Here is a 288358-nt window from a genome sequence, read left to right as displayed (position 1 = left end):
ATTAAAACTTAAAAAACGATACATGTTTTGTATCACTGAAATCATATTGACTCAGAGTAAAGACAAAATGTTTTTTTTGCTGCAATGTGAATGGTGTAAATTTAAAATCTATCTGCTCTTTTTGTTCATTTCTACCTCATCCCTTAAGTAGTAAAAGTTTAATAAAAGTTAATCAATACATTAGCTATTCCAAAATGACATTGAAAAAAAAACTCACTATGCAAAAAAGGCCCCCTATAGCAATATCATTGTAAAATAATAAAATTATGACTTTCTGAATGTGAAAATGCACAAATGGAAAAATATCTCACAAGTTAGGTTCCGTAATGAAGGCTGTATATCCTCTAGTAATGAAATGGTTAAAGCTGTAATGCAACCAAATGTACAATACCAGAATTTAGAGTTCCTAGGAAGATATAATGAATTCAGATCACACAATCTAAAGATAAAGATATATTAACTGCAATTAATCATTTAGAACCAGATCATAAATAACTTTCATGAATTAAAATCTCACATAAATACATTGATTGCATACATTAATCTATCATGACTTGATATATAAATAGACATATCCCAGCTCAGAGATGATTAATATCCCTAAACAGACTCACACATAACCTAAGATAACAGGCAATGAGGGTTACATCAACTAAGTACAGGAAATATATATATTAGTACTGTGTTAGCCAGTAGATTGAAAAATAATCAAAATTGAGAGTCCTCAGTGGTTGATACTTTTTAATGGCTCACTGAAAAGATTGTAACTAGATGAATGGCTCTTTTGAAATTTGAATTGGCCGACTTCGCCGATTTTTCCCAAAAATTCTATTTGTGCCGAACAAACGTAGGCGAATCTCAGTACTGGAAAGCTTGTAATTGCTCGGAAAATACACGTGGGGGAAAGGAGAGAGAAAGAGAGAGAGAAAGAGAGAGAAAGAGAGAGAACCCCGTGGACTATAAGAGCTTACACTTTATAAGAAAGAGAGAGGACCCTGATGACCATAAGAGCTTATATTCTACAAAAGAGAGAGGGGGGGGACCCCATTGAAAATAAGAGCTTACACTCTTCAGGAGAGAGGACCCCGCTGACCATAAGAGCTTACGTTCCACAGGAGAGAGTGGACCCAACTGACCATAAGGCTGTGTGCCCACTATGCGTTTTTTAAGCGTTTCCACAGTGGCAATTCCTCTGCAGAAACGCTTAAAAAATGCTTGGTAGAAGGTATGCAATGGTCCCCAATGATAATCCGCATGTGCTGTGTACATACTGCGGAAATTTCGGCTGCGGATTATCATTGCGGAAAAATCCGCCGCACTACCATTAATTTTGCGTAAACGCGGCGTTTTCGCCGCCATTGATTTGCATTGGAACACATGGAATCCGGAACACTGCATCTGTCCATGCGGAATCCGAGCGTTTCAATGTGCGGATGGTACCCAGGTCTAGAGGAGAGGAGACTCTCCTACGGACCCGGGTACCATAGAACCTGTAAAAAAAGAATAAAATTAAAAATAAATATTATACTTACCTTCTGATGACCCCCGATGTCCTTGTCTCTGCTTGCCGGCAACTCACGGTAGACTAAAGGACCTGCGCTGACATCATTTAGTCATGTGACGAGACACGCGATGCTGACGTCGGCAGATCCTTAAATCTACAGCGAGCTGCCGGCAAGCAGAGACAAGGACACCAGGGGCTATCAGAAGGTAAGTATATATTTATTTATTTATTTTTCACCATTCTTTACTATCACATTATATAAATCCATGCCGGTTGCATGGATTTATATAGTGTGACCAAGTTGTCAAGCACTTTTCCATGTGATGCTAAAATCGCTTGGAAAGCGTTTGACAACCCGCATGCGGAAATGCAAGTGAAGAACGCTTCACTTCCGCTTGTCCCGGGCTGGAAAAACGCATGTACAATACGCATGTACAATCCGCATGTACAATCCGCATGCGTTTTTTTCTGCCAGGGAGATGCAGAAACGCTCAGGAAAAATCCGGAGCATTTCTGCATCGTGGGCACATAGCCTAAATCCCTCTACTGTAGAGTATAAGCTCTTATGGTCAGCTGGGTCTTTTTTCTCTCTCTCTTTCTCTCTCTCCTGTGGAGTGCAAGCTCTTTTGGTCAGCAGGATCCTCTCTCTCTGCAGATGTCATGCAGTCCAATGCAAGTCAATGGCGGCGAGAACGCCGTGATTCCTCAACATAATTGTTAGTGCTGCGGATTTTTCCACAACACATGCGGATTATCATTGGGGAACATGGCAGACCTTCTACCAAGCGTTTTTTAAGCGTTTCTGCAGCGGAAAAATGCATATTGGGCACATAGCCTTAGCCAGTGATTCTGGAGATGGAAAATGACTCTGCCGTACAATCTGTGCTCTCCTGGGAACTGCTGATCTGTGGTGGCCCAAGTACTGACCACTACTATACAAGATAGGATAATCTCCTTTCTATCATAACTGCAGGACATTATGGGGAGGCCCGTGCTGTAGCGCAAAATGACGTCAGCCAGCTCTCTAATGTTTCATCATTGTGGGAAATGGTGCCATGTAAGTTTTTGGTTTTTTTGAGAACCGTAAATCAAATCTCAAAATGTTTGAATTTGCGTGAAGCCATGAATTTCAGGAAATTCAACACAAACTCGATCCTCAATGTATCGATCCACTTATCTCTAATGGTAACAAACAGAAAGCTTTCAGGACAACTCAGGTCTCTTTATCAGGCATAGTGTGACACAAAATCTGAGAAGTCACATATTTATACTCGACAGGACATAGAACAGTGCAGTAACAGCTAGAGATGAGCGGTGTTTGACTCGAACTGTTCGCCAATTCGAGCTTGTTTTGGGAGGTGTTCGAGCTGTTCAACGAACACGAACGATTTTAAAAAAATCCGGCTGTTCGAGGTAATGTTCGATAACTGTTTGTGCACCAAAATTGTAACTCGATTTTTTCACAGTAATGCTGATAATCAATGTTAATACACAGTTTGAGTGTACAGCGGGGCGGGGGGGAGGGGCATGGGATGGATCTCTGCAGAAATAATGAAGATCTCCATTTTTTTTTTTTTCCCGCATTTACAGTGGGGAGGTGCAGTCTGTCAGCCTATCAGCAGCGCACACACGCAGCGAAGTGCTTTTTTTCACACAAGCAAGGGCATGTGTCATTGGCTGTGTATGTCACATGTCCTTGCCCTATAAGACCCAGCCATTTTCCACGTCGCCACCATTTTCTCACTGCTGCAGCTGAGTGTTAGACGGCACCGCTGCTGCTGTGGGCGCTATACTTTCTAACTGTGTGAATTGCAAGCGAATTTGCTGTTAAATAGACAGATAGGTTGGGAGTAGGGACTAGTTGTAATTGCAGTCCTTTTGAGGGCTAGGTTACATCATTTCCTATCACTTTTTGCCAGGCAGGTCTGTTTTAGTGCTGTGCAAGTGTTTTTCACAGCATTTGGCTAAATCTAGCTAAGCAAATCCTTTTAGGCCTCTTGCAGTGTGTGTTAGTCAGTGGAGTAGCCTATCTGTGTTGCAAGCTACACCACCTGTGTATGTAATACAATTTTTTTACTGCACCTAGCCAAGTAAAACCTTTTGGGCATAGTAGCAGTGTGTGTTACTCATTGTATTAGGCCATCTATACCAAGTTCCACCAGCTTTGAAATTAATAATAATTTTTAGCTGCATCTAGTCCGGGAAAATAATTTTGGGCCTGTAGCAGTGTGTGGTACTCATTCTATTAGGCCATCTATACTAAGCTTCACCAGCTTTGAAATTAATAATAATTTTTAGCTGCATGTAGCCCGGAAAATAATTTTGGGCATAGTAGCAGTGTGTGGTACTCATTGTATTAGACCATCTATACCAAGTTCCACCAGCTTTGAAATTAATAATAATTTTTAGCTGCATCTAGCCCGGAAAATAATTTTGGGCATAGTAGCAGTGTGTGGTACTCATTGTATTAGGCCATCTATACCAAGCTCCACCAGCTTTGAAATTAATAATAATTTTTAGCTGCATCTAGCCCAGAAAATAATTTTGGGCATAGTAGCAGTGCGTGGCACTCATTGCATTAGGCCATCTATACCAAGCTCCACCAGCTTTGAAATTAATAATAATTTTTAGCTGCATCTAGCCTGGAAAATAATTTTGGGCATAGTAGCAGTGTGTGGTACTCATTGTATTAGGCCATCTATACCAAGCTCCACCAGCTTTGAAATTAATAATAATTTTTAGCTGCATCTAGCTCGGAAAATAATTTTGGGCCTGTAGCAGTGTGTGGTACTCATTTTATTAGGCCATCTAAACCAAGCTCCACCAGCTTTGAAATTAATAATAATTTTTAGCTGCATCTAGCCCGGAAAATAATTTTGGGCCTGTAGCAGTGTGTGGTACTCATTCTATTAGGCCATCTATACTAAGCTCCACCAGCTTTGAAATTAATAATAATTTTTTAGCTGCATCTAGCCGGGAAAATAATTTTGGGCATAGTAGCAGTGTGTGGTACTCATTGTATTAGGCCATCTATACCAAGCTCCACCAGCTTTGAAATTAATAATAATTTTTAGCTGCATCTAGCCCGGAAAATAATTTTGGGCATAGTAGCAGTGTGTGGTACTCATTGTATTAGGCCATCTATACCAAGATCCACCAGCTTTGAAATTAATAATAATTTTTAGCTGCATCTAGCCCGGAAAATAATTTTGGGCATAGTAGCAGTGTGTGGTACTCATTGTATTAGGCCATCTATACCAAGCTCCACCAGCTTTGAAATTAATAATTATTTTTAGCTGCATCTAGCCCGGAAAATAATTTTGGGCCTGTAGCAGTGTGTGGTACTCATTGTATTAGGCCATCTATACCAAGCTCCACCACCTGTGTATGTAATAAAATTGTTTTACTGCTTCTAACCCAGCCAATCCTTTTGGGCTAGTACCACAGTTTGGCCACTCAGCTCTGCTCGATTTCCATCCATCGTTTTTTGTGCAAACAACTACAGAGTTGTCAATTAGTTAACTACCAAAATGAGTGGCAAAAGGCCTGCTGCTGGTGGAAAGGGGAATAGGCGTGTTGGGAAGAGAAAAAAAGGTTACATCCGTGGGGTAGGTGTTAAAGCAACAGTAACATCTGCAGAAGAAAGACCATCTTCCAGCCAAACTACGATGTCTACTTCTTTTCGTGGACAATGTGATCCGATCCCTTTCTTATGGACACGCCCATCACTACAAATTCCAGATGATGCACAAAAAGAGCAGGTGCTTCAACGGATATCAAGTGCTCCTTTAAGTGGGCTCTCCTCCACCTCAACTTCAACATCACAAATACTCCAGTCCTCAGAGGTGTCACCCCAATCGCACTTGCTTCCTCACAGCTCCCAAGTCTCCAGCTGCCCGTCTGAGTATGGGGTAGCACAGATGGTTGGGTCTGCAGAGTTGTTTACTCATACTATAGCCTGGGAATCAGAGGTCTGCTCCAGAGCTTCTGTGAATCCAGACGAGGAAATGATCTGCACTGATGCCCAGAATCTTTATGAGTTGGATCCAGGACCAGATGAAGAAGGTTCTGAGCATAATGTAGACCCTCGTTCCCAAACTGTAACTCCTGTTGGTGGAGACAATGATGAAGACGATGATGAGACTCAAACACCTGATTGGAGCGACAACTTGAGGTTTCGGGCAGGGCAGGAAGAGGTTGACTCTGAGGACGACGGGTGTGAGAACACACAGGGTGATGATGACGAGGTTGGAGATCCCACTTACTGTCAACCCACAGTCAGCCAAGAGATGAGGTCAGCAGAGGAGGTGGAGGAGGATGCTAGTGACGACGAGGTTAGGTTGCGCCTTCCTGGACAGAGACGTAGTACTGGAAGCACGTCAACAACTGCATCCTCAAACACAACTGTGCCTCTGACCACAAGTCGTGGTGGCTCTTCAGGTCGCATGGGCTCTAAGCCTTGCATAGCCTGGGCATTTTTTTCAGATCGATAAGGATGACCCAACTCGTGTTATCTGTAACATTTGTCACCAAAAGCTAAGTAGAGGCCAAAAAATCCATAGTTTGAGTACTTCATGCATGAACCGTCACATGGATATGAAGCATAAGTTGCAGTGGGAAGCTCACTGTGCTACAATGCGGCCTAGCGGGCCGGGCCAACCACTGTCTGCCCCATCTTGTGCATCCGCAGCCTCTTCATCCTCTGTGACTGGGGGGACAGCAGTCACACATGTTTTTGGACGCAGACCTGCCACCTCTTTACCCGCAACAGCCAGTGCGATTGGCAGGTCATCATTTCATTTGGAAGTGGAAACACCAGCTGGTGTTGAGCACTCTGCGACATCGAGAGCACCACCTTTGGATCAAGGCAACCTAACTTTTCCGCCTGCATCTTCCTCACAGACCGGAAGTTTGACGGGGACACCCTACTCAACCCCGTCTAAGCACAACAGCCAGCCCTCGGTAGGCATGGACAGGGGCGTTACATGTCGCTGACTAGGCACTGGGTAACTATGGTGACAGCAGGACAAGGGGCTGCTGTCCAAGTCTTGCCGTCCCCACGAGTTGTGCGTCAATCCTCTTTATCTCGAAGTTCCTCCACTGCTTCTGCCTCCTCAACCTCCTCTCGGTCCTCCACCTGCAACCAAATCCTGTCTGGTAATGCCATCTGCTTTCTAACTGCGCAGAAGGAATCCTGCACACCTCCTTACTATGCTGGCAGCAGGGCTCAACGTCATCAGGCGGTTTTTACTTTGAAATGTCTGGGAAATGTGAGTCACACAGCTGAGGAGTTGTGGTCAGCTCTGGACCTGCAACCAGGGAAGGCCGTGTGTGACAATGCTGCAAACCTGGGTGTGGCCCTTCGCCGGGGCAATGTCACACACGTGCCTTGTATGGCTCACGTGTTGAACCTGGTTGTCCAGCAATTTTTAGCCCACTATCCTGGACTAGATGGCCTTCTGCAGAGGGCATGGTCGCTGTGTGCTCACGTCCGCCGTTCGCATCTCGCAGCTCAGCGACTTACATCTCTACAGAAGTCATTGGGCCTGCCACTACACCGGCTGAAATGCGATGTGCCGACACGGTGGAATTCAACTCTGCACATGTTGCAGCGACTGTGGCAGCACCGACAAGCCCTGGTGCAATACGTTGTGACGTATAGCCTGGGCCAACGAGATCCAGAGGTGGAGCAAATCACGCTGGAGGAGTGGTCTCAGATCAGGGACCTATGCTCCCTTCTGCACAGTTTTGAAATGGCGACGAAGATGTTTAGTGCTGACGATGCCATTATCTGCATGACTATTCCGGTGATTTACATGCTGGAGCACACGTTAAACAGAATTCGGAGTCAGGTGGTGGGACAAGAGGAGGTGGAAGAAGTAGAGGAGGAGGAGTTGCATGCGGAAGGGCTAACATCTGCAAGGTCCAGACGGTCGGCAGCACCAAGGCGGCAGGCATGGGAGGGTGGGGGAGAGGGATTAACCAGGGCGCATGGTAGCAGCCAAACTGTTGAGGAGGGTGCAGGAGCCGAGGAAGAAGTGGAGGACGAACTGGCAATGGGCATGGAAGACTCATCAGATGAGGGAGATCTTGATCACATTTCTATTGTGTGAGGTTGGGGGGAGAGGGCAGAGGAAGGAAGCATGATTCTTACCTCGCCACCAACACAACAGGGACTTGGTGCTCCTGGATGCGCAAGACACATGAGTGCCTTCTTGCTGCACTACCTGCAACATGACCCTCAGATTGTCAGAATTCGAAATACTCCTGACTACTGGGTTGCCACACTCTTAGATCCCCGGTACAAAAGTAAATTTGCAGAAATAATTCCTGCCATAGAAAGGGATTCACGCATGCAGGAGTATCAGGAGAGACTGTTGCAGAATCTTACATCTGCTTTTCCACAAAACACCAGTGGTGCACGTAGTGAATCTCACAGTTCTAACTTGCCAACCATGGGACTGTCGAGTCTTCAGCACTCAAACCGTAACAGAAACACAGTATCTGCTGGTAACAGCAATTTTGTGCAATCATTTCACCACTTTTTTAGCCCATCCTTTGCAAGGCCACAGGAGACAAGAAGTCTGACACATAGTCAATGCCTAGAGACGATGGTACAGGAGTATTTCCAAGTGAACATCGGAGCCATGACTGTGTCACTGGACCCTTGCTCATTTTGGGCTTCCAATCTGGAAAAATGGCCTGAGCTCGCCACTCACGCCTTGGAGATCTTGTCGTGCCCCGCAGCCAGCGTTCTCTCTGAACGTGTGTTCAGCGCTGCTGGTGGTGTGCTGACAGATAAGTGCACGCGGCTGTCCACTGAGAATGTAGACAGACTCACGTTCATAAAGATGAACAAATCATGGATCCGCAAGGACTTTTCTACCCCTGTGTCATCCTGGGGAGAGTAAAAGCTTGAGGATTTGGTAAAATCACCTCACCAACCGTTTTAAGCAACTCTGGGGCAATTGATGCCACTTAAGTGGTGTCTGTGCCACAAATTTTTGGAAAAAATGGAGACTCTTTTTGGAGTCCCCTTGCTGTGTTTTACGTGATGTTGGCATCATCAATTACAGGTGCGTTGGGTCTCCCCCCCCTTTTAACCGTAAGAAACTACATACACTATGGCTTGGGGTAACACCGATGGCTGAGTCTGAAGAGCAGTTTACTCAGAGGTCTCCTCCAAAGCTTCAGTGTCTGTTAGTCAGCGTAGTAGCCCAGCTGTGAAGCAAGCTGCACTGCCTGTGTATCTAATAATAATTTTTAACTGCATCTAGCCTAGGCAGACTGTGGGGATCCCCAACCAAACCCAGACGCTTAGCCCCCCTACCTCCCCCCTTTCATTGACAATACAATCATGTAACTCTTACAACTGGATGGGTGAGGATCGTTCACAGCTTTATTAACTGTTTATACTCATGACATTAGAAAGGCATTTTATTTCTAAAATAATTCAGCTTGTTGCTGCATGCCCTGTGTCTCCACACCGGCAAGCTGGCCAACAAGTGTAACTCTCCAACATGTCCTTTCTATTTCCAGGCCATGGAGGATCCTGCGTACTCGTATGCAGGACTCTGACCCCCATCCATCACTCTTAACGCTTGTTCCACTCCGTCCTGGAGTCCTGACAGGAATATGTCCAGTCCAATATCCATTAAGTGAACACCGTCGGGCCGTATGAGGCCTGCTTGATCTCCTTCCAGTTGTCGGTGTGGTATCACTACACCGCCTCTGTCTCTTATAAATTTTGCCATCCAAATATTTATTAGCCACCTTGTTCGTTCAATGGCCGTGATGTCTCGGGCACCTTGCCATACCGCTCTCAGCACAATCTCTGACCATACTATAGTTATTTTTGTGAAAATTTCTCTGAAGCGCTCAGTGCCTAGTTTCATTATTGCCATTAGTTATGCGCTCTTGTGATAACCTATGTCGTTTCCCCCAGCCTGTATAACTAAGATGACCGGACCTGTTGACTCTCTCTCTACCTTGATTACCTCCATTAGTACCTGTGGCCATTGCAGGCCTCTAATACCTCTCCAGTTGAAATATGTGTTATGAAACTCAAATTTCCTCCCGCCTGGGCGGACTTTCGCCCTTTTTCTGCCCAATATATATACGAGTGGCCTATTACCCACACTGTTGGCTTAGCGTCACCTGTAAAAGAAACAAACCACGTTAGGATAACAAGTCCAGTCTTATGTATCTCGCCAAACACGTGGATCGCCATCTCCCTATCCACTGAACTTCCGTTTCTGACAGTCCTGCTCTTGCTGCTTCCGTGGCCGCGCCTATGCGGAATGAGTGTGTCCCATAATCTTTGGGGTGGTTCCCTGCCGATGTTATGCATTTATTAAATATAGTTTGGAACTGGTATCTTGATTATGGCGTTCCATCAATGTGTGATAGGAAGAAATTACTTTGTGATCTGATGGTTATATATGTTTTTACTATTGTTACCCGACTCAGCGTACCGTTTGTGGGTTGTAGAAGTACCCAAGTGCCCCTGCCCGCTGGAACAGTTTTCGATTTTTGTATGCATAGCGCCCCGAAGAAGGCGATCGCAAATGCAGTAGACAGTAGTGTTGCTTCGAATTGTGAGTGTCATGTTAATGGTGTTAGGGATATGATGTGAGAAATCAGTTTTAGTGACACGGGACGGGACGTCTACACTCCTGACTTGGCTGACCCCTTTTCCACACTTTTATGGATTGTCTGATGATGAATCTCTTTGTCACATCTCCCCAATTCAGTAGTTGGAAGTGAAATGCTACTCCGGTCACCCACCGCTGCGCTGACGCCCCTGATATGCCCCTCATCATTAGCTGGTGGAGAAATTCTATGGTGACTTGTAATCTGGCTTGTTCACATTGGTCAACCCGTCTGCCTGCTACTAGTCATGTCCACTCTTCCCATGCCTTACCGTATGCTTGCCACATCGACGGGGCAACTGACGCTCTGATTAATGGCATCAACTATTCGCCACTAGATACCATAGGGAGGCTGGGCAACTGTTACCCGATGGGTGGGCGTTGGGGAGGAGCTCTGTGAAAATCTGCCAATTGAATTGTGATAAAGCGTTAGCAGCAGCGTTAGACCCCTCAGCATCGTGGCTAGCGTGGACCCATACATTGTGTTTTAGGCACAGGAATGCTAGCCGGCGAAGTAGGCCTAGCACTGGGAGAGACGATTATGCCATATTATTAATGAAGTGAGCTAGGCTGGTGTTTTTTGTTATGAAGCGTATATTTTTGTTAGCCAAGCGCGCGCCCCATATTTCTATTGCTACCACTATTGGAAACAGTTCCAGGACTGTCTGTTTTTTTGTCAGCACTTGTTCTGCCCAATACGGAGGCCATAAGCTTGTGCACCATTGGTTATTTAGCATCGCTGCATATCCGCCTGATTCTGCCGCCCCGGTGAATAATCTTAGTTCTATGTTGGACTGTTCTGCTGACATAAATAACATCTGACCGTTGAAAGATTATAAGAAGGTTTTCCACACCTCTAAGTTCGCCCGTAGCTGCATGCTGATTCTGATTGTATGACTCGGTTTAGATGACCCTTTTGTTGCGGGCGATAAATGAAGAGAAAAAACCCTCCCGACTGTCATCACCCGGCTCCAAACACGAGGAGACCTAGTAATATTTGCATCTGCTGTAGTGTTACTTTCAATACTGCGCAAAAAACCTAGATCAGGTGTAATGTTTTGGTATTTTTTCCCATGGGAGGTGGAACAACCTTGCTGTGGTGCCTAAGAACGATATCTTTGTTGTGGGGCCTATGTTTTTGGTTGGGCATAATGGGACTCCAAACCGACGGGAGATGTTTGTGAATTCGTTGAGTAAGGGGCAGCGAAAGTGGATGACCAATCGCCGCGGCCCGCGGAGGGGCCACCACAGACAGTGAATCCTTCCTTATTTAGTATAGAGTCTATCAATACTTTGGGCGTAGGAGCCCAGCTGCAAAGCAAACTGCACCGCCTGTGTATCTAATAAGAATTTTTTACTGCATCTAACCCAGCCAATCATTTGATAGTATTGCTAGTAGCTGAGTCGCATGGGCTCTAAACCTTGCATAGCCTGGGCATTTTTTGTCTAAGGATGACCCAACTCATGTTATCTGTAACATTTGTCACCAAAAGCTAAGTAGAGGCCAAAAAAACAATAGTTTGAGTACTTTATGCTAGAACCGTCACATGGATATGAAGCATAAGTTGCAGTGCGAAGCTCACTGTGCTACAATGCGGCCTAGCGGGCCGGTCCAACCACCATCTGCCCCACCTGTTTCATCCTGGGGAGACTAAAAGCTTTAGGATTTTGTAAAATCACCTCACCAACCATTTTAAGCAACTCTGGGACAATTGATGCCACTTAAGTGGTGTCTGTGCCACAATTTTTGGAAAAAATGGAGACTCTTTTTGGAGTCCCCTTGCTGTGTTTTACATGACGTTGGCATCATCAATTCCAGGTGGGTCGGGTCTCTACCCCCCCCTTTTAGCCGTAAGAAAGTGCATACACTATGGCTTGGGGTAACACAGATGGTTGAGTCTGAAGAGCTGTTTACTCATACTATAGCCTGGGAATCAGAGGTCTGCTGCAAAGCTTCAGTGTCTGCTAGTCAGCGGAGTAGCCACCGCCTGTAGATCTAATTGCAAATTTTTAACTGCATCTAGCCCAGGCAATACTTTGGGCCTAGTAGCAGTGTCTGCTAGTCAGCGGATTATCCCAGCTGTTAAACAAGCTACACCACCTGTAGTTTGGACACTTAATTTTTTCAAAGGAAATGCTTCGGGCCCCCGGGACACTCAGTGAAGAGCATCGGGGGAGGCACCCCAAGGCACAGGGGCTGGGACTGGCGGTAGGACGCCTTGCGGTGGACCGCCAAGCTCGATCCTTATAAAAGCTTTTAAACTGTAGCAGCTTTAGTGGACGCTACTGGAGCTGGAATTACCGCGGCTACTGGCATCAGACTTGCTCTCCAATAGATCCTTGTAAAAGGATTTAAAGTGTACTCATTCAAATTAGAGAGACAATTTAAATTACAGAGCTTAGACCTGCCTCCACCGCGGGGGGGCTCAACCCACCAGCGGACAGGCACCAGTATTGGGAGAGGGGGGCTGGCCGTCAGGGTCCACCGCAGCTCTGGCACAAACCCGGCGACACGGAGGTCGCACGGGCAGGAACGGACTGGCCGTGTCAGCTTCTCACTTTTTTGGTTTTAGAAGGGCATGACATGCCTATATCTGTGTCTCCCCTTCATTTTACTCCTCCACCTCTTTCTTTTCGCACATCAATATTTTTTCTTGTCACTGTTCCATGTGTTAGTTGTGTCTTCTGAGCAGTTTGTCAGGTTTTGGACACCTTTGAAGGTGTTTTCTATGTGTTTCTACGTGTTTTTGTTTGCCTGTCATTGGTTTTAACGGTGTTCGACGGTATTCGACGAACAGTTCGACGAACAGTTCGGCGAACATACCGGTGTTCGATGAACCGAACCCGAACACTACGGGGGTGGCTCAACACTAGTAACAACACAAGTGAGGTGTAGCAGAACTACGAGAAAGAGAGAAACATTTGGGGAAGTAAAAATTGGTGCAGCACATAGATAAGGAGTGTGACAGTTTTATAGTCCATTGATAGAGGTCTGGTCCATGGTTGTGAATGCCTCACAAGGTCTGATGGGCAATATTATTTATCATTATAGCGCCACTTATTCCATGGCGCTTTACATGTGAAATAATTCTTAATTGATGTAAAATAACACACGTCCATATGACACATTCATTCTTGCTATGAGGTACAAATGTTAATAAAAGGTACTCAATGCTTAGATATGTTTTAAAATGCCATTGAAAGAAAACAACTCATTATGCAAAAAACAAGTCCCCTATAGCAATATGTATAGAAAAAGGATGTCATAAGTTTGTACTCCCAGGCCTTTCTGTTTCTCTGGAATTTGAAGTTTCCTTTCAATACTAATATTTTCATGTTCATGATGCTGTGATCAGGGCTACAAAAATGTTTGCCCACAAGTAGATCTATCCTTTTTTTTATTGTGTGGCGATGAGAATTCATCCATCTTCTAAGCTTTTGTCCTGATTCCCCAACATATAAACCTCAGTTGGACACTTGCTGCATATAATTAAATAGACCACAATAATACTAGAGGTTAGGACCATCCCGAATTTGGGTACACCTTGACACAGGTGGGATGACCTTTACACTTTTTTTAATCAAAAACGGTGTTTACGTTATACCCTATTTATTTATATGCACTATTGCTTTTACTTATGTACTTACAGCAGGGAATATTATTATTATTTATTATTATAGCTCCATTGATTCCATGGCGCTTTACATGTGAAAGGGATATACATAGCATAAACAAGTACAATAAATTTGAAAAATACAAGTCGGCGACTGGTACAGGAGGAGCGAGGACCCTGCCCACGAGGGCTCACAATCTACAGGGGATGGGGGAGGATACAGTAGGTGAGGGTAGAGCTGGTCGTGCAGCGAATGGTGGAGCGAGGGTTACTGCAGGTTGTAGGCTTGTCAGAAGAGGTGGGTCTTCAGGTTCCTTTTGAAGCTTTCCACGGTAGGTGAGAGTCTGATGTGTTGGGGTAGAGAGTTCAAGAGTAGGGGGGATGCACGGGAGAAATCTTGTATACGATTGTGGGAAGAGGAGATAAGAGGGGAGTAGAGAAGGAAGATCGGAGGTTGCTTGTAGGTAAGTACCAGGAGACTAGGTCACAGATGTATGGGGGAGACAGGTTGTAGATGGCCTTGTATGCCATGGTTAGGGTTTTGAACTGGAGTCTCTGGGCAATGGGGAGCCAGTGAAGGGATTGACAGAGAGGAGAGGCGGGTGGACAGGTGGATTAGTCGGGCAGCAGAGTTTAGGATAGATTGGAGGAGTGCGAGAGTTGTAGAAGGGAGGCCACAGAGCAAGAGGTTGCAGTAGTCGAGGCGGGAGATGATGAGGGTATGCACTAGTGTTTTTGCAGATTCGTGGTTGAGGAATGTGCGGATCCGGGAGATATTTTTGAGTTGGAGTCGGCAGGAAGTGGAAAGGGCTTGGATATCTGGTTTAACCCCTTTACCCCCGAGGGTGGTTTGCACGTTAATGACAGGGCCAATTTTTACAAATCTGACCACTGTCACTTTATGAGGTAATACCTCTGGAACGCTTTAATGGATTTCGCTGAGTCTGAGAATGTTTTTTCGTGACATATTGTACTTCAAGATAGTGGTAAAATTTCTTTGATATCACTTGAGTTTATTTGTGAAAAAATTGGAAATTTGGCAAAAATTTTGAAAATTTCACAATTTTCAAAATTTGAATTTTTATGCCCTTAAATCAGAGAGATATATCACAAAAATAGTTAATAAATAACATTTCCCACATGTGTACTTTACAGGACAATTTTGGAATCAAATTTTTTTTTTTTAGTTAGCTATAAGGGTTAAAAGTTGACCAGCGATTTCTCATTTTTACAACAAAATTTGCAAAACCATTTTTTTAGGGACCACATCACATTTGAAGTGACTTTGAGGGGTCTCTGTGACAGAAAATATCCAAAAGTGACACCATTAAAAAACTTCACGCCTCAAGGTGCTCAAAACCACATTCAAGAAGTTTATTAACCCTTCACGTGCTTCACAGGAATTTTTGGAATGAGGAAGAAAAAAATGAACATTTAAATTTTTTCACAAATATGTTACTTTAGACCCAATGTTTTTTTATTTGTGCAGGGGTAACAGGAAAAAATGGACCCCAAACTTTGTTGTGCAATTTCCCCTGAGCATGTAGATACCCCATACGTGGGGAAAAAACACTGCTTGGGCGCACGGCAGGGCTCAGAAGGGAAGGAGCGCCATTTGACTTTTTGAATGTAAAATTTGCTTGAATAATTAGCGCACGCCATGCTGTGTTTAGAGAGCCCCTGATGTGCCTAAATAGTGGAAACCCCACATAACTGATTCCATTTTGGAAACTAGACCCCTCAGGGAACTTATCTAGATGTGTGTTGAGCACCCTGAACCCCCAGGTGCTTCACAGAAATTTATAACATGGAGCCATGAAAATAAAATTTTCACATTTTTCCCACAAAAATGTTTTTCAGCCCCCCAGTTTTGCATTTTCTTAAGGGTAACAGGAAAAATTGCACCATGCAACTTGTTGTGCAATCTCTCCTGAGTAAGCTGATACCCCATATGTGGGGGAAAACCACTGCTTGGGCGCACGGCAGGGTTCGGATGGAAAGGAGCGCCATTTGACTTTTTTGAATGTAAAATTAGAATTTTGAAAAATTGACATTTTGAATGTAAAACCCGATGCAAACTCAAGTAGCGAGCATTTGCGCTCAACACTGGTCGCCATATCATCATCATTTTCTTTTTTCATTACTTCTGAAAAAATCCCAACCCTAACCCCAACCCTAATACAACTCCAAACTTAGCCCAACCCCAAACCTAGCCCAACCCCAAACCTAGCCCAACCCTAACCCTAGCCCCACTCTAACCCTAACCCCAACCCTAACCCTAGCCCAACCCTATCCCTAGCCCAACCCTTACCCTCGCCCAACCCTAACCCTAGCCCAACCCTAACCCTAACCCCAACCCTAACTCTAGCTCAACCCTAACCCCAACCCTAGCCTAACCCTAACCCCAACCCTAATACAACCCCAACCCTAACCCTAGCCCAGCCCTAACCCTAGCCCAACCCTAACTCTAGCCCAACCCTAACCGTAGCACAACTCTAACCCTAGCACAACCATAACCCCAACCCTAATACAACCCTAAACCTAGCACAACCTTAACCATAGAGTTTATTTTTTTACACCGCTCCTTGTGTGGTATAAGGGATTGGATGACTTTATTCTTCGGGTCGATACGATTACAGCGATACCAGATTCATATCGGGTTTTTATGATTGACAGCTGTCACACACTAAAAGACGCTTTTTTTTGCAAAGACTAATTTTTGCATTGCCATATTTTGAGAGCTATAATTTTTCCATATTTTGGCCGACAGAGTCAAGTTATGGCTTGTTTTTTGCGGGACAAGTTGACGTTTTTATTGGCACCATTTTCGGGCATGTGAAATTTTTTGATCGCTTTCTATTCTGATTTTTGGGAGGCAGAGTAAACAAAAACCAGCAATTCCGGCATTATTTTATGGGGGTTTTTTTATACCACTCCGCGTGTGGTAAAATTGATAAGGCAGCTTTATTCTTCGGGTCAGTACGTTTGCAGTGGTACCGCATTTATATAGTTCTTTTATGTTTGGGCGCTTTTACACAATAAAAACAATTTTCTAGAAAAAAATATTTTTTGTATCACTTTATTCTGAGAGCTATAACTTTTTTATTTTCGGATAATGGAGCAGCATGGCGGCTTGCTTTTTGCAGGACAAGATGACGTTTTCAGCGGTACCATTTTATTTACATTCGTCTTTTTGATCGCGTGTTATTCCATTTTTTGTTTGGCGGTATGATGATAAAACATTGTTTTTTGCTTCATTTTTTCTTTGTTTTTGTTTTACCGTGTTCACTAAAGGGGTTAACTAGTGGGATAATTTTATAGGTCAGGTCGTTCTGGACACGGCGATACCAAATATGTGCACTTTTATTGGTTTATTTTTTTTTTCATAATAAATAAATATTATGGGTTTCATATATTTTTATTTTTGGGGGATTATTTTTTCATTTTTTTATATATATTTCTACAATTTATTTTTTTTTCACTTTACTGCACTTTTTTTTTCTTTTACGCATTGTCCCACTATGGGACTTTCACTTTTTGCAGCCTGATCGGCTGTATAACATATAGAGCAGCAGCTCAGCACTGCGCATGACCAAAGTAACGTCCTGCCTCCTGGTGACCCGGATGTTGTCATGACGACATTGGGTCATCATGACAACATCCGGAACCCACCGCAGACATCACTGGACGCTGGCAGGAGAGGTGAATATAGCGATCACCTCTCCCCTTTCCCTCGCAATGATGCGATCGACTTCTATTGCAGCATTGCGTGGGTTAATGTGCAGGGAGCGGTGCGGGACTGCTCCCTGCACATAGCACTGGGTATCAGCTGTGACAATCAGCTGACACCCGGCGGCGATCATCCCACATCGCTTGTGTGCGGGCGCGATCGCCGCACGCGTAATAGCACATAGCTGGTCCATAAGTCCCAGGGCGCAGCTATGTACTATTACTGACCTCGTCGGAAAGGGGTTAAAGGAGAGGTTAGAGTCCAGGGTTACCCGACGCAGCGGGCTTGCGGGACTGGGGAGAGTAGGCAGCAATTTACTTTAATGGATAGGTCAGATGAGAGGGTTGAGTGAGATGGTGGAAAGATGATGAATTCCGTTTTGTCCATGTTAAGTTTTCGAAATCTGTCAGAGAAGAAGGATGAAATAGCAGACAGACATTGTGGGATTTTGGTTAGTAGGGAGGAAATTTCGGGTCCAGAGAGGTAGATCTGTGTGTCATCAGCATAGAGGTGATACTGAAAGCCATGGGACTCTATGAGCTGTCCCAGGCCGAAGGTCTAGATTGAGAAGAGCAGGGGTCCTAGGACTGAACCTTGGGGGACACTGACAGATAGGGGGCGAGATGAGGAGGTGGTGTGTGAGTGGGAGACACTGAATGTCCTGTCTGTTAAGTATGAGGAGATCCAAGATAGGGCCAAGTCTTTGATGCCAAGAGAAGAGAGAGTCTGTAGTAAGAGGGAATGTTCCACTGTGTCAAAAGCAGATGACAGGTCCAGAAGGAGGAGGACAGAGTAGTGCCACTTGGATTTGTCAGTTAGTAGGTCATTGGTGGCTTTAGTCAGGGCAGTTTCAGTGGAGTGATGTGGTCGGAAGCCAGATTGGAGGTGGTCAAAGAGGGAGCAGGAGGAGAGGTGGGAGGAGATTTCAGAATGGATGTGTTGTTCCAGTAGGTTTGAGGTGTAAGGGAGAAGTGATATGGGGCGATAGCTAGACAAAGAGGATGGGTCAAGGGATGGCTTTTTGATGATGGGTGTGATCGAGGCATGTTTGAATCCTTCAGTAGGTCAGTATAGATACAGGGCAACATGTGAACAGGTATATAAGCGTACAATTAATTCCTAATAGGCTACATAAAGTGCTAGTGCATAGTTAAGATAGTAAAGCAAAAAATAGCTATATCAGAATTAACAATAGTCAAGAGGTAAGTAAACCTTCAATCCTATTAATTATGGGTAAGCACATGTAAATGTAGCCCAATCACAGGTAAATACACAAAGTGTTAGTAGCAGAATGTTAGTAAGTAGACCTAAAGGGGGCATTCATTAGTAACCATTGTTACGCACACGCCCGGACTGACTGGCGTGATCCCACTGGACTATGAGCCGAGGAGTGCCTGGAGGGGCGTGACTAAGTATCAACTCGGTCCGACCAAGGTCGCATGGTGGCTCAGTCGACTCCGTGAACCAGGGAGGAACCGAGCAGAGAGACCAGGTGCTACTCCAGGTCAGACCCCGGTCACAGATGTTGACCCACACTGGGGAATGCAGAAACAGGCAGGTTAGGCTGGCATACAGACAGGTGGGTACTGGCAGACACGGATGGTATGCAGACAGGTGGGTACTGGCAGTCACGGCTGGTATGCAGACAAGTGGGTACTGGCAGGCATGGCTGGTATGCAGACAGGTGGGTACTGGCAGGTAGGAACGCAGGCAGGATAGGGACCAGTACAGACTGGGATACAGGAACAGAGCAGCAGGTGCTGTAGACAAGCAGAGCAGAGCAAAGCCCGCAGGTGCGATAGACAAGCAGAGCAGAGCAAAACCCGCAAGTGCGGTAGACAAGCAGAGCAGAGAAAAACCCGCAGGTGCGGTAGACAAGCAGAGCAGAGCAAAACCCGCAGGTGCGGTGGACAAGCAGAGCAGAGCAAAACCCGCAGGTGGGGTAAACAAGCAGAGCAGAGCAAAACCCCGCAGATGCGGTAGACAAGCAGAGCAGAGCAAAACCCGCAGGTGCGATAGACAAGCAGAGCAGAGCAAAATCCGCAGGTGCAGTAGACAAGCAGAGCAGAGCAAAACCCGCAGGTGCGGTAGACAAGCAGAGCAGAGCAAAACCCGCAGGTGCGGTAGACAAGCAGAGCAGAGCAAACCGCAGGTGCGGTAGACAAGCAGAGCAAAGCAAAACCCACCAGTGCGGTAGACAAGCAGAGCAGAGCAAAACCCGCAGGTGCGGTAGACAAGCAGAGCAGAGCAAAACCCGCAGGTGCGGTAGACAAGCAGAGCAGAGCAAACCGCTGGTGCGGTAGACAAGCAGAGCAAAGCAAAACCCACCAGTGCGGTAGACAAGCAGAGCAGAGCAAAACCCGCAGGTGCAGTAGATAAGCAGAGAAGAGCAAAACCCGCAGATGCGGTAGACAAGCAGAGCAGAGCAAAACCCGCAGGTGCGGTAGACAAGCAGAGCAGAGCAAAACCCGCAGGTGAAGTAGACAAGCAGAGCAGAGCAAAATCCGCAGGTGCGGTAGACAAGCAGAGCAGAGCAAAACCCGCAGGTGCGGTAGACAAGCAGAGCAGAGCAAAACCCGCAGGTGGGGTAAACAAGCAGAGCAGAGCAAAACCCGCAGATGCGGTAGACAAGCAGAGCAGAGCAAAACCCGCAGGTGCGATAGACAAGCAGAGCAGAGCAAAATCCGCAGGTGCAGTAGACAAGCAGAGCAGAGCAAAACCCGCAGGTGCGGTAGACAAGCAGAGCAGAGCAAAACCCGCAGGTGCGGTAGACAAGCAGAGCAGAGCAAACCGCAGGTGCGGTAGACAAGCAGAGCAAAGCAAAACCCACCAGTGCGGTAGACAAGCAGAGCAGAGCAAAACCCGCAGGTGCGGTAGACAAGCAGAGCAGAGCAAAACCCGCAGGTGCGGTAGACAAGCAGAGCAGAGCAAACCGCTGGTGCGGTAGACAAGCAGAGCAAAGCAAAACCCACCAGTGCGGTAGACAAGCAGAGCAGAGCAAAACCCGCAGGTGCAGTAGATAAGCAGAGAAGAGTAAAACCCGCAGATGCGGTAGACAAGCAGAGCAGAGCAAAACCCGCAGGTGCGGTAGACAAGCAGAGCAGAGCAAAACCCGCAGGTGAAGTAGACAAGCAGAGCAGAGCAAAATCCGCAGGTGCGGTAGACAAGCAGAGCAAAGCAAAACCCACCAGTGCGGTAGACAAGCAGAGCAGAGCAAAACCCGCAGGTGCAGTAGATAAGCAGAGAAGAGCAAAACCCGCAGATGCGGTAGACAAGCAGAGCAGAGCAAAACCCGCAGGTGCGGTAGACAAGCAGAGCAGAGCAAAACCCGCAGGTGAAGTAGACAAGCAGAGCAGAGCAAAATCCGCAGGTGCGGTAGACAAGCAGAGCAGAGCAAAACCCGCAGGTGCGGTAGACAAGCAGAGCAGAGCAAAACCCGCAGGTGCGGTAGACAAGCAGAGCAGAGCAAACCGCAGGTGCGGTAGATAAGCAGAGAAGAGCAAAACCCGCAGATGCGGTAGACAAGCAGAGCAGAGCAAAACCCGCAGGTGCGGTAGACAAGCAGAGCAGAGCAAAACCCGCAGGTGAAGTAGACAAGCAGAGCAGAGCAAAACCTGCAGGTGCGGTAAACAAGCAGAGCAGAGCAAATACACACAAGGTACTTACAATGAAGTTGCGAGTGGACACTAAACTCACAAACAGAAGTACCGAGACAGCGAGTTGGAGTTAGGTGCAGGTTCAGACACTGCAGGAAAAAGGAAGATATGGACATACAGACAAACAAGTAACGGGCTAGGACACTGTTCAGACAGGAACTGAACCAGGAACAAGATACAGAAACGAGCCTGGGAACTCAGCCCCCAGGGTGGCGGAAACAGACTAGAAGTCACAGATACAGGTAACGGGCCTGGGTATACAGCCCCCAGGGTGGCGGAACAGACAAGATACGGGACAGGACGTGGCAACTCAGTTGCACAGAACACACTGAAAGAAAGTGTTGCTCAGGCACCTCCTACTGGGTGGAGGGGGTTTAAGTATCCAGTGACTCACAGCAATAGGCTGGGGACGCATTAGGACTGTGCACACAGTAACTATAAGAAACAGGCAGTAACCGCGCCGCCGCCCTAAGCAATCAGACAAGAGACATGCACACAGCAGGTACTGGAGCAAAGTGTGCAGCCTGGCCTGATAGGTAAGATGGCGGTTTTGCATGGTGGGAGGTGGTAAGCCATGCCAGCACGCCGCCAGGGATGTTACAACCATGAAGAAGGAACACGATATGGATATAATAGAACACAACAACATCATATAGGGCAAAGTCCCAAACCCAAACAAGCAATATAGGATAGTGTAATGGCCGGTATACAACCCGGTGAGGACGTGAATGGATGGCCCCAATGCCGTTTCACATTTGGCTTCTTTGGGGGGCAAACGCCCCTCCGAGGAAGGACATGATGGGTCTCGGCTCCGCAATACACTCCGGCTGAATATGCGTCCGAGGACACACATCCAGTTGACATTTGCACTGGCATTGGCGGGCCCCCCACCTGCACGGCTGTGGTGGCAACCTCCGCTACTGCGGTCGTTACGCTCCTGCGCATAGACTACAGTGGAGAGAGCCACAAACAAGGGAGACCTCCTGTCTAATTCACATATTACCTTCTGGAGTGCCAAAGGTTAAGAGTCTCCTTTCTCCGGATGCATGAGGCATCCAGAAATGTCTACACAAGGCACCATAAGCACTTGCCAGTCAATCCTCATCAACTGCTTGCCGTTGCTTTTCTGTGTGTGGCTGCCCATATATAGCTATCCGGTCAGATAAGCATTTTTTCTGTCCATAGGGTTGGGGGCTACATAGAATGGCATCACAATCCGCATGTGGTTCCCGGGTTGCAGGTCGTGCATCCCTCCTCTACAGTCTATAAGGAACATGCAATATATAAACTATCTGGGTACATTCACAGATTTACAGAAAGCTCCTTCTATGTGCCATGCACTTATTAACCTTTAGTGCTTACTTTTGAAGAATAACAGCTTCTTTGTCACTAGCAGTGAGTGTTAGCTATATAATATGCACTCATCAAAAAGGATCATTTGCTATAGATTTTAAAAAAAACATTAAAAGTCACAAAATAAATACAAAAACATAAATGAACAAGCTTAGGCTTGCTTCCAATATAACTATGGATAATTGTAGAAGATCAGAGAACTAATAAAGATAAACTTACAATTGGGCCACCTCAACAGGTCTTTGGGCTCACTCCAACCACTGTATTAATCGGACGAGGGCTATCCAATTTTTTATTGGATAGCACTTGGGCCGGTCGTATGTAATGGGGCAGTGCTGATCAACATTTTTTTTTCTCATACTGATTAGGCATGAAAAAAATGGCTGCATATTGTGATTTGACTCGCAATTGGGACGAGACTCACCCGGATGAGTGCGTGGAAATCATCGAACTGCACTCAGATGACATATTGTTCTCCGTCTTCTCACCTGTGCTACGATTTTCTCATCCGAGAAAATCGGATCACACTAAGTTGACCCTCTGATCAGAGTTTGATCACAGTGTCATTTGCATAATTAGAACGATTCTCTCGGATGAGAGAATCTACGGTAGTATGACCATAGCCTTTCTGAAATAATTCTACCTGACTGTCTGCTTCAATCCAATACGTTAATTAAATAATACAAAATACACAGCTTAGTGAGCATGGAGAGCAGATGGCTCAGAGAAATAGGAGCTTATACAGATAGATGAGCAAATCGAGAAACTTACTTCTTTGGGGAAGGCTCGTTCCATGTCTATATCACATTCCTGGGCATTGATCCAATAACCAGACAGTCACCAGCACAAATTGCATCAGCGATAAATATCCCGAGAATTCCACATACTTCATTACAATGTATAATGCCACCCACAATAAGTGACCTCAATGCGTTTTTTTGCGGGGGGAAACCTACGGTATTCCAAAGCAGTAAGTAACTCTGCTTGCTGTTGTACCGTGCACACTGATGACTGTATTTTACATTTTGTATAGATTAAAAGTCAACCTGAATTTCTGTGATTTAGCAAACTTCTTTAACCTGTGGCAGCTTGCTTTTTTTTTCAGCAATGGTTGCAATATTACGTACATTATATTCTTAAAAATGAAGTTGATTTTTTTTCCTATTAAATAGATTGCCTCATGAGGACAATTTTTATCCAGATACCCTATTAGGGGATAGGGACGTAATTAGGGGGGTCTTATATTCATAATGTGTTCATGCATTGCATGGTTGGATTTTCACTTGAATGGCTGGCATGCTATTTTCCATACAGCAGCAGTTAAAGAAACAGGGTCTGGGGTGATTAACCCATCAATGGGTTGATTTTTTATGCACCCCTTTTATTCCTTTAATGACTGACTACCATCATTTGACATCATTGCATTAAAGGGGTATTCCCATCTCCAAGGTCCTATCCCAATATGTAGTAGGTATAATAATAATGGCAAATACCTCCAATTAGAAATGTAGTGTAGTTTTTCTGATTCGCTATGTCTCTTTCCTCATGTGCAGGCATTGCAGGACCTTGGGTATCCATGGTTATGACCACTGATATAGTGACAGCTAGTTGCTAGTGGTCGTAACCAGGGATACCTAAGGTCCTGCAATGCCTGCACATGAGGAAAGAGATATAGTGAATCAGAAGACCTATACTGCATTCCTAATTGGAGGCATTTACTAATATTATTATTATTACATCTACTACATATTGGGATAGGATCTTGGAGATGGGAATATTCCTTTAAATCTCCTGCAATCCAGCGGCAGACAGCAGGGAACCCTGAGGAAAACAGAAGCAGATTTTGGGTAGACATCTGGCACCTCTTTTCTAAACTACACAGCTCTCAATGGGCACTATGTAGTGAATAGAAGCACCAACAATGCAGATTATTCTATTGGACATAAAATTCATACGATAAAAATAAATAAATAATAATAATAGAAATAAAAAAAACACCCTGCTAAAAAGTGTGAAAAACAAGACCATTTAGCATAACATTTTATTTTACAAAAGTATACATAAAAACCAACGTATTAGATATCTACCTTAACCTTGAGAACTAAGTAAGCATGTTATTTATTCTGAAGTGTGAATAGTATAAAAAAAAGCATTGTTACTTTCTATAGCCATGTCATAAAAAGACTATATAAATTACCAAGTACCTTTTATGTACCTTCAAACCACACGAGAAAAATCAAACAATTTTCACGACAGGAAAAAAAATAAAAGCAAAAAAGCTGCTGAAATTCAGAAAGGAAAAATTAAAAAAATAGATGACCTAAGAAAGGACAGGTCACTTCTTTTCATTACTTAACGGTTTGAGAACCCTGAATCGGTTAAAAGAGGTGACGTGAGATGGAACATGTGCACAGCAGTATCGTTTTTTCATTGCTGTGCATTAAGGCTATGTGCCCACGATGCAGAAATGCTCCGGATTTTTCCTGAGCGTTTCGACATCTCCCTGGCAGAAAAAAAGCATGCGGATTGTACATGCGGATTGTACATGCATTTTTCCTGCCAGGGACAAGCGGATGTGAAGCGTTCTTAACTTGTATTTCCGCATGCGGGTTGTCAAGCGCTTTCCAAGTGATTTTAGCATCACTTGGAAAGTGCTTGACAACTTGGTTACACTATATAAATCCATGCAAACGGCATGAATTTATATAGTGTGACCGTAAAAGAATGGTAAAAAATAAAAAATAAATATTATACTTACCTTCTGATGGCACCCGGTGTCCTTATCCGATCCGTCCAGTATCCCCGGTGTCTCGCGGTGGTCTAAAAGGAGCTTCCATGACGTCATTTAGTCATGTGACGGGTCACGTGACTGCCGACGTCAGCGGTCGCGTGACCCGTCACATGACTAAATGGTGTCATGGCAGGTCCTTTTAGACCATCGCGAGCTTTGGGGAAGCCAGGACGCATCGCTATGGAGACCGGGGGCCATCAGAAGGTAAGTATAATGTATATTTTTTATTTTATTCTTTTTTTTACAGGTACTATGGTACTCGGGTCCAGAGGAGAGTCTCCTCTTCTCCAAACCCGGGTACCATCCTCACATTGAACCGCATGATATCCGCATGTGTACATGTAGTCATGCGGATATTATGCGATTCAATGCAAGTTAATGGCGGTGAAAACGCTGTGATTCCGCAAAATAATTGGTTGTGCTGCGGATTTTTCCGCAATGATAATCTGCATTGGAAATTTCTGCAGCATGTGCACAGCACATGCAGATTATCATTGGGGATCATGGGGCACGTATTACCAAGCGTTTTTTGAGCGTTTTCGCTGCGGAAATTCCGCTGCCAAAACGCTTGAAAAATGCATAGTGGGCACGCAGCCTTAAGTTCATTTTATGAGGCTCTTTTGTGGCACTTTTTCAGGAACATTTCCACCTGAAAATGATGTTGTGTGCACATACATTAAGCCTGGCAAATAGAGAGTTAAAGATCATTTTTCTTTCCTTTCAGTAGAACTGGAAAAAATGGAGAATTTTAGTGATTGCTTCAACAGAATAAATAGACTATGGTTTCATTACTTTAGTAAAGTTGAATGTAAATCGATGCTTAGTGAAATATACATGTGGAAAATGACTACTGGAACTGAATAAACTGCTTGGATGGAGCTTAGGGCAATAAGTGACAATCTGTAGATAAAAGCTAATTTTACTATGCATTCAGCTCAAATAGACTGGAGTGAAATGGCCTCTGTGATCCAAACCAATCAACTATCCTAAGCTTTATCTGCAGAAAATCATTTCCAGATGGATAACCAGTTACTAACATGCACTATGGTACTGTGGATTGTGAGCAATGGAGAATGTCATAAAAGCCTCTTTCCATACACTCTACTTATTATCCTGAAGAGACATGAATAATTACAGGAATCAGGTCCACTTTATTTATTGCATAGTTAGGAAGCACACAGACATGTGATATTTCTGAGGACATCTTAATTCCATCAGTGTTGTATTTTGTTAGAAGGCTTTCCCTATCTAATATCCAATAATTAATATAAGGCAAGCGGTGTTCCTTTACAGGTGAATCCTTACCTTTTTAACAGAATGTTGTCTTTAGCTCTAAAATTCCACAGTGATTATTTAAAAAAAAATATTTTTAAAGTGGTGGCCCGAAATCCAAATTAATTTTCATCCTTAATCCCTATCTATTTAACGTTATAATCTAAACTATTTTCTAATATACTTGAATTAAAAATTCCCTATCCTTCCCTAACTACACTATCTAACCACTTTTCTTTCTTTATTTTTTCCTACTTCCTTTTTGATGACGCTTCGTTTGAGAATCCCAGTGCATGCTGGGATTCTTAAACGAAACAACATCAGGGAGCATAGGCTGCATTCTCTGCCACAGCCTCTGTCCTCTACCTGAAACGAAGTGTCATCAGTGACACTCTTTTCGGGGGCTGCATCAGTCCCTGCTCTGTCCCTGCATGATGTGCACAATGACAGTGCGCTCTATTGCCGGCCCCAGAGCACACTGTCAGTGCGCATTGTCAGATGAATACCCATCATGCAGAGACCAGAGCCGTGCCCAAAAGTGATGTCACTTGTGGGGGAAGCGCTGGTCTCTGCATACCAAGTAATATTACATTTTCTGTTGCCGGCTCGTTACTACTGATATGAGCACGCTATCATTGTGCACATCACACAGTGCACATGGCTCAGGGACTAGCCCAGCCCAGCGTCATTGATGACGCTTCATTTCAAGGAGAGGGCAGAGTATGCACTGGGATTCCCAAAAGAAGCAAAGTCAAAAAGGAAGTAGAAAACAAAAGAAATAAAAGCAGTTAGATAGTGTAGTTATGGAAAGATGAGGAATTTTTAATTTATGTATATTAGAAAATAGTTTTGATTATGGCAAGAAATAGATAGGGATTTAAGATGAAAATTAATTTTGTATTTTGGACCACCCATTTAAAGCACCAGAAGCTCATTTTTTTTCTATAGAGTTCTAAATATTCTCTAACATGCGGGCCTCCTTCTGTTGCCACTAGAGGAAGCTTAGCACTAACTGCCCTTTGTTATTAACACTGTAATGCAGCAGCTTGCAGCATTACTGTAATGGTCCAGGGTGTGTTTTGGCTGACCATGTACCTCCCCCTCAGGTGACTGATCACAAGACTGTGACATCAGCACAGGTCCTGTGTGCACTGGAAGATGTATAAACCCTGGTAGTTTTGAGACAGGGGTGAAAGGCGTGAGTGTGACATACCTGGTGGCGGGCTTGCATAGTGCACCATCTCTCACTATGCAAGATCGCAAACTTGATCTTCAGTCCAGTCTACTAGCCTGGCTTCTATTCATGCTGTCTGTTTGTCTCTGTTCTGACTGCTTAGGGCGGCGGCCCGGTGACTTCCTGATTCTTCTAGCTGCTGTGGGAACACCCCTAATGCGTCCTCAGCCTATTGCTGTCTGTCACTGGATATTTAAACCAGCTTCACTTGGAAGCTGATGCCTGAGCAACGCTTTCATTCAGTGTACTCTTTGACTCTGAATGTGCCAGGTCCTGTTCTGTTCTTGTCTGTTTCGGCCACTCTGGGGACTGTATTCCCAGACTGGCTCCTGTATCTCTTTCAGTAGCAGTTCCTGTCTGAACTGTATCCTAGCCTGTTCGTCCCGCCTTCTAGGGGCCGCATACCTAGATCTGTTGTCTGTGTTTTCTTGCCTGTCTGTCTGCCTTCCTGGAGGCTGTATTTCCAGGCCAGTCTGAAAACGATCCTAGCCTGTTCGTTCTGCCTTTTCTGGGGGCCGCATACCCAGACTCGCTCCTGTATCTAGCTGCAGCGTCAGTTTCTGTCTGAACACTCAGTTCCTGTCTGAACACTCTCCTAACCTGTTACCTGTCTTTCTCTTTGTCCGTACCTTCCCTTTTTCCGCAGAGTCTGAACCTGCACCTAACTCCTACTCGTTGTCGCTGTACTTCCATTTGTGAGTTTAGAGTCCACTCGCTACTTCATTGCAAGTATCCTGTGTGTACCTGGTTCTGCCTTTCCCTTCCAGTCTGTTCCGTGTGAACAGAGCCCAGTCTCGCTCTGCTCTGCCTTGCTCACCACTCCGGCGGTTCTTGCCTGCTCTGCCTTGCTCTCTGCTCCGGCGGTTTCTGCCCGCTCTGCCTTTGCTCACCGCTCCAGGAGGTCTCGCTCTGCTCTGCCTTTGCTCACCACTCCAGGCGGTCTCGCTCTGCTATGCTTTTGCTCATTGCTCCAGGCGGTCTCGCTCTGCTCTGCCTTTGCTCACCGCTCCAGGCGGTCTCGCTCTGCTCTTCCTTTGCTCACTGCTCCAGGCGGTCTCGCTCTGCTCTGCCTTTGCTCACTGCTCCAGGCAGTCTCGCTCTGCTCTGCCTTTGCCCATCGCTCCAAGCGGTCTCACTCTGTCCTGCCTTTGCTCACCACTCCAGGCGGTCTCGCCCTGCTCTGCTCTTGCTCACCGCTTCGGCGGTCTCGCCTGCTCTGCTCTTGCTCACCGCTCCGGCGGCCTCGCCCTGCTCTGCTCTTGTTCACCGCTCTGGCGGTCTCGCTCTGCTATGCTTGTCTACCGCATCTGCGATTCTGTTCCTGAGTCCCAGTCTGTACTGGACCTTATCCAGTCTGTGCTCCAACCTGCTAGTGCCTCCCTGTCGGCACTCCAGCCGTGCTTGCCAGTACTCCCTGCCTGCCTACCAGTCTTGCTTACCAGTGCCCGCCTGTCTGCATACCTGCCGTGCCTGCCTATACCCACCAGTCGGTGTGCCAGCCTGACCTGCCTGTTCCTGTATTCTCCGGTGTGGGTCAACAGCCGTGTCCGGGGTCTGACCTGGAGTGGCACATGGTCCCTCTGCTCGGTTCCTCCCTGGTGCACTGGCATCGTTAGCCGTCGTGCGACCTTGGTCGGATCGGGTAGATACTTAGTTACTCCCCTCCAGGCACTCTCCGGTTCATGGTCCAGTGGGATCACTAAACACGCACACGCCAGTCAGTCCAGGCGTGTGCATAACAGTGAGGCCTGTTCCCTGTGTGGGACACCATTAGAGTGTGAGGCCTAGTGAGGCCTGGTGAAGCCTGAAAGGCAGAGGCTGGATCCTTATGTGTAAGTGACGCGCCCCCTGGGCCATGTTTGTGTAGCGTTGCGCACGCGGGGAATACCCGGAGCCGGATCAGATAGGGGTAGTAGTCCTCGTGGCGGTGACCCGGTCCGTGCCCAGGGTGTCAAACTAAGTGGCGTTATTGATATGATGGTATTAGTGTCCGACTACGCCACCCGTTGAATGCGGCTATGAAGCCGCCGCTGCAGGGCAGTCCGCTGAGGCCGGTGGTACGGATGTGCAGCGTGGATGGTATAACCCCCAACGGGAGGGGTATGGCCTCAGGGCAGCTATGTTAGAGATGACAATGGGAGTGATGGTGCGGGTGTCCCAGTACTGATGGTGCAGGTGCGACGACGAAACACGGAGGCTTGAAGTGCAGTTTCAAAAGCTTTACTCACAGTTCTTTACCAGGTCGCCCGTGCACAGTAGGACCACCCGAGTCGTGCTGCGTCCACCAGGTCAGGGACTCGGCCAACTCCCAGGCAGTTCCAGAGCGTGGTCCTGAGCTCCCCTCTCTTCCTTCCTACTGGCCGTCCCCACCAGGGATCCACCTTTGTCCAGCTCCCTCGGGCCTTCTGGTGGTGAAACCTTTCCCGGCTTCCCTGACCCTATACGTGGTATGCCTTCCTGGTGGATATGGCGAGGGGTCGCGCCAAAACTTGTCCACGACCTCCGGTTCCTGGCTAAGGATAATTGGCCTCCACCAGTTTGGGATCCGGTACCCTGCTCTGCCAACCCTTCACCCGTTTCCGTTCTCTCGTGGGATCTCAGGGTTCCCTCTATGCTTTCGTCTCTGGGCCTTTCCTTGCGTCTCTCTTCTTCCTCCTTTTTCCTTCTCTCTCTCTCTCTCTGCTTCAGGCCTGGCTCTGGAGCTAGGCCCAGACGGAGCCACAGCTCCCTGTCAGCCCTCTCTGGCTGAGCTCCTCTCTGCACAGAGCAGACCAAAAAGACCCTGTCCTAAGATGGTGCCCACCTTATATACTCCCTCTGAAACCCGAGCCCAGGTGACAAGCAACCAATGGGCTCCTACCTATGCCCAGAGTCCCTCCCCTATCTGCTCCTACACCACTAGGATGTTCCTCCCCCCTCCCCACTCCAGCCAGGGACAGAAGCTGTCGTACCTGCACATCTATCTGGTGGGAGTACCGTTGATCTGTCTCCCGGAAATGGGGTGAGTGTGGTGCATGCAGCTATCTGAGCCCAGTTCCACACTCCATCCTTACCCGGGAGTGGAATACCACACCTCTGGTTCGAGGTGCAATACCCCTGTAGCAGCCGAGTCCTCGGGGTGCTACATTCCCCCCTGGTAAACCACAGCACGTCCTCGGGCTGTAAAAGAGCAAAGGCAAATTAAAACATACAAAAATTTTTAAAGTGCACTCACATATAAGATATTAACTTATGAACTCATCCCTTTATGGGAGGTACTTTTCTCTTTTAACTTTACAGGTATAAAACATTACAAGTAACTTTTTACATTATCATTTTAGCAGTATAAACTTTCAATATATAACCTTTTCATATAAAACACATTCTTTATCTTCTGGCCACGGTGCAACTTGTGACCAGGTAAAGTGCAACAGTCACCAATTCCGTAGTAGAAAAAAAACAGTTCCTTATAAAACCAGTAGGGGGCGCTTTAAGAAGCGCAACTATTTACAGGGTGTTGACCGCTCTCAGTCCTCGGCCAGTGGGAATAGGGGAATGGCTGCTCACAGTCCTCAGCCTGGTAATGGATAGGGGCACACAGGAAACAGTTCTTTAACTGTTCCACACTAGTCCCAACGGGGACCACACTTCACTCAGCAACAGTTTCAGCAACAGTTCTCATACCCTGACGGGTAACTATATACAGTACTTTGTTTATGCTACTTCCTTCAGTAGCGGTATCCTCTCCTTGTCTCCTCCTGAGGGTAGTCTTCAGACCCGTCCGGGTCCTCTTGGCTTTCCTCATATTGTATCTCCTCCTCAGTCAGCCGGTGTACGTGAAGGGCGTACGGTCCTTTAGCACACTGATGCCGGGTGAAGGTGACCTCATCACCCGGGTAGAGGTCACGTCCGCGATGTCCCTCCGGCAGGTGGCTCTCGACATCCCTGCGGGTGACAAAGACGTCGCCGGGGGTTCGGTGATCCCGGATAAAGCCCCAGCCATGCTCCAACTGGAACTTTATTACGGTCCCGGTGGCGCGGGGACCGTGGGCCGCACGGGGGTTTCGTCGGGCTCGGCGTTTCTGCTCCGCGCTTTGGACCTGCAGCTGTTCCTCGCGGATCCGCCTCTCTCGCCGTTCTCTCCCAAAGACCTCTAGCTGTTGACGGCAGCACTCCTCACGCCGGGCTGCGGCCGCCCGGGTCTCCTTGGTGAACCCCATGAGGTCCTCACCGGTCGGATCCCATGCAAATTGGGCGTCCTCCAATGGGAGCGGGACAATTTTGACGGGCGCCAGAGACGGGATCAGAGGCTCACACAGGGGCCGTTCCCTCCGGAGTCGGGGGTTGATGTACTCCGGTGGCCACACGAAGGGCAGCCCGTCCGGGCTAGTATGCTGTGCAAACAGATCTTCACCCAGGGGTGGCACGGTGGAGGTAGAGGGCGCTGTAGGGGCAGCGGCGCCCGGGGGTGCTCGGCCTTGTGTCCAGGCCGTAGGCATCCTGTCTGGATTCAAGTATGGCGCCTTCCGGGAGGAGGGCGCTGTTGAGACCGCGGCACCCGGGGGTACTCGGCCTTGCGACCAGGCCGGGGGCACTTCCTCTTTTGCCGCGCTCAGGGTCAAGGGGCGTGGCGCGGAAGGGGGCGTGACCACGGCTCCGGCCGCTTGAGGCCTAGTTGGGAGCAGTGGCGGTGCGGCAACGGGCGCGATGAGGGTAACTTCGGGCTCTGCGACGGGGAGCTGGGGCAGGCTTACGGCTACTGGGCTCGGGGTGATGACGTCCCCATTACCTGCTTCCATCCCTGCGGCTCCCTCCGCGGCGTCGTCTCCGGCCTTCGTCCCTCCTGCACCATCCTCAGGGGCAGACATGCTCCACGTTGCGGGTGGCGTCCTCTGCTGGCGGGTTCCAGCCTGCTGGGCCATCTCCCTCCTCCATTCGGCCAGTGCTTCTTGTTGTACTCGGGCCATCTTCCGGGCCAAGGCCTCCAGCGCAGTCTGTGCACGCTCCCGATCTCTGGGGAGCTGTGCCAGGATCTCCACCAGGCCTTCTGGGGTGGCGGCCTGCAGCAGGCCCCGGACCACGGGGTCGGTACCGCTTGTCTCTTCCTCCATCCCCGGGTGCGATCTGTCCAGACTCCTCCATGCCGCACCCATCTTCTCCGTTTTGTTCTCTATCCGCCCTCCTTGGGAGTGGCCCCGGGGCAACTTGGTGACAGTCAGTTTCAGGGGCAGACCCCCCACTTTGATGGACATTTCCATGGTGGTAGTCTCGGCTGGTGGGGGCGGTCTCCGCTTTTGGCGCCCTTCTGGGACCGCGCCCACGATGGGAGGTGGTCTCTTGCAACTCTCCGGCACGCCCACAATGGCGTCCGCTCTGCCAGGGCGGGAAACTGTCCAAGATGGCGGGAATCGTCTACTGATGGCGGGAAACTTCGTGGATGGCGGGCAAAGGCTGCAGATGGCGGGCAAACGGCGGCAAACGACTCCGGACGGCGTCCGATGGCGGGAACCCTCTGGAATTGGCGGGAGACTCCTTTTTGCGGTAAATGTGAACTTTTCTTCAGGCACGCAGTACCCGGTGGTTGCGGGCACGGAATCCTGCCAACTACGCCAAAGTTGACGCGCCCCCTGGGCCATGTTTGTGTAGCGTTGCGCACGCGGGGAATACCCGGAGCCGGATCAGATAGGGGTAGTAGTCCTCGTGGCGGTGACCCGGTCCGTGCCCAGGGTGTCAAACTAAGTGGCGTTATTGATATGATGGTATTAGTGTCCGACTACGCCACCCGTTGAATGCGGCTATGAAGCCGCCGCTGCAGGGCAGTCCGCTGAGGCCGGTGGTACGGATGTGCAGCGTGGATGGTATAACCCCCAACGGGAGGGGTATGGCCTCAGGGCAGCTATGTTAGAGATGACAATGGGAGTGATGGTGCGGGTGTCCCAGTACTGATGGTGCAGGTGCGACGACGAAACACGGAGGCTTGAAGTGCAGTTTCAAAAGCTTTACTCACAGTTCTTTACCAGGTCGCCCGTGCACAGTAGGACCACCCGAGTCGTGCTGCGTCCACCAGGTCAGGGACTCGGCCAACTCCCAGGCAGTTCCAGAGCGTGGTCCTCAGCTCCCCTCTCTTCCTTCCTACTGGCCGTCCCCACCAGGGATCCACCTTTGTCCAGCTCCCTCGGGCCTTCTGGTGGTGAAACCTTTCCCGGCTTCCCTGACCCTATACGTGGTATGCCTTCCTGGTGGATATGGCGAGGGGTCGCGCCAAAACTTGTCCACGACCTCCGGTTCCTGGCTAAGGATAATTGGCCTCCACCAGTTTGGGATCCGGTACCCTGCTCTGCCAACCCTTCACCCGTTTCCGTTCTCTCGTGGGATCTCAGGGTTCCCTCTATGCTTTCGTCTCTGGGCCTTTCCTTGCGTCTCTCTTCTTCCTCCTTTTTCCTTCTCTCTCTCTCTCTCTGCTTCAGGCCTGGCTCTGGAGCTGGGCCCAGACGGAGCCACAGCTCCCTGTCAGCCCTCTCTGGCTGAGCGCCTCTCTGCACAGAGCAGACCAAAAAGACCCTGTCCTAAGATGGTGCCCACCTTATATACTCCCTCTGAAACCCGAGCCCAGGTGACAAGCAACCAATGGGCTCCTACCTATGCCCAGAGTCCCTCCCCTATCTGCTCCTACACCACTAGGATGTTCCTCCCCCCTCCTCACTCCAGCCAGGGACAGAAGCTGTCGTACCTGCACATCTATCTGGTGGGAGTACCGTTGATCTGTCCCCCGGAAATGGGGTGAGTGTGGTGCATGCAGCTATCTGAGCCCAGTTCCACACTCCATCCTTACCCGGGAGTGGAATACCACACCTCTGGTTTGAGGTGCAATACTCCTGTAGCAGCCGAGTCCTCGGGGTGCTACATAAGCGATCCCAGTAGACTTGGAGGGCAAGAGGCTTGGAAGGCAAGAGTCCTGGAAGGCAGAGGCTGGATGTTAGGTGTGAAAACATACCAGTAGCCTTTGAAGGTACGAGGGCTGGAGACTCCCATCTGGGAAGCCGTAAAGCCACAGTGGTGGCAGAACAAATCTGACTGAAGCAGCTAAAACCCGGCAAAGGCAAAACACTGCTTGATGTGGACATTTATACTGTATTTTTGCTTTACTGAAGGCCTTATCTGGAGCCAGGTGGATTTCATGTCACTGGAGAGGCTCTTGGACATTATATGTGTAATATGTCGGCGAGCCACTGAGATGGTCCCGGTTATAAGCAGTTATGAAGTGTAATAAACTGCTCGAGTGTGAAATACTGGAAAATGTGGCTGGTGTGCTTTAATTGACCCGTTGCAGCGAGTGTCCCCCAGCCTTACAATACAGATAAGCGAATCAATTCGCAACAAATCAAATTCGTTATGAATTTCCTAAAAATTTCAAATTCTTGCGAATGCAACATTTTCTGGATTCAAATTTGCAGCTGATCACGATTTTGTTGGTATGTTTTGAGGGCCAGGGAGGGATAGAAGAAAAAAAATACATTACTTGTCCAAGACCCTCACCTGACTCTATACGCTGCCTCTACTGAATAGAAAACTGTGCAGAGGACTCGGGAGATGCAGTGGAGATGGTGTACAATGTGGGTTTTTTATATTTTAACCCCTTCCCTGACCTCCATTTATTACGCTTTGTGGCATGGAGTGGCCTCAGAGCGTAGTAATCGTCTGTTAATGGCAATCAGGGCACTTTCAATGCAAATCAAATTTTATCGTAACAGAACTGGATCTGCCGGGTGATTCGAACAAATCTACCTAAAACAAATTTTGAGAGATTCACTCATCTTGAGTTATAAATGAAATTATTATGCAGTGTGCTTCCCTGCTCCCTAAAGTGGCATTTTTTGGTTACTGCATTTCTACTATGGACAAACGAATTAATCTGACATAAATTTATCACCATTGCATAGTAAAAAAGAAATGATCCAGAAGTTTGAATTGTTGGAGCAGGGCCATGGTCTCTGGTGGAGGCAAGTGCTAGTTAGTAGTAACAATTGAACAGCTTTCATGAATTTTAGGGTGAACACCCAAGCAATGTAAATTCAGCTACCACAAATCCACAGAAAATCTACACGAATTACATGCTGATTTGTCATGGATGTCACTGCAGATTGCTATGCATTGCATTGGGTGAAATATGGGAAGAAAATTCATACCTTAAAATTGACATGTTGCAGATTTATAATCAGTTTTACATAGTGCATGTATGAGATACAGCCGTGGTGCCCAACCTTTCTGATCTTGAAAGCCACATTCATCTCTGAGAGAGGTTCGCGAGCCACATTCAACTCTGAGTGAGGGTCATGAGCCGCAACCAGCTCTCACCCCCCCTGACAGTAGGGACAACCAAAGCGCCCATTACCGGTACAATGACAACCAAAGCTTTTCCACAGAAATATCACTGAGGCAACATACAAAGATCCAAGAGTTCCCACAATACCCCCATTCAGTATTTTCAAAATCAAGCACTCCCACTGCACATCCAGTTTCAAGCACCTCCTCTGAACTTGTGATGGAGGGCACTTGGATGCCTCATAACTAGTGTTGAGCCACCCCCGTAGTGTTCGGGTTCGGTTCGGTTCGTCGAACACCGGGATGTTCGAGGAACTGTTCGTCGAACTGTTCGTCGAACACCTTAGAACACCGTCGAACACCGTTAAAACCAATGGCAGGCAAACAAAAACACATAGAAACACATAGAAAACACCTGCAAAGGTGTCCAAAAGCTGACAAACTGCTCAGAAGACACTCTGTTTAAAAAAGCCGGCCGGCAAATTCAGCAGCGGCATACACCGGTACCCGACAATTTAGACAAGAAGGAATAGAGCATCACACATAGATTAGATAGATAGAAACATGTCAGTCACACATATAAGAAGCACAGTGACAGTGTTGGTTACTGCATTTGTCATTTAGTGTAAAGGATTTATTAAAAAAAATATTAGTGTTTTCATGCACCGTCTCTTTAAAAAAGCCGGCCGGCAATTCAGCATCTGTACCCGACAATTTAGAACAGAAAGAATAGAGCTTCACACATAGATTAGATAGATAGAAACATGTCAGTCACATATATATGAAGTACAGTGACAGTGTTGCTTACTGTACTTGTCATTTAGTGTAAAGGATTTATCAAAAAAAATAATAGTGTTTTCATGCACCGTCTCTTTAAAAAAGCCGGCCGGCAATTCAGCATCTGTACCCGACAATTTATAACAGAAAGAATAGAGAATCACACATAGATTAGATAGATAGAAACATGTCAGTCACATATATATGAAGTACAGTGATAGTGTTGGTTACTGTACTTGTCATTTAGTATTAAAATAAAGGATTTATTATTAAAAAAATTGGCGTGGGGTTCCCCTTAATTTTAGGCTCTAGCGGAGGTTAAGCAGACGGCTGGGGCAGATGTTTGAAGCCTGGGAAGGGGGTAATACCCACGGAGCTTCCCAGGCTACTAATATCAGCCCCCAGCTGAATACATAGCCTTTACTAGCTATTAAAATGGGGGACCCCCCCAAAAAAATGACGTGGGGTCCCCCCTAATTTAATAGCTAGCAAAGGCTAGGCAGACAGCTGGGGGCTGATATTAATAGCCCAGGAAGGGAGCCATGAATATTGGCCCCCTCCCAGGCTAGAAACACCAGCCGTCAGCCGCCCCAGAAATGGCGCATTCATAGGATGCGCCAATTCTGGCACTTAGCCTCGCTCTTCCACGCTGCCCTGGTGCGGTGGCAGGGGGTAATAGGGTTGGGGTTGATGTCAGCTTATAATGCCAGCTGACATCAAGCCCAGGTTAGTAATGGAGAGGCGTCTATAAGACACCCCCATTACTAACCCCATAGTCAAAGTTAAAAAAAACACAAACACCCAGAATAAAGTCCTTTAATTGAAATAAAGACACAATCCTTTATTGTTCTAAATTAAACCATACTTACCGCCACGCCCATTCCAGCTGAAGCCAACGATCTCCTGCAATAAAAGAAAAATAATAAAGCAACCTCATCCTTACCTTTCCATGGTTCCCACGACAGCTTCAGCTCTGCTACATCGAGATGACAGGCTGGACCGCAGCAGAACGCCGCCATCCAGCCTGTCATCCCGCAGACACTGAGAAGCGCAGGCTTGCTTGCGCTGCTCAGCGTCTCTCTGTGACGACATCCAGATGAGCCGAGTTCATGTCCAATGAACTCGGCTCACCTCATGCACGTCACTGACAGCGTGGGAAAATTCTCACGCTGAAGCGCTGATTGCAGGAGAATTTTCCCACGCTGTCAGTGACGTGCAGGAGGTGAGCTGAGTTCATTGGACATGAACTCGGCTCATCTGGATGTCGTCACAGAGAGACGCTGAGCAGCGCAAGCAAGCCTGCGCTTCTCAGTGTCTGCGGGATGACAGGCTGGATGGCGGCGTTCTGCTGCGGTCCAGCCTGTCATCTCGATGTAGCAGAGCTGAAGCTGTCGTGGGAACCATGGAAAGGTAAGGATGAGGTTGCTTTATTATTTTTCTTTTATTGCAGGAGATCGTTGGCTTCAGCTGGAATGGGCGTGACAGTAAGTATGGTTTAATTTAGAACAATAAAGGATTGTGTCTTTATTTCAATTAAAGGACTTTATTCTGGGTGTTTGTGTTTTTTTTAACTTTGACTATGGGGTTAGTAATGGGGGTGTCTTATAGACGCCTCTCCATTACTAACCTGGGCTTGATGTCAGCTGGCATTATAAGCTGACATCAACCCCAACCCTATTACCCCACTGCCACCGCACCAGGGCAGCGTGGAAGAGCGAGGCTAAGTGCCAGAATTGGCGCATCCTATGAATGCGCCATTTCTGGGGCGGCTGACGGCTGGTGTTTCTAGCCTGGGAGGGGGCCAATATTCATGGCTCCCTTCCTGGGCTATTAATATCAGCCCCCAGCTGTCTGCCTAGCCTTTGCTAGCTATTAAATTAGGGGGGACCCCACGTCATTTTTTTTGGGGTGTCCCCCATTTTAATAGCTAGTAAAGGCTATGTATTCAGCTGGGGGCTGATATTAGTAGCCTGGGAAGCTCCGTGGGTATTACCCCCTTCCCAGGCTTCAAACATCTGCCCCAGCCGTCTGCTTAACCTCCGCTAGAGCCTAAAATTAAGGGGAACCCCACGCCAATTTTTTTAATAATAAATCCTTTATTTTAATACTAAATGACAAGTACAGTAACCAACACTATCACTGTGCTTCTTATATGTGTGACTGACATGTTTCTATCTATCTAATCTATGTGTGAAGCTCTATTCTGTCTGTTATAAATTGTCGGGTACCGCTGCTGAATTGCCGGCCGGCTTTTTTAAAGAGACAGTGCATGAAAACACTATTATTTTTTTTGATAAATCCTTTACGCTAAATGACAAGTACAGTAAGCAACACTTTCACTGTACTTCGTATATATGTGGCTGACATGTTTCTATCTATCTAATCTATGTGTGATGCTCTATTCTTTCGGTTCTAAATTGTCGGGTACAGGTGTATGCCGCTGCTGAATTGCCGGCTTTTCATGTTTCACTGTTGGCACTGTTCCCATCGATTTGGGCAACCACTGTAATGCCACAACCACCATGGCTGTGGCATTACAGTGAGTGGCAGACAATCCCTGCATGATTGGTGCTCTAAATAGCGCCAGACATGCAGGACACGCTTTTGGTGCACGAACAGTTATCGAACATAACCTCGAACAGCCGAATTTTTTGCAAATCGTTCGGGTTCGTGGAACAACTCGAACACCGCCCAAAACAGCTCGAATTTGAGATTGGCGAACAGTTCTAGTCGAACACCGCTCATCTCTACTCATAACGTTTGTTGGGGATCTATGCAGGCATCGTACTGTGAAGGGATATGTACAGTGGGGGCATTATACTCTTTAGGGTGTCACTGTTGGGTCATCTAAGATCATTTATGGTGTCATCTAGAATAATTTAGGGTTTCACTGTTGGGTGTCACTGTTGGGCTGTGTGTGTGGTATGTATTGTGGGGACATTATTCTGGGGGGGTGGTATGTACTTAAGTGTCATCATACTATGGGGGTCACTGTAGGGGCATCATATTGTGTGTTGGGCACTGAGGAGGCATCATACTGTCTGGGGGAATTGCGGGGGAACCAGACTGTATTGCGGGGGTCTAGGACTAGCACATGACTCATTCATTTCAGTGACCTTACAAAGGACCGGAGACATTCAATACGTGTGGAAGAAAAGTGATTTCAGGAGCTAAACAGGAAAGGGTTCTTTACAGTTAGAGCAGTCGGACTGTGGAATGCTGACCACAAGAGGTAGTAATGGCAGGTACTATAACAGCATATAAAAAGGTCTTAATGCTTTCTAATAACCAATGTCATTTTTTGTTTTAAATAATCCAGCAATAATGTATAACTAATCGAGAAAGGTTGAACTCGATGGACATATGTCTTTTTATAAATTCTGAAACTAAGTACATCATTTAAAAAATTAAATTAGGCATGATTAGGGCACGTTAGGGCATGATTGTGTAAAGGGGCCACTAAGGAGGCATCAAACTATGTTAAGGCCACTGCAGGGGTATCATACCGCATGGTAAGAACTGTGGAGGCATCATACTGTGCAGGGGGCATTGTGGAAGCATCATACTTTGTTGGGTTTACTGCGGGTGACGCGCCCCCTGGGCCTGTGCTGTGCAGGGGGATACCCGGAGCCGGATCGCTGGTGGGATGCTGGGGGTTGTAGTCTCTGTGTGGCGGCGACCCGGTCCGTGCCCAGGGTGGTCAAACCAGTGGCAGTCTATTGGTGTTATAATAAGTGTCCGACTACGCCACCTGTGGATTGCGGTCAGTGGGGACCGCCGCTGCACTGCAGACCGCTGAGGCTGATGTTATATGCGCAGCCAAGAATGGGATAACTCCCCACGGGAGAAGTATTGCCTCAGGGCAGCTAGAGTAGATGATGGTAGTGATGGTGTGAGCGTCCCAGTACTAATGGTGCTGGTACGGCGATGAAACACAGAGACGTGTGGTTGCAGTTTCCAATGCTTTACTCACAGTTCTTTACTGGTCCTAGTCACCTCGGTACCAGCGGTGACTGCCCAAGCCGTGCTGCGTCCACCAGGCAAGGGGCTCGACCAACTCCCAGGCAATTCCAGAGCGTGGCACAGGACTCCCTTCCTTTCCTTTCTCTGGCCGTCCCCACCAGTGACCCACCTTTGTCCAGCTTCCTCGGGCCTTCTGTTGGCGAAACCTCTCTCCGGTTTCCCTGACCCTATGTGGTATGCTTTCCTGGTGGATGTAGTGAGGGGTCGCACCAAGATGTGGTCACAACCTCCGGTTTTGGCTGAGGATTAGTCGCCTCCACCAATTTGGGTTCCGGTACCCTGCTCTGCCAACCCTTCACCCTGTGTCTCCTGGGCCTTTGGGGTTCCTTCTGTCCTCGTGTCTCTGGGCCTTTCTCTGTGTTCCTGTTCCTTGCTTCCTTTCTTACTGTCCTTTCTGTTCATTCTCCTTTCTCTCTCTCTCAGGCTCCAGCCTCCTGATAAGGCCTGCCTGCAGAGCAGAGCCCATGCAGGGGCTCTGCTTCCTGTCTTCTCCTCTCACTCTTAGCTTCTTCTCTGCACTGCACTGACTACTGTCCTAAGATGGTGCCCACCTTATATACCTCCTTCTAACACCCGAGCCCAGGTGACTAGCAACCAATGGGCTCCTGCCTATGCCCAGAGACCCACCCCTATCTGCTCCTACACCACTGGGTTTTCCTCCCCCTCCCCACTCCAGCCAGGAACAGATGCTGTCGTGCCTGCACTTCTGTCTAGTGGGAGCACCGTTGAGCTGTCCCTCGGAAATGGGGTGTGTGTGGTGCATGCAGCTTACTGAGTCCTGGTCCACACTCCATCCTTACCCGGGAGTGGAATATCACACCTCTGGACTGAGGTGCAATACTCCTGTAGCAGCCGAGCCCTCGGGGTGCTACATTCCCCCCTGGTAAATCACAGCACGTCCTCGGGCTGGAAAAGAGTAAAACAATTTAAAAACATACAAAATTTTTAGAATGCATTCGCATATAAGAAATCAACCTTTCACTCATCCCTTTATGTGAGGTACTCTTTTCTTTTTAACGTTACTGGTACTCTTTTTCTTTTCTTTACCATTCTTCTGTCACTAGCTATGGTCAAAACTACCGGAACTCTTTTAGCATATAAAACATCACATGAAACATTTTCATTATTATTCTAGCAGCATATAAAACTTTTCAATATAAAACTTTTTCAGTATAAGACATTCTTAAGTAAAACATTTTTTTTTTTTTTTTTTTTCAAGAAACACATTCTTGAGTTCTGGCCGCGGTGCAACTTGTGACCAGGTGTTCTTTCTTCTTAGGGGAATGTCTGCTCTCAGTCCCCAGCCAGATTAGGAAAAAGGGATGGCTGTTCTTAGTCCCCAGCCAGATAAGGGATATAGGGGGTAACTTCTACACAGTTCTATATCAGTCCCAACGGGGACCACACTCCACTCAGCAACAGTTTCTATACCCTTACGGGTAACTATATACAGTTCCATTTACCGTTCACTGGTAACGGTGTCCTCCTGATGCTTCCTCCTTGTACTCTTCATATCCGTCCGGACCCTCAGGGTAGTCCATGTCTGGGCGGTACCGCAGTTCTTCCTCTATTAGACGGCCGACATGGAGGGCATACAGTCCCTTTGCGCCCTTGTGTAGCAGGCCTTGCGACCGGGCCTGGAGAAGGTCGCTGTTGATGACGCCCGGGGTCAGAGGGTGCGACTTTGGGCCTGGGCGCGGGCTGGTGGCGGCAGTGACCAGGGCTGGAGGGCTCGGCAGCAGGGCTTGTTGCGGGGTCTGGAGCAGGTCGGTGTTTGCAGCGCCCGGGATCGGCGGCTCCACCAGGGGGCCCGGGAGCAGGCTGACGCTGGCAGCGTCCGGGACAGGGAGACTCCTCTTACCTGCTCCCGCGACCGCTCCTGCATCACGCGTCTTCTCCGGGCGCTGGTCGGGGCCCGCGACAGCTGGGGCACTGCCGATACTGGGCAGCTTGGTCTTCTGCCGGTCCGCCATCTTGCTCTCCGTTCCTGGTGTCCTCCTCCCCCCAGGTGGACCGTGGCCTACCTTGCGTTGATCTTCCTCCGTAGGCCGCGGCTCTGCAGTCGATCGTCGGGGTTGAGGACCTTGCGTCGCGCTCCTGTGACGTCAGCGTCGCTCCCTCTCCCTTCCAGGACCTTACGCAGCGTCGGTGAGTGGGGCGGAGCTTCAGATCTCGCGCGCTTTCGGCATCCACGCCCCTCTTCTTCCCGCGCGGTGTCCCGAAGATGGCGCCCGACGGCGGGAAAACGACTGCGGATGGCGGGAAGATGGCAGGAAATGACCCAAGATGGCGTCTGATGGCGGGAATCGGCCCCGGATGGCGGGAAACGACCCAAGATGGCGTCCGATGGCGGGAATCGGCTCCGGATGGCGGGAAACGACTCCGGACGGCGGGAAACTTCTGGAAATGGCGGGAGACTTCTTTTCAAGGTACATGCACAATCTTCTTCAGGCACGCAATACCCGCTTGTGGCGGGTTGGTAAAGATCCTGCCGACTACGCCAAAGTTGACGCGCCCCCTGGGCCTGTGCTGTGCAGGGGGATACCCGGAGCCGGATCGCTGGTGGGATGCTGGGGGTTGTAGTCTCCGTGTGGCGGTGACCCGGTCCGTGCCCAGGGTGGTCAAACCAGTGGCAGTCTATTGGTGTTATAATAAGTGTCCGACTACGCCACCCGTGGATTGCGGTCAGTGGGGACCGCCGCTGCGCTGCAGACCGCTGAGGCTGATGTTATATGCGCAGCCAAGAATGGGATAACTCCCCACGGGAGAAGTATTGCCTCAGGGCAGCTAGAGTAGATGATGGTAGTGATGGTGTGAGCGTCCCAGTACTAATGGTGCTGGTACGGCGATGAAACACAGAGACGTGTGGTTGCAGTTTCCAATGCTTTACTCACAGTTCTTTGCTGGTCCTAGTCACCTCGGTACCGGCGGTGACTGCCCAAGCCGTGCTGCGTCCACCAGGCAAGGGGCTCGACCAACTCCCAGGCAATTCCAGAGCGTGGCACAGGACTCCCTTCCTTTCCTTTCTCTGGCCATCCCCACCAGTGACCCACCTTTGTCCAGCTTCCTCGGGCCTTCTGTTGGCGAAACCTCTCTCCGGTTTCCCTGACCCTATGTGGTATGCTTTCCTGGTGGATGTAGTGAGGGGTCGCACCAAGATGTGGTCACAACCTCCGGTTTTGGCTGAGGATTAGTCGCCTCCACCAATTTGGGTTCCGGTACCCTGCTCTGCCAACCCTTCACCCTGTGTCTCCTAGGCCTTTGGGGTTCCTTCTGTCCTCGTGTCTCTGGGCCTTTCTCTGTGTTCCTGTTCCTTGCTTCCTTTCTTACTGTCCTTTCTGTTCATTCTCCTTTCTCTCTCTCTCAGGCTCCAGCCGCCTGACAAGGCCTGCCTGCAGAGCAGAGCCCATGCAGGGGCTCTGCTTCCTGTCTTCTCCTCTCACTCTTAGCTTCTTCTCTGCACTGCACTGACTACTGTCCTAAGATGGTGCCCACCTTATATACCTCCTTCTAACACCCGAGCCCAGGTGACTAGCAACCAATGGGCTCCTGCCTATGCCCAGAGACCCACCCCTATCTGCTCCTACACCACTGGGTTTTCCTCCCCCTCCCCACTCCAGCCAGGAACAGATGCTGTCGTGCCTGCACTTCTGTCTAGTGGGAGCACCGTTGAGCTGTCCCTCGGAAATGGGGTGTGTGTGGTGCATGCAGCTTACTGAGTCCTGGTCCACACTCCATCCTTACCCGGGAGTGGAATATCACACCTCTGGACTGAGGTGCAATACTCCTGTAGCAGCCGAGCCCTCGGGGTGCTACACGGGGGTATCATACTGTGTGTGCAGGCTTTTCTTGGGTCAAATTATGTAGAGGAATTTGCTGTGGTGCTATCATACTGTGTGTGGTGGTATCATACTGAAAGGAGAAGCAACATACTGTATGGGGCTGGTGAAAGGAATATCGGACTGGGTGAGAATACTAAGGCACTTCAGTAGGGACACTATTTCTGTACATGTCGTTCTCCCTGACTGTAAAAATTGGGAGGTATTTCCTTCTATGACTGCACCTATGCACCCTGACCTGGCTTACGCCACTGAATAATTTTTTATTTTTCTTGCGAGCTCACTTTGAACTATTGCTATAGAGTACCATGATTGCTATGTTAGCCCCTGGATACACAGTATGCTAAGAAAAATCACAATTATTATTCTTGCATTAAAATGGGAAAAAAAAGGATTCCGTAATCCATAGAAGCAATTAGGAATTAATGTTGATAAGTCAGTAAAAGCAAATCCCTAATTGGTTAACACAGGCTGCTCATAATTTACATCTACATACATTATTTCATAATAATTCTTGGTAGAGTCCTTTATGAACACACAGCACAGTGTAGTTATAATGGAATTTGCACTTAGCCTTGCAAAAGCAATGGATGGTTAGGATTTACATTCGGCTCTCCTAGGTGACACTATTACAAGCTTCACTGCATACACATATGCCAGCTAAGATTTGTCCAATACGAAAACAAATAAATGTCAGTCATTCTGTTGAAATTGAGTCTCTCTTAATAATCATTGACATTTCACATCCAAATATGCGTTATCTTTCTAAAGCATCTATTAGCCAGAAAATACTTGGCTTCTGCTGTTTTTTCATTAAAAATATACAAGTGAATTTTTCGGGAAAATTTTAACATTAATGGCACTGGCTTGCAATCACGGGAAAATAATAGTATCATAAAGTGAATTGCTCTCTTTCAGCCTGCTGCTCACGCTACAGTACTTTAGCATATGCGCTGCTTGTGCTGAAGGTCATTGGTGCAGCACCTGAAGGTGAGCCAAGCAAACAGCTGTTGTACTCCAAGTCCTCTGAGAGTAAGTAGTAAAAAAAAAAAAAAACCACTTGGAATAGAAAGCAGACTCGGAACTATCAATGGGCATCAAGTGTTAATTACATCCAAAATTCATGCTTTCTGGAAAACCTCAATTTGAGCAGTCTGTCAATATCATATCATAACCTAAGCTAATTTGAGTGGAACAGGCAAGCGGCACATATTATCATAAAAAAATATATAAAAAAAATGTAATCCTTAATTTATGCAGTTATCAAAAATGATCTTTATATACAAAGAACACCAAGTTCTTAAAGATAAGTTGTCAGGTTGAATGTGTTGCCCTGTCTGCTGGCAGTATATAACACAGCAGAAGGAGCTGAACAGATTGACATAGTTTTGTAGAAAATAGGCAGTAAAACTTGTATTTTATGCAATAAAATCTCAGTTATTCTGGGCTTAGGAGTCCAGTGGGCGGTCCTCATGGGCGGGCTGGCAATTTTTACCATGAGACCCATGAGTTGCGGCAGTCCATTTTTGACCTGCATAAAACAGTAGAGGTAGCAAGACTTTAAAAAACGGTGATTGCTGTTGTTTTCATATTTGAATCACATACAAGTGCAATCCTAGATACATTATCAATCTGTCAGTAAATCAAGATTATGTAGAAGGACCAAGAATTAGTATTGTTATTTATTTTGCATTAGACATAGTTGGTGCAGTGTAGTTCAGTGATAGAAGACCAAAATAACATTATATTATAACTAGTTGTCTGTCTCAGACATGAAACATCAGCAATCCAAATACAAATCAAGCGGTCAAAATAATACCATCATGACCAATAGAAGACACCCATTTTAAAACAAGGTGGGAAGAGGCTTGCAATCTCTGCTCAAGATCATTCATAGAACTACTTATAGGTCACAATAAAAAGAGCTTAGAAACCTTGGAAGTAGAGATTGAACCACAAAAGGAAAATTAAGTGAAATACTTTTACATACCGCTTTGGAACAATTTAAAAAGGATGTTGACAAACAGTTCCTTGTATGGGAGAGGGAAATACAAGAGAATAAGGGAAAGAAATTCCAGAGAGACTTACATGATTTTCAATGTAACACTGTCTATAGGTGGCAACAAGGAAAGATTAAAGAACAATCGATATATAGATCTTCGATATATTCCTTATTAGAGATGAGCGGTGTTCGACATGAACTGTTCGCCAATTTCAAATTTGAGCTGTTTTGGGCGGTGTTCGAGCCGTTCAGCGAACACGAACGATTTGAAAAAAATCCGGCTGTTCAAGGTTATGTTCGATAACTGTTCGTGCACCAAAATCATAACTGTATTTTTTCACAGTAATGCTGATAATCAATGTTAATACGCAGTTTGAGTGTACAGCGGGGCGGGGGGAGGGGCAGGGGATGGATCTCTGCAGGAATAATGAAGATCTCCATCTTTTTTTCTCTTTCCCGCATTTACAGTGGGGAGGTGCAATCTGTCAGCCTATCAGCAGCGCACACACGGAGTGAAGTGCTTTTTTTCACACAAGCAAGGACATGTGTCATTGGCAGTGTATGTCACATGTCCTTGCCCTATAAGACCCAGCCATTTTCCCCGTCGCCACCATTTTCTCACTGCTGCAGCTGAGTGTTAGACGGCACCGCTGTTGCTGTGTGCACTATACTTTCAGTGTTAATTTCAAGCCAATTTTCTCAGAAATATACAGATAACTTGGGAGTAGGGAATAGTTGTGATTGCAGTCCTTTTGAGGACTAGGTTCCAGCATTTCCTATGACTTTTAGCAGGCAGGTCTGTGCTCTTAAATAGACAGCTTGGGAGTAGGGACTAGTTGTAATTGTAGCCCTTTTGAGGACTAGGTTAAAGCATTTCCTAGGACATTTTGCCAGGCAGGTCTCTGCGAGTGCTGTGCAAGGGTTTTTCACAGCATTTAGCTAAATCTAGCTAAGCAAATCCTTTTTGGCCTCTTGCAGTGTGTGTTAGTCAATGGAGTAGCGTATCTGTGTTGCAAGCTACACCACCTGTGTATAGAATACAATTTTTTTTACTGCACCTAGCCAAGTAAAACCTTTTGGGCATAGCATCATTCTATTAGGCCATCTATACTAAGCTCCACCAGCTTGCAAATTACTAATAATTTTATCTGCATCTAGCTCGGAAAATAATTTTGGGCTTGTAGCAGTGTGTGGGACTTATCCTATTAGTCCATCTATACTAAGCTCCACCAGCTTGCAAATTACAAATAATTTTTATCTCCATCTAGCTCGGAAAATAATTTTGGGCTTGTAGCAGTGTGTGGTACTCATTCTATTAGGCCATCTATACTAAGCTCCACCAGATTGCAAATTACAAATAATTTTTAGCTGCATCTTGTCTGGAAAATAATTTGGGGCTTATAGCAGTGTGTGGGACTCATTCTATTAGTCCATCTATACTAAGCTCCACCAGCTTGCAAATTACAAATAATTTTTATCTGCATCTAGCTCGGAAAATAATTTTGGGCTTGTACCAGTGTGTGGGACTCATTCTATTAGTCCATCTATACTAAGCTTCACCAGCTTGCAAATTACAAATAATTTTTATCTGCATCTAGCTCGGAAAATAATTTTGGGCTTGTAGCAGTGTGTGGGACTTATTCTATTAGTCCATCTATGCTAAGCTCCACCAGATTGCAAATTACAAATAATTTTTATCTGCATTTAGATCGGAAAATAATTTTGGGCTTGTAGCAGTGTGTGGGACTTATTCTATTAGTCCATCTCTACTAAGCTCCACAAGCTTGCAAATTAAAAATAATTTTTAGCTGCATCTAGTTTGGAAAATAATTTTGTGCTTGTAGCAGTGTGTGGGACTCATTCTATTAGACCATCTATACTAAGCTCCAACAGCTTGCAAATTAAAAATAATTTTTATCTGCATCTAGCTAGGAAAATAATTTTGGGCTTGTAGCAGTGTGTGGGACTCATTCTATTAGTCCATCTATACTAAGCTCCACCAGCTTACGAATTACAAATAATTTTTATCTGCATCTAGCTCGGAAAATAATTTTTGCTTGTAGCAGTGTGTGGGACTCATTCTATTAGGTCATCTATACTAAGCTCCACCAGCTTGCAAATTACAAATAATTTTCAGCTGCATCTTTCTCAGAAAATAATTTTGGATTTGTAGCAGTGTGTGGTACTCATTCTATTAGGCCATCTATACTAAGCTCCACCAGCTTGCAAATTACAAATAATTTTTAGCTGCATCTTGTCTGGAAAATAATTTTGGGCATAGTAGCAGTGTGTGGTATTCATTCTATTAGACCATCTATACTAAGCTCCACCAGCTTGCAAATTACAAATAATTTTTATCTGCATCTAGATCGGAAAATAATTTTGGACTTGTAGCAGTGTGTGGGACTCATTCTATTAGTCCATCTAAACTAAGCTCCACCAGCTTCCAAATTACAAATAATTTTTATCTGCATCTAGCTCGGAAAATAATTTTGGGCTTGTAGCAGTGTGTGGAACTCACTCTATTAGTCCATCTATACTAAGCTCCACCAGCTTGCAAATTACAAATAATTTTTAGCTGCATCTAGCTCGGAAAATAATTTTGGGCATAGTAGCAGTGTGTGGTACTCATTCTATTAGGCCATCTTTACTAAGCTCCACCAGCTTGCAAATTACAAATAATTTTTAGCTGCATCTAGCTCGGAAAATAATTTTGGGCCTGTAGCAGTGTGTGGGACTCATTCTATTAGTCCATCTATACTAAGCTCTACCAGCTTGCAAATTACAAATAATTTTTATCTGCATCTAGCTTGGAAAATAATTTTGGGCTTGTAGCAGTGTGTGGGACTTATTCTATTAGTCCATCTATACTAAGCTTCACCAGCTTGCAAATTATAAATAATTTTTATCTGCATCTAGCTCGGAAAATAATTTTGGGCATAGTAGCAGTGTGTGGTACTCATTCTATTAGGGCATCTATACTAAGCTCCACCAGCTTGCAAATTACAAATAATTTTTAGCTGCATCTTGTCTGGAAAATAATTTTGGGCATAGTAGCAGTGTGTGGTACTCATTCTATTAGGCCATCTATACTAAGCTCCACCAGCTTGCAAATTACAAAAAATTTTTAGCTGCATCTTGTCTCGAAAATAATTTTGGGCATAGTAGCAGTGTGTGGTACTCATTCTATTAGGCCATCTATACTAAGCTCCACCAGCATGCAAATTAGAAATAATTTTTAGCTGCATCTAGCTCGGAAAAAAATTTTGGGCTTGTAGCACTGTGTGGGACTCATTCTATTAGTCCATCTATACTAAGCTCCACCAGCTTGCAAATTACAAATAATTTTTATCTGCATCTAGCTCGGAAAATAATTTTGTGCTTGTAGCAGTGTGTGGGACTCATTCTATTAGTCCATCTATACTAAGCTCCACCAGCTTGCAAATTCCAAATAATTTTTATCTGCATCTAGCTCGGAAAACAATTTTGGGCTTGTAGCAGTGTGTGGTACTCATTCTATTAGGCCATCTATACTAAGCTCCACCAGCTTGCAAATTACAAATAATTTTTAGTTGCATCTTGTCTGGAAAATAATTTTGGGCATAGAAGCAGTGTGTGGTACTCATTCTATTAGCCATCTATACTAAGCTCCACCAGCTTGCAAATTACAAATAATTTTTATCTACATCTAGCTCGGAAAATAATTTTGGGCTTGTAGCAGTGTGTGGGACTCATTCTATTAGTTCATCTATACTAAGCTCCACCAGCTTGCAAATTACAAATAATTTTTATCTGCATCTAGCTCAGAAAATAATTTTGGCCTTGTAGTAGTGTGTGGGACTCATTCTATTAGTTCATCTATACTAAGCTCCACCAGCTTGCAAATTACAAATAATTTTTATCTGCATCTAGCTCGGAAAATAATTTTGAGCATAGTAGCAGTGTGTGGTACTCATTCTATTAGGCCATCTATAGTAAGCTCCACCAGCTTGCAAATTACAAATAATTTTTAGCTGCATCTTGTCTGGAAAATAATTTTGGGCATAGTAGCAGTGTGTGGTACTCATTCTATTAGGCCATCTATACTAAGCTCCACCAGCTTGCAAATTACAAATAATTTTTATCTGCATCTAGCTCGGAAAACAATTTTGGGCTTGTAGCAGTGTGTGTGACTTATTCTATTAGTCCATCTATACTAAGCTCCACCAGCTTGCAAATTACAAATAATTTTTAGCTGCATCTAGCTCGGAAAATAATTGTGGGCTTGTAGCAGTGTGTGGGACTCATTCTATTAGTCCATCTATACTAAGCTCCACCAGCTTGCAAATTACAAATAATTTGTTTCTGCTTCTAGCTCGTAAAATAATTTTGGGCTTCTAGCAGTGTGTGGTACTCATTCTATTAGTCCATCTATACTAAGCTCCACCAGCTTGCAAATTACAAATAATTTTTAGTTGCATCTTGTCTGGAAAATAATTTTGGGCATAGAAGCAGTGTGTGGTACTCATTCTATTAGCCATCTATACTAAGCTCCACCAGCTTGCAAATTACAAATAATTTTTATCTACATCTAGCTCGGAAAATAATTTTGGGCTTGTAGCAGTGTGTGGGACTCATTCTATTAGTCCATCTATACTAAGCTCCACCAGCTTGCAAATTACAAATAATTTTTATCTGCATCTAGCTCAGAAAATAATTGTGGCCTTGTAGTAGTGTGTGGGACTCATTCTATTAGTTCATCTATACTAAGCTCCACCAGCTTGCAAATTACAAATAATTTTTATCTGCATCTAGCTCGGAAAATAATTTTGAGCATAGTAGCAGTGTGTGGTACTCATTCTATTAGGCCATCTATACTAAGCTCCACCAGCTTGCAAATTACAAATAATTTTTAGCTGCATCTTGTCTGGAAAATAATTTTGGGCATAGTAGCAGTGTGTGGTACTCATTCTATTAGGCCATCTATACTAAGCTCCACCAGCTTGCAAATTACAAATAATTTTTATCTGCATCTAGCTCGGAAAATAATTTTGGCTTGTAGCAGTGTGTGGGACTCATTCTATTAGTTCATCTATACTAAGCTCCACCAGCTTGCAAATTACAAATTTTTATCTGCATCTAGCTCGGAAAATAATTTTGGCTTGTAGCAGTGTGTGGGACTCATTCTATTAGTTCATCTATACTAAGCTCCACCAGCTTGCAAATTACAAATAATTTTTATCTGCATCTAGCTCGGAAAATAATTTTGGGGTTGTAGCAGTGTGTGGGACTCATTCTATTAGTCCATCTATACTAAGCTCAACCAGCTTGCAAATTACAAATAATTTTTATCTGCATGGAGCTCGGAAAATAATTTTGGCTTGTAGCAGTGTGTGGGACTCATTCTATTAGTCCATCTATACTAAGCTCCACCAGCTTGCAAATTACAAATAATTTTTTGCTGCATCTAGCTCGGAAAATAATTTTGGGTTTGTAGCAGTGTGTGGTACTCATTCTATTAGGCCATCTATACTAACCTCCACCAGCTTGAAAATTACAAATAATTTTTAGCTGCATCTTGTCTGGAATATAATTTTGGGCATATCAGCAGTGTGTGATATTCATTCTATTAGGCCATCTATACTATGCTCCACCAGCTTGCAAATTAAAAATAATTTTTAGCTGCATCTAGCTCGGAAAATAATTTTGGGCTTGTAGCAGTGTGTGGGACTCATTCTATTAGTCCATCTATACTAAGCTCCACCAGCTTGCAAATTACAAATAATTTTTATCTCCATCTAGCTCGGAAAATAATTTTGGGCTTGTAGCAGTGTGTGGGACTCATTCTATTAGTCCATCTATGCTAAGGTCCACCAGCTTGCAAATTACAAATAATTTTTATCTGCATCTAGCTCAGAAAAAAATTTTGGGCATAGTAGCAGTGTGTGGTACTCATTCTATTAGGCCATCTATACTAAGCTCCACCAGCTTGCAAATTACAAATAATTTTTAGCTGCATCTTGTCTGGAAAATAATTTTGGGCATAGTTGCAGTGTGTGGTACGCATTCTATTAGGCCATCTATACTAATCTCCACAAGCTTGCAAATTACAAATAATTTTTAGCTGCATCTTGTCTGGAAAATAATTTTGGGCATAGTAGCAGTGTGTGGTACTCATTCTATTAGGCCATCTATAATAAGCTCCACCAGCTTGCAAATTAGAAATAATTTTTAGCTGCATCTAGCTCAGAAAATAATTTTGGGCTTGTAGCAGTGTGTGGGACTCATTCTATTAGTCCATCTATACTAAGCTCCACCAGCTTGCAAATTACAAATAATTTTTATCTGCATCTAGCTCGGAAAATAATTTTGGGCTTGTAGCAGTGTGTGGGACTTATTCTATTAGTCCATCTATACTAAGCTCCACCAGCTTACAAATTACAAATAATTTTTATCTGCATCTAGCTCGGAAAATAATTTTGGCTTGTAGCAGTGTGTGGGACTCATTCTATTAGGCCATCTATACTAAGCTCCACCAGCTTGCAAATTACAAATAATTTTTAGCTGCATCTAGCTCGGAAAATAATTTTGGGTTTGTAGCAGTGTGTGGGACTTATTCTATTAGTCCATCTATGCTAAGCTTCACCAGCTTGCAAATTATAAATAATTTTTATCTGCATCTAGCTCAGAAAATAATTTTGGGCATAGTAGCAGTGTGTGGTACTCATTCTATTAGGCCATCTATACTAAGCTCCACCAGCTTGCAAATTACAAATAATTTTTAGCTGCATCTTGTCTGGAAAATAATTTTGGGCATAGTAGCAGTGTGTGGTACTCATTCTATTAGGCCATCTATACTAAGCTCCACCAGCTTGCAAATTACAAATAATTTTTATCTGCATCTTGTCTGGAAAATAATTTTGGGCATAGTCAATGTGTGTGGTACTCATTCTATTAGGCCATCTATACTAAGCTCCACCAGCTTGCAAATTAGAAATAATTTTAAGCTGCATCTAGCTCGGAAAATAATTTTGGGCTTGTAGCAGTGTGTGGGAGTCATTCTATTAGTCCATCTATACTAAGCTCCACCAGCTTGCAAATTACAAATAATTTTTATCTGCATCTAGCACGGAAAATAATTTTGGGCTTGTAGCAGTGTGTGGGACTCATTCTATTAGTCCATCTATACTAAGCTCCACCAGCTTGCAAATTACAAATAATTTTTATCTGCATCTAGCTCGGAAAATAATTTTGGGCTTGTAGCAGTGTGTGGGACTCATTCTATTAGTCAATCTATACTAAGCTCCACCAGCTTACAAATTACAAATAATTTTTATCTGCATCTAGCTCGGAAAATAATTTTGGGCTTGTAGCAGTGTGTGGGACTTATTCTATTAGTCCATCTATACTAAGCTCCACCAGCTTGCAAATTACAAATAATTTTTAGCTGCATCTAGCTCAGAAAATAATTGTGGGCTTGTAGCAGTGTGTGTGACTCATTCCATTAGTCCGTCAATACTAAGCTCCACCAGCTTGCAAATTACAAATAATTTGTATCTGCATCTAGCTCGTAAAATAATTTTGGGCTTCTAGCAGTGTGTGGTACTCATTCTATTAGGCCATCTATACTAAGCTCCACCAGCTTGCAAATTACAAATAATTTTTAGCTGCATCTTGTCTGGAAAATAATTTTGGGCATAGTAGCAGTGTGTGGTACTCATTCTATTAGGCCATCTATACTAAGCTCCACCAGCTTGCAAATTACAAATAATTTTTATCTGCATCTAGCTCGGAAAATAATTTTGGCTTGTAGCAGTGTGTGTTACTCATTGTATTAGTCCATCTATACTAAGCTCCACCAGCTTGCAAATTACAAATAATTTTTATCTGCATCTAGCTCAGAAAATAATTTTGGCCTTGTAGTAGTGTGTGGGACTCATTCTATTTGTTCATCTATACTAAGCTCCACCAGCTTGCAAATTACAAATAATTTTTATCTGCATCTAGCTCGGAAAATAATTTTGGGCATAGTAGCAGTGTGTGGTACTCATTCTATTAGGCCATCTATACTATGCTCCACCAGCTTGCAAATTACAAATAATTTTTAGCTGCATCTTGTCTGGAAAATAATTTTGGGCATAGTAGCAGTGTGTGGTACTCATTCTATTAGGCCATCTATACTAAGCTCCACCAGCTTGCGAATTACAAATAATTTTTATCTGCATCTAGCTAGGAAAATAATTTTGGCTTGTAGCAGTGTGTGGGACTCATTCTATTAGTCCATCTATACTAAGCTCCACCAGCTTGCAAATTACAAATAATTTTTATCTGCATCTAGCTCGGAAAATAATTTTGGGCTTGTAGCAGTGTGTGGGACTCATTCTATTAGTCCATCTATACTAAGCTCCACCAGCTTGCAAATTACAAATAATTTTTATCTGCATCTAGCTCGGAAAATAATTTTGGCTTGTAGCAGTGTGTGGGACTCATTCTATTAGTCCATCTATACTAAGCTCCACCAGCTTGCAAATTACAAATAATTTTTAGCTGCATCTAGCTCGGAAAATAATTTTGAGTTTGTAGAAGTGTGTGGTACTCATTCTATTAGTCCATCTATACTAAGCTCCACCAGCTTGCAAATTACAAATAATTTTTAGCTGCATCTTGCCTGGAAAATAATTTTGGGCATAGTAGCAGTGTGTGGTATTCATTCTATTAGGCCATCTATACTATGCTCCACCAGCTTGCAAATTAGAAATAATTTTTAGCTGCATCTTACTCGGAAAATAATTTTGGGCTTGTAGCAGTGTGAGGGACTCATTCTATTAGTCCATCTATTCTAAGCTCCACCAGCTTGCAAATTAAAAATAATTTTTATCTGCATCTAGCTCAGAAAATAATTTTGGGCTTGTAGCAGTGTGTGGGACTCATTCTATTAGTCCATCTATACTAAGCTCCACCAGCTTACGAATTACAAATAATTTTTATCTGCATCTAGCTCGGAAAATAATTTTTGCTTGTAGCAGTGTGTGGGACTCATTCTATTAGGTCATCTATACTAAGCTCCACCAGCTTGCAAATTACAAATAATTTTTAGCTGCATCTAGCTCGGAAAATAATTTTCGATTTGAAGCAGTGTGTGGTACTCATTCTATTAGGCCATCTATACTAAGCTCCACCAGCTTGCAAATTACAAATAATTTTTAGCTGCATCTTGTCTGGAAAATAATTTTGGGCATAGTAGCAGTGTGTGGTATTCATTCTATTAGACCATCTATACTAAGCTCCACCAGCTTACAAATTACAAATAATTTTTATCTGCATCTAGATCGGAAAATAATTTTGGACTTGTAGCAGTGTGTGGGACTCATTCTATTAGTCCATCTATACTAAGCTCCACCAGCTTGCAAATTACAAATAATTTTTATCTGCATCTAGCTCGGAAAATAATTTTGGGCTTGTAGCAGTGTGTGGAACTCACTATATTAGTCCATCTATACTAAGCTCCACCAGCTTGCAAATTAAAAATAATTTTTATCTGCATCTAGCTCGGAAAATAATTTTGGGCTTGTAGCAGTGTGTGGGACTCATTCTATTAGTCCATCTATACTAAGCTCCACCAGCTTGCAAATTACAAATAATTTTTATCTGCATCTAGCTCGGAAAATAATTGTGGGCATAGTAGCAGTGTGTGGTACTCATTCTATTAGGCCATCTATACTAAGCTCCACCAGCTTGCAAATTACAAATAATTTTTAGCTGCATCTTGTCTGGAAAATAATTTTGGGCATAGTAGCAGTGTGTGGTACTCATTCTATTAGGCCATCTATACTAAGCTCCACCAGCTTGCAAATTACAAATAATTTTTATCTGCATCTAGCTCGGAAAATAATTTTGGCTTGTAGCAGTGTGTGGGAATCATTCTATTAGTCCATCTATACTAAGCTCCACCAGCTTGCAAATTACAAATAATTTTTATCTGCATCTAGCTCGGAAAATAATTTTGGACTTGTAGCAGTGTGTGGGACTCATTCTATTAGTCCATCTATACTAAGCTCCACCAGCTTGCAAATTACAAATAATTTTTAGCTGCATCTAGCTCGGAAAATAATTTTGGGTTTGTAGCAGTGTGTGGTACTCATTCTATTAGGCCATCTATACTAAGCTCCACCAGCTTGAAAATTACAAATAATTTTTAGCTGCATTTTGTCTGGAATATAATTTTGGGCATATCAGCAGTGTGTGATATTCATTCTATTAGGCCATCTATACTATGCTCCACCAGCTTGCAAATTAGAAATAATTTTTAGCTGCATCTAGCTCGGAAAATAATTTTGGGCTTATAGCAGTGTGTGGGACTCATTCTATTAGTCCATCTATACTAAGCTCCACCAGCTTGCAAATTACAAATAATTTTTATCTCCATCTAGCTCGGAAAATAATTTTGGGCTTGTAGCAGTGTGTGGGACTCATTCTATTAGTCCATCTATGCTAAGTTCCACCAGCTTGCAAATTACAAATAATTTTTATCTGCATCTAGCTCGGAAAAGAATTTGGGGCATAGTAGCAGTGTGTGGTACTCATTCTATTAGGCCATCTATACTAAGCTCCACCAGCTTGCAAATTACAAATAATTTTTAGCTGCATCTTGTCTGGAAAATAATTTTGGGCATAGTAGCAGTGTGTGGTACTCATTCTATTAGGCCATCTATAATAAGCTCCACCAGCTTGCAAATTACAAATAATTTTTATCTGCATCTAGCTCGGAAAATAATTTTGGGCTTGTAGCAGTGTGTGGGACTCATTCTATTAGTCCATCTATACTAAGCTCCACCAGCTTGCAAATTACAAATAATTTTTATCTGCATCTAGCTCGGAAAATAATTTTGGGCTTGTAGCACTGTGTGGGTCTCATTCTATTAGTCAATCTATACTAAGCTCCACCAGCTGCAAATTACAAATAATTTTTACTGCATCTAGCTCGGAAAATAATTTTGGCTTGTAGCAGTGTGTGGGACTCATTCTATTAGGCCATCTATACTAAGCTCCACCAGCTTGCAAATTACAAATAATTTTTAGCTGCATCTAGCTCGGAAAATAATTTTGGGTTTGTAGCAGTGTGTGGTACTCATTCTATTAGGCCATCTATACTAAGCTCCACCAGCTTGCAAATTACAAATAATTTTTAGCTGCATCTTGTCTGGAAAATAATTTTGGGCATAGTAGCAGTGTGTGGTACTCATTCTATTAGGCCATCTATACTAAGCTCCACCAGCTTGCAAATTACAAATAATTTTTCTCTGCATCTAGCTCGGAAAATAATTTTGGGCTTGTAGCAGTGTGTTGGACTTATTCTATTAGTCCATCTATACTAAGCTTCACCAGCTTGCAAATTATAAATAATTTTTATCTGCATCTAGCTCGGAAAATAATTTTGGGCATAGTAGCAGTGTGTGGTACTCATTCTATTAGGCCATCTATACTAAGCTCCACCAGCTTGCAAGTTACAAATAATTTTTAGCTGCATCTTGTCTGGAAAATAATTTTGGGCATAGTAGCAGTGTGTGGTACTCATTCTATTAGGCCATCTATACTAAGCTCCACCAGCTTGCAAATTACAAATAATTTTTAGCTGCATCTTGTCTGGAAAATAATTTTGGGCATAGTAAATGTGTGTGGTACTCATTCTATTAGGCCATCTATACTAAGCTCCACCAGCTTGCAAATTAGAAATAATTTTTAGCTGCATCTAGCTCGGAAAATAATTTTGGGCTTGTAGCAGTGTGTGGGAGTCATTCTATTAGTCCATATATACTAAGCTCCACCAGCTTGCAAATTACAAATAATTTTTATCTGCATCTAGCTCGGAAAATAATTTTGGGCTTGTAGCAGTGTGTGGGACTCATTCTATTAGTCCATCTATACTAAGCTCCACCAGCTTGCAAATTACAAATAATTTTTATCTGCATCTAGCTCGGAAAATAATTTTGGGCTTGTAGCAGTGTGTGGGACTCATTCTATTAGTCAATCTATACTAAGCTCCACCAGCTTGCAAATTACAAATAATTTTTATCTGCATCTAGCTCGGAAAATAATTTTGGGCTTGTAGCAGTGTGTGGGACTTATTCTTTTAGTCCATCTATACTAAGCTCTACCAGCTTGCAAATTACAAATAATTTTTAGCTGCATCTAGCTCAGAAAATAATTGTGGGCTTGTAGCAGTGTGTGGGACTCATTCTATTAGTCCGTCAATACTAACCTCAACCAGCTTGCAAATTACAAATAATTTGTATCTGCATCTAGCTCGTAAAATAATTTTGGGCTTCTAGCAGTGTGTGGGACTCATTCTATTAGGCCATCTATACTAAGCTCCACCAGCTTGCAAATTACAAATAATTTTTAGCTGCATCTTGTCTGGAAAATAATTTTGGGCATAGTAGCAGTGTGTGTTACTCATTCTATTAGGCCATCTATACTAAGCTCCACCAGCTTGCAAATTACAAATAATTTTTATCTGCATCTAGCTCAGAAAATAATTTTGGCCTTGTAGTAGTGTGTGGGACTCATTCTATTAGTTCATCTATACTAAGCTCCACCAGCTTGCAAATTACAAATAATTTTTATCTGCATCTAGCTCGGAAAATTATTTTGGGCATAGTAGCAGTGTGTGGTACTCATTCTATTAGGCCATCTATACTAAGCTCCACCAGCTTGCAAATTACAAATAATTTTTCTCTGCATCTAGCTCGGAAAATAATTTTGGCTTGTAGCAGTGTGTGGGACTCATTCTATTAGTCCATCTATACTAAGCTCCACCAGCTTGCAAATTACAAATAATTTTTATCTGCATCTAGCTCGGAAAATAATTTTGGGCTTGTAGCAGTGTGTGGGACTCATTCTATTAGTCCATCTATACTAAGCTCCAACAGCTTGCAAATTACAAATAATTTTTATCTGCATCTAGCTCGGAAAATAATTTTGGCTTGTAGCAGTGTGTGGGACTCATTCTATTAGTCCATCTATACTAAGCTCCACCAGCTTTCAAATTACAAATAATTTTTAGCTGCATCTAGCTCGGAAAATAATTTTGAGTTTGTAGAAGTGTGTGGTACTCATTCTATTAGGCCATCTATACTAAGCTCCACCAGCTTGCAAATTACAAATAATTTTTAGCAGCATCTTGCCTGGAAAATAATTTTGGGCATAGTAGCAGTGTGTGGTATTCATTCTATTAGGCCATCTATACTATGCTCCACCAGCTTGCAAATTAGAAATAATTTTTAGCTGCATCTTGCTCGGAAAATAATTTTGGGCTTGTAGCAGTGTGTGGGACTCATTCTATTAGTCCATCTATTCTAAGCTCCACCAGCTTGCAAATTACAAATAATTTTTATCTGCATCTAGCTCAGAAAATAATTTTGGGCTTGTAGCAGTGTGTGGGACTCATTCTATTAGTCCATCTATACTAAGCTCCACCAGCTTACGAATTACAAATAATTTTTATCTGCATCTAGCTCGGAAAATAATTTTTGCTTGTAGCAGTGTGTGGGACTCATTCTATTAGGTCATCTATGCTAAGCTCCACCAGCTTGCAAATTACAAATAATTTTTAGCTGCATCTAGCTCGGAAAATAATTTTCGATTTGTAGCAGTGTGTGGTACTCATTCTATTAGGCCATCTATACTAAGCTCCACCAGCTTGCAAATTACAAATAATTTTTAGCTGCATCTTGTCTGGAAAATAATTTTGGGCATAGTAGCAGTGTGTGGTATTCATTCTATTAGACCATCTATACTAAGCTCCACCAGCTTGCAAATTACAAATAATTTTTATCTGCATCTAGCTCGGAAAATAATTTTGGGCTTGTAGCAGTGTGTGGAACTCACTCTATTAGTCCATCTATACTAAGCTCCACCAGCTTGCAAATTAAAAATAATTTTTATCTGCATCTAGCTCGGAAAATAATTTTGGGCTTGTAGCAGTGTGTGGGACTCATTCTATTAGTCCATCTATACTAAGCTCCACCAGCTTGCAAATTACAAATAATTTTTAGCTACATCTAGCTCGGAAAATAATTTTGGGCATAGTAGCAGTGTGTGGTACTCATTCTATTAGGCCATCTTTACTAAGCTCCACCAGCTTGCAAATTACAAATAATTTTTAGCTGCATCTAGCTCGGAAAATAATTTTGGGCCTGTAGCAGTGTGTGGGACTCATTCTATTAGTCCATCTATACTAAGCTCTACCAGCTTGCAAATTACAAATAATTTTTAGCTGCATCTAGCTTGGAAAATAATTTTGGGCTTGTAGCAGTGTGTGGGACTTATTCTATTATTCGTTCTATACTAAGCTTCACCAGCTTGCAAATTATAAATAATTTTTATCTGCATCTAGCTCGGAAAATAATTTTGGGCATAGTAGCAGTGTGAGGTACACATTCTATTAGGCCATCTATACTAAGCTCCACCAGCTTGCAAATTACAAATAATTTTTAGCTGCATCTTGTCTGGAAAATAATTTTGGGCATAGTAGCAGTGTGTGGTACTCATTCTATTAGGCCATCTATACTAAGCTCCACCAGCTTGCAAATTACAAATAATTTTTAGCTGTGTCTTGTCTCGAAAATAATTTTGGGCATAGTAGCAGTGTGTGGTACTCATTCTATTAGGCCATCTATACTAAGCTCCACCAGCATGCAAATTAGAAATAATTTTTAGCTGCATCTAGCTCGTAAAATAATTTTGGGCTTGTAGCAGTGTGTGGGACTCATTCTATTAGTCCATCTATACTAAGCTCCACCAGCTTGCAAATTACAAATAATTTTTCTCTGCATCTAGTTCGGAAAATAATTTTGGGCTTGTAGCAGTGTGTGGGACTCATTCTATTAGTCCATCTATACTAAGCTCCACCAGCTTGCAAATTCCAAATAATTTTTATCTGCATCTAGCTCGGAAAACAATTTTGGGCTTGTAGCAGTGTGTGTGACTTATTCTATTAGTCCATCTATACTAAGCTCCACCAGCTTGCAAATTACAAATAATTTTTATCTGCATCTAGCTCGGAAAATAATTGTGGGCTTGTAGCAGTGTGTGGGACTCATTCTATTAGTCCATCTATACTAAGCTCCACCAGCTTGCAAATTACAAATAATTTGTATCTGCTTCTAGCTCGTAAAATAATTTTGGGCTTCTAGCAGTGTGTGGTACTCATTCTATTAGGCCATCTATACTAAGCTCCACCAGCTTGCAAATTACAAATAATTTTTATCTGCATCTAGCTCGGAAAATAATTTTTTGCTTATAACAGTGTGTGGGACTCATTCTATTAGTCCATCTATACTAAGCTCCACCAGCTTGCAAATTACAAATAATTTTTAGCTGCATCTTGCCTGGAAAATAATTTTGGGCATAGTAGCAGTGTGTGGTATTCATTCTATTAGGCCATCTATACTATGCTCCACCAGCTTGCAAATTAGAAATAATTTTTAGCTGCATCTTGCTCGAAAAATAATTTTGGGCTTGTAGCAGTGTGTGGGACTCATTCTATTAGTCCATCTATTCTAAGCTCCACCAGCTTGCAAATTACAAATAATTTTTATCTGCATCTAGCTCGGAAAATAATTTTGGGCTTCTAGCAGTGTGTGGGACTCATTCTATTAGTCCATCTATACTAAGCTCCACCAGCTTGCAAATTACAAATAATTTTTATCTGCATCTAGCTCGGAAAATAATTTTGGGCATAGTAGCAGTGTGTGGTACTCATTCTATTAGGCCATCTATACTAAGCTCCACCAGCTTGCAAATTACTAATAATTTTTATCTGCATTTAGCTCGGATAATAATTTTGGCTTGTAGCAGTGTGTGGGACTCATTCTATTAGTCCATCTATACTAAGCTCCACCAGCTTGCAAATTACAAATAATTTTTATCTGCATCTAGCTCGGAAAATAATTTTGGGCATAGTAGCAGTGTGTGGTACTCATTCTATTAGGCCATCTATACTAAGCTCCACCAGCTTTCAAATTACTAATAATTTTTAGCTGTATCTTGCCTGGAAAATAATTTTGGGCATAGTAGTAGTGTGTGGTACTCATTGTATTAGGGCATCTATACCAAGCACCACCATCTTTCAAATCAATAATAATTTTTAGCTGCATCTAGCCTGGAAAATAATTTTTCTTCCCTATAGTGGTAGCAATAGAAATATGGGGCGCGCGCCTGGCTAACAAAAATATATGCTTCATAACAAAAAACACCAGCCTAGCACACTGCATTAATAGGATGACATCATTGTCTCTCCCAGTGCTAGGCCTACTACGCCGGCTAGCATTCCTGTGCCTAAAACACAATGTATGGGTCCGCGCTAGCCACGATGCTGAGGGGTCTAAAGCTGTTGCTAAAGCTTTATCACAATTCAATTGGCAGGTTTTCACAGAGCTCCTCCCCAACGCCCACCCATCGGGCAACAGTTGCCCACCCTCCCTATGGGATCTAGCGGCGAATAGTTGATGCCATTAATCAGAGCGTCAGTTGCCCCGTCGACATGGCAAGCATACGGTAAGGCATGGGAAGAGTGGACACGACTAGTAGCAGGCAGACGGGTTGACCAATGAGAACAAGCCAGATTACAAGTCACCATAGAATTTCTCCACCAGCTAATGATGAGGGGCATTTCAGGGGCGTCAGCGCAGCGGTGTCTGACCGGAGTAGCATTTCACTTCCAACTACTGAATTGAGGAGATGTGACAAAGAGATTCATCATCAGACAATCTATAAAAGGGTGGAAAAGGGGTCAGCCAAGTCAGGAGTGTAGACGTCCCGTCCCGTGTCACTAAAACTGATTTCTCACATCATATCCCTAACACCATTAACATGACACTCACAATTCGAAGCAACACTACTGTCTACTGCATTTGCGATCGCCTTCTTCGGGGCGCTATGCATAAGCGAATTAGTCCCTCAATCCAAAATTACCACCAGTGGAGGCTTATTACACCAGGACATAGTCATAGCCAATAATGCAATACGTCTACGCATACGCCAATCGAAAATGGTTCCAGCGGGCAGGGGCACTTGGGTACTTCTACAACCCACAAACGGTACACTGAGTCGGGTAACAATAGTAAAAACATATATAGCCATCAGATCACAAAGTAATTTCTTCCTATCACACATTGATGGAATGCCATTATCAAGATACCAGTTCCAAGCTATATTTAATAAATGCATAACATCGGCAGGAAACCACCCCAAAGATTATGGGACACACTCATTCCGCATAGGCGCGGCCACGGAAGCAGCAAGAGCAGGACTGTCAGAAACGGAAGTTCAGAGGATAGGGAGATGGCGATCCACGTGTTTGGCGAGATACATAAGACCGGACTTGTTATCCTAATGTGGTTTATTTCTTTTACAGGTGATGCTAAGCCAACAGTGTGGGTAATAGGCCACTCGTATATATATTGGGCAGAAAAAAGGGCGAAAGTCCACCCAGGCGGGAGGAAATTAGAGTTTTATAACACATATTTCAACTGGAGAGGTATTAGAGGCCTGCTATGGCCACAGGTACTAATGGAGGTAATCAAGGTAGGGAGAGAGGCAAGAGGTCCAGTCATCTTAGTTATACAGGCCGGGGGAAACGACCTAGGTCATCACAAGAGCGCATAACTAATGGCAATAATGAAACTAGACACTGAGCGCTTCAGAGAATTTTTCACAAAACTAACTATAGTATGGTCAGAGATTGTGCCGATAGTGGTATGGCAAGGTGCGCGAGACATCACGGCCATCGAACGGACAAGGCGGGTAATAAATATTCGGATGGCAAAATTTAGAAGAGACAGAGGCGGTGTAGTGATACAACACCGACAACTGGAAGGAGATAAAGCAGGCCTCATACGGCCCGACGGTGTTCACTTAATGGATATTGGACTGGGCATATTCCTGTCAGGACTCCAGGATGGAGTGGAACAAGCGTTAAGAGTGATGGATGGGGGTCAGAGTCCTGCATACGAGTACGCAGGATCCTCTGTGGCCTGGAAATAGAAAGGACATGTTGGAGAGTTACACTTGTTGGCCAACTTGCCGGTGTGGAGACCCAGGGCATGCTGCAACATGCTGAATTATTTTAGAAATAAAATGCCTTTCTAATGGAATGAGTATAAAGAGTTAATAAAGCTGTGACCGATCCTCACCCATCCAGTTGTAAGAGTTACATTATTGTATTGTCAAGGAAAGGGGGTCGGTAGAGGGGCTGAGCGTCTGGGTTTGGTTGGGGGTCCCCACAGTCTGCCTAGGCTAGATGCATTTAAAAATTCTTATTAGATACACAGGCGGTGCAGCTTGCTTCGCAGCTGGGCTACTATGCCCAAAGTATTGCCTAGGCTAGATGCAGTTAAAAATTCTACGCTGACTTGCAGACACTGAAGCTTTGGAGCAGACCTCTGAGTAAACAGCTCTTCAGATTCAACCATCTGTGTTACCCCAAGCCATAGTGTATCTAGTTTCTTACAGTTAAAGGCGGGGGGGGCGACCCAACCCACCTGGAATTGACGATGCCAACGTCACGTAAAACACAGCAAGGGGACTCCAAAAAGAGTCTCCATTTTTTCCAAACATTGTGGCACAGACACCACTTAAGTGGCATCAATTGCCCCAAAGTGGCTTAAAACGGTTGGTGAGGTGATTTTACCAAATCCTCAAGCTTTTAGTCTCCCCAGGATGACACAGGGGTAGAAAAGTCCTTGCGGATCCATGATTTGTTCATCTTTATGAATGTGAGTCTGTCTACATTCTCAGTGGACAGCCGCTTGCGCTTATCTGTCAGCACACCACCAGCAGCGCTGAACACGCATTCAGAGAGAACGCTGGCTGCAGGGCATGACAAGATCTCCAAGGCGTGAGTGGCGAGCTCCAGACATTTTTCCAGATTGGAATCTCAAAATGAGCAAGGGTCCAGTGACACAGTCATGGCTTCGACGTTCACTTGGAGATACTCCTGTACCATCCTCTTTAGGTGTTGACTATGTGTCAGACTTCTTGTCTCCTGTGGCCTTGCAAAGGATGGTCTAAAAAAGTGGTGAAACGATTCCACAAAATTGCTGTTACCAGCAGATACTGTATTACTGTAACGGTTTGAGTGATGAAGACTTGACAGTCCCACGGTTTGCAAGTTAGAACTGTGAGATTCACTACGTGCACCACTGGTGTTTTGTGGAAAAGCACATGTAAGATTCTGCAACAGCCTCTGCTGATACTCCTGCATGCGTGAATCCCTTTCTATGGCAGGAATTATTTCGGCTAATTTACTTTTGTACCGGGGATCTAAGAGTGTTGCAACCCAGTAGTCGGGATTACTTCGAATTCTGACAATCCAAGGGTCATGTTGCAGGTAGTGCAGCAAGAAGGCACTCATGTGTCTTGCGCATCCAGGAGGACCAAGTCCTTGTTGTGTTGGTAGCGAGGTAAGAATCATGCTTCCTTCCTCTGCCCTCTCCCCCCAACCTCACACAACAGAAATGTGATCAAGGTCTCCCTCATCTGATGAGTCTTACATGCCCATCGCCAGTTTGTCCTCCACTTCTTCCTCGGCTCCTGCACCTTCCTCAACAGTTTGGCTGCTACCATGCGCCCTGGTTAATCCCTCTCCCCCACCCTCCCATGCCTGCCGCCTTGGTGCTGCCGACCGTCTGGACCTTGGAGATGTTATCCCTTCCGCATACGACTCCTCCTCTAATTCCTCCACCTCCTCTTGTCCCACCACCTGACTCTGAATTCTGTTTAACGTGTGCTCCAGCATGTAAATCACCGGAATAGTCATGCAGATAATGGCATCGTCAGCACTAAACATCTTCGTCGCCATTTCAAAACTGTGCAGAAGGGTGTGTGGCGCCCCTGAGGGTTCAGTCGCTACAGAGGTACTGCATCTTACCCAGAGGTGTGGTATCTCACCCTCAGGTAAGGAAGGAGTATGGCTCGGGATCCTAACACCTGCATCCAACACATACCCGCAGTGGGGGTAGGGCGAGATTGCTCCTAAGGGAGAGCACAGTCCCAGGTCCCTAGCTGGCGGGAGGGTCCTATGTAGTGGGTGTGGGTGGAGAAAACAGCTTAGGGGAGCACATGACAGCGAGAGTATAAAGAGGAAGCCATCTTAGAAAGAGCAAGCCAGTCAGAGGAGGAGAAGTGACAGGAGCAGAGGCTCTGCATGAGCTCTGCTCCGGAGGCGGGCCTAGCCTGGGAGGCCCAGGACTGAAGGATAGAAGAGAGGAGTGGGAGCAGGAAGGCTCCAGGAACCGAAGGGACCCTACGGGTACGGGCCATGCAGAAGGCCACCCGTACGCCCGCTGCTACCATGAGGTAGAGGGGTCAGGCCAGATAAGGGAAACCGGTCCCTCAACTAGCGGAGAAACAGCAAGGCTCAACTAGAAACCGGAGGCTGCAGCATTTCATGTACTGCAGGCCAAAGTCCACACCAGTCTCACTAAGAAGGTAGCCACATAGTTCCCAGGGGACGGAACACACGTCGCCCGCCAAGGCCTGAGGATACTGGATAGAAGTGTCACTGGGTGTGAGGTGCAGGGAGAAGGCCAGAGAAAGGACACACAGAAGGGGGTCCTGCTAAGTACTCCGGAGCTATCTGGGGGTGGACTGAGCCCCTCACTGAGTACGCACAGCACGACGGGGGAGATTGCTCTGGTACCTGTAATCTGGACTGCAACAACTGTGAGTAAAGATCTTGGGACTGCATCACACGGACTCTGTGCTCATTACTGACTCCCTGCACTACAACCACCATCATCCACCCACACTGCCCTGAAGCTACACTCTTCATGTGGAGAGTAATGATACCATTGCTGCAAAACCACCAGCTTCAGAGGACTGTTCCGCAGCGGTGGCCCCTTTGGCCGCACTCCACAGGTGGTGTAGTCGGACATTATAAAACCCATATATACAAATTACCCTTGGATTGACCGCCCTGGGTCACAGACCGGGTCACCACCACAGTGACTACAACCCCCAGCGTCTACCGGCCCGGCTCCGGGTACCCCACGGCCCAGGGGGCGTGTCAACTTCATAGGTCCCTGATCTGAGACTACTCCTGCAGCGTGATTTGCCCCACCTCTGGATCTCGTTGGCCCAGGCTATACGTGAGAAAGTATTGCACCAGGGCTTGTGGGTGCTGCCACAGTCGCTGCAACATGTGCAGAGTTGAATTCCACGATGTCAGCCCATCGCATTTCAGCCGGTGAACTGGCAGGCCCAACGACTTCTGTAGAGATATAAGTCGTTGAGCTGCGGGATGCGAACGGCGGAAGTGAGCACACAGCGACCGTGCCCTCTGCAGAAGGCCATCTAGTCCGGGATAGTGGGCTAAAAATTGCTGGACAACCAAGTTCAACACGTGAGCAATACAAGGCACGTGTGTGACATTGCCCAGGTGAAGGACCGCACCCAGGTTTGCAGCATTGGCGCACACGGCCTTCCCTGGTTGCAGGTCCAGTGGAGACAACCATTCATTAAACTGGGTCTCCAGAGCTGACCACAACTCCTCAGCTGTGTGACTCACATTTCCCAGACATTTCAAAGTAAACACCGCCTGATGCCGTTGAGCCCTGCTGCCAGCATAGTATGGAGGTGTGCTGGATTCCTTCTGCGCAGTTAGAAAGCGGGTGGCATTACCAGACAGGCTTTGGGTGCAGGTGGAGGACCGAGAGGAGGTTGAGGAGGCAGAAGCAGTGGAGGAACTTCTAGATAAAGAGGATTGATGTCCAACTCGTGGGGACGGCAAGACTTGGACAGCAGCCCCTTGTCCTGATGTCACCATAGTTACCCAGTGCCCAGTCAGCGACATGTAACGCCCCTTTCCATGCCTACTCGTCCAAGTGTCTGTGGTGAAATGCACCCTGTCACACACAGAGTTTCTCAAAGAAGCGGTGATGTTGTGTGTGACATGCTGGTGGAGCGCAGGCACACCTTTCTTTGAGAAGTAGTGCTGACTGGGCATCTGGTACTGGGGCACTGCGACGGACATAAGGTCTCGAAAATCCTCTGTGTCCACCAGGCAGAAAGGCAGCATTTCTGTAGCCAACAGCTTGCAGATGGTGAAATTCAACCTCTTAGCTTTGTCATGGCTAGGAGGAAATGGTCTTTTACTTGTCCACATCTGAGGGACCCAGGGCTGGCTGTTGTGCTTAGACGGGGTTGAGTAGGGTGTCCCCGGCAAACTGCCGGTCTGTGAGGAAGATGCAGGCGGAAAAGTTAGGTTGCCTTGATCCAAAGGTGGTGCTCTCGATGTCGGAGAGCGCTCAACACCAGCTGGTGTTTCCACTTCCAAATGAAATGATGACCTGCCAATTACACTGGCTGTTGCGGGTAAAGAGGTGGCAGGTCTGCATCCAAAAACATGTGTGACTGCTGTCCCCCCAGTCAAAGAGGATGAAGAGGCCGCGGATGCACAAGATGGGGCAGACGGTGGTTGGTCCGGCCCGCTAGGCCGCATTGTAGCACAGTGAGCTTCCCACTGCAACTTATGCTTCATATCCATGTGACGGTTCATGCATGAAGTACTCAAACTATGGATTTTTTGGCCTCTACTTAGTTTTTGGTGACAAATATTACAGATAACACGAGTTGGGTCATCCTCATCGATCTGAATAAATGCCAAGGCTATGCAAGGCTTAGAGCCCATGCGACCTGAAGAGCCACTACGACTTGTGGTCAGAGGCAGAGTTGTGGTTGAGGATGCAGTTGTTGACATGCTTCCAGTACTCCGTCTCTGTCCAGGAAGGCGCAACCTAACCTCGTCATCAATAGCATCTGTGATGCCCAGCTGCTCTTGGTATCACAGATCCTAGAAGAGTGCATTGATGGAATCCTCCACAAGAGGCCCCCATAAACATTCACACATCTCCACCTTCCAGCTCAGACCAGCAGAGGGAGCCCCTTAGGGATATAAATAAAGAAGGTGGAGCTAGGCAGTTCAGTTCCTCTGAAGAGTTCCTGCAGTAGAGAAGCCTAAGAGAGGTCAGTCTGCAGTGGAGCTCAGTCTAATCTAGAGAACTCAGTTAATAGTTCAGCAGTGGAGCACGAGGCTCCTGCTAGCTAGATTCAGGGAGCCCAGTTAGAGCTTAAGGTGTGCCGGCGCCATAACATCGGTGAAGCGCGGCAAGCTGCCGTTAGTGTGTATAGCCTAGTGAGGGCCTGAGTAGGCCGAAGGCGAGTGGAGAGTTAGTACATAGGGGGCAGAGGAGCTTAACCAGCTCACCCCGAAGCATTTACCGGACACCGGATCCGAGCTTACCGGGATCTCTATGACCCAGTAAGGCATAACCGGAATCCCTGGAGAACTACAAGTCCCAGGATCGCTAAGGTGCTGATACGTAACAGAGCCAAAAGACGCTTAGGCCCCGCATACTGGGAGCGTGAACTCCAAGACAAGGCCCTACCACAAGGTCAGCCAGCGCAGGACAGAAACAAAGTTAGGCCTAGCTCCAGGCAGGTCCGAAACTTACTACGCAGAGGCAAGAAACAGGAGGCCCTACACCCGCTCATTGGGGAGGATCCTGATATGCACCCTTCACCCTACAGTGCTCTGGGATGTGCCTGAATTTCCACCAGTAAAAGGTACTGAAGTGGCTACCGTGTCCATTCCCGTTCTGGCTCTGACCCAGCTGGGTCTCGCCTGTCCTGCATTCCCCCTGCATACGCTGCCCTGAGGCCTAGCTCCACCTGTGGGGAGCTATACCATCGAGCTGCCTTATCACCGGCCTCAGTGGACTGCTGCAGCGCTGGTGCTTCTCACCAGATACCACAGGTGGAGTCACGAACTCTTATAAAATTAACAATTATCCACCCTTTTAAAGAGTGACCCCAGGGTACGGGCCCGGGAGCCGACCACCGCGACATCCCCAAGGCCAGGCAAAGGCCCGGGTACCGAGTCATCCCCATCCCCTGGGCTAGTCACATCATCCTCCACCTCCTCTGCTGACCTCATCGACTGGCTGACTGTGGATTGATAGTAAGTGGGATCTCCAACCTCGTCATCATCACCCTGTGTGTTCTCACACCCGTCGTCCTCAGAGCCAACCTCTTCCTGCCCTGACCGAAAAGTCAAGTTGTCGCTCCAATCAGGTATTTGAGTCTCATCATCGTCTTCATCATTGTCTCCACCAACAGGAGTTACAGTTTGGGAATGAGGGTCTACATTATGTTCAGAACCTTCTTCATGCGGTCCTGGATCCGACTCATAAAGATTCTGAGCATCAGTGCAGATCATTTCCTTGTCTGGATTAACAGAAGCTCTGGAGCAGGCTATAGTATGAGTAAAGAGCTGTGCAGACTCAACCATCTGTGTTACCCCATACTCAGACGGGCAGCTGGAGACTTGGAAGCTGTGAGGAAGCAAGTGCGATTGAGGTGACACCTCTGAGGACTGGAGTATTTGTGATGTTGAAGTTGAGGTGGAGGAGAGCCCACTTGAATGAGCACTTGATATCCGTTGAAGCACCTGCTGTTTTTGTGCCTCATCTGGAATTTGTAGCGATGGGCGTGTCCGTAAGAAAGGGATCGTATCACATTGTCCACAAAAAGTAGACATCTTAGTTTGGCTGGAAGATGGTCTTTCTTGTGCAGATGTTACTCCCCCCCCACCGCAGGGGGGGCTCGACCCACCAGTGGACAGGCACCAGTATTGGGAAAGGGGGGCCGGCCGTCAGGGTCCACCGCGGCTCTGGCACAAACCCGGCGACACGGAGGTCACACGGGCAGGAACAGACTGGCCGTGTCGGCTTCGCCACCAGCGTAGTTCCTCTGCCCGCTCGCGCCCTTAACCTCAAAGGGATGCGCAAGCAGCTTTTCTTCCCAGGGCTGTTCCCCGCCCAGCAGGAACGTGGGGGAACTCAGGTCAGCCTTCCACTGTACTCCCTTACCTCCCTCGCCCTCTTTCCTTCTTCCGTTCTCCATCTAACCCCTCGGCTCTGTGGTGTCCACTCTCCCTCCAGCTCTCTCCTTCTCACAGGTGGACTACCACGTGTATTCACACTGTGGTGAATCTTTTGGGCCCAGGCATAAGAAGTTGTCGAGGTAATGGATAATATGTTCCCCCTTAGAAACGTCCATTACAACCCATTCGAGGAAGCAACTAAACGCCTCAAATAGTGAGCAGGATCTGGAGCACCCCATGGGCAAACAGCGATCTATATAGTATGCTCCTTCCCAGAAGCAGCCCAATAGGTGGACACTATTCGGAGGCACAGGTAGTAAGTAACCGGAACGCCGCATCAATGTCTGTTTTGGCTGTTAGGGTGACCCTTCCCAACTTCTTGATCCACCTGATTGCCTTGTCAAAGGATGTACAGTATATACTACTGTACTTGGTTCCGCGTCGATGTTGTCGTTTACGGACAAATGGTGGATTTGGCCGAATGTATTGGGTTCCGTTTTTGGCACAACTCACAACGGGGATACCACTATGTCTTGTAAGGAAAGTGTTCTGAATGGAACCGCCATTCTACCTAAAGATATTTCTTTTTTTAATTTTCTTGTCACGACGTCACGGTGTTGGTAGGCTGATTTTAGATTATTACTCCAGCCTTTCTTGATTTTAGAAGGGCATTACATGCCTATATCTGTGTCTCCCCCTCCTTTTACTCCTCCACCTCTTTTCTTTTCGCATGACTATATGTACTTGTCACTTTTCCATGTGTTAGTTGTGTCTTCTGAGCAGTTTTTCAGCTTTTGGACACCTTTGAAGTGTTTTCTATGTGTTTTCTATGTGTTTCTATGTGTTTTTGTTTGCCTGCCATTGGTTTTAACGGTGTTCGACGAACAGTTCGACGAACATACGGGTGTTCAACGAACCGAACCGAACTCGAACACTACGGGGGTGGCTCAACACTATTCCTTATCCTCCAGAGAAGAAAACTCAGAACTACAGAATGACAGATGGACCTATAATCTCAGAAAGAATAAGAGAAAGAATGATAATAAATTTAGAAATAATGGAAGGAACAAAAAACCCCAGCCATCTAATTCGGAATCAGCAAAATTTCACGTTATTAACCTTTCTGATTCTGTTCTAACTAAAGCTCAAATTGATGTCCCTAGTTTAGGTCTCACTTTCTCTCCTACCTCACACTTCGATTTCTTCACAGCTGTGAAAGACTTGCATCTCTTCCTTCGAAAACTCGTTTTAAAGAAGTTACGTGAGAAACAGTCTGGTGGATACGAGTGGACGGAGAAGGAACATTAGGCCATCAGTATTTTAGAAGAGTTGGAAAACAAACCAGAGAATACAACTGATAAAGGTATGACTTTCCTTTCAAAGCCAAAGAAATTCCCTTCCCTCGATATCTACCCTAACATTGAATTGTTCGTTAGACTGGTCACTGACGAGCTTCGCAAAATCTCTGGTGGTATTCTTAATGATAATCTCACACCTGAACAAAGAGAAGCATTACAAACACTCAAGAAAATGAGAGATGTGGTAATCAAACCAGCAAACAAGGGCAGTAGTGTCGTAAAATGGCCAAACAAACTTTAAAAGAAAGAAGCATTTCATCAGCTCGGTAATGTCCATTGCTATAAAAAAATTAACTGTGAAGGAATGGCAGCAGAGAGACCTCTCAGAATCCCACCGCTGCCACCAATGTGAAGAAACGCCACCAGAGGGACCCCGCAGAATCCCGCTGTCGCCACTTCTTCCGATGGATCCACACCCCGCCACCCGGATGTCACACTACGCCAGACAGAGCACGTGATACAGATCTACCCCTTGCACCAATGTGACGTTCGGTCAAGGATGCGTAAGGTCAGATTGGCACAGTTCTACACCGTCACCTCCTGTCCACATGGGTACAGAGAGGCACCAGGGGGTGGGACAAGGTGGTCCACTCAGACGCTGACGTGGACCCACACTCTCCCACACTCCTGACAGGCTGAGAGGCTCTTTCACTACACCAGTGAAGCAGAGCCTTGTCGGCCTGAATAGAGCGGCCACCAGTTTCTATTTGATACACAGACTTATATCGGGCTAGAAATCAGCCCTGTAGCACGTCGTTGAACGAACAACAGACGTGAGGTTCGTGGATCAAGTTAAAAGACCAGCCCAAGATTAAATTATATATTTAATCGCCATAAGGGCTCACTAAACAATCTAATATATACTCAAGGTTATACATATACAGTGGTCAGAATTACAAATACAAAAGTATGGTACATTAAGCATCACAGATCTTAAAGTCAATTACCGGTAGATGGAAAGCATGGCTCGGGGGTTGGGCGACCACATGGGGAAGAATGTGTGCCCTGCTTGGTTGCTGGACTTGTCCCTCATGTCTGCATGTCACGAGCTTCCCCAGGGAAAAGACAATAGGCTTTTGCTACACAGACCTTCCAACTCTCTGGGCACTCACACTACCTGCCCCCTGTTCAGCAGTCTCCCCCTGTTCCTTCCTGGCTAAGAGACTCCCAGAACTAACGTGGCCCATACTTCCTTACTGAATGGTCCCAGGGAACTGGTTCTGGTTTCAACGGACCCGGCAGGGCCCCTTCTTTGTGTGGGTACCAAACACAGCAGTTGTAGAAGGTTCCAAAAGGCTGGGACGTGTATCTCCTCGTCCCTACCCGTTAGAGTGGGCTAGGATGCAGTCAGGCGTTCGCTATCTTCCCCTGAGCTATGAAATCCATTTTGTGAAGAGCTGTGACATATAGTTCTTCCACAGCTCAGTATAGAACTATAGTACCTTACACAGCAGAGCACATGTTGAGGACAAAGAGAGGATCCCAGCAGGGGGCTTGACCGTCAGCTCAGCTCACCCTGCAGAGGGACACTCACACTGAAGCCCCCCTCCCTTCTCTCTTACAGCTAGGATTCGGGTTACACTGTGCTTGGAGACCTGACAACCAGGGAACATGTGATTGTTCTAGAATATCCTTCACATTAACCTTTAACCCTGCATCAAATTTTCAGGGTCTTATGAGAGACATCTTAGAGAAAGCTTTCCAAGATGGAATCATTTCAAAAGAGGTCAGAGACGATCTTCTTCCAGAGGTCCCCGAGCTGTATGCCTATATCTGCTCCCCAAAATACATAAGAGCATGTCATCACCACTGGGCAGCCCTATCGTGTCTGGAAACGGGAGTTTATGTGAGGCCATCGCTAAGTATTTAGACCACTTTCTCAAACCGTCTCATTACCATCATACATGAAAGACACGGGAGAAGTCCTCAACAAGGAAAAAATAATTTATGGACAATAACGTGGTTCGTTATATGAGACATTGTGTCTTTATACACCTCTATTAGACATCAGGATGGCATTGAGGCTGTGAAAACATTTCTATCTATGACCAATCTGGACCCAGACTTTATTATATTTCTACTTTTTCCTTTTTAATGGTGTCCCCTACCTACATCTCCAGGGGACGGCTATGGGGACAGTTTTTGCCCCCTCATATGCCAACATCTTCCTGGGGCTGTGGGAGAGGAAACTCTTTTTTACTAATCTAGTGGCCACTATTGAGAAAGTCCTATTTTGGGCAAGACATATCGATGATAATCTGCTAATTTGGCAGGGTGCAGAAGACGAATTGTTGAGATTTACAAAGATTCTTAATCTCAACGATATGAACATCAAAATAACGAGCAAATACAGTCAGAGTTCTATTGACTTTTTGGATACCCTTATTTTTAAAGATGAGTATGGACTGATTAGTTCCAAGGTCTTTAGGAAGACCACAGCAGTGAACTCCTTACTACATTCCTCGACTTCGCATCCTCGCCCTCTTATCAACAGTATTCCTACTGGACATTTTTTGAGAACATGCAGGATATTTTCAAATGATTCTTTTTACACACAGGTTAAGGAGCTGTCTTCAAGATTCCGAGACGGGATACTCCAAAAGAAGTATTAGGAAAGGCATAAAGAGAGCTTCTGATACCAATAGAATAGATCTCTTCAGACAAAAGAAGAAAAAAACTCCCCTGGAACAATGGGTAAGATTTGTATCCACTTACAATGACAGATGGTGCCAACTAAGAGAAGCACTTTATTTATTGATTTTACTCACTTATATAGCACCATTAATCCAACAGAGCTTTACTGACATTATTGGCACTATCCCCATTGGGGCTCACAATCTAAATTCCCTATCAGTATGTCTTTGGAGTGTGGGAGGAACCGAAGTACCCGGAGGAGACCTACGCAAACACGAGGAGAATATACAAACTCCTTGCAGATGTTGTCCTTGGTGGGATTTGACCCCTGGACTCCAGTGCTGCAAGGCTACAGTGCTAACCACTGAGCTCCACTTTGCCAAATTACACTACTGAACATCCTTCAATAACATTTAGAAGATCATGCAATTTGAAATACCTCCTTGTCAATAGCAATTATGCAGGACCAAAGTTGGATAGAGCCTTCGGTTCCAAAGGCCCAAAATGGGGATTTTTCCCTTGCAGAGATTGCATTGCCTGTCCAACTATGCTCAGGGCATCTGACTTTACATCGAGTGATGAACAAAATACTTTTACAATTACCCAACACATGACATGCACCACCATAGGTGTTGTCTATTATGCAATGTGTCCATGCAAACTGGTATATGTAGGTATGACCTCCAGATAGCTTAAAACCCGCATGAGAGAGCATGTGCGGGATATAACAAATACATCAGATGTCACAGACATGGCAATACTCAAGCCTCTACTGAAACACTTTAAAACTGCTCATAATTGTGATGCAAATCTTCTTAAAGTTACAGGTATTGATTTGGTCTGGATAGACAGCCATTGTGGCAACTGGAAGAAAAACCTAGCACAGCTAGAAACTAGATGGATCTCTAGACTGAAAACCATTAGACCTAATGGGTTAAATGAGGCCATTAGTTCTGCCCAATTTCTGTAAATTATTGTTGTTTTTATCATCTATGTTTTTTAATATTTTTTTTGTTGTTTTTAACATGGTCACCTTTTTTTAAACTCCAGATGTGAAGACCGTTGTTGGAATCTGTAGGAATTCATTCAGCTTCCTCTGATCCGAAGTAGACCAGAAAATCTCTTTCTATTCTTTTTATATTCTAAGATCTAATGTGGGACTTTGTGTTCATTTTTTGAACATTTCTGCACATTTACTCTTTTTATATATTCTTGTATCAACCATTATGGTTTTTATTGTTTGTAAGTTGCTCTGCACTAATGTTCATTATATATCTCCTCTTATTTCTGCATATTTTGCACATTCCATGCACGTGCACTTTATTTGTTTTTTTACACCTTTAAACCTTATATTTTTATATACTTGATTATTTGTTAGTTTACTTATCACCAATCAAAGCTCATTTATGTGTTTGCACTTTCTTGATTCATATGCATTTATTGTGCACATAACATTGCACACTCATTTTTGTTGTTACAATGATCCACAACATTCACAGATAAATGTTTATTTTCATCTATATATATATTTATGAGCTTATTGTAAGATAAGAGTCCTCATATATACTTATATTATTAATTCACATAGATTCATACTGCCAATTCATATTTGTTGCACATATGCACTTTATCATATTCATTCACTTCATTGTCTTCACCATCACACACTTGAGTATACATTTACCTAAGTACTCATACAATCTCTATGTACATACTGTAACAGAGTCACTGGCGTTATCTGCGAGGACAGGTATGTGTCACTCCGGCTGCTAGCCAGTGTGAACTGAAACGTACAAACTTTCCTCCAGCATGTTAAATGTTGGAGGTTAATTCACCTAAATGGTGTGGTTTTATGTGAATAGCAAAGGCGGTGGGAAGTCATTTACCCTACCTTCCCTCATGGTGTGGCTGAGCAAGCTTAAATGCTCAGTCACTATTTTTTTTCTGTTGTTGTGTTTGGAGAGGCAAGGTCTCCTCACAGGAAAGCCATAGCTCAGGAAGGAGCTGAAGGCTGGGATACAGCGTGTGTGGGCAAACCCCACACTCCTATGGACTGTGCTATCGTTTATCTTTTGTTTTCTTGTTTTGCCAGTAAGGCCGTGTAAGTAATTAATTCATTAATTCCACATAGCAGAGTTACAGGACGTTTCAGCCCCTTGCGAGCTTTTATCAATTGATGACCGATGCAAACTCAAGTAGCCAGCACTTGCGCTTAACACTAGTCGCCATATCATCATCATTTTTTTTCTTTACTTTTGAAAAATCCCAACCCCAACACAACCCTAACACAAACCTTATCACAACCCTAACCCTAACACAACCTTAACCCTAATCCTAACCGTAACCCTAATCCTAACCCCAACACAACCCTAACCCCACACAAACCTAACCCTAACACAACCCTAACCCTAACACAACCCTTATCCTAACCAGAACACAACCCTAACCCCAACACAACCCTAATCCTAATCCTAAAACAACCCTAACCCTAATACTAACCCTAATCCTAACCCCAACACAACCCGAACCATAACACAGCCCTAATCCTAACACAACCCTGACCCTATCCCGAGGTAGCCATTCACTATAATGAGGCAGCAGAGTTATTCTGGACTCTGCCTGGCCTCTGTTTAGTGGTGTCCTTTTTTTCAGAGGTTCACAAAACTGTGGCCGACGGCACTTTTATGCATGCCTAATAAAGAGACGGACACTGTGGAATCACAGGCCAGAAGGCATCCAGAGTGCCTCCATCTGCCTCATTACAGGAAATCGCCATGTCGTAATAATCCGTACCTGGTCCATAAGTACCAGGGCACAAGAACGTATTACGTACATCGCCAGAAAGGGGTTAATAACTTAGTACTAGTGATGGGCGAACACTAAAATGCTCGGATGCTAGATGCTCGGGTAGAGCACATTGGAATACTCGGGTGCTCGACCCGAGCAACGAGACCAATGTAAGTCTATAGGAAACTCAAGCATTTTTCAGGCGGCTCCCCCCGGAGGTCTGCAGAGGGCCTAAAAATTGCCCAAATCGATGGGAACAATGCTCAAATGACATGGGAACAGCATGGGGAAGATCCCTGGAAGCATTTCTGACTCCCAAGTCACTTCTGTCAACAATGTTGTGAGAGGTATTACACCACTTTTACGGGCTCAGAATAAAATATGTTAAGGAACACCCTTTCCAGGGTAATGACTAGTATATAAAGCAAAATAAATAACCAAAAACAAAAATACTCCTCCACATCTTGGGGTATGTTCACACTTAGCGTTTTTGATGCGTTTTTGCACTTTTGCATTGCTTTCAACCATGACAAACGCATTCACCAGGAAATGTAATTTTAACATTTTACAACCTAGTCTGGCCATGTGGTGTGTGAGATATCATCAGACACATCGTTTTTCATTTATGAAGGAGGGATTCGGAAAGTCACAAAGCCTATTATTATAGGGCCATCAGGCGGCCTTTACTATTCTTTAAGGGCCAGCAGTCGGCCATCACTATTCTTAGAGAGCCATCAGCCGGCTATGTTTTATTGTTCCCATTACTAAAGAGTGGGTCTCCTATACTGTTTTTGCATATGCAGTGCGTGGCAGGACTGCCCAAAATTTGGATGCACCTCAATGCCACTTTGAAAATTTGGACGCACCCCAATACCACTTTGCAGAGACTTAGAGGAGGGCCTCCTGAAAGCAATGTTCCTATTATTAGGAAGTGGGTCTCCCATTCTGTTTGCCTATGCAGTGAATGCAAGGGTTGGCAAAAATTTGGAGGCACTCCAATGCCCCTTGGAAGAGACGTAGAGGAGGGCTTCCTGAAAACAATGTTCCCATTATTAGGAAGTGGGTCTCCCATTGTGTTTGCCTATGTAGTGAATGCAAGGGCTGTCAAAAATTGTGAGGCACTCCAATGCCCCTTGGAAGTGTATGGGCTGTAATGCAGCGACTTGCTGGCATTACGGTAATGGTCCAGGATGTGTTTTACCTGACCATGTACCTTCCCCCTCAGGTGACTGGTCACATGACTGTGACATAGCACAGGTCCTGCGCGCACAGAATGTCTGTCTGATCACATGACTGTGACATCAGCAAGGTCCTGTCTGTGTGTGTGTGCACGGGATGGATATATAAACCCTGCTTGATGGGAGACAGGTGTGTTCGGTGTGTTCTGAGAGAGGCATGAGGCCTGTTCAACATGTGTGTGGGACACCGTGATACCGTGAAGCCTGGCAGCCTGAAAGGTCGAGGCTGGATCTTGTGTAGATGCCAGTGGCCTTGGAAGGCAGCGGCTTGGTGAAGAGTCCGGAAAGGCGCAGAATGGATGTGTGTGAGTGAAACATTCCAGTAGCCTTAGACGGGACGACGGCTAGAGACCCCCACCTGGGAAAGCCTTAAAGCCACAGTGGTGGCAGATTAAATGGACTGCAGCAACTAAACCCGGCAAAGGTAATACACTTTGTTATATGGACACTTATATAGACATTGCTATAGTATTACCTTGCTGAAGGCTGTAACTTGGGCCAATTGGGCCTGTCTGCTACTTGAGAGACTCCCGGATGTTAAGTGTGTGTAAACATGCCGGTGATAAACTAAGAAGGACTCTGTGATATGCGGTTTATGATAATATAATAAACTGCTGTATTGAGAAAATACTGGAAGGACATTGCACGTGTGCTTAATTTACCCGGTGCAGCGAGTATCCCCCAGGATGATGACTAGCGCTGCCTCACATGTGGTTCGAGAATGCGGGCAACTGCAGCCCGGTTGCTAGCGGCAACGACAACCCGGTTGCTAGGGGCAACTGCAGCCCGGTTGCTAGGGGCAACGGCACAGGACGACGAGTGTGGATTAAAGCATCTGGCTGCAACTCGGTGGGGTTGCGAAGATTGTCGTCGCACTCAAACCTGGTTTGCTGTGGCTCGGCGGGGCTCACGAAGTTTAAAGCATCTGGCTGCAACTCGGCGGGGTTGCGAAGGTTGTCGTCGCACTCAAATCCGGTTTTGCTGTGGCTCGGCGGGGCCACGAAAATTTTCGGGGAGAGCGGTGTAAAGTGTCTAGTGTGTACCGTGATGGCCGTGAATGGTGCAGTATCTCCAGACGGAATGGAGAAGGAGTTAGATGACCGTGTGCAATCGCTCTTCGGCGTAATAGAGTTTCCTGAAGAAATGCAGGAGCAGATAATGATGGCTGTGAAGGGAGCAGCAGATGAGTCTGAAGCTGTTGAGCGATTGAAAAGCCTGTTGGAGTCGCAGCAGCAGGCATTGGAATCGCAGCAGCAGGCATTGGAGAAACAACAACAGGACTCGCAGCAGGCATTTGAGAAACAACAGCAGGTATGGAAGAAACGACAAGAGGTCGTGGTGCAGGAAGGGCAGGAGCTGTTGGCCCTTTACTGAAAGGCGGTAGTGGACCATTCCGTGAACCCCCCTGGGGCACCATTGTTGTCCCAGAGTGCCCGGGGAGGTGGTAAGGGCTGTTGTGAACTGAGTCCTAAGACTATTGTTGATTTTTCTTGTAAAAATTCCCCTGCTGGTGTGGTTGTTAAAAAGGGGGCGGAGTCTAAAAAAGGGGCGGATTTTCACAAGAGTGTGGAGTGTAGAAAACTGAAAATTGTTACTGGTTGTGGGTTGGTACCTCCTAAAAATGACAATGTGACCATTGATAACAGGGTAGCTCCAGTAGAAGGGGTTGACGTCAAAGTGGGAGGTGACCTGTTTGTCCACAACACCTTGGTGAGTGACACAGACCCCGTAGCTGACTGTGACACTATGAAAGTAGAGAGAGAGTTCAGTCAGGAGGGGTTAGACGAGGTGAGAGAGCCCCCCTCTCGTCGTCGACGGTGCAAGGGCCACAAAGAGGTTGCTCCTGTAGACTTGGCTGAAAGTGAAAATTAGGAAAATGTAGTACTGTGTGCCTTTGTTTCAAGGGTGGATCCTCCTTCCGAGGCAGAAGAGGAGGTGACGTTGCCAGTAGCAACCTCCGGTACGGTACCGAGTCAGAAGGATCTGACAGCCCTGAAAGAGGAGGCGGCCAGTCGTGACCAAGAGCTGGAGCCTATCAGCCAGCAGTGTCAGAGTGACGTGCAGCAACAATGTGGAAACCTGGAGATCGTGTCCTCAGACCAGCTGGGCCTGGAGTCTGAACGGCAGAAAATAAACCAGGTTGTGAGGAACTTGCAGCGAGAACTGGAGGAAAACAGCAAGGAAGTCAACAATTGGAAGGAAAAGTTCCAGAGAAATAAAGAGGAGGTTTTTCAGTTGGGGCTTGACAAAGCGGAGTTTGAAGATGAGCTGTGCGAGTTGAAAGATAGGTTCTCCCTGGTACACGTAGAGCTGATACAAGTGAAGCAAAAGCTGGATGAGGGACTACACCAGAGGGATAGAGAGCTGTCTGCCTTAAAAGAGGCGCTGCAGGTTGAAGTTTCCGGACGTGACCAAAACCTAAAACGACTGCACGAACAGTTCAACCGGGAGCTATGTGACTCCAAGAAGGAATATTGTGAACTCATGAAGGAACTGCAACAAATCAAGAGAGACTATGAGGATCTCCTCAGGGTTAAAGGAAAACTAAAGGATGATAAGGTGGATGCAGAGCACATGCGCCAAGTGGTTGAGACCACTCTGCAGGACACCCGTAATGAAAATGGTGATCTCCGCAGAAGGACCTTAGGTCTGGAAGCTCAGGTGAAGGAGCTGCAGACGTTCTGTGATAATCTCCAGAGGGCAGAGAGGTGCCTTAAGGAAAGGCTCAGCAAGATGGAGGCTGAGCAGAAACAGATGGAGGAGTCTATCGGAGAAGCCACAGACCAGGGCCAGGAGTTGGCTGCTGGTGATGGGAGGTATGAAGCAGATACCTCCTCGAGTGATGTGAGCTCGGATGATTCGGTGGATGTAGGAGCCGAGATCAAGGAGCTCAAGGAGTCGCTACAAACCCATTGGAAGCAGGAAGAGCTTCAGAGACGGGCCGCTGAGAGGCAAGTGGCAGAGCTAGAGGAAGAAGTTTCCGGGCTCAAAAGTCGCCTGACAAAGTATCACTCAGTGAACGAGGCCTTCTTGGAGAAGGAAAAGGGCGAACACGTTGCACTCACTCCCTTATACCATGAGAAGTTGGACCTGAGGAGAGCTAAGAGAGTGTTAACCACAGATAAATATGAGATGGAAGTGGTCAAGACGAAAATTCGTGAATTTGTAGCTATGAGTCAGCTCAGGGGAAGCATACAGGGTGAAGAAGCTGGAGGTCAGTTGTCCCTGAAACCTGAGCTGGTTGATCGTCTGGAAACCACTGGTGAGACCGAAACGTCTCGGTACAAGTGCCTTGTAGATGTACCGGAGGATTTGAGGGAAGAATGCACCAGTGAGTCCGTGCATGAGGAGTTTAAGAAGCCCGTGGGAGCCTGTAAGGTGTACTCAACCTCAGAAGCTAAACAGCTGGTGGTCCTGTCCATGACCGAAGTCACAGTGAGGGTGGCGATCCTAAGTGACATGCACTGGCGATGTATTCGCACGAAGCAGTTTTTCCAGTTGAAGACGGAACAAGCCGTTAGACAACTGGAGTTGATGAGGAAAGCTCACAGTATGCGTGAAGAGGTCATCCGGGTGCCTCATGTTCTGGTGAGGAAGCTCGTTGGGAGAAATGGTCGAGCCATGCAGATGATGGTCAAGAAGTCTGGTGTGGTGAAAGTAAGCAGTCCACATGATCATCAGGCCTGGATACCAGATGAAGATGGCATGTAGTCATTCTCCGCTGTAGGAACGGAAGAAAGCCTGGGATATATGCGCATGCTGTTGGAGTACCGAGTGACCTACCTGCGAGAGGTAGAACAGTTGAATCTCGCTAGACTGCGAGTGGATAGACAGCATCATCTGAGTAGCAGAAGATGGTAGCCGTCTAGAAATTATGAGACCAGACAGAGAAAGGGCCCCCTAAATAACAGAACAGCTATAGCTGGAGTTAGGGACCTTTCAAGATGTCCTGAGAGTAGTGGGCGTGGGTTTAGAGGTAGTGAGACCTCCAGTAACTCAGGTTTGAGCAGCCCATACAAACGACCCAATAGAGGAAGGGACAGTACGGAGTCAAACCGGACCTTAGATATAAAGGCATGTGAGTCACACCGCTGTATGACTGACCGCTGGGAGCGGGGGAGACCTGACAATGTTACGACTGACCGCTGGGAGCGGGGGAGGTCTGACAAAATTATGACTGACCGCTGGGAGCGGGGGAGACCTGACAAGGTTACAACTGACCGCTGGGAGCGGGGGAGCTCTGACAAGGTTACGACCTGGAAAGGTGACCTGACGAAGTCAGTGACAGTGACAAATGGTAGGTCCCTAAGGAATGGGCTAATGTCGTTGACTAATGTTCCAGGGGCTGAGTAGCACAATTGTAAAGTACATGGTCTCTATGTGAACTGGGGGTTATAATGTCATTGTGTATATTATGTGTTCAACCCCACAAGTTTGAACAGAGCTGGGGGTTATAATGATTGTGTATATTATGTGTTCAACCCCACAAGTTTGAACAGAGGGGGGGGGGATATGTAATGCAGCGACTTGCTGGCATTACGGTAATGGTCCAGGATGTGTTTTACCTGACCATGTACCTTCCCCCTCAGGTGACTGGTCACATGACTGTGACATAGCACAGGTCCTGCGCGCACAGAATGTCTGTCTGATCACATGACTGTGACATCAGCAAGGTCCTGTCTGTGTGTGTGTGTGCATGGGATGGATCTATAAACCCTGCTTGATGGGAGACAGGTGTGTTTGGTGTGTTCTGAGAAAGGCATGAGGCCTGTTCCCCATGTGTGTGGGACACCGTGATACCGTGAAGCCTGGCAGCCTGAAAGGTCGAGGCTGGATCTTGTGTAGATGCCAGTGGCCTTGGAAGGCAGCGGCTTGGTGAAGAGCCCGGAAAGGCGCAGACTGGATGTGTGTGAGTGAAACATTCCAGTATCCTTAGACGGGACGACGGCTAGAGACCCCCACCTGGGAAAACCTTAAAGCCACAGTGGTGGCGGATTAAATGGACTGCAGCAACTAAACCCGGCAAAGGTAATACACTTTGTTGTATGGACACTTATATAGACATTGCTATAGTATTACCTTGCTGAAGGCTGTAACTTGGGCCAATTGGGCCTGCCTGCTACTTGAGAGACTCCCGGATGTTAAGTGTGTGTAAACATGCCGGTGATAAACTAAGAAGGACTGTGTGATATGCGGTTTATGATAATATAATAAACTGCTGTATTGAGAAAATACCGGAAGGACATTGCACGTGTGCTTAATTTACCCGGTGCAGCGAGAATCCCCCAGGATGATGACTAGCGCTGCCCTACAGGGCTGACAAACATTTACCCCTGGGGGGTATACATGAACATATTGTACAAAAAAATTTTTTTACGGGCATCATAAACACCCTTTAAGCAAATTATGTGGGTGTTGCATCACGGACCACGGTCACCCTGGTGATATGGTGGTGGAGGATGAGGAGAAGGAGGAGGACAAGAGGAAATAGCCAAAATCAGGAGGGGTATACCCATATGTGGGTGTGAAGAGGTGCATGGGAATTCACCTCCCAAAAAAAGACACTGGATTTGAGTTTATGTTACGCTGCTATCATTCGGTGGTGTTGAGAAGTCTGGCCCAATCCAGCCCTTATTCATTTTTATAAGAGTCAGACTGTCAGCACTTTCAGTTGACAGGCAGATGCGCTTATCAGTTATAATTCCACCAGCGGCACTAAAAACCCGCTCTGATAAAACGCTGGCGGCAGGGCAGGCCAGGACCTCCAAGGCGTAGAGAGACAGTTCATTCCACGTATCCAGCTTGGATACTCAATAATTATAAGGCACAGAGGAATCACGGAGGACGTTGGTACGGTCGGCAAGGTACTCCCTCAGCATCTTCTCAAACTTTGCACTCCTTGTGAGAGTACCCCACGCCTCAGGGTCTGTGCGATGGGAGGGGCTGAGAAAATTCTCCCAGAACTTTGACAGTGTTCCCCTACCTCAGCTGGATTGAAGTTGTGTCTCTCTCGCCTGTACTCCTTGGTTGTCCAAAGAACTGTGACCTCTGCCGCCAGAGTTTTCAGATGGGAATTTTTTTAATAGTTCCGCAACAAGGGCCTTCTGGTACTGCCCCATTTTTGTAGACCTGTCCGCCTCAGGAATAAGAGATATAAAGTTCTCCTTGTAGTGTGGGTCTAGAAGTGTCACCGACCAGTAATGACTGTCACCCAAAATTTTGAGAACACGAGGGTCATGGGAAAGGCAGCATAACATAAACTCAGCCATGCGTGCCAGACTGCTAACAAGCAAGACTTCCGTGTCCTCACCAAGAGGATGACTGACCATGCTCTCCTCTTCCTCACTGTCCACTGGCTATCCACGCTGAACAGATGGTATGACAGTTGTGCAGGTAGTACCGTCTATAGCGCATGAAAATAGCTCCTGTTCTTCCTCCTCCTCCTCTTCCTCATTGTCACCCAATCCACGTTGGGATGAGATGAGGCTGGGCTGTGTGTAATCACCCTGTATGGTTCCTTGCTCCATCTCATCCTGCTTCGCCTGCAATGCATCCTCTTTGATTGTGAGCAGAGCATTTCAGAAGACAGAGAAGCGGGATGGTGACTCTAATTATGGCGCCATCGCCGCTCACCATCTTGGTGGAGTCCTCAAAATTTTGGAGGATGGTACATATGTCTGACATCCATGTCCACTCCTGAGGTCTTATGTGTGGAGTCTGAATACCGACGACCTTGTTGATGCTGGTACTCAATAACTGCCCTCTTCTGCTCACAAATCCTTCCCAACATCTGCAGTGTAGAGTTCCAATGCGTGGGGACATCACACACCAGTCTGTGAGCCAGAAGCTGCAAATGCTGCTGAAACACGGCAAGAGCGGCGGAAGCTGTAGGTGACTTTCTAAAATGGGCACACAGGCGGCGTACTTTAACAAGCAGATCTGGCAGCTCCGGGTAGGATTTGAGAAACCACTGAACCACGAGGTTAAGCACATGGGCCAGGCATGGTGCATGTGTGAGCTCGCCTTGCCTCAGAGCCACCAACAGGTTCCGGCAATTGTCACACATGACCATGCCTGGCTGTAGGTAGAGCGGTATGAGCCACAGATCTGCCTGCTCTTTCAGAGCTATCCACAACTCTTCAGCATTGTGCGGTTTGTCACCTAAGCATATTAGCTTCAGCACAGCCTGTTGTCGCTTGGCCGAGGCAGTGCTGCAGTGCTTCCAGCTTGTGACTGATGTGGTCATTTCTGAGATGTTGGATGAAGAGGAGGAGGAGGCTGAGAAGGATGAGGTGGCGTCGGGAGGACGTGTTCCGTCCCAAGGTCTGACTGGGTCCCGGCTTCCCGCTATGTTAACCCAGTGTGCCGTCCGTGAGATGTACCGTCCCTGCCCACAAGCACTTGTCCACGTGTCCTCGGTTAAGTGGGCTTTACCGGTAACTTCGTTGTTGAGGGCATGGCTAATGTTTTGGGACACGTGCTTGTGTAATGCGGGGATGGCAAACTGGGAGAAATAGTGGCAGCTGGTGACCGAGTACCGAGGGACGGCCGCCACCATCAGGTTGCGGAATGCTTCAGTCTCCACAAGCCTAAAAGGCAACATTTCGAGCGCAAGCAGTCGTGAAATGTGGGAATTTAGTAGTGTGGCCTGTGGGACGTTGGCTGCGCATTTGCACTAGCGTTCCAAGGACTGGGGTATGGACAACTGAACGCTGCACTGGGACAAGGACGTGGACGTGCTTCCTGATGCTGCTACTTGAGAGTGTGCAACGACAGGTGCAGGGCAGGAGGCATGTTTGCATGCACCATGGACAGGGGATTGGCTTGCATGCACAACATCGGAAGAAGCAGTGGTGCCACCCGCAGACACTGTTCCTGGACCCTGGGGTTCGGCCCTCAAAGTCGGGTGCTTTGCTGCCATGTGCCTGATCATGCTGGTGGTGGTCAGGCTCCTAGTTTTGCCACCCCTGCTGATGCTGGCCTGGCAGGTGATGCAAATGGCCTTTTTGGGGTTATTGCCAGAGTCTTTAAAATACAACCAGACTCAGGAAGACCTAACAGTTATACTGGCAACTTCCTTCATGTTGGTGTTACGGGGAATGGTTGCCTGCCTTTTGTCTGCAGCCACCACACTGCTTCTTCCTGCCTGTTGGGGTGCTCTGCCTCCCTCCCCCTGTGTGCAGCTGTCCTCACTCTGCATGTCCTCTTGCCATGTTGGGTCAGTTACTATATCATCCACCACCTCGTCTTCCACTTCCACACCCTGGTCCTCCTCCTGACTTTCTGGCAATTGTGTCTCATCATCATCCATCTCTTGTGACACTTTTCCACCATCGCCTTCGTTTGACCGTGGCTGCTCAAATATTTGGGCATCGCTACATGCGATCTCTTCTTGCCCCGCTTCAAGTGGACCGGGTGAGAGGCCCGAATCAATAAATGGAAAAGTGAACAGCTCTACGGAGTGTCCAAGTGTGGGATCAGTTGTCTCTGGGCACTCTGCATGGTGGGAGGAAGGAGGATCAGGGTGAGGAATATGCAGTCCAGACTCACGGATACTGAGATTTGACCGTGTGGAAGACAGGGTGGTGGCAAAGTGACTGGAAGCATTATCCGCTATCCAACCAACAACCTTTTGACACTGCTCTGGGTTCAAAAGGGTGTGCTGCGGTCCCCTAGGAATTGGGACAGGAAGATCGGGAGAGAATTGTGGGTGTTTGTTGTGGCACAATTTCAGCTTGCCCACGGCCTCGGCCTCTGCATGCACCATCACCATCACGTCCAGTTCCCCGTCCCTTGCCACGCGCCTTGCCCATTTTAAATGGATGACAATATCTTCCACGCTCACTACAAATGGCTGAATTTGGAGCAAAGTTATATGTAATCTGTGTGATGGAGAAACCATAGTGTTAAATACCTGGCCTGTAGGTAACTATTTTGAACAGCAAACCGGTGTCAAAAACTTTGCTGACACACTGAAAAAAAAATTTAATGGAGGCCAGAAATGGCAGTATTTTCTGAAAACGTATATGTGATCTGTGTGACGGAGAAAACACAGTTTTACATACCTGGCCTGTAGGTAACTGTTTTGAACAGCAAACTGGTGTAAATTGCTTCACTGACACACTGAAACAAATTTTTAATGGATGCCAGAAATGGCAGCATTTTCAGCGCAATTATATGTGATCTGTATGATGGACAAACCACAGTTTTAAATAGCTGGAGTTTTGCGCTGTAATATGGAAAGGACCTGGCTGTATTCTGTAGTGCCAACAAGCAAATGGCGCAGAACAACGGTATTCTCTGGATTGCTTTTTAAGCAAATAACGAGGATTAAGATCCAAAAAAAAATTATTCCTGGCCCCTGAGACCTGGGCCTATTTCTAGAAATATCTAACAGCAGCAGCAGACAAAACTGGAATGGAGCCTCTTGTGCTATATGCACTGCAGTCTGCTATATACACTGCCTGCCTGCCTACATACACTGCCTGCCTGATATCTCTGCAGATGGATTAGTCCTCAGAAGGACTGTTTGTTGAGATGGATATGTGTCTCTAATATAGTTTGGTACACCTACATTAACTAGAAACAAGCAAATCTCTCCCTAGCTCAGCAGCACCTCTCCCTACACTGTCTATTTCCGGAGTGACTGTGACGAGCATGGCGGCGCCAGGTCTGATATAGACCTGATGACGCTGTGCGGCCAGCCAATCACTGTAATGCCATAACCAACATGGCTACAGCATTACAGTGAGTGGCAGGCAATCCCTGCATGTTCATTGGCTCTGTAAAGAGCGCCAAACATGCAGGGAGGAGACCCGAGCTCCCGCCGAGCAACCCCGGAAATACTTGGCGAGTGCTGAGCATCTCGAGCAGTGAGATGCTCGGGCAAGCACCGAGCAGTAGCGAGCATGCTCGCTGATCACTATTTAGTACTAAAAAGTAAAAAACACACATTTAAAATAAAAAATACTCAGCGATACTTTCCTTGGTTCACCAATTTATATATATATAAAAAAAAACACGCAGGTTTGACGTAGTCCAGGGATTTCAACGTAGTCCACAAATGGAAACCTGAAAAACATAAGAAGAGAGAAAAAAATGCCACTATCCCTCGTTCGCCTATTTATTGTAAAAAAAATGGTCCGACGTAGTCCAGCGTTTCCCATGACGTTCTTAACCCTCCGTCACATACAATATCGGTTCTAACGAGTTCACATACAATGTGACTGTCAGGCGCAGGCTAGAAAAATACCTATAATATCTAATGTTTGCAATTTCAGTGCTCTAAAAGTGATCAGTGACCTTCATAGGGATGTAATAAAAGAGACTACACATAATCAGGTGCAAAAAAAAAACCATTTACTTAACATAAAACTAATAACTCTGAAATACAAACATTTCAAAACTCCCGCCAAATAAAAGAGATGTGCCTGTCAGGCCTATTGTATGTGACGGAGGGTTAAACTCTGTGGATCAAAGCCTATGGAGCCTCGTTCTGAGGCTCCATAGGCTTTGAGCAGCAGCCACTCCCAGCTCATGCGGCACTCCGAGTCTCAGCAGCTCTGAAGAGCAGTGACGTCAGTAACGTTACTGCTCATCAGAGTCACTGAGTCATGCTGCCCAGTGTGTGACCCGTCGACTCTGGGCAGCATCCTTACTGATGACACCGCTCTTCAGAGCCGCTTAGTCTCGCGGAGCGCAACGTGAGCCAGTAGTGGTTACTGCTCAAAGCCTATGGAGCCTCAGAACAAGGCTCCATAGGCTTTGATCGACGGAATTGGGGAATGTTGTGGGAAATGCTGGACTATATTGGACCTGTGTGGGAACCTTTTTTTTTTGTAAGAAATTGGTGAAAGAGGTACAGTGTCTTCTTTTTATTTCTCTCTTTTTATGTTTTTCAGGTTTACATTTGTGGACTACATCTGATTCCCTGGACTACGTCGGACCTGTCTGGATTTTTTTTTAAATAAATTGGTGAACCTGGGAAAGTGTCGGGGAGTGTTTTTTTAAATAAAGTATGTTTTCTTTTTAATACTAGGTTAGTAATGGGGTGTCTGATAGACACCTCCATTACTAACACCAGGGCTTGATGTCAGATGTGTTTTTGGACAATTTCCAGCTGACATAAAACCCAAGCCCCAGTACGCCGATTGCCAAAGCACCAGCGCATCAGGAAGAGCGAAGACAAAGTGCCAGAATTGGCGCAACTAAGGTGATGCATCACTTCTGGGGCAGCTGAGGGCTATTATTTTTAGGCTGGGAAGAGACCAATAGCCATGGAACTTCCCAGCCTTATAATATCAGCTCACAGCTGTCTGCTTTACCTTATCTGGTTTCATAAAATAGGGGACCCCACATAGTTTTTTTCACTTATTTATAAGGTTAAAACAGCCTAAAAAGCTGTACAATAAACTCAACATGAAAGGCACTAAAGAGTGCAAGTTTATAATATATAGGGTGTTGTGAAATTATATATCTGCAGGTTATCTGTCTATTCTGAGAGTTCTGGTTGTGAACTTCCTTTGCATGGCTGATGCAATTTCCTGGTTCCTCAGAGATGTGTGCATAAAAATCTGACGGCATACAGATAGTCGGTGTGACGTCCGTCTTTTTCTCGCATCCATTAACTGGCATTGGAGAGTCTTGTCTGATATACGCAGCATGCTGCAATTTTATTTTTTTTTCTCAGCCCAATTATAGCTGAGGAAAAACTCACAGATCAGCATTGACTCATTGATTAACATTGGTGCAAGTGCAATTCATTTTTTTTTCTTGCATTGCATACGATTCTTGCATTGCATACGATTTATACACTAGTGTGAGCGAACCCTGAGGCTGCGTGCACACGATGCGTTTTTCATGCGTTTATGCTGCGGAATTTCCGCAGCGGAAACGCATCAAAAACGCATGGTAATCCGCACCCCATGGTCCCCAATGGCATTCCGCAATGTCAATGCACATGCTGCGGAATTTTCCGCAGTGTTTCTGCAGCGCAAATAAATCCGCAGCATGTTCATTAATTTTGCGGAAGCGCCGCCATTGACTTGCATTGAGATGCATAATATCCGCGTCTGTACATTTGTACAAGCGGATTTTATGCGTCTCTATGTGCGGATGGTACCCAGTTCTGGAGGAGAGGAGACTCTCATCCAGACCTGGGTACCATTGTACCTGTAAAAAAAGAATAAAATAAAAAATAAAGTTTATATTCACCTGTCCGGCTGCCCCTGCAGCGCTTCTCCTTCCAGGACCTGAGATGACGTCGCGGTCATGTGACCGCAGGCTGTATCGCGAGATGCCGGCAACCCGGAAGAAGCCAGGACGAGCGCTGCAGCACACGCCGGGGCATCGGGGGTGAGTATAGCTTTATTTTTTTTATTTTTACGGTCACACTGTATAAATCCATGCCGTTATACAGTGTGACCTAGTAGTCAAGCACTTTCCAAGTGATGCTATCGCCTGGAAAGTGCTTGGCAGTCCGCATGCGGAAACACATGCGTTAACGCATGTGAATACGCATGTGAATCCGCATGTATTCTGCAGGAAAAACGCATGCACAATCCGCATGCGTTTTTTCTGCCAGGGAGATGCAGAAATGCTGCAGAAATTTTCTGCTTCATTTCTGCATCGTGGGCACATAGCCTTAGGCTATGTGCACACATCACATTTTTGTCGTGTGGATTTGTCACAAAACCTGAAGGGTTTCCTGATTCTAGCAAAGTAAATGAGAATCCTGAAGTCTCATGCACACGTTGCTTATTTGTGACTTGCAGACTTGGTGCAGATTCACATCTGCAGCATGTCAATTCTTTCAGGGTTTTTTGTAGCATTTTTTTCACTCATTGACTTCAATGAAGTCAGTCAAAAGAGCATGTCTAAAAATGATTGCAGATTTTCTGTGTATTTGCTGTTTTTTTTGTAGCATTTTTGCTTGGGATTTTAAACAGCAGTGAATGCTATAGAGATAGGTTGTTATTATCATCTATTTGGCCTCAGTGTGAATATGACAGTCAAATGCTCCCTGGGCGTCCCTGGGGCACATTCATATGGTAACTATACTCCTGCATTGTTTATAGGTGTATTAAACATATTATGATTATGTGTGTTGGTCTGCTCATTTGTTTGCACTTACTTAATTCTCCTTTTGTGAGACTCCCACACTGTCACACCTTGGAGCTTTATTTCCACACAACCTGTTTACTTTCTTTTTATATGTACATGGTAGATCTATTTACTCTATGCATCACACTTCCATCATTTAAATGTTATGTATATTCTATGTGTGTATACCTATCCATGTTATATTTACAACTAATGTAGCAGTTTGATTCAGAGGTCTTCAGGTATTTTGATGTAAATTTTAGTTACCATTGGCACAATGATTTTATATTGTGCACTGGGTCTGGTTTTCGCATACTGCACATTCCTCTATTTTCTCTTTTTAAATGGCTTACCGTATTTTTCGGACTATAAGACGCACCGGACCATAAGACGCACCCCAAATTTTGGGGTGGAAAATAGGAAAAAAAATATTTTTTATAAGATGGGGGGTCCATCTTATAGTCTGAATAGGTATCTTACCTGAAGGGCATTGGAGCGAGGGTCACAGGAGGCATGATCCTTCAGGAAGCCGGCGGAAGTGGGGCCTGGGCCTGTGATGGGGCCTGTGGTGGGGCCTGGGGCCTGTGGTGGGGCCTGGGCCTCTGGTGGGGCCTGGGGCCTGTGCTGGGGCCTGTGCTGGAGCCTGGGGCCTGTGCTGAGGCTGGAGCCTGGCTGGGGCCTGGCTGGGGCTGGAGCCTGGCTAGGGCCTGTGGTCCGGATGGGGCCAGGTCCTGGGCCTGTGAGCGGCATGCGCTGCTGTCTGGTGGCTGTGCAGCGGTGCGGCAGAGCGGTGGTGGGTGCTGCAGAGCGGCTTTCCGGTGTCCGCGGCCATCTTCATGAAGCTGTGATCCACAGAAAAATGGCCGCCCGAGCTCTCAGACGGCGCATGCGCCTGCTCGGGCGGCCATTTTCCTGTAGACCACTGTGCACCCATCGCCGCTCTGCCTCGCCACCGCAGCGCTGCACATCCACTCTGCCTCGTCGCCGCACAGCCGCTCTGCCTTGCCGCCGCACCCATCGCCGCTCAGCTGCATCGGCCCTGCTGCCGCACCCACCACCTCAAGTATGTGGTAAGGTTTGGCCCATAAGACGCACCCCCCATTTTCCTCCTAAAATTGGGGGGAAAAAAGTGCATCTTATAGTCCAAAAAATACGGTAAATATGTACCGTATTTTTCGGACTATTATACGCACTCCAAATTTTGGTTTGGAAAATAGGGAAAAGAATATATTTTTTTAAGATGGGGGTCCATCTTACAGTCTGAATAGGTACGGTATCTTACCTGGGGGGCGGTGGAGCAGGGGTCACAGGAGGCAGAGTCCTTCAGGAAGCTGGCAGAAGTGGAGGAATGCTATGGACCCTGTGTGCAAGAAGGCGGTGCTCCAGCAGCGAGGAGTTGCGGCGGGGGTGGGGCAAGATCGCAGGGCCCTTCGTTCCCTCCCTCCCTTAGGAACCCGGCGACGGCAGCATTTGAGGTGAAATGATGCGGGACCAGTGTGTGGCTGTCGGTGGTAAGACAGAGCAGCGTGCGCTGCTTTACGGTGGCCATGGCCATCTTCCTGAAGCCATGATCTACAGGAAAATGGCCACTTGATGTCCCAGTCTGCGCATGCGCCGGTTCGGGTGGCCATTTTCCTGTAGATTACGGTTTCAGGAAGATGGCCATGGCCACCGTAAAGCAGTGCACGCCGCTTTGCCACTCTGTCTCACCACCGACAGCCAGACACCGGCCCCGCAGCATCTCACCTCTACTGCTGACATGTTCCTGAGGGAGGGAACGGAGGGCCCTGCGATCCCGCTCCACTACCACCGCAACTATCCGGTAAGTTACATTCGGACCATAAGACGCACCCCCCATTTTCCTCCCAAATTTGGAGGAAAAAAGTGCATCTTATGGTCTGAAAAATACGGTATATCCCTTTGAATATGTGTACCAATAAAGGATTTTTACATTAATCCTTGGAGAAGAGCCTGTTTTTTTCTGTTGGATCTATAGAGATGGATAATACATATAGATATATGGACAGAGCAACAGACATATAGACAACCTCCACATCTGCCACTCATCTTCTTTCTCTAACCTCCTCCTTCGGCCTTTCACAGCTTACTAACTCTCCTACACTTGAAGGGAATACTCTGGACCTAGTCATCTCCCAGCTCTGCTCAGTGTACAACTTTACTAACTCCTCTCTCTCGGACCACAACCTTCTTTCCTTCTCTGTTAAGAACCTTCTCCATGCCCAGGACACCCCCACTTATCACACATAAACAATTCTATGTGTTATCAATACACAGCAGTTTAGGAACAATCTACAGTCATCTTTAGACCCAATCTCCTCCCTCTTCGGTCCAGACTCAACATTGTCACATTATAATAATACACTGCAGAATGAAAAAAAAACTCATATAACAATTTTACCAAAGGTCCCAATTCATGAAAAAACACTAAAAAGACCCTCCTACTATTTACAACAGTTTAATTTTAAATACGTTTGAAGGGGGGGGCTTATCATATTAGAGACATAATGAGAGCGAGGCAGTTAATCTAGCCCTATTAAGACCTATAACTTACCCTGCCTTGCTGCGGAGACTGGCACCCTAAAATTGTGAAATGGCGCCCCCGCTGTCATAACCCCTTTACTTAAAGGAAACCTGTCACCAGAAAATAGCTATTAACCTGCAGATATAAGGTTAATATGCAGGTTAATAGCGTTATTAACCAGCCTGGCACCTGCACTTAGACCCATGGTATCGGGTGGAAATTAACTTTATTCCCCCCAGTAGTAGAGAATTTGTATGATCCATCAAATATAATCTGACAGGTGCCACGCCCCCTATCAAAGTGTATCAAATGGTCTAACCCCACCCTCTACATACAGTAACCCCTCCCCTATCATCCTATGATTTTGATAGCGTAATTAACAATTCAATTGTCAGCCTATTACTATTTTGATAGTATAATTCTCAATGATTTTGATTGGGCATATTATGTATTTGGCCAATAATGATATTATCCATCGCATTTAACTCCCAAATATAAATTATGTGCTTTATACTGTTTGTAAAAACTGAAAGACACTTATAAGTTTAACATTTTTATTGCTCAAAAAACAATTACATTTTAGACTGTATCAGACACATCACATTTCAGTAGAATTACAGAATGAAATAGAGCATTACAATTGCTGTACTTTACTTTTATTACAGAATAATATAAAATATTACAATAGTATACAGTGGGCTGAATACATTTAGGATAAGTCTGACACATCACACAGCAAAGATAGGGCATGTTTCAGTGGGGGTCTCAGACAGCTGACCTCTTCACATTTTAGAATGAAGCAGGCAGAGCAGAATGTATCAGCAAATGCAGGGCCGGTTTCAGGGAGATTATTAGCTAGGTGTTGTGGATATCAGGCAGATGACCACTAACCCAGCCACGCCTCATTGTGTCCAGAGGCTATCAGGCGAAAAAAGTCACAGGAACCTGGTCATCTAAAAGCAGCCACACACCGCATTGTCAGCTAAAAGTAGCAATATACCAGCATTGGCATCGAAAAGCAGGCACACGGCATTTACCCAAAATATAGTTTATTAATCAGACCCCAGAAAATAATAGTAATCATGTTTGCAATCAAAGATTTCATTATTTCATTGACAACAATCAAAAAGGGTTTAACTACTATCACAAATCATGTTTGAAATCAAAGAACGCTGCCAGGGGGAATAAAGTTAATTTTCTTTCGTCAGCATGGGTCTAAGTGCTGGCGCCGGGCAGGTTCAGAAAGCTATTAACCTGCAGATTAACCCCACATCTGTAGGGTTCAATAGCGTGTTATTCTGGTGACTGGTTCCCTTTAAAAATACATACCTTGAACTGTACTGCCAACTACAGACCTATCTCTAATCTCCCCTTCATTTCTACACTAGTGGAATACTTGGTCCACTCTCGGCTAATCTAATAATTCTCAGATCACCCCCTTCTTGACCTTTTACAATGTGGCTTCCGTTCTATACACTCTACTGAAACTACCCTCACTAAAGTCTCTAAAACTAATGGCCCCTATCTTTTGGATTCTCCAGGATCTCTCTGCACATTTGACACTGTGGGTCACCAGCTCCTCCTCACTATGCTGCACTCTATTGGCCTCAAGGACACCATTCTCTTTTGGTTCTCCTCCTATTAGCCTGATCCTTCACTGTATCTTTTGCCGGCTTTTAATTCCCCATACTGTTGGAGTTCCAACATGCTCAGTCCTAGGCCCCCTCCTCTTCTCCTTATATATTGCACCTATTGGACAAACTATTAGCAGATTTGGTTTCCAGTATCATCTCTATGCTGATGACACCCAATAATACACCTCTTCTCCTGACATTACTCCTACCTTAATATGAAATACAAGGGATTGTCTGTCCGCTTTCTCTAACATCATGTCCTCCCTCTATCTGAAACTGAATCTTTCCAAAACTGAACTTCTCATGTTTCCTCCCTCTAGTAACCAATTCATACCCGATATTGAAATTGCTTTGGATGGTTCAACCAATTCTCCCAAGCAGCATGCTCGCTGTCTTGGGGTTATATTTGACACAAAAATTCCCTTTATTTCATATATCCAATCACTCACTAGCTCATGTTACCTGCAACTTAAAAACATCTCCAGAAGCCGACCTTTTCTCATCTTTGAAACTGCAAAAACTCATATGGTCGCTTATTTATTTAAATTTGGACTACTGCAACTCTCTACTTTTTGGTCTCCTTCTAACCAAACTTTCTCCTCTCCTATCCATCCTGAATGTGGCAGCCAGGGTTGTATTTCTGTCTAGTCGCTACACCGATGCATCTACCCTGTGCCAGTCATTGCACTGGTTGCCCATCTGCTACAGCAGTGTTCCCCAACTCCAGTCCTCAAGGCCCACCAACAGATCATGTTTTCAGGATTTCCTTATGTGATGAAAGCCGGCCGGTGGGTGCAGCTCTCTGGCGCCCCCTTACCTCTCAGGTCAGTCAAGGTACTGCACCTAGAGAAAGTAGTGCCAGGTAGCTGCAACCAGCGCAGGGAACACGGTAGTGTGTTATCCCTTCAACGTCACTACACAGCACAACTCGCTAGCGCCCTCTTAGCCTCAGGTCAGTCAAGGAACTGCACCTAGGATAAGCGGTCGCCAGAGAGACTGTCCTGTAACCTACTGGGTATCGGGGCCCTCTGTAGTGAGGGCGGTATATATATATCTTCCTTGGCCGCGCCAGGAATATATATATCTGAACCTCCGACCGTCACTACTAGCCTTCCCCAATCCCCAGTTGGTATGCTGCCACCAGTCCCTATTTTAGATATACGCCCAGTCCGTGAATGGGCCTATATCGGGTCAGGAACCAACCCTGGGTAGCGTTTTTGGCTTGAGCCGAGCTCACACGGACGTGCGTTCGTTATGCAGAATAAAAGGCAGGCCCACAATTACTTGAGGTAATTGATTATAATAATACACTAGATACACGATATACAACTAAATATACACAGGTATAAGGTCAGGCTAAACTATACAACAATGGAATACAACACACAGAATCACCACAGCATATCAGTTACCGGTTTCTTGATTTTCTTGTGACGCAGGGAGAGGATTCTGCGGTCGCAGGCACGGTTCTTTGTTACAGGCTGAGGCCTACCACCGCATGGTCAAACTGCTCCTCCCCTTGGTGGCCTCAGCTGGTGCTCAGATGTTCAGCACACCACTCTTGGGTCAAAAACTGACTTGTCTCTTGTCTGTCCTGCTATCTTACCTGCCCCGTCCCGCCCACTGCTGGTGAGGTCAGCTGGCTCAGTCTCCACCCTCAGGTCTAACTTCGATCAGAAGCCCAAATTCTATGGAACCCAATAACTTCTTCTGGGATGGTCTCATGATACCCCCAGGGGTTCCCATGGATTCGGGCCGCCGTAACCGACCTTTTGATATCAATTATGATACCATACGGTCCTCAGGAATGGCTCCGGGACGCCGTGATATTTTTTTTATTGGCCCATCCCACGCAACATGCGTGTACTATTCATGTTTCTATATCTTATGCCTCCATGCTTGTGACAGACAAAGAAACTAGTCCTATGGGACAAATGGTCAGGTACAGATAGACGAAGCACCCCCCCCTGCTGGCTGTGTTTCCTCTCGAAGTCTTTGAAGCTCCTAGCATTCAAGTGTTAAGTAGGCTTCTTATCTTACAGGAGCCTGGATGGGGGGAAACTATCTAGTTGACGTTTTAACAGAAGGTCCCAAGGGTGGGGGCTGCTGAAGTGTGGCCATCCCTGGATATGATTTATCATTACCAAGATGGCGGCTACAGGTTCATCACACCTCCCCCTATACGAGGGCGCGAGGGGGTAGCACATTCCTGTGTTCCCCCGTGCGTCCTTCTGCACCCTCCCCTTGCCGGGATAACCCGTCAGCGTTACCGTGGTCACGGCCTCTTCTGTGGCGAATGGAGAAGTGGTACTGCTGGAGAGCGAGGCTCCAGCGTAGCAACCTGCCATTCGACCCAGAGACCGTGTGTAACCAGCTGAGGGGGTTGTGGTCCGTCTCCACGGTGAAATGGCTCCCGTACAAGTAGGGCTGCAGACGCTGCAGGGCCCATACAATTGCCAGGCATTCTTTTTCCACCGTGGAGTAAGCCACCTCCCGGGGCAGTAGCTTCCTGCTCAGGTACAAGACAGGATGTTCCTGGCCTGTCGTGTTGACCTGACTTAGCACAGCACCGAGGCCAAAGTCACTGGCGTCGGTCTGTACCACAAACGGCCGGTCGAAGTCGGCAGCTTGCAGTACAGGGGAGCTACTTAGGGCGGCTTTGAGTGCCCCGAAAGCTGTCTCGCAGGCGACTGTCCAGTCGACTGCGACGGGCAGCTTCTTCTTGGTGAGGTCCGTCAGGGGCTTGGCCAGGGTGCTATAGTGTGGGACGAACCTCCTATAGTACCCGGCGGTCCCCAAGAAGGACATCACCTGCTTTTTGGTCCTAGGAGTGGGCCAGGATGCGATGGCATCCACTTTCCCAGGTTCTGGCTTCAGAACCCCCCCGCCTACCCGGTGACCCAGGTAGAGGACCTCACTCATGCCCAGCTGGCACTTTTCCGGCTTGATGGTCAAGCCTGCCCGGTGGATCCGACCGAGCACCTGCCGCAGGTGCTCTAGGTGATCCTCCCAAGTGGGACTGAAGACTGCAATATCGTCCAAGTACGCAGCCGCGTACCCTTCAAGTCCCTCAAGCAGCGTATTGACCATCCGCTGAAAAGTGGCAGGGGCATTCTTCATGCCGAATGGCATCACTGTGGACTCGTACAGTCCAAAAGGGGTGATAAAGGCAGAGCGTTCCCTTGCCGCGGGGGTCAGAGGAATCTGCCAGTACCCCCGGCTCAGATCCATGATGGTCAGGTACTTAGCCCCGGCCATCCGATCGAGCAGGTCATCGATGCGTGGTATGGGGAACGCATCGGTGGCCGTTACAGCGTTGAGCCCCCGGTAGTCCACGCAGAACCGTGTAGTTCGGTCCTTCTTTGGTACGAGGACTACAGGCGAGGCCCACGCGCTGCTGGATGCCTGGATCACCCCCAGCTTCAGCATCTCGTCTATCTCTTGGCGCATGTTTCCCTGCACCTCGAAAGAGACCCGATATGCTGAACGCCGGATCGGCGGGTGATCGCCAGTGTCCACGTCGTGGACAGCCATCTCAGTCCTTCCGGGCAGGCTGCTGAACAGCCCCCGGAAGGGGTGCAGGGTGGTCCCCAGCTGGGACCGTTGGTCCTCCGTGAGCTGGTGGCCAACCCCCACATCCTCGATGGACCCACCCGCCTTGGCTTGGGTGAGCAGATCCAGGAGGGTTTCTACCTCTCCTTCCTCGGGAAGGTTGCACACTGGGTGGGCAGTCGCTTCCCGCTCATGATGAGCCTTCATCATGTTCACGTGGAAGGCCTTCCTCCTTCCACGGGCGTGATCCAGGGTGACCAGATAGGTGACGGCATTGAGTTTCTGGTGCACGAAGTAGGGACCTTCCCAGGCTGCCTGAAGCTTGTTCTGTGGTACGGGGACCAGTACCCACACCTTTTGACCCACCTGGTAGGTCCTCTCACAAGCATTCTGGTCGTACCACCGCTTCTGGTCGGCCTGGGCCTGGGCCATATTGTCCTGCACCAGCTTTGCCAAGGCCATCATCCTGTCCCGGTGGCGCACGACATACTCGATGACCGACACCTCGGGGGTGGCCAAATCCCCTTCCCATGCTTCCTTCACCAGAGCCAGGGGGCCCCGTACCCGTCGCCCGTACAGGAGCTCAAAGGGGGAGAACCCCGTTGAGGCCTGCGGAACCTCCCGGTAAGCAAATAGGAGGTGTGGGAGGTAACGCTCCCAGTCTCTCCCGTGGGAGTCGACCAACATCTTAAGCATCTGCTTTAAGGTGCCATTGAACCGCTCACACAGGCCATTAGTCTGTGGGTGATACGGGCTGGCCACCAGATGTTGCACCTGCATTTGCTTACAGAGGGACTCCATCAGCCGCGACATGAACTGGGTCCCTCGGTCGGTGAGCATTTCTTGGGGGAAACCCACTCTGGAGAAGATCTCCAGTAAGGCGGTAGCCACCTTGTCGGCCCGAATGGACGACAAAGCTACCGCTTCCGGGTACCGGGTGGCATAGTCCACTACCGTGAGTATGAAGCATTTCCCGGAGTGGCTGGGAGTGGACAGAGGTCCAATAAGATCCACAGCGACCCTCGAGAAAGGCTCTTCGATGATTGGCAGAGTTACCAGTGGGGCTTTGGGGCGCGGCCCCGCCTTCCCCACCCTCTGACAGGTGTCACACGAACGGCAGTAGGCACCCACCGCGGCTCCCATCCCAGGCCAGTAGAAATGCTGAGCTATCCTGGCCTTGGTTTTAGCGATCCCTAGGTGTCCGGCCATCGGAATCTCGTGTGCGATCCGCAACAATTCCGCCCTGAACGGATAGGGTACCACTAACTGTCGGTCCCTGGGCCACGCCTCCGGTGAACCCTGCTGGACCGTTACCCGGTACAGCCGTCCCTGGTCCCAGACCACACGCTCGCAGTCTGACTCCATGGGAGGCTGTGCCGCCTGTTCCTTGAGAGCTTTCAGGCTGTCGTCTGCTTCCAACGCAGCCTGAAATTCCTGACTTGATGTGGCCAGAATCGACGAAACTGCCACATCCTCTGTCAGCCCCTCCGGGCATGTCACCTGGCCGCTGTCTGACCCGGCAGACACTTGGTCAGAAGTGGGGAAGCCGTCGGACCTCTGCAAGGCTCCTTGGGCTCCGGCGCTCCCACTCCTGGTGACAGCGGCTATGACCGCTGTGACCGTGGGTAGTGCCTGCTTCCCCTCTGTTTCTGACCAAGCCGCCCGATCAGGCAGGCTTCCTAGGCCTTTGGACATCTCGGATGTGGGGAACTCCTGCCCTGGGGTCTTACCTGGCGGCTCCTCTCTTGGGACACCCCCACCTCCCATGGCCTGTTCCTCCCCCTGCAGTGGGCCTATACTCAGCAGCCTGGATACCCCTGGGAGCCCTACACTGCCGGTAGCTGCCCCCCTCTCCATCCCTGAGCTTCCCTCTACAGAATCCTGCCCGCCCCCTCCCTCACCGGAGGACAAGAGGTCACGGCACGCCGGCTGAGCACCTCTGCGGGCATCCCCACACTCCCCACCTGCTTTCACTAACCCTGTTTGTGTTGTGTCTGTGCAGGTGTTACCCTCAGGTTTCACTCCCTCCTCCTCAGCAGGACACACACTACATACAACATGGTTGGCATTAGCAGCAGACAAATCAATACACTCTTGGGGGGCCGAACTTGGGGGTTCAGAGGGTACATACTGCGATACTAGACGCCCCAAGTCGGTCCCTAATAAAACATTTGCGGGAATATTTGGCGTTACTCCCACCTCCCGCATCCCCCTTCCGGCACCCCAGTCCAAATACACCATGGCAACGGGAAGTGCCGGCTCCACGCCTCCAACCCCGGAGACGGAAAGAGTCTTTCCTGGTACCAAGTCCTGGGGGGACACCACCTCAGGCCGTACCAGTGTTCGTTCAGCGCCCGTGTCCCGCAGTCCCATGACCGCAGAACGGCCTATGGTGACGGGTTGGATGTTGTCCAGGGACCTACCACCACCCCCTCCCACACACAAAACATTGGGCGCTCTCTGGGACTGGGATGGGGTCTTTTGGCGCTGGGGACACTCAGCCCTAAAGTGTCCTGGTTTGTTGCATAGATGACAACGTCTTACGTCTGGTCCTTGCCTGGAGAGGGCAACAGGGGGATACACCCCTTGTGTTCTAGGGGCCGGGGAAACAGGGGCATGACTGGGCTTACCCCCTCTCCAGGTGCTGCTGGCAGACTTCTTCAGCTCAGGCGCCCTGTTATTGGCATACTCGTCTGCCAGGGCGGCTGTAGCAGAAGCCCCTGTTGGTTTTCGGTCACGGAGGAACTGTCGGAGGTCCTCTGGGCAGTTCCACAAGAACTGCTCCGTGACGAACAGTTCCTGGACCTCCTGGCGGGTAGTAAGCGCTAGACCCGAGGTCCAGTGCTCTGCGGCTCTCAACAGCGCCCGCATATGATCGGTCCAGGTGTCCTTGGGGCCACGCAGCAGGCTCCGGAACTTCTGGCGGTACGACTCGGGAGTGAGGTTGTACTGCCGGATCAGGGCCCGCTTGATGCAGTCGTAGTTCTGTACCTCCCCGGCAGGTAAGTCCCCCAAGGCATCCAGGGACTTACCCCTCAAACGGGGGGTCAGGTATCTGGCCCACTGATCCCGGGCCAGATGGTGCTGAAGACAGGTCCGTTCAAATGCCACCAGAAAGGAGTCCAGGTCCCCATCCTTCTCCAGTAGAGGGAAGTCCTCAGCTCGGACTTTGGACGACTTGGTCTCCTGATGGGTTGGTTGCTCTAGCGGAAGCCCCCGCTGGGCCAGGTCCAGTTGGTGCTGGCGCTCCGCAGCTCGCTCTGCACGCTCCGCAACCTCCCGGCGCTCTGCAGCTTCACGCTCCGCAGCCTCCCGGCGCTCTGCAGCTTCACGCTCCGCAGCCCGCTCCGCAGCCCGCTCCGCAGCCCGCTCTGCACGCTCCTCCTCCGCTGCCTTCTCTGATGCTGCCAGGAGGGTTTTGTAGACGGCATCGCCATGAGACTGGAGACTTGCCATAGCCGCTTGTAAAAGGGCTTGTGATCTGGACAGGCTGGGCTGGGTAGGTGGTGGGCAGCCCACTGCGGGACCGTATACTGGGGACTGGCTCCCTGAGGTGCCCGGGCTGGACTCCTCCTCGCCATGAGTAACAATGTCCTCCCCTCCTGCCACACGGACCGTAGCATTAGCCTCCTGCAGGGTCTTGCTCCTGGTGCCGTCTGCCATCTTGGTAACCGACACCGCTGCAACCCTGAGTTTGCACACACCTTGTTATACTTTTAGCCTGACCGTCTAACGTTGGGCTGACCTTAAGACTCCAGCAGTGGAAGTTACCACTGGCAGTCTTTAGTGCCTGGGAGTAGGGGTCCCACAACACTATTATTCTGCAATCCCACCGCTCTGCCACCAATGTGATGAAAGCCGGCCGGTGGGTGCAGCTCTCTGGCGCCCCCTTACCTCTCAGGTCAGTCAAGGTACTGCACCTAGAGAAAGTAGTGCCAGGTAGCTGCAACCAGCGCAGGGAACACGGTAGTGTGTTATCCCTTCAACGTCACTACACAGCACAACTCGCTAGCGCCCTCTTAGCCTCAGGTCAGTCAAGGAACTGCACCTAGGATAAGCGGTCGCCAGAGAGACTGTCCTGTAACCTACTGGGTATCGGGGCCCTCTGTAGTGAGGGCGGTATATATATCTTCCTTGGCCGCGCCAGGAATATATATATCTGAACCTCCGACCGTCACTACTAGCCTTCCCCAATCCCCAGTTGGTATGCTGCCACCAGTCCCTATTTTAGATATACGCCCAGTCCGTGAATGGGCCTATATCGGGTCAGGAACCAACCCTGGGTAGCGTTTTTGGCTTGAGCCGAGCTCACACGGACGTGCGTTCGTTATGCAGAATAAAAGGCAGGCCCACAATTACTTGAGGTAATTGATTATAATAATACACTAGATACACGATATACAACTAAATATACACAGGTATAAGGTCAGGCTAAACTATACAACAATGGAATACAACACACAGAATCACCACAGCATATCAGTTACCGGTTTCTTGATTTTCTTGTGACGCAGGGAGAGGATTCTGCGGTCGCAGGCACGGTTCTTTGTTACAGGCTGAGGCCTACCACCGCATGGTCAAACTGCTCCTCCCCTTGGTGGCCTCAGCTGGTGCTCAGATGTTCAGCACACCACTCTTGGGTCAAAAACTGACTTGTCTCTTGTCTGTCCTGCTATCTTACCTGCCCCGTCCCGCCCACTGCTGGTGAGGTCAGCTGGCTCAGTCTCCACCCTCAGGTCTAACTTCGATCAGAAGCCCAAATTCTATGGAACCCAATAACTTCTTCTGGGATGGTCTCATGATACCCCCAGGGGTTCCCATGGATTCGGGCCGCCGTAACCGACCTTTTGATATCAATTATGATACCATACGGTCCTCAGGAATGGCTCCGGGACGCCGTGATATTTTTTTTATTGGCCCATCCCACGCAACATGCGTGTACTATTCATGTTTCTATATCTTATGCCTCCATGCTTGTGACAGACAAAGAAACTAGTCCTATGGGACAAATGGTCAGGTACAGATAGACGAAGCACCCCCCCCTGCTGGCTGTGTTTCCTCTCGAAGTCTTTGAAGCTCCTAGCATTCAAGTGTTAAGTAGGCTTCTTATCTTACAGGAGCCTGGATGGGGGGAAACTATCTAGTTGACGTTTTAACAGAAGGTCCCAAGGGTGGGGGCTGCTGAAGTGTGGCCATCCCTGGATATGATTTATCATTACCAAGATGGCGGCTACAGGTTCATCACACCTTAGTATTGCACCGCTGATGCAATTATTGTCTGTGCAGGTGATGTAATTATCACCTGTGCAATACTAAGGAAATCCTGAAAACATAAATGTTGGTGGGCCTTGAGGACTGGAGTTGGGGAACACTGTGCTACAGAATACAATACACACTTATCTCTCTTACCCACAAGGCCCTCCACAGTTCTGCACCACCCTATATTTCCTCTCTCATCTCCTGTCTATCACACTACCCGTGCTCTCTGCTCCGCAACTGATCTAAGACTAACATCCTCCATAATCTGAACCTCCCACCTCCGTCTCCACGATTTCTTTCGTGCTGAAACAGTTGTCTGGAATGAACTACCCCTGACGATCTAGCAAATACATAGCCCGAACATTTTTAAATGTGCTTTAAAAACACATCTATTTAGACAGGCCTATGACCTCAATTCACCAACCTAACTCTCCCCTGTTCCCTCTTTCTAAATTTTACCCAGAACCTGGTCCCTCTTACTCATCTGTGTCCACTTCCTCCTTGCACCCAATAGCACTTGGCAACTGTTCCTAGACAGATATTGACTGATGGCCGGATCATGCAGCTTATTTAAAATGTCCTATTTATTATAATGATGGCTGGAGCATACATGACAAGCACTTTCTACCTATTGTCTCTCCCATATTTCCTTATAGATTGTAAGCTTGTGAAAAGGACCTTCACTTCTCCTTTAACTGTTGAACTATATCTTACTTTGTGAAGTCTTATTGTTTTTACATGTCCCCGCATAATTATAAAGTGCAGTGGAATTTGTTGGAGCTATATAATATATATATATATATAGAGTACAGACCAAAAGTTTGGACACACCTTCTCATTTAAAGATTTTTCTGTATTTTCATGACTATGAAAATTGTACATTCACACTGAAGGCATCAAAACTATGAATTAACACACGTGGAATTATATACTTAACAAAAAAGTGTGAAACAACTGAAAATATGTCTTATATTCTAGGTTCTTCAAAGTAGCCACCTTTTGCTTTGATGACTGCTTTGCACACTCTTGGCATTCTCTTGATGAGCTTCAAGAGGTAGTCACCGGAAATGGTCTTCCAACAATCTTGAAGGAGTTTCCAGAGATGCTTAGCACTTGTTGGCCCTTTTGTCTTCACTCTGCGGTCCAGCTCACCCCAAACCATCTCGATTGGGTTCAGGTCTGGTTACTGTGGAGGCCAGGTCATCTGGCGTAGCACTCCATCACTCTCTTTCTTGGTCAAATAGCCCTTAAACAGCCTGGAGGTGTGTTTGGGGTCATTGTCCTGTTGAAAAATAAATGATGGTCCAACTAAACGCAAACCGGATGGAATAGCATGCCGCTGCAAGATGCTGTGGTAGCCATGCTGGTTCAGTATGCTTTCAATTTTGAATAAATCCCCAACAGTGTCACCAGCAAAGCACCCCCACATCATCACACCTCCTCCTCCTTGCTTCACGGTGGGAACCAGGCATGTAGAATCCATCCGTTCACCTTTTCTGTGTCGCACAAAGACACGGTGGTTGGAACCAAAAATCTCAAATTTGGACTCATCAGACCAAAGCACAGATTTCCACTGGTCTAATGTCCATTCCTTGTGTTCTTTAGCCCAAACAAGTCTCTTCTGCTTGTTGCCTGTCCTTAGCAGTGGTTTCCTAGCAGCTATTTTACCATGAAGGCCTGCTGCACAAAGTCTCCTCCTAACAGTTGTTGAAGAGATGTGTCTGCTGCTAGAACTCTGTGTGGCATTGACCTGGTCTCTAATCTGAGCTGCTGTTAACCTGTGATTTCTGAGGCTGGTGACTCGGATAAACTTATCCTCAGAAGCAGAGGTGACTCTTGGTCTTCCTTTCCTGGGGCGGTCCTTATGTGAGCCAGTTTCTTTGTAGCGCTTGATGGTTTTTGCAACTGCACTTGGGGACACTTTCAAAGTTTCCCCAATGTTTCGGACAGACTGACCTTCATTTCTTAAAGTAATGATAGCCGCTCGTTTTTCTTTACTTAGCTGCTTTTTTCTTGCCATAATACAAATTCTAACAGTCTATTCAGTAGGACCATCAGCTGTGTATCCACCTGACTTCTTCACAACACAGCTGATGGTCCCAACCTCATTTATAAGGCAAGAAATCCCACTTACTAAACCTGATAGGGCACACCTGTGAAGTGAAAACCATTTCCGGTGACTACCTCTTGAAGCTCATCAAGAGAATGCCAAGAGTGTGCGAAGCAGTCATCAAAGCAAAAGGTGGCTACTTTGAAGAACCTAGAATATAAGACATATTTTCAGTTGTTTCATTCTTTTTTGTGAAGTATATAATTCCACATGTGTTAATTCATAGTTTTGATGCCTTCAGTGTGAATGTACAATTTTCATAGTCATGAAAATTCATAAAAATCTTTAAATGAGGTGTGTCCAAACTTTTGGTCTGTACTGTACATGTATATATATATATATATATATATATATATAAATATTATTATTATTACTGTGGTTACACACAGAAATAGTAAAGATGCATATACAAACTGGTACAGTATCTTGCTCGCAGAAGTGATGTTACACATAGGAATAGAAGAGATGTAAGGCAAACTGGTACATTGAAATGTGGTTATCCATAGGAACACTAGGGAAGCGTAGGCAATCTAGTGTCTTGCAGCAAGTATGACAATACACAAAGGAATAGCAGAGTTTTAAGTATACAATAGCACCAGGATTGCAGAAACAAATACATTATAAGGTACCTTGATAGCAGAGACAAGTTTGCAAACATGTAACTTGACACAGCAGATCTGAAAGTACAACAGCACCAGAATAAATTGGATTGATCTTAGAAGTGGTAGCTTTTTGCTGGATTACAGTCAGGAGTATCTGAGAAGAGTTGTTTATGTGGTACATTGATAGCTGAGACGGTTCATAACAATGTAACTCAACACAGCAAAGCTGAGACTGCAATAGCGCCAGGATTATCCAAACTGAATTTGGAAATAGAAAATGATTGCTGCAAAAGTAGCTGGGCTGGGAAGATAATCAGACACCAGATTAGAGTTGAATCAAGTGAAAGGGGAGGCAAACTCCTAGAAAAGCACATGGTAGCATGTTTTACTTCCTGAACACTCAGGTGGCTCACCAACCTGAGCTGGCCTTAAAAGCCCTTGGATGAAAATGTTGGAAGTGTTTGCCGGGTTAATAAAGTAACCCTGCGTGGACTAGCACAAAGTGAGCCGGCCATAAGGGAAGGAAGCAAAGCTGGCATTGGATCCAGGACAGGTGAGTTCTACATTTAAGGTAACTGGACCCATGAAGTCTTTTTCCACTCAACACTGAGAAGACTGATATGCAGAGCCTCAAGCATTGGCTCATCAACATGGCAAGTTAAGTTTGTGGCATCATGGTAAAGTTATAAAGCGTAAGAAACTGAAATAGTGTCTTGGGAGAAAATGAAAATTGGAATATATGTGAATGTAATTTCCTGTGGCACGTCTTAAAATATACCCCTTTACTTTACTTTTTTACACTTTTATACAAACTAATCACTATCTTCTTATGAAACGAAATCTAGAATTCTTTTTGTTATCACTCTCTCTCACCTTTAAATCCAACTTGAAAACCCACCTCTTCAAGAAAGCCAACAAGTTGCAATAACTCTGCTGCCAGCCACAACACTCCCATATCAGCAGCTTTTAACATCACTTGCTGTCTTCTTACATAGTTATAGAGGTAGAAAAAAAACTTAGGTCCATCAAGTTCAGCCCTTCTCCACCAGTTATACATTCTCTATCTCTAGATTATACATAACCCACAATGCCATTTGTTATGAAAAAAGCATGCAGCCCTTTTATAAATGCTGTTATAGTGTCGGCCATCACTACCTCTTGTGGTCAGCATTCCACAGTCTGACTGCTCTGACTGTAAAGAACCCTTTCCTGTTTAGCTGCTGGATTCGCCTTTCTTCCACCCGTAATGAGTGCCCCCCTGGTCCTTAATATGGTCTTTGGAAGGAATAAGTCACATGCCAGTTCTTTGTATTGACCACACATGTATTTAATTTATACATATAAATGAGATCTCTTCTGAGACATCTTTTTTCTAAGCTAAACAAGTCTGACCTTTTCAACCTCTCATCATAGTAGAGATCTTCCATTCCTAGTAATAATCTAGTTGCCCGCCTTTGAATTGACTCTAACTTCCAAATATCCTTTTTAAAATGTGAGGCCCCAAAATGGATCCCATATTCTAGATGTGGCCTTACAAGTGATTTATAAAGGGGTAACAATACGTTGGGATTGCGGGATTTTTTTTTTTTTACACCATAAAATCTTGTTTGCTTTTGCGGCTGCTGCTTGACATTGAGTACTGCTGCTCAGCTTACTTGTAACCAAAATACCCAAGTCCTTCTCCTGTTCTGTAGTCCCGAGTATATTTTCATTTAATGTATATGTTGCAATAGGACTACGGTCTAGATGCTATCTTCTTGCTTCCCTTTACAGTGTCCAGCCCCTGCAAGCAGGGTCATAACTCCTATTGTACCAGTCTGTCACTTACATGTTGCCATGTTTAGTCATATTACTGGTACCCTGTTTTTTATTGTTATCTAATTGTTATGTACTGTGAATCCCGTTTTTGCATGTACAGCACCATTGAATTATGGATGCTCTAAAATAAACAATAATATTATTACAATAGGATTTATAAGAAAAAAAGTGAATTGGGTGCAACAACCACTAAATGAGTATGGGATTAAGATTTGATGCACCTCTGTGCTCTGCACTGCTTTTCTTGCCAGAAAACTGTGACAATTTAGACTTATCTACTCATCATTGCTTTTAAAATGTAGCTGTCATTCCCCAAAACTTTTAATATGTCACAGTGACATTGAAGCTAAGTTTTTAACGGTGGTTGTCCGAATACTGAGACACTAAAGCATGTCGAGAATTTTAAAATTAATAGTTACACTTATAAATATCTATTCCTTTTCATACTCTTAAAGCGGTTGCTTTATGATGACAACCCCTATTACAACAGAAGTTATCATTTGCTTGTCTACAGTCACTGTTCTTATTGTGAGGCCTGTGATTTGCACCCTTGGTTGGGTGACTAGAATGGTGCATCTAATAGATTCAATCACTCATGAATCTCCACATGAGGTCATTAACATCACAATTCTAGATAAACTAGCAAAAGCAAGGGAGGTACTAAAAACACTCCTAGATCAGAAATACCTCCAGGATCAGAACAGATGTTTATTTTATGATCATGAATATGATCAAGTGTGACAATTCCCTCTTCTACTTACTCCATCTACAATAATCCTTTATTTCCCGAAATCTAACACACTGATTGGGCGGGCAGGGACTGGACGACTGGTTGCAATTGAAGGAAACATGAATGCGGCCAAGTACAGAGATATCCTGGATGAAAACCTCTTCCAGAGTGCTCTGGACCTCAGACTTGGCCGAAGGTTCACCTTCCAAGAAGACAATGACCCTAAGCACACAGCTAAAATAACAAAGGAGTGGCTTCAGAACAACTCTGTGACCATTCTTGACCGGCCCAGCCAGAGCCCTGACCTAAACCAAATTGAGCATCTCTGGAGAGACCTGAAAATGGCTGTCCACCAGCATTCACCATCCAACCTGACGGAACTGGAGAGGATCTACAATGAAGAATGGCAGAGGATCCCCAAATCCAGGTGTGAAAAACTTGCTGCATCATTCCCAAGAAGACTCATGGCTGTACTAGCTCAAAAGGGGGCTTCTACTCAATACTGAGCAAAGGGTCTGAATACTTATGACCATGTGAAATTTCAGTTTTTCTTTTATCATAAATTTGCAAAAATTTCTACATTTCGTTTTTTTTTTCAGTCAATATGGGTTGCCAAGTGCACTTTAATGAGAAAAAAAAGTACTTTTTAGAATTTACCAAATGGCTGCAATGAAACAAAAAGTGAAAAATGTAAAGGGGTCTGAATACTTTCCGAACCCACTGTATACTCCTGAGTTTCCTAAACATTTTCAAACAGTCCCCAATAAGTCTACCTACTTGTTTTTTTCAAAAATTATAGACAGCAGATATCAGCTCTATAGAGCAGGACGAGGCCTCTAATCTGCCAACATTTTCTTTCATGTCGTAAGCTTAGTGGGTGGCAGGCTTCCAAGACTTTAACCTGATTCCTAAAGTCGATAAGATTGCTGGACTGGCATGTCCATAAAATGTTTCAGAGAAGGTGGTTGAGATGGAGCTTTGAGGGAGTTTGAAAACAGGATGATCCCCATTGGGCAATGTGGTCAGAGGACCAATCAATAACTGGAGCATGTAGCCTTAGCTACAATCCCAAAAACAACAATGCATTAGAAAGTGGCAATAAACAATAATTTTTATTTCTATAGTGCCAACATATTCCACAACACTTTACAATTTAGTGGGAACTTATACAAACAAGATAAGACAATACATTACATACAATACATAGTTCAACACATACCAAGAGGAGTGAGGGTACTGATTGCAAGCTTACAATCTATGAATAAATAGGGGTAACACAAAAGATAAAAATAAAAGTACTTGTCGTGTAAGGCTATGTGCCCACGTAGCAGATTTGATGCAGAGCGTTTTTGCCTCTCTCTGGCAGAAAAAAACGCATGTAGATTTACATGCGATTTTTCTGCCAGAGAGAAGCGTTTTTTCAAGCACTTTTCCAAGCGATTTTGAGCATCACTTGGAAAGTGCTTGACAAGTTGATCACACAATATAAATCCATGCAACTGGCATGGATTTATAATGTGTGAACAACTTAGATGCTTTAAATGCAGCATCTATAGTAAAAAAAAAAGAATTAAAACGTTAAAAATAAAAAAAAAACTGTATATTCACCTCTCCGGCGGCCCCCGGTCTGCTCTCCGGTCTGCTCCCGGCCGCGTCTTCTCTCTTAAGCGTCCCACAGTGTACTGTCAGGACCTGCGGTGACGTCAGTCAGCTGATGGTCACAAGACCATCACCTGACCGCCCATCAGGTGACTAAATGACGTCACCGCAGGTCCTGACAGTACACCGCGGGACGCCAAGGAGAGAGGACGCCGCCGGGAGCAGACTGGGGGCCACCGGAGAGGTGAATATACAGGTTTTGTTTATTTTTAACTTTTTTATTTCTTTTTTTCACCGCGTGGTAGCCGGGATGAAGAGGAGTTGTAGTCTCCTCTTCATCCCAGGTACCACACGCACCACGCTGCAGCGTAATCGTGGTAGAATTGGTCATGCTGCATTTTGCAAACCAATGCGAATTCGGCGCGCAAATTAGCGCATCATGTGCACAGCACATCCGAATTCACATTGCTTTTCATGGCAGACTGTTTTACAAGTGTTTTCGCGGCCGTAAATACACCGCAAAAACGCACATAGCCTAAGGTCCAGCCATCAGTGTAATAAATAGGGGCATTCAAATAACACAGCATGAACCAGTCACCAGCCAGTATCTGTACATGTACAGGTACAAAGTGCTACCGAGTACATGGACGAGAGGACAGGGGATAGTTAGATTAGTGAGGTTAGGTGATAAACCAGTATAAAGAAATGTGTTTTTAGGGCCCACTTGAAACTGTGGATACTGGGAATTAACCGGATTGTCTGGGGTAGCGCATTCCAGAAAACTGGTGCAGCACGAGAGAAGTCCTGGAAACGGGAGTTAGATGTTAGTCTTAGGTCATTAGTAGTGTTGAGCGATACCTTCCGATATCAGGAAATATCGTATCGGATTGGATCGGGCCGATACCCAAAAAGTATCGGATATCGCCGATTCCGATACCGGAAACCAATGCAAGTCAATGGGACACAAATATCGGAATGAAAATAAACCCTTTCTTTCCTTGTAGGTTAATTCTACATGAAGTAAAACAACTAAGAATAATGTAGAATGACATGAAAAGCCGGCAATTCATCAGCGGCATTCACCGGTACCCGACAATTTACAACAGAAAGAATAGAGCTTCACACATAGATTAGATAGATAGAAACATGTCAGTCACATATATATGAAGTACAGTGACAGTGTTGCTTACTGTACTTGTCATTTAGTGTAAAGGATTTATTAAAAAAAATATTAGTGTTTTCGTGCACCGTCTCTTTAAAAAAGCCGGCCGGCAATTCAGCATCTGTACCCGACAATTTATAACAGACAGAATAGAGCTTCACACATAGATTAGATAGATAGAAACATGTCAGTCACATATATAAGAAGTACAGTGACAGTGTTGCTTACAGAACTTGTCATTTAGTGTAAAGGATTTATTTAAAAAAATAATAGTGTTTTCATGCACCGTCTCTTTAAGAAAGCCGGCCGGCAATTCAGCATCTGTACCCGACAATTTAGAATAGAAGGAATAGAGAATCACACATAGATTAGATAGATAGAAACATGTCAGTCACATATATATGAAGTACAGTGACAGTGTTGCTTACTGTACTTGTCATTTAGTGTAAAGGATTTATTAAAAAAAATATTAGTGTTTTCGTGCACCGTCTCTTTAAAAAAGCCGGCCGGCAATTCAGCATCTGTACCCGACAATTTATAACAGACAGAATAGAGCTTCACACATAGATTAGATAGATAGAAACATGTCAGTCACATATATATGAAGTACAGTGACAGTGTTGCTTACAGAACTTGTCATTTAGTGTAAAGGATTTATTTAAAAAAATAATAGTGTTTTCATGCACCGTCTCTTTAAGAAAGCCGGCCGGCAATTCAGCATCTGTACCCGACAATTTAGAATAGAAGGAATAGAGAATCACACATAGATTAGATAGATAGAAACATGTCAGTCACATATATATGAAGTACAGTGACAGTGTTGATTACTGTACTTGTCATTTAGTGTTAAAATAAAGGATTTATTTAAAAAAAAATTGGCGTGGGGTTCCCCTTAATTTTAGGCTCTAGCGGAGGTTAAGCAGACAGCTGGGGCAAATGTTTGAAGCCTGGGAAGGGGGTAATACCCACGGAGCTTCCCAGGCTACTAATATCAGCCCCCAGCTGAATACCTAGCCTTTACTAGCTATTAAAATGGGGGACCCCCCCAAAAAAATGACGTGGGGTCCCCCCTAATTTAATAGCTAGCACAGGCTAGGCAGACAGCTGGGGGCTGATATTAATAGCCCAGGAAGGGTGCCATGAATATTGGCCCCCTCCCAGGCTAGAAACACCAGCCGTCAGCCGCCCCAGAAATGGCGCATCCATAGGATGCGCCAATTCTGGCACTTAGCCTCGCTCTTCCACGCTGCCCTGGTGCGGTGGCAGGGGGTAATAGGGTTGGGGTTGATGTCAGCTTATAATGCCAGCTGACATCAAGCCCAGGTTAGTAATGGAGAGGCGTCTATAAGACACCCCCATTACTAACCCCATAGTCAAAGTTAAAAGAAAACACAAACACCCAGAGTAAAGTCCTTTAATTGAAATAAAGACACAATTCTTTATTGTTCTAAATTAAACCATACTTACCATCACACCCATTCCAGCTGAAGCCAACGATCTCCTGCAATAAAAGAAAAATAATAAAGCAACCTCATCCTTACCTTTCGATGGTTCCCAGGACAGCTCCAGCTCTGCTACATCGAGATGACAGGCTGGACCGCAGCAGAAAGCTGCCATCCAGCCTGTCATCCCGCAGACACTGAGAAGCGCAGGCATGCTTGCGCTCCTCAGTGTCTCTCTGTGACGTCATCCAGATGAGCCGAGTTCATGTCCAATGAACTCAGCTCACCTCATGCACGTCACTGACAGCGTGGGAAAATTCTCCTGCACTCAGCGCTTCAGCGTGAGAATTCTCCCACGCTGTCAGTGACATACATGAGGTGAGGTCATGTCCAATGAACTCAGCTCACCTCATGCACGTCACTGACAGCGTGGGAAAATTCTCACGCTGAAGTGCTGAGTGCAGGAGAATTTTCCCACGCTGTCAGTGACGTACATGAAGTGAGCGGAGTTCATTGGACATGACCTCGGCTCATCTGGATGCCGTCACAGCCAGACACTGAGGAGTGGAAGTATGCCTGCGCTTCTCAGTGTCTGCGGGATGACAGGATGGATGGCAGCGTTCTGCTGCGGTCCAGCCTGTCATCTCGATGTAGCAGAGCTGAAGCTGTCGTGGGAGCCATGGAAAGGTAAGGATGAGGTTGCTTTATTATTTTACTTTTATTGCAGGAGATCGTTGGCTTCAGCTGGAATGGGCGTGATGGTAAGTATGGTTTAATTTAGAACAATAAAGAATTGTGTGTTTATTTCAATTAAAGGACTTTTTTCTGGGTGTTGTGTTTTTTTAAATACTTTACTAGAAATTCATGGTGGTCATGTCTAATATTGGCGTGACCCCATGAATTTTGGGCTTAGGGCCAGCTGATAATGCCAAGCTGGCCTTAACCCCTTTATTACCCAGTGAGCCACCGCACCAGGGCCCTGGATGAGTTGGGTACAGCGCCAGAAGATGGCGCTTCTATGAACGCGCCATTTTCTGGGGCGGCTGCGGACTGCAATTTGCAGCGGGGGTGGCCCAGAAAGCTTGGGTCTCCCTGCGCTGCGGATTCCAGCCCCCAGCTGCCTAGTTGTATCTGGCTGGGCACAAAAATAGGGCGAAGCCCCACGCATTTTTTTTTAAAATTATTTCATGAAATTCATGGAATAATTAAGAAAAAAAGGGCTTCCCTATATTGTTGTGTCCAACCAGGTACAAATAGGCAGCTGGTGGTTGGGGGCAGCCCATTCCTGCCTGCTGTACCTGGCTGGACACAAATATAGTGCGAAGCCCCACGTCAATTTTTTTTTAATTATTTCATGAAATAATTTTTTTAAAAAAGGGCTTCCCTATATTGTTGTGTCCGGCCAGGTACAAATAGGCAGCTGGTGGTTGGGGGCAGCCTGTTCCTGCCTGCTGTACCTGGCTGGACACAAATATAGGGCGAAGCCCCACGTCAATTTTTTTTAAAATAAGTCCTTTATTTTAACACTAAATGACATTTGAGGAGTTAATAAAGATGCAGTCCCTAAATTATTATTTATTTTTTAATTAATTTTTCCCAAAACTTTTGACGTGGGCTTCGCCATATTTTTGTATGCCAGCCAGGTACAGCATCCAGCTTCTATGAACGCGCCATTTTCCGGGGTGGCTGCGCACTGCAATTTTCAGCGGGGGGAGGGGGGGGGCAGAAAGCTTGGGCCTCCCTGCGCTGCAGATTCCATCCCCCAGCTGCCTAGTTGTACCTGGCTGGACACAAAAATAGGGAGAAGCTTCACGTATTTTTTTTTTTTAATTATTTCATGAAATTCATGAAATAATTAAGAAAAAAAGGGCTTCCCTATATTGTTGTGTCCAACCAGGTACAAATAGGCAGCTGGTGGTTGGGGGCAGCCCGTTCCTGCCTGCTGTACCTGGCTGGACACAAATATAGTGCGAAGCCCCACGTCAATTTTTTTTAAATCATTTCAGGAAATTCATGAAATAATTTAAAAAAATTGATGTGGGGCTTCGCCCTATATTTGTGTCCAGTCAGGTACAGCAGGCAGGAACGGGCTGCCCCCAACCACCAGCAGCCTATTTGTACCTAGCCGGACACAACAATATAGGGAAGCCCTTTTTTTCTGAATTATTCCATGAATTTCATGAATTTAAAAAAAAAAAAACGTGGAGCTTCGCCCTATTTTTGTGTCCAGCCAGGTACAACTAGGCAGCTGGGGGCTGGAATCTGCAGCGCAGGGAGGCCCAAGCTTTCTGGGCCCCACCCGCTGCAAATTGCAGTCCGCAGCCGCCCCGGAAAATGGCGCGTTCATAGAAGCGCCATCTTCTGGCGCTGTACCCAACTCATCCAGGGCCCTGATGCGGTGGCTCACTGGGTAATAAAGGGGTTAAGGCCAGCTTGGCATTATCAGCTGGCCCTAAGCCCGAAATTCATGGGGTCACGCCAATATTAGACATGACCACCATGAATTTCTAGTAAAGTATTTAAAAAAAACACAAACACCCAGAAAAAAGTCCTTTAATTGAAATAAACACACAATTCTTTATTGTTCTAAATTAAACCATACTTACCATCACGCCCATTCCAGCTGAAGCCAACGATCTCCTGCAATAAAAGAAAAATAATAAAGCAACCTCATCCTTACCTTTCCATGGCTCCCACGACGGCTCCAGCTCTGCTACATCGAGATGACAGGCTGGACCGCAGCAGAACGCTGCCATCCATCCTGTCATCCCGCAGACACTGAGAAGCGCAGGCATACTTCCACTCCTCAGTGTCTGGCTGTGACGGCATCCAGATGAGCCGACAATGAACTCGGCTCACCTCATGTACGTCACTGACAGCGTGGGAGAATTCTCCTGCACTCAGCGCTTCAGCGTGAGAATTTTCCCACGCTGTCAGTGACGTGCATGAGGTGAGGTCATGTCCCATGAACTCGGCGCACCTCATGCACGTCACTGACAGCGTGGGAGAATTCTCACGCTGAAGCGCTGAGTGCAGGAGAATTTTCCCACGCTGTCAGTGACGTGCATGAGGTGAGCTGAGTTCATTGGACATGACCTCGGCTCATCTGGATGACGTCACAGAAAGACACTGAGGAGCGCAAGCATGCCTGCGCTTCTCAGTGTCCGCGGGATGACAGGCTGGATGGCAGCGTTCTGCTGCGGTCCAGCCTGTCATCTCGATGTAGCAGAGCTGAAGCTGTCCTGGGAACCATGGAAAGGTAAGGATGAGGTTGCTTTATTATTTTACTTTTATTGCAGGAGATCGTTGGCTTCAGCTGGAATGGGTGTGGCGGTAAGTATGGTTTAATTTAGAACAATAAAGAATTGTGTCTTTATTTCAATTAAAGGACTTTTTTCTGGGTGTTTGTGTTTTTTTTAAATACTTTACTAGAAATTCATGGCGGTCATGTCTAATATTGGCGTGACCCCATGAATTTCGGGCTTAGGGCCAGCTGATAATGCCAAGCTGGCCTTAACCCCTTTATTACCCAGTGAGCCACCGCACCAGGGCCCTGGATGAGTTGGGTACAGCGCCAGAAGATGGCGCTTCTATGAACGCGCCATTTTCCGGGGCGGCTGCGGACTGCAATTTGCAGCGGGTGGGACCCAGAAAGCTTGGGTCTCCCTGCGCTGCAGATTCCAGCCCCCAGCTGCCTAGTTGTACCTGGCTGGACACAAAAATAGGGCGAAGCGCCACACATTTTTTTTTTTAATTATTTCATGAAATTCATGGAATAATTAAGAAAAAAAGGGCTTCCCTATATTGTTGTGTCCGGCTAGGTACAAATAGGCAGCTGGTGGTTGGGGGCAGCCCGTTCCTGCCTGCTGTACCTGGCTGGACACAATTATAGGGCGAAGCCCCACATAATTTTTTTTTAATTATTTCATGAATTTCCTGAAATAATTAAAAAAAAATTGACGTGGGGCTTCACACTATATTTGTGTCCAGCCAGGTACAGCAGGCAGGAATGGGCTGCCCCCAACCACCAGCTGCCTATTTGTACCTAGCCGGACACAACAATATAGGGAAGCCCTTTTTTTCTTAATTATTCCATGAATTTCATGAAATAATTAAAAAAAAAAAAACGTGGAGCTTCTCCTTATTTTTGTGTCCAGCCAGGTACAACTAGGCAGCTGGGGGATGGAATCTGCAGCGCAGGGAGGCCCAAGCTTTTTGCCCTCCCCCCCCCGCTGAAAATTGCAGTCCGCGGCCGCCCCGGAAAATGGCGCGTTCATAGAAGCTGGATGCTGTACCTGGCTGGCATACAAAAATATGGCGAAGCCCACGTCAAAAGTTTTGGGAAAAATTTATTAAAAAATAAATAATAATTTAGGGACTGCATCTTTATTAAGTCCTCAAATGTCATTTAGTGTTAAAATAAAGGATTTATTTAAAAAAAAAATGGCGTGGGATCCCCCATAATTTTAGTCTCTAGCGGAGGTTAAGCAGACGGCTGGGGCAGATGTTTGAAGCCTGGGAAGGGGGTAAAACCCACGGAGCTTCCCAGGCTACTAATATCAGCCCCCAGCTGAATACCTAGCCTTTACTAGCTATTAAAATGGGGGACCCCCCAAAAAAAAATGACGTGGGGTCCCCTCTATTTTAATAGCTAGCAAAGGCTAGGCAGACAGCTGGGGGCTGATATTAATAGCTCAGGAAGGGTGCCATGAATATTGGCCCCCTCCCAGGCTAGAAACACCAGCCGTCAGCCGCCCCAGAAATGGCGCATCCATAGGATGCGCCAATTCTGGCACTTAGCCTCGCTCTTCCACGCTGCCCTGGTGCGGTGGCAGGGGGTAATAGTGGTGGGGTTCATGTCAGCGCCAGCTGCCATGAAGCCCAGGTTAGTAATGATGGCCGTCTATATGACACCCCCATTACTAACCTACAAAGTGTTAAAAAGAAAAAACACACTACACCCAGAAAAAAATAATTTATTTGAAATAAAACACCATTTTATTTAATTCTTAGTTTACTAAAAAAAAAATAGTTACCTGTCCACGTTCCTGCGCTGATCTCCCATGCACAGCTGTCACATCTGGAGATGGTGACAGCTGTGCATGGCTGCTGTAAGCTCACGCTGCCGGGAACACGTCCGCTCCCGGCAGCGGGAGCCACTGACTGAGGTCACCGGAGTGCATTCAGGCAGCGCAGCTCCGGAGACCTCCTTTACGGCAGTGCTGTACCGTGGGAATTTCTCACGATACAGCAGTGCCGTAAAGGAGCTAACCGGAGCAGCGCTGCCTGAACTCCGGTGAACCCTTACGGCCCCGTCATTCTAGCGGCGGCAGCGGTTCAGAGCGGTCACATTCTATGTGGCTGCTCTGAACTGGAGATCTTCGTGGGACACTCGTGGACTGCTACGGAGGGGTAAGGATAAGGTTGTGGTTTATTATTTTATATTTTATTACAGGAGATCGATGGCTTCGGGGAATTAGGTGTCTAGGTGAGTATAGGTGTAGTTTTTTATTTTTTACTTTATTTTAGGTGGCGATCGGCGGGGACAGGTAATGTATGAACTAATTTCTTTTAGGTAACCACTGGCCACCAATGACATGTATCTAACATTTATTGGGGACACAGTAGGGCAATTTAAATAGCAGGATCAGGCTGATGGGAACTACTGCTCCCATCGAGCTGATCCTGCTGGCAGGAGTGGACGGGGACAGACATAGGCCGATGGGAGTAGTAGTGTCACATCGGCCTATGTCTGCCCGCACACATCGCACAGACACCTCGCACACACACCCCGCACACATCGCACAGACACCCCGCACACACACCCCGCACACACACCCCGCACACACACCCGCACACACACACACCCGCACACACACCCGCACACATCGCACAGACACCCCGCACACACACCCCGCACACACACCCCGCACACACACACACCCGCACACACACCCCGCACACACACACACCCGCACACACACACCCCGCACACACACCCCGCACACACACACACCCGCACACACACACCCCGCACACACACACCCCGCACACACACACCCCGCACACACACACACCCGCACACACACACCCCGCACACACACACCCCGCACACACACTAATCATGACGGGTCTGGGAGGAGTGGCTGACCTGTGCGGCCGTGGGAAAGTTGATGTGAGTTCATGCAGTCAAGCATGAACTCACATGAACCCTCTGAGGGCACCGCGGCTACTTCAAATGAACAGCTGATCGGCATCACCTGATACCTCAGCTGTTCATTTGAAATAACCGGCGGGAAAGCGCAGCACAGAACGGGAAAGCCGGCGGTGAAGTCTTTTCACTGCCGGCTTCCCCGCCCGGGTCCTTCGCTCCTTGGTGCTGTGCTCCCCGCCCGGTCCTAATTTACGATCGGGATGGGAGGTGGCGAGGGGAGCGGAGGATCGGGGTGGGAGGCTGCGGGGAAGCAGTATGGGGCTGCGTGATTGTTTAAAAGCCGGCGGCTTTTTACCGCGCGCCGGCTTTTAAACAATCAGGAGAATTCTCCCACGCTGGGATGGCATTCTGATGACAAGCTGGATCGCAGCTGAGCGCTGCCATCCAGCTTGTCATCCTTCAGAGACACTGCAGAGCGCAGGCATTATGGGAACTTCCGATTCCGGTATTCGATATTATAAAAGTATCGGAATTAAGTATCGGAATTCCGATACAGTGAATATCGGCCGATACCCGATATTTCAGTATCGGAATGCTCAACACTAGTCATTAGCAGAATGAAGGCGATGTATAGGCTGGTAGACAGAGATGAGGGAAGAGATGTAGGGTGGTGCAGAACTGTGGAGAGTTTAATGTGTAGGAGTGATAAGTTTATATTGGACTCTGTTGCGGATGGGCAACCAGTGCAAAGACAAGCAGATGGGGGCGGGATCCATGTAGCGGTTGGACAAAAATATGATACTAGCTGCTGCATTCAGGATAAATTGGAGAGGGGAGATTTTAGTTAGAGGGAGACAGATTAGAAGAGAATTGCAGTAGTCCAGGCGAGAATGAATCAGAGCTACAGTAAGAGTTTTTGCAGAGTCAAAAATAAGAAAAGGTTGAATACATGAGATTTTTTGAGGTGCAGGTGACATGAGCGAGCGAGTCACATGTAACTCCAAGACAGCAGGCATTCTTCTTGGGAAAAATGGTAGAAATGGCAATTTCAGATTTAGGTAGGTTTATAGAGAGGGAAACCACCACGGGTTCTGTTTTGGACAGACTCAGTTTCAGATATAGGGAGGACATGATGTTAGCGACAGCGGACAGACAATCACTGGTATTTTGTAGTAATGCAAGGGTGATGTCAGGACATGATGTGTATAATTGGGTGTCATCAGCATGGAGATGGTACTGGAAACTAAATCTGCTGATGGTTTGTCCAATAGGAGCTGTGTATAGAGAGAAGAGGAGGGGGGCTAGGACTGAGCCCTGAGGAATCCCGACACTGAGGGGAAGAGGAGGTGAAAAAGGGCCGGCAATTGATACATTAAAAGAGCGGTCAGAGAGAACAAGAGAGAACGATGTCCTTGAAGCCGCTAGAGAGGAGCATAATGAGGAGGAGCTGGTGACACACAGTGTCAAATGCTGCAGAGAGATCCAGGAGAATCAGCAGGGAATAGTGACCATTAGATTTAGGTGTTAATAGATCCTTAGAGACTTTAGTAAGGACAGTTTCAGTAGAGTGTAAAGAGCGGAAACCAGGTTTTAAAGAAACAAAAAGTGAGTTATCTAAGTACAGATTAACGAAGGTGCATCAAGCATTCCAGGAGTTTAGAGATAAAGGGGAGATTAGAGACAGTTCTGTTGTTGACAGCACAGTTCTTGTCGAGGGACTTTTTTTTTAGTAATGGGTTAATGATGGTGTGAAGAATATTGGAGATATAATTCCATGTCAATCATTGTATCCTATTTGGCAGAGGATTATAAAGCCCCTTCAGTGTGCAGTTGTAACAGCATGCCAAGTGGTTCCAAGCCATGTGGGTTTCCTTTAGACAGATAGGAATTCCATATCGAGTTATGGAAAAACGATACATCATAAGCATTCTTCAAATAGATTTTTGAAATCCCAAGGATATGGTGAATGTCCGCCTGGGTCTCGACCCAGTCTACCATATAGGGATAGGGAGATACATGGCACAGCCATCTGGAAACCCCTAGGGCAACTGAGTTTAGTCTCCACGCGTAGCAGAGGCCCGGCTGGATCCGATGACACCAGAACCGGCTCCCTAGAATTGACCATTCAGTAGTTATGTTAGTTTCTGGAGTTTCTAGCTGCTAGAAGCCAGGGGTGAAGATTTCGGTCCAGCCCAGAGGTCAGAAGGGGGGTGACCCAGAGGGGTTAAAAAGCTTCGGCAGCTCTTGGCCTATTGCTTTTTCTCTGAGAGGCCATAACTACACATCATGTGGGAGAAGTCACCCAACAGAGGGACCCACAAGGCTCCCATGTGGCAGCCCCTCCCCCGCAAGCCAAGCCTTTCATCTGACTGGTAACTGACTCTTAATATCTGCATAATTTTGTACCACTACTATTGTGCTTGCATCTCTGATCATAATGTATGTATAACCTTATGTATATAGTGTTTTGTCTAGTGTGCCCCTAAGGTGATTAAATATATAATTTAACCTTGGGCTGCTCTTTTATCTCGATCCACGAATCCACATGTCCGTTGTTCGGTTCAACTCACATGCTACCGGGGCTGGTTTCTGGCCCAATATAATTCCTGTTACGGAACGGGGCTTATATCTAACAGGAACTGGTTGCAGCTCTACCAGGCTGACAGGGTTCTGTTTCACTAGGGTCAGTGAGAGAGGCCTCTCAGCCTGTTAGAGGTGTGAGCGAGTGTGGTGCCACGTCAGTGACTGAGTGGGCCATCTCTTCTCACTCCCAGTACCTTCCTGAACCCGTGAGGAGAGGGGGTGTCTGTGTAGAACTGTACCAATCTGACCTTATGTGTCACCGAGGGGTTGCGGAACATCACGTTGGTGCAAAGTGCGGATCCGTATCACGTGATCCGTCTGATGCAATAGCGACGTCAGGCGGGAGTCGCGATCGGGATCCTTCACAAGTGATGGCAGAGGTGGGATTCTGCGTAATCTCTCTGGTGCCATTCATCACAGGAAGGAAGTTTGAGGGAGGTGAAAGCTACTGGAAGAGAGAGGTTAAATATTTAAGTTAGCTAGTTAGTGACAGCTGGGGAAACTGAAGAAGTTGAGAAAGAATAGGGTCACTGTTGCCGGTAATAGGGCGAGACAATCTCCATCAAAACGGGTAGAAGTAGGCAAATAAGGAGATGTTCAACAAGAAGAACATCCCAGTTAAGATTTAGACTTTGCCAGATGTTTTGAAGCGAGAGGTGTAACTGCAGGAGTTTGAGGCATTGCATGCCTGTGGGCTGAAAGGTCATGCATAGCCTTGACAACCTTAAATTGACTCAAAACAAGTTGCATAACCAGCCCATATAAGATGTCCATATCTAACAATGGCAAATGAGCTGATGCCAATCCACCTTTGGAATCCATGGTCTGAGTATTATGATATGGGCTTATCTGATGAGGTGGATTCTCTAGGCTATAAGTCAGGATAAGCAACACATACCGAATGCGATGGCACATAGGGCAGGACTTGCTAGATGCCATGTGGATCAGCAAAGATCAGGACAGTGGGATATGCATGCTGACAAGCAGTCAAACAGAGCAGGGAACACCAGAAGACAGAGGCAGGAGTGCGCATATTAGAAGAACTGTTTATGTATAGACAGTCCAGAACATGCTGCAAACAAATAGTTAATAGCAGAGTTGCAAGCTACCAGCAGACAAATGGTCAATGGTAGAGATGTAAGCAATCATCAAACCATTTTGCTGATTGCAAACAAGCAATCAACCATAGGCAGAAGTGATAAAGAGGCAAAAGGGAGCATTGTAGTGCGAACAGTACCAGTATAGCAGAGAAGAGTTTGTAATACTTAAAGTAAACTAACGGTTAGCCACAGATCAGCACAGGCTAGTAAGGATGATCATATACTGTTTCAGCAATGTTTTAATCAGAACAGCATCAGTAGAGCACAGAAAAGAGTGATAAGCTTACAGCAGAAAAATGGTTAACCAACCAGGAAAAAAATGAAGATAAGATGACAAACAAGAAGGAGTTTGCTAAGAGCTGAGAGAAATGGCTGGTGAGGCAAAGCTTATTGAATACTCAAGACAGCGCAGTCTGCGTTAGCTTGAAAATGTCTTGGGTGATGCTGTCAAAAGAGTTGAGAAACCCCGCGTGGACTACAGTAAAGGGAGGCGGCACACAGAAGGGTCTGGTGCTAGTGCCTGTACAGGTAACATATATTTTGTATCAAAGTTATTATGTGTTTGTGATTATACTTTATTAGCTCTGAATAAATACTGTCTGTCACTAGACTTTCCAGCCTGCTTCATTACAACCTTTCCATTAGGCTCCTGAACCTGCTTCTCCCCAGAGGATCATTGGAAAATCAAAGAGCAATGAACCGGGCTATGAACCCCATTCACATACATTGTCCTCTACTGCAACAAAACTGCCATGTCTGTAAGTGTCCTGTCTCAATGACTTCAGTGGTTGAGGGATTTCACCAACTCCTGCCAAGAGATCTTTGCATACTTGACAACTTTCTCTGGAAAAATAAGAGACCTCTCGATCACCCGGTGTTGTCAGGAACCTCCCAGAACTTCTTGGAAAGCAGAGTCCTGTAACGTTTCCCGTGCATGGTGCCATCATTCTTCACCATCAGACTGAGCCCAAGCTCGAGAATCCAGAAAAGAAAGCAGGATCCAGTATGGAAGAACCGATGTTATTACATGGGGCTGAGCCAGTAGATCTCCTTTTATCCCATGAGGTCATCCCATCAATAGCAATCACCACATTAGGGAGGGGCTGCCCTTGTCTCTCTGTTATCAGCCAGGGCATTAGCACCGCCAAGGTGGATGTTTTCATAGGAACAGCCATGGGCCTAACACAAGCCCCAGGAGCGGCCTAAATATTAATTCCAATATACAGTTAAATAGCACACATTTCCTAATGGGACAAACACATTTAAATAAAAGTTTATGAAAATTCATGTAATGGAAAACAGTTCTGATAAAATCTTTCATAAGGCAGAAAATAGTTTTATGTATTTGGTGATGGCGTAATTGTAAAAAATCATTGTAATAAGGGGTTAAAATATCCTTTATAAAAAAAATGTCATGTTAAAAAAATTCTTGTATTAAAAAGCTAAAAGAAAAGTGACAATAATTGTAAGTGACCTTAAGGGGTTAAGTCACATCAAGCACAAATATCCTGGTGCCGATAGAGGGAGCTCTGTCACAAAATATCTTCTCCTTCCAGTCAGCGTCAGGTCTGGTAGTAAGTGGTAGTAACGGACACTCTATCGGTTTTTTTCTATGTCGTGCCTACATTGCTCACTTACGGCACAATTTTATTTCCCACAATCCTCTCTTTGATGCTTAGGCCGACCGTTATTTCCTCCACAAGAGTTGGTTCCGATCACATGACCCGCGTGGTAGACACGCCCTTCTGCTGGTGACGCAGCAGTTGAGGGGCGTGGCGTTAAATGTTCACTAAGTTTGGCACCAAACGGATACTGTCCTCCACGTGATCTGATTACCGGAGCGGCTGAGGAGAGGCATGGAGGCGGCTGTGGCGAGTAGTGACGAGGTGAGGGGAGGACGTGCGGGGCGGCGTGTGCAGAGGCCGGAACTTGCCGTACTTTACACCGACGCCTTATTTCTGCGTGCGCAGCGGCCCTCGTCATGAGCAGGTTTTGTGAATAAAGATTTCAAGAGTCAAAGTTATCACGAGGCTGAGGTAGTAGGCTCCGGATAGACTGGTCTGACCCGCTGAGCTCCTGGGGACGCTCTGTACCGGCCGCCCATCTCTGTGGTCCCCTCTGTACCGGCCGCCCATCTCTGTGGTCCCCTCTGTACCGGCCGTCCATCTCTGTGGTCCCCTCTGTACCGACCGCCCATCTCTGTGGTCCCCTCTGTACCGACCGCCCATCTCTGTGGTCCCCTCTGTACCGACCGTCCATCTCTGTGGTCCCCTCTGTACCGACCGTCCATCTCTGTGGTCCCCTCTGTACCGGCCGCCCATCTCTGTGGTCCCCTCTGTACCGACCGCCCATCTCTGTGGTCCCCTCTGTACCGACCGCCCATCTCTGTGGTCCCCTCTGTACCGACCGCCCATCTCTGTGGTCCCCTCTGTACCGACCGCCCATCTCTGTGGTCCCCTCTGTACCGACCGTCCATCTCTGTGGTCCCCTCTGTACCGACCGTCCATCTCTGTGGTCCCCTCTGTACCGACCGTCCATCTCTGTGGTCCCCTCTGTACCGACCGTCCATCTCTGTGGTCCCCTCTGTACCGACCGCCCATCTCTGTGGTCCCCTCTGTACCGACCGCCCATCTCTGTGGTCCCCTCTGTACCGACCGCCCATCTCTGTGGTCCCCTCTGTACCGACCGCCCATCTCTGTGGTCCCCTCTGTACCGACCGCCCATCTCTGTGGTCCCCTCTGTACCGACCGCCCATCTCTGTGGTCCCCTCTGTACCGACCGCACATCTCTGTGGTCCCCTCTGTCCTTTATGGGGATTTATGATATGGAACGTCTTTGTTTCTGTCCTCCGTTATGTCCCAGGTACAGGTGGGGCACTCCATGGCGGTGCTCTGTGCATTTATGCCATTGTGGTGCAGCTACTCCATCTTGCTGGTTCTCGGTGGCGTCTGTTTGCTGATCTTACAACCTAGCACCTTACTGTGCTGTTCTCTACAGAATGGGATGGGGGCGCTGTAGCGGCAGTGCAGTAAGGGCCCTTTCACACTGCATTCTTTCCTACGTTCTGTGGCCCAGTTGGGATTCAGGCATATTCACCATTGCCTGTAAAGGTGCAGATGGAGTCAGCGTGTTGTGTTCTGTCGTGCATCCTTTTTGGTCATATACGTCTATTGAGGGCGGACATCAAGGCATAGACTGTGCATACGCCTGAACCCTGATTTGCAGGGGTTTTATACATAAGCCCCGATATGGAGCCACCGAGCGTGGGAGAAAACACTGTGTGAAAGCGCCCTTATTGTGCTTTCACATTGCTTCTCTGCACCAGTTCAGTGGCCCTATCAGAGTGTACATCCGAACCTCCCGCAAATCAGGGTCCGGGCATATGAGCTGATGGGGCCATAGACTTTAAGGGTATGTGCAGACTATCTGGAGCCAGCTGCGGAGGAGTCGACTTCAGCTCATGTATGCAAATGAGCGCCGGCCTCTTTTTTTTTTTTTTTTTTTTTTTTTTTTTTTTTTTTAAAGCTCACATGAAGACTTTCCCCATAGAGATTAGGTCTTTGGGGAAAGCCTGCACACGGACCCGCAGGAGAAATTTACATGCTGCAGTCTGGAAAGACGCGCCGCATGTCAGTTTGCACGGGTGTGCCGCAGACGCATAATGTGCATGGGATTTGTATAAATCCCATCCACTATGCTGTAACGTGTGGCTGCTGCAGATTGCATGCAGCGCACTTGCGCTGCGTCCAATCCGCAGTGAACACTGATAGTATGCACATACCCTAATAGTGACGGCTGAGTGAACGTGCGCTTTGACGTGCGTTATTTTCGGGAGTCTAAGACTACAGGAGACGGACACCCAGATGAAGTAGACTACGTCTAAGTGTCTGTCGATAGGCGTACACTCTCAAAAAAAGTGCACGGCAGACGCACATTCGCTCTGCCGTCACTACTAAAGTCTTTGGCCCCATCGGCGCATACATCCGGACCCCATTTTGCGTGGGAGGTAATCTAACATATGCCGTGACAGGTCCAGTAAGCGCAATGTGAAAGCACCCTTAGGCTACTGTCACACTGATCAGATGAACTGTAGATTTTTTTTTTTATTGTCCATATATCCAGAAACTGTTCCCAAGATGATTGACCCGTGGTGCAGAATATTGCGCTGGGGAGATACAGGTCACCGGCCAAGGATCGCTGTGTGCCGCCCCTTAGTATACGGCATAAACATTAGCACTAAATAAAATGGTCCATATCTCTGGAATTGTACAGTAGATTTAAAAAATAAAATTAAGGATATACAGTTGATGCCTCCCTGGATCGACGGGGTCTGCGGTCCTTCCCGGCATTTGTTGGAATGGGGAGGCGACGCCGCTCTGCTACCGGCGGTCCACTTCGGAGTTTGGAAGTTGGGGACTGAAGTGACATACCACGCCAGCGCTTTTGGAAGATGATGGCGCTTCCCTGGCAGAGGAGTTCACCTGAAAAGCATGCATACTGCCAGGCCAATCACTTCCGGGAGTGACGAGATGTGACGCAACGCGCCGAGGACTTGAGCACCCTGCAGATACCTGCCGCTTCTGAGTTTAGAAGGCAGAACAGATGTACAGCTGGTTGGAGGTCAGGGGTTGAGCCTATCTCTATAATAGAGCTCCATCTCTTCCCCCTTTTTTCCCCTCCTCTATCCTCGGATGTAAAAGGGAGGCAGTTACTCTTTCTAGCGGGCAGTGTATTCCCAACTACTGAAGATGCAATACGGACAATCCAGTGAAGCCTAGTGGTGATGCCGCAAGTAACCCAAAACCTCCTCCTTGCATAGTAGTTGGGATGCGGTGAGTACTTATACTGTACTTTGTATACTGATGGGTCTTTATTGATATATTCCCAAGGAAGGCTACAGCAAAGAGTAAGGGTATGTGCGCAAGATCAGTAATTGCTTGCAGAAATTTCTGCAGCGTTTCTGCAAGGCTGCATCTTTTGGCAGCAAAAACGCTGCTGAAATTCCACGCGGTTTTGATGCGTTTTTGCCTGCGGATTTTCTATGCGTTTTTTCCAAAGCATGCGGCTTCTCTTTCCGCACATGAAATTCTGTAAGGAAAATTCTTGTTCATGTGCACGGATCTTTCCAAAACTCATAGGAAATGTTGGGATAAGGTGTGCAATGCGTTTTTGGGGCCAAATCCATGTGCACATAGCCTAAAAACAGGGAATTTTCCTTGTGTAAAGGAAGGTTGCCCAACTCATACTAAGAGGCTCTCTTGCTCCTGTATTGAGAATACAGGAGCTGAAGCGTCTCCATCCTTGTTCCAGGATATTATATCATTGATCAAGGAAGAAGTTAAAACTACTGTTGAGACATGCAGCAGATCAATGCTCCTTCTTCCTCTTCATGTAAACAACACTTTTGAAACTAGTTCTGAGGAAGAATTAGAAAATTCCAGTGAATTGATAATTGATTATTCTTCAGAGTCTTCCTCCTTTGATGATGAATATGGGCTTCCATGCTTCCCGGTTGAAGATACGGGAAAGTTGCTTAAGGTCATCAGATCTACCATGGGAGTGGAATCTACTAGACAAGCTTTGTCGATCCAGGACTTTGTTTAGTGTGTTGAGCAGCGTAGACATAGAGTATTCCCAGTACATAAGAATTTACTTTCCCTCATTTGGAAAGAGTGGAAAAAAAACCTGCTTAACAAGTGGTCCCTAACGCACTGAGGAGGAAATACCCATTTGAGGAAGATTTGTGCAAGGTTTGGGGGAAAAATCCCCAAAAATTGATGTTGCAGTAGCTAAAATCTCAAAAAATGTGGATACCTAAGGTCCTGCAATGCCTCCACATGAGGAGAGAGACATAGCAAATCAGAAGAACTATACTACATTTCTAATTGGAGGAATTTGCTAATATTATTAATACACCTACTACATATTGGGATAGGATCATGGAGATGGGAATACCCCTTTTAAGGCTCATTCTACAAGAGTCATTGCTACCTCTTGGGCAGAGAGGGCTAATTCTTCCGTTGATGAGGTCTGCAAAGCCGCAGTCTGGTCATCTCCCTCTACTTTCTTTAAACTCGACAGGTTGGACCTGGGTTACTCTAATATTGTAACGGGTCTGGGAGGTGGAACCTCAGAGCAACTATACAAAGGGGCAGTCCTTGTAAGGAAGCGGGTGGCTCCCAGGGAAGGCAGGCAGGCAGGTAGTCATGGCAAGTGACAGGGACAGTCTCTGGGTAGAAGGGCAGGAAGTCACGGCAAGTGACGGGGACAGTCTCTTGACAGGCGGCAGGTGGTCACGGCAAGTGACAGCAGGGTAACAGTCTCTAGACGGGCTAGCAGGCAGGTAGCAGGTGAGCGGGCAAGAGTCTCTGGACAGGCAGGTGGTCACGGCAAGTGACGGCAGAGCCTCCAGGTAGGCTAGCAGGCAGGTAGCTGGTGAGCGCTCCCAGGTGAGCGGGCAAGAGTCTCTGGACAAGCAGGTGGTCACAGCAAGTGACGGCAGAGCCTCCAGGTAGGCTAGCAGGCAGGTAGGTGAGCGGGCAAGAGTCTCTGGACAGGCAGGTGGTCACAGCAAGTGACGGCTAAGCCTCCAGGTAGGCTAGCAGGCAGGGAGCAGGTGAGCGCTCCCAGGTGAGCGAGTAAGAGTCTCTGGACAGGCAGGCAGTTATCTGGCAGGTACTTCCTGGTCCGCAGGCGGACTGATCCATAGACAGACTGGCAGGTGCTGGTAGGCAGACTGTCGGACCACAGGATAGCGAGCAGGTAAGCAGATATCGGGCAGGAATCTGGTAACGGGACCTGAGGGCTGAAGCAGAGTTGAAAGGCTTTGTAACAACATTGCTCGGGCACATCCATTTTGGAGGAGGTGCCTTATATATGGTGAGGTCCTCCGGCCATTGGCCGGGGACTCCTTAGGACGGTGCGCGCGGCCCCTTTAAGAGAGGGGGAGCGCGCGTGCTGCCAGCAGAGCGGGAGGAAGACGCCGGGCACGGAGCGGAGGGGTGAGGGGAACGACGTCCCTGCCTAGCAGGAGGCAGGGACGCCGACGCTACAAATATGAGTCTGCTGTAGAACATCTCCCTGTGTCACGGCTTTATCTGACGTCATCAGACCGCAAGGACTATTATGGAAGCGTCAGATGTCATGCTTATCCGTGGTTGTCTTTGGGGTTGGCTATTGCTTAGTGCCAAGTAGCAGGACACCTTTTTGTGCACGGAGTTCAGTGTTCTTGTCAGCCTGCTGTGACGGTGAGTGCCTGCACTGTTATTACATCTCTCCATAGAGATTTCTTCTCCTTGCTCACAGCTGGTGCAGCTTTATAAAATGCTCCGAAATCAGAGTGAAGGACAGGTGGTCCTTGTGCCTGAGTATGCCTGTGACATGTGCAGGAGTACGTTTTTGTCTTATACTCTGCTTTCTTGCTTTAATTCACATGCTTAGATATCACAGTCTATCAAGGAGGAGAGTTGTGCAGTAGGGTGACTTGTACAGTGGTGCACATGCTGCGGAAATTTTTGCTGCGGATTATCATAGCGTAAAAAAAAAACCGCAGCACTACCAATTATTTTGCGGAAGTGATGCGTTTTCGCCGCCATTGACTTGCATTGAAACGCATGGATTACGCATCACTGCATATGTAGATGCGCATTCCACGTGTTTCAATGTGCGGATGGTACCCAGGTGTGGAGGACAGGAGACTCTCCTCCGGACCCGGGTACCATAGAACCTGTGAAAAAAAGAATAAAATAAAAAATAAATATTATACTTGCCTTCTGATGGCCCCCTGCTGCGCTCGTCCTCCTTTGCTCGCAGATCGCGGTGGACTGAAGGACCTGCGCTGACGTCATAGTCATGTGACGGCAGGCCCTTCAGTGTAGTGTACCGCGATCTGCTGGCAGCCAGGACGGAGCAAAGCAAGACTGCGGGGGCCATCAGAAGGTAAGTATAGATTCATTTTTTTATTTTTAACCATTCTTTAAGGTCACACTATATAAATCCATGCTGTTTGCATGGATTTATATAGTGTGACCAAGTTGACAAGCACTTAACAAGTGATGCTAAAATCGCTTGGAAAGCGCTTGACAACCTGCATGCGGAAATGCATGTGAAGAACGCTTCACAGCCACATGTCCCTGGCAGGAAAAACGCATGTACAATCCGCATGCGGTTTTTTTTCTGCCAGGGGGATGCAGAAACGCTCAGGAAAAACCCGGAGCATTTCTGCATTGTGGGCACATAGCCTTATTGTGAACAGTTAAGCAAGTTGAAGACGAAATGATCTCTAAAAGGCCTAAAGTTAAAGGTGACACATTACCTTGGTATTTTAGAGGGGGGGGAATCTAGATTGTCATCTTTCACATTTTAAAAATTCATAAAAGGAAAACGGGCCAGTGCAAAAGTTTGGACACCCTTGGAGATTTGTGTGCTCAAATGACTTTGACCAAGGTTTAAGATCTTAATTAGCCTGTTGGTGAACAAGCCATAACCCTATCATCGTTAGGAAAGACCAGGTGATGTAAATTTCCCAGCTTTAAAAAAACCCAGCCTCCTCTAACTTTGTGCCAAAAAACAGCAGCCATGGGTTCTAATGCACAGCTGCCTAACACTCTGAAAATGGTGGATGTCCACAAAGCAGGAGAAGGCTATAAGAAGATAGCAAAGCGTTTTCACGTTGCCCTTTCCTCGGTTCGAAATGTAATTAAGAAATGACAGTTAACAGGAACAGTGGAGATCAAGATAAGGTCTGGAAGACCAAGCAAAATTTCAGTGAGAGCTGCTCGTAAGATTGCTAGAGGCGCAAATCAGAACCCCTGCTTCACTGCAAAAGATTTTCACCTGCATAAATATGGCCTTCATGGAAGAGTCATCAGAAGAAAACCTCTCCTGCGACCTCATCATAAAATTGAGCATCAGAAGTATGCAAAAGAACATCTAACTAAGCCTGATGCATTTTGGAAACAAGTTCTGTGGACCGATGAGGTTAAAATAGAACTCTTTGGTCACAATGGTTAAAGGTACACGTGGAGTAAAAAGAGCACAGAATTTCAGGAAAAGAACATCTCGCCAATGGTGTTGAGCGAGCATGCTCGACACTGCTCGGTACTCGCCCGAGCATCTCGCTACTCAGGATGTTCGGCGAGCACCGAGCATTTCCGGGTTACTCGGGCGGGAGCCCGGGTCTCCGCCCTGCATGTTTGGCGCTCTTTACAGAGCCAATGAACATGCAGGGATTGCCAGTCACTGTAATGCCGCAACCATGTTGTTTGTGGGCATTACAGTGATTGGCTGGCCGCACAGCGTCACCTCGAGTATTTAAAACCGGGCGCCGCCATCTTGGACACAGTCGCCCGGGATCAGACAGTGTAGGGAGAGTGCTGCTGAGTTAGGGAGAGATGTATAGTGTTAAATAGGTAGTGTAGGGTCTCTAAAGCCTGCCAAATCAAACAAACAGTCCTTCTCAGGACTAATATCCATCCCAGATATCAGGCAGGCTGTATAGGAGACGCAGTGGTTATACCAACAAACACTGCATTACAGTCCTGTGTGCTCCTGCTGGTCAAATTGCTTGACTTATCCCCCGGTCTCAGGGGCCAGGAAAAATCCTTTTTTTTTTTTTTCATCTAAATCTTGTATTTTTTTTTTCCTCAGTCAGACTGTATAAATACGCGTCTTATTAACCTTTTCGTATTCCCCCCCCCCCCCCCCCCACCCCACCAAAAAAAATTGAGTGTGTCTGTGACTGTTCAGACACCAATATATCTGTTTAAAAGATTCTGGTGTAGGCCAGATAACTAGAACTTTGGTTTTGCAGTTCCACGGTTCAAATCTCTGTATTATCCAGCTTTTGGCCTTTTTTCCGTAAAAAAAAAAACAGTAATAGTGTCTCCCTGACTGTTCAGACACAAATATATCTGTTTAAAATATTCTGGTGTAGGCCAGAGAAATAGAACTGTGGTTTTGCTCTTCCACGGTTCTAATCTTTTTATTACTCTTTTTCCATTGATAGTGCGAGTGTAAGCTATTTTACTTCATTTACAATGGGCAAGGGACGTGGAACTGGACGTTCTGGTGATGGTGCGTGTAGAGGACGGGGCTGTGGCCAAGGTGAAAATGTGCCACAACCAATAGCCACATCTTCTTGCTCCCACTTCTTGACCAAATTACTAGGGAAGCACACTACAACACCAGTATTGCAAACTGATCAGTGTGAACAGGTTATTAATTGGATGGCAGATAATACTTCCAGTTAACTGGCCACCACCACCTCCGGTCTGTCTTCCACACGGTCAAGTTTTAGTAGCCGTGAGTCTCGACCGCATACTCCTCACCCTGATGCTCCTTCCTCCCACCATGCTGAGTGTCGTCAGACAGCAACTGATCCCACACTTGGACACTCTGAAGAGCTGTTCACTGGTCCATTTCCATATTTGTGCCACTCGCCTGCTCCGCTTGAAGTGGTGGAAGAGGAGATCCCATGTAGCGATGCCCAAATATTTGAACAGCCACGGCCACAGGAAGTCGACGCTGGCAATTTGTCACAAGAGGTGGACGATGACGAGACACAATTGCCACGAAGTGAGGAGGAGGATCGTGGTGTGCAAGTGGAAGAAGAGGAGGTGGTGGATGATCTAGTAACTGACCCAACGTGGCAGGAGGACACGCAGAGCGAGGCCAGCAGCACACAGGGGGAGGGAGGCAGAGTACCCCAACAGGCAGGAAGAAGCAGTGTGGTGGCTGCACACAGAAGGCAGGCAACAATTCCCCGTAACACCAACACGAGGGACGTTGCCAGTACAACCGGTAGGTCTTCCAGAGTCTGGAATTTTTTTAAAGAATCTGCTGATAACCCCAAAAAGGCCATTTGTACCACCTGCCATGCCAGCATCATCAGGGGTGACAAAACTACCAGCCTGACCACCACCAGCATGATCAGGCATATGTCAGCAAAGCACCCGACTTTGTGGGGCGAACCCCAGGGTCCACAACCAGTGTCAGCGGTTGTCACCACTGCTTCCGCTGTTGTGCGTGTAAGAGAACCCCCTGTTGTGCATGCAAGGCAATCCCCTGTCCATACTGCATGCAAAGATGCCCCCTCCTCTCAGTCTTCACTTGTTATGGCAGTTTCTCAAGAAACAGCATCCACGTCCCACCGCAGCGTTCAATTGTCCATATCCCAGACCTTTGAACGAAAGCGGAAATTCGCAGCCAACGCCCCACAGGCCACAGTCCTAAATTAGCACATTTCACGACTGCTTGCGTTGGAAATGCTGCCTTTTAGGCTGGTGGAGACGGAATCCTTCCGCAACCTTATTGCGGTGGCCGTCCCTCGGTACTCGGTCCCCAGCCGACACTATTTTTGCCTGGTGTGCCATCCCCGCACTACACAAGCACGTGTCCCAAAACATCTGCTGTGCCCTCAACAACGCAGTTACTGAGAGAGTCCACCTGACAACGGACACGTGGACAAGTGCTTGTGGCCAGGGACGGTACATCTCCCTAACGGCACACTGGGTAAACATAGTGGAAGCCAGGACCCAGTCGGACCTTGGGACGGAACACATCCTCCCCACACCGAGGATTGCGGGCCCTATGTCAGTCAGAGTTGCCCCCACAGTGTACAGCTCCTGCGCATCATCCTCCTCCTCCTCCCCCTCATGTTCAGCCTCCATCTCAGATATCACATCAGTTACAAGCTGGAACCACTGCAGTACTGCCTCAGCCAAGCGGCAACAGGCTGTGCTGAAACTCATAAGCTTAGGTGATAAACCTCACACTGCTTGTGAGTTGTGGACAGCTGTGAAAGAGCAGGCAGATCTGTGGCTGAGACCACTGAACCTACATCCAGGCATGGTCGTGTGTGACAATGGCCGTAACCTGGTGGCGGCTCTGAGGCGAGATCACACATGTACCATGCCTGGCTCATGTTCTTAACCTTGTGGTTCAGCGGTTTCTTAAATCGTACCCCGAGTTGCCAGATCTGCTCATCAAAGTACGCCGCCTGTCAGCTCATTTTCGGAAGTCGGCTGCAGCTTCCGCCGCCCTTGCTGTGTTGCAGCAGCGTTTGCAGCTTCTGGCACACCGAATGGTGTGTGATGTCCCCACACGTTGGAACTCTACCCTCCACATGTTGCAAAGGATTTGTGAGCAGAAGAGAGCAGTTGTGGAATACCAGCTGCAACAAGGCCGTCGATATTCAGGTCAGACTCCACACATAAGACCTCAGGAGTGGACCTGGATGTTTGACATGTACCATCCTGACAAACTTTGAGGTGTCCACCAAGATGGTGAGTGGCGATGACGCCATCATTAGCATCAGCATTCCACTTGTCTGTCTTTTGCAAATCTCTCTGCAGATAATTAAAGAGGAGGCGTTGCAGCCAGAGTATGATGAGATGGCTCAAGATGCCGTAGCGGGCGATTACACACAGCCCAGCCTCATCTCATCCCAACGTGCATTGGGGGACAATGAGGGAGAGGAGGAGGAAGAACAGGAGCTGGTATCATGCGCTGTAGACGGTAGTACCTGTACAACTGTCATACCGTCGGTTCAGCGTGGGTGGCCTGAGGACAGGGAGGAGGAGGAAAAGGAGGAGAGCATGGTCTGTCGTCATCTTGGTGAGGACACGGAAGTCTTGCACGTTACCAGTCTGGCACGCATGGCTGACTTTGTTACGCTGCCTTAACCGTGACCCTCGCATTGTCAAAATGTTGGGTGACAGTCATTACTGGTTGGTGACCCTTTTAGACCCCCGCTACAAGGAGAACTTTCACTCTCATTCCTGAGGTGGGGAGGTCTACAAAAATGGGGCAGTACAAGAAGGCCCTTGCTGCAGAACTGTTAAAAAAAAATTCCCATCTGAACACGCTAGCGGCAGAGGTCACAGTTCGTTGCCCAACCAAAGCGTACAGGCGAGAGAGACGCAACTCCAATCCAGCAGAGGCAGGGGAACACGGTCAACGTTCTGGGACAGTTTTCTGAGACCCGTCCAGCTTACAGGCCCTGAGGCGCGGGGTACTCTCACAAGGAGTGGAAAGTTTCAAAAGATGGTGAGGGGGGAGTACCTTGCCGACCGTAACAGCGTCCTCCGTGATTCCTCTGTGCCTTTTTAAATTTTTGGATATCCAAGCTGGACACTCAGAATGAACTCGCTCTGCTCGCCTTGGAGCTCCTGGCCTGCCCTGCCGCAAGCGTGTTATCGGAGCGTGTTTTTAGTGCCGCTGGGGTAATTATAACTGATGAGCGCACTCGCCTGTCAACTAACAATGCTGACAAGCTGACCCTTATCAAAATGAACAAGGGCTGGATTGGGCCAGACTTCTCATCACCACCAAAATGACAGCAGAGTAACATAAAGTCAAATCCACTGTGTTATTTCGGGAGGTGTATTCCCATGCACCACTTCACACCCACACATGGGTATACCCTTCCTTATTTCGGCTGTATTTTGCTCTTATCCTCAGCCTCCACCACCACTATACCACCAGGGTGACCGTGGTCCGTGTTGCCAGCACTGCAAGTTCCTCCGTCCTAATTTTTGGCAGATTTTGCTTGGAAGGCAAAGACTATGGGTGACCCACTCCCCAATAATGGGAATAATGTTTTTAATATGCTGTACTGCATGGCTCTTGTAAGGGGCATTAAAATCGTTTTGTTAAGCTACTGTGACCGCCACGTCTCTTCCAAGGTGCATTTAAACCGTCTTATTAAGCTACTGTGACCGCCACGTCTCTTCCAAGTGGCATTAAAACCGTCTTGTTAAGCTACTGTGACCTCCACGTCTCTTCCAAGGGGCATTAAAATCGTCTTGTTAAACCACTCTGAACTCCACAGCTCTTCCAAGGGGCATTGAAATGTTGTTTTTAATTACCTCTAACCTCCACGACTCTTCCAACAGGCATTGCATTTCCTCCTAATTTTAGTCAGATTTTTCTTTTCAATGCATAGGCAAACCCTAAGGGAGACCCACTCCCCAATAATGGATAGAAGGTTTTTAGTACGCTGTAATCCACGTCTGTTTCAAGGGGCATTGCAGTTCCTCATAATTTTTGGAAAGCCTTCCATTCACTGCTTAGGCCAACAGTGTACAGGAGACCCAGTTGCTATAAATGGAAAAAATGGTTTAGTTAAGGCCCTCTGACCTCCATGTCACTACCAAGGGGCATTGGAGTGCCTCAATAATTTTGGTAGGCATTGCACTCACTGTATGCCTTATAACTGTGTAGCCAAACCGCTCCTTTTGGTACAGAAACATATCCTACAAGACATGTGTGGTTGACTGGCCTGATATTGATGTGAATGGTCCCTGTTCCTCCTGCTCTTTCTCCTTTGCCACCACCTCATCCATCATTCATCACCTGAAGCTTTGTTTTAAAGGGAGTCATAGAACTGGGATAGTAGCAGGAAAACATCCAGCAATCCTTGGAGGAGGTAGGATATGCGCCAAAACGCTGACCACCTCAGGCCTAGCCGCTACTACATACATGCGCTTGCATTCCAAGGAACAGAAAACTAAGGAGATGGATGGCCTCATGATCATGAATAATTTACTCGTTGTGTAGGGGGCTGACTGCTGCTGTCTACCTTCTGAACTTTGTGTTGAAGCCTGATTGACCCCGGACCCGCAATCCTCTGTCTGGAGGACTTGTTACATCCCAGTGTCCAACTGTGTCCCGGCTTCCACAATATTAACCCAGTGTGAAGGCGTCGGTGAGATGGACCATCCCTGGCCACATTCACTTGTCCACTTGTTTGTGGTTAGGCTGTCCTTCAAATAGGGGCGGCTGGGGACCGTGTGTGGGCACCCGGCGGCAACCTGGCGGCTGGGGACCGTGTGTGGGCACCCGGCGGCAACCTGGCGGCTGGGGACCGTGTGTGGGCACCCGGCGGCAACCTGGCGGCTGGGGACCGTGTGTGGGCACCCGGCGGCAACCGGGCGGCTGGGGACCGTGTGTGGGCACCCGGCGACAACCGGGCGGCTGGGGACCGTGTGTGGGCACCCGGCGGCAACCGGGCAGCTGGGGACCGTGTGTGGGCACCCGGCGGCAACCCCTTAATGCAATGCTCTTTAGAAGCTATAAAGTTATCATGTGGGCTTTGGTAGCCAGGGGCTTCCAGCTGGTGCCAGTTGCATGAAGTTAGATACATTTTAACATTGTAAAGTGATACGCCATCACTTTGATTGGTGGGGGGGGGGTCCAGCTTTTTTCCGCAAATTAAAAAATTAACAATTGGTTCTCAATGCACAACTGTTTGTACAGGGATTGCAGTGTGGCCTTGTTCACTTGAGTAGGGTGGGCTGCTGTTCCCTGAACAGATAGGTAATGGCAGATTGGCCACCACTGTTTTAGATGGGGGTAAAAATGACAGCACCTAGGTATAGCTCTTCCAGCAGTAGCAACCACAGACCGCCACTGCTGGGCAGAGAACACTCGCATGATGAAATTGCTGGAAGGAGATGGGACATACAGCAGCCCCAATAAGTTACTGTATCTAGTAGGGAGCAGCTGTTGTGGAGGCTGTGCAAACTGCTGTGACTACTAGGGAATTTGGTGAAATGCTATGACTACAGGTAAAGAAGGGTTCTACTTTGGGTAAACTTTATTTTGCGTTGGTTCCCTGATCCAGCCTATCCAAATGGGCTTTTAGTCCCTTCTTTAACAAGTCCTTAAAATAAACGGTGTTAACTTTTCTAAAATGTCATTGTGTATAGAATTAAAGTGGCATGTTCATTAAAGCCAAATTGTAAGGTGGTGACTCTTAAGTCCCGATTTATTGAGATTGCGGTTTTGCATGCTAGTCTTAGGGAAAAGTTCTCTGGAGTAAAATGTGCCAAATTCATAATTTTTGCAGGGCAATTTTTGGACTGCTAAATATTAAATCTGAAATCTACTCCAGCTAGATTTTTCGTCACATTCTGGCATAAATTCTAGTTTGTCTGTCGGGCTTCACATTGTCGCGTTACCTCTTGCTAAATCTTGGCGTGGAATAAAAAGCCAAAATGGCAAACTGGTGTAAATTGCAAGATGAACGCCTCGCTAGATCAGGCTATGATTTTTCTAGGTCTGTGATAATGTTGACCTTATTGAGACTGAACGCACAGGTTTAACATTTACTTTTGTCGTACAGTGTTAGCTATAGTTTGGGACTTAATGGGGTTGTCCAGTACTTTTGATGGCCTATCCTTAGGATAGATAAGTATCCGATTGGTGGGGGTGTGACTCCCAGCATAACCGCCGATCAGCTGTTCTCGGAGACAGCGGCCCTAAGTGATCATTTTGCAGTGTGTAACTGTTGAGCTCTGTCAACTGTATAGTGGCCGTAGCTGGCAGGGCTTTGTAGTCGGTAAGCCAAACCTCAGACTCCATCTCCTCAATTTCCATGACTCCGACGCCATAGTAACATAGTCTTCCTTCAACCTTAAAAACTAAGTCTATCTAGTTCAACCCATAGCCTAACATGTTGATCCAGAAGAAGGCGAAAAAAAACATGTGGCAAACACTAAGCTCCACATTGGGGAAAAAAATTCCTTCCAGACTCCATACGACAATCAGACTAGTTCCCTGGATTAACGCCCTATCAAGGAATCTAGTATATATAACCTGTAATATTATACTTTTCAAGAAAGGCATCCATGCCCTTCTTAAATTTTAATAGTGAATCACTAATTACAACATCATGCGGCAGAGAGTTCCATAGTCTCACTGCTCTTACAGTAAAGAATCCACGTCTGTGATTATGATTAAACCTTCTTTCCTCCAGACGTAGAAGATGCCCCCTTGTCCCCGTCTCAGGCCTCAGAGTAAAAAGATCAGTAGAAATGTCTTTGTACTGTTCCCTCATATACTTGTACATAGTAATAAGATCACCCCTAAGCCTTCGTTTTTCCACAGTAAATAACCCCAAGTGTAATAACCTGTCTTGGTATTGCAGACCCCTGAGTCCTCTAATAACCTTGGTCGCTCTTCTCTGCACCCTCTCTAGTTCAGCTATGTCTTTCTTATACACCGGAGACCAGAACTGTACACAGTATTCGAAGTGTGGTCGCACTAGTGACTTGTATAGAGGTAAAATTATGTTCTCCTCATGAGCATCTATGCCTCTTTTAATGCATCCCATTATTTTATTTGCCTTTGGAGCTGCTGCTTGACACTGACCACCAAACGTGAGCTTGTCGTCCACCAGTACACCCAGGTCTTTTTCAGTTACAGTTTTGCCCAGTATTTTACAATTAAGCATATAATTATTAGTGTTGAGCGAGTATGTTCTGTTAACCCTTTCGCCGAGTACGCTCGGGCCGAGCACCAACTATTTACAGCTGCTCGGTGATATGGGTGAATCGCTCCGGTGTGCATGATTTGCGACTGTTTGACAGTTTTAATACATGTGAAGAATGTCTATTTCTTACACATTCCTCACATGTAATAAAGCTGTCAAACAGTTGCAAATCATGCACACGGGAGCGATTCAACCATATCACCGAGCAGCTGTAAATACTCGGAGCTCGGCCTGAGCATACTCGGCGAAAGGGTTAATGGAACATACTCGCTCAACACTAATAATTATACATTTTATTTCCTCTGCCCAAGTGCATTACCTTACATTTATCCCCATTAAAGCTCATTTGCCATTTATCAGCACAAGCTTCTAGTTTACATAGATCCTCCTGTAATATAAAATTGTCCTCCTCTGTATTGATTACCCTGCAGAGTTTAGTGTCATCTGCAAATATTGAAATATTACTCTGTATGCCCCCTACAAGGTCATTAATAAATGTTAAAAAGAAGCGGGCCCAATACTGACCCCTGTTGTACCCCACTGTTAACTGAGACCCAGTCTGAGTGTTTTCCATTAATAACCACCCTTTGTTTCCTATCACTGAGCCAATTCTTAACCCACATACATATATTTTCCCCTATCCCCATTGTTCTCATATTATGTATCAACCTTTTGTGTGGAACCGTATCAAAAGCTTTTGAAAAATCCATATACACAACATCCACTGCATTTCCTTGGTCCAGTCCAGAACTTGCCTCCTCATAAAAGCTGATCAGATTAGTTTGACAGTAACGGTCCCTCGTAAACCCATGTTGATATTGGGTCATGAGGTTACTTTTCTTCAGATACTCTAGTATAGCATCTCTTAGGAAACCCTCCAGGATTTTACCCACAGTAGAGGTTAAGCTTACTGGCCTATAATTTCCAAGTTCAGTTTTTGTCCCCTTTTTGAATATTGGCACCACGTTTGCTATACGCCAGTCCTGTGGTACAGACCCTGTTATTATGGAATCTTTAAAGATTAAAAATAATGGTCTATCTATGATGTTACTTAATTCCTGCAGTACTCGCGGGTGTATCCCATCCGGGCCCGGGGGTTTGTCAACTTTAGTGATTTTTAGACGCCGCCGTACTTCCTGCTGGGTTAAGCAAGTGACATATAATGGAGAATTTTTGTTATCACTAATCATGTTTTCTGTTATGCGATTTTCTTGCTTTAAATACGGTTGAAAAAAAATCATTTAGCATATTTGCTTTTTCCTCATCCACCATTTCACCCAGACTATTTTTAAGGGGGCCAACACTATCATTTTTTAGTTTTTTTTTCTATTTATGTAGTTAAAGAATATTTTGGGATTATTTTTACTTTCTCTGACAATGATTCTCTAGCTGTCTCAATCTTTGCTGCGTTGATTTGGTTTTTACAGAATTTATTTAATTTTCTATATTTATTTAATACCTCATCACTACCTACTTGCTTTAGTTCTCTAAATGCTTTCTTTTTGTCACTTATTGCGCCCCTTGCAGCTCTATTTAGCCGTAGTGGTTTCCTCCTATTTCTAGCATGTTTATTCCCATAGGGTATATATTGTGTACAGGTCCTATTCAGGATGCTAATAAATGTCTCCCATTTGCTTTGTGTAGTTTTATGTCTCAGGATATCGTCCCAGTTTATTGCACTAAGATCATTTCTCAACCGTTGGAAATTTGCCTTCCAGAAGTTTAGTGTCCTTGTAACCCCTCTACTAAACATCTTATTAAAGGTTACATGAAAACTTATTATTTTGTGATCACTATTACCCAAGTGACCCCAACTCGTATATTTGATATTTGGTCTGGCCTGTTGGTTAATATTAGGTCTAGCCGTGCCCCCCTTCTTGTTGGGTCCTGAACCATTTGTGAAAGGTAATTGTCTCTCATAGTTGTCAAAAACCTATTACCTTTGCTTGAACTACAGGTTTTTGTCCCCCAATGTATTTCAGGGTAGTTAAAGTCCCCCATAATAATGACTTCTCCTTGAGTCGCTGCTTCATCTATTTGCTTTACGAGGATATTCTCCGCTGCTTCCATTATTTTTGGAGACTTATAACAAAACCCCTATCCGTAATTTATTATTTTTTCCCCCCTCCCCTTATCTCCACCCACAGGGACTCTACATTTTCATTAAATTCACATATATTCTCCCGCAAGATAGGTTTTAAGGATGATTTTACATATAAACACCCCCCCATCCTGCTTGTTTGTACGGTCATTTCTGAACAGACTATAGCCCTGTAAATTAACTGCTCTCGTCCAGCCATGTCTCAGATATCCACACCATGTCATAATTATTTTCCAACAAGGTTAATTTTAATTTCTCCATTTTGTTGGCGAGGCTTCTGGCGTTAGTGTACATGCATTTTATGTATCTCTCTGTACCTCTATTCCTTCTTACTTTATGGACTGTCCTAACCCCACCCCCAATTTCTTTATTTGTGCCCAGGTCACTATCTGCACTATCTTCCCCACCAATAAAATTAATACCCCCCCCCCCATCTTTAGTTTAACCCCTTAAGCCCCGGAGCATTTTCCGTTTTTGCATTTTCGTTTTTGCTCCCCTTGTTCCCAGAGCCATAGCGTTTTTATTTTTTGGTCAATATGGCCATGTGAGGGCTTATTTTTTGCGGGACGAGTTGTACTTTTCAACGCCATTACTAGTTTTACCATATCCTGTGCGGGAAAACGGTAAAAAAAATTCCAAGTGCAAAAAAAGTGCAATACCACAGTTGTTTTTTATTTATTTTTTTACCACGTTCACTGAATGCTAAAACTGACCTGCCCTTCTTATTCTACAGGTCATTACGAGTTCATAGACACCAAACATGCATAGGTTCTTTTATATTTAAGTGGTGAAAAAAAATTCCAAAATTTGGTAAAAAAATAAATAAAAAAATAGCGCCATTTTCTAAGACCCGTAGCGTCTCCATTTTTCGTGATCTGGGGCTGGTTGATGGCTTATTAATTGCGCACCGGGCTGACATTTTTATTGGTAACATTTGGGGTAGATCCGATGTTTTGATCGCCCGTTATTGCATTTTATTGCAATTTTGCGGCGACCAAAAAACGTAATTCTGGCTTTTAGAATTTTTTTCTCGCTACGCCGTTTACCGATCGGATTAATTCTTTTTTTATATTGATAGATCGGGCGATTCTGAACGCGGCGATACCAAATATGTGTATGTGGGGTTTATTTTTTATTATTTTATTTTGAATGGGGCGAAAGGGGGGTGATTTAAACTTTTATATTTTTTTATATTTTTAAAAACTTTTTTTTTTTCTTTTTGCATGCTTCTATAGTCTCCATAGGAGACTAGAAGCAGCAACTATCCGATCGCCTCTGCTACATACAGGGGACGAGCAGGCCCCCTGCATGCAGCTGAAATGGTCCTGTGCTATGAGCGCCGACCACTAGGTGGCGCTCATAGCGACAAGATCATGACAACCACAGGCGTCTGCTGCAGACCCTGGGTTGTCATGCCCACCCATCGGCGATCCGCGATCACGTGACGGGGTCGCCGGTGGGCGGGGCTTATGACGCGCTACCTTCAAGCGCGCGTTAAATGCTGCTGTCAGAGATTGACAGCGGCATTTAACATGTTAACAGCCGCGGGTGGATCGCGATTCCACCCGCGGCTGTTGCGGGCACATGTCAGCTGTAAGAAACAGCTGACATGTGCTCCGTTCAGTGAGGGCTCAGCGCAGCAGCCCTCACTGAACGGGCAGTACGCAAATATGCGTACTAATACGTCCCCGGTAATTAAGGGGTTAAACACTCCTCCAACCTTCTAGCCATTTTCTCCCCCAGCACAGCTGCACCCTCCCCATTGAGGTGCAGCCTGTCCCTAGCGTAGAGTTTGTAACCAACTGAGAAGTCAGCCCAGTTCTCCAGGAACCCAAACAACTCCTTCCTACACCAATTCCTGTGCCATTTATTTATCTCCCTAATCTCCCGTTGCCTCTCTGGAGTGGCGCGTGGTACAGGTAGTATTTCCGAGAATACCACCTTGGAGGTCCTTGCTTTAAGCTTGCAGCCTAATTCCCTGAAATCATAACTTTAAGAACCTTCCACCTACCTCTAACTTTGTCATTTGTGCCAATGTGCACCATGACCACTGGGTCACCAGCCCCTCCCAGTAATCTATCACCCCGATCAGCGATGTGCCGGACTCGAGCACCAGGTAGGCAGCACACTGTTCGATGATCCCTGTCTTTGTGACAGATTGCCCTATTCCCCTAATAGAGTCCCCCACTACCAGCACCTGCCTGGCCTGCCCTGCTTTCCTATTACCCTCCTTACTGGAGCTGACACTCCTCCGGCTTTCAGAGGACATGCCTTGCTGCAGCAGTGCTACCCCTGTACTGACACTGCCCTCATCTGCCAACTTTGCAAACTTATTGGGGTGTGCCAGATCAGGACTAGCCTCCCTGGCACTCTTCCCTCTACCCCCCCTCCCCTTCTAACTGTCACCCAGCTAGTTGCCTCACTGTCCTGCAGCTCCCTACTACCACCTTCCCCCACATCTACTCCAGTGAGCAGCTGCTCAGTGAGCAGCAGACTCCTTTCCATATTGTCAATGGATCTCAGTGTTGCCAGCTGCTCATTTAGATCCAGTACCTGGGCTTCCAGACGCACAACGACCACACATCTCGCGCAGCAGTATGCAACCCTAACCGGCGGGTCAAGGATTGCATACATGTGGCAAGATGTACACTGGATAGCATTGCCAATAATGGAGCTCATTTCCTAATGGGGATTGCACTAGACAGAAATGTTAGGTAAAAAGAAATGTAAAGAATTACTAAAATACAGACAGCAATTCAGTCCAAATTCCTTCCTTCCAAACTCCCTGAATCCAAAGTCACTGAAAAACAAGTCACACACTTACTTACGTTTGCACTTGCGCTCCTGTCACACTCAGCTCGTTCACACTCGCTAAGGAAGAAGATTTAAAGAGGTTTTTTTTTTTCCCCCTTTTGCAGCAATCCAACCTACAACTCAATGCACTCCCTCATACATGGCTCATGTTTAAGTGATAAATTTACTGTAGCTCAGATTAATCTCAGCTAAAAGTCTTGACCCATAGATCAGGAATAGGACAGACATTTATAGGACATTTCATAGCTTTCCCAAATTCTTATAAAGAAATATTCTCCAAAAACTGCATTGAACGACTGTATCCAATTTTAGGAGTCGGTCCCGGTCCATTTTATACCGACTCAGACTCCACCAAAATGGGCTCCGACTCCCAACTCCACAGCCCTGGTAGCTGGGTATTGCAAACCCGCCCCTATACAAATGACTAAGCGTGGATGTGCAATACCTGGACCAGCCACTATACGGTTGACTGAGTTCTGTACTGCAATTGATAACTTCTGATCGGCGGCTTTGCCAGGTGTGACACCCCAACCAATCTTATGGATGAAACAGCCCCTTTAAATTGGGGTTCACTTTTCACAGTCCTTTTTATGTTCAAATGAAAGTAAACTTATCATAGTGTTCTGCTGCTGAGTCCCCTAAAGATCAGTAACAATCTGCGGGAGAACCAGGCAGCCAGCGTTCAGTTCCCTTCAGCTCCATCACGGGGGAAGAGAAACATTATTTGATGCTAATTGACTTTATATGTCATGCACGGATATGCTGAGTCCTCCGAAGGCCCAGGCACTCTTTGTTGCCTCCATCTTGGCTAATTGATTGAGGTCTTAAAAGGATTTCCCTGTGTTAACTCTTTAATAGGTGAACTCTTTTCATGGCCCCGCAGACCAAGGTAGTGATGCACAGAGAGATCACTATGTCCATATACTATATGACCAAAAGTATTAGGACACACGTCTTAATTGAATTTAGGTTTTTCTTTCAGTCCCACTGCCACAGGTGTATAACATCCAGCCCCCAGCCATGTGTCTGCCTTTACAGGCATCTGTGAAAGAATGGCTCATTCTAAAGAGATCACTGATATCAGCGAGGTCCAATAGGAGCCACCGGTGTAACAAGTCAGGTCTTTGAAATTTCTTCCCTCCTAAATATTCTGAAATCCACTATGAGTAACAATATTGAAAAGTGGAAGGAACCGCAGCAACTCTGCCACAAAGTGGAGACTATGTTAAGTGCAGGGTCATCATAATGCATAAATGTTGCCAACACCCTGCAGAGATCCAAACCTCTGGCATTAACATCAGGACAAAAACTGTACACCGGGATCACATGGGTTTTCATAGCTGAGCTGCTGCATGGTGTAAACTACACTGCCATTCAACTTTGGATCATTGGAAATGTGTTTTCTTGATTGACGAGTCGCACTCCTCTGACAGTCTGATAGACAAATCTGGATTTGGTGGACTTAAGGAAAACATTTCCTGGTTGACTGACTGTATTTGCCAGCTGTAAGTTTGGTCTGCTTTCCGTCACTTGTCTTGTCTATTGCATTATTTCTGTGTCTTATTGTGTATAAATATGTGACTCTTCAGATTTGTGTTATACTAGCCTGATGAAGAGACCTGCGTAGTTTTGAAAGCTTGCAATTTGTTACCATCTTTTCAGTTAGACATTAAAAGGTATCAACCACTGAGGACTCTCAACTCTAAATATTTTTCTATCTACTGGCTAACACGGTACAAAAATATATATTTTCCCTGTATCAAAGTGGAGGAGGGATAATGCTGCAGGGATGTGTTTCCAGGATCGGCCTAGGCACCATAGCTCAAATAAAGCAATTCTTAATCCTTCAGCATACGAGACATTTTGGACAGTTGTAACTGTCAATTTTGCTGGAACAATTTTGGGAAGTCCCTTTTCCCTTCCACATAACTGTGCCCAGTGCACAAGGTCCATAAAGGCATGGCTGGGTGAGTTTGGTGTAGAAGAACATGACCAGCCGCACAGAGTCCTGGTCTTGATCCCAACAAACAACTTTGGAATTAACTAGAACGGAGATAACAGAGGGGCATTTCATTTTATAGTTGCCTAGTTTACCAGCCACCCTAGATTCTGATTGGCCTGTTACATAGGTGAGGAGCTTGAATGCCTGCCAGAAGCACTCTGAAGCTGCCTGGATCCAGCCTGCTTCAGTCGATCTGCTGCATCGGCAAAATTTCCTTCTGCTAACAGCCTGAAGGAGCACTCAATCCGGACCAGCGTCGCAACCATGTGACATGCATTGCCCCCATAACCAAGATGCTCGGACTGAATGGAAGTGCGCACTGTGGGAAAGCCAGGTAGGACAGGGTTAAAACCTGAGACTGGAGGTCCTGGTCACATCCGCCTGCCTTGCTTTTTTCTAGAGCCAGGCCCTGTTCTCCTTGTTAGTCTGTCAGCTGGCGGAGCTGAGCAGAGTGCGTTGTGTTGGAGCTGCAGAGATAATCCAGAATCTCTGAGAGGAGACTGCACAGGTCGTGTGCACCAAACTGCAAGTACCGCTGGTTGCTATGGGCAATAGTCATTTTGTGTGACTGAACTGGGACTAGCTTAGCTGTGTCCCAGTCACCAGTGAACGTGAGCCCACTGAGCCTGAGGCAGGACCTAAATTGCTGTCTGGGTAACACCCCATTATTGCTTTGCTTTCATTGGAAAAAGACTGATTTTTGTTTTTACATATGTGCAGGGAAAAGGATGTTTTGAATTAAAGAGCTGGGCAAGTTTATGGAGTTCAGTAAACCTCACTACTTTGACTCGAGAATCAGGTGCATGTGTGAACTCTAGTGTCTACCCGAGTGTGGACCCCTACAGCACCTTAAAATAAAAAAAATAAAAAAGTTGAGACTACCCCTTTAATGCCTATGCATTTAGAATGGGATGTCTATAAAGCTCCTATAGGGGTCCCAATACTTAAGTCTCCTCACTTTGGCATGCTTGACTTGTCACTTTCTGCCAGGAGGAACGTTACCCCCTGGATCCCAGTCAGACACCTCTCACCCAACCAAACCTGATTGCACACTTTGCACTGACGAGGGGCAGTACCCCAAAACAGTGTCTGCAAATTGAGATTCTTGTTCTGGATTTTATCCTAAGTCATGTGATAATGCTCGTTAGAGAGTCTATATTGACTTTTAGGATTACTAATTCCTGGAGGTGGCACTAGAGTTCTAGTCCTCTTTCTCTCTGAAGAGACACTTGGAATACTTGTACCCTTACAATGTATGTGTTTTTGTGTATATAAAACGTATAGTTTCTATTTTTTTAGGGCCCCTTCATATTATCGGTGTCACTTGGTAAACATCAGTGAGCTTGCTATGAATATACAAGGAAATAAGTGAATTGATGACTCTGCTTTGGTGCTGTCAATGTGATCATTGCACTCAATTGTCAGCTGGCAATGTATAAGCTATAGGCCATCAGACAGGAAGAAAAAGTCTTTGTAGATTCTTGTTTTTGATAACAGGGCTGTGGATTTGATGAAGCTTCTGTGAGGGTTTCTGCTTTCATGAAGTTGTAAATTATCATATCTACTCAATTTGTGTGTAATAACATGTACAATAGGCGCTTATATCCTTTGTCAGGTACGTTGATGACCCTCCATGACATTAGCGATGGAGAAGCCTTCAGACGTAAATTTCATTTTAGAGCTCTGACTGTTATGTCATCGGTTCCCACGTTCATCATAATACCCCTCTGTCTGTTTGATCTCATTTATTTATTGGTTTTTGTTTTGTTTTTTTACAGATCGCGTTGTGTATACATTATGTACAGTCTTGCTCATCGTTATTGGCACCCACGAAGTTTAAGTACAAAATGTGGGATATCCCCTGAAAACAATGAATCAAGTGAAACAGTTTTGTATAGAGCACTCGTGTTAAATGCAAAGAGCAAATGATAAATAATTAAAAACCAAAAACAATGGGAGGGAAAAATAGAAAAACCTAAAGCTTGCTGTGTCACTAGTATTGGCACCCTTTACATTAATTTAATATAGAAACACATTTTCACTCGCCTGTGGTAAATCACAGCGGAGATTCACCTGTGATTAATTGTCGGTGCCCATGTGACATAGAATGGATTCAATAAATCCAATGTTTCGTCTACCCGTGAAATGTTCCTCGTGCGATTGGCTGCAACACAACCCCAAAGCATGATTGATCCACCCCCATGCTTAATGCTTGGTGAGATGTCTTTTTCCTGAAATTCTGTGCCCTTTTTTCTCCACACATACCTTTGATCATTGTGGTCAAATAGTTCTATTTTAACCTCATATTTTATAATATTTTGCCTAAATACAAATGCAATGTGTCGTCTTTAACTTTAGGCCTTTTAGAGATCATTTCATCTTCAACTTGCTTAACTGTTCACAATAATAGTAATTTTGACCAGGGGTGCCCATACGTTTACAGTTCCATGAAAAGGGTCACACTGTACACAAACTCCAGAGCGATATAAAGCATTACAGGGTCAGGGGGAGGTGATAACCTTATATCTGTATAGCTGGGGTCACACTGTACACTTTAGGCTCCGGAGTGATATAATATATTACATCATTGTTGTGGCGTCATGCATATGTGAAATCGTGCCAATCAAGAGACATGGAAGAAGTCGGGTAATAGGCGATACTCCCGGTGCTGTCCAGCGACCACGGACGACTTTCATGGCAGATTGATTGGGACGTCCATATCAGTTTGCACCAACTCTGCTCTCCAGTAGTGATGAGCGGACCCATGAAACTTTGGGTTCTGATACACGACCCCAACTTTAGTCCAAAGTTCAGTTCGGGTATCAGAACTGTACCCGAACTTGAACCCAAACCCCAATGAAAACAATGGAGACCCGAGCTTTGGATGTGGGGGGGGTGGGAATCTCTCTCCGAACATTGCAACAGACTTCCGAGAAAAGTCTGTGTTCAGCATTAAGCACCTGTCCGGTATGAACACCAAACTTTTAAGTTCGGGTTCTCTCATCTCTAGTCTCCACCATAATATTGCATCTGACAAGTCACAAGGTGACGTCATCAGAATTAGACTTGATGCAAATTCATTCACACATGCCATTCCACTGGCCATGACATTGGTCTGTGGCCGCTGGAATGGGATAGGGTCTACTACCTCTTGCCTGATGGCGTCTGCAGCTCTTCTTTTGATCAGCTGTCCTGGCATAACGTCAGTGTTTTATCTTGATATTGCACCATGCCAGCTAATCAAAGTACGAACCACAGATGACGTTGGGTAAGCGGCAGTACTCCCTTTCCCATTCCAGTGGCCACAGACCTTTATCGTGGTTGATAGAATGGGACGTGCAAATTGATTTGCAACAACTCTAATCAGTATACCTAGTGGTCATTACTGTGCTGGGGTCCTGGATTCTAGTCCAACAATGGATAACACCGATATTATCTTTGCACGTTCTCCCCATATTTACCTGGTTTTCACTTAGTTCTACAGTTTTTCTCACAATTTAAAAATCTACTGATCAATTTACTCAGAAATTAGATTTCAAGTCAGGGACCGATTGAATGATCACAGTCTGTGTACGACACTGCGCAGTATGTCAGCACTACGTAAATGAATGAAATAAACATTGCTGGTTCTGGGTAGTCTTTCTTCTTGGCTTGTTGCAGTTTGCGGACAATTCCCATATGTGTTGTCGTATATCAGTTGCTTGTGTTGCTACACTGCTTGTTTTCCAGTCTGTGAAATCTATTTTAAGCTTTGATTTCATGGCAGCTATCATCTTTCTTAGTAAGATATAAACATATGTATAGATCTGGATGGTCGTTGCTGACCCTGTACACCAGAGCGGAGCAGAGAAACTTTGGAAGTCTAAAACCCGCACAGATCATGAAGCATGGTGTATTGTTTGTGAATACCCTTTAAATTTAAAGGGACTGTCCAACCTCTTTTTTTTCAGACCGCAGCGAGTTGTCTAAAATGACAAAACGAGTAAGATTAACCTTAGCAGTCCTCTTCCACCAACGCTTCCCTGGTCCTACTCCAGTCTGTGTTCACCTGGCTTGAGCCATGGTGTGGTGACATGAAATGTGTGGGGATGACACGCCACGTCACCCCTAAGTCTATGGCAAAGCATTGGCACGGGAGCGGCAGATGTTAGGTGACTATTACTCCTTTTGTTATTTTAGACCATTGGCTGCAGTTTCAAAAAATATTGAAGGTTTGTCAATCCCTTTAAATTGTGCTCTGACATTATAAAACTGTACTTTAAATATGTTGATTTTGACTCTGAAACCTATTAGATATTTCTGTTCTTTCTTTTAGGCCCCCCTGATTTCACCTTCAAATGGTCCAGCAAGAAAAAAATTCCGAGCCAGAAAAACTATGTCTGCAAGCTGTCGACAGCAGCTGGCCACGATCAAACTGAAGAACACTTCCAACAGCGAGACCACCAATAAAAGTGAGGACTCCCTTAAAGAAGCCCCTGTAAAAACGGTGCAGCAGCCGGAAATAATCTGCGAGGCGAACTTTACTGCACCGGATAACCCTGCGCCCGGAATCAATAAAAGCCAGGGTGTTTTCCAAAACGGCCTGAAAGTTTCTATAGAGGTGTCACAAGTGGACTCTGGAATAAACATCGGGTGTTCTTATAATGAAACCTGGGAAGGGATTTCCAAACAATCTGAAGACGTCCCTTTCTCTCACACAACGCATTTCCTAGTTCATGATTTCAATACTGATGCCACCGAAAATCATATTACTGCCATACAGCAAGTCACTGCCTCAACAAATACCGAAAATCAGTCTTTCGATGAAGATGTGAAGACCGAGGGTGAAAAGACAAATGCTACATGTAGCACTATTTCTGAGAATCTGAATGCATCCATAACTGTAAAAATAATTGATGAAGACAAGAGCCTTAAGACGACCTCGTCCATTGATGTAACACCGGCAGAACCCCCAGATCTAGACAGTTCTCTAGTTCCCAATCAAGAGCTTGATCCCCCGAATTGCATTGCTGACGTTTCTAGTGCACCTGCTTCTCCGACGACCTTCAATGCAGTTTCCGATCCTGTCCTTCCCACGCCCGGATCTGATGCTACTGTCGATGACTCTGGGTTGGAGGGTAAGTACACACAAAATTCTTGTCTTCCCCAGATCATCAGGAGGGTCAAGATAGCCACATTCACACAAGATATTATTCCACTCCCACCAAAACTGATTTGATTTGAGCAACTTTTTTTAATGTGTATGAAGGGGAAGTGGAAATTTTCCACTGAGACTTTTGCCACAAATGTTATCAATGCGGCTTCTGTTGCAAATTTGTCTTGAATACATATATATATTATATTATATTTATTTTTGTACCGTGTTAGCCAGTAGATGGAAAAATATTTAGATTTGAGAGTCCTCAGTGGTTGATACCTTTTAATGGCTAACTGAAAAGATGGTAACAGATTGCAAGCTTTTGAGACTACTCAGGTCTCTTCATCAGGCTAGTATAACCCAAAATCTGAAGAGTCACATATACTCAATAGGGCACAGAAATAATGCAATAGATTTAGACAGGTGATGAAAAGCAGAGCTATTACTATGGGAGAGATAAACCTCTCTAATCTATTGCATTATTTCTGTGCCCTATTGTATATAAATATGTGACTCTTCAGATTTTGGGTTATACTAGCCTGATGAAGAGACCTGAGTAGTCTCGAAAGCTTGCAATCTGTTACCATCTTTCAGTTAGCCATTAAAAGGTATCAACCGCTGAGGACTCTCAAATCTAAATATTCTTCAGAACAATTTCAGGCATACATAAAATTATTCTGAGGGGAGTTACACAAATATTTAGTCCTTTTTTTTTTTTTTTTTTTTTTTTTTTTTTTTTTAACCAAGTCGCATTTGATGAATCAGTCTAAAATATCTGGAAAAACAAGGTTGATGTAAAAATCTGAAAACTAACTAAACAACAAACGACAACCTTAAGAAAAGGAGCAAAGCCTTTGACTGTACTGCAAATCAAAAAGTCACCAATTGAGAGTTATTCATGCAAGAAATCTGGCGAAACGCAATAATGGATCTGGCCCATAATGTTATTGTCATCAGGACCAATGGCCATCTAATATGTATCGTGGCTTACCGATTATTCCTGCATCTTTTCTGGAAACCTTATTGTTTATGTCTCTTTGTACCATATTAGACCTCATCAACTATGATTGTATTGTAGTAATTGAAATCTAGACAGAACATCCCTAAAAAACCCCATATAAACATACTGATTATTTAGTTATTTGCTGCCTTTATGATTGCGGAAAGTTCTGCCGCTGTCCCATTATTTGGAAACTACCCTGCAGCATGGGAAATCTCCAATAGAGCACATTCAGACGTCCGTAAAAATTGTGGAGATTGGCCCGCAATGTACGGACCGGTCGTGGGTCTCCCGAACGGGAGAGCTTCATATATTTCTGCCAGCCTACGCATTTCAGTCCGATCTCGGACCAATTTGCACTGTCGTCTGAATGCGGGAATTGTTGCGGTGCTCATCACTGGGTGTAAACTTTTATATAATGGCAATTCAATTTTCTTCTTAAGGTGGCCATCAGAAGAAAAGGACTTGTTCAGAAAGCAGTCACGTTCCTGATTCGAAGCGAGCCAAAACGTCTTCTAATACTCTATTAGATGAGGTATGCAAGTATGTGTCATGGAAATGAGCGCACCCTTCAGCCTGTCTACTACATGAACATTGGCCATGAAAAACACGGTAACCTATGTGAGGCGTCTCCTCTTTATTCCAGATCAGGAAATATACAGGTTTCCTTTATTTAAAGGGGTTGTCCACCTTTTGAAGACATTTCTATTTTGTAGATATTTAGAGCGAACAATTATTATTGCAATTGGGTTTCATTAAACATTTTGCATCCTTTTTGTTTGCTTCCCTGCACATTCAATTTTGATGTGATCTGTGGTTATAAATCAGCAAAGAGGGGCTCAGGGAAAGACAGATAAAAGGCTATGTTCACACATGTTGTGTTTTTCAGCGTTTTTTTATGCGTTTTTTTTTTATGCAAATTTTCAGCTGCGTTTTGCAGTACCAGCAAAGTCTATGAGAAACCAGAATTCTCTGTTCACATATCTTGTCTTTTTTATGTTGCATATTTTGTGGGTTGGATCTTTGAAAAATAGAGCTTGTCACTTCAGCGTTTTTTCACCCATAGGAAGTAATGGGTGGTGAAAAAAAACACTGAAAAAAACGCATCAAAATTTGCATCAGCGCTTTTTTTCAGTGTTTTTGATGGCAAAATAGAATGGGGTTCTTTTAAGTCACAAAACTTCATATACATGCATAAATAGAGACAGAAGGACCGTGAAAAAAAACACTGAAAAAATATACAAAACATGCAGCAAAACCTGCATTTTTGATGCAGCTTCTTTCCTGCCAGAGATCAATTTTGCTGCAGATTTGTGACCTAAAAAAAGCCATGTGTGAACATAGCCTTAGTTATAAACTCTCTTATTAGAGAGTTCACTGACTGATTCACACTTAATTCAATCTGCAGCTAGCAATAGAGTGCAACATAGAGGCTACAGAAAGCAAGCTGCAAAAATGTTAATGAAACCCGATAGAAAAAAAATATTTTTAGCCCACAATACATCCATTTAAAGGGAGTATGTCACCCTTGAAATGCAAATTTTAAACTGTTTTACCGGTTATATAGGGGACTTGGCTCATATAAAAAAAATCATAAAGGCGTTATATAGTTTATTCCTATAATAACTTATCTTATTCCTTATGCAAATGAGGTGGCTCCATTGCTCCCTTGCCCTGGCCAAGAGCTTGGTGCATCATTATGCCTCTTTGTTTCCATATTGAGCTATTCCCTGACTTATTGACCGCTCGCTTGGCCAGAGCAAGCGCTGCCTGAGTCCCAATCGCAGTGCTGTGCTCCGCACTGACTGAGAGGGTCAGCAGTGCACACATATGGGGGAGAGCCCCTCTTTCATCATTGCCTCCTGGCAGCAGCTGCTGCTCGCTATACTGATACACCCTGAAATATAGCGAGCGGCTTCAGAAGATGAGAGGATCAATTACGGTATGTACTCCCCCCCCCCCCCCCCCCCCCCCCATGTTCAGTGCATCACAGAATAAATGAATGTCACTGATCATAGGGAGGGCACGTAACTGATCCTCTCCTGAAGCCGTTCGCTACATTTTTGGGTGTATCAGTATAGCGTGCAGCCATTACTGTCAGGAGACAATGATGAATGTGCGGCCTGCCACCTCACTGTGTGCGTCGCTGACTCCTTCAGTCAGTGTGCACTCAAAGCAAGTCGGGGCTCAGGCAGCGCTCGCCACGGCTAAGCGAGTCGGGGCTCAGGCAGCGCTCGCCACGGCTAAGCGAGTCGGGGCTCAGGCAGCGCTCGCCACGGCTAAGCGAGTCGGGGCTCAGGCAGCGCTCGCCACGGCTAATCGATCGCTGTCGATCAGAATTGGGGGAACTGTTCAGTATGAAAATTGGGGAGGTCATAATGTTGCACTGAAGCCCCCTCATTTCCATACGGAACAGAATGAGTTTTAGCAGTAATTACAGTAATGAAATGTATACTGCTTTTATGATTTTTATATCATATATAACTGTTTAATTATTTTTATATGCATTTCAAGGGTGACAAACTCCCTTTTAAATAATAAAGCAAAAAAATAAATAAAGTCCCCAAAAGTGGACAACCCCTCTAACCTTTAATGTCTGCCATGTCATAGAGAAATGTCAGATTGAAATTAAAGAAAAAAACAGATGTACAAATATATAATGTGGGATCCCACAAGATTAGATGCCTGAAAAATAAATTGTAATAATTACTATTTAAAAGTATATTAATACACGCAGCACTCTTTTTTAAAGGGATTTGGCATCTTTGAAGATTCTTTCTTGAGATAAGTAATATCCGGGGGGGGGGGGGGGGGGGGGTTTCTTTACATATGATGGGTGACATCTAGTTATGGATGCATCTTAGACCACATCTATGTCATGTAGATCTGGTAGGGACCTATTGATGGTTTGACATTAGACATTGAGATATTTCTGCCACAACTGTTGTACCTTCATAGACCGAGGAAACCTTTTGACATGACCTGTAGGATTCACTGTCCTGCTGCATCGATAGGTTACTGTAAGCTTCTGCCCAAGGGATCAGAGAGAACCAAACCGCCTTCAAACCAAGAAGCAAAAATTCCACCTCTGAATCCTGTCTTCAGATTACCTGCAGTCAGCGCTGTCCTTGCTGTCATATTTCATGGAACGGCCGATGGCTGTCACTTTTCTTCATGTTTTGCCTATTATAGTGTAAAATAAAGGACCTTCTTGTAACTATACATTTTTCAACAGATTCAGTGTCTAATTGACAGCCGGGTAAATAAAATATTTGAGGATGCTTTTGACCAACGAATGCAAGCTGTAACGCGTCAAGCCGATCTGGTCCGAAGAATTGCGAATCACACTGGTGATATTACTAGGCATCTGGTAGGTTACCAGTGTCAGATTTTCCTTTCCCCATTGTCGCTTACTGCTAATTCTACAAAGTAAGAAAAGCACATTTTTCCTCTGTGTCACAATCACAGACAAGAAACACTCTGCTGAAGTTTGCAGGACATGCCATATTGACATTGATGTACGAGGATACATGTAATGTGTACTAAAAAGCAATATAAATCAAAGTGGCAAAATTTACTTAAAAGGGTTGTCCAGTCTTGGTGTAGTCGCTCTGACTGCAGACTTGTGAATCCTCACATTGTGCACACTGTTTGGATTCTTGGGCTCCAGGAGCAGCCGGTCATACTTCCGGCTATATTCCAACTAGACTTGTCCGGCCTCGCTCAATACTCTTACGGCCGCACATGTCTAGTCAGCATGTGACTGTATGTATGCAACTCATGTTTTATCAGCAGGAGATAATCACTAGAGGACAAGGTGTCTCGTGCCTTGTAGTCGTCATGCTCTGTGTAACTCCACCCCCATCAATGATTGGCAGTTTTCTCTCAATGTACAGTGTACACAGAAGGCTGCTAATCAGTGGTGTGGGCGGATTATACAGGGATTAGCATTCAGAGAACTGCTAGATCTGCAGCACAGAAAACTGTGATTGTATCAAAATGACAGCAAGTGACATATGACTGGGATCAGTGTCTCCTACATCATGCTGCTCTCAGATTACATAGAAAAAACCTGCCAACAAATTCCATTTAAAGGGCTATTCCCAAAAAAGATAAGTTATGAATAAATGATAACTTGCTGATCACTGTGGGTCCGAGCACTGCACTCATCAGTCCCATAGACAGTAAATGGAGCGGAGGCCTTGCATGAGCAAGTTGTCCCCATTCAGCTCGAGTTATAGAGCCCCATTCCCAGGGTTCTGAAGTCCAATCTTAGGATTGCTAGGGGACCCGGTGGTCACTCTCTAGTGGTCATCAAGTTATCCTATGTATAAGGAATATTTGGGGGTTTATTTGGAAATGACCCTTTAAAGTGCTTGTGCAGGGAAAGAGTGGAAAGTCTGCAGCGGCCTAGGGCAGCGTGGCATGTTAGATAAGCTAATAATGTTTTGTAGTCTATTGGAAATAAAATTTAATTGTTATTTTTTTGTGTGTGTGATAGAGAAGTATAAGAAGAATGGAAAGACACCTTAAGTATGCTGTAAACCTCCAGAGACAGATAAGCACTTGCTCAACTAAAGTGACCCCCATCAGTTCTTCATCTGAGCAGGTAATACATAGGTAACATTCATCGTCTCTGTACCTGGCAGAATGCTAGAAGAGCATTTTGTTATTGAAGGGTTGTCTAGTTCAGAAGTGTAAAAGAAATGTAGTAAAGGTGACGATTATGGTTAAATTAGGGGAAAATACACTTGTTCCAACTGGAATACCCCTTTATCACCTATCTATCTAGACTCTAGAGGATCTAACTTCTAGATAGGTGGGAGTCCAACTGTTTGCCAGAATGGGGCACTTTTATCCCTGTTTGTATGGAGCGGTCGTGTGCATGATTAATTTCCTATGAGGTTGCCAGAGAAAGCCGGGTGCAGCACTCTGGCAGTGCAATAGAGAATAACGGAGATAAAAGTACACCTTTTCAGCAATTTGTGAGGGTCACAAATGGAGGACCCCCACCGATATAACAGTTATCACCTGTCCGGTGAACAGCTTTTAAGGGTTCATTCAGACGAGCATATTTTAGTCGATATACAGGCCTTGTGCCAAGTAGACTGCATGCAGACAGGCCAATGCAGGTAAATGAGCTTGTTAACATGAAAGTTTTTATACTTGGACCATGCATTTAATAGCACTGGTGCCTATGCTTTTATTGTAGCATGTCGCCCACTATAATGTATACACTTAGTAAAAGGTGAAGTGGTTACCCACTAGTGTTAGGAGAGAACCCGACGGAATAATCCACAGTGGTAAGAAGATCAAGGATTTCCCAGTGGGAGGCATATGACCATGCCCTTACTATACGACATATTGAAAATCCCATCTATGCCAACAGGCTGGACACTGCTGTCTTCCATCGTATGCGCTGTCTGTTGCAGTTTTGTAATGGTATTTGGTTTTTAGCTGCAGTGAGCTATTGACGTGTCTTTATATGGCAGCGATTGGGGGCAAAATGAATTTTTACTTGTCTAAAATCTAATGTTAGACAGATTGTGGTCAGGTAAATTGTTCCCCATTTCTCTTTCCAGGTTTGCAGCACAGTTGCAGCACCCGGTGCTTCTACAGTTCTTCCACCACCAGAAGATGCAGAGTCTCTTGTGAGAGCACCGCCTGCACCAGATACAACCGCCGGCAGCACCGACCTTGTTGTACTTAGTGATAATGAGTCGGACCAGCCAAGGTGAGACTGCAATGCCAACACAACTCTTGAAATAATACACTTACTCCTGCAGATTTAAAGGGGTTGTCCCCTTTTGGAAAACTTTTCCCTTTATGGATAGTATGTTGTTAAAAAAAAAAAAAAAAAAAAAAAATTGTACTTAGACCAAGGGGGAGGGTAACACCGTGTCTGTTCCGCAGCACCAGTATCCATTGTTTGTCTGCAGTGGTGACTTCACATCCACAGCACTGCTGCTAATCACTTAGCCCAGCTGTTCTGCCATTGTGGACAGGATGAGCTGCCGAACTTGATTGGATGCAGCATTGATAGTGTGGTATAACCACTGCAGCCGAACAATGGAAACAGGACAATGTAAAAGACTGGACCCAGGGAGCGTAAGTAAAGCACAGTTTGTTTTTAACAACGAAATGTGCAAATAGAGAAAAGTTTTCTGAAAGGGACAAAGGACAACCCCTTCTAGTATTATTAGTTTATTCTTCCAGTCTACGGTCTAATAGTCGTATGCAAAACATTTGGCACCCCTCATCAACTTGCATGATTTTCTAAGTAAAAGCAATAGAAGAGGTTTCCTGCGATACTGGTTGATGGGCATCAGACAACTGGGGCCCCTAGTAATTCCAAGAAGAGGGCTCTGCAGATCCTTGTCTGAATGGAGCGAGGGTCGAGCATGCCCAACTACGGTCTCTTCATTGTCTATGGAGTGCTGCAAGTAGCCGGGAGCAGTATTCTACTTTTTTCGCTGATTCCCTGGACAATAAATCAATCGGAGGTGGGCATGCTCAATCATTGCTCCATTCAGACAGAATCCCCACTCTAAATTGTTGAGGATCCCAGTGGATCAGTAAGTTTATCCCTGACAATCTTGAGCATACCTCCTGCAATGAATATAATGAACAAATGTAAATGTATTGTAACTTTTTACCCAAATATATCTTAGTGGAAGCAATGAAAGATGCTGTGGACATATGCATTCATTTGGGAACCAATTTAGATTATCCAAGTGACTGTAGTGATATGACAAGTCTTTATATGGGTTTTATTCAGACAGTGTTTTATAACAAATATTTGAAAGTTGGTTTTCCCATAGAAACAAAAACATAGACTGCATGGGACATAACATGCATGTAATAATTAGGTCTGTTTCCTGCAATCTGCCATACATTTCCATGCCTTGTCCACCTACTTTGCAAAGTAAAAGTGTGGTATACATGCTTCTTGCAGGATACTCTGATATTGCAAAAAAATTGTAGTTTACTACATGTTCAGTACCGAAAATGTATATTGCAGAATAGATGCTACAAAGATTCTTCTTTGCTAAAAGTCAGGCCATTATACTTCATGGATATTTGTGGTGAACACATTGGAAGAATTTCCTGTCAGATATATGTATGTTAGGGGCATCCAAGTTTTTGCTTAAAAGGGGTTTTTAAGGCTTGGGATGAATCCTGGCAATGTGCACATTGTACACTGTCAGGGTTCACTGATGTTGCCAGTGAGAGCAGGCAGTTGAGTGAGTGCAGATGAGATTTGCACACATCCAGCCACATTCCGACTAGACTTGTTCACTTCTGTTGACAGAGGACGAACACGTCTAGTTGACGACTGCAAGTATGCAAATCTCATACATGTGGTCTGTTTCACCAGCAACACCGGAGAATCCTGACAGTGTGTAGTGTAGTTCAGTACTAGTGTTGAGCCACCCCCGTAGTGTTCGGGTTCGGTTCGTCGAACACCGGGATGTTCGAGGAACTGTTCGTCGAACACCGTCGAACACCGTTAAAACCAATGGCAGGTAAACAAAAACACATAGAAACACATAGAAAACACCTTCAAAGGTGTCCAAAAGCTGACAAACTGCTCAGAAGACGCTTTCTTTAAAAAAGCCGGCCGGCAATTCAGCAGCGGCATACACCGGTACCCGACAATTTAGACAAAAAGGAATAGAGCCTCACACATAGATTAGATAGATAGAAACATGTCAGTCACATATATATGAAGTACAGTGACAGTGTTGCTTACTGTACTTGTCATTTAGTGTAAAGGATTTATTAAAAAATATAATAGTGTTTTCATGCACTGTCTCTTTAAAAAAGCCGGCCGGCAATTCAGCAGCGGTATCCGACAATTTATAACAGACAGAATAGAGCTTCACACATAGATTAGATAGATAGAAACATGTCAGTCACATATATATGAAGTACAGTGATAGTGTTGGTTACTGTACTTGTCATTTAGTATTAAAATAAAGGATTTATTATTAAAAAAAATTGGCGTGGGGTTCCCCTTAATTTTAGTCTCTAGCGGAGGTTAAGCAGACAGCTGGGGCAGATGTTTGAAGCCTGGGAAGGGGGTAATACCCACGGAGCTTCCCAGGCTACTAATATGAGCCCCCAGCTGAATACATAGCCTTTACTAGCTATTAAAATGGGGGACCCCCCCCAAAAAAATGACGTGGGGTCCCCCCTAATTTAATAGCTAGCAAAGGCTAGGCAGACAGCTGGGGGCTGATATTAATAGCCCAGGAAGGGTGCCATGAATATTGGCCCCCTCCCAGGCTAGAAACACCAGCCGTCAGCCGCCCCAGAAATGGCGCATTCATAGGATGCGCCAATTCTGGCACTTAGCCTCGCTCTTCCACGCTGCCCTGGTGCGGTGGCAGGGGGTAATAGGGCTGGGGTTGATGTCAGCTTATAATGCCAGCTGACATCAAGCCCAGGTTAGTAATGGAGAGGCGTCTATAAGACACCCCCATTACTAACCCCATAGTCAAAGTTAAAAGAAAACACAAACACCCAGAATAAAGTCCTTTAATTGAAATAAAGACACAATCCTTTATTGTTCTAAATTAAACCATACTTACCATCACGCCCATTCCAGCTGAAGCCAACGATCTCCTGCAATAAAAGAAAAATAATAAAGCAACATCATCCTTACCTTTCCATGGTTCCCACGACAGCTTCAGCTCTGCTACATCGAGATGACAGGCTGGACCGCAGCAGAACGCCGCCATCCAGCCTGTCATCCCGCAGACACTGAGAAGCGCAGGCTTGCTTGCGCTCTGCAGTGTCTGGCTGTGACGGCATAAAGATGAGACGAGTTCATGTCCAATGAACTCGGCGCACCTCATGCACGTCACTGACAGCGTGGGAAAATTCTCACGCTGAAGCGCTGAGTGCAGGAGAATTCTCCCACGCTGTCAGTGACGTGCATGAGGTGAGCTGAGTTCATTGGACATTAACTCGGCTCATCTGGATGCCCTCACAGAGAGACACTGTGGAGCGCAAGCAAGCCTGCGCTTCTCAGTGTCTGCGGGATGACAGGCTGGATGGCAGCGTTCTGCTGCGGTCCAGCCTGTCATCTCGATGTAGCAGAGCTGAAGCTGTCATGGGAACCACGGAAAGGTAAGGATGATGTTGCTTTATTATTTTTCTTTTATTTCAGGAGATCGTTGGCTTCAGCTGGAATGGGTGTGATGGTAAGTATGGTTTAATTTAGAACAATAAAGAATTGTGTGTTTATTTCAATTAAAGGACTTTTTTCTGGGTGTTGTTTTTTTTTTTAAATACTTTACTAGAAATTCATGGTGGTCATGTCTAATATTGGCGTGACCCCATGAATTTTGGGCTTAGGGCCAGCTGATAATGCCAAGCTGGCCCTAACCCCTTTATTACCCAGTGAGCCACCGCATCAGGGCCCTGGATGAGTTGGGTACAGCTCCAGAAGATGGCGCTTCTATGAACGCGCCATTTTCCGGGGTGGCTGCGGACTGCAATTTGCAGCGGGGGGGGGGCCAGAAAGCTTGGGCCTCCCTGCGCTGCGGATTCCAGCCCCCAGCTGCATAGTTGTACCTGGCTGGACACAAAAACAGGGCGAAGCCCCACGTCAATTTTTTTTTTATTATTTCATGAATTTCCTGAAATAATTTAAAAAAATTGAAGTGGGGCTTCGCACTATATTTGTGTCCAGCCAGGTACAGCAGGCAGGAACGGGCTGCCCCCAACCACCAGCTGACTATTTGTACCTGGCCGGACACAACAATATAGGGAAGGCCTTTTTTTCTTAATTATTTCATGAATTTCATGAAATAATTAAAAAAAAAATACGTGGGGCTTCGCCCTATTTTTGTGTCCAGCCAGGTACAACTAGGCAGCTGGGGGCTGGAATCTGCAGCGCAGGGAGACCCAAGCTTTCTGGGCCCCCCCCCGCTGCAAATTGCAGTCCGCAGCCACCCCGGAAAATGGCGCGTTCATAGAAGCGCCATCTTCTGGCGCTGTACCCAACTCATCCAGGGCCCTGGTGCGGTGGCTCACTGGGTAATAAAGGGGTTAGGGCCAGCTTGGTATTATCAGCTGGCCCCAAGCCCAAAATTCATGGGGTCACGCCAGTATTAGACATGACCGCCATGAATTTCTAGTAAAGTATTTAAGAAAAACACAACACCCAGAATAAAGTCCTTTAATTGAAATAAACACACAATTCTTTATTGTTCTAAATTAAACTATACTTACCATCACGCCCATTCCAGCTGAAGCCAACGATCTCCTGCAATAAAAGAAAAATAATAAACCAACCTCATCCTTACCTTTCCATGGTTCCCACGACAGCTTCAGCTCTGCTACATCGAGATGACAGGCTGGACCGCAGCAGAACGCTGCCATCCAGCTTGTCATGCCGCAGACACTGAGAAGAGCAGGCATGCTTGCGCTCCTCAGTGTCTCGCTGTGACGGCATCCAGATGAGCCGAGTTCATGTCCAATGAACTCAGCTCACCTCATGCACGTCACTTACAGCGTGGGAAAATTCTCACGCTGAAGCGGTGAGTGCAGGAGAATTCTCCCACGCTGTCAGTGACGTGCATAAGGTGAGCTCATGTCCAATGAACTCAGCTCACCTCATGCACCTCACTGACAGCGTGGGAAAATTCTCCTGCACTCAGCGCTTCAGCGTGAGAATTCTCCCACGCTGTAAGTGACGTGCATGAGGTGCGCCGAGTTCATTGGACATGAACTCGTCTCATCTTTATGCTGTCACAGCCAGACACTGCAGAGCGCAAGCAAGCCTGCGCTTCTCAGTGTCTGCGGGATGACAGGCTGGATGGCGGCGTTCTGCTGCGGTCCAGCCTGTCATCTCGATGTAGCAGAGCTGAAGCTGTCGTGGGAACCATGGAAAGGTAAGGATGAGGTTGCTTTATTATTTTATTTTTATTACAGGAGATCGTTGGCTTCAGCTGGAATGGGCGTGATGGTAAGTATGGTTTAATTTAGAACAATAAAGAATTGTGTCTTTATTTCAATTAAAGGACTTTATTCTGGGTGTTTGTGTTTTTTTTAACTTTGACTATGGGGTTAGTAATGGGGGTGTCTTATAGGCGCCTCTCCATTACTAACCTGGGCTTGATGTCAGCTGGCATTATAAGCTGACATCAACCCCAGCCCTATTACCCCCTGCCACCGCACCAGGGCAGCGTGGAAGAGCGAGGCTAAGTGGCAGAATTGGCGCATCCTATGAATGCGCCATTTCTGGGGCGGCTGACGGCTGGTGTTTCTAGCCTGGGAGGGGGCCAATATTCATGGCTCCCTTCCTGGGCTATTAATATCAGCCCCCAGCTGTCTGCCTAGCCTTTGCTAGCTATTAAATTAGGGGGGACCCCACGTCATTTTTTTTTAGGGGGTCCCCCATTTTAATAGCTAGTAAAGGCTATGTATTCAGCTGGGGGCTGATATTAGTAGCCTGGGAAGCTCCGTGGGTATTACCCCCTTCCCAGGCTTCAAACATCTGCCCCAGCTGTCTGCTTAACCTCCGCTAGAGCCTAAAATTAAGGGGAACCCCACACCAATTTTTTTAATAATAAATCCTTTATTTTAATACTAAATGACAAGTACAGTAACCAACACTATCACTGTACTTCATATATATGTGACTGACATGTTTCTATCTATCTAATCTATGTGTGAAGCTCTATTCTGTCTGTTATAAATTGTCGGGTACAGATGCTGAATTGCCGGCCGGCTTTCTTAAAGAGACGGTGCATGAAAACACTATTATTTTTTTTTAATAAATCCTTTACACTAAATGACAAGTACAGTAAGCAACACTGTCACTGTACTTCATATATATGTGACTGACATGTTTCTATCTATCCAATCTATGTGTGATTCTCTATTCCTTCTATTCTAAATTGTTGGGTACAGATGCTGAATTGCCGGCCGGCTTTTTTAAAGAGACGGTGCATGAAAACACTATTATTTTTTTTGATAAATCCTTTACGCTAAATGACAAGTACAGTAAGCAGCACTGTCACTGTGCTTCTTATATATGTGGCTGACATGTTTATATCTATCTAATCTATGTGTGAAACTCTATTCTTTCGGTTCTAAATTGTCGGGTACCTGTGTACGCCGCTGCTGAATTGCCGGCTTTTCATGTTTCACTGTTGGCACTGTTCCCATCGATTTGGGCAATCACTGTAATGCCACAACCACCATGGCTGTGGCATTACAGTGAGTGGCAGACAATCCCTGCATGATTGGTGCTCTAAATAGCGGCAGACATGCAGGACACGCTTTTGGTGCACGAACAGTTATCGAACATAACCTCGAACAGCCGAATTTTTTGCAAATCGTTCGTGTTCGCCGAACGGCTCGAACACCGCCCAAAACAGCTCGAATTTGAGATTGGCGAACAGTTCTAGTCGAACACCGCTCATCTCTATTCAGTACCGAAAATGTATATTGCAGAATAGATGCTACAAAGATTCTTCTTTGCTAAAAGTCAGACCATTATACTTCATGGATATTTGTGGTGAACACATTGGAAGAATTTCCTGTCAGATATATGTATGTTAGGGGCATCCAAGTTTTTGCTTAAAAGGGTTTTTTTAAGGCTTGGGATGAATCCTGGCAATGTGCACATTGTACACTGTCAGGGTTCACTGATGTTGCCAGTGAGAGCAGGCAGTTGAGTGAGTGCAGATGAGATTTGCACACATCCAGCCACATTCCGACTAGACTTGTTCACTTCTGTTGACAGAGGACGAACACGTCTAGTTGACGACTGCAAGTATGCAAATCTCATACATGTGGTCTGTTTCACCAGCAACACCGGAGAATCCTGACAGTGTGTAGTGCACATGCTGTCAGGTTTCTGAAGTCTGCGTCCACTTGGAATGACTGCAGACTTTCACCTCCAGCCTGGATAGCCTCTTTTAAGATAGAATGGTGTCATCTGGATATTAGGAGCATGACTTCCTAAAATTAAAATTGGCCTTTTTTATCATGTTTTTTTTTTTTTTTCTTTTCTTTTTCAGCAATCCAAAAAAGTCTTCAAAAAAAGTGGACAACGCAGGTACGAAACCCATTCAACATGAATGTTCACTAGTCATTGTGTTTTCTAAGGAAATGATATTGAAGTCCCGCTAACTTATATCCTTTCAATGACATTGTGTCATAAAATGATGTGAATAAATTGCCTCTTTTTCTGTAGTATAAAAGTAATGCAGCCTTACCAAGTAATGCTAGGTTCCCTTTGCTATCTCGGTGTCTTTTTTAACGTATTTAGTGGAAAAGGATCCCAGCGTATACATTAAAGGGAACGGGTTATCAGATTCAGAACTACAGGCAGCAGGAATCAGAGACTGGATGCGGGATTGCCACCTTGTATGACATACTCTTACATTCTGTGGTGACTAGTCCGGCACGGTTTCCGGCAGTTTCTCCTTACCCCACTCCAGTTGACTGACAGGCCTCTCCCTATATAGACACAAGGGAGAGACCTGTCAATCACCTGGAGCGGCAATGGGAGGGGGCGGAGCCAGGATTAGGCTCATTGTTGGCTATGTTCCCAGCCGCATCTTTTAATTTTAGTATCTGTGAAAAGCCAGAGCGTTTAAGGGAAAAACCTATCTGTGTAATCATGCAGCTAGGCTCTGATGCATACTATCCGTTGTTTATAGGTTGCCTTAAAAAGCTCAGGGCGTGTATGTGCTTATCAATGGCAGCCCTCATCCTATATGGTCCCATAATTTAAAAAAAAATAAAGTGTACTGCTTAATAGCTTACATTTTTAAAGAAAATTGGAAAAAACAGGCAACACTCCAGAAATGGCTTGAGAAAGGCAGAGAAATCTGCTGAAACTTTGCTGCTAATGGACCAGTAAAGCCATGGTTTGTACACTTTAAGTTTTGGAGTGCTGCCTGTTTTTTCTAATTTTCGATTAGTGGAAGGTTTGGACATCACCGTAACAGGTTTTATTGCACCCAGCTTCTTTTGGTAGTGCTGCCAAATTTTCTTTAAACTATTACATTTTTAAAGGGTATTTGCAGGAGGATTAACCCTCCTACAGTTTCTATTTGGGTGTATTGATCATAGAAATACAAATGGGATATCTGAGATTGCCAGGTACCGGATTACCATGGCAGACAGATCCACCTGCTCTATGCGCCATGTAGTGGGCATTCTCAGGTAGTGCAGCTCAGATTTTATACATATTAATGAAAGCTCAAAATCAGCATATTAGGACGACCACTGCAGTGTACAGAGCTTTGGTGGATCTGGCTTTATATACAGTTTAGTTCAAGACGCCACAGGATTTGGTAATGGCTGATTGTAACCGTGCTGGGTGTCTCACTCCCCCTATATGGTATTGATGACTTCTCCAAAGGATAGGCTAGCCTTATTAAAATCCAGGATAACCCACTTAATTATTTAAAGGGGCTGGCCACATTGCATTCAAATTTCTAAAATGTCCTTAAGAGCCTGTGTTATGGCTGTAATTAGATTTTTTGCGCTCTACTGCCCTCGGCGGGGCCGCGCGCTCTACTGCCCTCGGCGGGGCCGCGCGCTCTACTGCCCTCGGCGGGGCCGCGCGCTCTACTGCCCTCGGCGGGGCCGCGCGCTCTACTGCCCTCGGCGGGGCCGCGCGCTCCACTGCCCTCGGCGGGGCCGCGCGCTCTACTGCCCTCGGCGGGGCCGCGCGCTCTACTGCCCTCGGCGGGGCCGCGCGCTCTACTGCCCTCGGCGGGGCCGCGCGCTCTACTGCCCTCGGCGGGGCCGCGCGCTCTACTGCCCTCGGCGGGGCCGCGCGCTCTACTGCCCTCGGCGGGGCCGCGCGCTCTTCTGCAGTGATCAATGTTAGCCATTGTCTGCATGCGTGTAAAAGAGCAGACAGCTGAGGAGGTGGTCAGACAGGTAAATCGCATGATTTCTGCCATCTTAAGGGCAATGAATGGGGTGCTATGTCTCTGTTTATAAAGATGATCCAGGGGCAGAAGCAGCATAGGTTGGGGGTACTACTGTAGATCATGTAGTCTCTTTGGTTATACTTTTAAGGAATGTATATATATATATATTTTTTTTTATTAGCTATGAAAAAAATAATGGAATCCATCAAGGAGCATAGGAAGAAAGCGCACTCTTCACGGACAGTAAGGATCCTTTTCCTGTTTGTCTTTATTTTCAGAAGTTGAAGTTATCGGTTTGAGCTCTGTATGGTCTGTGTACCTGCTTTCATTGTGCTGTATGATGACCAGCATTAATTACTACCAAAACCATTCTCATAGTATGCTTGCTTTTATCAACAGAATAAATCAGTCAAGACAGTAATTGATCTGACGGACGATGAGGGGCAAAAAAGCGATAAAGGTACCATCAACTGATGATAAATTGTTTCAGTTCCTCGCAACTGTGAGGCTACATCTACACTTGCAGCCTCCAATAGCATCTGAAATCCATTTGTGTTAATTGGGTTGTCTAGTCAACAAAACCCTCAGTGCAGGGTCCTCTGTTCAGGATACTCCTTTCTTGACTAGAGTGGAGAGTGATTACAGAGCACGTCTCTTAAAGCCCTCGTGCACATTAAATTTGGTTCAAGCCGCTGATATCCAAGGTGACTATACACAATAGATGAATGGCAGCCAAACTTGTTGCTTTTGGTAGGAGTGAACGGCCATCTATTGTGTATACAGCGTCTTGATTCTTCCCGATCGCACATGTTGAAATACGACATGCCTGATCCTACATCCTTGCAGGACAAATGTCGCCACTTATTCTGCTTTTTTTTTTTTTTAACACATACCGTGCTGAGCATGCATGTGTATGAGAGATCAAAAGCAATCACTGATGGGTGATGCCTTTACATCAAGATTCCCCACAAGATCACAGCGGGGAACAAGGTGCAATTGTCAAAAACTGAGACCCCTGTAACGTTTTGAAACCGTTTTCATCCATTAACATAGTTAATGAGACCTATAACATTTCTGCAAGGTTTTTTGAACAAATCTACCTTAACTTCTGTATCATGCCCTCATATTCACAATACCATTTTATCTGACACCTAAAGCACCGCTCCAGTGGTTTTTGTTTTTTTTATTTTACCCCTGGAGTGGTGCTTCTAATTGAAGGTCTCTGACCCTACCATTATGCTCACCTGCCCCTGTCTTCACCTTTCATCACCGCCGCTCCCGCCGCTCCCTGGCAGTTTGTGACCTGCCGGATGGCTCCAGTGTTTGCTGGGCGAGCCGGAGATCACAACTCAATGCAAGTCTATGAGAGCCTCTTTCTGGCGCTAATCGACTTATATTGAGCCCTTGTGACGTAGCTTCTTACTTCCACTGACAGTCAGAAGTTGTGGTCACAGGATGGCGCTGTGGGACCAGAGCCAATAAAAGGTGAGGACACCGGAGGGGAGCGTTGGTGTAAGACTGGGGGCAGAGACCTTACTTTATAAGCACCATTCCAGCGCTGAAAAAAAATACTGGATTGATGCTTTAAAAGAGGACCTGGCGCTTGGTTAAAAGTGCCCAATTTTTGCATTTATTTTATTCACTGCTTCCTAATATTCTGTTTTTTTGTTTTTAAATCTGCCATATGGTTCCAGAGACGTGGGCTTTTTAATTCAGTGCTTACTTTTATAGTCTTTACCAAGGAGACTGACTCGGGGTAATTATGTAGAGCCAGCCTATAGTCCTGCCCCCAGAGAATCTGTGAGCCAAGCCCCCCTGGGAAAGATTATAAGAATTAGCACTAAATGAAAAGGCCTATAATCTCTGGAGCCATATGGTGGAATTTAAAAAAAAACAACAAAATGAATATTTAGGGGAGCAGCAGGAAAGAGATTAAGACCAAATATTGAGCACTTTTGACCTGATGACAGATCCTCCTAAAACTTAAACACTTTACATTGGACTCTACTTTTGTACGTATTCGTTGGATAATCTGTAACAATCCTGCGGTCATTCCATGAAGTGTGTACATGGCTTTAAAGTCAACCATAAGGTGCGTCCATATTTTAAAAGTATAGGAAAACTGAATATGCCACACTTTATCTATTCCTATGGAACCAAAAAATGTATGACTGGCATAAATCACTGAGAAAGGTATACTCTACGTTTGGCCATTAAAGTCTCTGGCTCAACCCTGCTGCAGATATTAGCCCAGCAGATGCCAAAATCTTGATGCACATGGCCCCTATAAAGTGATGCCATGACTTTAGTTGCTGGGGTCTGCCTTCTGTGAACCCCACCACTCCTGGGAAGAATTGTTTTATTACATTTTTAGTTCCAGAATTACCAGGAACTACTAATTTTACATGACTTCTGATACCCAAAGCAATATAACATTTTCTAGCTTTCAGTTGAACATCCAAAGGTGTCTTTGTGGTATTTGCCCAAAATTTGTAGAAATAGAAACATTTTTTCCCCAGACTCCGCATTGATTTGCGAACCTTGTATCCCAAATGGCGATCTGTCGGCATCGGTGACATCCTCTAAGGAGAGTAGTGTTGAGAACGTTTTTGATAAATATTCTGTTGGGAAAGGCCTTCCTCCATCGAGTAATCACAATGAAACTTCAAGTTCTGATGTGACTGAAGACAGACAGTCTGCCACCATCCCCGACTCTACTAAGTCACAGGTAAGAGACCAGCTAGTTATCAGGACTATCTTGTTTTTAATGACTTGCAACTTATAGAAGCACATGTACAAGTGACCAGCAAATCCGCAGATTTTACTGCTGCCGTAAGTGGGCAGAGCTCAGCATCTCCATTGTAATGTATTATAAAATGCACCCCTTATGTAATCTAATCCTGCAGTCATACTTTTTCCATTTGCTCCCCAATTCATTATTATCTACCACATATATGTTGGCAAGAAGGGGGGAAAATGGATAAACATACGACTGCCGGATCAGACTACGAAGGGTTTGTTTGTAGTTTGTTTCCATGGAGATATCAATTTGCATAAGAGCTGTAGACACAGAGAAGTAATGTTTTTTTTAATGGCGGTGATTTAAAAAAATTTCATTTTGGATGCATTGGAAAAGTAAAAATAATGGTTAAGATGTATGTAGGATAGGCAATTCATATTAAATTAGTGGAAAGTCCTGCTCCCAAGACCGCAAACGATCAGATGTGTGTAGTGCTATAGTGCTTGTGTGAATGCTGCAGCCTCTTCTACACTTAAGGCCCCTTCACACATAGCGACGCTACAGCGATCCCAACAACGATACGACCTGTCGGGGATCGTTGCTGCGTCGCTATGTGGTCGCTGGTGAGCTGTCATACAGGCAGGCTCACCAACGATCAGGGGAGCAGCGACATCGTGGAAAGATCTTTCCACGATGTCCCGCTCCTAGTTACGAGCCTGCTGAAGCAGGAGCCGGCTGGTAACCATGATAAACATCGGGTTACTAGGGGAACACGCGCACCTAGTAACCCACTGTTTATCATGGTTACCACTCTGCTACGGGGAGCGGGAGGTTACCGCTCACCGTAGCAGAGTGGTAACCATGATAAACAGCGGGTTACGAAGTGTGCGTGTGCCCCTAGTAACGTGCTGTTTATCATGGTTACCAGCCTGCTCGCTGGTCACACACAGCGATGTGTACTGACCAGCGAGAGGGAAAAGACCAAAAAATGGTCCAGGACACTTTGCAGCGATCAGCGACCTCACTGCAGGGGCCTGATCGTTGCGAAGTGTCACACATAGCGACATCGCTGGTGAGGTCGCTGTTGCGTCACCAAAACCGTGACTCAGCAGCGATCTCGCTATGTGAGACGGCGGCTTTGCATTGTCCTGTTAACCTCATTGCAGTCTGCTGGGTGGTGGATGAGAGCTGATCATCTGAGCCCCCACAGATCTAATAATGATAGCTTATCCTGAGAATAGAATAATCATATTCTAATCCTGGAAAGCCCCAGGAACCTGACGTGTCCTCAATAGATTGCATATTAAACAGAGCCCATGCTCCTGCAGGGAATTGAATGAGCACATGCTCTTATAGTGTCCGGACTTAGAACGCCTCTACAAGCGCAGTGATCCATTGTGTACACAGTTCAGCCTCACCAAACTTCCTGCCGCTGATCGAGATCTATCCCGCACGCTGCTCCCGTTCTTGATTAAGCTTGGTGAGACTGAGCTATGTACCTGGGCTCACTGCTCATGACGAGGCCTTCAGATCCTAAGGCTGTGTGCCCACGTAGCGTTTTTCAAGCGTATATGCTGCGGAAATTCCGCAAAATTAATGAACATGCTGCGGATTTTTGACCGCAGCATATTCGCTGCGGAAAAATCCGCAGCATGGGCATTGACATTGCGGAATGCCATTGGGGACCATTGGGTGCGGATATACATGCGTTTTACAAGCGTTTAAAACGCATGTATATCCGCACCCAATGGTCCCCAATGGCATTCCGCAATGTCAATGCCCATGCTGCGGATTTTTCCGCAGCGAATATGCTGCGGTCAAAAATCCGCAGCATGTTCATTAATTTTGCGGAAGCGCTGCGGGATCAATGTGCGGATGGTACCCAGTTCTGGAGGAGAGGAGACTCTCCTCCAGACCTGGGTACCAAAGAACCTGTAAAAAAAAGAAAAAATAAAGTTTATACTTATCTTCTGATGTTTTCCCTCCGTCGCGCTGTTGTCTGAAGGACCTGCCACGTCATTGAGTCATGTGACCCACCACATGACTCAATGACGTCACCGCAGGTCCTGCACACAACAGCGTGAGCCGCTCAAGACTCCGGACGGGGCCGAGAATGCATCGGTAGGTGAGTATAAACTTTATTTTTTTATTTTTTACCATTCTGATTCTTTTTTTTTTTTAACTATTACTGGTCACACTATATAAATCCATGCCGGTTGCATGGATTTATATAGTGTGAACAAGTTGTCAAGCACTTTTCCAAGTGATGCTTAAATCACTTGGAGAAGTGCTTGATAACCCGCATGCGGAAATGCATGCAAAGACGCTGCAAAGACGCCTCACAAACGCTTCTACCAGGCGGGAAAACCGCATGTAATATCCGCATGCGATTTTCCCGCCAGGGAGAAGCGTAAAAAATATGCTTCAGGTCCGCAACGTGGGCACATAGCCTTAAAGAGCATGCGTGGGATTTCAGAAACATCTGCTCGAACACCACCAAATCGGAGAGTAATCAATCAAAATTGAATGGGCATGTTTACAAGGATGAATTGGCATGCTGTACACCCTGATGTCTCGGAATAATGTTCTTTCTCACAAGTGGCCATGGTTTTATCTTATAGCTGTGCCACAACAACTAATCATACAGCTTGGCTAGATACATACACATGAAAGAAAAACCCACAATGTTCACAGAAATAACTTGAATCTGACAAAAGTAATAACAAATTAAAATTCTATGAAAGTGAACAAATGAAAGTCAGACATCGCTTTTCAACCCTGCTTCCACAGAATTTAAAAAAAAATTAAACTTATGAAATAGGCCTGGACAGAAATCATGGTACCCCTGAAAATAATGCGACAGAGACATGTTAAATCAAGTTGTGTCCACTAATTAGCATGACAGGTGTCTACAATCTTGTAATCAGTCAGTGGGCCTGTATATAGGGCTACAGATACTCACTGTGCTGTTTGGTGACATGGTGTGTACCACACTCAACATGGACCAGAGGAAGCAAAGGAAAGAGTTGTCTCAGGAGATTAGAAAGAAAATTATAGACAAGCATGTCAAAGGTAATAAGACCATCTCCAAGCAGCTTGATGTTCTTGTGACTACAGTTGCACATATTATTCAGAAATTTTAAGATCCGTGGGACTGTAGCCAACATCCCTGGACGTGGCCACAGGAGGAAAATTGATGACATATCACAGGGAAGGATAATACGAATGGTAACAAAAGAGCCCAGGATAACGTCTAAAGAGATGAACTCCTTTCCGATGTGGTCAGTAATAGTACACACCACGTCGGAAAGGCCAGTTCAGCGGGGGCTCCCGCGGTGCGCCCGCACTGAACCGGGCACATGTCAGCTGTAAGAATCAGCTGACATGTGCCCGCTACATCCGCGGGTAGAATCGCAATCCACCCGCGGCTGTTAACTAGTTAAATGCCGCTGTCAATCTCTGACAGCGGCATTTAACAGCACCGTGCCGAAAGAGCGCCACTTACCCTGCCCATCGGTGACCCTGTCACATGATCGCGGGTCACTGATGGGTGGGCATGGCAACCCGGGGTCTGTAGCAGACCCCTGTGGTTGTCATGTAAAGATTACTATGAGCGCCACCTAGTGGTCGGCGCTCATAGCAAAGGAGCATTTCTGCTACATAGAGGTGATCTGCTCATCGCCTCTATGTAACAGAGGCTAAGGGACTACTGCTGCTTCTAGTCTCCTATGGAGACTATTGAAGTATGCAGAAAGTGTAAAAAAAAAAAAAAAAATGTTTTTAAAAATATGAAAAAATATAAAAGTTTAAATCACCCCCATTTTGCCACATTCAAAATAAAATAATAAAAAAAAAACCACATACACATATTTGGTACCGCCGCGTTCAGAATCGCCCGATCTGTCAATATAAAAAAAGAATTAATCAGATCGGTAAACGGCATAACGAGAAAAAAATTCCAAATGCCAGAATTATGTGTTTTTTGGTCACTGCAACATTGCAGTAAAATGCAATAACGGGCGATCAAAACATCGGATTTATCCCAAAATGGTATCAATAAAAACTTCCGCTCGGTGCGCAAAAAACAAGCCATCACCCAGCCCCAGATCCCGAAAAATGGAGATGCTATAGGTCTCGGAAAATGGCGCCATTTTTTTTTTGCAAACTTTGGATTTCTTTTTTACCACTTAAATTAAAAATGAACCTGTAAATGTTTGGTGTCTATGAACTCGTAATGACCTGGAGAATAATAATGGTAGGTCAGTTTTAGCATTCAGTGAATGTGGTAGAAAAAAAAACAAAACTGTGGAATTGCATTTTTTTTACAATTTCACCGCACTTGGAATTTTTTTCCCAGTTTCCAGTACACAATATGGTAAAACCAGTGATGGCATTTAAGAGTACAACTCGCCCCACAAAAAAATTGGCCCTCACATGGCCATATTGAATGAAAAATAAAGTTCTGTCTCTGAGAAGATGGGGAGCAAAAAACGGACAATGCTCTGGTCATGAAGGGGTTAAAGGTGAACTTCAAGCTCAAGGACCATCAGTGTCAGATCGCACCATCCATCATTGTTTGATCCAAAGTGGATTTCATGGGAGACAACCAAGGAGAACACCATTGTTGAAGAAAAATCATAAAAAAGCCAGACTGGAATTTGCCAAACTACATGTTGACAAGCCACAAAGCTTCTGGGAGAATGTCCTATGGACAGATGAGGCAAAAATGGAAGTTTTTGGCAAGGCACATCAGCTCTATGTTCACAGACGAAAAAATGAAGCATATCAAGAAAAGAACACGATCCCTACTGTGAAACATGGTGGAGGCTCTGTTATGTTCTGGGGCTGCTTTGCTGCATCTGGCACAGGGTATCTTGAATCTGTACAGGGTACAATGAAATTTCAAGACTATCAAGGGATTATAGAGAGAAATGTGCTGCCCAGTGTCAGAAAGCTTGGTCTCAGTCGCAGGTCATGGGTCTTGCAACAGGATAATGACCCAAAACACATAGCTAAAAACACCCAAGAATGGCTAAGAGGAAAACCTTGGACTATTCTGAAGTGGCCTTCTATGAGCCCTGACCTAAATCCTATTGAGCATCTTTGGAAAGAGCTGAAACATGTCATCTGGAAAAGGCAACCTTCAAACACGAGACTACTGGAGCAGTTTGCTCATGAGGAGTGGGCCAAAATACCTGTAGAGAGGTGCAGAAGTCTCATTGACTGTTACAGGAATCTTTTGATTGCAGTGATTGCCTCAAAAGGTTGTTCAACAAAATATTAAGAGTATCATCATTTCTGTCCAGGCCTATTTCATGAGTTTAATTTAATTTTTTTTTTTAAATCTGTGGAAGCAGGGTTCAAAAGCAATGTCTGACTTTCATTTGTTCATTTTCATAGATTTTTAATTTATTATTACTTTTGTCAGATTCAAGTTATTTCTGTGACCATTGTGGGTTTTTCTTTCATTAAACGAGGGGTACCAACAATTTTGACCACATGTGTAAACATGAACCAAAAAGAAGGTCACATCAGCTCACCGGACCTGGTACTTCAATAATTCTTGTAGGGTGCGGTGCACAGAAGAGACCATGGGCCGGTTCTCAGGCAGGAACAATTGTGTAGAGCATTGTTTCCCAAACTCCAGTCCTTATGGCCCCTAACAGGTCCTGATGCCTCGATGATCCTTCCATCACCTGTGCAATACTAAGGAAATCCTGAAAACATGACCTATTGGGGGCCGTGAGGACTGGAGTTTGGGAAACACTGATGTAGAGGAATAAATTTCCAGCAACGGCAAGGAAATATTTATATAGATGCTTACCTATGCTTTTCGAGCACCAAAGCTCTTCATCATAGTTATGGTTAAGAGCTTAAGTGCTCGAAATGCGTGTGCCAAGTGTTTCTATTTTTTTTATTTTTATCTTTTTGTTTTTAAGAGCAAATTAATAAATGATGTTTTTACAAATATTTCCTTGCAATTGCTAGAAATCAATTCCTCTTGGCTAGGTATAAGATTATTATAAACCTTCAATTGCCTGAAGGAATATGATGTCAGAATAATATGCAATTTGCTTATGTCCAGTTCCTTTTTAAGAGTGCAGAATGTGACAAGTATAGTAGATACTTGTCAATTTTAAGAAGCCCTTCCATGAAGATTTTTTTTTAAATAAATCTGTGTGTATTAATATACTCTCCTATTTAAAGAAGTTGTCCACTACTTTGACATTGATGCCTAAGAAGTTATAGTGGCCGGCGCAGGGTACTTCACATCCGCCTCTCATTCAATTGAATGGGAGACGTTTGTGCAGTTACAAGCGGCGGCCACTACAACTTGACGGCCAAGCACCGCAGGTAAGGATTTTCAGTCGCTGCTGCCAGCACTGATAACAGCTGATCGGCGGTGCCGCGTGCGGGACTCCGGCCGATCATAATTTGATGCCCTATCCATAGCCCTATCCTAAGGATAGGGCATCAATGTCAAAGTAGTGGTCAACCCCTTTAAGCCTAATATATAAGCGCTGTTCTGCTCCTCTTCTCAGTGACGTCACCGCTCTTCAGACTCTTCAGGTCACCCTATACATGATCCATAAATCTTTTACAATGTAAGTCTATGGAGCCTTGTTCTATCACTCCATAGACTTACATTGTAAAAGCCACTTGAGCACAGCATGACTCGGAGAAACAGCAGCGCAGTGATGTGACTGAGAAGAGAAGCAGAACTTCACTGGATCCCGGCGAAGACGGTGGTAGGTAAATGTATTAACCCATATACACTACACTACATGGACATATGTGAAGAGTAATATTAAAAAAAATCTTCATGGGAGGGCTTCTTTAGCAAGACTATGTCCAAAATATACCGTTAACTGAGAAATCAATTATTTTTGTTTTCTCACTATGGCCCTTTTGCGCCATTTTTCTTTTATTGACTCCCCATTAAATCAGTGCCCCACTTGTTTGATTTTTTTTTATCACTGCTCTGTTCCTCCATTTTTTTTTTTTTTTTTTTAGAAGCCACCGGAGGCAGTGACCACAGTACAAACTTCATCAACCCCTGAGCCACCCAGTCTAAAGCCGCCACAAAAGCCTCAGCTGAGACTTGCTCAAGTCCAAAACCCCAAGGGCATTGCCCTGTCGTGGAATGTGACCAGTGTTGATCGCAGCTGTGCTCCTGCTAAAGTCTACTGTCTGTACGTGCACCAGGGAGACCCAAACAGCCCCAAAAAGCTGTGGAAGAAGATTGGTGAGATCAAGGCTTTACCGTTACCCATGGCTTGTACTCTTACACAGTTTGTTGACGACACCACATATTCTTTTGCCATGAGAGCCAAAGATGCCGACGGCCGCTTCGGACCACTGTGCGATATCCAGTCTACTACGCTAAAACCTGCAAGCTCCTCCAAGAAATCATAGCCAGTCTGTTTTACCTCTACCCAAAATACATGAATAGTTTTCACTCATATTGAGTCGTGCAAAGTGGTTTTCTTTTATGGTTCTCCCATTTTAAGCCATTTTTGTTTGTATAGTCATTGTTTTACTGTTGCTTTTGAGCTGTATATGTGAGTTATGCCGTCGAGGCACAGGGTTCTTTTCTTATTTTGTGTTTTCTTTCTCTGTTTGCATGGTGTGGTTTTATAATAAATTTAAAAATCCACAAATAATATTATTAAAAGGGATTTAAAACCTTGCTGGCCTATCTTTAGGATCTCCAAAACCTTGACAAGTTATCCATATGTGGCGCTGCGACTGAAACAGCAAGTCCGCGACATTCAAGTGGATCAGAACGAGACCCTGCTGTGCATACAGACAAGCCACTGTTCTTGGAATGGGCTCCCTTTTTGTTTTGTTGATATATACATGCTTCATGGTGGTTCGACCCACGGTGATCGCACATCTATGAAGATGTAAAAGTACTAGTTTCAAACCTTGTGAAAACCAGCCTGTAGCGAGTGTTCATAGATCGTGACTTTCACTGTACATAGCAGTGCTGATACATTGCTATGTATAGTACAAGCGATCGGATGATCGCAGGTTCAAGTCCCCTAAGGGGACTATTCATATTTAGTAAAAAAAAAAAAGTTTTTTAAAAATATGAAAAAAAATACAAAAGTTAAAATCACTCCACTTTTGCCCTATTAAAAATATAACAAAAAAAAATCTTATTTGGTATCACTGTATTCTTAAAAGCCAGATCTATCAAAATATAAAATAAATGAATCCAATCGGTAAATGGTGTAGTGAGAAAAAAGGACAGAATTCTGGCTTTTTTTTGGCCGCAACAAGATTGCAATAAGAGGTGATCAAAACATTGTATGTAACACAAAATGGGATCAGTAAAAAAAATGTTAGCTCAGGGCACAAAACATAGGCCCTCACACAGCCCCTATGTCCCGAAAAATGAAAATTGTTACGGGTCTCAGGAAATTTTTTTACTAATTTTTTTTCACCACTTAAATTAAAAAAAACGACAAAAAAAAACTACTCATGTTTGGTGTCTGTGTAATCGACTGACCTGGAGAATTGTATTGTCGGGTCTATTTTACCGTATAATGAATAGGGTAAATAATAAAAAAAATTATGGAATTGACTTTTTTTGCAATTTCAATGCACTAGGAATTTTTTTTCCCGTTTTCCAGTGCATCACAAGAACAAATGAATGGTTTCATTCAAACTTATAACACGTCCCGCATAAACCAAGCCACATACGGCTATAGTGATGGAAAAATAAAAAGGTTATGGCTTTTGGAAGAAGAGGGGGGGGGGCCTGGAAAATTGCCTGGTCATGAAGGGGTTAAAGTGTGATGGCCATTTTAATTTTTATTTCCTAATTAAATAGTATATAGTTGAAAATAAGCAAAGAAATCTGCTTCTTTCTCCTCCTGGATTGAACGTTCACTCTCAATTCATGAGTAAAATCTGTAATCATTGAATACAGATTTAAAGGGGTATTCCAATTTCCAAGATCTTATCCCAATATGTAGTAGGTGTAGTAATATTAGCAAATCCCTCCAATTAGAATTGTAGTATAGTTCTTCTGATTCGCTGTGTTGCTTACCCCATGTGCAGGGCATTGCACTAGCTTAGATATCCAATGGTTACAACCACTCATAGTGACAGTTAGTTGTTTGTGGTTGTAACCATGGATACCTAAGCTACTGCAATGCCCTGCACATGGGGTAAGCAACAAAGTGAATCAGAACTATACTACATTTCTAATTGGAGGTATTTGCTAATTTTATTACTCCTGCTACATATTAAGAGGAGGAATACCCTTTTAATTGCTGAGATGGCAGTTGGTTCTACGGAGGGAGAAACTAGACATTCTGCTGCAAGTTCTCCTGAGACAGTTAACATTTCTCTATAGAATCTTATGAGCACCAACTTTCTAGTAATGGAAAAATCTGTATTCACTGGAGGAAAAAGGAGCAGATTTCTATAATTGGCTATATTACGACAGTTACTTTTTTTATATATGGATGATCTTCAATATTAAACACGGCTCATGGACAAGAATGGTGAGAGGAAAATAAAGCAGATCCTTTTTTCTTTTTTTTTAATCCCAGACAACCCCTTTAAAACATAGCTTACCTCTGCCTTACTACATCTATCCCAGACCTCCATTTTTTCCTGATTGCCTTCCTATTGAAAACCTCTGAGCTCAACATATTTTATAATTGTTTCGGTGTAAAATAGTTTGCAAGAAAACGATCTCACTTCTGCACTCGACGTGTGCATTGCTGGAGGCAATATTTTATAGGATTTTATGTAGTTCTTAAAGGTGGTTATCACCTTTTTGACTTTTTCTATTTCTATGTTCATTTTCTTTTATGTAGACTTTAATGCAGGCGCCATTACCTGAAGCAATGATCTCTGTAAATCACTGCGTAAAGGGAGGACCTTGCAGTAGTTCAGAACTAAGGCAATAGTCGTGGCTTTGTGATTCATCCAAGAGGACACTCGTGATCGTGCGTTTTTTCCCTTTTCACTTTTTTTTTTTTCTCTCTTCAGAGTGGAAGACGACTTGAACTCTAGTGTGACCTGAAGAGACAATTTTCATATTTAATTTCCCAGATGAGCATTGCATGGCCTATAAGTCTCCTTACACGCCAGCTAGGCGTTCTCCACAAGGGGAAACATTACCTCTTTATTTTAAGCATGGCACATTGCGGTCACGTCTTATAGTCATTTTAGTATTATGTGACTGCAGGGTGAACATTTAGTTGTTTTTTTGGGTGTGGGGGGAGGGGGGGTTACGGTTGAATGGTAAGAATGACCGTCTGTTACGTCTCATCACGCCGTCTCTGTTGGTAGTTCTGAGCTGATGTGGTGGTTTTTTTTTTCTTCTTGTAACTGTGTAATAAAATCGATAGATGAGGATAAAACATTAATGAAGCAAAGTTGAATTAAATGGGATACTATTAGTATATCCAGAAGTATTAGGATGGGGTAGCAGCACCACCTGTATGTGCACTTTCTTCTGTTCTGCTCATATTGTGGCTTCCGCTGTTACCAGACATCACCGATCAGACGGGTCCGTTTGCTAACAATTCCTGACGGATCCCATTGACTTATGGATTCAACAAGAATAGAGACCATACTGACCTTGCTAATCTAATCTTGCCAACAAAGCAGACCATTGTCTTACGGACAAACAACCATTAGTATTACTATAGAGGCCTGCCAGTCATTGTAAATGACACCAATAATGAAAGCTGTTATACTTCTATTTTTTAAGTGACTCTCGTCTATGCAACTTTTTTTGTGAACCGAGTTGTCTGGGGTTAGGAAAGTAATTTTTTAAACAGCGGAGGCAATGTGCTCAAATATAAAAAAAATGAACCAATATTTAACTATTAAATCTATCGTGGACCTCCGGTAATTCCACCAGTCTTTTGACATTACCGCTGCCATGATTTGACATGCAGACATGACTGCTTTACCCAATTACAGTGTGCAGGTCAGATTTTCCTTCATTCTTGGTCAGTGTTAGTTTTTACCATAAGAGTCTAATTAGTTTTTTTTTTTCATATGCAGAATAAACTGACAGGTTTTTCAAGCTTCTCGCAAACAGTGAAAATGGACAATACTAGGATGCAACTTGGATGCCATCAGTGCGTTCTCCATGGTTTTTATGGACCCACGTATGAGTCCAGTGGGCGGTACGGCTCAGATTGTGCATGCAGAGATAGCTGTCAATCATTAGTAGGACCGCCCACTGAACTCATTCATACTGACACCTGGGAATTCATAGAATAAAATGTAAGTTATACTAAATCCTTTCCCACAAATCTCTATATCATTCTACTTCTCCTTCTCTATACTATGCTGACCACTGATCGGACTGCATGTATTACGTGACAGGTTCCTCTTAATGGGTTTTTTCCATCATCATAGATTGTCGGATAGTGCCTATAAAAACAAGCAATTTTGCAATTTACTGCTTGTTAAAGTTTGCAGTCGTTCTTGGGATAAACCCTTTTCTTTTGTTTACAGCTCATTGCTTAGGATACCGACCACCGCTGCTATCTAGCTTCTAGCGCTGCGTTGACGCTAGCAGGATTACCAAGTAATAAGACGTTCCACTATTCCTGGCCAGCTACAAAATAGTGTAAAGCGGGGAGGAAGCCGTGGGCAAAGATACTTGTCTTTCACGCCCGGCACGCTATATGTAGATGGGAGTCCTGGCTGGGTGTGTGGACTTTGTCTACGGGAGCGCTACACCCTTGCAGGCCACATGATGCCAGTGACTTTGGCCCGGACCAGATGTTGAAAAGTTCAATGAGGGAGACCACCAGTAAACAACAAACAGTCTTTTAGGGAACAGTAACTTGGTGGGAACTATGTACGATAGATAGTTGGTGAATAACTTCAGGAACGTTTCCTTTACAACATGGAGCATCTTCACACATGGTCTCTCTTCCTGGCTCACTTTCTTCTGCCTCCAAGTTCATCTGCCTTCACAACCCAGAACAGTCAAGTAAGTCAGAGTCCTGTCCGCAACCCACGGTTCCGTGTCCTTTTTCCCTATAGGGAAGATAGTTTGCCAATATGGCCGGTACTTAGCTTCTCTGCTTGCTGATGCCTTGGAACTACCGCCGGGACACTCTCTCCTCGTCTCACATTCCCTGTTCCGTCCCAGCCCGTTACTTCTCTTGAGTTGCAAATTCGGGGCCATACTGCTAGGCGTCCTGTACCAGCAGCAATCTCCAGTGCATCTGTCTTTCTGTCTCTTTTCCTCGTCTCTACTTCAGATCTTGCTATCTACTGTCTGTCTCCACTTACATCAGGGACACCCACGTCACGTGGCTCTGCTGACTAATCAGACCTTAGGTCTGCTTCCACAGCAGACTCAGCCCTATCTTATCACCTTACAGAAAATGTTCTCAGTCACTTCCTTCACTTTAGCCCCTCCCACTCTGGGCTAGTCCCAACTATTAACCCTAACTGTCCCTATTGTCGGACAAAATACAACATTGTCACTAATAACGCATGTCACAATACACATTACAACAACATGCTTGTCTTCAAAGGGGAACGTGGGCAATATGTCACTCATTACAATAGGGCAAAGAAACTCGCTAGAAAAGAGCTTGAAAGCATTGTACATGTTCAGGGGTGTAGCAGCGGGGGTCTGTTTCCAAAGCTCAAGAATGGCTGAAAATTTTAATATGCAGCGAATTGTAAAAATTCTTGATATTAACAAGCACTACACAACAATACCAGTTTATGAAGATGGGAATAACGCGTTGTAGGGAAGTTATCACAAAGTGACCTATTGTTTAAAGGTTTTATTGTGTTAAGTGTATTTTATTCGTTTTTGGCAATGTTATTTATTTTTTTCATACCATAATCTATATTAAAAAAAAAAAATAAAAATCTTGCAATTTTACACTGGCCACTAGGGATTTTTTTTACACAGTTTCAGGAAATAAGACCTGTCCATTAGCCAGAATAGTCAGATCCGGACCCTATCTTTTGTATTGAAGCATCTAATGAGCGTGTGCAAATGGAGGGAGGAGGAGCTGGTCAGCTGTGACATCTCCTATTGTGATAGATGGAGCCTTAGTTATCCGCTGTGAATAGAGTTGTTGCCTAACATTGTAATCCTGCCTCTGATGATAAGAAAACTCCTGTAAACTTCCTGAAAAGACAGGAAGTATGAATCTAATGAAACGCCCCAGTGGCCAATGTGAAAACTGCAAGATTACTTCTTTTGTTCATTTTTTTTTTCTCTTTTAAGTGCTTTTCTTGCCTTTTTTTCAGTTCAATATCCATGTTAGCTGTTGGTGAGTGAAAACTTTCTTGATCACATTTAGATGAAAAAAAAACAAAAACTGTATGATCCTGCTGACAGCGGAGAAGCGTGCAGGATCTGCGTGTGCAGGATCTGCGCGTTACATGTATTGGAGCCCAGTCTGATTAAATTATTTTTAAACTGCTACATTATGGAAGAGTGACATGATGGGGGGATTGCATAGACTGAATGCGAGTGTAGCAAACACTCACCTGTGAAAAGTATTAAGTTTGTTCCATTTTTTAATGTTTGGAGGCTTTCTTGTTCACATGCATTTGTTTAACATCATATAATGACCTGAAAAACCTTACGAATATGTAAAATACCTTTTATAGTAGAGTATGTGTATATGTCTATTAAAAGCTAGATAAACCTTTTGGATGGTGAAAAAGTTTATTTTTATACTTGATCTACTAACACTGACTCAAGCTATCGCATGTGGTTTGTTCAGAGGACTGACCACACTCAAGGTATAGGTGTTAGCAAAATACGGTAGACTAATTATTTTTTCTACATTTATACAGTAAACTTGAGACCAAAACAGATTAAATTATCAGTGCAGGACCATCATCTGCTGAATTACAGTAATTTGGTGCATTTGAAGACAACCATACAATGGTTTAAAAGGATTTGTGACTTTTTGCTCTTGAAAATTGCAAAAGCGGTCAAAAATGAAAATTATTTTTATTTTGCAGCAAATTCATGAAATCTGTGTGCCATTTTGGAGAACTTACAACATCAGTGAATATCGCAAGGCAAAAAAGTTACTGCAATCAAACGCAAATGATATGCAGCCTATGATCTTCTGAGAATGTTCTTTCAAAGAAAAGATGCCCCAACACTAAACGCTTACAGGTGCTTCTCACAAAATTAGAATATCAAAAAGTTAATTTATTTCAGTTCTTCAATACAAAAAGTGAAACTCATATTATATAGAGTCATTACAAACAGTGATTTATTTCAAGTGTTTATCTCTGTTAATGTTGACACAAAAGTCATTATCTCAGTAAATTAGAATACTTTATAACAGCTTGAAAAATGTTTTTAAAATCTGAAATGTATGTTCAGTAAATGCACTCAATACTTGGTCGGGGCTCCTTTTGCATCAATTACTGCATCAATGCGGCGTGGCATGGAGGCGATCAGCCTGTGGCACTGCTGAGGTGTTATGGAAGCCCAGGTGGCTTTGATAACAGCCTTCAGCTTGTCTGCATTGTTGGGTCTGGTGTCTCATCTTCCTCTTGACAATACGCTATGGGGTTAAGGTCAGGTGAGTTTGCTGGCCAATCAAGCACAGTGATACTGTTGTTGTTTTCTTCCACTCAACTTTCCATTAATATGCTTGGATACAGCACTCTGTGATCAGCCAGCTTCTTTAGCAATTACCTTTTGTGGCTTACCCTCCTTGTGGAGTGTGTCAATGACTGCCTTCTGGACATCTGTCAAGTCAGCAGTTTTCCCCATGATTGTGGAGCCTACTGAAATAGATTAAGGGACCTTTTTAAACACGTAGGAAGGCTATCCGTGTGTTTTTTGTAAATTATTCTAATTTACTGAGATAATGACTTTTGTGTTTTCATTGGCTGTAAGCCATAATCATCAACATTAACAGAAATAAACACTTGAAATAGATCACTCTTTGTAATGACTTTATATAATGAGTTTCACTTTTTGTATTGAAGAACTGAAATAAATTAAACTTTTTCATTATATTCTAATTTTGTGAGAAGCACCTGTATTTGCTGGACAGCAAGCTATGAAGGTGCAGGCAGGCAGTGCCAAAATGAGAGTAAGGGTGGTGGGGAGAATATCAAACCCACACACGGACTGTGATGAACCTTGGTCGGGGGGCTAACTTATGCACAGCACAAAAGCAAGCAATGCCCTCTAATCTCTGACAAAGTCCCAGAAGGGAGAACAAGCAGCAGCGCTGTGATGTCACAGTAGTAAAATCGCATGCATGTGGTTACATATAGGAACAGGAAGAGGGATATGAGCCTTCATAGTTTTAGCCAAAATGTTGATTTAAATTCATTTCTATCTCCCCAGAATACCCCTCTAATTTTATGCCTTGTGTGGATGTAGCCTGAAACTGCAGCAAGTAGATATAGCAAAAATCCGCACTGGTGATGCCCTTTAAAGGGAATCTAGCAGTGTGAGACATGTAATGACTGACAGTCTGCCTTTCTGACCTACATGTCTCACACTGGTAACTCCCCCTTTCATTCAAAATAATCTCCGGAGGCAGATTCTCAGGGAGATCTATGTGCGGCCCAGAGATCTTAATTAGTGATGAGCGTACATGTTCTGTTAACCCTTTCTGGTCGCCTAACATAATTCTCAAGTAACGAGCATGCTCGCTCATCACTAATCTTAATCCTATAACCCTGAAGAGCTCATTTACATAGTAGGAAATATGTGGATGTCTCTGGAATTATACATTGGATCGCAGATATCAAGGTATTATTTTATTCCGCTTCTTATGACCTATCTGCCCTTATAGACGGCTTAGGAGGGTTCATCCTACTGACAGATTCCCTTTAATATTACTTCTCATTGTCTCTAGTTCTCTCTGAGCTTAATGTGTTTCTTCATTTTCTCAAAAGGAAAAAAAAAGTTTTTGATACTGTTTAACCAGTTGAAAAATGATTGATTGTTCTCAGTGGGAGAAACAAAATAATAATCTTGTAGTTATGATACCTTTCAGTGGCAAACAATAATACGTGTTGTTACTAAGCAAGCTTTCGAGACTACTCCGGTCTCTTCAGGCATGGTATAATAAAGTATCTGAACAAACACATATATACACAAAAAGACCAGAGACATGACATAATAAATGGACATTCAAAAAAAATGAGTCCTTCATTTGCTTAGATAAGTGATCTAATCTGGAACAGATTCCTCAGATTTTGTAGTAAGTCATAAATCCTTGGGACCGATTTAGTCCTGTGTGGAAAGGTATCAAACACTGTCATAAATTTTTGATCCCAGACCCTTCTGCTTTTTTTTTGTGATTTGAAATTGTCTTTTACTATGACAACATAAATAATATGAAAGTTGTGTCCTGGATCGAAGAAATGTTTGGCCACAGGATGATGTTTTTTTTTTTTTCCCTCTGAAGAAGCAATTTGCATATTAAATTTCCCAGAGGAGCATTGCACAACCAATAAGCCTCCTTGCCTTGGCATGCCAGAGCCGGGATGTCACTCTCCACAAGGATAAACGTTACCCCTTAGACCTCAGTCCAGAATCTCTCACCTAGCCAAATCAGTTCTCATACTTTGCACTGACGAGGGCCAACAGCCCGAAACACCGTGTCTTCAAATTGAGATTCTGATTTGGCTTTTATCCTAAGTCATATTGCACGACTTGTTAAAGGGGCGATTGTGACTTGTAGGATTGCTGCTTCCAATAGGGGGCGCTATAGAGTTCAAGTCCTCTGAAGAGGCAATATGCATATTTTAATAGTGTGGTGATGAGACCTCCTTCTTGCTTTGTTTCTGTCCTGTTTCTCCAACATAGAGACACCCAGTAGAACAAATAGTGCACAAAATTAAGTACACCACATTGGAAGAGGAACATGTGAATGTCCTGGGAATATTATAGTCCTGCTGTGCATTGTGGATCTGGATCTGGTCTGTGGTCATTATATGAATGCAGGTTTTTCAGCTCTACACATTACAATGGTGTATCCGAGGGCACTTAGCACAGACCCTGCAGTGATGACTTACCAGCCATGAAATGGTGACAGGTGCAGCCCATCATGGTCTTCAGCGATGATGCCTGCATGTAGGGCACAAAACCAGTGAAAGAGTAATTGGCCGCACGTGATCGGGGCATCACAACTGCAGTACAATGAACACTGGCTGGCGGAGTTACTGCCACCGCAGGGATTTATCAGGTGAGTATTTATTTTCTATTTTTTGACTCCCTGCAGCCAACGCTAGAGGATTGAGTTATAAGAGGGTTTCCCACAAAATGTCCTTATCGCCTATCCACAGGAGCAATAAAATGTGCAATTCCTGTGGTGTCAACCACTGGCACGAGAACAGGGGTCCCCAAGTTATCCGTATGAACAGAGCAGTAGTGCACATGCACAATTAATGCTTTATTCAGTCTGCATAGGTCATAAAGTATTTAGTGGAAAAACTCCTTAAAGGGAATCTGTCAGCAGGTTTTTACTATTTAATCTGAGAGCACCATTGTATAGAGCTCAAGAGCCTGATTCCAGGGATGTGTCACTTGTTAGGCTATGTGCTGTAGTTTCAATACAATCTGTATTTTATTAGCATGGTAATAACACTGCAGGACTACATCTCAAGTGCCAGGTAGTCCAGCTAATCCGTATAACCCTGCCCCCACAGCTGACTGGCAGCTTGATGACCTGTAACAGTGTACACAGGGAGCTGCTATTCAGGGATGTTGGCAGGATTATACACAGCGGAAGTCTTTGCTCTGTTACATCTACATCAGAGAAAACAAAGAGTCTATGAAAACTGCACCAAGCAGCCCAGTAAGTGACACATCCCGGGAATCAGGCTTTGTTGTCCTATTTTATGCTGCTCTGGTTATATAACAAAAGCCTGCTGACAGATTCCCTTTAAATGGGCTGAGCCGAAATAACATCCGGCCTATGGCGCTCTCGGTAAAAGTAAAACTTTTTTCTAATCCTGTACGACCCCTGTACTTAAATTGCCTGTATAAATATTTTATTGATGCATTAAGGAATAAAAACACAGGACACATTAATTTTTAAAGCAATATTTTTCTTTTGTAACAATAAAATGACCAATTTCCATACCTAGATTTAAAACTACATGCAAAACAGATTTACGAACAAATCTGCATTTTTGTGTATATATATATATATATATATATATACACACACACACACACCATTCAAGGTTGTAGGGTTAAAATCTGATTATAACAAAGCAAAACTTCCAATAATAATGATAAAGCAACAATACATATCTGTAAATTGCAAGACAAGGTTTAAATTCCAGAAAGTCCAATGAGTTGCAGCACGACTGTCATTTTTCTCCTATGCGCTATGTGAAATGTAAATCATTCCTGCTGCTGTATGAATTTTTCTGCCTGCTATTGGCAAACATTAATAGGTTTCTAAGGGAGTCTGTCACTCCCAAAACACTAAACCATTTCTACAGATATTTAGAGGGCTTAAGTTGTTTAGTTGGCAAAAAAAAGATTTTGTATGCAAATGAGGGGGTATTGGTGCACTGTTATGCCCTACTCAATTTGAATACTGAGCACCGCCATATTTTGCTTGACAGTGCACTCTACACCCGTGCTCACATAGTGTTATTGACAGCTCCTGTCTGCAGTACAGTATCAAATGGCAGCTGCAGACAGGAGCCAGTATTGATGAGAGCCGGTAATGACACTATGTCAGCTTGGCTACAGTCTTCAAGTGGAAGTGCACACCTGCTGATTGAGTTCAGTACTGTTAATTAAGATATGTTGATCACCAGCTTTACACCTCCGCACTGACACCGCTCCACTCATCACTGGCTCTTGTCTGCCACCACTCTTGGTACTGTATTGCAGACAGGAGCCAGCAATAACACTATGTGAGCATAGCTACTGAGTTCACTGTCAATCAAGAGATGACAATGCTCAGTAAGCAAATTCAGAGGGCATACTGGTGCAAAGAAACCTTGGGTCCACGCAAAGGGTCCCAAAAAGTCAACTGATTTACATATAAAATAAAAAATTTATGGCAACTAATCTGCTAAAATCTATACTTAGCTTTCACAAGTCCAACAATGGAATCCCATATAAACAATGATAATGATCACACAAAAACTCCAAAAATGTGTAACAACGACTTGTATATTGGATATTAGTCCAAAGAACAAGAAACTGAGTGTATAAGATCATAAAATTTAACACTTATTGAATAAAGTTCACTAAAAAAGTGTGGCTAAAAGAATACACCAGTAAACTTCATAAGGTTGGTATCGTCACCAAATAACATTCAATGATGTATTTCCATAAATATGAATCACCAGGCATTAACAACAGTGTTATGATGTGCAAATATATACATCCAAAATAGCTACAATATACCGAACAAAAGTTTTGTAGTTGCAAAGCAATCCTATATAACGGAATTGGTATTTGTAAGCTGAACTCAAGAAATTGAATAAATCCAAACTGTATGTTAAGCGTATTGAACCATAATGTTCATTACCTGGTGAGATAAAAAAAATGAATGTGCGGGACGACCCTCCACTAAGGAGTTAAATTTTATGATCTTATACACTCAGTTTCTTGTTCTTTGGACTAATATCCAATATACAAGTCGTTGTTACACATAAAATCTATACTTGGCTAAAATCATTTTTTTTGGGCAAAGTCCCCAACGTACCTATATAGGTCGTTTAGTTAGCAATTTGGAAGTGACAGACTCCCATTAATTATAAGTTCATCGATTCAGAGAACTATAAAAGTATATTTTTTGTAATATGTTTAATAGTTATTGTTGCTTGGCACTTTATAGTAAGGAAAGCAATCCTATGGCAGGTCTCTGTTCGCACCTGCATTTGAGGCTCTGCTATTTTTTTTTTTACCATAAAATGACTGAACCTGATGAACCCCATTTTGAGTCAATGTGGTCCGCGGCATACTATCAGATCCTTCACAGCTTTAATTTCTTTTTTTTGCGCTTCTATGACAAAAAAAATACAAAATTTGGAACTCCAATGTGCATACAGCCTAACTGCATCACTTTAATGTAGTCAGAATCCCTATTATTTGTTTAATGGTCTGTACCAAAGCTGTTATCTTTATGGAACATTCCACTATACTCTAATAATGGGAGACTCTGACTACACCAAGAAAAATAAGTCTTGAAAACAAATACAAAACCAAAATCTTTTATAATGCTCTGACTTCTATGTGCTTTATAAAACATTAACCTACACAGTTACCAATTTTAGGGTGAGAATATTTTTTTTAGATCATAATTGAGATGTTTTATGAAAGCTAAAGTTTTTTCAGAACCACCCAATCCTCCCTCCCCTTTCCCCGGACAATATGAACTTGTTTAATCTACATCTACTAACCTCCCCCAAAAAAAAAAAAAATATATATATATATTTATATAAAATAAAAAAAAGTTCAAGTTGTAAAACATTATACATGTATTGTAATATTCTAATTCTTTCCCATTAACCAAAGGGCCAATGTTCCAGGATACATGTATAATGCATCAGACTCTTAGCGTTAACACTGCTAAGAAAACAGTACGTCTTTAGGAAACATTACCATTTACTACACAACCACTTCAAAATGATTATATACAAAATGGTTATCTGCATTTGGTTTGTGTAGGGAGAGAAGTCATCTCGCTGATGTTACGGCTTATTTACGCTTTCTAAGTATCAAGTACATGATGCTGTTAATGAAGGTGAAGGCAAAGGCAATCCAAGCTAGAATGAAGGAGTATCCGTAGGTGCCGTCCTTTAGTCCTGAATTCGGATGGAAGTCTTCATGCATGGAAGCGTAGATTGAGGCAGCGATCATAACACACAGACCTGGAAGATGAAAAGGAAAAAAATATATAAAAATCAACATCTATATCTGTCTATAGGTCTACATGAATAATTAAACGCAGGGACCTGTGCCTGAAGGCAGCAGATGCTGGAACGGAGCTCATTTTCTGCTTGTTTAACTTTTTTCTTAATCCATAAAGACAAATTAAGTAAAAGAACAAAAGGAAAGAAGAAAGAAAAAAAAAACATTACAGAGACACAGGATAGCGTCACTACAGTTTGCTTCGTGCGACTAATGGATAAGTAATAGAATTGTATTGCAAGATCCATAAAGGGAGTTGGCTTTACTATGAAGACTCCTGAAATGTGCAGACCCAGAATACAGCAGTCAATGAAGTACTACTTTACCTCCATATACCAGAAAGTTCTTTACAAAGATTTTTTTTACGCCTGAACGAGGACTGTAAGGACTTAGTGCGGCAACACGCTGAGTCCCTACAACACCAAATTATGCAGGTAGTGGGTCAAAGAATTTTGACTTTGTCACTGATCAGAATTATCGCGATCTGAAGTTGAATTTTTTTTTTTTAAAGTAAAGACGTTGTTGATTACCATTTTTGTTTTTTCTCCCCAAAAATTGTACTGCTATATTCACCGTATTTTTGGTTCCAGTGCTGTCCATTGAAAAAATTGACATCACACGGACAGTACTTATTCAATTGGGGTGTTCAGATAACCGTTTTTTCACATGGACTGAATGTCAGTGAGAAAAAGATTCCAGCATTCACTAAGTTCATTTCGGATGAGACTGACTCGATTCAAGTGTATGGGTGCACCAAATCTACCAGATCCCATACGAGTCATCTGATTTTTACGGATACATTGCCATTAACACAGAACTACATGTGTTCTCGTGAGTTGAAACATCATCTGTTTTGTTCTGGATGATTTTTTTTATGAGCTCGTTTGAACTTAGCCTTAAGGCCCCATACACATGTGACTAATGTCGGCTGAACCCGTCCATATCAACAGGTTCCGGCTGACACTCTATGTGTATAAGGTACTGGCCAACTTATAGGGGGCGATGTCCATTGAACATGTCCGATATTGGACTGTCAATGCTTTTGTTTTCCCGGAGATAAGCCAACGAAACAGATGTCTTTCAGTGGCTGTCTTATAGAGAACACAGGAGAACTGGGCCGAGCGAGCGCACTATGTTTAGGAGAGACTACCAAGATGGCTGTCGGCCAAATGATTGGCAACAGCCATCTAATCTGTAAGGTCGGTTTTAGACCATGTTTGATACCACAGATTAGACCTAATCAATTATTTAGATATGAGATGCAATACCAGACATAGACAATGGACTAGACTAGCTCTGTTTCATGATAGAAGGTGGGGGGCAGAGTTAATGGAAACCACAGGGTCCTCAACCAATCACCATCCATCACACCGTTTTCTTGCAGAAGCACAGAGGAAGCTCGCTCATTAAATGGCAGTGCAGCCGCCTGCCAGCACCTAGATGTCCTCATTCTCTACGTGTTAAAAATGTTTTTGTTTTTTAACAAAGTGTGGATAACATATATTAAACACTATAAAGATGAAAACAAACAGAAATAAGCAAGGCTTTAATTTCTCTCATTAATTAGGCCTTACAAGACGGCTACAATTAATATAACAAATGGATTAATATTAAAAAAAAAACTGACTCAGAATAATAATAGTTTCATAATCGTCACTAAATGAAATCATTTATTTCATGGTGAAATTACAACAATGAACAATTAAAAGATCTAATTAAGGAGATTGATGACCTTTCAGAATAGCAGAGCCACGTGTTGTAAAAACGTGAGCTGTGGTATTCCATTCATAGTGGATCAGGGGATAAGGTCGCTTTGTTGGTTGGGTTTACCACCTCGCCGGACCCCAATATTTACTATATTTATGAAGACCTCTCCTTGCTTTCCTTTGGAATACACAGACAGACCACCGATATGAATGTATCTTACAATAGGCGTAATAAAAGTACAGAACTAGGAGGACTGCCCAAGTCTTGACGGCAAGAATATAAGTAACTGACGTATAGGAGCATCCAACATAATTGCGCTACTCACATGACAGCATCTGGATAATAGCGGTCAACACAAATCGCTCTCCTTGTTTAAGCCGAAACAGTTGGAAAACAAAGCTCAAGAGTCCGATGCAACACAGAACGGTGGCCAGGATCATGGTCGCTTGAATGGTCTGGATAGCCTGAAAAGCTAAAAATGAAGATATCTGATTGTTAGTACGCTCATGGATTTCTGACTTTGTTTTCCCCATCTGAACCCTTTACTCTTTTTTTTTTTTTTTTTTTTTCAGGGGGGGGGGGGGGTGGCGGATTATCTAATATCAGTGTCAGAACTTACAATTGTTGTTGTCTTTAATCTCTGTACAGACTGTCTGTGTAGTAGCGTTCACACAGGTCCTCCAGATGTCCAGATAATAGTTTTCTCCAACCCACCAGGCCTGAAGATGAAAATGATTGTAGAAGCTTCAGTCACATTTGAATTTTTTTTTTCTTGCAATATCACTTAGCCGTATTCTTCTTTTGTCAGTATTGTACGTATTTATTTTTTGCAACATCTGATGTCTAAACAAATAATCTACATTTTCTGTAAACTGAGAGGAACGTGGTCATCTCTTCGGTAGTTCTTTTGCATACATACAATAGATGAGCCCACCAGCTGTAAAACGCATATTACCATCACAATGTTATGGCATATCACTAGAGTCAATTGATGGACATCTGACTGCAGAGACCTTCACAACCTTAAAGGCCCACCATACACATTAGTTGACTGAAACTAGTTGAAACTGGCAAACTGAGCGGGACCTACAAGCATCTACTGGCGAAAGATCAGAGAATAACTTACTTAATCTTTTGTTTCCTCAGAAGATAAGAACAAAAAATGACACTTAACAGTTGTGATTGTACTCGGTGTATGTCCAAACCATTGACTACATGTAGATATTTCCATTAATCTTTCACTTCTGGTTTTGGATCCCAAGGAATGAGGCCTAACAGGAGGTACACTTTAACTGCTTCTGGACAGCCCATAAGCCCAGATTGTTCAAGACTGGCGATTTTCTCACTGGTCTTGATGAGGGGGCATGGTGGAGTCAAATGCTTTTGATTCATGAAAAGTTAGATGTCTTTTAATGAATCTGTAGTGTCGGACGAGTGGTGTGGGCCTCCGTGCGCTACATCAGAAATCTAAGATTTCTGGCATAGGGAGCGCCACAGCTAATCATGAATTAAATGAGTTGCAGTGTCGCACCCTTACCATGCCCTTGTTCCATCCCAGCTCTGCCCATTCTGGTGCAGCTGGAATAAATTGGCGTGAAAACACCAAAAGTCGCAACTCGCAGTTGCACCAAACTTTGCAACTTTTCAAAGCAATACACACCAGAATTCTGTCAAAATTGCTTTGATGAATCAGGGCCATAGACTTTAAACATCTATGTGGTCCATGTTTTGCAGTTACATTCTGAAGCATCACTGCATAGTATAAAAGTTGCACGGCATCATGGAGTTGCAGGAGCGGAGAGCCAACTGCCATAAAACAGCCAGACTCCCCATCAAGAAGGCAGAGATGGTTTATTACCATCTCTGCCGTCCCTATTTATGTATATGAGAGCTAGAGGAGTGCTGTGTATAAAGTATAGGGATTAGTGATGAGTGAGTATGTTCTGTTAACCCTTTCGGCGAGTATGCTCGGGCCGAGCACCGAGTAGTTACAGCTGCTCGGTGTTATGTTTGAATCACTCCCATGTGCATGATTTGCGACTGTTTGACAACTTTAATACATGTGAGGAATGTGTAAGAAATAGACATTCCTTACATGTACTAAAGCTGTCAAACAGTCGCAAATCATGCACATGGGAGTGATTCAAACATAACACCGAGCAGCTGTAACTACTCGGTGCTCGGCCCGAGCATACTCGCCGAAAGGGTTAACAGAACATACTCGCTCATCACTAATCGGGATCACTCACAGTTTTTCCCCCAGACCCAGCAGTCATGTAATTGCTATGTTTAGGAAGGGAGCAGGAGCTACTGGGTCCTAGGAGAACCAGTCAACTCTGCTATGCAGCCATGAGACTGCATTTCCATTGTTACCGGGGCTAATACACCAGCCCCAGTTACAGGGGAAATAAAATTAAAATAAAGTACCGGTATTTAAATGTTGAAATACTTCCAAAGGTCTTTTATAACCTTATGATGAGGGGAACAATGTGTGAAATAAATGCAAAAATAAATACGTAAATAAAAGAAATTGGAAAAAAAGCCGCTGCCAATCCAAAATCGCTGTTAATAGCCCGTCGCAAAAAAAAATATTTGTGTCCAATATAAGGAAATGATTCCTACGGAAAGGGAAACAAGTTTTAAAAAGGTATTTTAGCGGTCCTTTATGGTCATTAAAATATAAACAAAAAATCTGAAAAACAGACACGTATTTTCTTTATTTTTCCACTGACTGATAACACCTGATATCAGCAAAAACAAATGATAAAAGACAATGAAAATAACATAAAAATGATGTCCCAAGTGTCATGAAAAAAATGATACAAAAATTATTTGAATATCTAAATAATAATTTTTTTTTACAGCTTTTTGAACCAAATGAATGAAATAAAAAAAGAAAATGTGCCTGATTAGGAACAATGGTAAATGGCCTGGTCTTGAACTAACTACACCTTTGCACAGATTTTTTTTATTCAGTTTCTTTCTATATGCAAAGTTAAGCAACTTTCTTAATAGTCCTCATCATTTTCAGGTGGGTGTATATGCCTACTGAAGGCGGACACCCAGAAGCAGTCTACTACGTCTGAGTGTCTCCATTTCTAGTAGGCGTATATGCCTGAAAATGATGCACGTCAGAGTGCACGTTTGCTTCAGTGTAGTCTATGGCCCCGTTGGTGCATGCGCCCTAATCCCGTTTTGCGGGTGATAAATGCAGAATTGGTGATTTGTTTCTATTACACCTTTTCTCTGATGGTTCCTCACCTGGTTTTGGCTCCCACTCCTGAGAAAAAATACTGACCGAATACTGATCAAATACTGATAGTGGGGCCCTGGCCTTAGTCTGAAATCTGTAGGAAAAGCTCTCACACATATTTTGTTCTATAGAACTGGGAATGTTCTTTTCTTATTCAATTCTATCAATAAAAAAAAATGATTTTTTTTTCCACAAAAACTGGTTGGATATTTTCCTTTTCCTATTGCTACCACCAAGCAGGAGTGTTTTTTTTCATCCGAGCCAAGGATTCGCTGGCTACTTCAACGTGGGTGAGCTAGAATATGCTCACATACAGTACAGACCAAAAGTTTGGACGCACCTTCTCATGTAAAGATTTTTCTGTATTTTCATGACTATGAAAATTGTACATTCACACTGAAGGCATCAAAACTATGAATTAACACATGTGGAATTATATACTTAACAAAAAAGTGTGAAACAACTGAAAATATGTCTTATATTCTAGGTTCTTCAAAGTAGCCACCTTTTGCTTTGATGACTGCTTTGCACACTCTTGGCATTCTCTTGATGAGCTTCAAGAGGTAGTCACCGGAAATGGTCTTCCAACAATCTTGAAGGAGTTCCCAGTGATGCTTAGCACTTGTTGACCCTTTTGCCTTCACTCTGCGGTCCAAGCTCACCCCAAACCATCTTGATTGGGTTCAGGTCTGGTGACTGTGGAGGCCAGGTCATCTGGCGTAGCACCCCATCACTCTCCTGCTTGGTCAAATAGCCCTTACACAGCCTGGAGGTGTGTTTGGGGTCATTGTCCTGTTGAAAAATAAATGATGGTCCAACTAAACGCAAACCGGATGGAATAGCATGCAGCTGCAAGATGCTGTGGGAGCCATGCTGGTTCAGTATGCCTTCAATTTTGAATAAATCCCCAACAGTGTCACCAGCAAAGCACCCCCACACCATCACACCTCCTCCTCCATGCTTCACGGTGGGAACCAGGCATGTAGAGTCCATCCGTTCACCTTTTCTGCGTCGCACATAGACACGGTGGTTGGAACCAAAGATCTCAAATTTGGACTCATCAGACCAAAGCACAGATTTCCACTGGTCTAATGTCCATTCTGTTACTCTCACACCCGGACTGACTGGCGTGAGCGTGGTTAGTGATCCCACTGGACCATGAACCGAGGAATGCCTGGAGGGGCGTGACTAAGTATCAACTCGGTCCGACCAAGGTCGCATGGCAGCTCAGTCGACTCCATGAACCAGGGAGGAACCGAGCAGAGGGACCAGGTGCTACTCCAGGTCAGACCCCGGTCACAGCTGTGGACCCACACCGGGGAATGCAGGAACAAGCAGGTTATACTGGCATACTGACAGGTGGGTACTGGCAGGCACGGCTGGTATACAGACAGGTGGGTACTGGCAGGCATGGCTGGTATGCAAACAGGTGGGTATTGGCAGGTAGAAACACAGGCAGGATAGGGACCAGTACAGACTGGAATACAGGAACAGAGCCGCAGGTGCAGCAGAGCAGAGCAAAACCCGCAGGTGCAGTAGACAAGCAGAGCAGAGCAAAACCCGCAGGTGCGGTAGACAAGCAGAGCAGAGCAAAACCCGCAGGTGCGGTAGACAAGCAGAGCAGAGCAAAACCCGCAGGTGCGGTAGACAAGCAGAGCAGAGCAAAACCCGCAGGTGCGGTAGACAAGCAGAGCAGAGCAAAACCCGCAGGTGCAGTAGACAAGCAGAGCAAAGCAAAACCCGCAGGTGCGGTAGACAAGCAGAGCAAAGCAAAACCCGCAGGTGCGGTAGACAAGCAGAGCAGAGCAAAACCTGCAGGTGCGGTAGACAAGCAGAGCAGAGCAAAACTCGCAGGTGCGGTAGACAAGCAGAGCAGAGCAAAACCTGCAGGTGCGGTAGACAAGCAGAGCAGAGCAAAACCTGCAGGTGCGGTAGACAAGCAGAGCAGAGCAAAACTCGCAGGTGCGGTAGACAAGCAGAGCAGAGCAAAACACGCAGGTGCGGTAGACAAGCAGAGCAGAGCAAAACCCGCAGGTGCGGTAGACAAGCAGAGCAGAGCAAAACCTGCAGGTACGGTAGACAAGCAGAGCAGAGCAAAACCCGCAGGTGCGGTAGACAAGCAGAGCAAAACCTGCAGGTGCGGTAGACAAGCAGAGCAGAGCAAAACTCGCAGGTGCGGTAGACAAGCAGAGCAGAGCAAAACCCGCAGGTGCGGTAGACAAGCAAAGCAGAGCAAAACCCGCAGGTGCGGTAGACAAGCAGAGCAGAGCAAAACCTGCAGGTGCGGTAGACAAGCAGAGCAGATACACACAAGGTACTTACAATGAAGTAGCGAGTGGACACTAAACTCAAACAGAAGTACAGAGACAATGAGTTGGAGTTAGGTGCAGGTTCAGACACTGCAGGAAAAGGGAAGATACGAACATAGAGACAAACAAGTAACGGGCTAGGACACTGTTTAGACAGGAACTGAACCAAGAACAAGATACAGGAACGAGCCTGGGTACTCAGCCCCCAGGGTGGTGGAATTGACTAGAAGTCACAGATACAGCTAACAGGCCTGAGTACTCAGCCCCCAGGATGGCGGAAACAGACAAGATACACAACAGGACCTGGCAACTCAGTTGCACAGAACACACTGAAAGAAAGTGTTTCTCAGGCACCTCCTACTGGGTAGAGGGAGTTTAAGTATCCAGTGACTCACAACAATATGCTGGGGACGCATTAGGAGTGCGCACACAGTAACTATAAGAACCAGGCAGTAACTGCGCCGCCGCCCTAAGCAAGACAAGAGACATGCACACAGCACATACTGGAGCAAAGTGTGCAGCCTGGACTGATAGGTAAGATGGCGGTCTTGCATGGTGGGAGGTGGTAAGCCATGCCAGCACGCCGCCAGAGATGTTACATTCCTTGTGTTCTTTAGCCCAAACAAGTCTCTTCTGCTTGTTGCCTGTCCTTAGCAGTGGTTTCCTAGCAGCTATTTTACCATGAACGCCTGCTGCACAAAGTCTCCTCTTAACAGTTGTTGTAGAGATGTGTCTGCTGCTAGAACTCTGTGTGGCATTGACCTGGTCTCTAATCTGAGCTGCTGTTAACCTGCGACTTCTGAGGCTGGTGACTCAGATAAACTTATCCTCAGAAGCAGAGGTGACTCTTGGTCTTCCTTTCCTGGGGCGGTCCTCATGTGAGCCAGATTCTTTGTAGCGCTTGATGGTTTTTGCAACTGCACTTGTGGACACTTTCAAAGTTTGCCCAATTTTTTGGACTGACTGACCTTCATTTCTTAAAGTAATGATTAGTGTTGAGCCACCCCCATAGTGTTCGGGTTCGGTTCGGTTCGGTTCGTCGAACACCGGGATGTTCGAGGAACTGTTCGTCAAACTGTTCGTCGAACACCTTAGAACACCGTCGAACACCGTTAAAACCAATGGCAGGCAAACAGAAACACATAGAAACACATAGAAAACACCTGCAAAGGTGTCCAAAAGCTGACAAACTGCTCAGAAGACACTCTCTTTAAAATAGCCGGCCGGCAAATTCAGCAGTGGCATACACCGGTACCCGACAATTTAGACAAGAAGGAATAGAGCATCACACATAGATTAGATAGATAGAAACATGTCAGTCACACATATAAGAAGCACAGTGACAGTGTTGGTTACTGCACTTGTCATTTAGTGTAAAGGATTTAGTAAAAAAAATATTAGTGTTTTCATGCACCGTCTCTTTAAAAAAGCCGGCCGGCAATTCAGCAGCGGTACCCGACAATTTAGAACAGAAAGAATAGAGCTTCACACATAGATTAGATAGATAGAAACATGTCAGTCACATTTATAATAAGTACAGCGACAGTGTTGGTTACTGTACTTGTCATTTAGTGTTAAAATAAAGGATTTATTCAAATAAAAATTGGCGTGGGGTTCCCCGTAATTTTAGTCTCTAGCGGAGGTTAAGCAGACGGCTGGGGCAGAGGTTTGAAGCCTGGGAAGGGGGTAATACCCACGGAGCTTCCCAGGCTACTAATATCAGCCCCCAGCTGAATACCTAGCCTTTACTAGCTATTAAAATGGGGGACCCCTCAAAAAAAATGACGTGGGGTCCCCCCTATTTTAATAGCTAGCAAAGGCTAGGCAGACAGCTGGGGGCTGATATTAATAGCCCAGGAAGGGTGCCATGAATATTGGCCCCCTCCCAGGCTAGAAACACCAGCCGTCAGCCGCCCCAGAAATGGCGCATCCATAGGATGCGCCAATTCTGGCACTTAGCCTCGCTCTTCCCACTGCCCTGTAGCGGTGGCAGTGGGGTAATAGGGTTGGGGTTGATGTCAGCTTATAACGCCTGCTGACATCAAGCCCAGGTTAGTAATGGAGAGGCGTCTATAAGACACCCCCATTACTAACCCCATAGTAAAAGTAAAAAAAAACACAAACACCCAGAATAAAGTCATTTAATTTAAATAAACACACAATTCTTTATTGTTCTAAATTAAACCATACTTACCATCACGCCCATTCCAGCTGAAGCCAACGATCTCCTGTAATAAAAATAAAATAATAAACCAACATCATCCTTACCTTTCGATGGTTCCCAGGACAGCTTCAGCTCTGCTACATCGAGATGACAGGCTGGACCGCAGGAGAAAGCTGCCATCCAGCCTGTCATCCCGCGGACACTGAGAAGCGCAGGCATGCTTGCGCTCCTCAGTGTCTCGCTGTGACGGCATCCAGATGAGCCGAGGTCATGTCCAATGAACTCGGCGCACCTCATGCACGTCACTGACAGCGTGGGAAAATTCTCCTGCACTCAGCGCTTCAGCGTGGGAGAATTCTCACGCTGAAGCGCTGAGTGCAGGAGAATTTTCCCACGCTGTCAGTGACGTGCATGAGGTGAGCAGAGATCATTGGACATGAACTCACCTCATGCACGTCACTGACAGCGTGGGAAAATTCTCACGCTGAAGCGCTGTCAGTGACGTGCATGAGGTGAGTTCATGTCCAATTATCACTGCTCACCTCATGCACGTCACTTACAGCGTGGGAGAATTCTCCTGCACTCAGCACTTCAGCGTGAGAATTTTCCCACGCTGTCAGTGACGTGCATGAGGTGAGCCGAGTTCATTGGACATGACCTCGGCTCATCTTTATGCCGTCACAGCGAGACACTGAGGAGCGCAAGCATGCCTGCGCTTCTCAGTGTTTGCGGGATGACAGGCTGGATGGCAGCGTTCTGCTGCGGTCCAGCCTGTCATCTCGATGTAGCAGAGCTGGAGCCGTCCTGGGAACCATGGAAAGGTAAGGATGGGGTTGGTTTATTATTTTTCTTTTATTGCAGGAGATCGTTGGCTTCAGCTGGAATGGGTGTGATGGTAAGTATGGTTTAATTTAGAACAATAAAGAATTGTGTGTTTATTTCAATTAAAGGACTTTATTCTGGGTGTTGTGTTTTTTTTAAATACTTTACTAGAAATTCATGGCGGTCATGTCTAATACTGGCGTGACCCCATGAATTTTGGGCTTAGGGCCAGCTGATAATACCAAGCTGGCCCTAACCCCTTTATTACCCAGTGAGCCACCGCACCAGGGCCCTGGATGAGTTGGGTACAGCGCCAGAAGATGGCGCTTCTATGAACGCGCCATTTTCCGGGGTGGCTGCGGACTGCAATTTGCAGCGGGGGGGGGGGGGGCCAGAAAGCTTGGGCCTCCCTGCGCTGCAGATTCCAGCCTCCAGCTGCCTAGTTGTACCTGGCTGGACACAAAAATAGGGCGAAGCCCCACGTATTTTTTTTTTAATTATTTCATGAAATTCATGAAATAATTAAGAAAAAAAGACCTTCCCTATATTGTTGTGTCCGGCCAGGTACAAATAGGCAGCTGGTGGCAGCCCATTCCTGCCTGCTGTACCTGGCTGGACACAAATATAGTGCGAAGCCCCACTTCAATTTTTTTAAATTATTTCAGGAAATTCATGAAATAATTAAAAAAAAATTGACGTGGGGCTTCGCACTATATTTGTGTCCAGTCAGGTGCAGCAGGCAGGAACGGGCTGCCCCCAACCACCAGCTGCCTATTTGTACCTGGCCGGACACAACAATATAGGGAAGCCCTTTTTTTCTTAATTATTTCATGAAATAATTTAAAGAAAATTGACGTGGGCCTTCGCCCTGTTTTTGAGTCCAGCCAGGTACAACTAGGCAGCTGGGGGCTGGAATCCGCAGCGCAGGGAGGCCCAAGCTTTCTGGGCCACCCCCGCTGCAAATTGCAGTCCGCAGCCACCCCGGAAAATGGCGCGTTCATAGAAGCGCCATCTTCTGGCGCTGTACCCAACTCATCCAGGGCCATGATGCGTTGGCTCACTGGGTAATAAAGGGGTTAGGGCCAGCTTGGCATTATCAGCTGGCCCTAAGCCCGAAATTCATGGGGTCACGCCAATATTAGACATGACCACCATGAATTTCTAGTAAAGTATTTAAAAAAAACACAACACCCACGAATTCTCACGCTGAAGCGCTGAGTGCAGGAGAATTTTCCCACGCTGTCAGTGACGTGCATGAGGTGAGCTGAGTTCATTGGACATGAGCTCACCTTATGCACGTCACTGACAGCGTGGGAGAATTCTCCTGCACTCAGCGCTTCAGCGTGAGAATTTTCCCACGCTGTCAGTGACGTGCATGAAGTGAGCCGAGTTCATTGGACATGACCTCGGCTCATCTGGATGCCGTCACAGAGAGACGCTGAGGAGCGCAAGCATGCCTGCGCTTCTCAGTGTCTGCGGGATGACAGGCTGGATGGCAGCGTTCTGCTGCGGTCCAGCCTGTCATCTCGATGTAGCAGAGCTGAAGCTGTCGTGGGAACCATGGAAAGGTAAGGATGATGTTGCTTTATTATTTTTCTTTTATTGCAGGGGGATCGTTGGCTTCAGCTGGAATGGGCGTGATGGTAAGTATGGTTTAATTTAGAACAATAAAGAATTGTGTCTTTATTTCAATTAAAGGACTTTATTCTGGGTGTTTGTGTTTTTTTTAACTTTGACTATGGGGTTAGTAATGGGGGTGTCTTATAGACGCCTCTCCATTACTAACCTGGGCTTGATGTCAGCTGGCATTATAAGCTGACATCAACCCCAGCCCTATTACTCCACTGCCACCGCTACAGGGCAGTGGGAAGAGCGAGGCTAAGTGCCAGAATTGGCGCATCCTATGGATGTGCCATTTCTGGGGCGGCTGACGGCTGGTGTTTCTAGCCTGGGAGGGGGCCAATATTCATGGCACCCTTCCTGGGCTATTAATATCAGCCCCCAGCTGTCTGCCTAGCCTTTGCTAGCTATTAAAATAGGGGGGACCCCACGTCAATTTTTTGGGGGGTCCCCCATTTTAATAGCTAGTAAAGGCTAGGCATTCAGCTGGGGGCTGATATTAGTAGCCTGGGAAGCTCCATGGGTATTACCCCCTTCCCAGGCTTCAAACATCTGCCCCAGCCGTCTGCTTAACCTCCGCTAGAGCCTAAAATTAAGGGGAACCCCACGCTAATTTTTTTTTAAATAAATCCTTTATTTTAACACTAAATGACAAGTACAGTAATCAACACTGTCACTGTACTTCATATATATGTGACCGACATGTTTCTATCTATCTAATCTATGTGTGATGCTCTATTCCTTCCATTCTAAATTGTCGGGTACCGCTGCTGAATTGCCGCCGGCTTTTTTAAAGAGACGGTGCATGAAAACACTAATATTTTTTTTTATAAATCCTTTACACTAAATGACAAGTACAGTAATCAACACTGTCACTGTACTTCTTATATATGTGACTGACATGTTTATATCTATCTAATCTATGTGTGAAGCTCTATTCTTTCGGTTCTAAATTGTCGGGTACCTGTGTACGCCGCTGCTGAATTGCCGGCTTTTCATGTTTCACTGTGAGCACAGTTCCCATCGATTTGGGCAATCACTGTAATGCCACAACCACCATGGCTGTGGCATTACAGTGAGTGGCAGACAATCCCTGCATGATTGGTGCTCTAAATAGCGCCAGACATGCAGGACACGCTTTTGGTGCACGAACAGTTATCGAACATAACCTCGAACAGCCGAATTTTTTGCAAATTGTTCGGGTTCGTCGAACACCGCCCAAAACAGCTCGAATTTGAGATTGGCGAACAGTTCTAGTCGAACACCGCTCATCTCTAGTAATGATGGCCACTCGTTTTTCTTTACTTAGAATTTGTATTATGGCAAGAAAAAAGCAGCTAACAGTCTATTCAGTAGGACTATCAGCTGTGTATCTACCAGAATTCTGCACAACACAACTGATGGTCCCAACCCCATTTATAAGGCAAGAAATCCCACTTATTAAACCTGACAGGGCACACCTGTGAAGTGAAAACCATTTCCGGTGACTACCTATTGAAGCTCATCAAGAGAATGCCAAGAGTGTGCAAAGCAGTCATCAAAGCAAAAGGTGGCTACTTTGAAGAACCTAGAATATAAGACATATTTTCAGTTGTTTCACACTTTTTTGTTAAGTATATAATTCCACATGTGTTAATTCATAGTTTTGATGCCTTCAGTGTGAATGTACAATTTTCAAAGTCATGAAAATACAGAAAAATCTTTAAATGAGGTGTGTCCAAACTTTTGGTCTATACTGTATTTATAGTATTGTACACATCTACAGGGGAGAATGGAGAAAATATCTAGGAGGGCACTGAAAACAGGCTATAAAGGAGGAGGAAAGCATGTGGGGGAATACAGTATTTGAGATGTGCTGATTCATGAAATCAAGTGAAGACCGTGGCACCCAGTGGATACACACAGATCTTAAATCCAGCCTGTATTACTGGGAGGGACAGTCCCACAAGAAAAAAAATCTAAAACTTGAATCAGTCTGCAAACTGCATATAAGGCGTATGAAAATAAAAGAATGAATTAACTAAAGGTAAACTCTAAAATGTAAAAATATTTTTTCCCATGTCAATGGTGTTCATCACCTTTAAATGCTAATTCTGTATGAGCTCTATTGGCTTGGCAGCAGTTAATCCACATCTTTAACCCTTGCCGTGTGATATGGCCCTCTAGTTTGCACAGGTAAAGGATAAAAAGGATTTGTGTTTAGTGGATGGTTCGCTGCTGTACTATTACATCTATAGAATCTCTCGTTTTCATGAGGAACGTGTATTAGGCAAAGCAAACTTTTGGTCTGTACTGTATATGAGTAAGCCAAAATCCTTCCAGGAAAGCATTTTGTGGACTGATGAGACCAAGATAGAGCTTTTTAGTAAAGCACATAATTCTACTGTTTACCAAAAATGGAATGAGGCAAACAAAGAAAAGAACACAGTACCTACAGTCAAATATGTTGGAGGTTCAAAGATGTTTTGGGGTTGTTTTGCTGCCTGTGGCACTGTGTGCAAGGCATCATGAAATCTGAAGATTACCAAAGGATTTTGGATCGCAAGGTAGTGCCCAGTGTCAGAAAGCTGGGCTTGCATCCTAGGTCGTGGGTCTTCCAGCAGGACAATGACCCCAAACATACTTCAACAAGCACCCAGAAATGAATGGAAAGAAAGCGCTGGAGAGTTCTGAAGTGGCCAGCAATGGGTCTGGATCGAAATTTAATTGAACACCTGTGGACAGATATTAAACTTGCTGTTGGGAGAAGTTGCCTTCAAATATGAGAGACCTGGAGCAGTCTGCAGAAGAAGAGTGATCCAAAATTCCAGTTGAGAGGTGTAAGAAGCTTGGTGATGGTTATAGGAAGCGATTGATTGCAGTTATTTATTCCAAAAGGTGCAACCAAATATTAAGTTGAGGGTGTCAACAATTTTGTCCGGCCCATTTTTGTGTTTTTTTGTGAATTTTTGTCCAATTTGCCTTTTTTTTCTCAGTTTTTTTGTGTTGTTCCAATACACACAAAGGAAATAAATATGTGTATAACAAACATGTGTAATTGCAATAATTTTCCTGGAGAAATACTTCATTTTCTTAAACAATTTCAAGAGTGACAACACTTTCGGCCATGACGGTATATGCACAGACCCCATTAATGGATTTTCTTATGCTATCAGTATATGTATTGCTTTTCTTTAATAAATATTTGTATTATGTCAAAACAGATTATAGTGAAAATGTATAAAATAGGGCCAAAAACATATTTTTGTATAATTCTGTCTAATAATAATGCAAAATAATTTAAACATATGCTTTATTAGTTTGGCAGTAAATAGGCTATAAAGGAGGAGGAAAGCATGTGGGGGAATACAGTATTTGAGATGTGCTGATTCATGAAATCAAGTGAAGACAGTGGCACCCAGGATACACACAGATCTTAAATCCAGCCTGTATTACTGGGAGGGACAGTCCCACAAGAAAAAAAATCTAAAACTTGAATCAGTCTGCAAACTGCATATCAGGCGTATGAAAATAAAAGAATGAATTAACTAAAGGTAAACTCTAAAACGTAAAAATATTTTTTTCCCCATGTCAATGGTGTCCATCACCTTTAAATGATAATTCTGTATGAGCTCTATTGGCTTGGCAGCAGTTAATCCACATCTTTAACCCTTACCGTGCGATATGGCCCTCTAGTCTGCACAGGTAAAGGATAAAAAGGATTTGTGTTTAGTGGATGGTTCGCTGCTGTACTATTACATCTATAGAATCTCTCGTTTTCATGAAGAACGTCTATTAGGCAAAGCAAACACATCCGTGACCTGTGCATCGCTCTGGTGGGCATATGGCATCCTCTATACACAACAATGGGATTTATCACGACAAAGCAATTGTACAGTATGAGGAGGCTGCAGGGGCGTTCTGCAGTGCTGTGACTCACATTGTCTATTGTAGAGATGAATAGCAATGCCATGGAGGTTATGTGGAAAATGATAATAAAAGCCAATACGACCAACATCTTCACTCTTCTCCGCTTCTAGATCAAAAGGAAACTGAAAGACAGAATATGTGCTATGGATTAGTCATGTGGCAATAACTAGAATCGTATCCATGCTTGCAAATGTAATGACGCACTGAAGCCGCTATAGTATATTACCTGGGAACATCAACATTGAGCAAATGCTTTGGATTACACCATAGACATGTTATATATATTTATATATATATCTGGCACCCATGAACATTTTCTTGTCCGAGGGACATTCTGCAATAATATTTAAACACACCCCATCAGTGGCTTAAGCTCTGTTCACACTGGTGTCATAGCTCCTGTTTGACGGATCCATTATGTTCATTCACCACCCCCTCATTGTTAGAATAGTTCCCTTTTATTTTTGTAACAAAAAGGTGTTAACAGCTAAAAACTTTTAAAAGGGAATCTGTCAGCAGGTTTTTGCTACCTCATCTGAGAGCAGCATAATGTAGGTAAAGAGACCCTGACCCCAGCAATGTATCACTTAGATTACTGGGTGCGGCAGTTGTGATACAGTCAGAGTTTTTAGATTTAGCATGCAGCAGAGCTCAGAAAGCTAACCCCGCCCACACCAGACAGTGAGCTTATCAGAGGAGGGGGCGTGGTCGGACCACTTGGCATGAGGGAGCTAGTCTGGGCAGTGATAATCTCCTAGAGATAAACTTTTCATTGTATTAAAACAACAGCACACAGCATGATAAGTGACACATCACTGGAATCAGGGTCTCGGCCCCTACATCATGCTGCCTTTGGATTACATAGCAAAAACATGCTGACCGATTCCCTTTAAGTGTTTAGGCAATAACACTAGATGTTCATGGACCTCAATACAAGGCCTTTTGACACTCACCACCTCCCTGTCTTATGTTTTTTAGTGTTCTGGTCTCTTTATAGTTATTGAAAGACTCGTAAAGTTTATGTGCATTATATAGGAAGCCTCAAACCGGGATCAAAAAATAAATATTATTTCTAAAAATAAACAAGTTTTTAATTATTTTATTACAATTTTACAAGTTGAGCACAATGGTGATATGGCTTGAATATGGACTGAAGATCTGCTTCCCCCCCAAGTGTTTTGAGGACTCGCAGGTTGCACGAATATCTGCCAGGCTCCATAGATGGTTTAATCCCAAATGTGGAAAACGTCCAGCAATGCAGAAATACTCCCATAAGACTTAAAGGGAATCTGTCACCAGGTTTTTGTTACCTAATCTGAGAGCAGCATAATGTAAGGACAGGGACCCTAATTCCAGCAATGTGTTACTTATTGGGCTGTGGTTTGATGAGATCACAGTTTTATCAGCAGGAGATTATCACTAGAGGACTTGTAAATCTGCTCTAATGTAGTGCTCTATATTGACGAGCTCTGTATAACCCCATCCCCACCACTGATTGGCAGCTTTCTGTGTTCACTGTGCATAGGCAGAAAGCTGCCAATCAGTGATGTGGTCGGGGATCTGCAGAGCTCAGTGTTCAGAGAACTGCTAGATCTGCACCAAAGAAAACAGGGTTTTATCAAAACTACAACAAGCAGCCCAGTAGGTGATACATCACTGGAATCAGGGTCTCTGCCCATACATCATGTTGCTCTCAGATTACATAGCAAAAAACTATACTTAAAAAAAACTAAAAAATACTGTAAATGAGAGGATACTGACCAAAAATAATAACTATGAAAGTACGTAATAAAAAATATATTAAACTAATTGTCCAATAATCATAATTTAACAGTATAGTGTAGTAAAAAAAAACTGCAAAAAAAACATAGCAAAATCAAGAAGTCTAAGAATGATTAAAGACATGTGCACGCTAGTGTTAATGATCAGGACTGTAGGTGTGAATTGTGTCTTTAATTTATGAAAAGGTGCAGAAATGTTACTCCAATCAGAGGAATACATTTTTAGTGGAATTTACGCCACTTAATTGATCATGAGTTAGAAGGAGTTGGCCAGGACTGGCGTAGAAATACCAAAACTTGTACAATTTTAGCGTAACTTGAAGGTCATCATTTGGAATAATATTTTCTTTTTTGTCTTGTCGTATTCGCTGACTGTTTTTTTGTGTTTTGTTTTTTTTGCTCAAGATTCAAAATGACATGTGGTTCATGAATATTGTGCAGTCAAAGATGGTCTTTTTGGTCAGTCCTAAACCATTTTTGCATCTTTTTAATGCAAAAATTTGCACATTTTGCAGTGTCGCAAAAATTACCTGCGTACACAAAATCACTGTAGCTGATTGCAGAAAGTCACAAATGATAAATCAGGTGAAAACATCTGGAACGTCCCCAACCCTCAAAAAAATAAACACATACAAAAGTGACTTAAAAAAAAAAAAGCAAAAATTTAAAAATTAGGAATAAATGAAAAAAACAGGCATAAAACATTAAAAACTAGAAGAGAAAAAGGGTGAAAATGCAATAATGAATCGAGATTTGAATGTATCTGATTTGACCACATGATATGTAAATCTATATACAGTAATGTGGCACGCAAACTTTAGTTTTGTCGCCTTTTCAGGCCCTAGTATAAATAATCTGCATTAAGTGCAATGATAAGGTGCATTACCAATAACAACCACTAGGTGGCTGCAGAGCTCTATATATAATTTCTTTTAGCTAACAGCTAAGAGGAAATGGGATTCTGTACACAATGAGAATTATTTAGGTCAGATATCATTTAGAAATACGTTTCTCTTGAAAATCCCTGTTGAAATAGATATTTTGTAGCCCACAAGCCTAAAATTTGACTTTTGGAGGTCTGCAGCAGAGGAAGCACAGGATTAGTTTCTATAAGCATGAATACACTATCTTTGATCTTTCCTTAGCATGGAGTGGCACTTTTAGGAGCAAAAGTTTAGGATAATATATTTTGAAATGCACTCACACTATTTATACAAAGTCACTATAAGTTCGGAAAAACTTCGGCCGCATTCACACCTTCAGTATTTTACATCAGTATTGGTAAGCCAAAACCAGGAGTTGGTGATAAATACAGAAGTGGGGACGTGTTTCTATTACACTTTTCCTCTGATTGTTCCACTCCTGGTTTTGGGCTTACAAATACTGATGTAAAATACTGATCAAATACTGAACGTGGCTGTCTTGGCACAGGCAGAAATGGTTGCCCATACACTGACTAGTTTCAGGGCTCTTTCACATGGGTGTTTAAATGCTGTTTTTTAAGCACTGTATGATACAGAGTTTGTTCACAGAGTTGTTTTTTTTGTCATTGATAATTTCTGGCTGAAAAATTCACATCTAGAAACCACATGTATTTTCACGTGCTTTTTGCTGCTACATTCACCTGGCTTTTGACTTGTTTTTTCAGTGTGGTTTTTGATGTATTTTTTAATTAGAATATGGGTGCACAATATAATGTGTTGTTTTTTGGGGGGGGGGGGGGGCATTACCAAATACCTTGACAAAAGAAGGCGTCAAAACCTTCAAAACACGCATATTTTGCCATGATTTATTTACAGTAAGAACCACATCAAAACACCTCATGTAAACATGCTCAAATGGTGCATTTAGACAACACGATAATTAGCAAATTAGGTTTCATAAGGGTGCCCATTCCAAATTATCTGCCCATGTAAGCAAGCCATTGATTGGATGGTTTATTGGCCTGTAACATGACGTTCGGCAGTAGCCATGGGCGAGGTACTCCTCTCCCACGCCCCGGCACGCTACATGAAAGTGGGTGTCCTGGCTGGGTATGTAGACTTGTGCTGTGAGGGCATTACCCCCATCCAGGTTGCATGTAACCAATGTTGCTGGTTGGCCAGGACCAGATGTTACAGTTCAATAAGGGAGACCACCCTTCCAAAAATAAACTTTTTACTGAACGAGGGCTTGGTAGGGAATATTTGCAAGAGATAGCGTTTACACAGCCTTATGAACATTTCCTTTACAACTTCGAGAAACAAAGGAAGGAAGCTGTGGAAAATTCTTTATCTTCACTTAACCTATTTTTATTTTACTCTCTCTACTGGTCCTCTGATTCTACTGTGTCTCACTACTTCACCACAACCCTGCTCTAACTTTACAGTCCTGTTTAACAAGAGTCCTTTACTCACCCCACGGTTCTGACATCTTCTTTTCCCTTATGGTGCCAGTATGGCCGGGCTTAGCTTCAGGGTCCCTGACGGCGCTCTGGACCTCACGCCTGGGACAATCTATTTGTCTCTCATACTCAGTCCTGTCCAGGCCCGTTACCTTGCAAGCTGTAAACTCTAGGCCTTTTTGTTAGGCATCCACTCTCAGGACCCGTCCCCAGAAGGTCACTCTGTCTCTTAGTTACTTCTGCTTCGGGTCTCGCTATCTCTTTACTTCAGTCTCCTCTTACTTAGGGACACTCCAGAACGCGGCACTGCTCACATAGAACCTAAGGTCCTCTTTCTATGCACTCTAGCCCTATCTGACAGTAAATTGTCACTTTCCCTGCAACGCAACCCCTCCCACTCTAGGCTAGTCCCAAAATTAACTCTATCTTTCCCTATAGTCAAACTACACACACAATACATCACAGTTTACATTGCATCACATACCATTTTACAACAATAAACTTGTTTCTTCAAGACAGAAACGTGGGCAGCAGGTCGATATCATGATAGGCCAGGGCCATACATATAGTACAGACCAAAAGTTTGGACACACCTTCTCATTTAAAGATTTTTCTGTATTTTCATGACTATGAAAATTGTACATTCACACTGAAGGCATCAAAACTATGAAGTAACACATGTGGAATTATATACTTAACAAAAAAGTGTGAAACAACTGAAAATATGTCTTATATTCTAGGTTCTTCAAAGTAGCCACCTTTTGCGTTGATGACTGCTTTGCACACTCTTGGCATTCTTTTGATGAGCTTCAAGAGGTAGTCACCGGAAATGGTTTTCCAACAATCTTGAAGGAGTTCCCAGAGATGCTTAGCACTTGTTGGCCCTTTTGCCTTCACTCTGCGGTCCAGCTCACCCCAAACCATCTTGATTGGGTTCAGGTCTGGTGACTGGAGGCCAGGTCATCTGGCGTAGCACCCCATCACTCTCCCTCTTGGTCAAATAGCCCTTACACAGCCTGGAGGTGTGTTTGGGGTCATTGTCCTGTTGAAAAATAAATGATGGGCCAACTAAATGCAAACAGGATGGAATAGCATGCAGCTGCAAGATGCTGTGGTAGCCATGCTGGTTCAGTATGCCTTCAATTTTGAATAAATCCCCAGCAGTGTCACCAGCAAAGCACCCCCACACCATCACACATCCTCCTCCATGCTTCACGGTGGGAACCAGACATGTAGAGTCCACCCGTTCACCTTTTCTGCGTCGCACAAAGACACGGTGATTGGAACCAAAGATCTCAAATTTGGACTCATCAGACCAAAGCACAGATTTTCACTGGTCTAATGTCCATTCCTTGTGTTCTTTAGCCCAAACAAGTCTCTTTTGCTTGTTGCCTGTCCATAGCAGTGGTTTCCTAGCAGCTATTTTACCATGAAGGCCTGCTGCACAAAGTCTCCTCTTAACAGTTGTTGAAGAGATGTGTCTGCTGCTAGAACTCTGTGTGGCATTGACCTGGTCTCCAATCTGAGCTGCTGTTAACCTGCGATTTATGAGGCTGGTGACTCGGATAAACTTATCCTCAGAAGCAAAGGTGACTCTTGGTCTTCCTTTCCTGGGGCGGTCCTCATGTGAGCCAGTTTGTTTGTAGCGCTTGATGGTTTTTGCAACTGCACTTGGGGACACATTCAAAGTTTTCCCAATTTTTCACACTGACTGACCTTTATTTCTTAAAGTAATGATGGCCACTCCTTTTGCTTTACTTAGCTGCTTTTTTTTTTGCCATAATACAAATTCTAACAATCTATTCAGTAGGACTATCAGCTGTGTATCCACCTGACTTCTGCACAACACAACTGATGGTCTCAATCCCATTTATAAGGCAAGAAATCCCACTTATTAATTCTGACAGGGCACACCTGTGAAGTGAAAACCATTTCCGATGACTACCTCTTGAAGCTCATCAAGAGAATGCCAAGAGTGTGCAAAGCAGTCATCAAAGCAAAAGGTGGCTACTTTGAAGAACCTAGAATATAAGACATATTTTCAGTTGTTTCACACTTTTTTGTTAAGTATATAATTCCACATGCGTTAATTCATAGTTTTCATGCCTTCAGTGTGAATGTACAATGTTCATAGTCATGAAAATACAGAAAAATCTTTAAATGAGAAGGTGTGTCCAAATTTTTGGTCTGCACTGTAAATGCTGACCCAGACTATTAAACGACTGCCAATTGGTAAATACAAGCCAACAAAGCGGTGATGGTTGAAGAACGGTCAGTAATATGATTGTTCTGTACTCGTACAGTTTCATGTTATTGGCATGCATAAAAATCATATAAAAATTATTTACAGTGATTGCCTGCCTGTTTAAATGGGATGATAATCGGAATAAGTCTTCCTGCAATTGCTCATTCCCTAATTATGGGTTTGTATAAATAAGCCATATATAGGCATGAGAAGCAATGTTATCAGTTGCAATTCACACCATACAAATAGGGGAACTGCTGCCGATAACATGATGCTGTATGGGGACAGGGTAGTTGTATTAACGGTCACTCAGCTCCCATCAGCCTGGGTAAGCCAGCCAGTTAACAAGCTGCGATCGACCTGTACATAGCTGATCGGCTCTTGTTAATGGCCTATGGTTTGTCTAAATACACCTTACAGAATAACTAAACTTTTTCTTTTTCTAATAATTTTGTTCAGCATTGAAAGTTATGAAACTTTGAAAATCACTTTATTATGGGAGTTGTCTTCATTCCTGTAAAAAAAATTGCATGTAAGTGGGTTCCGATCCTCAGCTTTTCCCCAGTCTATTTTCTTGCTTTCAGCTCCATCGATATCAGAACATACTCATTTGGAGTACAGATGATGGCAGTGATGGATCAGCACCTGTCTCCTTTCCTCTGAATGTTGTGCTTTCTAAAACAGTCTCATGCAGCATATCCCCAGAGATAGTAAGGCTATGTTCACACATGTTGGGTTTTTTTACATCACAAATCTGCAGCAGTTTTTTCAGCATTTTTTTCACTGTCCTCCTGTCCCTATTTATGCTTGTTCATAAATTTCTGTGAAAAAAAAAGAGCCCCATTCTATTTTGCCATCAAGAATGCTGAAAAAACGCTGATGCAAATTTTGGTGCGTTTTTGATGCATTTTTTCAGCGTGTTTTTCACCACCCTTTACTTCCTATGGTTGAAAAACGCTGAAAGAAGTGACACGCTCTATTTTCTAAAAACCCAACCAAGGCACAAAATACGCAGCAAAAAAGAAAACATGATGTGTGAACAGAGAATTCTGGTTTCTCATAGACTTTGCTGGTACTGCAAAACGCAGCTGAAAATCTGCATAAAAATCTGCAGCAAAAAACGCTGAAAAACACAACATGTGTGAACATAACCTAAAACACAGGAGCTGAACCATCACTGCCATCATCTGTACTCCAAATGAGGACGTATTGCCTTCAAGCAGTAAAAGCAGGCCAATAGACTGGGGAAAAGCAGGGTTGGAAGCCACTTACATTCATTTTTTTACAGGAATAAAAGCAAATTACTTTATTAGGGAATTTGTCAAGTTTCATCATTTTCCATGCTGCACAAAGTAATATAAAAAAAAAGTTGAATTATTCTTTAAGCTGGAAAACCTATTTAAACCACACCCAGGTAGAGAAAGACAATGGTATGACTGAACTATTGCCAAGCTACATTCCCCTTTGTTGTCAGCATGATGTGACCTCTGCAGACAATCAGTGATCCCAGCTGTCAGGTGCTATGCTACTGGCTCTCGTGACATCACATGCAGACAAAGAATAGGAGCACCACAGGAAGGTTAATGCAGAGAGACTAGATGAATATGGTTGATTTTGTTATTTTACGACACAGACAGCCATTTTTCCATGCAAACCTTGAAAAATGGTCAAGTCCTCTACCTGTACCAGGACTGGGGTTACTCAATAAGAAACACTTGAATGGATCATGGCGCATTGAAGCACTAAACATATAGTACATGGGGTCCAGCAGTTAGTGTCACGGGTGTGTCAGAGGTGACAGACAGTCGCCCTGCAGTTGGTTGCAGGAGATCTCTACATTTGGCATTACAGACATCATCTTCTTAGAGGCTGGCTGTCTCTAGGACCCAGCGGCTACCTCCCTCTGGCTAATTAGCTCCCTGGCCTGAGTGTATAAATACCTGGTATGTCAGAGGGAGGTGCCGGCAATATTCATTACGACTTATGAGGCTTTAGCAAGAGCAGTACTTTGTCCTCTCTGGAGCTTGAGGCCGTGTGCGCATTTGTCTGGAGTCGTCTAAAGCTAAGCAATCCCTCCCTGTTGTCTACCCTTGTTGTCTATAGAGTTTAGTGGAGATTGACTAGTGCTCATCTCCTCCCATCCCTAGCCTTAGCCATATGCCAGGGAAAGTCAGGGTGAGGCACACGTGCGGCAATTGGTGAAGAGCCAATTAGACTAGGAGGTCTCCACTCCCCCCTTTCGCTAGTGTCTGGGCGCCCTTTCCCTCTGTGTTGCACTAAGTCTTTCCCACACCCTGCGTGACAGGGGCCTCCGCTGCATTCACATGGTGAACCTTTCATCTAGGAGGGTGGCAGTGAGTAAGAATAATGGCACTCATGGGCATTTATCTGAAACCTTGAGCAAACGATGAGCTACAGCTTTAATGACATTCATCATCTTAAATGAAAATGATCCACCCATGTATAAATTCTACATATATACGGCATGAAGCAACTGGCTGTGACTAGATTTACACTGTAGATAACAAAAATATGCTTTATTTTATTTTACGACCGTCTCCATGAATAAAGGCTACGGCAATATTCACAAAATTCACAATAGAGTCAATTGCAAAACAGAAAATGCATTTTCCTGTCCAAACGTCCGCACAGCAGCCACTCCTTTCCTGTACCTTATTCCAGGGCAATAAAACAGACTTATGCTTTCTCCAAACAAACATTTATTAAATATGACTAAAATGTAAGCGTTGCTGGGGATACAGTATCATACAGACACTGTGCTACATCCGACCAAGACAGCACGGAAATGAGGAGCACGTGGAGTAAAGGAACAGACAGGTAAAATTAAAATGTCACGCAAAAAAAAAAAGCATACAGCAGCACTCTGCATATGCGAAGATGTATGCAAATGTTGAATATGTGAAATGTAATCTGCATTACTGCTATATAGAATATACTTGTAAAATTAAGGTACTAAGCGCATAAAATGGGCAATTCATGAGAGCCCGTCAGCCACAACAATTAATTTTTTTCTCCTACCAGTCACAAGACGGACAAGATGTACCTTTCTTTTAATGAAATCCTAAAGAGCAAAGCCCCATTAAATCGCTCCTCTCTGACAGATTTGACTGTTTAACAATGCATTTCTCAGGCCATTCATCTCCATTAGCATATATATATATATATATATATATATATATATATATATATATATATATATATATATATATATATATATATATATATATATAGATATAGATATAGATATAGATATATATATATATATATATATATATAGATAAAAATGTATATACAGGGTGGTCCAAAAGTAGGTGGACAGAAAGTGTAATAAGGTTATGAAGGGGAAGATTTATCAAACATGGTGTAAAGTGAAACTGGCTCAGTTGCCCTTACCAACCAATCAGATTCCACTTTTCATTCCTCACAGACTCTTTGGAAAATGAAAAGTGGAATCTGATTGGTTGCTAAGGGCAACTGAGCCAGTTTCACAGATCTAGTTTTCACAGATAGATCTCCCCCAAATCTGTTTTCTTTTCAGATAATTCAGATAACAGATAATGGCAAATAATTTAAATACAGATCAAAGAAAATGGATTTTAACAGAGTATTGGAAATCTCAAAATGCTGAAACCGTTAGAGCAAATTGGGTTGAAACATTTGGTACTCAAGCCCCAAAGAGACAAACCATTTACCGCATTCACGACAAATTCAATGCCACTGGCTCAATCCTTAATGCTCCAAAAATTGGTTGACCCAAAACAGTCTGTACAGAAGATAATAAACAACTTGTTGCTGAAACATTTGCTCAGAGTCCAAAAAAGTCCACCAGAAGAGCCTCTTTGGAATTGGGAATTTCACGAGGTTCTGAAATCTATTGGGTGGAGAGCTTATCGTCCATGTCTAATTCATGGTTTATTGGAGGATGATCCAGACAGGCAGCTGCAATTTAGTGAGATTATGCTTAATGAAAATGAAGAAAATCCAGTAATTTTAGATATTATGTGGAGTGATGAAGCTTCTTTCAAATTATCCGGCCATATTAACAGACATAATTGTATTTACTGGTATAATGAGAACATGCATTTAACATTAGAGCAACAACTAAATGAGCCTGGAGTCAATGTTTGGGGTGGTATTTCAAGTTTTGGTGTTTTAGGACCAATATCTCCTGTGACTGTTCCATCAAAAAATAAGTATCTCGAAATTCTAATGAATCAAGTTGTTCCCCAGTTACAGCAACAGCCTAATTCAAATGACCTTTATTTCCAACAAGATGGGGCCCCTCCACATTATTCAAGAGTAGTCCGCGAGTATCTTGATGAAACATTTCCTAATAAATGGATTGGCCGAAGAGGCCCACTTGATTGGCCGGCACGTTCACCAGACTTGACCCCAATGGATTTTTTCTTTTGGGGAGTACTCAGGAACAAAGTTTATAGTCGAAAACCAAAAAGTGTCAGTGATTTGAAAAATTACATAAGAGATGCATTTCAAGAAATTAATACCCAAAGAGACTTGTGCAGAAAAGTTTGTCGAAGCGTAAGAGGCAGACATCAAAGCTGTGCAACTTGTAATGGAAAACAGTTTGAGCACCTGCGTTGATAAAATTTAAGGGCTTTTGTATTATTGTTCAGAATAAAATTTAATTGTCAATGTTATGCTTGTGTAATTTTATATATAAATCAAAATAAATGTTATTATTTTCTGTCCACCTACTTTTGGACCACCCTGTATAATTAAATTTTCTATTAATGAGACCATAACCATTCCTATCATGTATGCCTCAACTCGGCCAAAAACCTACAAATTTAAAAGGCAGGTAGGATCCATTGCTAATTAAAAGCTGCCTTACACTAATAGAAGACGAGCACTGCAAAATATGAAGGCAGTCACCACTTCCAATAGTATACTACAAGAAACCTTTAAATTTGTAACCTTTGTTCCTGGGAGACATATGTGTGATAGAAATGGCTAGGGTCCCATTAGAGAAAGGTCGCCTTGATGTGGCTCATGGGCACACAGAATTTGGCCAATTTGTGCACATGGTACCTTAATTTTATAACTTTATTTCTACATGGCAGTAATACAGTTCAAATTTCACAGATTCTATATTTGCATATATCTTAGCATACACAGCATGCTGCTGCGCTCTTTGGTTTGTATATTATGCAGTCACAGCAGCTTGTTCACACTCATTCTGTTAACAGTAGCTGATTAGTTCTTTATTTCTTTTTAGATTATAATCTCAGACCTGAATAAGGATGAATACAATGTAGATACTGCTAGGATAACAAGATTATTCCTGTGTAAAGCATAATTTACAGCAGGCTATGTATAAGACAGATCTGCAGAAGGTTCACGACCATCAGCAGCCACATTAATAGCCTAACAAATAGGCAATCCCTGAATGTGTTACAGCGGTCTAACAGCCGTGACACATGCAGCCGCGGCGGCTCGAGGATAGTTGTCTAGCACACCGAAAATACTCGGGCAGCACCCAAGCGTGCTCGGTGAAAGGGGTTACCGAGCACGTTCGCTCAACCTATCACATTACTGTGAATAAAGGGAGCATGCGTGATAATAACATATTAGAGAATTGCTGATTATCAGGTTATGTCTTAGCTGCTTTCTGCTTAATCACACACTGGAGTCAATTACCAGACCTGATGCAAAAACATATGGTTCACTGTAGATAAAAATGCAGTAGCCAAAAGTAATACAAATGCATAAATATTGGAAATGCACAAATCAATTCTATGCAAGTAGAATTTGTGTAAAATTTTAGGGAATTCACTTGACCCGGCGAATTTGAACAATGTAGAATTCGATTTGCATGAATGGCTAAAAAGTTCCCATTTCAATTTTACACCAAGCAAAAGATTGCACGAGCCAGAGAAGGCTTACATGACCCTAGACAAAGCCATGTGGGCTTCCCCATAATGCCTTGCAGTTATCACATCACATGGAACAGCACAGCCAATTACCTGCCTGTATAAAAGCTGACGCAGGGAATGCAGCAGCTGCTTTGTAGTGACTCTGGATAGTGAGGGGATGTTACAACGCACAGCTTAGCAGCAGAGATAAGGAGAGAATGCTTTAAAACACTGAATAAAAATTGTGTGACAGGACAGCAGTGAAAAACAGCTACCGTCCGTTTACCATAACCAATTATGTTGAGGTCACTCAGAAGTTACTAGTGGACATTAAAATGTTTAATATAGTCCTAGGAGACCTCAGAGTGTTAAACACATGTTTTCAGGGCAATTGGCTGCTTTGTAATACTCACTGCAAAACACATTTGTTAAATTTCAACCAATTTCAATTTTAAAAGATTCACTCATCTGTAATAAATATGAGCCTGCTATCATATTATATTGCTGGTGTATGACAGTCCATTACATGTCCTAAGCGCACACCCCCCACCACATCATGGATAAATTGTTATTCGCACACCTCCTTTGCATTAATATATCACCTGCATGACTATTTGCATGTTGTAACAAAGTAACACTGATGAAACAATGTAGAAACTTTACACACCAAAGATAACAAATTCCTGAATAATTTAAAACCAGATATCTTACTTGAAAGGTTGAAGTTGATGGACCGGTTACTTTTTTTTAGTCTATGGGACTATAAGGAGACATTTATGAAAAACCATTGGTGCACATTTCAAATGTCATTTTTATGCATTACTATTATGCTGGGGAAACACTGAGTGATTACTTTTCTGATCTTTCAGGGTTAATATGGAGACAACATAAGGATTGAAGTCACCATTCACATAGATGCTTGACTTGGATGAGTGTGACCACCGATGTAGGAGGCGATCTGAATGTATATGAGATCTCCATCACCACACTGCACATTGATACCAGTCAGAGTAGGTGTCCTTCAAAAAGTTTCCCTTGAGTTGTCCATTAAAATAAATAAAATGTACCTACAACTATGAACATCATTTTGTTTCTAGGCCCAAAATATCTTGCTGATTAATTTCACAAAGGTGTCAGGTCAAATAGAAGTCCATATATATTGTAACTGGTTAAAATAATGCAGAAATAATCCATGCATTCACCATAGACCTTCAATAAACCTTTTTACTGACCTGAGGAACAAGAGAATAATACCCCATCGATGAATGAAAAGGCAACAACTGTCGGCTGTATACTATAGCTGAAACATGACCACCATTGGCATTGATTGTGGTCATTTAGCTCCCTATGTGCTGCTGGTAATAGCAACAGCGGCATCTTGACGAGGTTAACCCTAACAGCACCCTAAGAGCACACTCGTGTGGTCTTGAGGATTATCATGGTAACTCAAGGCCAAGTAATGACTTTTGGGTCAAGCAGCTATGGTGGCCTGTTACGAACAATAAATAAATAATAGTTGGTAGCTAACTGCCTGTTTGTTTTGCTCGGCACCAGCTCAAAGTGATCACAGACTGCTTGCGCTGCTTCACATCAACAGAGGAGCTCTTCCAGGCTGTCCTGTCAACGGGGCGTGACTGCCGACGTCATGTTGACTGACGTCCCCAGCTTCCCCGGCTTTCTTATGAAATTCTCAATAAGTTTGATGTGTCACATGACCCTCTTCCCATTGAAAAAAATAAAGTTGGATCCAAAATGGCCGACTTCAAAATGACCGCCATGGTCACCACCCATCTGGAAAAGTTTTCCCCCTCCCATATACTAATGTGCCACAAACAGGAAGTTGATATCACCAACCATTCCTATTTTATTTAGGTGTATCCATATAAATGGCCCACCCTGTAGATGTTGGAACAATTGGGTTTGATCACTAAGGGGTTAAAGGAACTAATATTATAACATTATTGGTTGTGTACTGTAGTATGATCAACTATCCTCCTCTGCCCATGGCCTGAAAACAAACAAATGAAAATGTAGACAATGTGACTCAAGATCATTAAAACCCCATCCAACTTCAATACACTATCAGTCTCCCCTGGGAAGACTGACTAAGGAGGCGGCAGCGTTGCTTGCTGAGTGAGTCACCGAAAAGGGCTGATCAACAGCACTCTAAAAAGAGCTTGATGTCTTTTCACGTTATCTACATAGATATAAATTTGTTGGTCTGAGCAATGACATTTATGTCTTACCCCTTCATCATCCAGACCACTAAAAATAATAATTTAAAACCCCTAGATGAACTTAGACCACCAGAGATGTAATGTAACCTCAAAACCACCCTATACTGTCACATATGTAATTTATTACTGTCAGACCACTGCGTACAGAGCTATGAACAAACTCGTTTGTCTAGAAAAATGTGTCCCGAGGCTGATTCGGCAGCATTTCTTGTACGTGCTATATTGAAAATTTTCTTTATGAATTTAGACAGGTTCACCTGATATCAACGAACCTGATCCATATGTCACACAAGGTGTGGGAAAGACCAAGTGCAACATGAAGAGAAGAGGGTGAGGAAGCCCAAACACTAGGGAAAGGGGGAGTGGAGACCCCTAGGCAGATCTAATATCACCCTGCCTACCCTACGTCCCCATATAGGTTCCACACCTATCACCGAGCAGGACCCCAAGCCCTGGATGTTCCTAGAGCTTGGCCCTAGATAGGGAGGGGAAAGGATGAGCACTGGTCAAGTCCCACTTTAAACTAAAGTAGAAAAATCCCGGCACTCACATGTGTTCGATCAATTCATTTATTCCACATGTAGGAAAACTACAACAAGACGTTTCAGCCCCTTGCAGGCTTTTTCCAATTGAAAAAAGCCTGCAAGGGTCTGAAACGTCTTGTTGTAGTTTTCCTACATGTGGAATAAATGAATTGATCGAACACACGTCAGTGCCGGGATTTTTCTACTTTGTCTGCAATCTCTCCACATGCACCACTATTACTAACGAGGACTACGGAGTGCCGACTATTTCTTTGTAGCCACTTTAAACTAAAGACACCAAGGTAGACAAAGGGGATAAACTTAGCTTGAGCAGACACCAGAGGAGTAATGCCAAATGTCCTCCAAGGGCACCAGAGAAGAAGAAGCTAGGCGACTGGTAGTGCTCCAGGCCTGCCAAAAGTACATAGAAGTATCACTGGTGATTCCCTGGAGCAAACTGAGTGTTGTGTCAATCAGCAGCAGGAGGGAGGTCGCCGCTGGGTCCTAAAGGAATAAGGATTAAGAAGGCATCTGTAATGCCAAGCGCAGTGACCTTCTACAGCCAGATCCAGAGGAACTGTCTATTACACCTGACACACTCGTGACATCAGATCTCCAAAATCTCTGTACATCAAAGTTAAATCATAAAATTCTGTTTCTAGCTGCCCCTTGTTTAGAATGCTATTGTATATGGATTGATACAGTAGCTTCTGAGTTCCCAGAATCAAAACCTGTTGCCTGTCCACTGCTGGGGACCCTTCCAATCATGGCACAGGATATCCTGTGAACCCTATTTGGTCTGGTGTCTGGTCACTCACCACGAGCGTAGACATAAAAGATGCAAGAATGCATTAATATTGTAAATGGCATAAGGTAGGGTGGAAGAGGGGGGCTAACGTATTTTGCATCGGGTGGACTGAGTCTTTGGAGTGGTTGAGTGGGTGCATCCTGCTGAAGGGTGACTGCTACAAATGAAGTCCAGTCAACTTTCAAAAAAAAAAAATGGCAGAGGGCTAGGAATTGGAAGGAAAAAGGGAAAAAGTAAAATTCACAAATGGTGAAGATGTGGGATTGGAAGAGAAAAAAACATATATTTTTTAAATTACAGTTCAAATACCATGGGTAAAATAATGCTTAGGTAAGCATTGTCTAGAGGCTGGCATGTCAAAAAGGGTTTTACATCTTCTATTCTTTACCTTAGAGGTAAACTCTAGGCTGCACCAAACTATTATCTTGTCAATCTAGTTCTTCAATTCAAATTCTGCACATTGCAGCGATTACTATAAGGAAACATGAAAGATTGCCAAGAGCACAAAGCTGTAGACTGCTAGTATGAGAAAACAATGGAAATATGTAAAATATCCATATTATAAGCCCCACGAACTAGGCTGGTTTTCTATTTTTGGACCCAGAGGGGGCAAATAACCTTTGACACTCAGATCTCTGCCCCACCTAGTAGTTATGTGAACATTTGTACAAGTCAGTTAAGCATTTGCCTTCAGAGTAACACTTGCGGAGTATGTTAGTAGAATAAACACCTTAACTTTCTGCAGAGTACAGGACACTTAGTGGTTATAGCTCACAAAGAAAGGCACAGTATGCTTGATGGTTGCCGACCACTCTTGGTGCTATGGAAGAAACAGTTTGTAACATGATTTCAGCATGATTTCACACAACCCAACTTTCAATCTGGACTGGACAATATGACTTAGACACTGGTTATTGTTACTGAAACACAGGTCGGTGCTATGTGCAGTCACCAATTCAACTTCCCAGGATGAGTGTTTATCCACATACCAGGCCCAAGTATCATTGGTCTATAACAATCCCTCCCATTGCTCATTCCTTTTGGTGCATAAATGTCTCTGGACCAACAATCCAGGTCACATGGCATTCAACATTCCTCTAGACATTGGTCGCTAGTTCCCCTAAGGTGAAACACAACTGACTGATCTCATTTAAGCTTCCCCTATTCTTGAAGTCTCTTGTAACTTAATGCTTCTTGGCTCCACATAAGGCTGCTATTGTTCACAGTCCACAAAGACGTCCCAAAGCTTACCTACCCCAGAGCTTACTTACCCCAGGGGTACTATCAGCTTGTGCTTCCCAGTGTCACATCATGTGATTATTACTAAAACCACCCAACAGAATGGAAAAGCAAAATGCAGCCTGATTTGAAGAGACAAAATCCTGAGTAATTTCTTAGACAAGTATTAAAAATGAAGTATTTTAGAACAATGCATTTTAAATATTTTTTTAACAAAGATTATTTCATTTTAAACTTTATATTTATGCAATAATTCATTGCCTTACAAATCGATTCCAATACATTACTGTCTGTGATGGCAATTTACACGAGAATCACTGGCTGTGAAAATCAGACACCAGTGGAACTTTTTTTCTTTGGTCCGAGTCCAAATTTACGAGTTTTGGTTACAATTGTTGTAACCTTATGAGACTCAGAAAGCACGAAGCAATAGGCAATAAATAGAATTACTAAAACTGATGTTTTATACAGATTTACATTAACTAAGATGCACCTTTGACTCATATTTGTCCAATTGTGTGGCAAAAATAATAATAAATCCCTCACAGAATTTATAGCATGTACCTGCATTATAATTGAAGTACATGTTTCCACCATACCTCCTACAATATTCTGCAGCAACAAACTGCCTGGTCTGGTTTTCACTTAGCTGCCAATTAATTTCAACAGGACATAACCCAAAACACTGCTCCAGGCGGTGTAAGAGCCATCTGAGAAAGATGGACGGAGTGTGTAATGTTATGTAAGACAACTCAGTCTCCTCCACAGGAGCATGGCCCAAATCATATGTATGGAAACTCAATAGAGATTGGAGAAGCATTCTATAGGTGGCTACTAGTGATGAGCGAGCGTGCTCTTTTAACCCTTTCGCCGAGCACGCTGGGTGTTTTTCCACTATCTTCGGCATGCTCGTATATTAAGTTCGAGTCCCTGCGTATGCATGATTTATGGCTATTAGTCAGCCTCAACACATGCAGGGATTGCCTGTTTGTTAGGGACTCCTCACATGTATTGAGGCTGACTAACAGCCATAAATCATGCAGACGCAGATACTCAAACTTAATAGACGAGCACGCCGAAGATACTGGGAAAGCACCCAGCGTGCTCGGCAAAAGGATTAAACAAGCATGCTCGCTCATCACTAGTGGCTACAAAGTTGGAAGAGAGGGCAAAGTGGCCATCCTTTACTTGGCAATATTGGCGTAAGTCCAGGTGAAAACACGAGACACAACTTATGCAAAGTGTCCTGCTTTACTTAATGTGTGACTTATTCCATGGTTAACCAAATGGCAATATTTCCCTCCTTACTAAAAACAAAATAGACCGCTGGGATCCCAAACGCCTTTCTGTTATCTCCATAATCACCCCCAGCTACCTAACTCCATCGCTGTTTTAGCTTTTTCCGTCTTCTCTGTGACATTTCCAATCCCCTATGGAGAAATACAAGAGCACAATAGGGTCTTATCCATTGTAAATGATTGGTAAATAAGTAACAGAACTGCTCATCTAATAGGGTTGTGTGTGACATAACACCTAAAAAGCTTGGAACCCAGAAGCTGCAGATTACTGGAGATATGTCAGAATTATGTGCTGGGTATGGAAGTTTTTCTGCACTCTCTGGAGTCACAACAAACCAGTAGTGGAATAAAAATGTAGATTTATTGGATTTATTGTCTATGCATTTCAGAGTCCACCGACTCCCTCCTCAGGAAGGAATACTCCAGAGAGCGCAGAAAAACTTCCATTCTGATCTAATTCTGACAAAATTCCAATTCCCTGGCTGCAGCTCCGTTATTTATAGTGGTTACTTTGGCTTCCCCTCCATTCACACTGAATGGGATGGCGTATGCACACAACAAAGATTAAAGGTTCAGGAATAGTGCAGATGCATGTTATGGCTTCTGAACATGTGGCACAAAAAGTTTTTTTTGTATTATGCATCCTTAGAAGCTGCGAGAGAAACTAGAGCACCACTCACCCACACAAGAAGATCACATGTTTGTGACGTCAAGAGGAGAGATCTGATGTGTCGTAACAGGAGTTTTGGCAAAGCCTTACTTTGAAACTGGAAGGTATATAACAAAGTATACATCTAGGGCTGTTAAAATACATTGAGGCATCCAGGAAAGTAGTGGAAACCCTTCATGAAGGAATCTGGCAACAAGTGTTCAGTTTTCCAGCAGGGCCAAAACAGGACACATAAAGCATTACACAGTTTCCATTGAAAACAATGCTTTAAAAGGGAAACAGTCATGTTCCCAAGAGCTATTACCCTACAGATATAGGGTTAATCTGAAGGTTAGTAGCATTACAATGCTGTCTGGGTGCCTTTTGGAAAGTGTGGCTACTGGAAAAAAAATTAACTTTACTCCTCCCAGGAACTTCCGGCTTTCAGTCATACAGGCGTGCCAGAGCAGATGCAGTTACCGCTCTGTATGCAGTAAGCGGTGGGTGTAAGCTCGCCCCAGAACTTTGACAGCTCACGCTGCAGCGCAACTGTGCAGAAGGAGCTGTCAAAGTGCCAGGGCCTTGATTACAGCACTGTCCCTATGACTGAAAGCTGGCTGCTTCACGTAGGAATGTTTATTTTCTCCCGGTAGGCGAGCATTCAATTAGGCAGCCGAGAAGCTTTGCGATTCTATTTACCTTCAGATTATGCCTATATCTGCAGAGTAATAGCATTTGGGGACCTGAAAAGTTCCCTTGAAGCTGTAAGCTCACAGATGTGCTGGGCCTTTCAGACTCCACTATATTACCTAGAAATTCCTTTTAAGATTAGGTTTTATAACCTAGTTAACCTCTCTGCAGAGCGCGCTCCTACACAACACTGCTGCATGCACAGTACACGCACACACAGAACAGCTACATCAGCACACACACACACACACACACAAAATTCAGCTACATTTCTTTCAGGCATGTAACCGATCACACGACCTTAAAAGGTGCTCCTCAATCAGATTAAGTTGCCTCCGGACTATAAAATGCACATATTTATTAAACAGGTTTGTTTCTTGCTAAACAGTGCTTGTTAGTCATGTTATCTAAATTGCAAAAGGTCTGTAATTAAATGCTAGCCATACATATGTTAACTCTAAAGCTGGCTATACACCTGGGATACCACACAATGAACATTCATTCGGCAAACAATTATCTTTCCTGATTTCCACATACACATGAGTGTTTGCTCGGCTGAGGTGATGTATTTCCAAAAAAGAAAGCCGGTGCCAGACTCCTCTGCTAGCGGCTTATTTCATCTGAAAACAAAAGAATCGAGCGTTGAACTTCCAACTGCCGATCCTTCTCTACCCAGATATCATCTGTCAGGGAGTGTGAAGACCCCCATATACATTAAATGTTCCTACCAAAATGAGTGATTTGTGAATTTAAAGGGAATCTGTCAGCAGGTTTTTTCTATCTCATAATGTAGGCAAAGAGAATCTAAATCCAATGATGTATCACTTAGATTACTGGCCGTTCTCACACAATCAGAGCTTTTAGATTTAGAATGAAGCAGAGCTAAGAAAGCTAACTCCGCCCCTCCAGATTTTCTGCCTGGGAATTATGGTTAGGTATGCAATATGCATACTCCCAGACAGAACACGTCCAGTGAGCCATGCCTTGTGCCATTGACAATCACTTCCTCATACTGTCATAGAATGGGAACCTTGACATCCAGAAATGAAGACTTATCCAAATTAATCTATGTTTATGGAAAGGAAATGAGGTCTTAATATACTATGTGATTGCAGTCCTCACCATTATGTATATCTGTGTATGCTGCCATGAATGGAAACATTCAAACATGTGTAGACCTAAAGCGCTGCATTTACTATAGGGCACCATTAATATCAGTCTATAGATTGCTAACAAACTGCCAGAAATATAAAGTAGTCCTGGTCCTTGTCTCTCGCTTGCAGTAGAATCCATATGGTTAAGGACAATAGGTAAATTGAAACATAAAAGTTACATCCCTAGATGGATATAAGTATAAGGTGTCACAGCAATGCTATGGCTTGTATGCATTTTAAATGGAAGCACCCTCCAAAATATAGGTGTTCACAGCCTAATTACTTTCCTCACACAATAAACTAAAGATCTAGTCACAAGATATTTTCAGAAACAATGACAATCTTTTTAGTAGTCTTGCGCCTTGAGTGTCTCCATAAAGCATATGTAAAGTCAAATGTGCAGTCCCTCAGGCCATATTACAGGTCATGACAAATCCAATCACACAAGGATCTTCAGTTCACAAGCCTCCAGAAACTCAGAGCCAAGCCCCAAACTTAATTACCACCTCCATGCAAAAAGCCAAGCCCACACACAGGAATCTCCGACTAGAAGACTACTACTGAACATACAACATTTAACATGGGTATAGAGCATTATTATGACCCATTGAAAATGCACGATTGTTACTGAAAATGTTCTTAGATTTATAGACATAGATGTCATCACAAATGCAGAGACAGAACCTTTTTTCCACATGTTAGCTGTGTCCTCTATATGGCATGGGGAAGAAGGTGCTCTGGTCAGATGAGACCAAAGTAGAACTTTTTGGGCTAAATGCAAAATGCTATGTGTAGCAGAAAACAAACAGTGTTTTCAGGGTAATGTGCACTATCCCCACAGTCAAACATGTTGGTGGCTGTGGGGATGCTTTTCTTCAGTGAGGGCAGGGAAGCTGGTCAGGGACTTTGCATATTTTTCTTTGTTCTGGGAGGACAAGGAACATTAATATTTTCTGTTCATTCATATCAGTCCATTTATGATTCTCTAGACGTTTGCAAATGGTGTATTCCCGTGCACCACACTGTAGTCCATGAAAACTTGGTACAACCCTCCATAGCATTGACAGCGCATTCAAAGATTCAGGTTCCAAGGCAGTGGATGCTCTCATCCGGTTGAACAATTTAGTTGTAATAGTGTACACAAACTAAAATTACATTCAACCTTACATGCCACACAGGGCCTTTTTCAAGCCATAAATTACTAATAAATTGTTAAACCGGAGGAGAGTGTCCAAGTGCCTTGGTTCCTGGATCTTTGTGATTTTCTGGACAATACCATTTAGCTTTGTACGATAGTGACTACCCATATGCTCGAATATAGAGCAGGAGATGTTGGATAGAGCAAAGCAATTGCTCAACTGTGAAAGGATGTACATACCTTACAGTCAATTCATTATAAAACTGCACATCACTCTCTATCGTCACATACCACACGGAAGGAAAGACTTGGCCTTTAAACCAAAAGCTGCAAAAACTATTACATAATATTTATAAAATGGTTGTTGGAAGGAGCAGTTGGATCTCCTCAAATACAGACACTAGGGTAGATGTAGGTTGGTAACCTCTGCACCCCTATAGTTAAAAGTGAACCTGTCAGCTGGTTCATGTTGCACACACCACGGGCACCATGAATCAGACCCTGGCTGCAGGATTGCAACCAGGCATATTTATCTCTGAAATGCTCTGGCATTTCTGAGAAAACATAGTTAGAAGGACCGGCTTGGGGCCTTAGCGGGAGACGAGACTAGTCCACTGCCGCCCCTGGCTGATTTTTCCCAGCACTGCTGTAGGTGATGGACATGTTTTTCTTCTAACCACATTTACTTTGAATCACTGGAGCGTTTCAGAATAAAACATACCTGGCTGCAATTGTGCAAACAGGCTCCGATTCATGCAGCCCGTGATTTGGGCAACATGATTCAGCTGATTGATTTCAAACCTAAAGGGAATCTATCAAAAAATGTTTTATTAAATGATACTTCTAACACATGAAATGTCTTACCATGTCAAAAACACAGGGGTAGGACTGGTCCACCCAAGAGACTTGGCTCTGACAGAGTTATGGGTCCCAATGATCTAGGAGAAGACAACCCATTTGGAGCCTACAACTTGAGATAGGATTATTTATTAAAAAAAAAAAAAAAGAACCATCATTTTTATTATATCATGTGTGTACAATGATAGATACAAAAAAAAAAAACAACAATTCAAAGTCTACATGTACATGTTCTGTGTAAATGGCAAGTGGGCGCTTAGGATCTCTAATGGGCCAAAAGAGCCCCAGTCTAACACCGAATAGTGATGCAACATGGACTTATCTATAGATGGCCCTAAAGCATATTTTAAAAAGACATGGACATGCAATTCATCACTTTGCAGGTATGGTGATGTCACTAGTTCCAGCCTAAAAGCCAAAAGTATTATCCATCTACTGTCTATTACTATAATATATGCAGATATGCTTTTCCTTATGCCACAAACTTCCTTTCAATCCTTAATTTAAAATTAAAATCTGTTGATCAGGAATTGACATAGAGAAGATGATCTTCTACAGCAAAACCCACCACAGCTCATAACTACATGCCACCATTGTCCACTTAGTAGCCACTTTGCATTCCCTGACATGTACAGATTTTCACAAAAAAAAAAATCTGTCAATTTCCATTCTGTGGAAATTGACAGATATTTTATTGAAATCGAATGAAAAAATAAACATACCAAGGCTTGTATAAAACTTCTGTTTTCTAATGTAGCATTTTTACTATATCAACTGGCGTATTAGTTTCTAAACTGGGTTCCAAGCATCATAATATTTACTGTGCTAATACTGTTCCCATTATAGAGGGTCACTGTGGGCGCCAAACCTCAGCTTTATTTAGAACGTACCTGACAAAATTAAAAATACCTAGAAGCACCAAAAATATTTCTGTTTGACAACAAGCAGTTACAGATTACTGAATGACTATTTAACTCTGGGCAGTTGTGTAAAGAGAGATATATATATATATATATATATATATATATATATATATATATATATATATATATATATATATATATATATATATATATATATATATATATATATATATATACACACATATGTATACACACACACACACATACGACAGTTGCTTAAATATATACGGTATATACACAGTGGGTGAAATAACAACCCGTCCAATCCATACAGGCATATAAATCATACCATAGATGTCCATAAATAATATGTAATAATGAGAAATGACACCGGGAAAAAGTATTGGGGCTAACAGAAAGGGATAGTTAAGCTTAACCTTTATTTAAAAATATTTTAACAACCCAAATACTACAACCACCAGTGTAACTCATTTCCTCAGGAGCTGACAAGACTAAACACAAACATAAACCTTAAGTCTCCCATAAGGGATCTATTAGAATCACATACACTAAATGTCTCAGCCTCGATGCATATAACAACTCATCAGGAGACAATGTACAGATGAAATTTTTGCAAATGATAGAGACTATGACCACTAAAAACAATAGCGTATAATGGATTTAAACCCTCTTATTTGTCTGCCCTGCGATCCAGATTTAGGGCATCCACTCTGAAATGGGGTATTAGCACTGTGTCTTTGAGTGACAAAGATATAAATACATGGTCCATATGATGATATTAAAAATGTAATTATTATTAGGGTTCATACAGCAAATTGAGATGGTGCAGTATTGAAGAACTGCATTGTCACTCACAGCCATACATGGCATCTGTGCTAATCTCTGCAGATCAGTAGGTGCTCAACAGTATACATTCATAGCCCCTTTGAAGAGATAACCCCCCGTTGATACAAGATAGCAGAACGCTGATGGTGTGTTCTGCTAGTGCATAGAGTTAAGTCAATTGGTGCCACGGACGCCAGTCATTTAAAATCTTAGCCACGTCCACCCAGTCATGTGGACTCTGGCCTCCTCTGATTGGCCACACCATAACCAATTGGATCTCTGAGGTCGGGAATCCATGATGGTGCGGTACATAGGTCCATAGCGCCCAATACACACCGCAGGAACTCATATGAAGATTATAACTATATACCTGAAAAGCCAAACATTATTGTCTTTGCAAAGTTAAGAGTGACTAGTGGTATTCATTGATCAATGCCAATGAAGAGCCGCAAGAGGCGGCTCCACATTGGCACCAATATCTGATCATAGAAGCATCATGTGAGGCAGCTCATACAGCAGCCCCACAAGTGTATGGAGGAGGATATACAATGGGAGAAAAAGTATTGAACACATTAAGGCTATGTGCACACGATGCAGAAATGCTCAGGATTTTTTCCTGAGCGTTTCTGCATCTCCCTGGCAGAAAAAAACGCATGCGGATTGTACATGAGGATTGTACATGCGTTTTCCTGCCAGGGACATGCGGAAATGAAGCGGTCCCACTGACATTTCCGCATGCAGATTGACAAGCGCTTCCCAAGCGATTAGCATCACTTGGAAAGTGCCTGTGACAACTAGGTCACACTATATAAATCCATGCAAACAGCATGGATTTATATAGTGTGACCCGAGAGAGTGGTAAAAATAAAAAAAATAAATGTACTGTATACTTACCCTCCGATGGCCCCCGGTGTCCCGGTCACTCCGTTCTCCCGGCTGCCGGCAACAGTGAATTGAAAGACCTGCCGACGTCAGCGTCACGTGACCCGTCACATGACTGACGTCAGCGCAGGTCCTTCAACTCACTGCAATGTGCCGGGAACCAAGCAGGAGCGGTGCGCGGGCCGACAGAAGATAAGTATACATTTATTTTTTATTTTATTCTTGTTTTTACAGCTTTTTAATGGTACCGGGGTGTGGATGGAGGTACCATCCGCACATTAGAACGCGCCAATAATGCAAGTACAAATGCAGTCTTGCGGTATTGGCGCGTTCTAATGCAAGTCAATGGCGGCGAAAACGCAGCGTTTCCGCAAAATTAATGGACATGCTGCAGATTTTTGAGCGCAGCATAAACGCTGCAGAAAAATCCGCAGCATGGGCACAGCACATGCGGATTTCCATTGGGGAACATTGCTTCCCATCTACCATGCGTTTTTAATGCGTTTACGCAGCGCTTCCGAAGCTGCAAAAACGCCGCGGAAACGCATTAAAAACGCATCTTGTACACACAGCCTAAGAAAGAGAGGTGCAAAAAGTCAAAAAATTACACCAGCTGAAATCTAATCAGTATTTAAAAATTCTGTTCTTTCCACTTTTGGATTATGGCCCCAACAGTGCTCACTGGAACCTTCAGTAGTTTAGAAATTCTTCTTTAACCAATGCCATCACTATGTCTTGCAACAATAAGGCTGTGAAGGTATTGAGACAGCTCAATGATTTTTACCCATCAGGAGGTGTCTCTTGTGTGGCACCTTGGTAATGAGACACTTTTTTATAGGCCATCAGTTGAACCAGCTGATATTATTTTTCACTGAGTGGCAGGATTGCCTTCTAATTGCTGATAGATTTCAGCTGCTGTCATGACTTTCCATGGCTTTTTGCACCTCTCTTTCTTCATGTGTTCAATACTTTTTCAAGCATCCTTTCTCATTATTACACATAACTTAATTTATGGACATCTATGGTTTGATTTATTTGCCTCTATGGATTGCATGGGATGTTACCGACATCTGGTGAGACTGTCATGTCAATAGCATCTTTAGAAATATAATTACCTAGAAAATTGGTGACGTGTTCAATACTTTTTTCACCCCCAATATGTATACATATATACTGTTAATCAACAATGCACATGAAAATAGGAAACATATCAGAAAAAATGTGCTTCTTTCTCTGAGGACTGATCATTCATTCTCAAAATGTTGAATTCGCGGGTAAAATCTGTAGTCAGTGAAGAGTGATTTTTACATTATTGAGATGTCATTAGCAACTATCATCTGCTAAATTTCTATGTAAATGGGAGGTGGAGGAGAGAGGAGTTAGAGGCAGGTTTAATAAGCGAAAATTTGATGACAAACACCCTTTTAAATTATTATCCATTTTTTATATATTTATTAATATTATTTGTTTTTATTTATGTTGTTTATTTATTATTCTCCAATGTTAGAAGAAATCTTGGAAAGACCAGGTATACGGACATGGTAGAGCATGGTAGAACAGATATGGGGATCTTGTGTTCGTAGCACCACTCCAGCTGGATTGGTGCTTTAAGAGGGGTTTCAAAGAAAAATTTAGATAAGCCTAAACTATAAATAAACCTAAACCTTACATTATCCTTTATACTCAAATTCAGTCATTCTGGTTCTTTAGCTGCAGCTGGACACTCCTTCCTTTAGGGAGTGAGAATATAGTTATGAATTTTACATTCATGTCTGGGCTGTAACAACTAAATCCTTAGCATATACATAAAGCAATTCATGTATAAAAATATTTTTCGGATAAAAATTGTCCTTGCTACTGATAGCAGCCAATCACAATTTAGATTTCGTAACCTAAACTTAATAATAAAAATTTATTTTATTTACAGTAGCTACAGGCAACAAGCCTAAATATTTCTCCCCTGCACTTTTTCACCATTAGTATAAAAGAGTGGATATAGTGCCAACGGCAGTAATACATTCCAGCAGTTTAACTTTTCAGGATTTTCACTTATACTACGGTATGTAATTCATCTTGAGTCTTTTCTCACCAACACATGAATATACAAAGAAATAGCTATTCCTGGAACTTCAGGTGAATCACTTAATATAGAAGATCGTATGGACATTTTTGTGTCAGTAACGCCTGCTTTACAAACATAGGAAGATATATTCATGTCAAATATACTTAACTGCTCCCTGCTTGAGAAACAATAGCTGACCTTGACTATTCAGTTTACTGATGCTATAAGGTAAAGTATCACTGGTAGTTATTTTATTTATGCATGTCAAGGATAACAGCTGGGGGGGGGGGGTCACACAGATCCCACCGCTGCCTCCAATCGTGAGGACAATTACGCACTTGACTGACGAATGATGGATGTGGCTGCTTCCGATACTATGCCGGTTACTGGGGAACTCACAGTGAGCGTATGGTATATACACCTTCGATTCCAATGTATAGAATATATATACCCCATTAAGGTCACTTTAAACTCCACAATAACAAAAAGAAACCACTAGCTGCCATCACCAATCATTTATACATGCTGATTGGACACCCATTACAAGGTAGCATATGGCTTCAGGGATGTGGTCTACAGAGCAAGAGGAACAAAGATATTCAATTTTATATATTTAATCCGGAAAGGTAGGCAGTGTTTATGAAAAAATATACAAAGATGATACAAAATGGGAACAAAACAATACTGTATATACAATTACATAAAATAAAAAGGAATAACAAAAGAGAATTACTAAACCTGATGTCACGGAAATGGCTCAGAGCTTAGCGGGGGGAGGTACTACTTAGGAAAATGGACAGAACCAATAGCAAGTTGTACTTTCCAAGACTGACAAATGACCAAACCCAAATTCTGCTTTTTATTAGATCAAGGTTATCTCCACATTTCTCCCCTTGGTGAGCTCATGTGGGGGCTGGTTGTAGGATGTGATGGGTCTTTCAGAATTTTAGGAGATCCCCAACTTGCGGGATATCTTCACCCCTGGAGGTCCCAGGCTGTAGATATTGTCGTTATGTTTCCTATTGCAATTTTACCTTTATATAGAGATGAAACATGGCCTGGATAGCATCATCCATTGGACAGTTATTAAATTGAAGAGGTTAGAATGGCCTTAGGGTGATGTGAGTGAATGAGTTATGTTCGTCCCTTTGCTACAACACCGAAAATATATCTCCCATAAATATTGGATTGATGCAAGCCTAAATATTCATCACTGACATTGGCGCCAAAGTGTCTCATAAAAATCCTTTGATCAGAATAAAATCTGGCCTGGGACATATACTTTCCCTGTTTCTGCATAAACGGATTCCAGTCTTAGTGTCTGGCTCTCAGAGCAAATCTCACGTGGTAATTACCTGGTCACTGCAAGAGGCTACTACTTCAATGGAGGTTGATGTGTCAGCTCTCTTACTTCCCCAGTTATAATTAGTTTCTCTATTACCCAGCTATAATTAATCCCATATGTTCAATGTGAGGGTGATATGTTCCCTCTCTGGAGATGTCTGTATGGATTTTTAATTTTTCTCTACAACAATGTATGTAAAAGTAAATGGCAGAATACCAAGTAGAGACTTGGGTAAGAAACCTCTGGCTGACAAAGAAGGGACCATGGATATAGGTTGCAGAGGGTGTGCTCTTGGGGGCGCTGCCTAAGTGGACCTAGGGGCCCGCTGCTACATAACTGGACACAAGTTCAATAAACAACATGTATGACTTTGAACACCCTTGTTGCATATTCTTTTTATGAGTTTCTAGTTATATATCTGCTGGGGATTGTACCACTGGACACCAGGGATTCGGGCATCAAAGATACTAAAGTAGGAGCTTAACGAGGCTTTCTGACTTTAGGCTACAAGTCTGCAGTTTCTCTATGTAACTGCAGACTTGTAAATCCTTTCAGTGCGCACACTACAAGCTTTGAGGATTATCCGGTGCAGGACGGCAATGTGACCGCAAGTATGTGATTTGAATACTTTTGACCACATTCCGACTAGACGTGTCCGTCCTTGCTCAATACACTTGCATTGAGCCAGGCCGTGCACGTCACCGAGTGTATGCAAATTTCATACTTGCGGTCACACGCCCCCTCACTCCCAACACCAGCATGGGAGAATTCTCACAGTGTGCAGTGTACGAGATGTGAGGATTCACTTGCAGACTTGTAGCCTAAGGTTGGACAATCCCTTTACGCTGGACTACAGGGATGGGACATTAAACCACTCAATATCAAGGACTGGGTCTTCAAATAGATTGAAAAAAATAGAGTGTGAATATGGGTAGCATAGAACCATAAAAAAAATACTGATTTTTTTTTTAAAACTGACTTGAAGATAGAGCAAGTACTGGGGAAAATGACCATTTTTAACGGAACCATTTCCCTTCTGCAAATTGCCTTATCATGTCCAAACACAACCCATGAACTGTACTGGAGCTTGCGGTACGGCCACATACACTGATTTCACAGAGTTGGCTTTATACAAAAAGCCATCAGAAATCAAATCTGTCTATTATTCATCATCAGAAACCTTTAGCGAGTAAAATTCCTTATACACATCATATTGAAGTCTTCAAATCTAGACAATTTTGGTTGGATTGTCAAACAATGTAAGGTGTATAGATCATCCCTACTATCCCCAATTTGAGGAACCAAAAATGAGGCGCGATCCTTTATTCTGTAAAAAGCTAATCCCCTTTGATTCATTCTTAACTTGTCTAGAAATCATTTCTAAGAATAAATGTCCCAAAGTGTTTGTTTTTCACTGAATACTTGCAGATATTACATATTGGGTTTGGCTCACAACTGTATTGTGCAGAATTAAATCATAAATCGGATTTCCATAAACTGTAGAGTATAAATCCAGAATCACTGTTTCAATGGTCTAGGAAGGACCTATCTATATTAATTGGTATGTTGATCCTCGGTGCTATTTCATGGTTAGATATGTACATATAAATGTTTTTACATATCCTTTTACATATATCCACAACATTAACAAGATTAAAAAGTTGGGTTTAGGAAAGCGCAGATTGGAGGGTTGTAATCTGCCTTTGCCTAAACCTCTTCATGCATATTATTTGGCTATAATTGCTGATTTGGCTGACAGATACCTTCCCTGTCCCTTTCCTAAATATGCACATAGGGCTCAGCCAAGCATCCATGTTTATTTCTTTTGGAAGAGAAAAATAAGCTGCTGCCAGACACTACAGGTATCTGCTTATTTCTTTTCTCGGAGCAAAAGATCCAATATGCTGATCTCTATTTTTGTTCCTCCATACAGATTAGATTATAGATAGTCTACTGAATTTGCACAAATTGGTTAGTACAGTCAATTTTAACATGTATGGCTTGCTTAAATGGTTTGTAAAAAGTTTTAAAATTGTTACCTATCCATAGGATAAGTGATAACTTTCTGAGCACTGGGGATCTCACTATTGGGCTTCCATAGATCCAGAGAACAAGGTGGCATTTGAGCGTAGGCTTCATTCATTGTATTGGTACTGCAAGTACAACGCTCAGCTATTTCCTGCAGTCCCTATAAATGTAGAGGTGGTGCACTTGCTCGATTGCCACCCTATTAAAATGAGCTGCGCTCTTGCGTTCGGTAGGGATCCCAGTGATGGAACCTGCAGAGATCAGCAAGTTATTACCTATCCTATCAAGAGGTGATATCTTCTTATGCTAGGACTTAAAAACTTGTCATAAACCCTTTAATTTACTTTACTGGTGGAGTAGAAGGTAGATTTCCACTGTTCCACACTGTGCTCTGCGTGACCCGGAAGTGGCATTTATAAGATAAGTCTATGGAGAGTCAGAACGAGACTAGATAGGCTTACATTGTAAGAGAGACTTCCGGCTCACGCATAGAGTAACCCGGAGAGTCTGAAGAGCGCTGACATCACTGAGAAGAGGAGCAGAACGGCGCTGGATCCCGGAGAGAGAAGCGGTAGGTGAGTATATTAATACACTCACACTACATTACATGCACATATATATACACACATTTAATAAGAAAAATATAGATGGGAGGGCTTCCTTAAGAAAAAAAGCATCAATACTGCATACTACCCTAAGGAAATAAGCAACCTCCACAATGAGTAAAAGGGTGGGGACCGGTATTCATTACTCATATGTGGTTAGACTGGTAAAGTGAAAGATATGTAATGGCCACTGACAGTAAGCATAGAAATTCCATTTTAAGTTTTTTTTTTAACCTTTTGGATTTTCCTTCATTTGCAATAGTCTATGGAATGTCTTGTTTGACCATTATTTGGATTTAGTCCAGTCAGTTTTCAAACATTGTTAACTTTGATTTTTTTATATTCTTAGGCAATAATTACTATTTGAAGTACAGTTGATACAGTAATACAATGTCATGAGTCAATAACGGGGCAACCAACAATGTTTGATCTAAAGCCCATTTGGCATGGGGATGGCCTAGAGTTAGTAACATGACCACTTATAATTGTATGGAACATTCTGGGGATGGAAGTAACTTTATCCTGTTATCTTCAGATATAGTGCATCTCAGGTTATGCCATGACCATATGTTGTGATGCCATCTGTGGACATATTGTGCCATTACCTTAATTTGAAGGTACCCCAGAATGTCAATTTTGTTGAACTTAATTTCCCAATAAGGTCTTTGATAGTCTTCTCAGAGAGGATAACAAATACCGATCAGCCATTGGGCTTGTCATTGCTTAAAGGGGATGTCCAGTCATAAGATAGGGATGATCTATCCACAGGATAGGTCATCATTTACAGATTGGTGGGTGAAAGACACCTGGAGCCCCCACTGATTAGCTTCTTTTCACCAGTGGTGGCTGGATAGAAACACACTGAATGAAGCGGCACTGCACCGCTTCATTCAATGTATAACGGCGGCTGATGGGTACCGCAGAACTGCTACTGCTCTGTTGTATAGAATATAGTATAGAAGCTATTCTGCAGTACACGACAATGGCTGCTACACATTGAATAGAACTGGACAGTGCAGCTCTGTTAAAAAGGTTTATATCTGGCCACCGCTGAACAATGGGGATGACACGTGTTGCACCCGCACCGATCTGGTATCGATGACGTGTCCTAAGGATGGGTCATAAATATCTTTAATATACACAGTGGTCAAATATTGGCTAGAATAGTGCAGTGTTTATAGCCATCATGACGTATTACAGCACTTTAAGGCCTTGTTTCCACTTATCTGACTTTTTTTGTTCTATGGTGTAGCATTGACTTGCCAAAAGGGAAACTGATTCTATAGTTTTCAAGGAGCTGGATCAGAAAATGCCAGTGGGCATATTTATTCAGCTAAACTGCACCAAAAAATAAACCCTGTCTTTTAGGATTTGCTCCATATTTATTTTTAGTTTTAGATGCTTTTATATGTCTTGTCCAACCCAACTAGGGGGCATGGCCTCACCAGAAAGACAAGGATTATCGGAAAAGGGGAATGACTTAACATGCGACACAATGTGCCAAAAAATGCACCAAAATTGTCGTATTTATCTGCCACAAAGTAAGCCAACTAATAGGTGATATACCGTAAACGTAGACTAGACAGTGTTAAAATTAGACGGATTTAACAAACGGCATTAACTTCTTTGATCAATTTGGTACATTTTAAGACTGTCTAGTCTCAGTTTGCACAGCCTTAGAATTAGACAGTTATGATAAATATGCCCCAACTTTTGCAGCTCCCTAGTTTGAGGCTATGTGCCCACGATGCAGAAATGCTGCATATTTTTTACGCTTCTCCCTGGCGGGAAAATCGCATGCTTATTTTACATGCGGTTTTCCAGCCAGGTAGAAGCGTTTGTGAGGCGTCTTTGCATGCATTTTCGCATGCGGGTTATCAAGCACTTCAAGTGATTTTAGCATCACTTGGAAAAGTGCTTGACAACTTGTTCACACTATATAAATCCATGCAACCGGCATGGATTTATATAGTGTGACCAAGTACTAGTTTAAAAAAAAAAGAATCAGAATGGTAAAAAATAAAAAAATAAAGTTTATACTCACCTTCCGATGCATTCTCTGCCCCGTCCGGAGTCTTGAGCGGCTCACGCTGTTGTGTGCAGGACCTGCGGTGACGTCATTGAGTCATGTGATGGGTCACATGACTCAATGACGTGGCAGGTCCTTCACACAACAGCGGGAAAACATCGGGAAGACATCAGAAGATAAGTATAAACTTTATTTTTTCTTTTTTTTACAGGTTCTTTGGTACCCAGGTCTGGATGAGAGTCTCCTCTGATCCAGACTTGGGTACCATCCGCACATTGATTCCGCTGCGCTTCCGCAAAATTAATGAACATGCTGCGGATTTTTGACCGCAGCATATACCCTGCGGAAAAATCCGCAGCATGGGCATTGACATTGCGGAATGCCATTGGGGACCATGGGGTGCGGATATACATGCGTTTTACAAGCGTTTACGCTGCGGAAATTCCACAGCATATACGCTTGTAATACGCAACGTGGGCACGCAGCCTTACAGTATAAGCTGATGAAAAAGCCTAAGGACAACTGATGTTGTTTTGACATCATCTGAGGTACAAAAAAACTGATATGGATGGCACAAATATATGGAAACCCAGCCTAAAATATACCCAACTCCCAAAAGGGTGAATATACAGTATAGGATAACTAAAAAAAATAAGGGTAAGTAAACTTTTATTTTTTAATATATTTATGCAGCATGGAACGTTATGAAACTTTGCAAATCACTTTATTAGGAAATTTGTCTTCATTTCAGTAAAAAAAAAAAAATAATGTAAGTGACTTCCGACCCTCTGCTTTTCCACAGTCTATTTTCCTGCCTCCAGCTGCTCACTTGGAGTACAGATGATGGCAGTGATGGGTCAGCTGAGCAAATGCTCCAAATGAGCATATTCTGATATCAATGCAGCTGAAGGCAGCCAAATAGACTGGAGAAAGCAGAAATGAAGACAAATTTCACACGCCCCCTGATGAAGCTAGGGTGAAACGCCCGCTAGGGTGCCAGGACCACATGTCACTACAGTCCTTTATATTACAACATAGACGTTATTTTCTATGGTATTGTTTTGACATATTTATCTTCCCACCAGGGTACAGTATATATCCACTGGTAAACATATCCCATATACAGCTACATAAGCATAAGGAAGCACATTTTTTGTAACTTAGCAATATGTAGTCTAGTGTATATATGTGTTCATCCATTGAGTTACTATTCTAATTGTTTTATATGCATTATTTTCATAAAAGTTATGTTTTATGAGAATTTAGTGCACCATATTGTTTCTTTGTGATAATCATGGAGAAAGCAGGGGTTTAAAAGTCACTTATGCACAGTTTTTCTTTTTTACAGGAATGAAGACTTAATCTCCTAATAAAAGTGATTTACAAAGATTCATAACTTTCCATGCTAGACAAAATGATATAAAAAAAATGAAAGTTTAGTTACTCTAAGTATTTATTTAACATAAACTTTAGATTTCTAACCCCCCTCCATTACTTTTTGGAGTTCTCTTTTAATCAAGAACATAGTTACATAGTTAGTAAAGCCGAACAAAGACTTGCGTCCATCAAGTTCGACCTGTTAGTTCTGTAATTGCTAAAGTTGATCCAGAGGAGGGCAAAAACCCCAAATGATTTAGCCAATCTTCACCTGAGGAAAAATTCCCTCCCGACTCTGAAACCAGCAGTCAGAATAAATCCCTGTATCAACCTACTATTTTATTCTATTGTTAAGTATATGCAGAAATCTGCCTGGTATCTAGAAAAGCATCCAGTCCCCGCTTGAACTGGTGTAGTGAATCCGACATTACCGTCTCCTCACTCAGTGAATTCCATATTCTCACTGCTCTTACCACTGCCATCTATAGTATTAAGGTTCCAAAATCAAAGGCTGTCACCTCAGTTAGGCATTATTAAGCATGAAGTGAAATTGTGGAGCTATGGACAATATTATATTACGTGACCAATCAATGACATTAAATATCTTCGATTTTCATACTGCATTATATATATCAGTATTGAGTCCCAATGTAAATTTGAAGGAGTTCTCCACGACTTCAGATAGGTAGATATTAAGCTCCATCATCCATCCATCATTATACTATTTTATTATTCGTTCATGCCTACATATCTTCTAAGGACACAGACCTTCACATAGCTTCTGGAAGACTGAGTTTTTTGTGATTCTACATCGACGACATTCTTAAATCGCACTATTTCTAATTCACACAATGAAATGGAAATGCCAAGCCTGGAATGTCAGAAACATTTATAAAAGACACTTGAACACATTCTTGTATTCCTGCCCTTGACATTTTAAGAAGCATTTTGTCTGCAGAAAAGACGTCTCTTTGTGGTCAGATTCATGTTCATTTTAGTTGGGTTACTTATGGCGGCACCTAGTGACAGCCTTTCTATCATATCTGTACTCGAATCTGTTGTAAGTAGACCTGAGATGTGTTAGGCTCCCTAAGCGAAAATGTTCTGGTCAAGTGGCACACTGAGCACAACCTCTATTTTTCAGATGGGATTAATTTCTGCACCATAAACAGGTGACTGCAACCTGTCGGTGAGTAACCAGGACAAATAACTGTGTAACCGCAAGTCAAATGCATAATTGAAGCCTTGTGTATTGGCAGCTGCATCATGGACCTTTATAAATAAAACAGAAAACTCATTGCACAACGCGTTTCACTTCCACAGAATATATTTTACTGCAGATCGTGTTTTCAGTTCACATTGCGCTCAACCGAATATTGTCTTCTATTTTAGCTGGTATCTACAGCTTACAACTTTAGGGCTCAGGTATACTCCCATATAACAGTTAGGATATCTACTAAAACTTCATAAAAAAGCTTCCTTTATCAAAAGAACACGGTGTCACGCACCAGTCATTTCTTAACTGGAATCTGTCACCAGGTTTTTGCCACCTAATCTGAGAGCAGCATGATTTAGAGACAGAGACCCTGATTCCAGTGATGTGTCACTTAGTAGGCTTCTTGCTGTAGTTTTGATAAAATGACTGTTTTATCAGCATTGGATCATCATTAACCCCTTAAGCCCCGGAGCATTTTTCGTTTTTGCATTTTCGTTTTTGCTCCCCTTGTTCCCAGAGCCATAGCGTTTTTATTTTTTGGTCAATATGGCCATGTGAGGGCTTATTTTTTGCGGGACGAGTTGTACTTTTCAACGCCATTACTAGTTTTACCATATCCTGTACGGGAAAACAATTCCAAGTGCGGTAAAATTGCAAAAAAAGTGCAATACCACAGTTGTTTTTTATTTATTTTTTTACCACGTTCACTGAATGCTAAAACTGACCTGCCCTTCTTATTCTACAGGTCATTACGAGTTCATAGACACCAAACATGTATAGGTTCTTTTATATTTAAGTGGTGAAAAAAAAATCCAAAATTTGGTAAAAAAAAAAAAAAAAAATAGCGCCATTTTCTAAGACCCGTAGCGTCTCCATTTTTCGTGATCTGGGGCTGGTTGATGGCTTATTTTTTGCGCGCCGGGCTGACGTTTTTATTGATAACATTTGGGGTAGATCCGATGTTTTGATCGCCCGTTATTGCATTTTATTGCAATTTTGCGACGACCAAAAAACGTAATTCTGGCGTTTAGAATTTTTTTCTCGTTACGCCATTTACCGATCGGATTAATTATTTTTTTATATTGATAGATCGGGCGATTCTGAACGCGGCAATACCAAATATGTGTATGTGGGGTTTTTTTTTATATATTTTATTTTGAATGGGGCGAAAGGGGGGTGATTTAAACTTTTATATTTTTTTATTTTTTTTTATATTTTTAAAAACTTTTTTTTTTTACTTTTTGCTTGCTTCTATAGTCTCCATAGGAGACTAGAAGCAGCAACTATCCGATCGCCTCTGCTACATACAGGGGACGAGCAGGTCCCCTGCATGCAGCAGAAATGGTCCTGTGCTATGAGCGCCGACCACTAGGTGGCGCTCATAGCGACAAGTTCATGACAACCACAGGCGTCTGCTGCAGACCCTGGGTTGTCATGCACGCCCATCGGCGACCCGCGATCACGTGACGGGGTCGCCGGTGGGCGGGGCTTATGACGCGCTACCCGGAAGCGCGCGTTAAATGCTGCTGTCGGAGATTGACAGCAGCATTTAACATGTTAACAGCCGCGGGTGGATCGCGATTCTACCCGCGGCTGTTGCGGGCACATGTCAGCTGTAAGAATCAGCTGACATGTGCTCGGTTCAGTGAGGGCTCAGCGCAGCAGCCCTCACTGAACGGAGGGATCGCAAATATGCGTACTAATACGTCCCCGGTAAGTAAGGGGTTAAAGGACTAGTTTACATGCTGCCATAAGTGCTATAGGGCCAGATTTACATATATACATAAACCTGTCGTTGTTTGTGGTAGCCAATCACAGAGCAAATTTCCCTTTTACCAGAATGATTTAAAAAATTAAATCTGAGCTTTGATTGGTTGATGTGGGCAACAAGGAGGACAGTTTTTCTTTTAGCAAGTTTTTGATAAATGAGACGCATATGTGTTTCATCTATATTTACCACCTGAGCAAAAAAAAAAAATCACATAAAAAAACTGCAGCTATTTTCTGAAAAAGGAGGGCACTGAAAACAGGCTATAAAGGAGGAGGAAAGCATGTGTGGGAATACAGTATTTAAGATGTGCTGATTCATGAAATCAAGTGAAGACAGTGGCACCCAGGATACACACAGATCTTAAATCCAGCCTGTATTACTGGGAGGGACAGTCCCACAAGAAAAAAAATCTAAAACTTGAATCAGTCTGCAAACTGCATATAAGGCGTATGAAAATAAAAGAATGAATTAACTAAAGGTAAACTCTAAAACGTAAAAATATTTTTTCCCATGTCAATGGTGTCCATCACCTTTAAATGGTAATTCTGTATGAGCTCTATTGGATTGGCAGCAGTTAATCCACATCTTTAACCCTTGCCGTGCGATATGGCCCTCTAGTCTTCACAGGTAAAGGATAAAAAGGATTTGTGTTTAGTGGATGGTTCGCTGCTGTACTATTACATCTATAGAATTTCTCGTTTTCATGAGGAACGTCTATTAGGCAAAGCAAACTTTTGGTCTGTACTGTATATGAGTAAGCCAAAATCCTTCCAGGAAAACATTTTGTGGACTGATGAGACCAAGATAGAGCTTTTTAGTAAAGCACATAATTCTACTGTTTACCAAAAATGGAATGAGGCATACAAAGAAAAGAACACAGTACCTACAGTCAAATATGTTGGAGGTTCAAAGATGTTTTGGGGTTGTTTTGCGGCCTGTGGCACTGGGTGCCTTGACTGTGTGCAAGGCATCATGAAATCTGAATATTACCAAAGGATTTTGGATCGCAAGGTAGTGCCCAGTGCCCGAAAGCTGGGCTTGGATCCTAGTTTCCAGCAGGACAATGACCCCAAACATACTTCAAGAAGCACCCAGAAATGGGTGGAAACAAAGCGCTGGAGTGTTCTCAAGTGGCCAGCAATGGGTCTGGATCGAAATTTAATTGAACACCTGTGTACAGATCTTAAACCTGCTGTTGGGAGCAGGCACCCTTCAAATATGAGAGACCTGGAGCAGTTTGCAAAAGAAAAGTGATCCAAAATTCCAGTTGAGAGGTGTAAGAAGCTTCTTGATGATTACAGGAAGCGATTGATTGCAGTTATTTATTCCAAAAGGTGCAACCAAATATTAAGTTGAGGGCGTTAACAATTTTGTCCGGCCCATTTTTGTGTTTTTTGTGACTTTTTGTCCAATTTGCCTTTTTTTCTCAGTTTTTTTGTGTTGTTCCAATACACACAAAGGAAACAAACATGTGTATAACAAACGTGTAATTGCAATAATTTTCTGGGAGAAATACTTCATTTTCTTAAACAATTTCAAGAGTGACAACACTTTCGGCCATGACGGTATATGCACAGACACCATTAATGGATTTTCTTATGCTATCAGTATATGTATTGCTTTTCTTTAATAAATATTTGTATTATGTCAAAACAGATTATAGTGAAAATGTATAAAATAGGGCCAAAAACATATTTTTGTATAATTCTGTCTAATAATAATACAAAATAATTTAAACATATGCTTTATTAGTTTGGCAGTAAATACTGTACATCTCTGAAGAGATTGACCTGTGATGCTGTTCCCTGGAGCAGTAAATTACGTAAAAAGTATTTTCTCACAAAGCACAAAGTTCTCTGAGAAAGTTCTATACTTTATAGTTAAATCACAAAAGCAGTGATTGTGTTTCCTGCCCGCCTTTGGTTTCTAACTCCAGACATCTGAGAAACAGATTAAGTTCATGTGTTTAACAGACATCTCTGTTCATTTATACAGATTCCAGCTGTGCTATATTGAATCACAAGAAACAAAACAAGCCTTGTGGTCAGTGGGCCACTTGGGATAGTGCGAAACAGGCACACCCAGATTTGAAGGAACTTTATGAAATAAAATTTGAAAAAATGGATATCGTAGCATGCAAAGTGTTTTATGTACCAATTAGGACTTCTGTGCAAAACATGTCATCCCCACACCTCTGCAAATGCAATTAAGATGGAAGGAAATGACACGTAACATTTAAAACTAATGAGACTGTCAGAAATCGTTCAGCAGGGATGGAGTATTTTTGTTCTTCATGGAATAAAGTATTGGCGTTTTATGGCTTTACGCAATTATGGCTGAAGGAATTTACCATGTTATAACCAGCCCCACTGCTTTCTATGGGCCATCAATATCAGACTGGTGGAGGGCCAACTGTGAAGTGAACAGGATAAGGTTGCAATACCCACCACTGCTGCTCCAAAGTAAATAACGTGCAGGTAGGCAAAGAATTGTGAACATTGAAAAAGCTCATCAGTACAGGTGACAGAGTGGACAGTAATAACCCATTGGCAATTACTTTGGCAGCAAAACTTTAAACAAACCTGCAAAATTTTATAAACTATTGTCTAAAAGAACCAAGTTTCCTTTTGGTATAAACATAACTCTTTTTGATAGATCTCACCTCCTTCTCAAGTCATACCCCAAGCATGCGCTGTTCTTGAAATTTCAGCCTGTCTTCCTTGCCTCCTGCTTGTGATAGGTTTCTCCCTGTCAGCTCTTTACAAGCAGGAGGCAGAGAAGAACAGTGTGAAGTTGTATTTCATTTCATAGAATAAAACTAGAGATCTGTCCAAACACAGCACTCAAAGATATTATGTAGACAGCCAGTATGTCAGGGGAGTTTAATACTAATTATCAGCAAAGAGAAGAAATACAGATGAAAAAGGAGGTTAGTGGGGAGGTGGGAGGTTGGAATGCTACCAGGAGGGATTTGGTAAATTATGTCATCCTGTAGTTCACAGAAAGTCATTAATCGACCTCCTGGCTCCATTAGAAAGCAGCTATCAAACTGTTAGGTCAAACTGGCAAAACACAGCTGCCCATAATAAAAAAAAAAAAAAAAAAAAAAAGTAGAAAATGTATGGATGTAAAAATACTCAGATGAAAAAAAATTACACTACTAGACTATGGCTGGTGAGTTAGTACTATAAGTCCAAAACAACATTTAAAGGGGACATCCATAATTAAGACATCAAAGGACCAGTGCCGGTCTGGGATGTGAGGTTATAGAGTGGTGGAAAACTCCTTTAAATATGTCTCCTATTGCAACATGATCCACCTCCCAAAAAAATGATATGTTAAAGAAAAATCATATTTAAGGTCTCCTGTCCATTAGATACTTATAATTTGCGCACCTGAAGGCATGATGTGATGTCCTGACATATGAACATGACGGCTAATTGATGGAGGGCACAGCGCTGACTTTTCAACCTTTTGAGATCACTTCTGCAGCCGGTGATTGATCACTGCAATCATGTGTCCAAACAACACATCATCACTGCAGAGATGTAAATCTGTCAGTTTTATTGAATTTCCTCATATTCCTTATTCCATTAGTGTCATTGGATGAAAGGTTAAAACAAAATTATGAAAACATCTGCGAAATGATATGTTAACCCAACATTAAACTTCAAAACTCAAAACTATACAACAAGAATCCATAAATATTATCATCAATGTCTACCGTCTTCAAAGCTTGTTATGCTCCGGCCTCGACATGTCTTCTAAACACCAGTATTAATTCCCTAACCAATGTGAGAAGATAATAGACATGGTAATTATATTTTCCTTTTCCAGACTGTTCTAGACACTCATAGCTGCCATCATTCTCAAGTGGAACATTATTTTCACATGTGAAGTTTGTTATTTAAAATGACCCTTCAAGAGGAATATAAGCCGAGCTCTGATGTGTTCTTACAAGATTAAAAGAGCAGGATATGGCAAATTTCATTTAACCTAAACAAATCTATCCACAATAAGTGTTCACCATATTTCCTTCCTGTGGAGTGAAAGTGAAAAACCAATCAGAACAATATGCGGAAAGCATTAAAGTTTGAAGAAGCCGTGAATCAAAATACAAACCCATAATGGAAATTTTAACAGCCAGTTTCCAAGAATAACTAAAGCTGTCATAACCTTCCATTACTTAGCTGTACTTTTATAAACATTTCCTTGTGTTACATAACACTAGAGAAACAAGCCTGAACATAAGGGATAAATATCTGAGTGAAGAAGGTCAAGTTGACTTCCATTTTGAACCAACCAAGGGTTTTTACAGATTTATGTGACAGTCTGGACTGGTTGTAGTTTCCTGACTTCTATAGCAAACCTTGATCTTGTCTATCTAGTTTCCTGACTTCCATAGCAAACCTTGATCTTGTCTATCAACCATATTTGCACAGGTAGCAAAACCAGAGAAATAGCAGAAATTGATTGTTGGCAGCACATCTTGACAACATAAGACCACTTGGATACAAGTTTGACGAAACACATGAATCCATAAGGTTTCCTCATATGTAAAGCTAAAAAGTTGTGACTACATCCAGGTATTCTTCAAATATTCACATATTGGACAAACTTGACAGATGTAGTCAGAGAATTGTACATTTTCTAACACTGTTCTGCTATTTTGTTACACTTTTATAAAGAACCCCTGCATGCTGTCATAACTTTTTATTTATACAAAGGGAAATAAATCAGAATTTCTTTAACTCATTTACCAATAAATTCACCTAAAATACATTTCTATTAATAATGTTAAGAAACAAATTGGCTTCAATATAATGAATGGTCAGAAAAGCAGAAAAACCGAATATAATATACTTAATATTGTACAACAGAGGTCGACCGGCCATCAGGGTTATAGCCGAGAGAAACGTCCGGAAAGGCTGGGGTCACACGACACATCCGAGAAAATCGGTCCAATTATGCTAATTACTTTCTGATCAGACTCAGATGAGAGTTTGATCAGAGATTGATCAGAGTATGATCAGATTTTTTTGGAGGTGGAAAGAAGAAAAAAAGTTTTAACACCTCATCTATAATGTCTGTTATGCACATGCCCGGACTGACTGGTGCGGTGGACAAGCAGAGCGGAACGAAACCGCAGGTGTGGAGAACAAGCAGAGCGAAACCTCAGGTGCGGAGAACAAGCAGAGCAGAGCGAAACCGCAGATGCGGTGGACAAGCAGAGCAGAGCGAAACCGCAGATGCGGTGGACAAGCAGAACCAGATGCACACAAGGTACTTGCAATGAAGTAGCGAGTGGACACAAAACTCACAAACAGAAGTACAGAGACAACGAGTTGGAGTTAGGTGCAGGTTCAGACACTGCAGGGAAAGGGAAGGTTCGGACATAGAGACAAAACAGGTAACAGGCTAGGACACAGTTCAGACAGGGACGAGCCTGGGAACTCAGCCCCCAGAGTGGCGGAAACAGACTAGAAGTCACAGATGCAGGTAACAGGCCTGGGTATACAGCCCCCAGGGTGGCGGAACAGACTAGAAGTCACTGATACAGGTAACAGGCCTGGGTATTCAGCCCCCAGGGTGGCGTAAACAGGCAAGATACAGGAGAGGACCTGGCAACTCAGTTGCGCAGAACACACTGAAAGAAAGTGATGCTCAGGCACCTCCTACTGGGTGGAGGGGGTTTAAGTATCCAGTGACTCACAGCAATAGGCTGGGGAGGCATTAGGACTGCACACACTGTAAGTTTAAGAATCAGGAATTAACAGCGCCGCTGCCCTAAGCAATCAGACAAGAGACATGCACACAGCACATACTGGAGCAAAGTGTGCAGCCTGGACTGATAGGTAAGATGGCAGTCTTGCATGGTGGGAGATGGTAAGCCATGCCAGCACGCCGCCAGGGATGTTACAATGTCATCCAAGTGCAGTCCGATGTTTTCTATAGACATAAAGGGGCGAGTGCCATCCAATTATTTGGAAGTCAAATTGTACAGGAAAAGATTTGGACTAGTGCACGGCGCCATAGAGAAATGACGAATAGCAATTGTCCGAGTTTTATGGTCGTTTGCACGAGCGCTAAATATTGCTGCTCATGTGTATTGCAGTCAATGCTTTCAAGAAGAACAGCTGTTGATTAGTTAGTGGTCCTCAAATCATATTTTCAAGTATAAAACTCCAAATTAGTGTCCACAGTGTTATGCCCAGTGCAGGACTGAGGGGGCAGTGCATGTCACAGAGAGAATCTCAGTATAAAGCACTGTCCACTCAGGCCCTGCACTGGGCATAACAAAATAAGCATGGATATGTTCACACTTTCCATACAGTGACATATATTTGCAAAAGAGATGAGCGGATTGCTTAGTGCAACCCTGGTCCATGGTCCAGGTCAGTGTTCTCTGCCTACGGACACGGGCTGCACGAATTTCCTGAGCTTCCAGGTTCCGTTTGATTCGCTGGCCTGATGTGACATCACCTGTGTGGTGTGCAGTGCACAGATGGCATCACACTAGCCTGGTTAATCATAAGTAGAGCCTGGGGTCTCAGAGAGTAAGCAAATTCACACAGCTCCTCACCATGGCCAGAGACTACTGACCTGGATAGGGGTGGGTAAAATGATCCATTCATCTCTAATCAGAACCTCAAATTTTCCACAATACAAATTCAGTACATGTTCGGAAAGGTCCATTTACACGGCACGATTATCCTAGGAACGCTCGTTTCATGGTAATCGTGCAATGTAAACAGGCTACCGGTACCTGACAAATTGGCCAAATGCCCATCTGTGGCGCCCCTGAGGGTTCGGTCGCCACAGAGGTATTGCACCTCATCCAGAGGTGTGGTATCTCACTCTCAGGTAAGGAAGGAGTATGGCTCAGGACCCTAACACTACATCCACTACACCACATTTCCGGGGGACAGGGCGACAATGCTCCTGTGGTGAAGCACAACTGTCCCTGATCCCTGGCTGGAGTGGGGAGGAACCACCTAGAGAGGGGGAACTAGGTAGTGGATGAGTGGAGAACGTAGATCCTGGGAGCACTGGAGTAGGAGGTATAAAAGGAAGGAACCATTTTGGTTCAGGGAGAAGAGAGTAGAGACCGTAGTGGAAGTGACAGGAGCAGGGGCTCTGTACGAGCTCTGCTCCACAGGCAGGCCTAGTCAAGAGGCCTGAGCCTGAAGGAGGAAGGAGAGGAAAGAGGGAGCAGGAAGGCTCCAGGAAAGGAACAGAAGGGACCCCAGGGGTACGGGCCGTGCAGCTGCCACCCGTACGCCCACCGCTGCCAGGAGGTAGGGGGGTCAGGCCAGAAGAAAGGGAACCGGATCCCTCAACCAGCAGAGACTACAAGGCTCAACTGGGAACCGGAGGTTGCAGCACTTCAAGTACGGCAAGCCGCCCACACCAGCCACTAGGAAGGTAGACACATAGAGTCAGGGGACGGAACACACGTCGCCCGCCAAGGCCCGAGGACACTGGACAGAGGTGCTGCTAGGTGTGAGGTACAAGGAGAGACGCCAGAGAAAGGTACACAGAACGGGGTCCTGAAAAATGCTCTGGAGATACCTGAGGGTGGACCGAGCCCCTCACTGAGTACGCACAGCACGACGTGGGAAGTTATGATCTGCAGTGTAACTTGGAAACTGATAACCGTGAGTAAAGACCCTGGGACTGCATCACCTTGTCTCCGTGTTTCTTACCGCGCCAGCACTCACTGCACTGGGACGCCCCGCACAACCACCATCATTCACCTGCGCTGCCCTGAAGCTACCCTCTTCCTGTGGGGAGTTATACTTCACTTGCTGCGCATATCACCAGCTTCAGTGGACTGCTCCGCAGCGGCAGTTCTCCATAACCGCAATCCACAGGTGGCGTAGTCGGACTATACATCACCTATACACATAGACTGCCACTGGTTTGACCGCCCTGGGTCAAGGACCGGGTCGCCGCCACGGTGACTACAACCCCCAGCATTTACAAGGCCCGGCTCCGGGTATCCCCGCGGCCCAGGGGGCGCGTCACATCCATCAGGTAAAATGATTTTTTGGGTTTGCGAAAAAAGGTTATTGTTCTCGACAGCGCATCATCCTGGGTGATCAGGACCTGTGCTGCTGAGAACAATGACAGCCTAGGAGTAGAGATGAGTGAACCCGAACAGAAATGTTTGGCTTTCGTCCCGGACAGTTAGTGTCTGGTGGTAAATGCCGAACATGGACTTTCCCCGGAAGTCTCTTGCAATATTCGGAGTTCTGGGGTAAGTCCATTGCAGAGAGAGAGAGAGAAAGAGAGTTGTCCTAAGTTCGGGTCAGGTACCAGAACCCGAACTTCACCGGTCCGCTCATCTCTACCTAGGAGTACAGAATGATCTACTACTCCCCGCTGGTGGGACGGCTTGTATACTTTTTTTGATCAAAAATAGTTCACTAAGTACCCTATATTTATTATGCAATTTTGCTTTACATTTATATATAATTATGGTAGGGTATGAGATATATTTTTGTCTTGCTTCTTTTTTGCTAGTGTGAACATGCCTCTGTTTCTTGTATGTCTGCCATCTTAGACCTCAGTTCACATTGTCTGGTTTTTTGACTTGTTTGCATTCTGTGCAATTTAAGGGTGTGGCATGCCCTTTGTTGAGCTGATTGGTATATATGTAGCTTACCACGGGCCTAGGTGGTCTGGAGTTGGGACCCGGTCCTATTTGTCTACCCTTTTATATGCATTACTTCAACTTTGATATACAGTAAGGTTTTTAATATAGGCAGTATAGGTACCGTCCCAATTTAGGGTCACCTTGCCGCTGGTGGGACGGCTTGTATACTTTTTTTGATCAAAAATAGTTCACTAAGTACCCTATATTTATTATGCAATTTTGCTTTACATTTATATATAATTATGGTAGGGTATGAGATATATTTTTGTCTTGCTTCTTTTTTACAGATCGTTCAGTGTGCTTCTGAGCCGCGGTCTGGCTGTGTGAACAGGCTTTTAAACGACTGACATTGGGTAAATATTTACCGATTAGAAGTCGGCTAATGTAACCACATCTTACCTTGCATCACAACCACTGATTGGCCAGACATACAGACACATATATCATAAACAACTCCCGGCAGAATCACAACATTATGTTTAGCTTTTTTCAAAGTTTGGTCACCTCTCAACATTCATCTCAAGATATACCGAGACGGGAGGAAAGATAAGGAAGGATACATCTGCAAAGTTTCAAGGAACTGAATTTCCTCATGTAATTTGACACATAAAACAAAGCAGAAATAATATGCAGCATTAGTGGGAGCCTGAATATCATCTTTCTAGGATTTTTCTAAATCCTTCAAGGTACATCTACATGCTTGAGGAAATCTGAGCACAAGGGAAAAAAAATGTAGAGATGAATGAGCCTGGGAATCATCACTCATACTTGAATAGATGCCAAGAGGAATTGTGATAACATTCCACTAACCTCCAAGGATATACCCACATTCATTGCTAAGCCAAGGGGGAAATCTACGGCTAATCACTCTCATGACTGTTCATTCATAACTTCCCCTACTCTGCTGTGACTCACTACTACAAGCTACATGTGTCGATCAGCAAAAGCATGCTGAAAAGTATGAGGGATCACAACATATCAACATAATCATTTCCATATGGGATTTATTCTCTTTTTCTATATATTTTTTTCTCTTTTTCTCCATATTCAAGAGTCAATTTCATTTAGAGTAGTGCAGTCTGTTTTGTACAATAACGTCAAATTGAACCCATTATAGGTTCCATTTACATCAGTCTAAGAGCTCGTGCACATGGCCATATTTTCGGGAAAACATCTGATCGCAATCGGACCATTGTTATCATATGGGGCTATGCACATGTCTGAAAAAAAAAAATCGCAGCATGGCTGAGTTTGATCAGATATTCAGATGACACTGAGCCATGCAAATCAATGAGTCCATGGAAACCACTGGACTGTGCTCGGATGACATCTGAGTGCAGCCCGATTTTCACGAACTGACAGAATGGAGAAGATGGAGAACTTGTTTTCTCCATCTACTCCTCATCCTCATGTGACTCTAGCCTAAGAGTGCAATACAAAGATAGATAGCGTAGATATCGTCCATCCGCTATCTCATCCAACTCCCCCATATCATCTGATTATTATTTTTACACAGTGATGGCCAATAGAAGACAGAAAATTTAAAGTGGAAAACCTCTTAACTCCACTGACATAATCTGTTGGGGGAGCGTTAGGAGACCTCCATAAACATTAGATGGTAAGCTATTCCGATGGATTCGGACAACTTGAATCTAATGTGTATATGGGCATTAAAGGACCAGGCAGCTTTTACAGATTCTTAAGTACTCTGTGACTCTATATTGTACATGGGTATGGCACAATAGTATGGAGAAAGTCTCTTCTAGAATCTATCCTTTTGTCATTTTTGGCATTTCCATTCTGTATAAATTCAGAAAAACATGGAGAAACATCATGGTCATGTAGACTTCTATGGCTCCCATAACGCCACTCCACACCATAAGGAGCCTGTACAGAGTTGTAATATACCCATGTGAATAAGCCCCAGAGCAGTTTTGTCAGGGCATTAGATGACCAAATATAGATACAGTACAGACCAAAAGTTTGGACACACCTTCTCATTTAAAGAAATTTCTGTATTTTCATGACTATGAAAATTGTACATTCACACTGAAGGCATCAAAACTATGAATTAACACATGTGGAATTATATACTTAACAAAAAAGTGTGAAACAACTGAAAATATGTCTTATATTCTAGGTTCTTCAAAGTAGCCACCTTTTGCTTTGATGACTGCTTTGCACACTCTTGGCATTCTCTTGATGAGCTTCAAGAGGTAGTCACCGGAAATGGTTTTCACTTCACAGGTGTGCCCTGTCAGGTTTAATAAGTGGGATTTCTTGCCTTATAAATGGGGTTGGGACCATCAGTTGTGTTGTGCAGAAGTCTGGTGGATACACAGTGTACAATTTTCATAGTCATGAAAATACAGAAAAATCTTTAAATGAGAAGGTGTGTCCAAACTTTTGGTCTGTACTGTATATTACTAAGAATATTGTCAAAACTGATTTAAAGAACCGGTATAAATCCAAGCAAAATTGGACCTAATCTGATTAAAAATATTAAAGCCGCTCTGTAGAAGCCAAGAGCAATTATAGATACTTTCCCCTATTACTTTCAAGAGCTAATAGAGCGATTAAGTGTCACCCAGTCAAGTACTTTCTACTAATACCTGGTGGCGTCAGCAGGTAACCAATTTTCCATTTCGATGAACTTTGACCTTCAAAATTTAAGAGTTGTAATTGTGAACCTCACCTTGTGAGATGACCACAGTGAAGACCAGAATGATATTTCTACAATGTCTGCTCAGTTTCTGTACTAGTTATTAATATAAATGTGCACGACTTTAGACTGAATATTGTGGAAGCATCACAGAGGGGTTCATTGAGCCAACAAAGGAAAATGCTTCTGCTGGCCCACCATACATCTAAGCAGATCATGTACTCTGGTGAGCCAGTATGACCATGAAGCAGTGTACAATGATTTTTTTCATAGTAGATATACCAATATAGATGTTAGGGATATTCAAGCACTATTCACCAATTTTAAAGGGAATTTGTCAGCAGAATTTCACCTCCAAACTGCATTTAGCTCTTTCAAAGACAAGTCTAGCCATACCTTTATATGGCCAGTCAGTTCCTTCTTTACTGAGAAATCAACATTTGAATTGCTATGCAAATTAGGCTAAAGGGCTATGGTAGATCAGAAGCCTCAGTCACTCCAGCTCTATTCCCTGCCCAGCGCTGCCTCCTCCTGCTTCACTGACAATTCCTTTGTTTGAAATCTCACATCATAGAGTCTGTAAGTCAAGCAGAAGGAGATGGTGCTGAGCAGGGAACAGAACTGGAGTGACAGAGGCATCTGATGTACAGCCTCATTTGCATATCAATTCAAAAACTGATTTCTCAGTAATGGAGGACCAGACTGGCCATGTAAATGTATGGCTGGACTTGTCTTTGAAAGAGCTACATGCACATATGAATAATTTAAGCATTGAAATCCTGCTGAAAGATTCCCTTTAAAGGCAATTTGTCAACAGGTTTTTGCTATGTAATTTGAGAGAACCATAATGTAGGATCAGAGACGCTAATTTCAGCATTGTGTCACTTACTGGACTGTGTTTTGCTGTTTCAATACAATCAGTGTTTTATCAGCAGGAGATTATCACTACATGACAAGCAGCCTCGTGCCTCCTAGTCCGGCCAGCACTGATTAGCAGCTTTCTGTCACTATTTAATATACAGAGAAAGCTCTGATGTGGGTGGAGTTATACACATCTCAACAACTGAGCTCTGCTAGATCTGCAGCAAAGAAAACTGTGACTCTGTCATAACTGCTGCACCCAGTAATCTAAGTGAGACATCATTGGAATCAGGGTCTCTGTCCCCACCCCATGCTGAAGTCAGATTACATAGCAAACTATGCTGACAGATTCCCTTTAAAGCAATAGTTTACTCTTATAAATGCAGGAATCAGGTTTGGATGTGTCATGCCTGGTGCACAATTACCTTCTATATCTATGCATATGTTATTCAGCTTTGTACAGAGAATGTATTCATTCTCATCAAACCCACCTCCACCTTAGTGGAGCATTCATTTTTTATTATAAATCTACAGTTATACATTGGAGCTAAGGTAAAGGACATTGTGACTTGGTTAAGGATAAAGATACAGAGATAATATGGCACAGTGACACTAAACATGCTCCATGCTGTTGGTGCACTGATGGGAATGAGCTTATGGGGAAGGCAGTTATGTCCAACCTAAGTCCTCCTTTTTCATAGTCTCATAGCTATCTACACTGCACATATAGGACATACACCAATGGAAGAACCACTGTCCCCGAGGAAAACTACTAACTCCATTATATAAATTGGGTACAGTCTGTAATCAATGAGCTTGTCTTCACTTAACAACCCCTTTCCATGGGTCCAGGCTAAGAGTATGTGGGCATCATTTGGAGGAGGAATGGGGAACTTCCAGCTGGACTTCCCTCGTTTAGGCAGAGCAGGGTGCCACTAACAAGCAGCAGATGTTGCTTGGTGAACTAAATCTTCTTGTATATGACGTGGACACCATCTGGTTGAAGGCTGCAGGTGGAAGCCAGCTACTGATAGCTACTGAATATGCAGCCATCAACTGATTGCTGCAGCAGATATCATATGGAAGGGGTTGTTTGTGATAATACAACCTCGGCAATCTCAATGTGCTGTTGCTGTACCTTAGCTTTGATGTACTTCAGACACATATAATATATAATAGTTCTCCATATATTTCATTGTGATGTCACAGTTCTCTCCGACAAAGCCCAAATCCCTAACAAACAGCTACAGTTTACAGAGTCATTTAGCAAGACAATCATGAGTCGGAAACATGATGCATCATGTTGAGCAGATGCCATTCACGCAATGAATATGCAAGAGAATGGCAAAGCTCTCCGCCACCTCCAACTATTTCCAAACTTGTCTGTACAGGTCAACCTAGCAAACATCTACCCAACACAACCAGTGTATTGGGAAGTGTCTGACTTCAATTAACCTTGTTCAACTGGAAGGAACAAGTGTTTAGTGTATTTATTACCTGGTAAACAACTGTCCTAATATATTTATTACATGGGGCATGGATAAGGCCACCTCCAACTGGAAAATACTGCACAAGGTGTCAGGTCACTAGGATGCATCTCACATTATCAAAGATCCTTTCAATCTCTTGTGCCGAATCAACAATTCTTTAGCCGGCAAATCCGAGGAGTCGTGTTACTTATGTGCTTAAACCTGCTCACAAGGTTTCTTAAAAAAAAAAAAAGAGGAATTCGCACAAATTTCTTCCTGGCTCCAATGTTTGCATGACCGTGTCCAGTAGGAAATGTCCATTTGGAAACTTTGTAGTAAAGTGTTAATTATTCTTTTGATCTACAAATCACTCTAATGTAAGTGGATAGAATAGGTTCTGACAACACTTTTCAGACATACGCTCAACATACAGGTGTGAAATGGGTCATTGTATGTATGCCCTAGCAATATAAAAGACATGCCTGTGCAGAACCCCTTGGTAGATCATACATGTGTATGCCCACAGCAAGCAACCATGAACAGGCTGAATCAGTGTCGGACTGTGGTGCCACGCGCCCACCAGTAACCAACTCCAGGGCCCCACTTTTCAGCTACATACAAATGTGCCATTATCCTCAATCACAATTTAGTATAACAATGAACTGGGTAGATTGTTAAATGAATAAGATGCTGCCTTTGTCTGTACATAGTGATTCAAGTGTATAGTGCCAAGTACTCATATAAGAGGGTGGTGGCCCTCCAGAGAATTCTCCTGCTCTCCTGTGGGCCAGTCCAAGCCCGGGCTGAATTTTCCATCTCTGGTTTACATGTGACTGCTGTGGTTACTGCTTTCTTATGGAGAAACTCTGATCAGGTTTTAAGAAAACCCAAGGTTGTAGTGAACCATACTTGGAAATCACAGGTATAGAGTAAGGTACAAAGCCTAGGGCTATACCAAGACTTTTGGTAGCAGTTTTTTTTCAAAATATCCAGAATTTAACTAGAGATTCATGAACAAATTGCAAGAAGTTTTGAAGCAATTTTTATTATACTTCTTGGAGGAAAAAATATATATTTTTTAAATTGCATGTGTCTATATAAAAAAAAAAAATCAGTAATTACTTGCATTTGTCTTGAAGAGATTTTTAAGCTACTCAGTGCATTATGGACATGCATATCACTGCAATTTTTTAAAATTTTTGTAGCGTGACTAAAAGTATAGGCATAGCCCTAGTTTAAGGGGAACAGGGTATGAACTAATTTCAGTTTCTCTAAATAATATAATTATTTTACACCTTAGCATTCCATGGGTCATAGCAGAATTTTAGATTTTTTTCTTTAAAATGTATACTGTATTTTGCTTAGTTTCCAATATTTGGTAACCAATGGGTAAAACATTACACCACTAGGTGGAACATTTTCCTCAATTTAAAATAAAAAGGGGAAAAAAAAAAGATAGAGAACAGCCACACCTATATGACGAAGATGGAGGGAGCTTGGGACATTTTAAAAAAAATAAACGAGTTGAGTGTTAGATATGAAAACGATTGATTTTCTCTTTCACGTTCGTCTAACTGTTCGCTTTTAAACTCGCATCTTGAAGAGTTAAAAGGATTTGACTTCAGTTTTTAGAATGACCATATCCATCCTGGGGCACATTCCTCATTAGGCAATCTCCCCCGCCCTGAGCCCCTGAGGCATCAGAGGAGATAGATCATTAACTACTAAAAGGTGATCTTTAAAAGTGCAAGGGAGGAAAGACAAAAAAAAGACCCCCAGAGCTTAACATGTGCTTACTTTACCGGACACTGCTTGCATCTCATACCTTACACAGAACAGTCTAACCCTTTATAATCAGTTACTAGCCCTTTATAATCAGTCACATGTACAACAGGACAGACAGGTGACTTGCAACCAACTTTAAACTTGCACTAAAATATTTTAAGATGTCTTTTTTTTTTTCCCCAACTATGTAACAAAATACCTATAAAAAGTAAAATAAGTCACTACAATGGAATGAACGTAGGACAATGTAACAAGAATAAGAAAGGTCTCCATGGTAATCTTGTTCTGCAACTTTACTTACAGCCTAAGTAAACATTCTACCAGGAGCAAACAAGCAGATGTTCCCTCAGACTTTACTCACTACACAGGCGGATTTTGCTGCTTTCCCAACTAAAATGGAGTTTTACTCACCTGTACTTTTAGGAACTTCCAGGAGATAAGTCCTTGCAGATTTTGTAGCACAGGCAACTCTAGAAGTAGAGTACAGCTGCTAGTTTGTATGAATCTGGAACTTGTTTTGAACCTCTCCCTCGCACCACTCCAGTGTTCCCTCCCCTTCTCTCCTATGCCTGGATTATGAGATCACACGTAAGATGGGTGTGGAGAAAAAAAAAAAAAAGAAATATAGATTCCACTCTGTCTATATAAAGCAAGCTACACAAAAAAAAAAAAAAATCTTGCAAGAGGATCAAATTCAAAAAATGCACCCAGACCAATCTTTCAACGTTAAACTGGTAGGATCACTATGTATCCAATTGACTCCACCCTAGCAAAGCAAAACAGATGGAGAGAAAGACACACACATATCCAGTCTCCAGTCAGGAGGCTCCAGTATTTGTTTTTGTTCTTTCGCTGCCACCTACAGAGATACTGAACGTTTCTGTAGAAAATCTGCGCCACGTAATAGATAGAGAGGGAGCTGTGCTGTCAGGATGGAACAGCAACTGTAAATTTGCAAATGTTTCTCCAAAGTATAAACTCCCTCTTTGTATCAATCTGTTACAGACGAGCGTATGGAAAATTCTCCAAGCTTCATCCAGAAAATTCGGATGTTTTTTTTCCCCAATTTCCTCCACATGCCATCTGTGTGTCCGTTTTTTACGTCCGTGTGACCCATTTTCATATAACTAGATTAAAAAATGAACACGATTAAATACAGTTTCCTAGGTTTATAATAGATATCAGATTTAACTCTGATGTTCTGTGTCTTACCTGTTTTATTTTACACCTCCACAGTCCTGAATGGGCGAGTTTCATCCGAGTAGTGCATACTGCAATTTTTTTCATACAGTCTGGCCGAGAAAATAATCTGAACAGCACTTTTGAATTACATTGGTCAGTGTGCTGTCTGATTAAAAATAGGATAGCGCACGTCTGATTTAGGGCTCGCTCACACTTGAGAATAAATCGGACTAATGCAATCCGATAAAAAAATCGGATTGCATTCGGTCCCATGTTAATCAATGAATCTGTGCTCATCTGCGGCTTTTTTTGCAGCTCCGATCAGATCGAGATCGGACTGAAAAAAAAATGAAATTCGGATCTCACGCACCCATACAAGTCTATTGGTGCGTGTGAAACATCGGACTGCACTCGGATGACACCTGAGTGCAGAGCGATTCCCGTGGATGCCGGCAACAGAGGAGTTGGAGAAATTACTTTCTCTCTCTTTTCTGCACCTGTGCTTCAATTCTCTGATGCGAGGGGATCGGAGCACAGAGCACTGACACTCGGTTCACGCTCGCAGCACAGCAGGAGCCGAGTGTCATTAGCATCTCGCATCCGAAGCTATATGCTAGTGTGACTCCGGCCTTATACGCATGTCTGCATGAGCCCTAAGGGCTCATACAGAAGTCCATGCAAATCGGGCCGATCATGGACTGCAAAGTATGGACTGCAAAGCATGGAATGGCCATAAGTCTCATGACCGGAGCATGACAGCTTCATATATTTCTATATATATATAAACTGGTCACGCTCAGGTCAGGAGAGCCACGACTACTCCGTGCATTGCAGTCCATGATGGGTCCAATTTGCATGGACTTCTGAATGAGCCCTTAGGGGACGTGTGCGATCCTATTTTTAATTATACTGTGTGAGGTCATCATACTGAGTATTGGTTTGTGGGAGCCATCATACTGAGTAGGGCGACCATACTGCGAGTGGGGGGAACTATGGGCACATTATACTGTTGGGGGCACTTTAGAGGCATTATGCTGTGGGGGTATTATACTGGTATTATACTGTGCTGAGGGCACTCTGAGGTGTTTTATACTTTGCTAGGGGCTCTGTGGAGTCATTCTATAAAATCAAATTGGAAGGCATTGTGGCACCCCTGCGGGTCCAGTTGCACAGAGGTACTGCATCTCAGCCAGAGGTGTGGTACCCCACTCTCAGGTAAGGAGGGAGCACTACCCGGGACCCACACACTCACATCCAACACACACCACTTCATTAGGGAAGGTCCAGATAGCTCCTAAGGGAGAGCACAGGCCTGGTCCCTGTCAGGAAGGTGGAATTAAGTGGAGGAGGTGGGTGGAGGAAGTAGTATAGGGGAGCCCTGAAAGAGGAGTATAAAAGCAAGGGTAGAAACATATAGAAGGGTTGATTCCAGCTTCCAGTACATGGAGCAGGAGTTCTGTCAGTTCTGACGGCGAAGGGGCCCAGACAAAGGGGCCCAGGGGGAGAGATAGGAGAGAAGACCAGAGCAGTGAGGAGGGCTCCAGAGATAGAAGGGATCCTAGGGGCACGGCGAGTGCGGGAAGCCACCCGTGCACCCGAGTTCACGCTGATCGTGGAGGAATCAGGCCGCAGTAGGGGACCGGCCCCAGACTAGTGGAGTAGTTTAAGGCTCAGCTAGCAAACCGGAGGTTGCGGTATCTTTATGTGCTGTAGCAAAATCCACACATAATCGCTGAAAAATTGGCCATATAGGAGCAAGGGGACAGACCTTATGTCGCCCGACAAGGCCCGTGGCCACTGGCTCGGGACACTGTGTGTGAGGCGCAGGGCAGGAGGGCGAGAGCCAGCGCAGAGAGAGAGACGACCTGGAGAGGTACATAGAACGGGGTCCCGTGCAAGTGCTTCTAAGTTATCTGAGAGTTGGCTGGACCACTTCCCCGGAGGACACAGGATGACGTGGGCGGTTATAATCTGGCAGTTGTAACCTGGAGCATCTTAATAACTGTGAGTAAATACTTGAAGACTGCACCCCACTGTGCCTTTGAATAATTGCTGCGCCACCAGCCTTGCACTACACCAGCAACATCTACCTCATCAATTCCTATACACTGCCCTGGAGCTTAGCTCTGCCCGTGGAGAGCTGAACCATCTTTGCTGTGTCACCATCAGCTCCAGTGGATCTGAACAGCAGTGGTGGCCCCATGTAGCCGCATACCACGGGTGGCGTCACGAACATTATCTCCAAACACTATTTCCCCAATTGACTTTTCTTTATTTGACCGCCCTGGGCCACTGCTGCCGTGACTACCCCAAATAGAACCAACCGGCCCGGCTACCGAGTACCCCACGGCCACAGGGGGTGCGTCAGCATAAACAAACTTGGGACAACAGTAAGGGAATTTTTGGAGAGCCATAAATACGTTCATCGATGGCTAGCACCCCACTGTCATCAAATTTGCACATAGGAATATACTGTACTTGTCCAGGTCCCATTCTCTGTTAATATCTTCCTCTCAAAAGGTTTTTGTGATGTTGCAAATGATTAAATCAGTTAAAGCGAATCTGTCATCAGTAAATTGCATGAAATATTAAACAGATTGCATAGCTTCTGTATAATCCTTTTTAAAATATTAAACTCACTCTTTATGCCCCTAGTCTGATTGAGAGTTCCTCAGTGTCCCTCCTCCCTGGGGTTCCTGAAATCTCATGCTTGTTCCTTACAAGCTGCAGCTATTAATTAGGCTGGGTGTGTGGAGACTGAATACACTTGGACTCATGAGCGCTCACATTTGTTAAGTGGACTTATCAAATGCTCCATGCTCTGGAAATCATATGGGTTTTCCAATATTATAAAGTTAATATATAGATAACACCAATTTAGACTCTCCCCAAACTTCAGAATGAAGGGCTTGCAGTTCAGCTGTAGCATTGTGCACCTTTCATTGTCTTGCCCCTGCATAGCTGCCCTCAAGTGAGTCACATCAGGGACACATAAGAGGACATTTCCCTGAAACGATCATGAGTTCCCTATATTCTCCGGATTGGTGGGGACTCAGAGGTTGGACCACTACTGATCATAAATTCATGGCATGGCATAGTAAAGCCCTTTAAGAAGCCTTTATGCCCAATGCACAGGATCCCTATTCATTTAATTTCCAGATTAAGTGGGTGTTCCTTTATTTCAATGGTGTTGAACAACATGGTGAACAATGCTTATCATCACCATTCTAAAGAGTCACCAGCAGAAGTGTGCCAAAGTATAGGCCGACTGCAATTTCACATTAGAGAGTATTCTCATCGCAACTTTCTGGTATCTTTTGTATGTGGGTCCTTCTGGCAATTTTCACTACTTAATTGATTTATATTGGCTAAGTCTAGCAGTGTGTTTTCATTTTAGATACGCGTATAAATCATCACACGGAGTTGATGATTTCTTTACCCCAGGCAGTGACAAGTAAATAAATCCAATCAATCTACAGTACTGTCTCTTCTACATCCAGTTGTTCAGCCTGTCCCTCCCAGTAGCTAGTATTGATAAAAGCATGCTCAGTACACCACCGAATGCAAGAATAAAACTTGCTTTAAGCCTGCGGTCTACAGAACGGCAGGGAGGTGCAGTGGCTGAGGTGCTGGCGCACGCACAGAGTGTCAGTGTCCCAGCAGGAACATCATCGCGACACATCGGGATTCTAACGTATTGTGCATCCACCGGCGCTTTGTAACTGGACCGTCAGGATCCTGGATTAGGTGAGTATTAGTGATGAGCGAGCGCTAAAATGCTCGGGTACTCGTTGTTCGAGTCGAGCAAATGGGAATGCTCGAGTGCTCGGACCAAGTAACAAGCCCAATGTAAGTCTATGGGAAACTCGAGCATTTTTCCGGCGGCTGCCCACGGCGGTCTGCAGAGGGCCTAAAAATTGCCCAAATCGATGGGAACAGTGCTCAAATAACAATGAAACAGCATGGGGAAGACCCCTGGAAGCATTTCTGACTCCCAGGTCACTGCTGTCAACAACGTTGTCAGAGTATTACGCCACTTTTACGGACCCACAATAAAACATACAAAAGCGAAACCAAAATGGATTTTCCTGGGAAATATGTTAAGGAACATCCTTTCCAGGGTAATGACTTGTATATATGGCAAAATAAATAACCAAAAACAAAAATGCTCCTCCACACCCTGGGCTATGTTCACACGTAGCGTTTTTGATGCCTTTTTGCACTGCTTTCAACAAAGACAAATGCATTCACCAGGAAATGTCATTTTAACATTTTACAACCTTATCTGGCCATGTGGTGTGTGACACATCATCAGACACATACTGTTTCATTTATGATGGAGGGACTCTGAAAGTCACAAAGCCTGTTTTTATAGGGCCATCAGGCGGCCCTTACTATTCTTAAAGGGCCAGCAGTCAACCCTCGCTATTGTTAGAGAGCCATCAGACGGCTATGCTTTGTTGTTCCCTTTATTAATGAGTGGGTCTCCTATAATGTTATTGCATATGCAGTGACTGCAAGGACTGCCAAAAATTTGAACGCAACCCAATACCCCTTTGAAGAGGCATAGAGGAGGGTCTCAGTAAAAAAATGTTCCCATTATAAAGGAGCGGGTCTCCTATAGTGGTAATGCCCATGCTGTGACTGCAAGGGCTGCTAAAATCTGGGAAAAACCCCACTAACAATTTAAAGACACACAGAGCAGGGCCACAGTAACAAGTACAACATGTTCCCATTAGAAAGGAAAGGGTCTGCTATTCAGTTATAGGGTATACAGTGAGTGCAATGTCTGCCAAAATTTAGGAAAAACCTTACTAAAAATTTAAAGACACATAGAACTGGGTCACAGTAACAACATGTTCCCATTACAAAGGAGAGGGTCTGCTATACAGTTATAGGGTATGCAGTGAGTCCAACGGCTGTAAACATTTAGGAAAAACCCCACTAACAATTTAAAGACACATAGAGCTGGGCCACAGTAACGAGTATGACATGTTCCCATTAGAAAGGAGAGGGTCTGCTATTCAGTTATAGGGTATGCAGTGAGTCCAATGGCTACCAAAATTTAGGAAAAACCCCAATAACAATTTAAAGACACATAGAGGTGGGCCTCAGTAGCGACATATTCCCATTAGAAAGGAGAGGGTCTCCCATACTGTTTGCCTATGCAGTGACTGCAATGGCTGTCAAAAATTTGGAGGCACTCCAATGCTCCTTGCAAGAGACGTAGAGGTCGGAGGGCCTCCTGAAAACAATGTTCCCATTATTAGGAAGTGGGTCTCCCATACTGTTTGCCTATGCAGTGAAGCAACGGTTGCCAAAAATTTGGAGGAACTCCAATGCCCCTTACAAGAGGCGTAGAGGTCTGAGGGCCTCATGAAAACAATGTTCCCATTATTAGAAAGTGGGTCTCCCATACTGTTTGCCTATACAGTGAAGCAACGGCTGTAAAAAATTTGGAGGAACTCCAATGCCCCTTGATAGAGACGAAAAGGTTGGAAGGCCTCATGAAAACAATGTTCCCATTATTAGGAAGTGTGTCTCCCATACTGTTTGCCTATGCAGTGAAGCAACGGCTGACAAATATTTGGAGGAACTCCAATGTCCCTTGCAAGAGACGTAGAGGTCGGAGGGCCTCCTGAAAACAATGTTCCCATTATTAGGAAGTGGGTCTCCCATACTGTTTGCCTATGCAGTGAAGCAACGGCTGCCAAAAATTTTGATGAATTCCAGTGTCCCTTGCAAGAGGCGTAGATATGTGTATATGGTACATATGGTGGTGATATGGTGGTGGAGGATGAGAATGCGGAGGAGGAGGACAAGAGCAAATAGACAAAATCAGGAAGCGTATACCCATTTCTGGGTGTGAAGACAGAGGTGCATGGGAATAGAGTTAGACCTCCCAAAAAAAAGACACTGCATTTGAGTTTATGTTGCGCTGCTATCATTTGGTGGTGTTGAGAAGTTTGGCCCAATCCAGCCCTTGTTCATTTTTATAAGAGTCAGCCTGTCAGAATTTTCAGTTGACAGGCGGATGCAGCTTTCGGTTATAATTCCACCAACGACACTAAAAACTCGCTCTGACAAAATGCTAGAGGCAGGGCAGGTCAGGACCTCTAAGGCATAGAGAGCCAGTTCATGCCACATGTCCAGCTTGGATACCCTACCCAATTATAAGGCACAGAGGAATCACGGAGGACGTTGCTATGGTCAGCAAGGAACTCCCTCACGATCTTCTGAAACTTTTCCCTCCTTGGGAGAGTACCCCGCGCATCAGGGCTTGTGCGATGGGAGAGTCTGAGAAAACTGTCCTAGAACTTTGAAACTTTCACAGTGTTCTTCTGCCTCTGCTGGATTGCATTTGTGTCTCTCTCGCCTGTACTCCTTGGTTGTCCAACGAACTGTGACCCCTGCTATCAGCGTTTTCAGATGGTAATTTTTTTAATAATTCAGCAACAAGGGCCTTCTCATACTGCCCCATTTTATTAGGCCTGTCCTGCGCGGGAATAAGAGACAGAAAGTTCTCCTTGTAGCGTGGGTCTAGAAGTGTCACCAACCAATAATGACTGTCACCCAAAATTTGGACAACACGAGGGTCACAGGAAAGGCAGCGTAACATAAACTTAGCCATGTGTGCTAGACTGTAAAGAGGCAAGACTTCCGTGTCCTCACCAAGAGGATGACTGACCATGCTTTCCTTCTCATTCTCCTCCTCCTCCCTCCATACAGACGGTATGACAGTTGTGCAGGTAGTACCGTCTATAGCACAGAAAACTAGCTCCTGTTCTTCCTCCTCCTCCTCATCCTCATTGTCACCCAATCCACGTAGGGATGAGATGAGGCTGGGTTGTGTGTAATCACCCTGTATGGTTCCTTGCTCAATCTCATCGTGCTCCGCCTACAATGCATCCTCTTTAATTGTGAGCAGAGAGCGTTTCAGAAGACAGAGAAGCGGGATAGTGACGCTAATTATGGCGTCATCGTCGCTCACCATCTTGGTGGAGTCCTCAAAGTTTTGGACGATGGTACATATGTTTGACATCCATGTCCACTCCTCAGGTTTTATGTGTGGAGTTTGACCTGAATACCGACGGCCTTGTTGATGCTGGTAGTCAACAACTGCCCTCTTCTGCTCACAAATCCTTCCCAACATCTGCAATTAGAAAATGAGGCCACTGGAAAACTGTCTAAATACAATTGTGTATTGGAATCCAGTCTCCGGCATGAAATCAAAAATGTGGAAGTCAGCACAAGGACCATAGAATGGCAGACCATTCGGTAAAAGTACATGAGGAAAGAAAAGAACAAACCGAACCTGCGGTCCCTAGATCAATATGGAACAATTAAATAGTGTCTTAAGAATCAAATACCTTTATTGAATATAAAAGCCATGGTACCCTATTCAAGAGAAGTACATGTGCAGCACATCACTTATATTATATAGATAGAAAAATGATTATACATATTCATATATTATGATTACACAGGAAAGAAACAAATAGAACAGTAATCAGTTCAATCAAAAGAGCACCTGAAAAGCTCTCCACTATTCCATGATGCATAAATGAAAGGATGGTATTTGCTTGGTATGAATCTAGACTGTATGCCATCAAATACAGAGGGAGGGATCCAATAAATCCAACATGCACAAATCAGATTAAAGTCAAAGTATATATCATTTACAGTAATATCTCACAACTGTGTACATGACCCATATATCCAAATCCATCCATACTGGAGGCAACAGTCCGTGGAGTGTCAGGACAAGTGCAAAGGAATAACATTTTTACAAACTGTGTCTCTGGATGCACAATGACATACCTGTGTATCGTTGGAGCACTGCACAATGTACACCCCGACGCGCATTTCGTACCACCGTCCTTCGTCAGGGAGTGATTCTCCAACGATACACAGGTATGTCATTGTGCATCCAGAGGCACAGTTTGTAAAAATGTTATTCCTTTGCACTTGTCCTGACACTCCACGGACTGTTGCCTCCAGTATGGATGGATTTGGATATATGGGTCATGCACACAGTTGTGAGATATTACTATAAATGATATATACTTTGACTTTAATCTGATTTGTGCATGTTGGATTTATTGGATCCCTCCCTCTGTATTTGATGGCATACAGTCTAGATTCATACCAAGCAAATACCATCCTTTCATTTATGCATTATGGAGTAGTGGAGAACTTTTCAGGTGCTTTTTTGATTGAACTGATTACTGTACTATTTGTTTCTTTCCTGTGTAATCATAATATATGAATATGTATAATCATTTTTCTATCTATATAATATATGTGGTGTGCTGCACATGTACTTCTCTTGTATAGGGTACCATGGTTTTTATATTCAATAAAGGTATTTGATTCTTAAGACACTATTTAATTGTTCCATATTGATCTAGGGACCGCAGGTTCGGTTTGTTCTTTTCTTTCCTCACCAACATCTGAAATGTAGAGTTCCAATGCGTGGGGACATTGCAGATCAGTCGGTGATCCGGAAGCTGCAAATGCTGCTGAAGCACGACAAGGGCAGCGGAAGCTGTAGCTGACTTTCTAAAATGGGCACACAGGCAGCGTACTTTGACAAGCAGATCCGAGATATCCGGGTAGGTTTTGAGAAACCACTGAACCATGAGGTTAAGCACATGGCCCAGGCATGGTACGTGTGTGAGCTCGCCTCGCTTCAGAGCCGCCACCAGGTTCCGGCCATTGTCACACATGACCATGCCTGGCTGTAGGTTCAGCGGTGTCAGCCACAGATCTGCCTGCTCTTTCAGAGCTGTCCACAATTCTTCAGCGTTGTGTGGTTTGTCACCTAAGCATATTAGCTTCAGCACAGCCTGTTGCCGCTTGGCCAAGGCAGTGTTGCAGTGCTTCGAGCTTGAGACTGATGTGGTCATTTCGGAGATGGAGGCTGAAAAGGAGGAGGAGGTGCACGAGCTGTAGAATGTGGGGGCAACCTTGATTGACCCAGGGCCCGCAATCCTCAGCCACGGGAGGATGTGTTCCGTTCCAAAGTCCGGCTGGGTCCCAGCTTCCACTATATTAACCTAGTGTGCTGTCAGCGAGATGTATTGTCCCTGCCCACAGGCACTTGTCCACGTGTCCGTGGTTAGGTGGACTTTCCCAGTAACTGCTTTGTTAAGGGGACGTCTAATGTTTTGGGACACGTGCTCGTGTAATGCAGGGACAGCACACCGTGAAAAATAGTGGCGGCTGGGGACTAAGTAGCGAGGGACAGCCGCCGCCATCAGGTTGCGGAAAGCTTCCATCTCCTAAAAAGCAACATTTTGAGTGCAAGCATTCGCGAGATGTGTGAATTTAGTAGTGTGGCCTGTGGGGCATTGGCTGCGTATTTGTGCTCGCTTTCCAAGGACTGGGGTAGGGATAACTGAACGCTGCGCTGGAATAAGGACGTGGACGTGCTTGCTGATGGTGCTAGTTGAGAGTGTTCAACGACAGGTTCAGGGCAGGAGGCATCTTGGCATACGCCATGGACAGGGGATTGGCGTGCATGCACAACAGTGGAACAAGCAGTGGTGTCACCTGCAGACACTGTTCCTGGACCTTGTGGTTTGACCCACTTAGTCGGGTGCTTTGCTGCCATGTGCCTGATCATGCTGGTGGTGGTCAGGCTGCTAATTTTGCTACCCCTGCTGATGCTGACCTGGCAGGTCGTTCAAATGGCCTTTTTGGGGTTATCTGCAGATTCTTTAAAAAATAACCAGACTCAGGAAGACCTAACAGATGTACTGGCAACTTCTGTCGTTTTGGCGTTACGAGGATTGCTTTCCTACCTTGTGTCTGCGGCCACCACACTGCTTCTTTCTGCCTGTTGTAGTGCTATGCCTTTCTCCTCCTCCTGTGTGCTGCTCTCCTTGCTCTGTATGTCCCCCTGCCAGGTTGCGTCAGTTACTATATCATCCACCACCTCGTACACCCTGGTACTGTGACGCCTCTACTCGAAAGCCCTTTTCTTTACCCTGGGAGATGGGGGACTCGGAGTCGGGTCATATGATGGAGAGATGGGGTGCAGCCGTGGCCCGGACCCGACCCATGCTCAGGGCCGTCACAATTAAAAGGATGGTTTAGGCTTATCCAGGTTGAGTGGCTGATTCCGACTACGCCACCTGTGGCACCTGGTGAAGGCCACCAGCGCCGCTGCAGTCCGCTGAGGCATGGTGTTATAGCGGCCAACGTTGTTACTACTCCCCACAGGCAGAGCAAGGCCTCAGGGCAGAGAGACAGGATGAAGGGGGTAGTAGTAGAGGAGTACGGGCGCTGCGTCGTGCGGTGTAGAGCAGAATAAACAGTCTGGAGGCCATAGAGGTGAACTTCCAAGGCTTTACTCACATTCGAGATGGCAGAAGGAAGGCAACTCCCTGCTCCCCACGGAGTCCTGTGGTCACCAGGGACGGGGGTCCGACTACCTCCGAGCAAGTCCAGCATTCAATCAGGACCCCGCACCAGAGTGTTCCTGAACTACAGACCGTTTCCTTTCCTGTCCGTGTGTGTAGATAGGCCGGGTCTCCCTCTGAGCTCCTCTCAGAAACAAGGGCACGGGTGGCAGCTCCGCTCCGTCCGATACCCGGTGGAATCCTCAGGGCCTACCGGGCTTTCCCAACCAGGACATAGAGTAGCAAGGTCGGGTGTCGGGGGCCGCTACCCCTCTTGCAGCTGGACTCCCTCTGAATATATCAGGTGGTGAGGACAGGTGGCGTACACCGCTCCGTCTGCATCCTCCCTGGGATCCATTTGCTGTGGAGCTACACTCTTAAGCTCCGGGCCTTCTTGGTCGTGGTCCTTGACCGGGTTGAGACATTCCTCGTCTGCAACCTGCCCCTCGTCCCAAGGCTGGGGTACGAGGGCTGTGTCTCCATCCCCTGCAGGTCCACACAGGATCCACTTTCAGGGTAGGAGATCACAGTACATGACAGCCAGTAAACTTGACTAACAAGGACCGTCAAAGAACTAAACTACAAGGACCAAGAACCAAGATGGCTTTTTATTAAATATGAAATTTACAGTGTCACTAAATTGTAAGTCCTCCACCCTCACCCACTAACTGGTTCCCCTAACTCTTGGTTCCCCAGTCTCCCTGTAACGAGGAGGGCAGCACCTAGTGCATTCTAGCCCCCTCTGGTGGAGAAATGTGGTGTTGGATGTAAAGGTTGGGTCCTGACCATCACGCTGTTCTTACCTCAGAGGAGGAACACTACACTTCATTAGAGAAGTGCAGCATCCCTGTGGCGGTCGAACCCTCAGGGGTGCCACAGTACCACCCTGGTCCTCCTCCTGACTTTCTGGCAATTGTGTCTCATCATCATCATCCACCTCTTGCGACAGTAATTGCACTTTCCCACGGTCGCCTTCGTGTGACTGTGGCTGCTCCAATATTTGGGCATCGCTACACTCATTCTCCTCTTGACTCGCTTGAAGCTGGCCGGGCGAGAGGCCCAAATCTACAAATAGAAAAGTGAACAGCTCTTCTGAATGTCCAAGTGTGGGATCAGTTTGGGGACTACTCTGGGGGTCATATTGTGTTTTGGGGGAGCAGTGAGGACATTGTACTATGTATAGGGGAACTGTAGGCCCATTATACTGTGTAAAGGGGAGCTGTGGCCCATTATACTGTGTATAGCAGAGCTGTGGGACCACCATACTGTGTATAGAGGATGTATAGAGGATCTGTGGGCCCATCATACTGTATATTGGGGAGCTGTGGGCCCATCATACCGTATATTGGGTGAGCAGTGGATCCATTATACTGTATATAAGAAAGCTGTGGGACCATTATACTGTGTATAGGGGAATGAAGCAGTTGTGTACCTGGTCAACTGTTGCTTCATTCAGACAAGACTTTGCAGAGCCCCATTATTTGGATCTGTGGGGGTTCCACCATTGAGACCACCAGTGATCGGCAGGTTATTACCTATCCTTTGGATAGGTGATAACATTTAAACTTTGTACAAATTCTTTAAAGCTTTCACTTTATTTTCTTAGAGAAGGTAACACAGCTACTGCTCCATGTCTTGAGTCTGCAAGACCCACTATTCTATAACCATGGATTAAGTTATTAAGCTCTGTTCAAACTTGCATCATGATTTCCATAATGGTTCATGGAAAGTAAACCATAATACTCATTTACCACACAATGGAATTAAATAGACCCTTGTTGACTAATAATGGGGTTATTGTGGTTTCCATAGTTTTGACGGAGAATAATGATGTGCGCTGCACTATTCAATCTGTGAAACCTGATAGAAACTGAACAGAGCCTAAGCCTAAATATTTTTTCATGATGTAAATGACAAAGTTGTTTGACTTGAGTGCAATAAAGGACCTACATGTCCTAACTCACTAGACATCAGTGCCACAGAGTGGGTATAGTATCTGTACAATATAGTTCTGACCCCCAAGGTATTTTATGATGCCTACTTCACTGAAAGATCATTTTCCACAGGTTTCCTTTTTAAACCTGGGAAAAATAACTCGATACATGAAATATAGAGACGAGCTGTCAGCGTGTTGAACATGATATAACTTCAATGTCAAAATAAGCTTTGTCCATGGCTATATGCTCAACTGCTTCCATTGTAAGTGTTGCATTATTGATGTAAATGTTTGCTGACTCCAAACAATAAGGAAAGAATGAAGGAAGAAATAAAGTCATCCCCAAATACAGTACGGATGAAGTTTGGCTATAGCTGGACTGGCTGTCAACTGCCGGAATAGAAAGGGAAGGTATAGTATGGACGATACCTGATAATGGTAAAAATGATGTATGAGATTATGTTGGTGATACAACAAAGGAGGTTTACAGTATATTGTATGTCTAATAAATATGCATTAAAAATGTCAGATATCTATCTATTATCACCTCCATTCTACTTGGGATAACATGGTGCCTCAGTGGTTAGCAGCACTGTTGCCTTCAAGAGTGGTTCAAATCCCACCAAGGCCAACATCTTCAAGGAGTTTGTATGTTCTCCCTGTGTTTTTGTGTGGATTTCTTTTTGGGTACTCTGATGTCCTATCACACTTCAAAGACATACTGACAGGGAATCAAGTTTGTGAGCCCCAATGGGGACAGTATTGATAATGTGGCACCCTGCTGTTCACAGGTACCACAGGACCCAAAAGGGTGCATGGACGGACTTCTCCACAAGAGGCCCTGATTACAAACAAACACCTCCACCCTTCCACCTCATACCACCAGAGGGAGCCCTGTTAGGGATATATATATATGGAGGGTGGAGTTAGGCAGCTCAGTCAGTCTGAGAGAGAGTGTGCTGCCACTGAGAGCAGTGAAGACGCAGCACGTCTGCTGCTGTATTGAGGGCCCCGAGTGTGGCCGGAGGCAAAGAGGAGAGGAGAGAGGAGTTGAGGGGGCAGAGGAGCATCATAGGCTCACCCCCAAGACACAAACCGGACACCGGGTCCGCGCCTACAGGGTCTCTATACCCAGTAAGACTATCGGCATACCAGGAGGCTTCCAGACCCCTGGTCATCCTGAAGCTACCAGCAATAACCGGACTAAGAACCACGAAGGCCCCGGCATCCAGGGATAGTGATTGCCAAAGAAAGATCCTACTACCAAGCGGTCAGGTGAGAGAGCAACACAGCACAGAAGCTAGGCCAAGTTCCAGGCTGGCTAGCAGCTTAGAGAGAGGGAGACACGGATCAGGAGGCCTTATACCCGCTCACTGGGGAGAAGTCCTGAAGTGCACCCTTCCTAGCAAGTACCCTGGACCATCCCTGCCGTTACACCAGTAAAGGTACTGAAGCGAATCCCCTGTGTACATGTCCGTCATCCCCCCTGACCTGGCCATCTCTCACCTGCATCCCTTCCATCAACCCTGCCCCGGGGGTCCGCTCCACCTGTGGGGAGCAGAAACATCCCAGCTGCCATCTCATCACCCCCGGAGGTCTGCAGCAGCGCCGGTAACCATTACCGGAAACCACAGGTGGCGTCATGAAGCAAACTATACACTAAAAACCCCCTTTTTCAACAGAGACCCCAGAGTACGAGCCCGGGAGCCGACTGCCGTGACATCCTAAGCAAGATAAAAGGCCCGGGTACCGAGTCCCCTATATCCCCCTGGGTGACACAATAACGTCTGTAAAGAGCTGTGGGATTAATGGTAAAAATACACTAAACTGCTATGATTAGTGTTGAGCGAACATGCTCGACACTGCTCGGTACTCGCCCGAGCATCACGCTACTCGGGATGTTCGGCGAGCACCGAGCATTTCCGGGTTACTCGGGCGGGAGCTCAGGTCTCCGCCCTGCAAGTTTGGCGCTCTTTACAGAGCCAATGAACATGCAGGGATTGCCAGCCAGTCACTGTAATGCCGCAGCCATGTTATTTGTGGGCATTACAGTGATTGGCTGGCCGCACAGCGTCACCTCGAGTATTTAAAACCGGGCGCCGCCATCTTGGACACAGTGGCTCCGGATCAGACAGTGTAGGGACAGCGCTGCTGATTTAGGGAGAGATATATCCTGCAAAATAGTTAGTGTAGGGTCTGTAAAGGCTGCCAGATCAAACAAACAGTCCTTCTCAGGACTAATATCCATCCCAGGTATATCAGGCAGGCAGGCAGGCAGGCTGTATAGGAGACGCAGTGGTTATACCAGCAAACGCTGCATTACAGTCCTGTGTGCTGCTCCTGTTGCTGAAATTGCTGGACTTAGCTCCAGGTCCCGGGGGCCAGGAAAAATCCTTTTTTTTTTATCTAAATCCTCTTTTTTTTTTTCCTCCTTCACAATGTACAAATACCCATCTTATTAACCTTTTGGTCCCCCCCCCCCCCCCAAAAAAAAAAAAAGTGTGCCTCTGATTTTTCAGACACAAATATATCTGTTGAAAATAGTCTGGTGTAGGCCAGAGAGACAGAAGTGTGCTTTTGCTGTTCCACGGTAAAAAATCTCTATTATCCTGCTTTTTGCATTTTTTGCTGTAAAAAAAAAAATAAATAGTGTCTCCCTGATTTTTCAGACACAAATATATCTGTTGAAGATAGTCTGGTGTAGGCCCGAGAAATACAAGTGTGGTTTTGCAGTTCCACGGTACAAACCTCTCTATTATCCACTTTTGGGCCATTTGTATCTAAAAAAAACAGTTTGAGCGTGTCGCTCACTGTTCAGCCGCAAATATATATATATTTTAAAAAGCCTGGTATACACCAGTAAATTATTACTGTGGTTTTCATGTTCCATGGTAAAACATCTCTATTATCCTGTTTCTGGCATTTTTTGCTGTATAAAAATAATAATAGTGTCTCCCTGATTTTTCAGACACAAATATATCTGTTGAAAATAGTCTGGTGTAGGCCAGAGAGACAGAAGTGTGCTTTTGCTGTTCCACGGTAAAAAATCTCTATTATCCTGCTTTTTGCATTTTTTGCTGTAAAAAAAAAAAATAGTGTCTCCCTGATTTTTCAGACACAAATATATCTGTTGAAAATAGTCTGGTGTAGGCCCGAGAAATACAAGTGTGGTTTTGCAGTTCCACGGTACAAACCTCTGTATTATCCACTTTTGGGCCATTTGTATCTAAAAAAAACAGTTTGAGTGTGTCGCTCACTGTTCAGCCGCAAATATATATATATTTTAAAAAGCCTGGTATACACCAGTAAATTATTACTGTGGTTTTGATGTTCCACGGTAAAACATCTCTATTATCCTGTTTTTGGCATTTTTTGCTGTATAAAAATAATAATAGTGTCTCCCTGATTTTTCAGACACAAATATATCTGTTGTAAATAGTCTGGTGTAGGCCAGAGAGACAGAAGTGTGCTTTTGCTGTTCCACGGTAAAAAATCTCTATTGTCCTGCTTTTTGCATTTTTTTCTGTAAAAAAAAAAAAATAGTGTCTCCCTGATTTTTCAGACACAAATATATCTGTTGAAAATAGTCTGGTGTAGGCCCGAGAAATACAAGTGTGGTTTTGCAGTTCCACGGTACAAACCTCTGTATTATCCACTTTTGGGCCATTTGTATCTAAAAAAAACAGTTTGAGTGTGTCGCTCACTGTTCAGCCGCAAATATATATATATTTTAAAAAGCCTGGTATACACCAGTAAATTATTACTGTGGTTTTGATGTTCCACGGTAAAACATCTCTATTATCCTGTTTTTGGCATTTTTTGCTGTGTAAAAATAATAATAGTGTCTCCCTGATTTTTCAGACACAAATATATCTGTTGAAAATAGTCTGGTGTAGGCCAGAGAGACAGAAGTGTGCTTTTGCTGTTCCACGGTAAAAAATCTCTATTATCCTGCTTTTTGCATTTTTTGCTGTAAAAAAAAAAAAAATAGTGTCTCCCTGATTTTTCAGACACAAATATATCTGTTGAAAATAGTCTGGTGTAGGCCCGAGAAATACAAGTGTGGTTTTGCAGTTCCACGGTACAAACCTCAGTACTATCCACTTTTGGGCCATTTGTATCTAAGAAAAACAGTTTGAGTGTGTCGCTCACTGTTCAGCCGCAAATATATATATATTTTAAAAAGCCTGGTATACACCAGTAAATTATTACTGTGGTTTTGATGTTCCACAGTAAAACATCTCTATTATCCTGTTTTTGGCATTTTTTGCTGTATAAAAATAATGATAGTGTCTCCCTGATTTTTCAGACACAAATATATCTGTTGAAAATAGTCTGGTGTAGGCCCGAGAAATACAAGTGTGATTTTGCAGTTCCACGGTACAAACCTCTGTATTATCCACTTTTGGGCCATTTGTATCTAAAAAAAACAGTTTGAGTGTGTCGCTCACTGTTCAGCCGCAAATATATATATATTTTAAAAAGCCTGGTATACACCAGTAAATTATAACTGTGGTTTTGCTGTTCCACGGTAAAAAATCTCTATTATTCAGATTTTGGTAGTTTTTTCCGTAAAGAAAAACAGTAGTGTCTCCTGACTGTTGTGACACAAAAATATATCTGTTGAAAATAGTCTTGTGTAGGCCCGACATCCCAGTGTGGTTTCGCAGTTCCACGGGTCAAATCGCTGTACTATCCAGTTTTGGGCCTTTGGTATCTAAAAAAAAAGCAGTTTGAGTGTGTCGCTCACTGTTCAGCCGCAAATATCTCTATTTAAAAAAGTGTGGTATACCCCAGTAAGCAATAACTGTGGTTTTCCTCTTCACGGTTCTAATCTACTCTTTATTACCCTTTTTCCATTGATAGTGCAAGTGTAAGCTATTTTACTTCATTTACAATGGGCAAGGCGCGTGGCAAGGGACGTGGAAGTGGACGTTCTGGTGATGGTTCGTGCAGAGGACGGGGCCGTGGCCAAGGTGAAAATGTGCCACAACCAACAGCCACATCTTCTCGCTCCCACTTCTTGACCGAATTACTAGGGAAGCACAGAACAACACCAGTATTGAGAACTGATCAGTGTGAACAGGTTATTAATTGGATAGCAGACAAGACTTCCAGTTACCTGGGCACCACCACCTCCGGTCTGTCTTCCACACGGTCAACTCTTAGTAGCCGTCAGTCTCGACCGCATACTCCTCCTCACCCTGATGCTCCTTCCTCCCACCATGCCGAGTGTCGTCAGACAGCAAGTGATCCCACACTCGGACACTCTGAAGAGCTGTTCACTGTTCCATTTCCATATTTGGGCCCCTCGCCTGATACGCTTGAAGTGGTGGAAGAGGAGATCCCATGTTGCGATGCCCAAATATTTGAACAGCCACGGCCACAGGAAGTCGACGTTGGCAATCTGTCACAAGAGGTGGACGATGATGAGACACAATTGCCAGGAAGTGAGGAGGAGGATCGTGGTGCACAAGTGGAAGAGGAGGAGGTGGTGGATGATCTAGTAACTGACCCAATGTGGAAGGAGGACATGCAGAGTGAGGCCAGCAGCACACAGGGGGAGGGAGGCAGAGTACCCCAACAGGCAGGAAGAAGCAGTGTGGTGGCCGCAGACAGAAGGCAGGCAACCGTTCCCCGTAACACCAACACGAGGGACGTTGCCAGTACAAGCGGTAGGTCTTCCAGAGTCTGGAATTTTTTTAAAGACTCTGTTGATAACCCCAAAAAGGCCATATGTTCCACCTGCCATGCCAGCATCAGCAGGGGTGACAAAAACTACCAGCCTGACCACCACCAGCATGATCAGGCACATGGCAGCAAAGCACCCGACTTTGTGGGGCGAAACCCAGGGTCCACGACCAGTGTCAGCGGGTGTCACCACTGCTTCTTCCACTGTTGTGCATGCAAGGCAATCCCCTGTCCATACTGCATGTAAAGATGCCCCCTCCTCTCAGTCTTCACTTGTTATGGCAGTTTCTCAAGAAACGTCCACGTCCCACCGCAGCGTTCAATTGTCCATATCCCAGACCTTTGAAAGAAAGCGGAAATTCGCAGCTAACGCCCCACAGGCCACAGTGCTAAATTCGCACATTTCACGACTGCTTGCATTGGAAATGCTGCCTTTTAGGCTGGTGGAGACGGAATCCTTCCGCAATCTTATGGCGGTGGCCGTCCCTCGGTACTCGGTCCCCAGCCGACACTATTTTGCCCGGTGTGCCATCCCCGCACTACACAAGCACGTGTCCCAAAGCATCTGCCGTGCCTTCAACAACGCAGTTACTGGGAGAGTCCACCTGACAACGGACACGTGGACAAGTGCTTGTGGCCAGGGACGGTACATCTCTCTGACGGCACACTGGGTAAACATAGTGGAAGCCGGGAACCAGTCAGACCTTGGGACGGAACACATCCTCCCCACACCGAGGATTGCGGGCCCTATGTCAGTCAGAGTTGCCCCCACAGTGTACAGCTCCTGCGCATCATCCTCCTCTTCCTCATGTTCAGCCTCCATCTCAGATACCACCACATCAGTTACAAGCTGGAAGCATTGCAGTACTGCCTCCGCCAAGCGGCAACAGGCTGTGCTGAAACTCATAAGCTTAGGTGATAAACCTCACACTGCTTGTGAGTTGGGGACAGCTGTGAAAGAGCAGGCAGATCTGTGGCTGAGACCGCTGAACCTACATCCCGGCATGGTCATGTGTGACAATGGCCGTAACCTGGTGGCGGCTCTGAGGCGAGGTGAGATCACACACGTACCATGCCTGGCTCATGTGCTTAACCTCGTGGTTCAGCGGTTTCTTAAATCGTACCCCGAGTTGCCAGATCTGCTCGTCAAAGTACGCCGCCTGTCAGCTCATTTTCGCAAGTCGGCTACAGCTTCCGCCGCCCTTGCTGTGTTGCAGCAGCGTTTGCAGCTTCCGGCACACCGACTGGTGTGTGATGTCCCCACATGTTGGAACTCTACCCTCCACATGTTGCAAAGGATTTGTGAGCAGATGAGAGCAGTTGTGGAGTACCAGCTGCAACAAGGCCGTCGATATTCAGGTCATACTCCACACATAAGACCTCAGGAGTGGACCTGGATGTCTGACATATGTACCATCCTGACAAACTTTGAGGAGGCCACCAAGATGGTGAGTGGCGATGACGCCATCATTAGTGTCAGCATCCCACTTGTCTGTCTTTTGCAACGCTCTCTGCAGAGAATTAAAGAGGAGGCATTGCAGCCAGAGTATGATGAGATGGATCAAGAAGCCGTAGCGGGCGATTACACACAGCCCAGCCTCATCTCATCCCAACGTGCATTGGGGGACAATGAGGGAGAGGAGGAGGAGGAGGAGGAAGAACAGGAGCTGCTATCATGCGTTGTAGACTGTAGTACCTGTACAAGTGTCATACCGTCGGTTCAGCGTGGGTGGCCTGAGGACAGGGGGGAGGAGGAAGAGGAGGAGGAGAGCATGGTCAGTCGTCATCTTGGTGAGGACACGGAAATCTTGCCCGTTACCAGTCTGGCACGCATGGCTGACTTTATGTTACGCTGCCTTAACCGTGACCCTCACGTTGTCAAAATGTTGGGTGACAGTCATTACTGGTTGGTGACACTTGTAGACCCCCGCTACAAGGAGAACTTTCACTCTCTTATTCCTGAGGTGGAGAGGTCTACAAAAATGGGGCAGCACCAGAAGGCCCTTGCTGCAGAACTATTAAAAAAATTCCCATCTGAACACGGTAGCGGCAGAGGTTACAGTTTGTTGCCCAACCAAGGGGTACAGGCGAGAGAGATGCAACTCCAATCCAGCAGAGGCAGGGGAACACTGTCAACGTTCTGGGACAGTTTTCTGACACCCGCCCAGCTTACAGGCCCTGAGGCGCGGGGTACTCTCACAAGGAGTGGAAAGTTTCAAAAGATGGTGAGGGAGTACCTTGCCGATCGTACCAGCGTCCTCCGTGATTCCTCTGTGCCTTTTAATTATTGGGTATCCAAGCTGGACACTTGGAATGAACTCGCTCTGTACGCCTTGGAGGTCCTGGCCTGCCCTGCCGCTAGCGTGTTATCGGAGCGTGTTTTTAGTGCCGCTGGGGAAATTATAACTGATAAGCGCACTCGCCTGTCAACTGACAATGCTGACAAGCTGACCCTTATCAAAATGAACAAGGGCTGGATTGTTCCAGACTTCTCATCACCACCAAATGACAGCAGAGTAACATAAAGTCAAATCCACTGTGTTATTTTGGGAGGTGTATTCCCATGCATCGCTTCACACCCACACATGGGTATACGCTTCCTCATTTCGGCTGTTTTTTGCTCTTCTCCTTATCCTCAGCCTCCACCGCCACTGTACCACCAGGGTGCCAGCATTGCAAATTCCCCTGTCCTAATTTTTGGCAGCTTTTGCTGGGAAAGCATAAGCAAATACCATGGGACACCCACTCCCCAATAATGGGACTTATGTTTGTAATATGCTGTACTGCTTTGCTCTTGTAAGGGGCATTGCAAGTTGCTCCGTCCTAATTTTTGGCAGCTTGTGCTGGGAAAGCATAAGCAAATACTATGGGAGACCCACTCCCCAATAATGGGACATATGTTTGTAATATGCTGTACTGCATGGCTCTTGTAAGGGGCATTGCAAGTTGCTCCGTCCTAATTTTTGGCAGCTTTTGCTTGCAAGGCATAAGCAAATACTATGGGACACCCACTCCCCAATAATGGGACTTATGTTTGTAATATGCTGTACTGCATGTGACGCGCCCCCTGGGCCGTGTGTACACGTGTGTGGGATACCCGGTGCCGGGTCTCTGGGGTCTGTAGTCTCCGTGGCGGTGACCCGGTCCCGTGGCTCAGGCTGGTCAAACCAGTGGCAGTCTTTCTTAGGTTTTGAGGTTAATTGTCCGACTGGATTGCGGTCAGGGAGTACCACCGCTGCGAGGCAGACCGCTGAGGCTGGTGTTGTGTGCGCAGCATAGAATGGGATAACTCCCCTCGGGAGGAGTATAGCCTCAGGGCAGTGAGTGTGGATGATGGGGGTGATGGTGCACGAGCGCAGCAGGAACGACTCAGAGTCTTTGCAGTGCAGTTCAGGGTCTTTACTGATGATTATAAGGTAGACCCTCCCGGGAGTACTGGCTAGCATAAGAGACCTGGTCAGTCTGTGAGCAAGCAGGAGTTCCCCTGGCCAGGTGGAGTTGTAGGCCTCCCCGTCTGTCTGCACTCTTCCTGGCTACTTTGCTGTAAGTGGGTAGAAGTAGCCCACGTCCCTGAGTGTACCGTGTAGTGCTCACCCGTATGGCTGGTGACTTGGGGCCTTCTGTTAGCCTCCGCTCCACGACGGCGGTGCTGGTCCCTTGCTTGTGACTGAGCCTCCGGGCTTCTATGGCCAGAGGACCTGAAATCCCCTGCCGGCTGGTTTCTGCTGCTGGATACATAAGTCCTCACAGCTTTGGACTCCTGTGTCCGGTTCCTATTGTCTTCTGCCAGGGCGAGCTCTGCTCAGCTTCCAGCCCCTGGTCTTTAGCTACTAGCTCCTACAGAGCTCCTTGCTGTTACTTTCCCTTGCTCTCACTCTGACTCTGACTGTTCTCTGACTCACTCAACCCCGCTCCAGATCCAGTTTATAAGGGCAGAATTCTCCCCTCCCAGGACTGGGGCAGGAGGATGTTGCATGTTTAAGGGATCCTGACCAGGAAACCTCCCACTTGCTCTCCTACGTAATATCTCTATTACTGTGGTGACCAGACCCCTGGGGTGCCACATATGGCTCTTATAAGGGGCATTGCAGTTCCTCATAATTTTTGGAAAGCCTTCCATTCACTGCTTAGGCCAACAGTGCACGGGAGACCCAGTTGCTATAAATCGAAAAAAAGGTTTAGTTAACGCCCTCTGACCTCCATGTCATTTCCAAGGGGCATTGGAGTGGCTCGAAATTTTTGGTAGGCATTGCACTCACTGTATGCCCTATAACTGTGTAGCCGAACTGCTCCTTTTGTTACAGAAACATATCCTACAAGACATATCTGGTTGACTGGCCTGATATTGATGTGAATGGTCCCTGTTCCTCCTGCTTTTCTCCTTTGCCACCACCTCATCCATCATTTATCACCTGAAGCTTTGTTTTAACGGGAGTCATAGAACTGGGATAGTAGCAGGAAGACATCCAGCAATCCTCGGAGGAGGTAGGATATGCGCCAAAACGCAGACCACCTCAGGCCTAGCCGCTACTACATACATGCGCTTGCATTCCAAGAAAACAAAGCAGATGCTAACTTCTATCATCATCATCATGCTCCTCACCTAGGCACTCTCAACTCCCCTGATGGAGAAGCCAGGGCCCACCGGAGGAGTCTGGTTCTCTGGTGGGCTCGTCCAATGCTGCCCTAAAGCAGGCCAGGCTAAGAAAAGTGGGGGGGGAGGTGACAGGAGAAATCAGGGCGGCTGGGGACCGAGTATGGACACATGGCCGCCACCTGGCGGCTGGGGACCGAGCGTGGACACCCGGCTGCCGGGCGGCTGGGGACAGATTATGGATACCTCGCTGCCGAAGCGGCCATGAGGTAGTGGCCAGCTTCGGCCTCCTCCAAACTAAAAGGCCCCATTTCAAGTGAAAGCTAGCAGTATGGTATTGCAGCCTGCGGGTGGGTGGGTGGTTGGCTGCATATTTTCGCTTGCATTGCAAGGAATGGGGGAGGTACAATTGAACACTGCCCTGTGACAAGGACTTGCTCGGGGATAGTTGCAAGTCTGCATCTTCTGATGCGGCAAGGATCACTTCTGATGGGCACACTTTTAGACAGTGACCTGGGGGTCAGAGATGCTTCCAGGGGTCTTCCCCATGCTGATCCCTTGTCTTTTCAGCACTGTATGCATGTGTCACACAGCACATGGCCAGATAAGGTTGTAAAATGTTAAAATTACATTTCCCGGTGAACGCATTTGTCACGGTTGAAAGCAATACAAAAGTGCAAAAACGCATGAAAAATGCTACTTGTGAACATAGCCCAAGGTGTGGAGGAGTATTTTTGTTTTTGGTTATTTATTTTACCATATACACAAGTTTTTACCCTGGAAAGGAAATTCCTTAACATATTTCACAGGAAAACCGTTTCAGTTTCGTTTTTGAACGTTTTATTGTGAGCCCGCAAAAGTGGCTTAATACTTCTGACCACGTTGTTGACAGCAGTGACCTTGGGGTCAGAAATGCTTCCAGGGGCGATCCCCATGCTGCCCCCATGTCTTTTGAGCACTGTCACTATCGTTTTGGGCACTTTTTAGGCTTTCTACAGACTGCTGGGGGTGCTGCCGCAAAAATGCTCGGGTCTCTCATAGACTAACATTGGGCTCGTTGCTCGGGTCGAGCACCCGAGTATCACGGTAAGCTCGGCCCGAGCTTCGAGCACCCGAGCATTTTAGTGATCGCTCAACACTATCAGTCGTCATCTTGGTGAGGACATGGAAGTCTTGCCCGTTACCAGTTTGGCACCCATGGCTGACTTTATGTTACGCTGCCTTAACCGTGACCCTCGCATTGTCAAAATGTTGGGTGACAGTCATTACTGGTTGATGACACTTTTAGACCCCCTCTACAAGGAGAACTTTCACTCTCTTATTCCTGAGTTGGAGAGGTCTACAAAAATGGGGCAATACCAGAAGGCCCTTGCTGCAGAACTCTTAAAAAAATTCCCATCTGAACACGCTAGCGGCAGAGGTCACAGTTCGTTGCCCAACCAAGGCGTACAGGCGA

At 44.4% G+C, this 288358-nt stretch overlaps 2 protein-coding genes across 3 annotated transcripts; one reads left to right on the top strand and one right to left on the bottom strand.

Annotated features, from left to right (window-relative positions):
* The first annotated feature begins 126798 nt into the window (after positions 1–126798).
* On the top strand, positions 126799–182073 carry ATF7IP2 (activating transcription factor 7 interacting protein 2). Of its 2 annotated transcripts, none has more exons than XM_073647746.1 (11): positions 126799–126960; positions 153582–154383; positions 155847–155938; positions 158639–158773; positions 159905–160012; positions 160986–161137; positions 168444–168481; positions 170497–170558; positions 170715–170775; positions 172835–173043; positions 180070–182072. In XM_073647746.1, the coding sequence occupies exons 1-11, from the start codon at positions 126931–126933 to the stop codon at positions 180469–180471; spliced, it is 2091 nt and encodes a 696-aa protein (XP_073503847.1). In that variant the 5' UTR covers positions 126799–126930; the 3' UTR covers positions 180472–182072. The 2 variants fall into 2 exon arrangements, with proteins under 2 accessions (XP_073503847.1, XP_073503848.1); XM_073647747.1 differs by lacking the exon at positions 126799–126960 and adding an exon at positions 126982–127110 and having other exon boundaries at positions 180070–182073.
* A 9138-nt stretch (positions 182074–191211) lies between these two features.
* Positions 191212–263775, bottom strand: EMP2 (epithelial membrane protein 2). The gene is made up of 5 exons (XM_073647745.1): positions 263505–263775; positions 209746–209857; positions 196278–196377; positions 195984–196130; positions 191212–193911 (listed from the first exon to the last, which is right to left on the bottom strand). The coding sequence occupies exons 2-5, from the start codon at positions 209821–209823 to the stop codon at positions 193739–193741; spliced, it is 498 nt and encodes a 165-aa protein (XP_073503846.1). The 5' UTR covers positions 209824–209857; positions 263505–263775; the 3' UTR covers positions 191212–193738.
* Between the last annotated feature and the right edge of the window lie 24583 nt (positions 263776–288358).

Source organism: Phyllobates terribilis, unplaced genomic scaffold (genome assembly GCF_046119375.1).
Source record: "Phyllobates terribilis strain yellow unplaced genomic scaffold, ASM4611937v1 Scaffold_9__5_contigs__length_417890890, whole genome shotgun sequence".
In the NCBI taxonomy this organism is placed as follows: Eukaryota; Metazoa; Chordata; class Amphibia; order Anura; family Dendrobatidae; genus Phyllobates; species Phyllobates terribilis.
Note: the sequence above shows the minus strand (reverse complement) of the source record. Positions and strands in the feature narration are given on the sequence as shown.

Bases quoted from the DNA above. Each gene is read 5' to 3' on its own strand.
- ATF7IP2 (XM_073647746.1), top strand. From the start codon at position 126,931: ATGGAGGCGGCTGTGGCGAGTAGTGACGAG. The intron at 154,384-155,846 runs GTAAGTACACAC...TTTCTTCTTAAG, and splicing joins CGATGACTCTGGGTTGGAGG to GTGGCCATCAGAAGAAAAGG. The intron at 168,482-170,496 runs GTACGAAACCCA...TTTTTTTATTAG, and splicing joins AAAAAAAGTGGACAACGCAG to CTATGAAAAAAATAATGGAA.
- EMP2 (XM_073647745.1), bottom strand. From the start codon at position 209,823: ATGTTGGTCGTATTGGCTTTTATTATCATTTTCCACATAACCTCCATG. The intron at 196,378-209,745 runs GTGAGTCACAGC...TTTCATCTTCAG, and splicing joins TCATCTCTACAATAGACAAT to GCCTGGTGGGTTGGAGAAAA. The intron at 193,912-195,983 runs GTGAGTAGCGCA...TTCATCTTCCAG, and splicing joins TATTATCCAGATGCTGTCAT to GTCTGTGTGTTATGATCGCT.